This window comes from Schistocerca cancellata, chromosome 10 (assembly GCF_023864275.1).
Source record: "Schistocerca cancellata isolate TAMUIC-IGC-003103 chromosome 10, iqSchCanc2.1, whole genome shotgun sequence".
In the NCBI taxonomy this organism is placed as follows: domain Eukaryota; kingdom Metazoa; phylum Arthropoda; class Insecta; order Orthoptera; family Acrididae; genus Schistocerca; species Schistocerca cancellata.
The window spans coordinates 20521095-20740684 of record NC_064635.1 but is presented as its reverse complement, the minus strand read 5'-3'; the positions used below and the strand labels follow the sequence as shown (position 1 = coordinate 20740684).

General features: G+C 42.2%; 1 protein-coding gene across 1 annotated transcript; it reads left to right on the top strand.

The window, feature by feature from the left end:
* Positions 1–72632: 72632 nt before the first annotated feature.
* LOC126106811 (uncharacterized) lies at positions 72633–197792 on the top strand. The gene is made up of 12 exons (XM_049913205.1): positions 72633–72707; positions 82834–82928; positions 83230–83289; positions 95079–95189; positions 102929–103024; positions 126405–126500; positions 138885–138986; positions 154933–155028; positions 156724–156825; positions 164814–164912; positions 180226–180357; positions 196591–197792. Coding segments are annotated over exons 2-12 (978 nt in total). The 5' UTR covers positions 72633–72707; positions 82834–82845; the 3' UTR covers positions 196592–197792.
* The last annotated feature ends 21798 nt before the right edge of the window (positions 197793–219590 follow it).

The following is a 219590-nucleotide window of genomic DNA, read 5'->3' as shown; positions in this document are numbered from 1 at the left end:
CAGTCGACTGTACTTCATTATCATAATTACCGTCCCTATCACCTCTCTCCACCAGATGTAGCACGGAAATGATTTTGCAAATTGTGTGAACTTTTGTACATGGACATTAAGACATAATACTCCGTATGTGTCATGTATCTCATTGCCAAGTGAAACAACATGCACTACTGATGTGTCGACTGTCGTCATTGGCTTCTTCAGTTGGAACATCATAGTCCATGGAGTGTATATGTGTGATGTGGAATACTGCACCATCTTCTCAAAGGCCGACTATGGAGGGAACACCAATTTCACACAAGTTTGTCTCAGTACTGTAACAGACCATCTTCCACGAATACTAGAAGACTTTCCTCTTCATGCTAGGAAGAACCTGTCGTACCAACATGACGGCTGTCTGGCTGATAGTGTACGAATGATGATTGCATGCCTTCATAGACTGTCTCCAAACTGACGGATTGGATGAAGAGGAGCTGTACCACAGCCAGTATGTTCCCCAGATCTGATGCCATTGGATTTTTTTGTGCAGGGCAAGCTGAAAAACACTGTCTATACGGACATACCAATGACACAAGATGACACGAAACAGCGTATTACTGCTGGCTGCACTGCAATTTCTGCTGAAATGCCAGAACATGGGCAGCAGTTCTTGCATGGCAGACTGCAAGGTCGTACTGAGGCTGGTGATGGTCAGTTTGATCAAAGGGTTTGAAGGTACATTGGTTCTTCTTGTGTCAACTGTTGGTGTTTACAATTTTCAAACTGTGCTATTCTAATTTACTCTACTTTGATAGTGGTACTGCCAGTAGCCATTGTTCCATTTAAATATTTGTCAGTTGTTAAATACACACATTTGATATTTGATAACACTCTGTTAGTGGGCTGCAGAGGTGGGCCCCTACCTACCATTCCAGTCTGTGAAATCCTCGTATCAATCTAAATTGATCCATTGTGGATTATGGGACAGTGGCTGATCAAATATTTACCAAGGAAAATCACCAAACAGCCATATGTTTTGAGAACTCATTTTTATTTAGACAACCAGTTTCGGCATCTCAATAATGCCGTCTTCAGGCCCCTGCACATTAAAAACAAGTATACATAAATCAGACAATGGAAACTCCAGGTAGGAACAACAACAATGTAGAAAAAGACAGATTTCTACTTACCGTAAAGAAAACACGTCAAGTTTCAGACAGTCACAATTAAGTAAATGTCTATTGATTGTGCCTGACTACAACTTCAGGGTGTATACGACCCGGGAGATCCAGGAAAAACCCAGGAATTTTTTCGTCCGGGAGAAAACCGGGAAAAACATGGGAATTTTTTAGAATCCTGGAAACTTTTCATTGTTTTAGCTAAATTTTTGTAATTTTGACTGGTAAGGACTGATACTCTACAGGGGATATTACCGTATCCCGCTACTGCAGAATAATACTGCAGCAATAAAACATGAATGAGAGAAAAAATAAAACTTAAATTGCAAATGAAATTTGCCATATAAAAAATAAAGTGCTCATACAAGCATCTGCCAACAGCAAAAGGTGTCAAAGGCTTTAGGAAGACTATGCAATGCTTCATAACAACAAATTGCCTCCGATGAGCGTGACGTCACAACTGTTTATTTTAGATTCATTTGAGCAGTTACAAGCAACCTCCGTGCACCTGCGCAGCTGAGTCGTGTATGAGCTGTACCATCTCCCGCTTCTGGCTGCAGAAATATGGCTGTTGGCTGTGCAAGCAGTAACAGCAAGCAGCAACATGCTATCCGGAGAAATGGGGACATCACACAAATTATGGAACAATATGACGATTCCAAATTTATTCAAAAATTTCGTAACACCACTATTCAATCTCGTGCTTGAGAAACTGGAGCGTATGAATGAAATGTGAAACTATTTCCTAACATAAAGCTTTTTGCTTATAGTAGGCCAAATAAGCATTTCATATTGGTACTTTGTGAATTATATTCTGTCGTGTTATAAAAATGGCCATTATTGCCAAAACAGTCTCACTTATTTGGTGTGTGTTACAGTTGCTGAAATATTAGAAAGGCCTATTTTGTTTTATCTAGCAGACTGTGACAAAATAGATGTAGTCAGATTGAGAAACCACACCAGTCTTGGGTACTATTTGTATTAACAGCTTTTCGGGTATTAGACGACGACATTTCGATTTTTCATGTAGCAAAACATTTGACGAACTTTGATGAAGTAATAGATTCATTTGCAGAAAGGAAGGCACGCCATGTAAAGCTGTAGCCAGATTAGAGAGAAGAAACTGCTAGGACCTCAGTATTGAAGAAATGTTTACTGTCTTGCTTGTCTCCTGTCTTTCCTGGTTTTATACAGGGTGAAAAGTATTTAAACTGACAAACTCTGGGAGGCTGTTAGGGACATCAAAACAAATATTTTTCCCTAGTATCATTTTTTCCCAGGAGGATTATTTAAACCAGTGGAGGCCGTATTATGCTCTTCAGTTGTTAGTGGGTGTATTATGTTCTTCAGTTGTAGGCAACTGCTGTCCACCAGTGTAGTAGCGCAATGTCTCTGTTTACTAATGGAGCGATACACCTGGAGTGAGTACACTGATATGGTTGGTGCGTACTATGTAGCGCACCGCAACAGACGAGCTGCACAGCGGGTTTATCAACAATATCCTAATGACCGTATCCCGCATCATACGACCTTTGCTGCTGTGTCCCAACGTCTGCAAGGGACTGGGTCATTTAGCAGATTACCTGGATGGGGACACCGTCGCACGGTAATAACGCTGCAATTTGAGGAAGCAGTCTTGCAGCATGTGGAGCGGGATCCTTCAATCAGCACTCGTGCAATTGCACGTAACATGGGGACGAATCAGACAAATGTAATAACAGTCCTTTGAGAGCACTTGTTACTTCCATTTGACTTACATTGTGTACACAACCTGGAAGCAGTTGATTATCCACCCAGAGCACAATTTTCACAGTGGTACCTGGAACAGTGTGAAATGCATCCTACATTTCCATCGTCTGTGTTGTTTACCGATGAAACAACGTTTGGGCATGATGGAGTCTTCAACATGCACAATTCACATGTTTGGAGTGAGGTTCAAAATGTTTCAGATGGCTCTGAGCACTATGGGACTTAACTGCTGAGGTCATCAGTCTCCTGTAACTTACAACTACTTAAACATAACTAACCTAAGGACATCACACACATCCATGCCCGAGGCAGGATTCGAACCTGCGACCGTTGCGGTCGCACGGTTCCAGACTGTAGCGCCTAGAACCACTTGGCTACTCCGGTCGGCTTTGGAGTGAGGATAACCCACATGCCACAGTTACTAGCACTCAAGTGCGGTTCTTCGTTAATGTGTGGGTTGGTGGTGTTGCGGACTGTTTAATTGGGCCGTATCTGCTACCTAGGCCATTAAATGGCAGGCGCTATTACAATTTTCTCGCCAGAGCATTGCCAGAATTGCTGGAAGATGTCCTGCTCCCTGGAAGACAACGTATATGGTTCCAACATGATGGGGCGCCGGCACATCTCAGTCATCGTGTGCATCGATTTCTGGACCGACGGTTCCCAGAAACGTAGATTGGCAGAGGTGGTCCTGTGCCGTGGACTGCTCGATACCCAGATATCTCCCCTCTGGCCTTTTTTGTGTGGGGAGAGATGCGCAACCTTGTTTAAGCAACTCCTGTTGCATCAGAAAAGGATCTGTTTGCCCAGATAATAGCAGCAGCAGGAACAATTCGGGATACTTCTCAGGTTTTTGCCCGTGTCGAACAGAACATGATCCAGCGGTGTAATCTTTGTTTATGTGTCAATGGAGGCATTTTTAAAATCTACTGTAATTGATATTGGGTTATGTTATGTGTTGTCTCTTGGTCATAAAAAAATAGAAAAGTGTTTGTTGGTTTAATTAATTTGCCGCCAGAGAAATCTTCCTCTGCCAGTTTAAATACTCCTCATAGGAAAAAATGACATTACGGAAAAATATTTGTTTTGATGTCCCCTACAACCTCCCCGAGTTTGTCGGTTTAAATACGTTTCACCCTGTTTATCCTAGGCTATATTTAACTTTATGTTACACAAAACAGCAAGTTATTAGCTAATAGGCAATAAAGAGTGCAAATTTTCTGAAAAGTTCTTGTTCTCCTGCTTGCAAATAATCCTATCCAGTATTAACCGTGAGATTTTTTTTCTTAAGAGGGGCAGGATGTCAAACCGGCCGACTGGGAGCAGGAGAGGCACCACAGGACATTTTAATTTCCACTGTCCTGAGTATAGTTTGATGGCATCCATTACAAAATATTTATGTTTGAGACTGACAGAGTGAAATACAGTCATATGCGGTAGAAGAATGCTCTGTGAAGAGCGTGGCACTGCACTTTGTCACACTTAAGACCAAATAACATGTCTCACATTTCCTCGAAGATATATGTTTTATGTATCAGACTCTTCAGAAAGATGTGCACTACAAAATGAACTTATTTTTGTAAAGTCATTTCCTTTTTTAATATTTGACTTCCCATCTCAAACGGTCGAGTGAGGAGGGGCAGGGTGCCACTATCCAGTATTGCCCCGGTTCGGAGAGATCGTAGATCCGGGGCTGATGCACAGAGCAGTCTGATTTCAAGTGGGAGGGGAGGGGGGTAGCCTCCATGTGACCCATGTATACAGTTAGGGATTTTGCTGTTTCCTCTTAATTTACTGCTCTCACGTCAAATGAAAATAAAATGGATTTCTGTGGCTGGGAGCGATCAAGTGAATTAAAACACATTCACATAGTTATGGGAGGCTAAAATATGGCACTAGTTTCGGATTTTATTTTATTATATTTTATTTCCACCTTTTTGACAGTCAAGCATTAATCGCCTTGGAGAACAATTAAGTTATTTTTGTCTGTTTGTTAAAGAAATTTGCCTTTTATTAATCTTTCCCCCTGAGACAGTTGATTTATTTGAAACGAAGCGTTTAATTCCATACTATTGGCTAGTTTCAACTGTCCGTTGCATTTCAAGTGCACATTTTCATACTCTAGCATGTAATGCATTAAAGAACCAAACATGAGGTAATACAGTACCGCTAGTCCAAGAAAATGTACATCCTGAAAACCACACTGAAAAGCTTAATATCAAGTCGAGGTCTACTTCATTGGGAATCTGGACATACGAATGTGCACTTTAAGGTGAATTATGCATTTTAATATGGTTCACGAAATTCCGAGACTCTTGGTGTATCCTCCGATGTCTTGTTTCTTTTAAGACATAATGTAAGATCTTTTAGTGTTTTACACGTATGAACATACAGGCTTCCTACATCATTGTAGCTGCGCAAGTGCAATGACGCCCCTTATCTGGCGCTCTCTGGCAAGTGCTGGAGCGAATCTATTTCTAACAGGTCGTGGGAAAATATTGTGAATTGTGGTTTGAAATGTGTTTCTTTCAAAATAAATTTCCTTTTCCACAAGATGAACTATGTGTGAGAATTTACGATGAATTTCTTAAATCGTGGAGCATTTGACTCTCATTTAAAAATCAACTCTTTGATAATGAGCTATTTAGAACAGTATCGAGCCCAGAACATCAGAGATTTATGTCGGTATTAAAAAAAATTTACTGGCACGTTTGTGTGATGTATCTTGAAGTGTAACACGCACAAAAAAATCAACATTATATGTGAAAGGTTAGCTTCTCTTGGAGCTTATTAATCTTAGAGACAAATATTATATTTAAAAGCTTTGCTTTCTTGTAGCAACACTTTGTATACAAATTTAAACCATTAACTTTTCCTATTTGTGTTTTTCTCGCCACTTAACAGTGATGTTGCTATTTGTTGACTACATCACATGTCCTGTGCTCTGAATATCCGCTGTCATCGGCTGGCGAGATCACGTGACATGACTATGACTGGCTTACAAAAACACATCACAATTTCCATTTCAATGCTTGGGAAAGTAACATGTGGCATCTGATGGAATTCAAATTTATACTTTTATAATACGAAAATAAGAGGTGCATTCAAGTTCTAAGGCCTCCAATTTTTTTTTCTAATTAACTACTCACCCGAAATCGATGCAACTGGCGTTACTTCTCGACGTAATCGCCCTGCAGACGTACACATTTTTCACAACGCTGATGCCATGATTCCATGGCAGCGGCGAAGGCTTCTTTAGGAGTCTGTTTTGACCACTGGAAAATAGCTGAGGCAATAGCAGCACTGCTGGTGGATGTGCGGCCACGGAGAGTGTCTTTCATTGTTGGAAAAAGCCAAAAGTCACTAGGAGCCATGTCAGGTGAGTAGGGAGCATGAGGAATCACTTCAAAGTTGTTATCACGAAGAAACTGTTGCGTAACGTTAGCTCGATGTGTGGGTGTTGTCTTGGTGAAACAGCACACGCGCAGCCCTTCCCGGATGTTTTTGTTGCAGTGCAGAAAGGAATTTGTTCTTCAAAACATTTTCATAGGATGCACCTGTTACCGTAGTGCCCTTTGGAACGCAATGGGTAAGGATTACGCCCTCGCTGTCCCAGAACATGGACACCATCATTTTTACAGCACTGGCGGTTACTCGAAATTTTTTTGGTGGCGGTGAATCTGTGTGCTTCCATTGAGCTGACTGGCGCTTTGTTTCTGGATTGAAAAATGGCATCCACGTCTCATCCATTGTCACAACCGACGAAAAGAAAGTCCCATTCGTGCTGTCGTTGTGCGTCAACATTGCTCGGCAACATGCCACACGGGCAGCCGTGTGATCGTCCGTCAGCATTCGTGGCACCCACCTGGATGACACTTTTCGCATTTTCAGGTCGTCATGCAGGATTGTGTGCACAGAACCCACAGAAATGGCAACTCTGGAGGCGATCTGTTCAACAGTCATTCGGCGATCCCCCCAAAACAATTGTCTCCACTTTCTCGATCATGTCGTCAGACCGGCTTGTGCGAGCCCGAGGTTGTTTCGGTTTGTTGTCACACGATGTTCTGCCTTCATTAAACTGTCGCACCCACGAACGCAGTTTCGACACATCCATAACTCCATCACCACGTCTCCTTCAACTGTCGATGAATTTCAATTGGTTTCACACCACGCAAATTCAGAAAACGAATGATTGCATGCTGTTCAAGTAAGGAAAACGTCGCCATTTTAAGTATTTAAAACAGTTCTCATTCTCGCCGCTGGCGGTAAAATTCCATCTGCCGTACGGTGCTGCCATCTCTGGGACGTATTGCCAATGAACGCGGCCTCATTTTAAAACAATGCGTATGTTTCTATCTCTTTCCAGTCCGGAGAAAAAAAATCGGAGGCCGTAGAACTTGAATGCACCTTGTATGCAGCATAGATGTTGCTCCACATCAGAGATCTTTCCAAAATGTGTTTTTTTCCACCTGAGTTTCTTTTTCTTAAGTGCCGGGAAATTCTATGACCCTGTATAAAACCATAACCATTTAAAGGATTGATAAATTTTCAAGTTCCGAGGGAAAGTATACTGTCACTTACCACAGAAAAAGTGTATTTTCACCCGGGAGAAAGTGTATTTTTAACTGGGAGATCTGGGAATTTTTTTTCCCTTGTCCGCATATACACCCTGAACTTGACGTGTCTTCTTTACGGTAAGTAGCAATCTGTCTTTTCCTACATTGTTGAAAAACGAGAATACATGTAGTTTATATCAAGGTACATACCACAGTTGACGTAACAGAAGATGAAGTGTAATAATAAAATTATTTGAAAACTACAAAATGCAATTTACAGTGTTACGACAAGCTCCTATGCACATACAGCACAACAAAGTAGAAAATGTACACATACTGGTTAGCACTGAAGCTGTTTTGATATCGCTTAGTTATAACTGGACAAAAAACCATAAATAGGCATTATGCAATCAGAAGCACAAACAAATATAGCTTGTCTAGTTTTTTCCCCGCATTTTCTATAAATATGTACTTCATACATTTTTTAAATACAATGAAACCTACATAATTCTTATAGATAAGAAACATCCTAGTTCCTAAGAAAATAAATCATAATTGAAAGTGAAACTTGCAATATAACCCTTGACGTGCACAGTAGCATGCATATCTTTTCACCTATGTATTATCACTAATTGTGATTTATCAGAATTAGGTGTCACAACATCAAAAACGCGACCAGATGCAAAACCCAGCAGCCAAGAAAATATTAAGTGAATAATGGTACGCAAAATTCATTCGAGGAATACTCATAAAATTCCCATTGAGCATATTTTATATACTAAATAAAAAAATAAAAAGATGTGAGTTCCCTTTCATCTATTAGTAAGTGGGTAAATACTAGCGTGGGGCAAACAAGAATATCAATCCCATGCTAACTAAGGGGAGTCATGACAAAGTAATTACAGTTTCCCTGGGAATATAAGGTATCATACTGTCAACTTACCAATAAAAATATGATGCATCCAAATAGGAACTGCCATGTAGCAGTATCACAATAAGTAGTGTGGTGATGGAACAATTAAGAGTAAGGTAAGTGTATGAAGACCAACAGGACGCAAAAAGTGGGAACAATTGTGTGTGAAATGGTAGTTGTTAAATGGTGTCGTAATATAAACAAATCATGGAATTGAACAATACTAAATCAAAATTTTCTAAATGATGAGGAAAACCAAGGCAACAAAACAAACAGTGTAGTATCACAAGCCAACATATGCTGTGAATCTTGAGCCACACAGTAGCACATAACATACTCAAAACCCACAGCTATCATCAGGTTAATATCAATCCAAAATCCATAAAAATCATAAAATTGATCATAAGGTGTATGGAGAAGTAAAGGTCACAAAGCTAGAACTATGCTGAACCAACCAAATCATGAGATGCATTCAAGAAACACCAGATGCCCCACATATGACCTGGGGAATATGCCAGTTCAGTTCTGAAGCTGTAAATGAAAAAATGGCACGTAAACCAGTTGATTACAACAAATCGGATCATAAGGAAACAGCAACAACTTCACTGTCCCAAATCATCATAAGGAAAATCTCATCATAGATGCATATAAGCTTACAAAATACAAAAAAATGGTCAATAATAAAAATGTGCTATGTACCAATAGTATGGAATGTTATAAAGCGAGACTTGGAGAGCTGCAGAACGAACAGAGTTCTGAGAGATATACCAATACTTATACTGATGGTGCCTTCATTCCTGAAATTGTTGAGGCACATGTTTTAGGTGATTAACCCTGCATATTAGTAATGGTAAGGATAAAAATATTGATAATTAACTTAAAGTAATAAAGGAGTTTTGCTATTTAGGGAGTAAAATAACCGATGATGGTCGAAGTAGAGAGGATATAAAATGTAGACTGGCAATGGCAAGGAAAGCGTTTCTCAAGAAGAGGAATTTGTTAACATCGAGTATAGATTTAAGTGTCAGGAAGTCGTTTCTGAAAGTATTTGTATGGAGTGTAGCCATGTATGGAAGTGAAACATGGACGATAACTAGTTTGGACAAGAAGAGAATAGAAGCTTTCGAAATGTGGTGCTACAGAAGAATGCTGAAGATACGGTGGGTAGATCACATAACTAATGAGGAGGTATTGAATAGGATTGGGGAGAAGAGAAGTTTGTGGCACAACTTGACTAGAAGAAGGGATCGGTTGGTAGGACATGTTTTGAGGCATCAGAGGATCACAAATTTAGCATTGGAGGGCAGTGTGGAGGGTAAAAATAGTAGAGGGAGACCAAGAGATGAATGCACTAAGCAGATTCAGAAGGATGTAGGTTGCAGTAGATACTGGGAGATGAAGAAGCTTGCACAGGATAGAGTAGCATGGAGAGCTGCATCAAACCAGTCTCAGGACTGAAGACCACAACAACACCATAGGTTATTTTGCTAACTGAAACTAATGCCACAATTTGTTAATGTAAGTGAACCACCACAATTGACAAAGTCAACTTGCTGCTGAGTTCAGCATGGAGTATATTTAGTTTCAGAGATGTATGAAAGAGGTTTTTTGCTGTGCAAAAAAACTGTATAATGTAAATGTAGTATCGCTGTATGTCTCTGTCTTAAAGAATCCAATAATAACATGGTACACCTAGTGTAAACTCCTCTTATATATTTTTACATATATTCTGTTTCTAAATGTCCGTTCTAGCTTCAGGAATTGGGAACTGCACAATTGGAGGAGATAGATAGATCATGTACATGAGTGGCTATCCTGTAAAACGTCTGCCTGCAATCATCCTGTGCTTTGCACCCTATTATTATAGGGAACTATATTTAACAGAGCTCCTGTAATAGGCATTCAATTTAAACACTGTTTATCTCGCTTCAGCAATTATTAGAGGCCTAATTAGTGTCACTCAGTGATACAATTCCTAATAAGCTATGTACACCAGTTTCATTCTTTCATTAAGTTTGCATTATTATTAATTATTTTGTTGATGATTACTTCAGACATTAAAGATTTTAAGCATGGCGGTCTATAAACAAATTTATTTTCCTTGTACCCAAGAACGTCGTTTTCCTGACCCTTATTAATCTGGTTTTATGGTATATCCAGATTTTTTTTAACATGAAAATGTATGGTGTATAGCTGGTATGGTACAGTATACGTACAGCTGTTACATTGGCACCACAGGTAGTATAGTGCGCCAGTCCCATGCACACATTCAGTGTGGACCTGTTCCTTACATAGTCAAGAAGCTGTTCCAGTATTATTATTTGTTGCTGTGCTCTGACTGTGCAAGAATTAAATGTCTTCAGAGCAAAAGAAAGTGGTCATTTCAGTGGACAAAATGTTAAAAGCACAAAACAGAACAGACAGAGGAGAAATACTGAAAATCACAGCTGCAGAATATGGTGTAGGGGCATCAGCTGTGGCAAACTGTGAGAACAGTAGTGAAGAGATTGAAGGTTTCTGCTTCAAAAATATGGCTGAAGATAGTTTGGAGAAGTGCAGTACAATAAAGCGCGCAAGAAATGAAACACTGAATGAAGCATTGTCTGTCTGATTCAGTGAGAAAAGAGAATACCAGCCAGAAACAACTCCAGGCAAGCTGATGTTAGTTGTCCGCCGCTCGTGGTCTCGCGGTAGCGTTCTCGCTTCCCGAGCACGGGGTCCCGGGTTCGATTCCCGGTGGGGTCAGGGATTTTCACCTGCCTCGAGCTGACTGGGTGTTTGTGTTGTCCTCATCATTTCATCATCATCCAGGAAAGTGGCGAAATTGGACTGAGCAAAGGTTGGGAAATTGTACGGGCGCTGATAACCACGCAGTTGAGCGCCCCATAAACCAAAACATCATCAAGCTGATGTTAGTGAAATTTCTATGCAATTGTGGTGCTCTCTAATGCCACTGGAGTTTGAAACAAAAGAACCTTAGACACACTTTCAGTAAATAAAACAAGGGTTGAAGTAAATAGGGATCTAAGTACCATTTGCATGAAAAGTATGCCAAAAATGGGATCTGTGGGCTAACGCCAACAACGTAATAGGAGATTTAAGGGCTGAGATTGTTCCTATTAGTTACACAGGTCGATAACAGAAGGTGCCAAGTGTATGTGCCAGGCAGTCACATGTATAAGGGGTCTAACTCCTGACATGCTGGTCCCCTACTCGGTGTTCGTCACTTGTCTTCATTAGGTTATGGTGCAGCCTGTTGTCTTCCTAGTGTTTTGTGACTGTGACTATCATTAGAATAATTATCATTGTTGTTCATTGTAAATTGTGGCATATGAAGGGTTAAGAAGTAATGGAAGGAAGGAGAAAGAAGACTGTCAGAAGAGAATAAGAAGTTGAGATATGTCAGTGAGACCTGTGTTACAGCTACAAAAGCTGTAGTGAAAGTGAAGGATGCTGCATCCTGACAAACTGAATGTAAGTGCAAATACACTTGCAAACATATGCCTTAAGACCAAAAATGCTTACACTTTAATGGTTTTTTTATAAGTTAAACCATTGTAAACAATAAAACTCTTCTTTGCCTAATGCAAATTAAGCATGTTGTCAGACAATAGGCGGCATACGTATGGAGATGTTCCTGAAAGGAGGCATCAAACAACTATGATGTGCACTGTTCCAAATGACAAAGGGGAAAATTTTGCAAGTTTGTAAGAATAATTTCTTCAATATTTTTGCAGTGTCCGATAAAAGGTTCCAGCTTTTAGTAAAACACATGCAGACGCTAACCCATTGTATGTTGAAGAAAAAGGGACGATAAGAAAACAGGGTGGCGATTCTTCTGGAAAACTGGGAATTCGCAGGGAATTACATTTTATCTAGAAAAATTAGGGAAATCGCAGAAAATTTTAGGAATTCTTTGCTTTTAATCTAGTACTGGAATACGGTTTTATTGATTGTTATAAACCACTAATTTTAAAGTACTTAATACGTCAAAGTGTGTTCATTATGTGAATATTATTCCATGTAAATTATCAATGTTTAAAAACTGTGGTTAAAGTACTGCTTATGGCTGGTATGAATCAGCTGAGAGGATAGAAAACTCGTTATTGTGGTATGCTCTCCCCCCCACCCTCTCTTTCGCTCACTATTAATTTATCAGGATGTCCTTCTGACACCATCTTCCTCCCATACCAGGAATTCTCAGAGAATTTTTTTTCTCCCCAAGTCTGTGTAGCTACTCTGGAGAATTGATAGATAATTTACTCGTTACGACAATACTCGTATTTGTGAGCACATAAAAGTATTTCCACAGGCTGTAAGCCACTATGGAAGGCAGGATTCAGGGAAGGAATATCTTTGCCAGGATTTTAAAATATTCCTGTTGTAAAAGGCTTTTAAGAAACAAAATCCTGAGTGCACTGTGTCATACCACTTATATTATATGGTACTCATAAGCATTTCAAAGTAGCATCCTACAAAAGACGTGTTTGTGTTATTTGTTAGCTTGTCAGACTGGAACATCATGTGGCAAAGCTAAAACACAGTTCAGAAATAAATTGAAACTCTGTCATTTGAAAGCTGGAGAAGTAAAAGAAGAAATGAATAAAGATTTTAATGAATGTGAAATTTCTAGTGGCTCTAGTGTGATATTTGCACTTGATTTAGGAAAAAAAGTACTATTTTTACAGACCTTAACTCATAGTACATGTAGTACCAAGGTAACTTTCAAATTTCAACCTCTGTACCCGTTTCCAAAATAATACCAGTATGATGAATATGTGACATGAAGGAATATGAGATAGGGGAAGGAATGAAGGTGCATCCTGTCTCTTTCGAGTGCTTAAAGAAATTGAACCTGCAGACAAACTCAGTGTGTGGAGTGATAACTGCTGTTGGACAAAATAAACATAAAATGATTATTTAACTTAAATTGAAATGTACGCAGAAATAAACCATCAGTTCATAATTGGGGACACTCCTTCCTCAACTGCAACTGTGATTTTGCTGCTGCTGAAAAGTGAAAAAGAGTTACTAAATCCAAAGTTCCAGAATGCTTAAAATCTGTGACAAAATGTTAAATTGACAAATATATTCAAAATAAATGTACTAAGCATGGCTGATTCCCCCTCCCCTCATCCCGCCCCGGCTCCAAAAAAGCAGCAGACACAGTTATTAAAGCAGCAGAAGCTAACATTAGAAAACTTTCATGAATAAAAGTTTCTTCTAATAAACCAGGCAAAGTCCTTGATAAAGGGCCTTCAATGAACTTGAAAAACTGGCTGAAATGAATGTTTTTGAGAAAGGGGAAACCAACAAGAAAGTATCACAAGCAGCAGTACCTATGTTGTGCAAATCACATTTCACACAAGATAATGCTAATTTAAAAACTATGACTGTGTTTATGGTAAAACCTGAAGTCAAATTGTTTTACAAATGCATAACATCTTAAAATTCAAGTCGTGTTCAGAATGTTTTGATGATTCCATTGTGACTTTATTAATGTATTTCAATAGTGGTGTATTAATAAACTTGGATTTTACTTTAAAATGGTGTAACTTTTTGTTTCATTGGTTTACTTTTCTTATCATCATATGCAAGAATAGATAACTTACAGCCTATTTTAGGTCAAATACTGTGGATATAGCACTGACTGCATGTTCTGATTTTTGCAATTTTTTAAAATTGTACGTGGTTGATTTATGTAGTTTTAATGATTGAGCCCAGTGTAAGTGTCTTAAATTAAATACATAAACCTGTTTTCAATTAGAAAATGAAAATCAAGTAGTGACCAAAGGGACAAAAACACATTTTCTGTGAAATGTTGAAAATAGCACTTGCATTCCTATTTCCTTCAAGCTTTCAAATATGAGTAGACTATAGTAAACGTAAAATGTCGAAAAAGTGTTGCTTGTTAGTGCCAAAATAAAAGATTTGCATGTTGAGGTACATAATATAACTTTTCCATTTAGCAGAATATTTGTGGATTATCTTAATATTACATCCAGTCCCATCTAGTCTAGATAAACAAGGTTGGCTGCCACATGTCAATCCACATTCTTCAACTGACAATAGCCCTGATGTTCCACAGTTATTTAAAAAAACCTTTCAATGATTTCTCGCTCATCTCTTGGCTCAAAACACTTCTTATTATCTTCAAAATATTCCTCTGTGAAAATCTGTTTTCTGTGCACATGTGTAGGCTGCAGTGTGAATATCACCGTCAACTGCTTACAACCACCGGCATCAACCAGCTCAAAGTGTGTGCAGTCCACTAGGGAATCACTTTCTGCTGACACAAATACCCTTTAACATCTAGAAAATTTTAGAATATCAGTGATACCAGACCCACAAGAAATGGACTGCGAATATTAGTTGTTGATAAGGGTACAGATCACAGTAGGAGTGGATCAGCTCCAGTCCTACAAGCTCCATTTTGCTGGAAGAAATTGGTGGGTCAGTTATTTTGGAGAATAATGAACTAGTTATCCTCTCGGTATATTAAATGGAGCTTCACAAACCTCTGTTTAATGTCACTTATTAACCACTACCAATTTCAAAGCACCAAAGGCTTTGAGGTGGATGCTCGGGTCAGTTACACCAAACTACACCTTATTATCAGGAGTTCATTTATTCACCTCTTTACACAAGAAAGGCTTACAAAGAACTGGCTGGCAGAACTGCACAAAGATAATGTTTAGCTTAGTTCAAAGACGATACTCAGATCGATACTGGTGTCAACATCATCGGTGCCACATATCCCCCCCCCCCCACCCACCCCTGCAGTACGGAGTACTCTTGAGAAGCCGGGGGGGGGGGGGGTGACTGTGGCGTTGGCAGGGGTGGTCTGAGGGAGCCGGACCACGATCAGCTCGACAGTGTCGTCGGGGAGCTGTGTCGGTAGATGTCGTGAAGGAAGGTTCGGCCACCAAACCTGGAAGTCGTTGAAGTGCACCGGGCGTCCTACTGGGTGTGCTGGTCATGCGGCAACAGGGCTCCAGTGGTTTGCGGGTGGAACAAAGCTACGACGACAATGTCTCCAGTGGGTGTGGCAAACACACGAAGCATGTCCAGGTTGATGTCGGGTGAGAGGGGAACGCATTTCACCAGGTGGCAGGGAATGGCGGAGGTTGTGTCATGAGCACCGGATGAAGGGAAACACACAACAAACAGTGTGTCATCGCATGGTATTATAGAGATGTGGATTATGTCTGGGGAGACAGGCACAAACACCTCGAGCGAGGGCACGTTCAAGATGGGGGGCGAAAGAAACCGAGGCAGGTGAGGCCGAAGGGACCGGCGAAGGGCCCGGCTGCGAGGGCGTGATCGTAGGTAAGCTCGATGTGGTGAGCATGTGATCACTCGACGGAGTGCATGAGACTGGAGTAGAGGGTGAGGTCGGAGATGAGCTCCATGATTGGAGCTGGAAGTCACTTGACCAAGTGTGTAAGTCCGACGTGGAGGGAGTGGTCGGAGCTTCTTGAGCCACGACAGTGAGTGGCATGATTGTGGCGTGAAGGGGGGTAGAAGTGGGCTCGACATGAGCAGGCTTAAGTCTGTTTAGAGAGACTGTAACAGCTGAATCTTTTATGTGGATGTCATAGGTGTTGGCTGAGCGCCAGAGAACTCGTTACAGGCCGGTATATGGAGGTTGGAGGGGAGCACGGACAGTGTCATCTCGGAGCATGACGTATTCGCATTTGTCCAGAGATTTCGGGACGTGAACCTTAGGGTGGGAATGGCTGGCAGGCGGGGGGATGTGGAGGTTGACGAAGCAGCGTCTGACGCGGTCCACGAAGGAATGTAAGTCAGACTTAGGGAGAGAAGCAGAAGGGTTCACGAGTTCGCCAGGGAGAACAATGTTCTGGCCGTATACGAACTCGGCTATTGTGCCTGAGGTCTTCCTTATAGGTCTCACGAGTGCCGAGTAGCACAAGGGGAAGGGCCTCAGTCCTCCATAGAGAGTCATGGCATCGAAGAGCCGCCTTGAAAGTGCGGTGCCAATGCTCAACTAGCCCGTTAATTTGCGGGTGATGTGCTGTGGTATGGATGCGCTGGATACCGCAGATGTTACAAATCTCGTTGAACAGGTCTGACTCAAATTGTCCATGACTCGACGAAAGCTCGAGCAACAGTTTCTGCCGTAATATTGGGGAGGGGGACAGCCTCGACCCAGTGAGTTGTTTGGTCGATAGACGAGAGGACATAACGAAAGCCGTTAGAGGGGGGGGGGGGGGGGGCCGACAATGTCAATATGAATATGCTGAAATCGCCCAGGATGGATCGAAAAGGCTCCGAGGGGGCGTGAAGTGGGCTTGTGTACTTTGCAGCATTGGCACGAGACGCAGGAGCGTGCCCATTGCTGACAGTCCTTGTAGACATTTCTCCACACAAAGCGCTCTGCAATGAGGTGGGTGGACGCACGAACACCGGGGTGGGCTAAATTATGCAGTGCATTGAAAACAGCTCAATGGAGCATGGTTGGGATGAGGGGGCGTAACGTGCCCGTACTGTTGTTGCACCGGATCTCACCAGAAATACCAGGGAAGGTGGTGCGGACGAAGTGTAGTGAAGAGGTTGAGAAAATCAGGTCTTGTGTGTCCTCGTCGACAGGTTGGAGGTTAGGCAGTTCAGAGAATAGCAGCGAATGAATTGCATCGACTCGTGAAAGGAAATCAGAAACTGTATTGTCAGCACCCTTTATGTGTCAGACATCGGTGGTGAACTGAGATATGAAGCCCATGTATCGGAAGCGGCAAGGAGGCGGGTCCGCTGGCGGGTTTGTAATGGCCACAGCCAGGGGTTTGTGGAGCGTTAAAACATAGAAAGGGCGTCCCTCAACGTAAAACTTAAAATGCTTGATCGCTTCGTAGACTGCGAGCAACTCCTTGTCAAACGTGGAATATTTCTGTTTTGCATCGGAGAGCTTGCGCAAGAAGAACTGCAGAGGCGAAGTTTGGCCATAGACTGTCTGGCTAAGGACAGCGGTGATGGCAGTATTGCTCATGTCTGTGGTGATGAAAAGCTGCGTATTGGGATGAGGATGCGCGATGGTGCAGGCCTCGGCAAGAAGATTTTTTGAGGGCGGTGAAAGAGTCATTCATAGCAGGGGTCCATGGAATGGGCCGAGATCGAGAAATGTGGTTGCCTGCCAAGGCGTCTGTCAGTGGAGCCTGAATCTCCCTAGCCCGAGGTAGATGTCGGTGATAATAATTAGCTGCCACCAGAAAGCACCGGAGTTCTTTGAATGACGAAGGTCTGGGTAGGTTTAGTATTGTTTGTACTTTCTCAGGGGGCGGTGAAACGATGTCGGCAGAGACCCAAAAAGCGAGAAAAGTGACAGCGGGTTGATGTAGCTGCAATTTGTCCTGGTTGGTCTCGATGCCTGCTGCCACGAGAGTGTTCATAACAGTTTGCACATGTCGAATGTTGTCCTCGATGGAGGAGCTGAACACAAGAATGTCATCATGATATGCAAAGCAGAATTTTAGTTCGAATAGCACTTTGTTGATGAAGCGTTGCCAGGTCTGGGTTGAGTTTTCCAGACCGAAGGGCATGAATTGAAACTGAAATAACCCGATTGGGGTGGTGATTGCTGTCTTTTCGATGTCTTCAGGTGCCATGGGGATCTGGTGGTAGGCCCGTTTGCAATCAATGACAGAGAACGTGGTCGCACCTGTGAGGGAACTGGTAAAGTTGGCAATGTTGGGTATGCGGTACTTGTCCATAATTGTTCGTGCGTTTAGTCGACGGTAGTCTCCGCACATGCACCACGACCCGTCTTTCTTGGGTGTCATATGTATGGGCGTAGATCAGCTACTGGCAGAGGGTTCAATGACACCGGAGCTTAGAAGTTCAGAAATCTGCTTTTTAAGGTCGGAGAGGCACTTGGGAGAAAATCGACGTGGTTTACTGGAGATCGGGGGCCCTGGTGTGAGGCGAAGCTTGTGAACCGTGCCATTGGTGACGACGGAAATGTTGCCGCGGCACGGGAGGCGGGTTGTTTACAATGTGTGACGGGCGAGGCAGGCGAGACGTGGTCATGGTGTTCGGAGCCACTCGGCAGATCCGATGGGAGCTGAGGCGAGGAAGTGTCCCAGGAGTCAATGTGCCAAGATGGCCAGCACCCAAAGCAGTGGCACCGTGGTAGGGTGAGCTCGGTAGAGTTTGTGAAGCATTAGTGAGTCCATTGTCTGAGGGCGCGGCCTGTGGAAGCACGGTTGCGGGCGAAATGCTAGGCATGAGTGCACTGTTTGTGTTGTCAGTGGCGGTCGCACGGTGGCGTGCAGGAGCCGAAGTTGCATAGTTTGAGGTGCTGTCTGCGAGGGGAAGGGTAGGAGCTGTAAGTTCGGGAACACGTGACGCTTATCGCGCATGTGCACTCATGTCCGGCCGAGCGTCAAATGCTGCCGTGTGAGAGGGGTGTGGTCCTGTGGAACTGTCAGCACACTTTATGGTAGACTTGATAGCACAGTTGTGAGGGGTAGCGGGAGGTAAGCACACGGAGGCTCGGTTGCTGGGACTGCAAGCAGATTCGGTGCACTTACTGACCTTGCTTTGTCCTTGCTGCAGTGTCTGTAATTCTTTTGCTGTGTCGGAGAGCTGGAGCTGAGTTTCGTGGAGTCAGAGGAAGAGGTCGAAGTTTTCCCTGCGTAGGCAAGCGACGTTTTCGAGCTCGACAAGGCACTTATGCGTGGTTTCTTGTAACGTCATTGTCAGAGACGAGCATGTACGGATGAGATGAGCCCGGATCGATTTGTCACGAGGGGGTTTGCTCGACAGAGCACAGGGGAAGTGAGTCTTGGACGGGTGATGAAATGCGGTGTTTCCCACAGGTCTGATGAAAGCTTGTGGTGTCGCAAGAAGTCAATGCCTAGTATAGGTTCGTCAATTTCGCACACTAAAAAAGTTCACTCAAGTTTGCAGTTTGCGGAGAGTGAGACAACGTGTGAAGTTGAACTCGAGCATTGTAGTTTAGTTGAATTCACGACTTGCAGTGAAGTATGATGAGGGTGGATGTTTAACGACTGTACGGACGTGGGCAGCAGTGAAACATCAGCGCCTGTGTCCACTAGGAAAAGGTATCCCGATGAAATGTCTTTAATGTAAAGTCATCCACAATTATCCGGTCGTTCCCAGACAGAATGGAGCACTGGGGGGTGCCTGTCATGTTGTACACAGGAGGTGGCACCTGGACCTACCTGCGATTGGCGTTTGGGAAGCAGCAGAGTGGTCTGCAATTCCGTGCCGCCTCACCAAACCATGTGTGGAAGTAACAGTACGGTTGGTGCAGTTGCATTTCCTGCGGAACGTTCATTGCCAGTGGCGGTGGCCGAGGTTCAGTGGTCACAGCAGGCTCAGTTGCAGGAGGGGGCATGACCGTGGGCGGAGCCGGTGACGTCCCAGTAGCTTGTTTACTGCTTTCTGGAGCGAGCGGAATGGTCGGCACAGTGCAGCCCCGGCTGCGTCCGGCCGCAGGATGATGAGCCTGAACCTGAGACTTGTCAGGTAGGCAGTGGCTGGCGAAATAGAGCAGTGATGTATCGTGTAGCTTGTCAGAAATTGTCACTATTTGCTCGACACGTTTGGGAGACCTCTGAGCCAGAGCAAAGCGTATGTGAAGAAATAGTTGATCTGACCAGAAGGCGAGGAGAGCTGTGTAGAGAGTTGATCGGCACTGACCAGGGCACGTAGCCGTCTCCAGATCTGGGAAGGTTTGTCGTTGCCTAGTTGCACGATGTGGAGCACTTGCCATATTGCTGCCTCAGTTGAGCGTGCAAGCCGATGTAGAACTGTCTTGTTGGGTAGAATGTCCCGGGTAGATGAGTCCGGGGCATCGATCAGGTCAGTAATCGAGTCCTCCTGGTCGTGCAGGTGGGTGATGAGCCACAGAAACCTCGTTGACTCGTCGAGTTTGTAAAGGTTGAACACTTCGTCCACAATTTTGAACCAGGTTGTTGCTCTGTTGGGATTAAACGGCGGCAGCATCGGTAAGGGTTGTAGAATGGGTTGAGTTGAATTCGTCGGGGCACTGCCTGAAACATGCTGTTGTTACTGTAGTATTCCAGGAGAGTGTGCCTCCCGGGGATGTTGCAATGGCGGCTAGTCGGGTGGCAGCGTGAAGGTGACGCATTGTGGTTGAGGGCGATCCGTCGCAACGCGGTAGGCCAGCGCGGGTGAGACACCGTAATGTGTCGATTGCGGTTGCGGAAGCTCAACACATTGCGGTTGTGTTCGGATTGACGCGTCACGGAAGACAGACGCGTATGAGGCACCGGGATGTGCCGAGAATGGTAGCGGAAGCTCGACGGGAGCCGGCTGTCCAGAAGCACAGTGTGGAAAATGATGTCAAACGTCGGACGGAATGTGTGAATGTTCACTGTTCGTAGTCACTCCACTCAAAACGGTGTGCAGATAAGGTGAATGTCATGGCGCAAAACACTGAGGCGTAGCAGTGGGACGGAGATGGAGGTCTGGCACACATAACAAGTTATTGTTCCTGTTTCAGGCCGAGGTATCGGAGCAGAAAAGCATGTGCTGACGCTTAACCGAGGCAGGTGTGGGCGTTGTCGGATGCTGAGGAGGTTGACCTGTGAACAAAGCAGTTCCGGCCACGTGGCAGGAATCCGCGTGGTACTGCACGGATTGCGGCATGGCAAATCGTTGTCCTGGCGGTGGTAGGTTGTCCGCACTGCAGGGAGATCCGTAAGAGGTAACAGCACCGTCGATGAGGGAGGGGCACATGTGGTGGGAACAAAGGCATCAGACAGTCGGAGTCATGCACACTCCTAACCTCACTCATTATTCCAGGCCAGTAAACGTCTGGCGAAATTAGTGTAATCGTCAAGTGAGAGGCATCGTGTTGCAGTCCTGGCGGGTGTACATCGCCAGCAACATGATGCATGTCGATCACAAAATCCAGCCTTAGACATTGGGCCGAAGCCATTGTTCGAATGCTGTGTCGAAGTAACACATGTGAAAATAACTGACGGAGAGGCTGTGGACACAGTAAAATGGCGAATACGGAAGACGTTACAACTCGGGGTCACCAGTGAAGGAGAAGTTCGAGTCGGTTACACCAAACAATACTCCCATTTTGCAATAGTTCATTTATTCACCTCTTTACACAAGCAAGGCTTACAAAGAACTGGCTGGTGGAACTGCACAAAGATAATGTTTAGCTTAGTCCAAAGACGATACTGAGATCGATATTGGTGTCGACATCATCGGCGCCACAGCTTCATTGAGAACACATGGTGATGACCAGTGTACTGTGCAACTGCAAAATATTTTATAATTGTGGATCGTTATTGAGTGTGACTCTTTCTTAATTGGTAACACCAGCTAAAACCAATGATGAACACATGAGCACTTTGAAATCAATAGCAACTAATAAACAACATTAAATAAGTTTGTAAGAGAATAAATAGTTCAATATTCTTCACAACAAGGACAGCTGTAGGTTGATGATGTTGGTGTGATGTTACCATTTGAACTTGAAGTTAAACACAAAGAAATAATTCAAAATGTACAGTAAGTAGAAGATATACAGAGAAGTGGGAAGAATTGGATATGTTGTATTTTTGCAGTGCCATATGTGCGTAAGGTGCTTCATTTGTTGAGAATGCGCGGAGACGAAAACTGTGTTCCCGATACCAAATGAAATTGGGAAGGAGGAGTAAAGGTGAAAGTACATTTGATATAAAAATTATGGTGTTCAGTAAAAGAAAGGGGAGAAGGGATATGAATGTGGACTGAGGAGTAGAAGATTCAGAGTTCTGCTCCAGATGACAATATGTTTGAAAAGTGTTCGCGGGTTGGGAATACCATACCACAAAGTCCTCCAACTATTAAGAACAATAATCCACATTTGGTCACTGGCTTATAACCACCTTGCTCAGCTCATCTTCCCTCCCTCCACTGCAGTCCTTTCTGTAACTGCTTCAACTTCGTCATCTGTTTGTGGAAGACTGTCAAGGTAGTTGTTGTTGCTGTGGTTGTATTGGTCAGGTTATGTCTTGTTCAAACAAAGGTGCCAGCAAAATGTTGGAAGTTGTGTTAAGTATTTAATGTGTTCTGGTTTCTTCTCATGACACCCCATGATGATCACCATGTTTAATGTAAACTGGACATCAGTGATTAATTAAATCTTTCTATAGAACTGGTGCTACTGTCTGAATATTCAATTATTTTTGAAAGTATGCTGCAGCACAAAAAATGGAAAAAAACAATGAGCCTAAAATTCTTTAGCTTGAAATTTATAGATCGTCCTCATTATTCATTGTTGAAAGTATAATGTAATTGGATAGATAAAAATATCTACTCACCAAGCGGTGGCAGAATAAAACGTATACAAAGGTTAAAGAAATGTGCAAGCTTTCTCAGCCAATGCCTCCAGCCTTTAGCTTTGAAACCTTGCACATTTCTTTAACGTTTCTCGTGTTGTCGCTTGGTTAGTAGATTTTTTATCCATCCAATTAGGCTACATCATATTTTCAAAAATAAATTATTTTTGTTGATTGTTCATTGTCTTCTGCAGATCCCACTGACGAGCAGAACATTCAAGGATGTGCAACAAGCTAAGGCATATATTAGCCCAAAGATGAGGAACTCATACAAACATAATACAGTATGTGCAGTAAACAGTAAACTATTAGTACACTGACCGGGATGAAAAATGCAACATTTCAATTTCTTACAAAAACTAAAATTTATTTTAAATGTGTGACACTAGTCCACTATCTTATGATTGCGATACAGTCCCATCTAAGTGTCAACCAATGAAAAAAGAAAGAGGATTTAACAAATTAAGCCAGAGGTGCACAATTCATGGAAATTCTGAGTATGCTCCTAAAGGTAATTCACATCTATTTTGATGTTGCACACTTCAGACTTTACTTCACAGACCTCTGTTCCCATATTCAAAAGCGTGTATTTCCAAAGTAATGTCCTGTTGATGAGTTATATCCCATTCTTCGAGGAGAGCATTCTGTAAGTCCTGTAGGGTCTCTGGATAGTGCTGACGGGCTCTTTTCCCCAACTGGTCCCAAACGTGCTCAATAGAATTCAAATCAGGGCTTTGAGTAGGCCAACCCATAGCATGAATTCCTGTTTCACAATTCTCGCAACATGTGGGTGTGCATTATAGTGCATTAGTGTAAAATCATCACCAATAAATGGAGCGCAGGAACAACATGCTCCAGGAGGATTTCCTCCACATACTGATGTGCTGTAAGGATCCCACGCCCCACGAAGACCAAATCCATCCTTGCAGCTGTATTGATTCCTGCCCACACCATCACAGAACCACTCTGAAAGGGCATCATGGATGAGAATGTGCGAGGGGAATACCTTTCCCCTGGCCTTCTCCAGACCCTCTCTCTTCCGTCAGGCGATCGGAGGCCAAATCACAACTCATCGGTGAACAACACTTGATCCCATTGTTGTACTGTCCAGTCAAGATATTCCCTTGAGAAATTTAGTGGAGCTGTGCAATGCTCTCTAGTGATTTCCGGACCTGTAGCAGGTCTTCTGGACTGAAGACCGGCTTCTTCCAGTCATCTTCAAATGTTCTTGGGCCTGTTCATGCTCTCCTTGCAAAGCTTCCAGTATCCCTGTACCTTCATATAGTTCTGAAAATCATGGAAGGTGTAGTCCTCAAAACTTCTGCATAGTAATGCAGGCTGCAGCCATCTTCCACCAAAGCAACAGCTTTCGCAGCTTGTTCAGGGCTTAACAGCATGCTTACTCCAGAAAGCTGATTATGACAGTCACGGAAAGATCCGACAAAAATGTGTGATTGGAAGTGAAACAACTCAGGGTACAACAATAAGCCTACAAGAGTGTGAAAACATTATTCGCTCCCATTCAGTTATTTGTTTTCCAAGTTGCGCAGGAAACAACTGAGGCTTATGCAATAAACAATCAACACTTCATTGTTTGCTCGCAAAGCGATGCCAGTAACGTACCCTGTCTCAAAAAATTGGTTGAAGTGGTTCACTTTGATTAAACAGATTATTACACAATGTTTATATATCATTTATTGGGTGTTGCATTTTTCATGCTGGTCATTGTATATTGCATAATGCTGTTCACACTGATATATCTAAACTGAAGCAAGTAAATAAGAATCAAAGTTTCTACTTTGAAAAAAGCTGCTGCCTCCTCAATTACCCCTGAAAGACACTGTTTATTTGCTTGGTAGCTTCATAGTTAACGTGATTTCAGTGATATTTTTTCAAAGAAAATATGTACCTGTTTGTAAGTACTCAGTCCTATTTACTGCACATTACTGCTTATGATACAGCCTTACGAGAAACAGAGTGATTTGCCATGCAGCTAACAGAACTTTTCAATCACTAAATCTAGATATTCACATAAGATGTTGAAATAGTAGTTACTAAGGAATGTTTTTAACTCTTTTTTTTTTTTTTTTTGAAATGGTAGGATTCCCGATTTCCTGCTTTATGTATAGACAGGAGCTTGTTGAGCATCTTACCACCGAAGTGTGAAAACTCCATTCCAAACACAGGACACGGAGACAACATCCAAATGAAAATTATTTTTGTGTGTTGCATTGTGACTGTGAATACCAGTTCAGGTATTTACCTTTTGAGTAAATGTATTGGATTCAAAGATCCATACACAGGCTTCTTCAAGATGTACACCATCTACTTTACTCAGTATTCTCATGACCACTTCTGCTGAATAAAGACTTTATTTACTTTATAATAATAATGAAAATTCCTAGGTGAAACAGTATGTAAAATAAGGAAAAGGCAACCATTCACCTACAACAGACTGATGAGTGGAGCATAGGAACACATAGCAGGAATACTATTCACACTAGCTTTTGAGCTCTTGTTCTTTTTCTTTTTAAAGTACACACACACACACACACACACACACACACACACACACACACAAAAATCAGACAGATGCCCAAATGCACACTTTGTGGAGAAGCTGTGAATCTGTGTACTTCCACTAGAAAAAGAGCAAGAACTCGAAAGCTGGTGTGAAGAATGTTTCCTGTTATGTGTTTCTATGCTCCACAGTTTATTTACTTTATGTGCATTGTCACAGAAGATAATCCCATGAGACAGATGCAGAATAAGCCAACACTCTTGCCTTTGGGTCAACACAATGAGAGACGCTTCTGAGGGCAAGTTGCAATGTACTTACGGTCTCTATTAGTTTATCAGTATATTGACTCTGTTTTTACTCAGTGTAACTTGATGCAATGGAATGTTATGCAACATGTTTCACCCTCAGGAAATTGAAGAAATGACTTCAGTGTGTTCATTGCCATAAAAATGCAAATAACTTCTCCTTCTCCATGACAATGCAAGACACAAGTCTGCACATCCAAGAGGAGCTCACAAAACCTATTGGACCATTCTTCCTCTGCCACCCTACAGCCCAGGTCTCACACCATCCAACTATTTGAACAAATGGCGGATGCACTTCGTGAGAAGCAGTACGTGGATGATGGGGAAAATGCAACAAGACATTGGCTCTGATGGCCACCAGTAAGTGCTGCCATACGAGCATACAGGCCCTTCCAGTAAGGTGGCATAAGACCGTCACACTGAATGGAGGTTATGTTGAAAAATAGGATTTTGTAGCCAAGGGAGTGAGGAACAATATGGTGTATTGAAATAGTGAATAAAACCAACCTCCTTTCACAAATAATTACTGAACACCTCTCGTATAAAAATGTTTGTATATGTGTACGTATCTCTCTTAAACCACTGAACTGATTTCAACCAAACTTGGAACATATATACATTACTGTCAGGCAACGATTATTGTGTGGATAAGTAACACCTACCTATCAAAGGGTGGGGGTGAAAAAAGAAGCGTAGCCCCAACATGTGAATTCCCAGACTTTATTGTTCCAGTATTTGAGAATGACAGCACTTAGCGACTTTCAATAAACTTTACACACAATTACAACACATTTATGAATTTTTTTCTCACTGACAACCCCTACAAAATGCTGAAAGGAAAAATATTGCTTACTACTTTTCCACTGTTTGCATCGCATGAGGCATGACATTATAATTTATTACTTCTTTATCACTAACTCTATTCGCAATAAATTTCACAGGTGGTATCCACATAGCCACTGAATGCACCTATAACATTATATCATTGTACGATACATAGTTCACAAGATATTAAGTCATAAACAGTGAATTGCATGAAAAGCTGCTTCATCATGCACGACAGCTAAATTCATTACTTTGTTGCCACCAACTCCTTTTGCAACACATTTTGCAGTCAGTATCCACACATGCCGCTGAATGAATCTACAAAATTATAAAGTCTGTTGGGATAATTTGGGTATAAAGGAACAGCAATTTTAGGCTTATTACCAAGATACACTTTTCCTTTCAGTTCTTCATAAGGTAGCAATGTGACCTAGAACGATTCTATTGCATTTTCAAGTATGATAACCATTTCTTATGACACTAATAAACCTGAGCTGAACTATACCCAATTAACTTCATGGATGGGGTAATTTTGGTATAAAGTGTACTAGTCAAGTAAAACATACTTCATTGTCCTATTATGGTACTATTGTCCCAAGTATATGTAAGAGTAGGTCCATGAAACCTGTGACAAAGTACAAGTATCTACATTTTCAGAAAGTTTAATGAGAAATCAATAATGTAATTTAAATGACAAGATAAATAGGTGCCTGTACTGTTTGTTCACAAAAAGAAGAGCCAGGCCTCCCTAGTTCTGCTTATATCTCCTGTGCCCGCGGTGGCACAGATGGATAGAGTGTCTGCCATGTAAGCAGGAGATCCCGGGTTCGAGTCCCGGTCGGGGCACACATTTTCAACATGTCCCCGATGAGTGCATCAATGCCTGTTTCCAGCTAGGGTGTCCATTTAATTATCATTTCATTTCTAGCAAAGCTGCATGGTCACCCACGGTAACTGTTCTTTCGGGAACGATACTAGTGTCATATATAGTTAAATATGGCTTCCCGATCATTGACCTTGTGCGAACGCACACGCTATGCCCGAACTCGTACGGGACTTGGTAGATTAATCTGCCACGAGTAATGAGTATGACGGGCAAACATCTATTATGCGCACTACGAATGTAGTGGTGTGGACATGTTGGGAATGTGGAGACAGACGACAGAATGTTGTTGTTGTGGTCTTCAGTCCTGAGACTGGTTTGATGCAGCTCTCCATGCTACTCTATCCTGTGCAAGATTCTTCATCTCCCAGTAACTACTGCAACCTACATCCTTTTGAAGCTGCTTAGTGTATTCATCTCTTGGTCTCCCTCTACGATTTTTACCTTCCACGCTGGCCTCCAATACTAAATTGGTGATCCCTTGATGCCTCAGAACATGTCCTACCAACCGATTCCTTTATCTAGTCAAGTTGTGCCACAAGCTCCTCTTCTCCCCAATTCTATTCAATACCTCCTCGTTAGTTATGCGATCTACCCATCTAATCTTCAGATTTCTTCTGTAGCACCACATTTCGAAAGCTTCTATACTCATCTTGTTTAAACTATTTATCGTCCATGTTTCACTCCATACAAACACTTTGAGAAACGACTTCCTGACACTTAAATCTATACTCAATGTTAACAAATTTCTCTTCTTCAGAAACGCTTTCCTTGCCATTGCCAGTCTACATTTTATATCCTCTCTACTTCTTCCATCATCAGTTATTTTGCTCCCCAAATAGCAAAACTCCTTTACTACTTTAAGTGCCTCATTTCCTAATGTAATTCCCTCAGCATCACCCGACTTAATTCGACTACATTCCATTATCCTCCTTTTGCTTTTGTTGATGTTCATCTTATATCCTCCTTTCAAGACACTGTCCATTCCGTTCAACTGCTCTTCCAAGTCCTTTGCTGTCTCTTACAGAATTACAATGTCATCGGCGAACCGCTAATAATCAAATAAAACTAATCATTGGAAGGGCAGTAGCGCATAAAATCCTAGTCTGAGAGATACTGGAATACTGCTTGTCATCTGAGGCTCTCGCTATGTAGGACTGGCACAATAAAGAAACGAACGGCACACTTAGTCATGGAGTTCATTTACTAAACGTGAAAGTGTCACGGGTCCAACACCAGTACCAAATGCTACGAGACAAGAGGTTGTGTATCCCAGTATAATTTTCATTTTGAAGTGTATGATTGTACATTTCTAGAAAAGTCAGCCAACATCCTCCCTCCTGCTACACAAATCTCACGAAAATACGACAAACGTAGTGTTTGAGGTGCTGAAGCGTCCAAAGAGGTATGCGAAAAGTCGTTTTTCCCGCACACCATCTGCGACTGGAGCTGTAAGACAACAAGAGTGTAGATCAGTGTTGCCAACTCTAAAAAACCCGAGTCGCTAGATTCAATATCAAAAGTCGCTAGAAAGTCGCTAAAATTGATTTTACTAGGGGTGTACTGAAAATTTCATGCTGTGAATGGTGCAATAAACCAGTGGGGGGGGGGGGGATAAAATATTAATAAAAACTCTCATACGTAATTGCTATATTGTCTTAATTAAATGACGCATCGCTTGCAACAACATATATATAAAATACGCAAACGTTTAATTAAACGTGTTACAATAATTGACGCAACACAAATTGTTGTTTCAATCACAGTAGTCAAATATACTAGAAATATACAACTACATTTGCAACAAAAGAAAGCAAGAAAACAAATTACGTTACAAAATATACACATACCGGTATGTGAGCTATTCATCGCCGTCACTCGGAAGATCGAAAAACTTCTGTTTCATGCTCTGACAGAACTGTAGTTGATGTAGAGGGTTGAACGTCGTTCAAAAGATGATGTTGCAGTTCGACTGGTTTTCTCGCAAATGGGTAACTTTTGTTCATTCCAACAAGCTCCAATACGTCCGACGGTATGTCAAAACACGCACAATCTTTATTTTGTTTCTTCAGCTGGTCTCAATATGATCAAAGCATTAATTGTCTTTAACGATAATCCGTTACGTTGTTTGGTTTTTATAATGTTCATAGAACTGAATATTCTTTCCATTTCTGCGTTTTAATGCGGTAGGCATAGAACAGTCATTGCTAGCTGTGAAATCAAAGAAAAAGGATTCTCCCCTGTGGCATTTTCATACTGCAAAATCTCACTCTAAAATAAAACAGTGTTAGTAGTGTTATTCCACCTAATGAAGTTGATATTATGCCAATCTTGCAACATACAGTCTATGAAATCGCCACTAAAACCCAGTTCTTTGGCTACATCAGCTACAGCATTATTTTTATTCACTTTTAGTGTTTCTTCAACATTCAGCATTGAAACTTTTTCCAGAATCGTAACTTTACTTGGCAGTCTTTGTTGAATTTCTTTTATGAGTTTCAGGCTAAACTGAATGCATCTCTTCTTCACATAAACTTTATTTTCTTCAGACAAACCTGACTCAGACAATGTCTATAGTTAAAAATCTTAGTTTTGTTAATGAAAATACTGGCCCAAAATAGTTTTGAGTCGTCAGTACTCCAAAAGTCGCCAGATAAGTCGCTAAATAAGTTTTGTCGCTAAAAAGTTTTTTTTGTCGCTAAGACGAAGGCAAAAGTCGCCATTTCTAGCGACAAAGTCGCTAAATTGGCAACTCTGGTGTAGATGGGTTTCAGTTTGAACGCAGAAGAAACAATACCACACAACTCACAAACTGTCAGTTTTGCCTTTTTGACTCAGTTGATATACTACATTCTCGGCGCTTCTGCTCTTACTGCCAGATTGTTCTATTTTTAATTATTTAAAAAGAAAATGAGCTAAAACAATTCTGCGCCACAGCACAAAAAAAGGGGGGGGGGGGGGGGAACACCATGGCACTGCAAAACAGTGAAGTACCGCCTTACTAGGATTTGTTGGGGTGTGGTAAACAATACTGGGTAATGCAAAAGAGCGCGCAGTGGCAACACATCGTTATTGCTTACTACGTATCTCCCAGTGTTCCAAAGTGATTCCTTGGTTGTGGCTCCATTTCATAGGGATTGACTGTGGTTTACAAGACTTATCTTTTTACTGAGGAAGAAACTGTTTCTTGGAATATACTACAACTGCCTATGTTTCGCTCATATAGGGATCGTGAGGAGAATATTAAATTAACTTCAGCGCATACAGAAACGGGCGTCACCAGCACTTAATTATTCGGGGGTTGGTGGGACAATCTATGCACGGTGAGTCAAAAAGGACTTTGCAATTCTGGAATGATATAGAAATTTATTGAGATAACTTAGAGAATCAGTAGATGTGTCATTTCGTAGCAAACAACCTCAAGTGTGATTCACGAAGTGCATCAGTTCCCTATTGCGCCACGAGGGGCACTAGCATACTGCAATGGTTACTTTCACTGGTGCGGAGCGTGTTCGCTGTATGTTTTGGTTTCATGAAACGAATTCTGCAACAGCTGTTTGGCAAAAATTTCGCACTGAATACTCTAAAGAACCTCTAAGGAGATGTTCAATTTACCCTTGGCACAAGAACTTTGTTGAGACAGATTGTTCATTGCGACATGCTAACTCACCAGATCGACTGCATGTGTGTCTGGATATGCTTCAAACCTTTTCAATTCCACAGGTCGATGACGATGACCGAAACTGAATGGGTTACTACCAGGAAGCCGGTACACCACCTCATTCACTCATGAAAGTTCGAGGTTTACTCAATAATCTCTTCCCAGGTTAGTGTATTGGCCGTGAAGGGCTAATCGCATGGCCACCTCGCTTCCCAGACTTGACAATACTGGATTTCTTCCTCTGGGGTTTCATTAAAGACCGTCTGTATGTTCCTCCGCTACTAAATAATTTAGATAGCCTGAAACATCGAATCTACACTGCGGTTGTACAAGTTACACCCGATTTTCTGCAACGAGTGTGGGAAGAAATTGATTATCAGTGGGATGTTTTCCGTATCACAAATAGAAGTCACATTGAACCAAAATGGTCCTTCATACTTTTAAGTGGAACTTGAAATTTTTTTGGTACCAAATGACGTGTGTACAGATTCTGTAAATTATCTCAATAAATTTCTATATCATTCCAAAATTGTGAAGTCCTTTTTGACTCCCCCTGTGGATAGGGTATGAATCACAAGGGGGGTCAAAACGGAAAATACCCTCGAGAAAATTATGACCTAAAGCTACTTTGTGGAGCATTCTGGATGTCTAAGACTATATGTTTCAGTGACACTTAAATCTTCTAAAGCATGCCAATTTAAGCATGGATTAAGATCTACTTTGTGATTACCGAGTATGAAAAAGTTATGTAATATCAAAATTTAAATTTATCGACAGTGCGTGTATAATTATTACGTCCAGGATGAATAAACGTTGTCTGGTGGTTTTTGAATTTATAGTGCACAGTGACATTTTAGGACACAGCAACTTATTTTATTTCAAAAGATACGCAGTGGATAACAGTTTACATCTTATATGTTGATCTTAACAGGAATTAATTGTTTGTGGAACATAATGTCCAGGAACAACTTCCTTACTTCAGACTTACACCCACTGGAAATGTGAGCTGTCACATCATCTTCCTGAAACCAAACATTTCGACGATTTATTCCACAGCGATGAAGTTCCAAGAACAAGAAATTCATGCAATGTGGTCAGATAACGCCAAGAGTTCACAGTGACGGCTCTCACAATTTCTTCGAAGGAATGAGGTCCTATGACAACAAATTTCCCTGATCCAGCCAACACTATAACCCTGTCACAATGCAGTGAATGCTGGTTCAGTTGCTTACGGTTGTTTGCACAGCAATAACGACAGATGTGTTTATTAACATTGTCATTTAGGTAAAAATTAACCTCATCTGACGTAAAAAATAGAATTCCAGGTTCTTTCTCCAGCACCTCTTTCATCACTTCAGCAATACATCTCCTCCACACAAAATATTGAAGCTTCAACTCCTGAACAGCCGCAGTTTTGTGTTGTTGTTATGGTCTTCAGTCCTGAGACTGGTTTGATACAGCTCTCCATGCTACTCTATCCTGTGCAAGATTCTTCATCTCCCAGTAACTACTGCAACCTACATCCTTCTGAATCTGCTTAGTGTATTCATCTCTTGGTCTCCCTCTACGATTTTTACCTTCCACGCTGGCCTCCAATACTAAATTGGTGATCCCTTGATGCCTCAGAACATGTCCTACCAACCGATTCCTTTATCTAGTCAAGTTGTGCCACAAGTTCCTCTTCTCCCCAATTCTATTCAATACCTCCTCGTTAGTTATGTGATCTACCCATCTAATCTTCAGATTTCTTCTGTAGCACCACATTTCGAAAGCTTCTATTCTCATCTTGTCTAAACTATTTATCGTCCATGTTTCACTTCCATACATGGCTACACTCCATACAAATACTTTCACAAACGACTTCCTGACACTTAAATCTATACTCAATGTTAACAAATTTCTCTTCTTCAGAAACGCTTTCCTTGCCATTGCCAGTCTACATTTTATATCCTCTCTACTTCGACCAGCATCAGTTATTTTGATCCCCAAATAGCAAAACTTTTTTACTACTTTAAGTGTCACTTTTCCTAATCTAATTCCCCAAGCATCACCCGACTTAATTTGCCTACATTCCATTATCCTTGTTTTACTTTTGTTGACGTTCATCTTATATTCTTCTTTCAAGACACTGTCCATTCCGTTCAACTACTCTTCCAAGTCCTTTGCTGTCTCTGACAGAATTACAATGTCATCGGCGAATCTTTAAGTTTTTATTTCTTGTCCATGGATTTCAATATCTACTCCGAATTTTTCTTTTGTTTCCTTTACTGCTTGCTCAATATACAGATTGAATAGCATCGGGGAGAGGCTACAACCCCGTCTCACTCCCTTCCCAACCACTGCTTCTCTTTCATGTCCCTCGACTCTTATAACTGCCATCTGGTTTCTGTACAAATTGTAAATAGCCATTCGCTCCCTGTATTTTACCCCTGCCACCTTCAGAATTTGAAAGAGAGTATTCCAGCCAACATTGTCAAAAGCTTTCTCCAAGTCTACAAATGCTAGGAATGTAGGTATGCCTTTCCTTAATCTAGCTTCTAAGATAAGTCGTAGGGTCAGTATTGCCTCACGTGTTCCCATATTTCTATGGAATCCAAACTGATCTTCCCTGAGGTCGGCTTCTACCAGTTTTTCCATTCGTCTGTACAGAATTCGTGTTAGTATTTTGCAGCCGTGACTTATTAAACTGATAGTTCGGTAATTTTCACATCTGTCACGGCCTACTTTCTTTGGGATTGGAATTATTATATTCTTCTTGAAGTCTGATGGTATTTCGCCTGTCTCATACATCTTGCTCACCAGATGGTAGAGTTTTGTCAGGACTGGCTCTCCCAAGGCTGTCAGTAGTTTTAATGGAATGTTGTCTACTCCTGGGGCCTTGTTTCGACTTAGGTCTTTCAGTGCTCTATCAAATTCTTCACGCAGTATCATATCTCCCATTTCATCTTCATCTACATCCTCTTCCATTTCCATAATATTGTCCTCAAGAACTTGTGTAGCACTTGTGTAGTATTCAATGTGTGCTTCACATGCAGCGACAGCACCCAACACAACACTATGCTACAAACAGAATCGAGAGGAGTGGAAAGTTGGAAGTGAGGTGGTCGGCTGGACCAAAATACCTTGATGGTCAGTAGTCTCAGGTGGTCGGTGTGACAGCCTCCCGAACGGAAAGTTTGGCAGACCTGATGGAATTTTGCACAGAGCACAACTTAATCATAGCTGACACTTGGTTTAAGAATCATGATAGAAGGTTGTATACATGGAAGAACCCTGGAGATACTAAAATGTATCAGATAGATTATATAATGGTAAGACAGAGATTTAGGAACCAGGTTTTAAATTGTAAGACATTTCCAGGGGCAGATGTGGACTCTGACCACAATCTATTGGTTATGACCTGTAGATTAAAACTGAAGAAACTGCAAAAAGGTGGGAATTTAAGGAGATGGGACCTGGATAAACTGAAAGAACCAGAGGTTGTACAGAGTTTTAGGGAGAGCATAAGGGAACATTGACAGGAATGGGGGAAAGAAATACAGTAGAAGAAGAATGGGTAGCTTTGAGGGATGAAGTAGTGAAGGCAGCAGAGTATCAAGTAGGTAAAAAGACGAGGGCTAGAAGAAATCTTTGGGTAACAGAAGAAATATTGAATTTAAATGATGAAATGAGAAAATATAAAAATGTACTAAATGAAGCAGGCAAAAAGGAATACAAACGTCTCAAAAATGAGATCGACAGGTAGTGCAAAATGGCTAAGCAGGGATGGCTAGAGGAGAAAAGTAAGGATCTAGAGGCTTATCTCACTAGGGGTAAGATAGATACTGCCTACAGGAAAATTAAAGAGACCCTTGGAGATAAGAGAACCACTTGTATGAACATCAAGAGCTCAGATGGAAACCCAGCTCTAAGCAAAGAAGGGAAAGCAGAAAGGTGGAAGGAGTATATAGAAGGTCTATACAAGGGCGATGTACTTGAGGACAATATTATGGAAATGGAAGAGGATGTAGATGAAGATGAAATGGGAGATAGGATACTGCGTGAAGAGTTTGACAGAGCACTGAAAGACCTGAGTCGAAACAAGGCCCCCGGAGTAGACAACATTCAATTGGAACTAATGACGGCCTTGGGAGAGCCAGTCCTGACAAAACTCTACCATCTGGTGAACAAGATGTATGAACAGGCGAAATACCATCAGATTTCAAGAAGAGTATAATAATTCCAATCCCAAAGAAAGCAGGTGTTGACAGATGTGAAAATTACCGAACAATCAGTTTAATAAGCCACAGCTGCAAAATACTAACACGAATTCTTTACAGACGAATGGAAAAACTAGTAGTAGCTGACCTCGGGGAAGATCAGTTTGGATTCCGTAGAAATACTGGAACACGTGAGGCAATACTGACCTTACGACTTATCTTAGAAGAAAGATTAAGGAAAGGCAAACCTACGTTTCTAGCATTTGTAGACTTAGAGAAAGCTTTTGACAATTTTGACTGGAATACTCTCTTTCAAATTCTAAAGGTGGCAGGGGTAAAATACAGGGAGCGCAAGGCCATTTGCAATTTGTACAGAAACCAGATGGCAGTTATAAGAGTCGAGGGGCATGAAAGGGAAGCAGTTGTTGGAAAGGGAGTAAGACAGGGTTGTAGCCTGTCCCCGATGTTATTCAATCTGTATATTGAGCAAGCAGTAGAGGAAACAAAAGAAAAATTCGGAGTAGGAATTAAAATAAAAACTTTGAGGTTTGCCGATGACGTTGTAATTCTGTCAGAGACAGCAAAGGACTTGGAAGAGCAGTTGTACGGAATGGATAGTGTCTTGAAAGGAGGATATAAGATGAACATCAACAGAAGCAAAACGAGGATAATGGAAAGTAGTCGAATTAAGTCGGGTGATGCTGAGGGAATTAGATTAGGAAATGAGACACTTAAAGTAGTAAAGGAGTTTTACTATTTTGGGAGCAAAATAACTGATGATGGTCGAAGTAGAGAGGATACAAAATGTAGACTGGCAATGGCAAGGAAAGCGTTTCTGAAGAAGAGAAATTTGCTAACACCGAGTATAGATTTAAGTGTCAGGAAGTCATTTCTGAAAGTATTTGTATGGAGTGTAGCCATGTATGGAAGTGAAACATGGACGATAAATAGTTTGAACAAGAAGAGAATAGAAGCTTTCGAAATGTGGTGCTACAGAAGAATGCTGAAGATTAGATGGGTAGATCACATAACTAATGAGGAAGTATTGAATAGGATTGGGGAGAAGAGATGTTTGTGGCACAACTTGACCAGAAGAAGGGATCGGTTGGTAGGACTTGTTCTGAGGCATCAAGGGATCACCAATTTAGTATTGGAGGGCAGCGTGGAGGGTAAAAATTGTAGAGGGGGACCAAGAGATGAATACACTAAGCAGATTCAGAAGGATGTAGGTTGCAGTAGGTACTCGGAGTTGCATCAAACCAGTCTCAGGACTGAAGACCACAACAACAACAATGGTCTAGACAGTACTTGTAGTTCCAAGATAATCTCGCCGTGACTGTGGCCGAGTCAGGGTTGGCTTGTTATTGACACTTTACTGTTGACTTCTTTTTTCTGACTTGCATATTGATTTAAGTAATAGTCCCCTGTTTAGTTGAGAGCGAAATAACAGCACAGGATTAGCTGGTTGAATTCAGAAATATCTAGAGAAATTCAGTTGTGCTCTTATCTTCTTCCTCGCTAAAAGGTTATCGGAATATTTTTCAAGATTCGTCATGTTAACAAAGAAGGATAGACACAGAACTGCTGTTGTGCACAGTCTGCATCGAAAACTCCAGTTATGTGTAGAACTCACGATAATGTATGCGAATCTATTTTTACCTTTTCCACAGTACTGCATGGGGATACAGCCTGAGTTGCTGAGTTGTGACAACTTGGAAGTTATGAGCGAAATCGGCAGCAATTTGCGGAAGGGTTACACTTATGTCACGTTAAACGATTCCCTTCAGTCGTCGTTGATCCCGTTCTTGCAGGATCTTTTTCTGGCGGCAGAGATGTCGGAGATTTGACGTTTTACTGGATTCCCGATATTCATGATACACTCGTGAAATGTTCGTACGGGAAATCTCCACTTCATCACTACCTCGGAGATACTGTGTCCCATCGCTCGTGCGCCGACTATAACACCGCGTTCAAACTCATTGAAATCTTGATAACCTGTCATTGTAGCAACAGTAACTGATGTAACAACTGTGCCAGACACTTGTTGTCTTATATAGGCGTTGATAACCGCAGCGTCGTATTCTGCCTGTTTACATATCTTTGAATTTGAATACGCACGCCAAAAGCAGTTTCTTTGGCGCTTCAGTGTATGTACGAGGCGTGTTTTTTCAGCAAGTACCGTTTTGAAATTAAAAAAAGACGTGCTAAGATATCTCAATAATTTTATTTTTACACGAAAACCTGTACCTTAATCCACTTTTCTACATAATTTCCGTCAATATTGATGCACTTTTCATAACGTTGTACCAGTTTTTAAATACCCTCCTCATAGAAATCTGCCGCCTGACTTGTTAACCACTGCATCACCACTGTTTTGACTTCGTCATCGTCTTGAAGACCCCGACCGCCCAGGTGTTTCTTCAAGCGCAGGAACAGATGGTAGTCACTGGGCGCAAGATCGGGGCTGTACGGAGGATGATCTAGAGTTTCCCATAGAAAAGATGTGATGAGATCTTTGGTCTGATTCGCCACATGCGGACGGGCATTGTCTTGCAGCAAAACGATGCCCTTGCTCAACTTCCATGGACTGTTGCTTTGATTCTGGTGTGACGTAGGCCACCCATGTTTCATCGCCCATAACAGGTTGGCTTAAGAAATCAACGTCGTTGTGGCACCGCTCAAGTCAATGCACTGTCTAAACGTTTGGTTTTTTGCACATCCGTCAACATTTTCGGTACCCAACGCACGCACAATTTTCGGTAATTCAAGTGCCATACAAAACACTACGAGAAACATTAGGAATATCATTCCACAAGGAGGAAATCGTAAAGCGTCTGTTTTCTCTCACCTTGTTGTCCACTTCCTGCACCAAACTTTCATTAACGGCCGAAGGACGCCCACTCCGTTGTTCATCATGCACATTTGTGCGGCCATCTTTAAATACTCTCACCCACTTTCTTACCATTCCATCACTCATAATGTTTTCTCCGTAAACTGCACAGATCTCACGATGAATATCGATCGCTTTTAGGCCTTTAGCACTAAGAAATCTTATAACAGCCCGTACTTCACAGTCGGCGGGACTCACGATTATCGGAGACATCTTAAACACTCAGCACACAACGTAAACAACGAAGAATCAGACTGTAATGGCGTCAGTGCGTAGATTAAGGTACAGACTTTCATGTAAAAATAAAATTATCGAGATATCTTAGCACGTCTTTTTTTTTTTAATTTCAAAACGCTACTTACGGTAGTTACTTAAAGAACACGCCTCGAAATTCATTAGCGTCATCGTGACATGCACGCAAACTGCCACCTGTTGCCGTTATATGGCCCTATATTCTATAGTTTTTACGCAAATCTGTGTTATTTCGGTTTCCGTAAGAATTTGTTTCCATTGAGCGTCAACGTTAGTCTGTTTTTCCACGATCTGCTCGAGTTTATTTTGCTCCAAGATATCGAGTCTTTGCTCATTGTTTGCGACTTGCTCCTGTGTCTCCTTCAGAATTTGTTTGCCCTGCTTTTGCAGCGTGATCAAGACCATTTTGTCTTTGCCAGTGTACTTTGTACCACCTTTACTCGCTACAAGAACATAATTTTGTATTTTATTAGCATCCATTCTCGCCACATTGACGTCCTGTTCCGGATCTACAGCAGTAACCCCCGATTCTAACGCCATATTCTTGACCTTGCCTAAATCACTCTTGATTTTGTCCATGGTCTCCAGCATGGCCTTCTCGAATTCTTTTCGGTTTCTCTCCAATAGTCTGCCTTTCTCTTTCCGTTCTTCCTCTGCAAATCTAATGTGCTGATCTGTTTCTTTCTCTCTTGGTTCCCTGTCTAGCTTGTTCCTCTTTTTGTTCTACACTACTGGCCATGAAAATTGCTACACCACGAAGATGACTTGCTACATACGCGAAATTTAACCGACAGGAACAAGATGCTGTGATACGCAAATGATTGGCTTTTCAGAGCATTCACACAAGGTTGGCGCCGGTGGCGACACCTAAAACGTGCTGACATGAGGAAAGTTTCCAACCGATTTCTCATACACAAACAGCAGTTGACCGGCGTTGCCCGGTGAAACGTTGTTGTGATGCCTCGTGTAAGGAGGAGAAATGCGTACCATCACGTTTCCGACTTTGATAAAGGTCGGATTGTAGCCTATCGCTATTGCGGTTTATCGTATAGCGAAATTGTTGCTCGCGTTGGTCGAGATCCAATGACTGTTAGTAGAATATGGAATCGGTGGGTTCAGGAGGGTAATACGGAACGCCGTGCTGGATACCAACGGCCTCGTATCTCTAGCAGTTGAGATGACAGGCATCTTATCTGCATGGCTGTGACGGATCGTGCAGCCACGTCTCAATCCCTGAGTCAATAGATGGGGACGTTAGCAAGACAACAACCATGAGCACGAACAGTTCGACGACGTTTGCAGCAGCATGGACTATCAGTTCGGAGACAATGGATGCGGTTCCCTTGACGCTGCATCACAGACAGGAGCGCCTGTGATGGTGTACTCAACGACGTACCTGGGTGCACGAATGGCAAAACGTCATTTTTTCGGATGAATCCAGGTTCTGTTTACAGCATCATGATGGTCGCATCCGTGTTTGTCGACACCGCGGTGAACGCAGCATTGGAAGCGTGTATTCGTCATCGCCATAGTGGCGTATCACCCGGCGTGATGGTATTGGGGTGCCGTTGGTTACACGTCTCGGTCACCTCTTGTTCGCATTGACGGCGCTTTGAACAGTGGACGTTACATTTCAGATGTATTACGACCCGTGGCTCTATACTTCATTCGATCCCTGCAAAACCCTACATTTCAGCAGGATAATGCACGACCGTCTGTTGCAGGTCCTGTGCGGGCCTTTCTGGATACAGAAAATGTTCGACTGCTGCCCTGGCCAGCACATTCTCCAGATGTCACACCAACTGAAAACGTCTGCTCAATGGTGGCCGAGCAACTGGCTCGTCACAATACGCCAGTCACTACTCTTGATGAACTGTGGTATCGTGTTGAAGCTGCATGGGCAGCTGTACCTGTACACGCCATCCAAGCTCTGTATGACTCAATGCCCAGGCGTATCAAGGCCGTTATTACGGCCAGAGGTGGTTTTTCTGGGTACTGATTTCTCAGGATCTATGCACCCAAATCGCGTGAAAATGTAATCACATGTCAGTTCCAGTATAATATATTTGTCCAATAAATACCCGTTCATCATCTGCACTTATTCTTGGTGTGGTAATTTTAATGGCCAGTAGTGTACCTTTGCTTTCTCTTTCCTCCTCATACTCTTCTCTTTTTCTGCATCTGCAAAGAATTTTGTAGTCATGGACTTCGACTCGATGTTTGGTTCTGGAGATGCTTTACGCGAGCTGCACGCACTCAGATTGTGGCGCGGTGAAATTGACCTATCCCTGCCCTCTCCTGAACCATTGTCGGCATCCCCCATTATCAACCATAATGTCATCAGTCATTACGTCATCATCCACACTGCAGTCTATTGCATCTACATGTCCTGCTGTCTGCACGTCAGAACCACAAGGACAACTACTGTGTCGCTCTGGACAGAAATTAATTTTGTTGAGTGACACCTTTGATTGACACTTTCTAACTGGCTCCTGTTAAATGTGGAATGTGGTTCATGCATTTCACGTTATAAACAAGCACGATTTCTCATCGACATATAAATCCTCTATACTCACTTAAGCTGACAAAATGATTACCTTTATTAAACCATCAATACCAACAATAAAAAGTACTCCGTCTTCAGGCCATGAGTGGCCTACCGGGACCATCCAACCGCCGTGTCATCCTCAGAGGAGGATGCGGATAGGAGGGGCATGGGGTCAGCACACCGCTCTCCCAGTCGTTATGATGGTATTCTAGACCGAAGCCGCTGCTATTCGGTCGAGTAGCTCCTCAATTGGCATCACGAGGCTGAGTGCACCCCGAAAAATGGCAACCGCGCATGGCGGCCTGGATGGTCACCCATCCAAGTGCCGACCACGCCCGACAGCGCTTACCTTCGGTGATTGCACAGGAACCGGTGCATCCGCTGCGACAAAAGGCCGTTGCCATACCAACAATAACAGGCACAAATAAACAGCAAAGGTCTTTCCAAAATGCAGACGACTCTGTATTGAACGCAGCTGTTCAACTTGTAATGGGACATCCTCCTCTAGCATTACTTTTCTTCTACAGTAGTTGTCGATACCAGCATTATTTTTCGATTGGACAGGTCAATATTATCTCAGCTGCTTTTCTGAGAACTTTCATATAATTCCATACACAATATGTTATATTTCAAGCCAAAATATGTGAAAGGGAATTAGTTTACTTTCAATGTTACAATTGATGTACAGTTAAAAGTACTTTTTTTTACAAACATTTGAAATTACGAATTATTTGGCAAACTTAAAATTTCTATTATTGAATATGTAATCTAGTACTGTTTATTATGTTTATTTCTGGATTCATTTATGAAATAAAAATCGACATTAATAGAAATTCATTTGTCAAGAAAAATTGTAAACCCTTTGAAATATGGTTATTACCGCAGAGTGAGGTAGTGGTAAGCACACCTCCGATATGATCGGAGGTATTTTTTTATTTTGGGCGAACAATGTACTTTCGGCTTTGTTAATGTGAAAATTCAAAATCTGTACGATATACTAAAATGTAACAAAATATATTAACGTAGCAACAAAAATTCTGCAACAACAATCCTCAAATTTATTTAGTTCTGTTCAACAATGAGGACCTAAAATGTGATAATTTCAGCTACAAGAATCAGGCCCCTAGATAAGAAGAACTGGAGCCAACACCACACGAAAAGCTAGGGAAACTAGAAAGTGTATTGTAATCTTCGATCCTCTCAAATTTTTCATGAAAGACTTTGCATATTGTGGACAACAGCTGGAATCAAGAAGGAGGGGGGAGGTTACGACTTTATGGAGTGGTGCAGAAACCACAAACCCAGATGTACAAGATCTAAAGGAAAATTACATAATTAATAAACTTGCTCTTGCAATATCTATACAAATTGATACAAATTATCTACTCTGGCCTATCTAAAACTTGATAAACTGAATACTGATTAATCTGGTATACAAGAAAACTGTGAAGTTAATTATTCATCCGCAGTACAACATTACAGACGAATTACCACGGAAATGCGAATCGTGACTGCGTCAGACAGAAAATGCGTCCTGAATGCGTCACAGATGAACCAAAGATACGTGATTCTTGAGCAAGGTCACCGAATGAAAGATTTGACGACGAAAAAATGAATTAAGATCTCACTGCGTTCACCCAGACGAACCAAAGTCCGTCATGCTGAAGCAGGGTGGCCAAAATAAAAGACGTCTGGTCGTTTTAAAAATGAAATATGTGCGTCAGCTGTTCTATTAAGCAAAGCCGCGCCTTAAAACGATTCACGTAGGTGGCTGAAGATTGCTACCTTCGAATAATGAACAGTAGTGGTGGACAGGAAATCGCGTATCTGTTAGAAATCACAGTGACTGAGAAGTCACAGATATCACAGTAGCAACTTTACAGAATCTAACTGCGATTTCAGTCACAGTTAGCAGTCGCAAGTAGTATTTCATATTCAAAGACGTGAGCCATCTATTGGTCGAATTTAGCACTGCTTTCTGCGATTTCAGTGACAAGTCGCAACTAAGAGTCGCAAGTAGCAACTAAAAAGCGCGGTTAACAGTGGCATCTGTTGGTCAAAGTTCGTACTATGTCCATCTCTGCGATACGCTATGGAGTCCAACTGCGATTTCCGTGACAAGTCGCAACTAAGAGTCGCAAGTAGCAACTAAAAAGCGCAGTTAACAGTGCCATCTGTTGGCCAAAGTTCGTACTACCTCCATCTCTGCGATTCGGTATCGAGTCTAACTGCGATTTCCGTGACAAGTCGCAACTTAGAGTCGCAAGTAGCAACTAGAAAGCGCAGTTAACAGTGCCATCTGTTGGCCAAAGTTCGTACTACGTCCATCTCTGCGATACACTATTGAGTCCAACTGCGATTTCCGTGACAAGTCGCAACTAAGAGTCGCAAGTAGCAACTAAAAAGCGCAGTTAGCACTGCCATCTGTTGAGCATAGTTCATACTACTCTATTCGCTACCGAGTCAAACTACGATTTCTGTGACAAATCGCAACTAAGAGTCGCAAGTAGCAACAAAAAAGCGCAGTTAACACACTTTTCCTAGTGTCATCTGTTGACCGATGTACGTACTTCGTTATGAGAGCCTTGTGCCTCACGAGATCGATGTGCTGTGTGTGCATATGAAGGGCTTATTTCAATAGTGGTACAAGTCCATTTTTGTTCATTTTGAGATACAGAATCGTAAAGTTAAATGAGCGCTGACAAATCTGCATTTGAGATACCAGAAATATTCAAGCATATGGCTTCTTGCTAGAGTTGAACCTTTATTTATTTTTGTTTGGATCACTAATTTCAGAAGCATTATAGACAGAAAAGTGGAGGTAATGGACTTGTACCACTATTGAAATAAGCCCTTCATATTATATGACGACATGCACATTCAGCATCAGTTATGGTTGGTCAAATACTGCTGTGACTCTGAATGTATTATATTAATAAGAAGCAACATTGCCTTTTTCTCCTGAAAATATCAAGTAACGTAACAAATGTGTTTGATTCTGCTTCCAATATGACAGTTTTGGTTAATACTCCACATGCCTACAGGACTTTGCAATGTTAACACAGCAGAACTCAGACATCTGTATAAGTGTAGAGAAATGAAAACAGTCATATGAATGCCTCACTTTTGTTCCGACATAGTTCAAGACTCGGGAGAAAAGTTTTACACCTGGTGTTCTACATGGCAACTTCACACACAAGAACTTTTTGCTGACACTACTACCACCTACATAAGTAAGCTTTTCCTGTGTTACTTTCAAGTAATGCACTTAAGCTATTCCCGATTTAACTGGAAGATCTGTACTTCCCACTTTCATATCAACAGCCTCAAAATGCTTATTGTAGACTTCGGGATAAGTTACAGGTCAGTGTCACACCAAGATTGTGGAGAAAGGGGGGGCGGCATGTCACTCTCCAACAAGTGTTTACCAATAAGTAAGTGGCGGAAAATTATGGGTATAGGACGGCTTAAACATGTGGAAAATGAGATTTTTATTATTCACTCACTGTATTTGACATTTATTATTCCTTTAAAATCGCACAACAACTTCAATAAAACACAGTTTAATCATTCACACACTTATTTCACAATTATTTCACTTTTAAACTGCAAATCCTCTAAGAGCTGTCTTGAATCTTCACGAGTCTCTCTCAAAAAGAGCCTTGATGTGGATAGATACGTACAGCAACCAGTAATCAGAGTCAGAACTGTGTCTGCAAAAACACAAGGATTATTAAACAATTTTTGCTGTCATTAATTACTAGCAATATAATTGACAGAGTAGATTGCTAATATTTGCTATAATGAATATCACATTTGCAAGAACGATCTCACTGAAGTAATTAAGTCCATCAAAATGCTTAGAAACTAACCTCTCGTCTGACGAAAACGGTCTAAAGACGCAGTGGCAATTTCTTCAGATCTGTTGACAATGATATTTTGAGTTATCACTTTACTGAGTGACTGAAATGTAGTTCAGGTACCTGTGAACATAACAATATGTTAGAATTCATTTTCTAAATACGAACTATTACGGTACTGTACGGCTACTTACATATTAATTACACTATTAATATTTTCACAGTTGTATCTTTAATACAAAATTAAAGCCAACGGAAGAAAAAACGTAAAACATACTTGCCAATGACAGGTTTGTTGAGATGCAATTTTCTGTGTTGACAGATGTAACTTTTTCATACGGTGGTAAGTCGCAGAAATCGCAGGAATCACAGAAATCGCAGAAGTAGCAGAAGTCACAGAAATCGCAGAAGTAGCAGAAATCGCAGAAGTAGCAGAAATCGCAGAAGTAGCAGAAATCACAGAAGTAGCAGAAGTCACAGAAATTGCGGAAGTAGCAGAAATCGCGGAAGTAGCAGAAATCGCAGAAATAGCAGTGGCGGAGGGATACACGACCTATGTTCCTTAACTGCGACTCTTAACTGCGACAAATCACAGTTAGGAATAACAGATACTGAAAAGTAGCATTCACAGAAATCACTGATATCGGAAAATCGCAGTTTAGCCCATCACTAATGAACAGTGCAAGGCTCAGTCTTGCCAACCCCTTCGCGCTCTGCACAGTGCTCTGTCTCAGTTGGCACGTCCGTGAGTCAGTAGCACTCCCTGCTCACCAGACCGCAATATGTGGACGGGCTGACACCAAACAGAAACTGACTGATGTTTTCGCGCAAAGCAACACATTCAGTACTCGACCCCGATCACTGAGAGACTGTGCACTTTCACGATTATACAGATATTAAGAACAAAACATATAACGGCACCTCCGAAATAAAAGGACAAGAAATTCCTGAAATAAAAACGTTAACTACTGGTATCACAAGATGATTTATTATTATAATTGAGCTTCGACAAAAATATAAGACAGCAGAAAAGCCTACAGTACTTTTTCAGAAAACTAACAATTCGTTGTTGGCAAATGGAAAAAGGGAAAGCAAATTAATAAAGCTATCCAAGAAATTAAATTACACAAGGCTGATATTCAATGAGATGAGCCTAGAGATCTCACGGAACGAACTACACTATGTGATCAAAAGTATCCGGACACCCCCAAAAACATACATTTTTCGTATTAGGTGCACTGTGCTGCCACTTACTGCCAGGCACTTCATATCAGCGACCTCAGCAGTCATTAGAAATCGTGAGAGAGCAGAATGGGGCGCTCCACAGAAGTCACGGACTTCGAACATGGTCAGGTGATTGGGTGTTACTTGTGTCATACGTCTGTAAGCTAGATTTCGACACTCCTAAACATCGCTAGGTCCACTGTTTCCGATGTGATAGTGAAGTGGAAACGTGAAGGGACACGTACAGCACAAATGCATACAGGCTGACCTCGTCTGTTGACTTACAGAGACCATCGACAGTTGAAGAGTGTCGTAATGTGTACTAGGCAGACATCTATACAGACCATCCCACAGGAATTCCAAACTGCATCAGGATCCATTGAAAGTACTATGCCAGTTAGGCGGGAGATGAGAACACTTGGATTACGTGGTCGAGCGGCTGCTCATAAGCCACACATCATGCTGGTAAATGCCAAACAACGCCTCGCTTGGTGTAAGGAGCGTAAACATCGGACGATTGAACGGTGGAGAAACGTTGTGTGGAGTGACGAATCACGGTACACAATTTGGCGATCCGATGGCAGGGTGTGGTTATGGCGAATGCCCAGGGAACGTCATCTGCCAGCGTGTGTATTGCCAACAGTAAAATTCGGAGGCGGTGGTGTTATGGTGTGGTCGAGTTTTTCATGGAGGTGGGTTTTCACTCTTTGTTGTTTTGCGTGGCACTATCACAGCATAGTCCTACATTGATGTTCTAAGCACCTTCTTGCTTCCCACTGTTGAAGAGCAATTTGGGGGTGGCGACTGCACTTTCAACATGATCGAGCACCTGTTCATAGTGCACGGTCTGTGGCGGAATGGTTACACGACAATAACATCCCTGTAATGGACTGGCCTGGACAGAGTCCTGACCTGAATCCTATAGAACACATTTGGGATGTTTTGGACCGACATCGATACCTCTCCTCAGAGCAGCACTCCGTGAAGAATGGGCTGCCATTCCCCAAGAAACCTTGCAACACCATTTTGAATTCCAGCATTACCGATGGAGAGCGCCACGAACTTGTAAGTCATTTTCAGCCAGATGTTCAGATACTTTTGATTACACAGTGTATTTTTAACTTTACAAAAATACCGTGAGCTTGAACCTCTTTTCTGCCCACTGCAATGCGCCAATGATCTTTCCTCTGCTGCACGGGTACTGCATCAAACGACTTTCCTTCTCTCGAAGTGTTGCTGGTGTTCCCGGAATCAATCAGTTCCGTGCCCGCGGCCCTAATGCAAACTTGCCTCTGAAGGCCGGATCCCAAGTTTCGTCCTCGCATCTCGCCGACCGCAGCTAGAATGTCATTCTTCGGCATGTATAACATGCCTCCTCTGTACGGCTCACAAGACTCGCGCCACAGTCGAAAACTATCCTATCATAAAGCTGTGCCATACCAATGGCAGAATTATTCCGTTTCTGTAAAATTCTGTCTCTCTTCCCACGCACAACACTTGGCCAATGGGAACCTCATCTGCAGCTTGGCACTCCTTTCAGTGCTATACTCATGACGTTGCAGGATCTCTGAAGAAAGTATTCTGAATCCTGTCGCCATGACGCAAGCGCAGCCCGACGACAAAGGAGGAACGAAACAACACCCATAGGCGCCAGCAATTCGCTTCCACTTTCGTTTACAACAGAGCCCGGCACTGGGCTCCCGCGGTAGCTGCCCTTAGGCGCCACTCACGATGGGTCATCCAAATGCATCGTTTCCATCGCCCGTCCTTTGAAGCCTGCTGCAGCTCTGCCACCTGCTGGCGATGGGATGTATCTTCCCTGGGAGCTACCATTGTACCGTGCGATGAAGCATCCCTGCTTTCTACGAACTAGCGTAAGCCATCCTCTGCACATGGTCTGCAGTTGGGCCGCGTACTACTGCCCTGCCTTCCCATCGGCGGTCATAGCGGCAGTCACCGCTCAAAACACCCCCGAGAGATTGCATTGCCCAGACTAAAGAGTATTATGATCGTTGCATGCACTAACTATGCTCATAATGATTATCCGTGTGTGTTTAATTATCACTGTTCGACATGGGTTCTATTTCTGATATTAAAGTATGTGCTTCTAGACCATTTTACCGTGGGAAATTCAAATATGTAAACAAAATATCGTTGTCAGGGATACTTTTTATGTAATATGTATATATATGTATATTCACAATTCATGGCAAACACAGACGTTATAGAGAAATACGGGTATGTTGCCGCATCCAGTAGTGATAGAACGTGATGATTTCTTGTGCAACAGCAGGTGGGAAGAATCAGACATCATTAGGTAATCCCCCGCCACACCTATGTCATTAAGACCACCTGAAACATCTCATTAACTCGAACGGCGACAGCCGATCGCTGCCTCGGCAGTAAAGCTTCACGCCTCCTAGGGGCAGGTGTATCGAGTTTACAGTGGTGTTAGCCGCAATTTGTGTCAGTCTTAACGAGTGGGTGTTTTGGCTGACAAGTAACTGTCTGTCATATTTCCGAGCACGGTTGAATTTTTTAGTTCCTGTGTGTAAACTGATTGAGCCTGGTGCTGAAGGTAAAACGACTGCTTGTTTTTACACATCAGCGTTCCTCTAGTTCCCTACTATTAATTTAATACAGGTGTATCACCAAAGTGGTATTTTTAAATTTGCAGAAATGCCACGTCGTCGTGGATGTCGATATAAGCCGGACAACTTCTGCTACATCTGTGGGAAGTTCACTTTTGCCAGAAATAGGAAGAAAATTTCTTCAGTCATAAAGAAAGCATACAAACATTACTTTGGAGTAGAGGTAGGAGACCAAGATAAAGAATGGGCACCACATTTCTGTTGTGCTACATGTTACTGCAAACTAACTCAGTGGTGGAAAGGTAAAGAGAATGTGGCGTTATTTGCTGTTCCCATGGTGTGGAGGGAGCCTAAGGACCATGTTACTGATTGTTATTTCTGTCTAACAAAAATTCAAGGTTTTACAAACAAAAAGTCGAAGAGGCACATTATTTACCCAGATCTGCCTTCAGCGAGAATGCCAGTGCAGCATTCCGACAACCTTCCAGTACCTTCAAGAGCTCGAGGTCAAATTCCGAGTGACAGTGAAATAAGTAGTACTGAAGAAATCACAGATGATGATTCTTTATACCACTGCACAAGTGAGTCATCGCCACATTTGTTAACACAGGCAGATTTAAATGATTTAGTACGTGATCTAGGACTAAGTAAACAAAAGGCGCAGCTGTTACAAGAGTATAATCTACTGCACCAAAGTACTAAAATCAGTGTGTTCAGGCACAGAGAACATGCCTTTATTTCTTATTTTTAAACTGACGAAGCACTGGCATTTTGCAATGACGTTGCTGGCCTGATGAAAGTGCTGAACTTCACTTATATTTCACAGGAGTGGAGACATTTCATAGATGCATCGAAAACAAGTCTGAAGGGTGTTTTGCTCCATAACGGAAATAAAATACCCTCTATTCCAGTAGCTTACGCTAGTTTGACAAAAGAGAATTACGAATTCGTACAAAGGATGCTAAATTCATGAAAATACAATGAACACAAATGGAAAATATGTGCAGATTTCAAGGTAATTGCTATGGTACTGGGAATGCAACAAGGCTACACAAAGTAAGCCTGTTTTCTTTGCGAGTGGGATAGTCGAGACCGAAATTCTCACTACGTGAAAAATAAATGGCCTAGGCGAAGATGGAAAGTTGGCGAAAAGAATGTACAACGTGAAAGTCTGGTAGCTCCTGAATATATACTACTTCCACTGCTTCACATCAAACTTGGCCTGATGAAACAATTTGTGAAGGCCATGGATCCAACAGGCTGTGGGTTTCCATATCTAGCTACCAAATTCCCCCGTCTTTCAGCGGCAAAAATAAAGGAAGGTGTATTTGTGGGCCCACAAATCAGGGAGCTGCAGAAAGATGCAAATTTTGAAGCATGTTTAACTGATAAAGAAAAAATCGCGTGGGACTGTTTCAAGACGGTGTCAGAAAACTTCCTCGGAAGAAGAAGAAGAGATACTAACTACAAAGCAATGGTGAAGGATATGATCAAAGCATATCAGGATTTGGGATGCAATATGTCTTTGAAGGTACATATGATGGACTCTCATCTGGACTACTTCACAAAGAGTAGTAGTAACGTATCGGATGAACATGGGGAAAGATTACATAAAAGACATTTCTACCATAGAAAGGCGCTATGAAGGGAAGTGGGTACCTTCTATGTTAGCAGATTATTGCTGGAATATCATTCGAGAGAAGAAAGATTCACAATACAAGAGAAAAAAGTGATGTGCATTACAAGGCAGATGCTCATTGTTTGTCAATTTTCTGTAATTTCTCATGTCAAATCAATGCTTCAAAGTGTATACACAAAGGTTACTGTGTTATATGTTAGATCCAACCCTCCATTAATGTGATGAACTTATAACATCATAAAGATGTGCATTTGTTTGTCGAATTTCGCCTCACGTTTGCTGCACTATATCAGAAACTGAAAAGAGAAATAAAATTGCGATTACTCATAAACTATCCCTGACAGAAAAAAACCAAAAACAGTTTTCAATTCAGCACTCAAAATACAACTAGAATCACAATATTTTTCATCAGAAATAGAAAAAAAGGTTTTTCTTGTAGAACAGTGTTATCAGTGAAATGGTAATAAAGTCATACTTCCTGGTACAAACACTTATATTCAATGATAACCGAATAGAGATATACACTGAAATGCCAAATAAACTGCTGTAGGCATCCATATTCGAATACAGAGATATGTAAACAGGCAGAATACGGCGTTGCTGTCGGCAACCCCTATGTAAGACAACAAGTGTCTGGCGCATTTGTTAGATCGGTTACTGCTATTACAATGGCAGGTTATCAGGATTTGAGTGAGTTTGAACATGGTGCTATAGTCGGCGCACAAGCGATGGGACCCAACATCTCCGAGATAGCTATGAAGTGGGAATTTTCCCCTACGACCATTTCACGAGTGTACCGTTAATATCAGGAATCCAGTAAAACATCAAATCTCGGACATCGCTGTGGCCGGAAAAAGATCCTGCACATACGGGACCATCGACGGCTGAAGAGAACCATTTCGTGTGCCAGAAGTGCACACTTCCGCAAACTACTGCAGATTTAAATGCTGGATTCCCGGCGGGGTCAGGGATTTTCTCTGCCTCGTGATGACTGGGTGTTGTGTGATGTCCTTAGGTTAGTTAGGTTTAAGTAGTTCTAAGTTCTAGGGGACTGATGACCATGGATGTTAAGTCCCATAGTGCTCAGAGCCATTTAAATGCTGGGCCATCAACAAGTGTCAGTTTGCGAACCATTCAACGAAACATCATCGATATGGGTTTTGGAGCCGAAGGTCCACTCATGTACGCTTGATGACTACATGACATGAAGCTTTATGCCTCGCTTGGGCCCATGAAAACCGACATTGGACTATTCATGACTGGAGACATGTTGCATGGTCAGACGAGTCTCGTTTCAAATTGTATCGAGTGGATGGATGTGTATGGGTGTGGAGAGAACCTCATGAATCCATGGACCCTGCATGTCAGCAGTGGACTGTTCAAGCTGGTGGAGGCTCTGTAATGGTGTGGGGCATGTGCAGTTGAAATGATATGGAACCTCTGGTAAGTCTAGGTACGGCTCTGACAGGTGTCTTGTACGTAAGTGTCCTGTCTGATCATCTTCATACATTCGTGTCCATTGTGCATTCCGACAGACTTGGGAAGTTCCAGCAGGACAATGCGGCACCCCACACGTGATGAATACTAGAGAGTGGCTCCAGGAAAACTCTTCTGAGTTCAAACATTTCCATTGGCCACCAAAAGACATGAACGTTATTGAACATATCTGGGATACCTTGCAACTTGCTATTCAGAAGAGATATCCACTCCCTCGTATTCTTACGGATTGATGGACAGCCCTGCAGGATTCATAGTGTCAATTCCCTCCAGCACTACTTCAGACATTAGTCGAGTCCATGCTGCATCATGTTGCGGCTCTTCTACGTGCTTGTGGAGGGTTCTACATGATATTAAGCAGGTGTACCAGTTTTTTGACTCTTTGGTGTATAAATTAATATCAGAAAAGTGATATGGCGAAAGGACAACTGTTGAATAAAACACACCAGTTTTAAGTATCCCAGGAATTTAACTTCACCCTTTCCCCAACCACACTGTGTGATATTAATGATTAGAACCAGTGGCGGCTCGTAGGTATAAATTCTGGGTGTTCACAAATTTTTAAATTCAGATAAATGAGGGAGTGCGAAACTAACAGCATCTGATGTATAACAGTTATGCTTATCAACATATTGATAAAACTTCAGCTGCTGTCAATAATAACAATGGTAATAACAGTAATAATAATAATAATATACGTAAAATGTCTGAAAAAAGGAAGAACTGTTGTTGTCATATTTTGTTGATTTGCACGTAATTAAGTACAGTTTATGGCAAGAACAAAATAAGCTTTCACCATTCTTTGTATCACAATTTTGTGTAAGTGAGAGTTTTTGTGCTTTTTTTCTGACAGCCTAATTTGTGGGGTTCCGAATGATATACAGTATACCAAGTTTTGAATTTTATCATACAGTAATCCATTTGAGGCACTGAGAACCATAAAGCACATCATCATCGATTGTGAGACTGTAGCATTAATTCATGCTTCTGAAATCTGTTGATTTTAATGGTGTGTCAGATTTGTCTGTACTGTACTGTAGACCCACTTTGTATGTATATCTGAAAATTCATGAAAAGCTGTCTGAGTGTTTTCTCTAATATTCACTTAAAAATGCAGGGTCGAAGGTGGTGTGCTTTTGGTACTTATGGCTTTCAGCACCTCATTTATATTCTAGCCAAGTGACCTTGTTGGTGTATAATATTACTTGAATTTCCGCAAACGGCAGTTGGTGTTTGGAGTTGGTTACTTACAGTGCAGGAATCGGCTTTCCTGAGCAGGGTCAACATGAACTTTGTTGAAGCTGTATTAAGTGCTACCAAAAAAGATAATTACTATGAAAAATTATCCTCAAAGGAGATAGGACATTTCAGACCACATTTGCTGTCTGAGAAAGTGACGAAATCAAATAAACGTGACTATAAGCGAACATTTAATAAAGAAGTGTTGTTGTTGTTGTTGTTGTGGCCTTCAGTCCTGAGACTAGTTTGATGCAGCTCTCCATGCCACTCTATCCTGTGCAAGCTTCTTCATCTCCCATTACCTACTGCAACCAACATCCTTCTGAATCTGTTTAGTGTATTCATCTCTTGGCCTCCCTCTACGATTTGTACCCTCCACGCTTCTCTCCAATACTAAACTGGTGATCCTTGATGCCTCAGAACATGTCCTACCAACCGATCCCTTCTTCTAGTCAAATTGTGCCACAAACTTTTCTTCTCCCCAATCCTATTCAATACCTCCTCATTAGTTATACGATCTACCCATCTCATATTCAGCATTCTTCTGTAGCACCACATTTCGAAAGCATCTGTTCTGTTCTTGTCCAAACTAGTTATCGTCTATGTTTCACTTCCATACATGGCTACGCTCCATACAAACACTTTCAGAAACAACTTCCTGACACTTAAATGTATACTCGATGTTAACAAATTTCTCTTCTTCAGAAACGCTTTCCTTGACATTGCCAGTCTACATTTTATATCCTCTCTACTTCTACTATCATCAGTTATTTTGCTCCCCAAATAGCAAACCCCCTTTACTACTTTAAGTGTCTCATTTCCTAATCTAATTCCCTCAGCATCGCCCGACTTAATTCGACTGCATTCCATTATCCTCGTTTTGCTTTTGTTGAAGTTCATCTTATATCCTCCTTTCAAGACACTGTCCATTCCGTTCAACTGCTCTTCCAGGTTCTTTGCTGTCTCTGACAGAATTACAATGTGATTGACGAACCTCAAAGTTTTTATTTCTTCTCCATGGATTTTAATACCTACTCCGAATTTTTCTTTTGTTTCTTTCACTACTTGCTCAATATTCAGATTGAATAACATCAGGGAGAGGCTACAACCCTGTCTCACTCCCTTCCCAACCATTGCTTCCCTTTCATGCCATCTGGCTTCTGTACAAATTATAAATAGCCTTTCGCTCCCTATATTTTACCCCTGCTACCTTCAGAATTTGAAAGAGAGTATTCCAGTCAACATTATCAAAAGCTTTCTCTTAGTCTACAAATGCTAGAAATGTAAGATTGCCTTTCCTTAATCTAGCTTCTAAGATAAGTGTATAATAAGCATAAGTTATTGTGTGGGCGCAACGTAAGTATGACTGATTTTCAGCTTGGAAGTTAATTAATTGATAATACGTGTGTGATCTAATTTTACTATATAGTGAGTGAATTGTAATATATGCGGAGTTTATGGCAAGCGAACGTGGATAGGGCCGCTGCAGTATGCCTCTACTATGTGGCACTGACGTGAACTCGTGGTTGAGCTGTAAGGGCTAGCAGTGCACGCCGTGAATCATGCACATTGTTTATCAAACCCGTATGTATTTCGCCCTTAAGGCAATTACGTCATGCCAGTTGCATGTGCACAGAAAGTCCTTAAAACGTGTACAAGTGAAAAGTGTGCTCGCAAACCTATACCAAGGATCACCGAGTTTAGAGGAGCAATGTAGCACAGTGCGATAGATTTAGTGCTGTTTATTTCGGGTTATCGAATCTACATTACACTTAACAGCTTTCAAGGAAAAATAACAAAAATCTGCAAGGTGTCAAAACTCATGGTGTTCATGTGCTCTTGTACTCTTACACAACAGCCACCACTAATTAGGACATATTCTTGTAGGTAGTGGAAAAGTTGCCACAAGTGCTGGATACGCTGTTCTACTGAAGATAAGAATACTAGAACGTGATCCATATAGCAGAATACAAATGGTAATTTATGTAGCATCTAATGAGTAAACTGCTACCAAGTTCGGGCAGCATTTCTGAGGCCACATGTCAGAAAATTGTACCAAAACAAGCCAAATGGATTTCTTTTCTTTTCTTTTTTTTTAAAAAAAACATCGAATGGGAATTTAGGAAAACGCTTTGACACAGTCCATAACAACGATAATTTTGACATTGGTAATAGTACTAGTACTATTAAAATCAGCGACGTTGGGTGCAGGGTAGCGGTCTGGAATTGTGCAGCAACCACACATAGTCTCCACATAATCTCCATGAATTACTTATCTAACAGATCTAGTGGAGTCGAGAGGCCCAAGGATTATCAAATCTGAGTCACAACACCCGCTTTCACAAGTCGGTCGAACTCTGTCTGCACTGTGAAGAGATTTTCCGGAGGCAGCTGACACAGCCAGTCACGTGTGATCCATGTCAGGCAGTAATTGGAATCCTGGTGTAGCATTAATTCCTTTTCATGGTTGGCTAAAGTAAGCATGTGTTGTGTTACTGTTGTCAGTGTTTTACAGGTTTAAACAAACACCGATTTTTACTTATTTATTTATTTTTACATCTTTGTACCACATGTTGGTCTGGGCAACTGTGCTGCTACTGGCAGATGTTAGCATACTTAAACACACATATTTTAAGTGTGCATAGTAGCAGGGTTTGATACATTGACTGGTAGCGTTACCAAAATGCCTTTGGTACTAACGCCATTGCACTGGTTGGCCATCATTCATGTCTTTAATGGTGTTTCTTCATCTCGAGATTTTTTGGATGGCAGCATTTCGTTTTCTCCATCTGTGACTTTGTAGCTGCTACTGATGGATAGCTACCCATATGTCTAGTCCAGCTAAAAATTTAGGTTCGTTAAGGGTACTGATGTAGAGAAAGCTATTTGCACGTATGATGAGAATGTACTCGGACACAAATTAGAGACTACTGGCACTTTCTGTGACCTGTCAAAAGCCTCCCCTTACGTAAATTAGAATATTATGGTATCACTGACAGTGCTTCAAAATGGTTCAAGTCTTGGGACTAACAGGAAACAGAAAATGTCTTACAAAATACCTGTGGAGTAAGCCATCAGTCTTCAACTGAATGGAAATTGATGACATGCAGTATTCCTCAAGGTTCCATTGTGGGGCTATTGCTTTCTCTTGTGTACATTAATGGCCTTTCGTCTGTTACATTGCTAGATGCTAAGCTTTTTTTGTTTTTTTTTGGTTGTAGATGATTCAAACATTCAATAGGAAAGGGAAGGGTAAACTGGCTGGGATGACAGAAAAATCTTTAAAAGGGGGGGTGGGAGGGGCACTGAAACTCATGGGAGTACTTTTTTAGGGTAAGATCAGTGACCAACCATCCTATATCGATTGAAATTAGGCTTAATGAGAAGTTCAGACAGCCAGGTACTGTTGTTGTTGTTGTCTTCAGTCCTGAGACTGGTTTGATGCAGCTCTCCATGCTACTCTATCCCGTGCAAGCTTCTTCATCTCCCAGTACTTACTGCAACCTACATCCTTCTGAATCTGTTTAGTGTATTCATCTCTTGGTCTCCCTCTACGATTTTTACCCTCCACACTGCCCTCCAATGCTAAATTTGTTATCCCTTGATGCCTCAGAACATTTCCTACCAACCAGTCCCTTCTTCTTGTCAAGTTGTGCCACAAACTCCTCTTCTCCCCAATTCTATTCAATGCCTCCTCAGAGACGTGCAAATATCACAAGATCCTCATAACAGTATAGAGAAAAATAATGTTAGTATGTCACAAGATTCACATAAAAGCACAGTAAAAAATAATGTTAATATATTGCATCAGAATATTTGGGGATTAAAAATCAAAGTAGATGAGCTTCTTGTTTGCTTAGAAGATTTAGAAACTGAGGGTGGAATAGATGTCCTATGCTTGACTGCACATCATATAGTCACAGGAATGAAAATGGTAAATGTAGGTGGATATAAGCTTTCAGAACATGTAAGTAGAGACACTATGGAGAGAGAAGGAGTTGCCATACATGTTAAAATCTGTCACAGTGTGACAAATTTGGAAACTAAAAAATTGTGTAGAGCAACATATAGAAGCATGTGCATGTGAGCTTAAGCTAAATGATCGCACTTTTTTTAAATTGTGTTTAGGTCCCCATTGGGAATTTTTCAACTATTTTTGAAAAACTTGGATTCTTTGTTGTGCTACCTGTCAGAGAGAGGAAAGCAAATTATTGTTAGTGGGGATTTCAATGTATATTTTCTGAAAGAGACCGATAGAAAGCTTGACCTTGAAGTATTGTGTGGTTCTTTCAATTTGACATCATATACTGATTTTCCTACGAGGGTAGTACAGGAAAGCAGCACACTGATAGATGTTTTCATAGACCAAGATAAATTTAATCAAATAAAAACTTTTCCTGTTAAGGATGGTCTGTCTGATCATGATGCACAGATAGTTACAGTATATGATATAGCTCCATACAGGAATGCAAAACAGTCCTGCAAACTAGTGCATTCAATTAACAATGAACAATTCAAAATATTAGGGAAAGCTTGCAACAGTTAGAATGGGTTAAGGTGTACATGGAACACAATGCTATTTAAAATTTTACCTTTGTGAGTATATTTGAAAACAGTTTCTCTCAGAAAACAGTGAAATATAATTGTAAGAATCCATGTAAAAAGCCGCAGCTTACTAAAGGGATAAAAACATCTTGTAAACAGAAAAAGGAAATGTATCTAATAGCTAGGAGGAGTAATGATCCTGAAACAGTGAAACATTATAAAAACTACTGCACTGTATTAGAAAAAGTTATTAAAAAGTCCAAAAGTATGTGTATTATGTCTGAGATTTGCACATTTGATAATAAAATTAAAACAATTTGGTATAATGTTAAAAGGGATACAGGGCAACCGAGTGAACAGGAAGACTTTATTCCTATCAAACACAATGAAAAATTTGTTAACAAGAAGTCAGACATAGAAAACATTTTTAGTAATCATTTTTAAGTGTTGTAGAGAAAACACGATCCAGCTATTTATTAGAAAATGCAAGGCAGTATATAGAAAAGACAGTACCTATGCACTTTGATGAAATTGAAATTCAAAGCACCTCTCCTAGTGAAATTAGGAAAATAATAAATTCACTCGAAAGTAAAAGCTCACATGCAATTGATGGCATTTCAAACATAGTATTAAAAGCTTTTTCCCAACAAATAAGTAGGATTCTCAGCCACATTTGTAGTAACTCACTGAAACAGGTCATTTTTCCAGATAGAGTGAAATATGCTATTGTTAAACAAGTGCACAAGAAAGGGGAGAGATCTGATGCTAACAACTACCATCTAATCTCACATCTGACAGCTTATCTAAAATTCTTGATAAAATAATGTATTCAAGAGTAGCATCACATATTTGTAAAACTGAAGTACTAATAAAACGTCAATTTGGTTTTCAGAAAGGCTTTTCAACAGAAAATGCTATATATGCCTTCACTAATCAAATATTAAATGCATTGAATAACTGAACATCACTCACTGGGATATTTTGTGATCTATCAAAGGCTTTTGATTATGTGAATAATGAAATTCTTCTAGATAAGCTTAAGGATTGTGGTATGAGTGGGTTTAATTCATACTGAACTAGAAGAGTGCAGAAGGTTGAAATTAACAGTACAAATAGTCTGCAAAAACTAGCAGAGCCCTCTAATTGGGGAGATATCAATAATGGTGTCCCACAGGGTTCAGTCTTGGGTCCCTTATTGTTCTTAATATACACTCCTGGAAATTGAAATAAGAACACCGTGAATTCATTGTCCCAGGAAGGGGAAACTTTATTGACACATTCCTGGGGTCAGATACATCACATGATCACACTGACAGAACCACAGGCACATATACACAGGCAACAGAGCATGCACAATGTCGGTACTAGTACAGTGTATATCCACCTTTCGCAGCAATGCAGGCTGCTATTCTCCCATGGAGACGATCTTAGAGATGCTGGATGTAGTCCTGTGGAACGGCTTGCCATGCCATTTCCACCTGGCGCCTCAGTTGGACCAGCGTTCGTGCTGGACGTGCAGACCGCGTGAGACGACGCTTCATCCAGTCCCAAACATGCTCAATGGGGGACAGATCCGGAGATCGTGCTGGCCAGGGTAGTTGACTTACACCTTCTAGAGCACGTTGGGTGGCACGGGATACATGCGGACGTGCATTGTCCTGTTGGAACAGCAAGTTCCCTTGCCGGTCTAGGAATGGTAGAATGATGGGTTCGATGACGGTTTGGATGTACCGTGCACTATTCAGTGTCCCCTCGACGATCACCAGTGGTGTACGGCCAGTGTAGGAGATCGCTCCCCACACCATGATGCCGGGTGTTGGCCCTGTGTGCCTCGGTCGTATGCAGTCCTGATTGTGGCGCTCACCTGCACGGCGCCAAACATGCATACGACCATCATTGGCACCAAGGCAGAAGCGACTCTCATCGCTGAAGACGACACGTCTCCATTCGTCCCTCCATTCACGCCTGTCGCGACACCACTGGAGGCGGGCTGCACGATGTTGGGGCGTGAGCGGAAGACGGCCTAACGGTGTGCGTGACCGTAGCCCAGCTTCATGGAGACGGTTGCGAATGGTCCTCGCCGATACCCCAGGAGCAACAGTGTCCCTAATTTGCTGGGAAGTGGCGGTGCGGTCCCCTACGGCACTGCGTAGGATCCTACGGTCTTGGCGTGCATCCGTGCGTCGCTGCAGTCCGGTCCCAGGTCGACGGGCACGTGCACCTTCCGCCGACCACTGGCGACAACATCGATGTACTGTGGAGACCTCACGCCCCACGTGTTAAGCAATTCGGCGGTATGTCCAACCGGCCTCCCGCATGCCCACTATACGCCCTCGCTCAAAGTCCGTCAACTGCACATACGGTTCACGTCCACGCTGTCGCGGCATGGTACCAGTGTTAAAGACTGCGATGGAGCTCCGTATGCCACGGCAAACTGGCTGACACTGACGGCGGCGGTGCACAAATGCTGCGCAGCTAGCGCCATTCGACGGCCAACACCGCGGTTCCTGGTGTGTCCGCTGTGCCGTGCGTGTGATCATTGCTTGTACAGCCCTCTCGCAGTGTCCGGAGCAAGTATGGTGGGTCTGACACATCGGTGTCAATGTGTTCTTTTTTCCATTTCCAGGAGTGTATATTAACGACTTGCCGCTCTATATTCACCAAAATGCAAAGCTAGCTCTTTTTGCTGATGGTATAAGTATAGTAATCACACCCAACAAGCAATAATCAGCTGGGGAAATTGCAAATAATCTATTTCAAAAAATTTTAAGCAGTTCTCTGCAAATGGAATCTCACTAAATTTTGAGAAAACACAGTTTATAAAATACTGTACAATAAATGGCATAACACCATTGATAAATATAGATTACGAACAGAAGTCTGTTGCAAAGGCAGCATACTCAAAATTTATGGGTGTGTGTGCTGATGAGAAATTGAACTGGAAGAAACACATTGATGACCTGCTGAAATGATTAGGTTCAGCTACTTATGCTATTAGGGTTACTGCAAATTTTGGTCATAAACAAATCAGTAAATTAGCCTGCTATGCCTATTTTCATTCACCACTTTCATATGGCATCATATTTTGGGGCAATTTGTCAATAAGAGAGAAAGTATTCACTGCACAAAAGCATGTAATCAGAATAACAGCTGGAGTCCACCACAGATCACCTTGCAGTCATTTATTTAAGGAACTCGGGACATTCACAGTACCTTCACAATACATATATTCATTTATAAAATGTATCATTAATAACCCATCCCAATGAAAAGTAACTGTGAAGTGCATAGCTACAACACTAGAAGAAAGGATGATCTTCGCTATTCTGGATTAAATCTCACTTTGGCACAGAAAGGGGTGAATTATACCGCCACAAAATCTTTGGTCATTTGCCTAACAGTATTAAAAGTCTGACACATAGCCAACCAACATTTAAAAGCAAATAAAAAGAATTTCTGAATGACAACTCCTTCTACTCAGTAGATGAATTCTTAAATACGAAGTAGTAAATGTAAAAAAAAATTAATTATTTTGTGTAAAGAAAACTGATGTTAAATGGACACATTCCACATCATTATGAAATGTCGCATTCATGATCTATGGAACAAGGATTAATGTGTGTGTGTATGTAAAAATTTAAGTACAGATTTAGAAATGGCTGCTCATCTAATTTTCACTGGAATTAATAAATCGGTTAAAGCTAATTTACTATCATTGAACTTTGAAAAGATCTACTAAATGCAGTTCAGAATCTCTAAGAGATTTCCTTCCAGCATTCAAATAGAAGAGATTGACAATGCTAAAATTCTGAGATTACAACTAAATACTAAATTCAGTTGGGAAGGGCATAATATAGCATCATTTAACATATGAAGATATGCAGATAGAAGAGATTCACAATGCTATATTTCTGGCATTACAACTTATAATAAATTCAGTTTGAAAGGGCATACCACAGAATTTCTGAAGCTCCTAAACAAGTATGTATAAGCAGTGTGAATGATGTCAGATGTAGGAGATATAAACATATGAAAAAACATGCATACTATGCTTACTTTCATTCTATTGTGTTATATGGGATCATATTCTGGAGTAACTCATCAAACTGAAACGTTTTTAGAGTCCAGAAGCCTGTAATAAGACTCATTTGTGGTCTAAATTCAAAACCATCATGCAAAAACTGGTCAAGGAACTGGATATTCCAATCTGTGTATTTATTTCTTGATGGAATTTGTTGCAAATAATATATCTCTATTTCCAACCAATAGGTCAATACATAGTATCAATACTAGGAATAAAAACAATCTATGTAAAGACATGAAGTCACTTACACTGGTGCAAAAATGGGTCCAAATTCAGGAACACACATTTTCAATAAATTGCCAGCAACCATTAAAAACTTGGTTTCAGATAAAACACAGATTGAATGGAGTTTGAAAGCCTTTTTGGTAGGCAAGTCCTTCTACTCTGTAGATGAATAGATTTAGATTATCTTAAGAAAAAATTTCCAGTAGATTTCAGTTTTCACAGCTCTGGGACACAAAAGTCAAGATTAGGTATTTTGTTTATGATAAATTAAAAGTGCATAACTATGTTTCACTCTGACACTGTATTAATTTTGTTAATCTTAGCAGTTCCAGTTTACTGTAATATATTCACATATCTTGACAGTCTCCTGATTAATGGTAAGGGAAGTGAGTGTGACGTTCAAATGTTCTATTTTCTTATCTTATACTTCCTGAAATGTGCCACACCCATGAGAGTCATCTTATTTTTGGGTTTATGGAACCAAAATTGATCTAATTTAGTCTAATCTAATCTTAGTTTTGTCACTTATGCTGCTAGTTTTTCAGTGATAGGCTGAGTTAAGTACTTGTTTCCAGAGTGAAACTTTCACTCTGCAGCAGAGTATGTGCTGATATGAAACTTCCTGGCAGATTAAAACTGTGTGCCAGACCGAGACTCGAACTCAGGACCTTTACCTTTCGCAGGCAAGTGCTCTATCAATTGAGCTACCCAAACACGACTCACGACCCGTCCTTACAGCTTTAATTCCGCCAGTACCTCGTCTCCTACCTTCCATACATCGCAGAAGCTCTCCTCCATGGCTTGCAGAACTAGTTCTCCAAGCTTGGGTAGCTCAGTTGGTAGAACACTTGCCAGCAAAAGGCTAAGTACTTGTTGCTGATGGGAATTGTTCAAGAATGTGCTCCCAAGTTAGTGACATCGGCTTCTGTTCCCATGCACGTTTCTGGGCCACTATCATTCCTGTTATTGATTTTTGGACATGCATAAATTTCAGTTAAGGTATTTTGTTACAATGTATGCATTTTTACTGATACTTATAACAGTATGTCTGTTTTCGCTGAAGTAGCAGTGAGGAAGTTTATGAAGCCATAACATGCATAATGACTGATCAGGCAGAAGTTCGGGGGCTGCTTATGTAGATGAAAATCTGAGGACTTGTGGCAGAGACTTGACACCCACATTTTCACCTGCGAAATTTTTTTTGTAATCACTGCTGTGGTGACAGTTTTTAAAGCCGTATAAGCGCTTCCCTTAGTGTAGCATAACATTGTTGTGACAAATTATCTTCTATCACTACTGTCATTTCGAAACCCAGAAGTAAAACTATTATTTTGTATTTATCACTGTTATTGGACACCCTATGCTGCTGAAATAATCATTCAGCCTGTGGGAACAAGAGCTGTGGCCATGTATTCCAGAAAGTGGGAAGCTTAACATTTCTGTGCCAGTCATACATACTCACATCTTCTGGGTTGTCACTTGCTGCTCCATTTTGCATGAATTAATAGTTGCAGGAGGTGATCCAGAGTTAAGAGTTGAGTCATATTTCTTGATTACAGTTTCAAATGCTTGAATAATTGAATCCACTGTTTGCGATAATATATGCTGCACCAACATGAAACTTCATAATGTTTCTCTTCGTTTATATGGGATCATCAGTACGGAAAATTCAGTAGGATAGCCAATTTCCTCAAATATAACTGTGTAGTTAATATCAGTTAACATTTATTCACACCTCCACTATGTATACTTGCGGAAAAAGACGAAAAGCTATGCAAAGCCGGGTTTCTGCAAGTACTAACTGCTTACACATGTGTCCCTCCACCTCTACCCTTACTTAGAAATTAATGTTTTCACCCACTGAAGTTGGAAACGCTACTTATGCGACTTTCAAGAGGTTTAAAAGTAAAGTTTTTCGTAAGAAGAAGCTAGTGTCACCCGAAGCTTCCGAGTGAACTGTAACAGGAGTTGAGCAGCTTTTAGCCCAAGAGCTTATTCTGATGTTGATAAAGAAAAGACAGATTCACAAACGTTGGCGAGATAGGTATCTAGTAGAAATCGTTTGGGACATCAAAAATGCAAATAAGGGTGCTATCCAATAAGGAGGAAAACCACTTTCATTTCTATAATATATATATGTTCAGAGTACTATTTCTAAATTTTCTGTTAAGTACTTGTATGCTATCTACTGTGCATCAAAGGTACATCAGAAACTAAGCTTCTTGTCTCAACAGTTCTGCTTTGTTTTTATTTTTCGAGTTAGTAAAGTTTCCGCTTACACTAACTTTATCTGTACTTTATTGTGTAACCAAACTTTGTACTACCATGCAGAACAGCCATTACTGGACACTATTGTATTCACATAGGATTTTAATTAGGCTCAAGAGTAGCATTAATTAAATCCCTAAAAGCACATATAAATTCTGTATTTTTGCTTACCATAATATTCACACTCAATGACAAAGGCAATAAAATTAAGTATTATACTGAAATAAAAAACCTTTACAGCACTGGTTGTTATGTAATAATATGAACCTCAGCAAGTCCATACTCTCAGTTACAATATTTTTCGAACCCGTACATCAGTTTAAATGATACTCTATTACAGATAAGTGTCTATAAGAAATTGCTAAATGTTAGAATGATGCTCCTATTGCACAGTTCATAGAAATTATGCCACTAAACAAAGTAGTTCTTTAATTGAAATCTAAGTCTTTTATTTTGTCATGACACGAGCCATGCACATACATAAACAAGCGTTTAAAGGTATGTACAGACCAGTGAATGAGAGCAGAAGGAGAGCAAATCGACCTTGTGGCAGCTGCTGAGGTTCATAGGCAATGGTGTGGGAAGTGACATTATGTAAGACACTTAAATGGCTTTCAACTTTTGTAAGTTGTCATGACAGTGTGCAAGAGGCGCAGTATCGCATGTAACTTGACTTGTGTGTGAGCATGCATGTGCAAGTAATTGATGCCTGTGAAAATGTGGTGTAAAATATGCAGACTGATGCAAAGACCGTTTTCTATTATCAATGATAAACTCACTAACTCATTCTGGTCATCGAAGTCGATCTATAAATCCTCCACAAAATGAAAGAAACTGGGTGAAGTATGTAATCACAGTCATAATTTATTAATGTAACCCTTGGAATAGATGGCAACTCGTTACAGTCAAAGTACTTATTTTTTCCCTTATTTGATGTTACGCTAGGTGGTAGCACCAGCGACAGAGCAGTTAGCACTAGTAAGTGTACCAGTCTAAATATGTACCAAAAGTCTCTTGAAAGCAGCTTCAAACTGCCAGGCTGTGGGACTGTTATTCTACCCCTCACGACATCTCACACTAGTGAAAAAAACTTGTAACTAGACTTGATTGAGTTTATATACCAGAACGAAACTCATTCCTGGTGCAAATCTGTTTGCAATAGAGCCATACACAGCTAAAGATGAATGTAGACTATTAATTATAATTGGTGCTCGATTTGTGATGGTGTGCACTGGTACCCTGTAGCAGTACCTCTGGCAGAAAAGAAATCAGATATGCCACAACAAAACGTTTGCTGTGGCTGAAGTGATGTAAAGCAAATGTTGTATTCACACCTTTAAAATGCTTAGTAACGCGTTAAAATAATGCTTTAAGAAGTCTAAATTTCAAGAACACCCCCATGTAAGGTCGCAGTACCGGAACCTCTCGTTTCGCAAATCGAGCACTGATTATAACTATATAACCTGTTTCTCTTATTGAGTGCACCGGCAACATCTTCCAGCAGATCTTTTTAAGATAAATAGCTAATCTTTTGAGAATATGCTGTTTGAAAGTCTCTCTGGTACGCAGCTGGATTCATTGATCATTGTAGAACGAATTTTATAAGTTTTAATGTGCCATAATCACTGGGTTATTCCTGCTGACTGACATCCTGAACCAGTGCTTGTGATATATATAACAGTCGTCTTCCCCATCCACTGACCCTGTGTATGGACCACAATATGGCCTGCCACAGTGGTGGAGATAGCTCAACTTGGGAGTCGTCCTTTGGTCCTCATTCTGCTCTCCGCCTTCACTGTGGTCAGTGTTCAGTGCCAGAACCTATGCTTGTCTAAGTCGAAATCATTTATCCTTGTTGATGAGATGTACATGTATCCTATTCTGATAGGCCAATTGCGGAATGTGTAGCGTAGAATTTTTGTATCTTTATATTTGATTTTGTGTTTGGTTTCAAGGCAATGTTCAGCAACTGCTGTTTTTGTAGGTTGCTGGAGGTTGGAGTGCATTCTCGCATTCACATGGTATGTAATATATACCAATTTTCCAGAGTCCCACGCCGTCTTCTACTGTCCCTTACCTTTTAGATTTTAAATTCTATCGATATTTCCAAATAAGTTTTCAAAGTATGGGACATAGGTTAGTTTTTTCTGTTGGTCTTCATCGGGTGTTGGCTGTGATATGGTGTTTTGCTTGAAGGCGCCTCGAATTTAGCGGTCGCTATAACCATTTTTCTGGAACACGTCTGCAAGTTTCTGTAGTATCTCTGTGACACTCTCACATGTATCAAACAGACTTGTTACCATTCGAGCTGCCCTTAACAGTATACATTCAATACCCCTGTCAGTCTTATTTGGCATGTGTCCCACACACTTTAACAATGTTTTAGAACTGGGCACACGAGTCATTGGTAAGCAATCACCTTTGTAGACTCCTTACACTTCCCCTGTATTCTAACAATAAACTGAAGTCTACCATCTACATTACATACAACTAAGCCCATGCGATCATTTCATATCATATCCCTACAGTGTTGCATCAGCGTACTTGTACGAGTTGGCAGAATCAAATAGTGAATCACTGATGCTACAGTCATGATACAGGACACTACATATTTTTACATTTTTTGAATTTTAAAATTGCCAATCTTTGGTCCACTTTAAAATCTTATCAAAATCTTACTGGATATGTATGCACCTCCTTTCAGCCAGTACTCCACAGTTGATAACTGTATCTCCTGCACAAAGTCTGAGATTAATATTAATATGGTCTGCAATGTCATTAATATAGAACATGAACAGCAAGGGTCTTAACACACTTCCTTGGGGCAGACCCAGGATTACTTCTAGATCGGACGATGACTCTCTATCCAAGATAACATGCTACATCCTCCCTACCAAAAGGTCTTCAGTACAGTTACAAATTTTACTTGATACCTTTGGTAGAGAACATATCTGTGTTCAGCAGAGTGGAACTCTTACGCATTCTGATTTAGTTGCTTGCCTTGCAAAACACAAGGATAAATTACGTAGAACAGGCGAAATAAGTCCGAAAAACTTCCAGTAAATATTGCAGTAGATCAGAGGCTCATTAATTGCAGCACTGATTCGTAAATAACAACTAGTTACAAATTAAACACGTGGAACCATGTAACTTACTGTGGTCATGCGCTGTTTCCTAAGTATTTCTCTACTGTAACAAATGCAGCAAGTGGAGTAAAACAGTTTTTACTGATTAGACCCACTGGTTGAAAGCTTACATGATCTTCTGCCCATACTGTGACAACTGATTAAAAAGAGAGAGATGGAAGACTTGTATGCTCAATAGACACATGATTGGACCGTATTTTCCAATTCTGAAATCTGATACAAGGAAAATAAATTCGTCTGCCTACTGTGAAGACAAGTGGCTCTGAGCACTATGGGACTTAACTGCTGAGGTCATCAGTCTCCTAGAACTTAGAACTACTTAAACCTAACTAACCTAAGACGTCACACACATCCATGCCCGAGGCAGGATTCGAACCTGCGACCGTAGCGGTCGCGCGGTTGCAGACTGTAGCGCCTAGAACCGCTCGGCCACCAAGGCTGGCTACTGTGAAGACACCATGTTCTTCAGTTTCCTCTGTTGTTGTGAACAACAAGTATCTCATGTTTCCTAAATAGTCATGAATTTCATTTCTCAGATATACTTTCTCTAACAAACTCCCTGATCTTTTGTCATATACTTTTTTCAGCTCTTTGCGGAAATTCGTTCAACGAATTCAATGTGTCTCTGCCTCAACAAGAACTGCCGTTTATTGCGCAGTACCACCCTTACACGGTATAGCATTTCAAACGAACTTCAATATTTTTACAGTTCTGCAGTTTCCTTCAGTACATCGTGAAAACCGCATATACCGCTCTCAGATGATCAATATTATTATGCAATACATAGTGAGTGTATGAGAGCCCATTTAGATGTTGGTTTCTAACCACAAAAGGGTAGAGATATTGGCGTGCGAGGTCTATGGGATACAATTTACCGTGTGCAAAGGTTAGATAACAAATGGGAAGAGTTTACAATATTCTAATGAGACACTTTAATTCCTGCTACCCCATTAAAGAACTGTAAACAGGGGCAATACATAGTCAGAGTGGAAGAAATAACGAACTGATACTTCCAGCCAAGCTTGTTAAACTTAGGCAGAATATCCATGACACTGATATCCTGTACAAATCAGTAATAATGTTTATTTCCAAACAAAAATATAAAGCAGCTAAAAAACCATTAAAGCAGAACTTTCAAACCTTAGAAAACAGATCCATGATATAAAATATCACAGTCCATTAAAATAAGTATGGTCTCCTGAAAATTAATCAAAATATCTCTACAAATAGGGACAGCAAACCCTCATACATTATACTGGATGGTAGTATTATAAAAGACCCAAAAGTGGTATGTAACCTGTTTAATAAAAATACCATATCACCAACAGAAAACAACACACACTATAGGCATGTACTGACAGATACCGAATCACACCACTCAAACAGCGCATTTTGATCTTGGTGAGAATAACGAAAATGGAATAGGCAAGATAATGCTAATATTAAAGGATAAACACTTATTTAGATGGGATGGTAAGTAAGTAAGTCGAGTGCTGTATTAAAAAATGTGTATAAGACACAGTGATATCACTAAACTACCTCCTAAATTGTAGTATTAGCGAAAAAATTCCCCAGCAGTCACAAAAAAGCATTGTTAAACCAAAGCATAAGCAGTGAAGTACAAAAGAGGTTTCAGACTACTGCCCAGTATCAGTGATACTTAACTTTAGTGAGGTCTTTGAAATGGTTATCCATTCTCAGCCCTCTGCTTATTTTACAAAAAAAAATAATTAAAAGAAACACAACACAGCTTTAGGAAATGTCGCTGCACAATAACTACAGTTACTGAAATTGTCCATAAAGTGTACACCCTCCTTGATGAAAGAATGAAGACAAACACTGAAACCATACAAAGCCAAAGACTGTCTATGCAGTTACTATCCACATACTTAACAAATCACCTGTAACATACTAAACCGTCGTGCAAAATAGATAATGCAGTCAAGGAGTTCCAGCATTCCAGAGATAGTTTAATCTAGAGGGTACCACAGGGGTCAATTCTTGGTATCCTCATCTTTTTGCTTTTTGTCAGTAACATGACACAACACATCAGTTCACATCTAGTAAGTTATGCTCATGACACTTCCATCTTACTTTATGAGAATGGCTTTAAGACATTTCAGAAAGTTACAACTAAAATTTTAACAGAAGTAACTACAGATTTTCTACTCCAAGGCCTAAACACTAAGATAAGTAATTCTCAGCTAATAACATTTGAAGCAACTAGTTCTCAAGATGTTGAAATGAACAATGTATGTAGTATTACATCAGTAGAAAGAGAAAACATTAAATTTCTTGTACATGCCTGGACAAAGGTCTATGTTTCGAAACACATTAATTCTGTATGTGAGGTAATTAATAATGGCTTCTGTCTCAGGAAACAAGTGGCGAAAAGAGCTCCACACCAAATCTTACAAATTATATACTCTCTAACAATATATCACTTTCTTAATTATGCTATTGAGCTGTGGGGCAGACCTGCACCTGGGTAGAATATTGGTATAACAAAAAAGAGCAATATGGTTAATGCATGGACCAAGTTCCAGAGATTCCATTCATGAAACTTCTGTCCAACATAAACATTTAACAACAATATGTTCCTGATATTTGCACAAACTTATCACACTTTATGTGAATAGTAAAAACAAAGTAAGTAAGTACAATGATACACATAGTTATGGTAGTAGAAGGAAGGGTAACTACTTCAGGCAGAGGAAAAAATTAAAAATAACTGACAATAGCTCTTGCATTATAAGGCAGATATGGTTGCACAAGCTACCACTTGTGAATTATAGCAGTTCCACAGGAGTTAAAAACTTTCCTAGTAAATAAGTGTTTGTATCCATGCAATGACTTACAATCTATAATTACATTAACATGGATACTTGTGCCACTATTATTTGTAAGTATCATTTATATCAATTTATTATTCAACCTGTGTGTGGCATTTGTGAAAGTAATCAGCTTTACGGTTAAATACAAAAATCTAAATAAACAGGAATAAATAAATGTTGTTTATGATTTATAGTGAACGAGCACAAGCCATTTTTACGTCACTTTCCAATACAATTCAGGTGGAAGTAGCTTCTCTCCACAGGAAGCTACAAATAAATTGTGGCAGACTGTATATATAAGATGTGTTAGTGATATAACTAAAGATTTTTCTATTAATAGATCAGGCAAGTGTGTTGAACAACTTTACATCAGAACTGACTTCATTTGCAGACTAATAACTTTTAGAATTTAGAATGTATTCACTTTCGAACATTTCACATGTTATTGGTGTAATTATTTACATATATAGATAAGAGACATAAGGCATATAAAAATTTCATGATATTTACATCAGTGTTGTGTTGTTACATATAATGTGAAAAGTATATGTGCAGGAACCTATTAACCAGCAATTTATTACAACTTAATGTGAATGTAGTCAGAACTTTATGTCACTTAAATCTGATTCTTCATACTCTTTTAAGGAGTAATATGGTCCCTTTTTAAATCACTCTATTTGAACTTTCTTAAATGTGCTGTAGGGAACAGATGGTCAGTCTTTGGGAATCTATAGACAAATTTGGGGGCGTAGATATTTGTGATTGTTGAGAACCTTAGCTATGCAGGTATCCTAATGTTAAAATTATTTAAATTCTCCTTAACACTGAGAAGGCAACTATGCACATAGAGGCTAGGGACTATTGTAATATTGAGCTCTTTAAGGTGATATTTACAAGATTCTCTTAGAGGAAGTGCTACTATACATCTGATAGTCTTTTTTTGTCATTTGAATACAATTTTTGAGCTGGGGCAGTTACCCCACATAAGAGTTCCCCAGGTATGGAAGGAGAGGAAAAATGCAAAACATGCATATGGTAGTAGTGCTTTGCTTACATTATTATAGTTTGTAAAATATATAAATCACCTAAGATAGTTCGGAGCACTTTTTTTCTGTATGGCTCGCCCAGTTGAATTTCTGATCTATGTGGGACCTAACAGTTTGATTATTTTTATCTTCTCTGGAGACACTTAAATTGAAAACAATGTCTTCAGTTTTATTGTTCTTAATTTGTAAATGGGTTTCCTTAAACGAGTTAGTACATTGGCCCATTTCTCTGTTTACATTACGGCACAGCACCTCTAGATCATCAACTTGTGTGAACAGAGTTGTATCATCTGTGTATAATACTGCCTGACATGGCACGAATGAGGGTAAGTCGTTTATATATGTATATGCAAGGAACAGGAAAGGACCTTGAGCCCTGCGGAATGGCTTTAGTAACGGATAATGAGTTTGTCCTTTGGTTGTTTATAGTTACCATCTGCTCTCTGTTGCCTAGGTAAGATCCAGTAATGTGAAGAGCATTATCTCCAACTCTGTAATAGTGTAGCCCTTTGATAAGTATGATCCTGGAGATAATATCTAAAGCTTTCCTCAACTCTAGAAAAGTAGCACAAGTTTGTTTTCTTAGTCTCAAAATAATCATGTATTTTTGTGATGATCGTCTCAACTGCTTTGACAGTGGAATGATGAGGTCTGAAACCATATTGAGATGAGCTAAGTAGATTGTTTTGCTCGGAGTTGTGGTTGAGCTGTTTGTGGCTACAATATTCTATTATTTTTGGTACCAACTTTCTTATAAATAGGTGTTGTAATAGTAGTTATTAGGGCATGTGCAATGATTCCTTCATTTAGCATTTGCTTGATGGCAGTAGAATTTATGTTTTGATATTTTTAGTGCGTAATTTCAAAGACTTTTGAAATCTTCTGCTTTTGAGTTGCTAAGTTTGGAAATTGCTACACTACCATATCTGTAGGAGACATGAGACCAACAGACGTTGACATGTTGCTTACTGTCTAGAGCGAGAAACAAAGCTTCAGGTTTTTTTGAAACTTCACTGAGATTTTTATTTGAGCCAGAAGTGGTAAAGTCTGCATTATATAATTATAACTATTACGAATAATATATTTAGGTTGGTTAGTTCCACAAGGTATACATGGTACAAGCAAGCCAGTAATATTTATTTTTCCCTATGCAGCAGGTCAGGTACTTAAGTGTGGACGCATGAACGCAAAACGGTTATTCCACATATGACGGGCATATGGTACAGGTAAGGCTGTGCAGAAAACATTAGGTAGTAAATTATGTGATATATTTGCGGAAATACTATTAAACATAGAGAGAAAACACCTATCGCACTGAAGTGGGTACATATTAACGTACTATGCACCACAATATCTGTTCCTGTGCCCGCAACACACTGTAGCATTCTATACGTTTTGAATCATTTCCCCGACAGAACATGTTTTTAGTTGCCTAGTTCTATATGATATGACGAGCAAAGTTCATGTATACGATCAAATCGATGGAAGGGTGAAACAGCGTCGGCATTTACAATATTCGAGGTATATTTTCATGTCTGACATGACAGTCGAAGAACGTTACGTTGGCGTGACTGCCGTAGCAATCGTCGACCAATCAGGTTACTGCTGTCACCAGGGTCCGCGAAAGTTTGACACTTGTTGCTTTCGTGGGACGGAGCAGTTTGGTATCTGCTAAGTAGGCTGAAATCTTTGTGGTTACTAAGTGAAGCAGGTAAGGTTGAGTGTTGTAGTGCGGTGCCTTAAATTATCATAGTTAAAATGCATTTAAGTTATTTGTAAGCTTCTGCAGAAACATGTTATGTAGGAAATTGACAAAAGTTCAATCGATCCATCAGGCCGCTCAGATTTATGTGGAGTAAACATTGACGATAAAGCTGCCACAGCCAAATGCGACATACCTCTTAAAAAATTAATACTATAAATTATTTGGATTTATGGATGCGAGTTATTACAAAGGAATTCTAAATTACATGTAGTCCCTTAAGATGTCCCGACTAACGCAGGTAGCATATTTATTTTAGCTAGAGTAAGCTAGAGTCATAGCTATGACTGTAATGAAAATAGTCTCGTGTGGGTGTTTCAAAATAGAATTTGACACAGTTTAAATAAGGTTGAAGCTTAATGCTTGATCTGTGTTAAAACACAGAAGCCGCACCAATAATAGCAGAAAGTATTTGCAAAGTTTTCTGTAGTTCAGTACACGTTTTAAGTTAAACGTAATCTGATTCATCGTCACCTTTTAAAAATCTTTTAAATCGAGCATGTTTTCTCAAACCTCCAAATACATTAAAGTATGGAGAAACTATCCAAGCATTCCAAACGCGAAACTGTTCAATGCACGTGATTTTCGTAACCCAGAAAGTGCATGGAAGTCTTTGTGCATCCAGTGAAAGTGTTGTAATTTGCATCACAGTACTTTCGTAATAATGGGGTGGGGGGGGGGGGGTGGTGGAGGTCGGAGGCTTGTCCGTTGCCCAATGTCTTCTGAATGTATCTTCCAGTTCGCATTTTTATGATGGAAAAATGCGTTTAAATGTAACATAATGGTTAACATTAAGACTACATTAAAATTTAATTTGTCACTACAACCCTTGAGATTCACATTCATCTACTACACCAACTGATAACCAAATTACCTTTCAGTGTAACGTAGACCTCGGGCTACGCTACGCATCTTTCAACACAACTTACATAGCGGGGGGAGGGGTCTCTGGCAGCAGTGCGTCTAGCATCACATTCAGACTATATAACGGCCAAACATAATTTCAAAGGTTGCAATTGAAAAACAGATAGTTTTAGAATTAATTACATTTACTGGTATGTGATAGCATATGCACATGGAAATCATGTAATTTTTCTCATCACTCAACCGTTACATGGTAAGTTGATATTCCTGTAATGTGCACAGTGTTTATGAAGTTGGACGGCTGTTTGTTGAAAATTCGGGTCGACAGAAGCGTCCGATCCCACGCGTCGGCTTTGACCCGTGACGTAAGGGTGTTGTCGTGTGACGTCATGACGGCGCGGAGTTTGGTTTGTGTGGCGTGTTTGTAGATGTCGTCGTGTTGTGGTTTGTTGTGCTCTCTGGGGGTATGTTCAGGGTTTTCGTTTGTGTGGTGTAATGGGCAGTTTTCTTTTGCTCATTATCCAGAATTGCTAGTGTGTCGGCTGTGTTTGTAGTGGAATTCGTTTTAGTGAGTTAACGATTTTGTGGGAAGGTTAATTTAGTGTTGTTCGCTGTACATCGTGTGGTAATTTTAGTAAAATTAATCGGTTGTTTTTGTTCAGGAGTGGATATGACTGATAAAATTAACAGTGCGAAGTTAAGGGAAGTGTTAGATCTGAATGTGTGGCTGTGTATGTTGATATTGGTATCGGGAGATGTTTTTGAGCTACATAGGCCAAGGGAAGTGTTTGATCCTAATTCATGTGATCGGGGGCTGCTGTTGAGCTATATACATCAAGGGAAGTGTCAGATTCCAGATGATATTGTGTTTAGAGGTATTTGGGGGGTTTTGTGATATCGGTTTTTTCGTTGTTTTGTGTGATTTTGTATGGGGGTGGGTGTCTAAATTTGTTTATATTTAGTTTGCCCCACCTAAAAACACCCAATTTCCTGCGCTTGTCCCGTTAGTGTCATTAGACTTTTTGTGGAAAGTGTGTGTGTGTGTGTGTGTGTGTGTGTGTGTGTGTGTGTGTGTGTGTGTGTTTCGATGTATTTTCGCCCTCATAATGTGTACGTACCGACTTTATGTGCGCCATATTGGAATCGTGGTTTATGGTCGTTTCCGCCATATTTGTGACGTCATGGGTCAAAGCAGACGGGCGGGATCGGACGCTTCCGTATTTCCGAAAATTCTTACTGCCTGTATTGATAAGAGCTCGAAATTGAGATTATATACTGTAGAGCTTTCCAAATACTTCATATAATTCCTGACTTCAGTGTCGGAAAATTGAGTACTTTGCATACAACTGTTCATTGAGTCGTAAGAAATGATTTCCCAGGGCAATTCTTGACAGATGGAAGGTATTCATTGAACATAAGTGTGCTGCATAGATATCTGGTGATCATCCTAAATCTTAATATAGGCAACTGTTTAAACGAGTAAGCATGCTCACAGCCCGATAGGCTACTAAATTTCGTCTCCTATGGACTTTGTTCTGGAGAACTGGACACACTTTGAAAACATTAGCGTTCATAAATATTTACATTCAGAACAAAACCAACTTTACATTACACATGCACAGAGAGGAGAATAATATGCAGCCATAAAAATATTTTTCCACTTATCTTGTGAAAGAGTTGCAAATCATTTCTAGTTACCCAGTCCATGCACCCAGCATTTCCTACTTCAGTGCTGTCAGGGTTATCCTACCTCATCAAAGGCAGCCATTTCATATACCAGCTCTGCTTAAATTGTTGCACACCTGTTTAAATCGGTATGACAACCAACCACCTGCCAACCAGAAAGAATGTCTTTCAAACTCTGGCCGAGAACTTAGTTTACCACCCAGTGGCACAACATGCATCTGAGCACAATGTGCTGGATTTCAATGACTCCCTAACAACTTGGACCATCTGCATCCTTCTGTCACCACCAGCTTTTCTGTGCTACATGGATGGGAGCTACCCTTGCAGCACATCCTTCACTTAAACTGTCTCGTCTTCAATCACCATTAATTCAATTATGAAGTTATTGTGAGGGCCTTCTTAAATGAAGGTACTAATGGGGTACTAATGAATGGCCTCAGTTTCCCAGATAATCACTTCCATGGATCTTTCAGTCTAGGGTATACTAAAAGAATGTTTATTGCAATAGACTGATCATGTTGAGCATTTGAAGGAACAAATAGTCAGCTTATCATACAGTCCCAAAAGATTTGCAACAAAATTTATAAATCAGTGTTGAAAAGTTGCAATGTCTCCCTAGGACAGCATGGAAATAACTTTGAGCAGCTTTTCTAGGTTCATAAAGTTATATATCTATATATATGAGGGAAACATTCCACGTGGGAAAAATATATTTAAAGAAAGATGATGAGACTTACCAACAAAAGTGCTGGCAGGCTCGATAGACACACAAACAAACACAAACATACACACAAAATTCTAGCTTTCGCAACCAAGCGGTTGCCTCGTCAGGAAAGAGGGAAGGAGAGGGAAAGACAAAAGGATTTGGGTGTTAAGGGAGAGGGTAAGGAGTCATTCCAATCCCGGGAGTGGAAAAGACTTACCTTAGGGGGTTAGGTTAGGTGTGTGTGTGTGTGTGTGTGATGTGTGTGTGTGTGTGCTGGTGTGTTTGTGTGTGTGTGATGATGTGTGTTGTGTGTGTATATACTGTCCTTTTTCCCCCTAAGGTAAGTCTTTCCGCTCCCGGGATTGGAATGACTCCTTACCCTCTCCCTTAAACCCAAATCCTTTTGTCTTTCCCTCTCCTTTCCCTCTTTCCTGACGAGGCAACTGTTGGTTGTGAAAGCTAGAATTTTGTGTGTATGTTTGTGTTTCTATCGACCTGCCAGCGCTTTTGTTTGGTAAGTCTCATCATCTTTCTTTTTAGATATATATATCCCTGATGTGTTAGATATGGCAATCTTGGAGCTAATCACATCAATTGGAGCTCACCACTGTGTTCCTCGAATCACTTCTTCACATTCCTGGCCTTGTAATGTGGTAGATTACCTTGTTGAAAAATGCAAAAGTCAACAGGAAACACAATCATCACGAAGGGGTGTAGATTATCCACAGCCAGTTTGCAATACTCTTCGGCCGTCGTGGTGCCTTTTACCAGTTCAGCCCATGGATGCCCATGTGAACGTTCCCCGGAGTGCAGTGGAGCTGCTGCCCGCTTGTCTCTGTTCTGCAGTACAGGTGTCAAGGAGCTGTTGCCCTGGAAGACAACCGATCTGCATCGTACCATTGGCAAGATGGAGGTATTGGGATTCATCAGACTGTGGAACACTCCGCCACACTGCCAGTGTCCAGTGCCAATAATCATGTGTCCATTTCAGTCGTAGTTGGTGATATCGTGGTGATATCATTGGCATGTGTGTGGGTTGTGAGCTGCATAGGAGCGTTTGGTGCACTGTGTGTTAGGACACACTTGTGCTCTGCCCAGCATTAAAGTCTGTCAGTTCCGCCACAGTTCACCGCTTATCCTGTGTTACCGGTCTGCCGATCTTACAACCCCTTGATGTCTGGATGCGGTTCCCCCTTCATTCCAGTCTGGATTTAGAGTGCACCATTCTGCAGATGACCACCTTATCAACCCACGTCATGAAGGGTGTTCCTCAGAAATACCAGACTGGCAGTGTGTTTAGATTTGAAGAATGCCTAAGACACCTACTAGAGAACTGGTATCCTCCATATCTTTACGTGTGGGGCTTCTGTGGCTGCAGCCCCATTTACTCAGGACTTTTTAAAACACGAGTTTTGAAGGTATGTGTTTGTTCTGCCTTGTCGGACATCTTTATCCGAGAAAGCTGTGTGCCTGGGGGTTCTGTCCAGAGTGTTGTCCTCTTTGCTATTATGCCCTGCCTCCTGCCGGCAGTCTCTGGCTACCTTTTCGATGACGATTTGCCATCTATAGCAGTTCTCCACAAACTCCTCTCCTTGAGTGGTGTCTTCAGCAATCTGTCTTTACTTGTGGAGCATCGCCAATGGCTTTTGCACTTCTGCTGACAAAACCGTTTGTATGAATTTCTGGCAGTGAAACTGTTTTCTTCCACAGTCTTTAGGTCTTGGGCCTGTTGCTCTTCTGTTTGTTGAAACACGGTCCTCCCATGTCTCTTACCTGGCAGCCCACTTTATGCAGTCCCTCAATGTCCTACATGTCCTCAGTGGTACTTCCTGGTAAGTTGATAGGACCACCCTCCTGTTTGTACAGGTACCTTCTCTGTTCGAAACTAGACTATGGGTTTTTCGTGTATCCATTCCTCTTACACTGTCTTAATACTATCCACCATTGTGGCATCTCTTTGGCCACTGGCACCTTTTACAGTAGTCTAGTTAAGAGTCTGGATGCAGAAACTGCTGAACTACTGCTATCATACTGCCATGACTTTCTACTCACAAGGGAACCTCTCCATTGCACCCCCCCTCAGATTTAGTTATAAGTTGGCGCAGTGGATAAGCCTTGAAAACTGAACACAGATCAATCGAGAAAACAGGAAGTTGTATGGAACTATGAAAAAATAAGCAAAATATACAAACTGAGTAGTCAATGCGCAAGATAGATACCATAAAGGATAGTCCGAGCTCCGGAGTGCCGTGGTCCTGTGGTTAGCGTGAGCAGCTGCAGAACGAAAGGTCCTTGGATCAAGTCTTCCCTCGAGTGAAACATTTTCTTTATTTTCGTGAAGTTGTGATCTGTCCGTTCGTTCATTGACGTCTCTGTTCACTGTAATAAGTTTAGTGTCTGTGTTTTGCGACCGCACTGCAAAACCGTGCGATTAGTAGACGAAAGGACGTGCCTCTCCAATGGGAACCGAAAACATTTGATCGCAAGGTCATAGGTCAACCGGTTCCTCCACAGGAAAACGCGTCTGATATATTCTATACGACACTGGTGACAGCATGTGCATCAGATGACAGGAATATGTTGTTGACCCACCTAACGTGTACACTTGGCGAATGGGTAAAAAGATTCTACTACCATGCCCGATTTAGGTTTTCTTGTGGATGTGATAATCACTCCCAAGAAAGTGATGAAAACGTAAGAGTTTGTCACATAAACTGCAACAACTTAATGCATCAGTTTCACAGCCGCACAGTTTTCCCTGTGCTCTGTCAAAACATATGTTTTTAACGTTTTCAAATTTTTCCGTGTGTAGACCATCAAATCCTGCTATGTCCAAGCAAATCTGAACATGGCTTGGGATTTTGGAGAGTGGAGTTGATTATGTGTGAGTGCCTGAACTTCGATAATTGTCTGAAAATAAAAAAATGAAACTTTTCACTCGAGGGGAGACTTGAACCAAGGACCTTTTGTTCCACAGCTGCTCACACTAACCACGGGACCACGGCGCTCCTGAGCTCACATTATCATGGATGTTGCCCATGTTGCGCATGGGCTACTCAGTTTGTATATTTTCCTTATTTTTTCATAGTTCCACACAACTTCTTCCTGTTTTCTCGATTGATCTGTGTTCAGTTTTTCAAGGCCTATCCACTGTGCCAACTTATGACTAAATCTGAGGGGGTGCGATGGAGAGGTTCCCTTGTCAGCAGGTACCCATGCCATTTGTCTACCATGTATGGCCACCTATCCTATACCCCCTCCTTTGAGGACTCCTTTGATCGCCAGTATGGAGTGTCCCTCATATGTTACCTCCTGGAGTTCACTTTTGGTTGTTACTCTGACAGCTTAACTTCACGCTACCTGCCACTTTCCTGAGGGTGTGAACCCTTCACCACTGTGGCTTCGTGTGGTGGCCCATGTTCACCTTGTCCCTCATTCGCTTTCTAAGGAGACTACTCCAGCCTCACTCTATTGCTTTGTTTCGTGACATTAACATAGAACTTCGCGATACTACCTTTGTGTACACTGATGGCTCTCGGACTGTGGTGTCTGGTGTGCCTTAGTCATTGGCACCGACGTTTCTCGGTAATGGCTTCTGGAACTCTGCTCAGTATTTACAGCAGAGCTCTTTGCCGTGCATCAGGCCCCACAGTATACAGGGTGTTACAAAAAGAAGTCTGAGAGTATTTTGCCTGTATCATACATCTTGCTCGCCAGATGGTAGAGTTTCGTCAGGACTGGCTCTCCCAAGGCTGTCAGTAGTTCTAATGGAATATTGTCTACTCCGGGGGGGCCTTGTTTTGACTCAGGTCTTTCAGTACTCTGTCACTCTCTTCACGCAGTATCATATCTCCCATTTCATCTTCATCTACATCTTCTTCCATTTCCATAATATTGTCCTCAAGTACATTGCCCTTGTATAGACCCTCTATACAGGGTGTTACAAAAAGGTACAGCCAAACTTTCAGGAAACATTCCTCACACACAAAGAAAGAAAATGTCATGTGGACATGTGTTCGGAAACACTTAATTTCCATGTTAGAGCTCATTTTAGTTCCGTCAGTATGTACTGTACTTCCTCGATTCACCGCCAAGTTGGCCCAATTGAAGGAAGGTAATGTTGACTTCGGTGCTTGTGTTGACATGCGGCTCATTGCTCTACAGTACTAGCATCGAGCACATCAGTACTTAGCATTAACAGGTTAGTGTTCATCACGAACGTGGTTTTGCAGTCAGTGCAATGTTTACTAATGCGTAGTTGGCAGATGCCCATTTGATGTATGGATTAGCACAGGGCAATAGCCATGGCGTGGTACGTTTGTATCGAGACAGATTTCCAGAATGAAGGTGTCCCGACGGGAAGACGTTCGAAGCAACTGATTGGCGTCTTAGGGAGCACGGAACATTCCAGCCTATGACTCACGACTGGGGAAGACCTAGAATGATGACACCTGCAATGGATGAGGCAATTCTTCGTGCAGTTGACGATAACCCTAATGTCAGCGTCAGAGAAGTTGCTGCTGTACATGGTAACGTTGACTACATCACTGCATGGAGAGTGCTATGGGAGAACCAGTTGTTTCCGTACAATGTACAGTGTGTGCAGGCACTATCAGCAGCTGATTGGCCTCCACGTGTACACTTCTGTGAATGGCTCATTCATCCAACAATGTGTCAATCCTCATTTCAGTGCAAATGTTATCTTTACGGATGAGGCTTCATTCCAACGTGATCAAATTGTAAATTTTCACAATCAACATGTGTGGGCTGACGAGAATCCACATGCAATTGTGCAATCACGTCATCAACATAATTTTCTGTGAACGTTTGGGCAGACATTGTTGGTGATGTCTCGATTGGGCCCCATGTTCTTCCACCTACGCTCAATGGAGCACGTTATCATGATTGCATACGGGATACTGTACCTGTGCTGCTAGTACATGTGCCTTTACAAGTACGACACATGTGGTTCATGCACGATGGAGCTCCTGCACATTTTAGTTGAAGTGTTTGTACGCTTCTCAACAACAGATTCGATGACCAATGGATTGGTAGAGGCGGACCAATTCCATGGCCTCCACGCTCTCCTGACCTCAACCCTCTTGACTTTCATTTATGGGGGCATTTGAAACCTCTTGTCTACACAACCCTGGTACCAAATGTAGATACTCTTCCTGCTCATATTGTGGACGGCTGTGATACAATACGCCATTTTCCATGGCTGCATCAGTGCATCAGGGATTCCATGCGATGCGGGGTGGATGCATGTATCCTCACTAACGGAGGACATTTTGAACATTTCCTGTAACAAAGTGTTTGAAGTCATGCTGGTACGTTCTGTTGCTGTGTGTTTCCATTCCATGATTAATGTGATTTGAAGAGAAGTAATAAAATGAGCTCTAACATGGAAAGTAAGTGTTTCTGGACACATGTCCACAACATATTTTCTTTCTTTGTGTGTGAGGAATGTTTCCTGAAAGTTTGGCCGTACCTTTTTGTAACACCCTGTATACAGTGACACATGCTTTTCAATTTCATCATCTACTCGCTCAGTGCCCTTCAGAGCCTCTGGCTGTACAGTGTCCATCCCTTAGTGCAATGGGTCCAGGGAAGTGGACACTTGATCACTCTTGATGGAACCACTGTGAAGTTTATTTGGGTTCCTGGTTGTGTCGGTCTGATGGGAAACGAGGCTGCTGATGCTGCTGCCAAGGCTGCAGTCCTCGTTCCTCAGCTCGCTAATTCTTTCATGCCCTCTGATCGTCACTGGTTTGCCGTCTGTCAACAGATGGTGTCACTTTGGCATCAGCACTGGTTTTCCCTTCATGGGAGCAAGCTCTAGGGAATTAAACCTCTCCCACCAGCTTGGATGACCTCCTCTCAGCCCTCTTGTTGCGAGGAGATTGTTCTAGCTAGGTTGTGTATTGGGCACTGTTTTTTTAGCCTTCACCATCAGTTAAGTAGTGCTCCAGTGCTCTCCCACTTTGTGCTCATTGCCATCAATCTTTGATGGTTCACCATTTCCCAATTGACTGCCTTTTTTAACCACTTGCATTCTCATTTATGTTTCCCGTATGAGTACCCGGTGATTTTAGCAAGGGCGGTTGACGGTGTTTTACTTTTTATCCAATGTAGCAATATGGTGGAGGACATTTAATCTTTAGTTCAGGACTTTCATTTCTCTGTGGAATATTTTTTGGACATTTTTAGGTGTCTTTCCTTCTGTCAATTGGGCTCAATGTGTGGATGTTTTTAACTCATTTTTTTCTTTGTGTTCTATGGTTTTAACATGGGTGCATATGACCATAGTTGTTTTTGCACCCTAAAACAAAAGGAGACCACTGTGATTTCACCACATATTGAACCACCATAGCAAATGCTTGTGCCGAGCCTCCAGGCCATCAAAATATGTACTCAGTCTAACTTGGATCATGCATCTTCCCCCATTCCACATATGGACAGTGTGCTTTATGCTCACTAGGCCTACATTATTTTACACACACACACACACACACACACACACACACACACACACACACACCACATTAAACTAAAAATGAACTTTCCTATTAATTTCTTTCGAGAAAGTATATGAATTCCAGCTGACTTTGTGGTCACAACTAACACTATTTTCTGATCGTGATCTAACTTAATATTGCAATGAGCAAGTGATTCCAGTTGTCAAGAAACTTGTACACACATAATGTTGTGTGCTGCTTTGTGCTCCAGTTTTGCAGTCACCTGTTACATGATTGAGATTAGTTATTGCAGAGAGACTGATGGCCTTGACAAGTAATATTTCATTTGTATTATTTGCAGTGTCATCATAAAATGCAGCAGCAGAATGAAAGGCCAGCCCAAGAAGTGCATCATCAAGATTATATTTTGAACCCAGGAACAGTAAACATTGTCAGGTAGCTTTTTCTGTAAACTTAGCATGTTCTTTACCTACTTACTGTAACAGTTAAAGGGTTGGTGGCATAGATGAAGATAAATGGAAAGCACAGTTTGACTACTGCAGGGAATAAAAGTTGGAAACATACAGTGTTAAGAAGCTAAAGACTAATAGCTTTCTGATAAATTGACACCTTCTTTTAAAATGTTTTCTGAGGCAAATGAAATCATAAAATTGTTTGTGGCTTCCTTTTGTAAGTTTAATGTTGTGGTATTTCTGGTATTAAACTGTCTAAAAACTGCTAATGTGCAACTTTCCAGGCTGCAGCCAGTGGCAGATCCTACAACGTGGCAGAATGCGCCAGGCCACCAATTTGTAAGGTACAGTACCTTCATAAGACAAGTAGGATTAGTGAGACATGGTACAAGGCCAATTTGATGGAAAGCTTTGTTTGACAACCTTTTTTTTTTTTGCGTATCTATGACTGCATCTCCTGTTCCATCCTGGATTTTTCATTGTGTGAATGCAGTCATTTCAGCAATGAGGGTACATAATGCAGAGGGGTAGCCTTTAGACACCAAGGAATTGCATTAGTATTGAATAGTGATTTCAGTCCATGCATCATACCAGAATGTTGCAAAAAATTGCAATTTTTCAGCAGGTCATATCTTGGATTCTACTGATAGGAGTTGAGGTGTAAAATGTTTTGGATAGCCCTTGAGTTAGTGTTCATTCTTATACCTATAATAACAGGCATACTGTAGCTGCCCTACAGTACTGGGTCAGGTTTGAAACATTACACTCTTCCTACACTCCACCTCCCTGGGTACACAACTCTTCTGTAGATATGTGCGTGGCGAGCATGAGACCCTGTGCTATTGCAGCAATCTTTCTGTTCTGCGCTGCATACCTTTCCTTTCCGCATCCCTCTCCCACTCTTTAGGAGTATGTTTTATGCGTACATTCAGAGCTGGACACTTGTGACTGTAAGACATGATTCCTCTTCTTTCTCTATACAGGAAAGTCTCTGCCCTCCTCTTCCTTGATTCTTCTCTTTACCCTCTTCTCCACTGTGGCATTTGAGAATTCTTCTCTTCTTTCCTTTTCTTTGTTCCTCCCTTCCCTCTTTCTTTCCTCCATGTGCTTGTCTGAAGGCTGATCCATGCATTCCCACATGTAGCTGGCGAAGGGGTAATGCATGATTCTTAGCCCTGGGTAGACAAGTAGGACACATATATATTCCCTGGTAAAGACCTGTCTCAGGAAAGGGTGATTATCCGAGCAGGTACCTTCCAAATGTGCTGATTGGTCTGTCAGTTTCTTGGGAGGCGTGACCTGAGGGGTGGACAATCACCTAAGGTGGGAGTGCACTCAGAGGCCCCCACTAGGAAGGAGTGTGCCATTGGAGACACTGGTAATTGTGGGGGATACTTCCGCAATTGTTTCTTCTACTTCTGCCCACAAGAGAAAGCTAGACGAGTCTCAGCCTTGGACAATTCTTTCATCAGTGCCAAAGTTCCTAGTTATTTCTCAGTCTGACGAAGGTGAAGACTTCTCCAGTCAACCCTTTCATTATTCAGAAAGGTGTCAACGCAATTGCAGGTCCTGTAAAGTCTTGCTCCCAGTTATGAAATAGCAACTTGTTGCTAGAGACACAGTGCCTTCCAGGCACATAAATTGCTTTGAACTACACTGCTACACTCCTTCCCTGTCTGGGTGGAAGCGCACAACACTTTAAACTTATTGTGCGGGGTGGTTTATTCTAGATCACTTGACACATTATCCAATGAGAACATTCAAAATTATCTGTCCAATCAGAGTGTAACGGCCGTACAGTCATGAAAAGGGTTCAGAAGGAATTGGTACTGACCCGCACTTTCATCTTGATGTCCAACAGAGTTCAGCTTCCATCGAATATTAAAGCAGGATATGAAATAATTTCAGTTTGCCCTTACATACCCAACCCTATGCATTGCTATTTGAGTCAGCAATCATACCAGCCAGTCATGTATTTTTAAAGATGAAGGAATCATTCAGGAAATCTGAGTGAAGCCAAAGGTGTCTACCTTTTTTGCTGCTCGTAACTTATTTGCAAGTAGAAAGCCCACTGTGCGCCCAGTGGGTAAATATAATACTGTCCTCACCTCTCCTCGACCTACTAAGGAGGTAGCCATGCAGACTTGCAACCTCCCATTTAGTGCCACGGTCGTCAGATTGTCCAGGCCAAAGATTGCCTGTTCAACCACTGCACTATCACCCGCTCACTCTAAGCCTCAACCTTCATCAGCTCCTGCTAAATCACGGGCCCCAAAATCGGATGCCCAGGCTTCCAAAAATGAGCCTACTTGTGAAGATTTTTATGTACCCAGACCTCACAACCATTGACTCCTCCCTCATCTCTGTCCTGCTTCCAAGAAGACTTGTAAAAACAAAGTTCCTCTCCTTCTCTGCCATGGCGTGTGTCTTCTACAGCGTCACCCAGTGGTAGCTGCCCTCGGCTGTCTTCAGTGTCGCTGAGATGCACTGCTGGCAACCGATCAACCGGCTGATCACTGGTGGCAGGAGCTGCCCCTGAATAACCTATGGATCAGGATCTTCTGCCTCTGGCTGAATGCCATTCCACACTGCTGGCTCTCAGCAGTCATAGTTGACAGTAACCGTGGTGAGATTTTCCCTTTTCTGTCCACCCTATGTCATTGGAATATCTGTGGAATTTGCTCCAACTGGGATGAATCGTCAATCCTCTGATGCTACTCCCTGGTCGTCGTCTGTCTTCAGGAAACAAAGCTATGCCCCTATGATCACTTTGTCTTCCCTCATTTCCAATCAGTTCTGTTTGATCTCCCCTCTGTTGATCGTACTCTGGCACACGGGTGACTTACATTATCCACAGCAGTGGCAAGAGCTGATCTCCATCTCCTTGGTGAGCTCCCTCCTCCCCTCCCCCTGCCCCCATTTGCTGGTTGAGTACTTCAATGCCCACCATCCGCATTGGTGATCTCTCCATCCTTGTCAGAGAGGCTTCCTATTGTTTGACCTCTTCCACGAAGTGGATCTTGTTTGCCTCAACACTGGGGAACCTACATTTTTGTCTGCCTCCATGGCAACCTACCCTCATTTGCACCTTTGTCAGTACTGTTCAGCTAGCTCGGCTTTTGAAATGGTTTGCCCTTGCTGATACACACTTCAGTGACTGTTTTCCATGTTTCCTTTGATTACAGCCACAACTGCTTTCTATGTGCCCATGACACTGGAAGTTTTCTTAAGCTGATTGGACACCTTTCCTCTCTAGCAACATTTGATGACCGTCAATTTCCTAGCATCGGTGATCAGGAAACTCACGTTACAGAAGTTATTCTTACAGCTGCGGGATGTTTAATACCTCGTATCTCCCATTCGTGCCCCCCACCACACAGTTCCTTGGTGGAATGAGGTGTGCCATGACACGTGAGCAGAGATGTGCTCTTTGCGTTTTCTGCCATCATCCTATGTTGGCCAACTAACTGTATCTGCTATAAGCAGTTACATGCATGTTGCCATCACATCATCTGTGATAGCAAGAAGGCAAGCTGAGACTTCTTTACCAGCCCCTTTAATACCCTCACTCAATCATGTGTAGATTGGAGTAGAATTTGACAGTTATTCGGCACATCCAGTTTCTCCCAGATCTCTCGGTTAACTGTCGTGCAAGATAGCTTAATGGATCCAATTGCAATTTCTAACTCATTGGGTCAACACTTTGCTGAAATTTCGAGCTCTTCTAATTACCTGCCAGCCTTTCTCCTGAATAAATGGGCAGCAGTGTGACCTCTTGCTTTCTTCTCTCAAAATTCTGAAAAGTATAATACTGTTTTTTTCTATGCAGAAACTCCAACACGCGCTCTTTTCATCTCGCTCTTCCATCCCAGAACCAGATTGCGTCCATGTCCAAATGTTGCTGTATTTGTAATGCCGTAGTCTACGTTACCTCCTTTGCCTTTATAATCGAATTTGGACAGACAGTACCATTCCCAGAAAATGGCAGGAAGCGATCGTCATTCCTATTCCAAAACCTGGAAAGGACAAACGTCTTGCCTCTAGCTGTTGCCCCATCCCTCTCTCGAGTAGTGTATGTAAGGTTTTGGAATGTATTGTAAATTACCATTTAGGCTGGTGGCTGGAGTCCTGAAACCTTCTAACCACTGCCCAATGCAGTTTCCGAAAGCATTGTTCTGCAGTAGACCATCTTTTTCCTATGTCCACTTATATCGTGAAAAATTTTCTCAGGAAATGCCAAACAGTAGCTGTACTTTCTTGATCTGGAGAGGGCATATGATACCTGTTGGAAGACAGTGACTAATAAGCCTTTTTATGTGGTTGTTTTTACCCTGGTCTTTTGACTATTCTTTGTACTTCAGAATGTTTTTGCTCTTTAACTTTCTAACATTTTTTGTCACCTTTGTTGCTCTTTAAATTCTGGTTCCCAGTTTTGGATTTGACATTCACTTCCCAAATTTTACGGACGTGCAGGTTGTATGGGACAGGATGCCTAACTATGGTGCATTGACTCTCGACTCTCCACTACTATCTTTTGCACTTAATCTCAAGGAGATCTATCTTTGTATCTGTAATCAGTGTGGTAGTCAGTTCATCATGGTGGGGTTGTCAGCCCCCCCCCCCCCATCACACACACACACACACACACACACACACACACACACACACACACACACACACACACACACACACACACACACACACAACACTGGGAGACTTCAGTCCTGAGACTGGATTGATGCAGCTCTCCATGCTACTATATCCTGTGCAAGCTTCATCTCCCAGTACCTACTGCAGCCTACATCCCTCTAAATCTGAATGGTGTATTCATCTCCTGGTCTCCCTCTACGATTTTTACCCTCTATACTGCCCTCCAATACTAAATTGATGATCCCTTGATGCCTCAGAACATGTCCTACCAACCGATCCCTTCTAGTCAAGTTGTGCCACAAACTTCTTTTCTCCCCAGTCCTGTTCAATACTTCCTCATTAGTTATGTGATCTATCCATCTAATCTTTAGCATTCTTCTGTAGCACCACATTTCGAAAGATTCTATTCTCTTCTTGTCCAAAATATTTATCATCCACGTTTCACTTCCATACATTGCCACACTCCATACAAATACCTTCAGAAACCACTTCCTGACACTTAAATCTATACTCGATGTTAACAAATTTCTTTTCTTCAGAAATGCTTTCCTTGCCATTGCCAGTCTACATTTTATATCCTCTCTTCTTCGACCATCATCAGTTATTTTGCTCCCCAAATAGCAAAACTCCTTTACTACTTTAAGTATCTCATTTCCTAATCTAATTCCCTCAGCATCATCTGACTTAATTCGACTACATTCCATTATCCTTGTTTTGCTTTTGTTGATGTTCATCTTATACCCTCCTTTGAAGACACTGTCCATTGCGTTCAGCTGCTCTTCAAAGTCCTTTGCTGTCTCTGACAGAATTACAATGTCATCGGCGAACCTCAGTTTTTATTTCCTCTCCATGGACTTTAATACCTACTCCGAATTTTTCTTTTGTTTCCTTCACTGCTTGCTCAATATAGACATTAATAACATCGGGGATAGGTTACAACCCTGTCCCACTCCCTTCCCAACCACTGCTTTCCTGTCATGTCCTTTGACTGTTACACCTGCCATTTGGTTTCTGTACAAATTGTAAATAGCCTTTCGCTCCCTGTATTTTACCCCTGCCACCTTCAGAATTTGAAAGAGAGTATTCCAGTCAACGTTGTCAAAAGCCTTCTCTAAGTCTACAAATGTTAGAAACATAGGTTTGCGTTTCCTTAATCTAGCTTCTAAGATAAGTCGTAAGGTCAGTATTGCCTCACGTGTTCCAATATTTCTACGGAATCCAAACTGATCTTCCCCAAGGTCCGCTTCTACTAGTTTCTCCATTTGTCTGTAAAGAATTTGTGTTGGTATTTTGCAGCCATGACTTACTAAACTGATAGTTCAGTAATTTTCACATCTGTCAACACCTGCTTTCTTTGTGATTGGAATTATTACATTCTTCTTGAAGTTTGAATGTATTTCACCTGTCCCATACATCTTGCTCATGGGGTGATAGTTTTGTCAGGACTGGCTCTCCCAAGGCTGTCAGTAGTTCTAATGGAATGTTGTCTACTCCCGGGGCCTTGTTTCGACTTACGTCTTTCAGTGCTCTATAAAATTCTTCACGCAGTATCATATTTCCCATTTCATCTTCATCTAAATCCTCTTCCATTTCCATAACATTGTCCTATCCACTTTAGGTTACCAAAACTCTGAGCAGTGGCTGCTGTGGCAGGTGGCCTTTGCCTTGGTGGGTTGGCTCTCATGGGGATAGCCTCAGCTAGGAGTGGCATCAGGGCAGATGATCCACAGTGAAACGGATCGAACGTAATGGTAACTGTGCCAATATGCTGTCTCTACAGTCAGGAACAGTGATTTTAATGCAGAGGTTTAAAATCCTGTACTATTTCTGTCTTGGACTGTGCCTCTATTAAGAAGAGTGCCAGGTAAGAAGAAATGAAAGTGGATAGTTTACTGAGTTCTTGGTTTGTTCTCAAACTGATGGTGAGTCTTTCACTAGAATGGAGCTGTGGTTTTTCGTTGATGATTGGTTTGGGGAGGTTGCTGCAATAGAGAACATGAGGAATGGATCTTTGCTAGTCAAAACATTGACCACCAACTAATTGCAGGTACTTCAGCCCTGTGTCAAGACAGCAGGAATGTCACCATTTCTCCTCATAACACGCTCAATAGAATTAAAGATGTTATCTTCCATTGGGGGATAATGGTACAAACTGACGAAGAGCTGCGTACTAATCTGGTGTGACCTGGTGTCTATTTTGTTTGCTGCATCCAGAGGGGCCCAAGGACAACAGTGGACACTGGACCTTTTTCATTGTTTATAGGTGTGACATCAGGCCTTATGTTCCTCCTCTGATAAGTGCCAAAGGTTCAGATGTGTGCAGTGTGAATGGAATGACAAGATTTCTGATGTGAAGAAACAGCACACCAGTTGCATTAATTGTTTTTTAAAAAACAATGCGACTAGTATGCTATTTCTTCATAAACATTCCTCAAAAATAGTTGCTGAAAATGGTGGACAAAGATCTAAATGACAAAATTGGTTGTTGCGATGACATGGAGAAATGCTGATGTAATCAGCATTCTGTGGTACCAACAGAAACTGATTCCATGACACAATTTTGACACTACAACTGGTAGGTTGCTGATGTTGGCAGAAATGAAAGTGGGTAAATCTAGCTGAAGTGTTACAGACAAATCAGATATGCGACAAAACCAAATGATGGGCCCATCAGACACCTTATATTGTCAGTTACATGCAGTTACCATTGTCAGCAAAGTGATTATTGACTAGCATGAATGTGTAACTTTTTCTTTAAATTCTTGCTCTAAAGGGGAAGGCAGGCTACTAGCTTGTTGATTTTTACAGAATGTCTAATAATCAATACATAAATATGCAGCTCTAAAAGTGGCAGTGTATTTACAGTGTGCAGCTGATACTTTTATAGGCAGGTACGTCGATATTTTCTCTGCTGATACATATACTTTTTTTACGATATATCAAGATTTGGTAATGATATTTTTTAAATTTTGTTGCATTGGGGTCCCGGTATTTTTAAAAATATTAAGTCCTGGTTCCAGTAGTTCAGATGAAATGGCTTTCCTTTGAATCTTGGGGTTTGTGGAATGTTTGGCAACTGTTGAGTTCATTATTTGTGCAGACTAGCGCATCACATCTGCATTATTTGCCATGTTGGGTAGCAATGGCTAAAACAGGATGCCCCTAAAGGGGCTGATAGTGGAGCTCAGTTTCTGCACTTTCTGATGCTTTAACTCTGTTTACCCACATCACAACAGTACCCTGATCATATGGATCATTACCATACACTGCAAACAATTATTTACAGAAATTACCCACAGTTACTTCTTCCGCAACCAAGAATTCAGTTGCAGTGCATCACTTGTTAAGTGTCTTGTATAGAGGCCATTTTAATGGTTCACTTCGTCTATGCTATCTGGTGAAATTGTTCAAAACTTCGCACATGTGCCGAAGAAATGTCCAGTTTTGCTTTCATTAAAATATAAACTTAACTTCTTCCCAGTTTTCATTGTTGTAATGGAACTTAGTTGGTCCTTGGCATAATGTGGGGTAACTCTGCTGGAGCAAGGAGTCTTTCTTTGGGAGGAAAAAGCTATTCAGTGCGTGTGTGACCTAATGGCCAACACCCCTTACAAAATGCATTTCATCAATAACAAAATGTGTATTTCACACTTTTATGCATGCCAAGAACAGTTGGGATAAAACATGATACTTTGACCAATATTCACTCTTACAGAACTAGGAGCAGGAACTCGAGCAGTTCCTGGTGCTGACTTACAAAATGCACAAAAATTTCCTGCATGCAGGCAAGACTTTTTTTTTTAACAAATTACCCAGGGGGATGAGGCAGTTGAAAAGTGGTTCAGAAAAGCTGTAGAATCTGGGCTCTAATAAAAATCTTTCATGCTGTTGATGAATTTTTAAATGCTGATAAAAGTGATTTGGTAATTCAATTATAAACGCTCCATCCTTATCATGAAGTTTGTGTAGAACCATTTTGTATACTGCAATTAAATGTTTAACAAGCATTGTAATTATACAGCTGTATACAGTGCAATACAACCTCCATTTAAACAGGCATGGCATGTATCAGGATGTCTACATCCCAGGAAATCCAGGTTAATTTTCACTTAAATTTTTGTAGTATTGACTGGTAAGAACTGATATTCCAACAAAGAATTTTTCTTCAGCCCACTACACAGAGAAAATAACATCAAAATAACTTTAGTTGCAAAGAAAGTATGCTGTTCACAACAAAAATAATGCAAATAAAATTGACTGCCTACTGTAGTGTCCGGGGCTTTACAATGAAGACGATGCAATGCTTCCTAACAAACTGCTTAAGATGAGAATGACATCACTATTGTTAACACTGCTAAAGGGCCCCACAGATGAGTGACAGATTGCATTGATCGATTGCAGGGGTGACCAGTCACTTCATAGATCACACATTGTGATGAAACAAGCTGGGATAATTTTAATTCCTCTTTTGTTTTGCCATCTGCCTCCTTAAATCCGTTTTGTTACTTTTAACTATTTACTATTAGCATACGTGAATATAATCTGCATTTTCATGAACGACAAAGATTGGCCCTCAGTTTTAAAGAATATAACACCAGATCAAATTTTGTGCTTAGTTTTATGTAATTGATTTTCTAATTTATTTTGAATATTGCTAGTTAGTATCTTTCATTATAGGGTGAAATCAGTAATTGTTTCGTAACTTAAGTTTTATTGCTGACACATAAACAAATATAAATTCTGTACCAATTGGAAGATGAAATATAAGTAATTTTAAAGTATTTATTTGGCTCTATTCGGAAATGTTAGCAAAGCCAGCCCTTAATTAATTCCAAAGTAATTAAGTTTGTCAAATATTGTTTGTGTAACTGTATATATTAATTTCGTGATTTAAACAAATAATTTGGACTAATTCTTGTAGTAGAAGAAACTGTTAAAAAGACAGAATTTTTTGATGTAGTCAGTTAATTCAATGAGTTATGTTTTAATTGTAATTTCTGTAAATTAAACTTCGAACAATGTGTAGTTGCAGCACCTATTATTGTGATATAGAGCCCGATTTTTGGTCATGAGATAGTCAGTCCATGGCAGAGTTTGAAGAGTAATCTGTGCTGGTTAAAACAACAATGTTTTAAATTAACTGTGGAGTAAATGTTAAACAATTAGGCCCTGTGCAAAAACAGTAACAGTGTTTGCTCTATATGTACCTGATTATTCTTCAAGAACTGTGAAATTTGTGGTTATGTTTTTACTGCTTGTAGATGTTGAACAGAAAACATTTTATCAGTATGTGGAGGTTCGCCTGCACACTATTAATGAGGCTTATGGAAAGTTGTGAACAGCAAGAAGTAAGACTGTGAAGCGTATCTGTAGACTACATTATTTACTGTAGTCAGTGTCCAAATTACAAACTCCATGTTTTCAGCCATTGTAGCAATGCAGTACATAGACACAGAGTACTGCAACTGAAGAAATAAAAGCAGGTGGAACCGCTACAACATGTGTGGGCAAATCCCAGGCAAACTGATGTACTGCATGGGATTTGTGCATGCAGTGTGGTTGCTTGGCTAGTAGAAGTGTGTGGCAATGTGTCAGTGACTTGTTTCTCTATTCATTAAGTGTGGTTGTGCAGTTTTGTTTCATTATGCTTTGCTTTTCCCACAGTGAGTAAGAAATTTACGTTAGAATTTAAAGTTATCCAGGGACTACGAACTACTCTGAGAAGTGAAGTGGAAGCTGGAGCTGTCATTTATATTAAGAAGTAATACAAAATACACCCACCAATTTTGTATTAACATTTTGAAGCTTGTGCTACAGAAGCAGAATTGACGTGAAGTTCATAGTTGTGATACAGTGGGCTCCCTCTTATGATTTTAAGTTATGAAATAATTATATGCATTATCAAAGTTTAACTTCCAAACAGAATGTCGTAATGACTACTGTAATATTAAGAGGACATTTTAATTTAAATGTTGAGACAAGTCTATTATACAGTTATACTCGCATCTCTTGTTTCATATATCTCCTTCATATAATTTGACGAGTTACGGTATTCAGTAGTGCTGCTGTTAACACCTCTACAAGTGCATACAGTAAATTTTGTAAATACTACCAATTAAATAAGTCTAATATATAAAAAGGAACTGAGGACTAATAAACGTAAAATGAATTGTATTGGCACACTCGAAAGATGTACACAACCAATGTGGTGTAAGTGAAAACTTTAATGTATTTTGTAAAGGAACCTACAGTTGACAAGAAAAGCATGTCAAAAAAGTTTAATTATTATAAATTATAATTTATTTTAAATTTGTTTTGAAAGTATTCCTGGGATACAGAAATCAGCTACAACTGCTACTAGATACGGCAGTTCATTTTCCGTAGCAGAACTTCTTAGCAGTGACATTCATAATACTGACTGATATTGCAAATTGCTAAGCAAATTGTTCATGTGTGGGGTGTCATGGTGAATGACCAGTCACAGGTGACACAGCATTTGATGGATTGCTATGATCTGCCACTCATGTGTGGAGCCTTTAATAGGTTGCAGGGAAAATATTGTAAATGGTGGTTGATTTGAGAACTGTTACTTTCAAAGTAAATTTCCTTTTACCCAAGATGAATTAAGTGTGAGAATGTGCAATGATTTTTTTTAAATTTCAGTGTGTTTGACTCTCATTCAAAACTTAACACTTTGAAGACCAGCCACATAGAAAAAATTTGGACCCAGACCAGCCAGCCATTCAAGCCATTATTTAAAATTTTACTGGCACATTTGTGTTTCATATCTTAAAGGGTAACATGCTAAAAAAAGATAAATATTATATGTGAAAGCTTAGCTTTTTGTAGCTATACTCTATACTAATTTAAACCATTAACTTTTCCAATTTGTGTGTTAACACTATTTGACACTGGTGTTGGTTTTTGCTGACTAAATCGCATGCTGTCACAGACTGGAGAATAAGCTAAGATTTGCTGACAAAAGCGCATCAAAAACTCAATTTCAATGATTTTGGAAGCTACCTTGCTGTATTTGGTCAAATTCATAGTGATACAGAAATATGCAGTGCACATGTTGTTGTGAGTCAAAGATCTTTCCCAAAATGCATTGTTTTTTTTTGCTGAGTTTAGTTTAAGTGCCAGGAACTTCAGTGCTGGTGTGTGAAACCTTTACTATTCAAAGGACTGACAAGCTTCACAGCTGAGGGGAATTATATTGTCAATTAACATGGAAAAAGCATATTTTTTCACCCAGAAAAAGTGTATATTAACTAAAATCTGGGAACATTTTTTCTTCTGCATATGCACCTTGTATGTGTAATTTTTGCAGCTTGAAAGTAGTCTTCAGAGCTAATGAATAAATGAGCTGCATGAAGTTAATTATCAACTATGACTAAGTAGAAAACTGTTACTAATGTTACTACTGAGTAAAAATAAATTTAGTATGGGGTATAAGTATTTGATGATGAAATTCTGTCTACAGATTGGAACCAGTAGACGTGAATGCTGAGACACAGTGCCTGCCTGTGTTGCCACCAGTCCTGAATCCTTGGGAGCCTTGGCCCCTGAATGAGACATTGCCGACACTTGTCAGGTATGTGGCATTCTTTATATTGCTAGATGTAACACCACTTACAGCAATGGTTCCTAACCAGAGGTACTTACCATTTGGGAAGGGGAAGAATAAAGTTTACAGAGTGTTAAAAGAAAAAAGCATTCACTTGTGGTTCAGTCATTAAACTAAAATAGTTTCAAAAGCCAGTTCTGTTGTCAGGGTTTAAAATTTTTTCCACCTTCTGTTTTGCCCAGCTTGACTATGTGACAATTTACTTTCCCTCCAATATTTTATTTTCCACCTTGTGTGTTATAGTTTCTTCTTCACTTTCTCACACCTGTTCTTACTGCTTCCTTCAAGATTTGACACTTTCATTATGAAAATGTTTCTGGTTCTGTATTTTATTTTTAAGTATTTCTGAGACCCAGCTTGTTATTTTCTCAGATAACCAATAACATGTTTAGTCGTCATGCTGTAATTTGGTCATGTATCAATGACCAAATGACCAAAAGTATGCTGTGACCTCCCCTTCTCTTTTTGCTCCATGTCTTTCGCTGATCTTTCCTCTTCTTTCTTACTTCTTTATACCGCGGCTATCGCTTCTTGCATGCTTTAAGCATGAACATGATTACTATGCCACTCATATAAGTCTTAGGTGGTTATTATCAAGCCAATGTCCATAAATTGTGGAAAATGTTACTGAATCACACACACGATAACGCCCGATATCCAGCCACGTATCTTGAACTCCGCACCGATATTTGAGAATTCACACGCAATTTGTTTGCACCAAAGTCAGGCCATGGTTCCCTAGAATAATTTCTAAATCAACTACAGGTTGTAAATTAACAGTTCTTTGCCCATTCGTGAAAGTTACAGCAGATCTGTACTAGACTACTACTTGATCTTGCACTCGAGCAACACGGAAGTTTTTGCTCTTACAAAGAGAAAACATATCGTGCACAATGCAACAAGTTTGCTATTTCAAAACATATTTATATCTGTCTCATTAAAACTCATTATCTGTTAAATGTTGTACATAATTAGATTCTTTACTCTGTAAATAATCAGTAAAATTTAGAAATGAATGACATGTATAAAACAAAATCTCAAGTTGATATGATGTCATGGGTCACTACTGGTTTAGACTCCCCTACACTCACATGACGCAAAGTAGATCAGACTATATGGGACATAATCATGTAATGCTACAGTATGTTCCTGTTAATTATTTCTATATTTTGACATATTTCATCATTCCTTCTTAATTTCTAGTCTTGTTTGCTTGTTGTTAGACACAAACTGAGTTAAGATTCTTCTAGTATTTCTGGTTTGTGTGATTCGTAACTCAGTGCTAGGCATTCACTGGAATAGAAGCAATCTGGTCACATTACTGTATAGTAGTGTATTATTTTTGTGTTTTTTGTGTGTTCTATCATTTAATGCAGAATTTTCTAAGCCAATTTCTTGGATTCTCTTCTAGACTCTTCAGCTTTTTAATGTTTTCTATCTGTGGTTCATGGTGTGGGTTCCTATAGTCATGTCCCCATTCATGAACCACGGGCAATGTATGAGTAGCCAAGTAAGTGGTCCCGACAGTCGGGATACCAGTTACTTTGGAATAAGGCTGGGCATCTTGAACATATTCTGAGTCATGGTCACCTTTGTGCTCATACGGCAAAGACTACCAAATCCCCCGGTTAGTCCCTCAACCGTTAGGGGTAAAACTCAATGGGACTTCGGGCAAGTAAGGCTAGCAACCTGCTTCCTTGGTACTTTAAATATGATGCTGGCAACAATCAGAGCAAAATGCCTCAGACCTTTGGAGGTGACGGAGTCCCACCTCTGACAAATCAGGGACTCCTAAGATATGACTTGGCAAACAAATGGTAATGAGATAGGGAGCTATTAATATCAATGGGGGCTACTCTGGGAAGAAGGTAGAGCTGGCAGAGGCTGCAAGTAAGATGGGGCTGGATGTTTTAGCTGTTAGTGACATTCGAGTAAGGGGTGAGAAAGAAGAGGAAGTGGGAGAATACAAGGTCTACCTGTCAGGAGTCAAAGCAGGAATAGCACAATGGGGTGTAGGGCTTCACATCAGGAAAGAAATGGAACCCAGCATAGTTGCAATAAGGTATGTAAATGAACAAGTGATGTGGATAGATTTGACAGTGTCTAGCAAGAAAATTAGGATTGTGTCAGCACATTCGCATTGTGAAAGGACAGATCAAGATAAGATGGATAGTTGTGAGGCACTCAGTGATTTAGCTGTTAGAGTAAAGGACAAGGACAGTGTTCTGCTCATGGGTGATTTTAACGCCAGGATTGGAAATCGAACAGAAGGGAATGAAAAGGTTATGGGTAAATTTGGAGAGGATATGGAGGCCAACAGGAATGGGAAACAGCTCTTGGATTTCTGTGCCAGTATGGGCTTAGTAATCACAAACTCCTTTTTTATACATAACCGGAACATTCACCGGTATACTTGGGAAGGCAGGGAACCAGATCTGTCATTGACTATATAATAACAGATCAGGAATTCAGGAAGGCTGTGAGAGACACACGTGTATTCAGGGGATTCTTTGATGACACTGATCATTATTTAATTTGCAGTGAAATTGGGATTGTGAGGCCGAAAGTGCAGGTCGTCAGGTCCATATGTAGGAGGATAAGAGTGGAGAAACTTCAGGATAAGGAAATCGGGCACAAGTACATAACAGCGATCTCAGAAAGGTACCAGTTAGTTGAATGTAGTCAATTACAGTCATTGGAAAAGGAATGGACAAGATACAGGGACACAGTACTAGAGGTGGCTAAAGAATGTCTTGGAACAGTAGTGTGTAAAAGTAGGATGAAGCAAACAGCTTGGTGGAATGATACAGTCAAGGCAGCCTGTAAAAGGAAAAAGGTGTATCAAAAATGGCTACATACTAGAACTCGGGTAGACAGAGAAAGTTATGTTGAAGAAAGAAACAAAGCCAAACAGATAATTGCAGCATCCAAGAAGAAATCGTGGGAAGACTTTGGAAACAGGTTGGAGACTTTGGGTCAAGCTGCTGGAAAACCATTCTGGAGTGTAATTAGCAGTCTTCGAAAGGGAGGTAAGAAGGAAATGACAAGTATTGTGGACAGGTCAGGAAAACTACTGGTGAATCCTGTGGATTCCTTGGGCAGATGGAGGGAATATTTTGAAGAGTTGCTCAATGTAGGTGAAAATATGATCAGTAATGTTTCAGATTTCGAGGTACAATGGGATAGGAATGATGATGGAAATAGGATCACATTTGAGGAAGTGGAGAAAATGTTCAATAGATTGCAGTGCAATAAAGCGGCTGGGGTGTATGAAATTAAGTCGTAACTCATCAAATACAGTGGAATGGCGACACAGGATAATTGAAATGGGCTGGGGGTCAGGACAGGTTCCATCAGACTGGACAAAAGCAGTAATCACACCAATCTTTAAACATGGAAACAGAAAAGATTGTAACAACTACAGAGGTATCTCTTTAATCAGCGTTGTGGGTAAGATCTTCTCAGATATTGTTGAAAGGAAAGTGCGAGTACTAGTTGAGAACCAATTGGATGAAAATCAGTGTGGGTTTAGGCCTGTCAGGACCAGATCTTTAGCTTACGGCAAATAATGGAGAAGTGTTATGAGTGGAACAGGGAATTGTATCTCTGCTTCATAGATCTAGAAAAGGCATACGACCGGGTTCATAGGAGGAAGTTATTGTCTGTTCTACGAGATTATGGAATAGGAGGCAACCTTTTGCAAGCAATTAAAGGTCTTTACATGGATAGTCAGGCAGCAGTTAGTTGACGGTAAATTGAGTTCATGGTTCAGAGTAGTTTCAGGGGTAAGACGAGGCTGCAACCTGTCTCCACTATTGTTCATATTATTTATGGATCATATGTTGAAAACAATAGACTGGCTGGGTGAGATTAAGATATGTGAACACAAAATAAGCAGTTTTGCATATGCGGATGACTTAGTTGTGATGGCAGATTCGATTGAAAGTTTGCAAAGTAATATTTCAGAGGTAGATTAGAAATGTGAGGACTATGGTATGAAGATTAGCATCTCCAAAACGAAAGTAATGTCAGTGGGAAAGAGATATAAACGGATTGAGTGCCAAATAGGAGGAACAAAGTTAGAACAGGTGGACGGTTTAAAGTACTTAGGATGCATATTCTCACAGGATGGCAACATAGTGAAAGAACTGGAAGCGAGGTGTAGCAAAGCTAATGCAGTGAGCGCTCAGCTACGATCTACTCTCTTCTGCAAGAAGGAAGTCAGTACCAAGACTAAGTTATCTGTGCACCGTTCAATCTTTCGACCAACTTTGTTGTATGGGAGCGAAAGCTGGGTGGATTCAGGTTACCTTATCAACAAGGTTGAGGTTACGGATATGAAAGTAGCTAGGATGATTGCAGGTAATAGTAGATGGGAACAATGGCAGGAGGGTGTCCACAATGAGGAAATCAAAGAAAAACTGGGAACGAACTCTATAGATGTAGCAGTCAGGGCGAACAGGCTTAGATGGTGGGGTCATGTTACACGCATGGGAGAAGCAAGGTTACCCAGGAGACTCATGGGTTCAGCAGTAGAGGGTAGGAGTCGGGGCAGACCAAGGAGAAGGTACCTGGATTCGGTTAAGAATGATTTTGAAGTAATAGGTTTAACATCAGAAGAGGCACCAATGTTAGCACTGAATAGGGGATTATGGACGAATTTTATAAGGGGGACTGAACACTGAAAGGCATAATCAGTCGATGATGATGATGATGATGATGATGATGATGATGATGATGATGATGATCTGACCATAAAGAAATTTGTGTTTTTTATGCTGGTGATAGTTTTTTCACTAGGTTCTTAAACCTGCTCTACTGACTCTCAGTTCAGAGAGAACATCTTGCCCCCATGTGGGTTCGGGGGTAAGAATAGGCCCGTGGTATTTCTGCCTGTTGTAAGAGGTGACCAAAAGGAGTCTCAAACATTTTGGCCCTTATGTGATGGTCCCCTCTTGGGTTTGACCACCACATTTCAAAATGAGCGAGCCAATTGGGGAAGGAGTGCATTGTATCCATCGTGCATCGAGACCTTTAGCCAGCTTATTCGTCGTTGCATTGCAGTCCCACTCACTCTCAATCTCTCGGGCAAGGATACATTCCTGGGTGCGATTTCACCCATATACTCAACAGTGTTGCTTTCTGCGCTGATGACCACCATGGACCAGTTGCCACCTAATATCCAGCACGGTAGCCAGTCCGTTGTGGTGGGGCCACCATGTACCCTGTTGGTTGAAGCCCCCTGACAACACAGGGACCGCTCTACTGATGCCTGCGCCTTTAACTCCCCTCCTGCCAGGTGGCCTTTGCTGTGGCTGGGTGGCACCCAAGGGGAGGGCCGGGCCCTTGGTCGGAGTAGGTGGCATCAGGGCGGATGACACGCAATGAAGCGTGGCACATCTTCTCTTGCTGGTGGCCAATCACCAGCAGTCTCTAAGCATTAGAGGGCTCACTTTAATGCAAACATGTATGACCCCAAATCGTTTCCCTCCCTGGCCACACCATGGGAGGAACGAAAGGCTATGAATGACAGTGAGACGTATTTGCCCCAGTGTCTAGTCTGTAAGATAGCTGATGCGAAATCCTTTGTGTCCATGAAGCCTCAGTTCTTTGTAGAGCATTTAGAGGACAAGTCGGGAAGGTGGACGTCTTGTCAGAAATGTGGTCCGGGTCACAGACTTTATAAAAACAGCATCGTCTGCCCAGTCACAGGCATTACTTGCTCGTAAGAAGCTGGGGATGTTTCTGTCACTATCACGCCCCGTAAAAGCTTAAATACGGTCCAGGGCATTATCTTCCACAGGGACCTTCTTTTACAGTCCAATGACTAGCTGTGCGCTAACTTAGAGTGCTGAGGTGTCCATTTCATCCGGTGCATCCACTGCGGTCCGAGGGATAATCAGGTTGCCACTGGTGCCTCCATGTTGGCCTTTGAGGGTGACACATTACCCGAGAAGGTGAAGGTGATGATCTACTGCTGTGCTGTCAAGCCATATATCCCTCCCCCGATGTGGTGCTTAGTGTTGGGAGTTCGGCCATATGTCTTTCCGCTGTGCTTGCAGCCTCATATGTCGCGATTGTGGTCGTCTGTCCCATCCCGATACTCCATGTGCCCCGCCTCCCATCTGTGTGAACTGCGGAGAGCATCCCCCCCCCCCCCCCCCCTTGCTCACTAGACTGTAAGATTCTACAGAAGGAATGGAAAACAATGGAATACAAGACCCTGGACCGACTGACCTACACTGAGGCTAAATGGAAATTTGAACGGCTTAATTCCGTGTGCATGATGTCATCTTGTGCTGCTACCAAGCTGGTCGCCATCTTCCATGCCCTAGAGTATATCCGCTCCTGCTCAGGCGAGTCCTTCGTTATCTGTAGTGATTCCCTGAGTGGTTTATGAGCTATTGACCAGTGTTTCCCTCACTCTTGTCTTGTGATGGCTATCCAGGAGTCCTTCCGTACTCTTGCCCATTGCAGCCGCTCTGTGGTCCTTGGGTGGACCCCGGGTCATGCCGGCATTCTGGGAAATGAACGGTTTGACATGCTGGCCAAACATGCTGTCGGTGCACCAAGCTTGGAGATTGGCCTTTCGAAGAATGACCTCAGGTCAGTTTTGCAGCAGAAGGTACTTTGCACCTGGGGTGAAGAATGGTGTACCCTTCCTTCAGCCAACAAACTTCGGGCCATCAAGGAGGCTACTGGTGCATGGCGCTCCTCCTCGCAGGTCTCTCGCAAGGAGTCTGCTGTGCTCTGCCGGCTGCGCATTGGCCACACCTGGACGACACACAGCTATTTATTGCGGTGCGACGACCCACCTTTGTCGCTGCGGGTCAGCTTTGACGGTGGTCCACATCTTGTTGGACTGCCCACTTTCAGATCCACTCAGGCAGATGTTTGCGCTGCCTGATACGCTTCCTGCACTTTTATCAGATGATGTTGCGATGGCAGATTTAGTTCTGAGTTTTATTTGTGTGGGGGGTTTTTAGTGCTTGACCTAAATGTTTGTCCTTTTTCTGTGTTGTCTGGCCTTTGGCCTAAGATTTTAGACTGGGGTTTTTAGTGCATTATTGGTGGTTGGCTTTTCCTTTTTCGTTTCTATGGTCGGCCAACCACTGTCACATTGTGTGATTTTAATTCCTTTCTTCTGGTCTGTCTGTGTCTTTCTTGTCCTGTGTCATCTCTTGTCATCTCCATTGTTTGTTCTTAATCTTTGTGGGTGTTTAAAGTTCATGGAAAGAGTGACTGATGGCCCTAGTAGTCTGGTCCCTTCAATTCCACAAACAAACCAACCAACCAACTGGGAGGGATATTTGATAAACTGAAGAAATTAACAAGAAAACTTATTTTGAGATTTTATTAAGGCGGCAACTGCTAAATTTCTATAATTAAAACTGATTAAACTGTTGTAATATCTCATAAACTTGGTTTACATTCTAGGAATGTAATATAGAGGGAAGTGCCATTGTCTTGATTGCTTAGACTTGAAGTCTTGAGACAAATGTCATTGCTGAGGAATAGTTCAGTCGGTCACTTAATGACTGTACTGAAATAACTGTTTCATCTATTTTGGGTTCCTAAATGTGTCTTCATAACAATATTGTGTATCTCCTGTCAGTACACCCTACCATAAAGATTACAAAGTGTTAACTACAATGGAGTATTAGTCACATATTTATGGAAGTTCAGTGAATACTTTTATTTTTCAGGACATCTTCAGGTAGGACTGAAGGCACAGTTGTTTACTGCCTTAAAATTACGTGCTCCCAGTGTTCTGCCATCCAAACTGTCCCCACATATGCCAGGTAAATATTACTTATTCATGCAACTTACATTATTTGAAAGTTAATTTGTTATATTAAATATAAGTTGGAGTCTCATGGAAAAGTTACTGACATATGTGCACTATTGATCCATAGAATTCAGCTGTAGCCATTCTTTGTCAGTTGCTAAAAATTTCACGTAATAACTGTCCTGCCACCTTTTGAGGTATTCGTATGGATTGACGATAAAGTGCTCCTGTCAACTTCTGTTTCAGTTCTGTATTTTGTGAGGAAACTGACGGGGTTTCAGTGGGAAGTCTCTTTTGCCCTTGGTGGCCAAATTTTTCATGGTAGATTTTGAGTAGGAGGTATTGAACTCTGCATGTTTAAAGCCTGTCACCTTAAAGGAGTATGGGGATGACACTTCCATAGCGTGGCCCTATGCTTAGGAGAAACTTAATCAGTTCTTGAACTATGTAAATTATGATCTATTTTACCAAGTAGTTGCAGGAGGAGGGTGGGCTTCCCTTACTAAGATTCAATGATTCATTGTAAAAGCAATGGCACCCTGCGACATGGTGTCTTCAGTGATCTGACATGTACAGATCATACACAGGGCACATAAGATTGCTGATAAAAACAGTCTACAGGAAAGCTGGAACATCTCGGATTTTGATGATAATGGCTATCCACTGTAGATCAGCAAGGCTTTGCAGTTCAAACCGAAAGTGACTGTTTCACCTTAAAGACGCTGAAGAGGAAATGTTAGTAAATGGCCTTCCTATCATTTATAGGGACTCTTTGTTCTAAAATGGGTCACATCTCTCCAGATATAAAGTCAAAGTAGTTTTTCTGCTGGCAGCATGCTTGTTGATTCTGTGAGGGATGACTTGTTTCCACAGAAATTGGAGATGTACAGGATTCCCTGCCGGTGTCATTTATCATATATCAGATGTATTTTATATACAGTTACTGAATGTTTCACAGAAACCTACCTGCTTACAGCTCGATAAATCTATTGCGGGTGAGCACTGTAGGCAGGCAAGCCACAGTACAGACTAATAAAATGCCCAGATTTTAACATCTGTGTGTTCTTCTGGGATTGAGTTCTCAGGGAAGCAACTGAAATAAGTTTGAAAAACAGTTTTAACCATAACAAACTGTGAAATCTGCCAGTGGCAATAGTTACTCTACTGGGTGTCAGTACTGCTCCCTTGTTGACCAGGATTTGTGAAATGTCCTTCTCAAAGGGGTCAAGTAGCATGTGTGTCAGTCATCGGTGTGGTATTCTTTCCACCACGATTTGCCAAGTACTCGTACATAATCAGCTCATCCTACTGTTACATAAGCTGGATGGAGCTCATTTGCCATCAGTCTGTCTGTTTCCAAGGGTGGCTGGGCAGTTTACAGCCAAAATATTAGCAAATGACAAAGTAAGATTACAGCTGGATTCCTCTAATTTTGTAGATTAATACATTGTGAGAACATAAAGATTCACATATGTCAACCACATATATTCAGGATGTTCATGCACCAGGAAATCTGGGAAAAACCTGGGTTTTTTAGAATCCCAGAAATTTGTCATTGTTCAGTTTTCAGTTAAATTTATGTAATTTTGGCTGGTAAGAACACTCTAACAAAGAATTTTGCTTTATCTTGCTTCTGCAGAATAATACTGCAGCAATAAAACATAACAAGAGTAACACCGGAATAAAACTTTAGTTGGAAGGAAAATATGCCATTTATAACAACAAAATGCAATGCACCCACAAGTTTCTGCCAACATCAGAATGTCACACTTTAGGATGAAGACGATGCAGTACTTTGTAACAAACTTTCAATTAGTATGATGTTACAACTGTTTATTTTTCTAACAGGTCACAGGAAACTACTGCAAATGGTGGTTTGAGAAGTGTTACGTACGAAGTTAATTTTCTTTCATCCAAGATGAATTACATTAAATGTGAGAATGTGTTGTGAATTTCTTAAATTGTGGAGCATTTGACTCTCATTCAAAATTTAACACTTTGAGGACTAGCCAATCGGAAAAATGTTGGGCCCAGAAGACCAACCATTTGTATTTATTAATTATTTTGCTAGTTTGTGTTTAGCCTGTTACCCCTTAGGACGTACTAAACAGATAAAGCTTCAACGTTAGTTTTCATACTTTAGTTCTTTTGTAGATGACAAATTATGCAATAACGATGACAAAAAGTATAATTATCTGTGATCTTAGGTGTTCCCAGCAAATTGCATGTTTTTACTGTTGTCAGGTGCCAAGATGGGCACATTTGTTTTCGTAACACGAAATTTAGACAATGTCTTGCATCTTCAGGTAATACCTGTAAAATGAGTGTCTTTGCTACATCCTGCCTATTTTATGCTCTTACTGCCGCCACCCCTTCCTCCACTGCTGACACATGCTGTGATGGGTGGAGTGCTGGGGCTCTGAAGCCAGCAGATGCTGGACACGAACTCTTGCCTCTCAGTACTCCTGTGATCTGTGAGCCACAGAAATAACTTTCTACCAATGCTGTGATTTGTTGGCTCAGTGTTGGGACCCAAGCTTTGCAGAGAGTGAACCCAGTGTCTCTCTTTATCAGCTCCTCAGCCACTCGTATTTAAATAGCCTCTTTCAGAGAACAGTCCCAAAATGTCGTCTTAGTGCTTCCATCTTCGTACGTCATGGAGTCCCCTGCAGCTATGTGGTGTTCTGCAACTACAGATTTTGTTAGTTGCTTAGGTTTGGTGTGTCTGCTGTGTTCTTCACATCTTCTTAGATTGTCCATACAGTCTCACTGATACAGGCTTTATTGCATTTTCATGGGATATGGTAAACACCTGGTTAATGGAACCCAAGTTACCTTTCACCCTGTTTAATGGAGCATCCATTTTTTGGAGCATTAAATGTCACATCGAGCCAGAATCCTGTTCAATACTTGGCCAGCATACTGCAGATATGCCATTTCATCATTACTTTCTGTCTCTCGGACTAATACTTTATATATAAAAGCACATTTAATTCATCTCTTGTCTTATCTGGTCTCCTTGAAAATGTGTTTAAGGTGGTTAAGCTACATTTGTAGGCTTTCTTTGTCTGATATTGCACCAAGCGAGGTGGCGCAGTGGTTAGCACTTTGAACTCGCATTCGGGAGGACAACGGTTCAATCCCATCTCCTGCCATCCTGATTTAGATTTTCCATGATTTCCCTAAATCGCTTCAGGCAAATGCCAGGATGGTTCCATTGAAATGGCACGGCCGATTTCCTTCCCTCACCCGAGCTTGCGCTCCGTCTCTAATGACCTCATTGTCGACGGGACGTTAAAGACTAATCTCCTCCTCCTCCTCCTCCTCCTCCTCCTCCTCCTCCTCCTCCTCCTCCGATATTGCACGGATCCTGTGTGACGGTGTATGGAGGAAATCCTCAGTACTGTGAAGGACAATGGCAGCCGTAGCATGAAGATAAAAATCAGTGTGGGTGTCTTTCCTGTACACACTGTGTCCTATAGTGCTGTCTGTTCTGCACCCAAGACATCCAGAAAGGGGAGTTTGCCATTCTTTTTCACCTCTATGGTGATACTGATACTAGGCTGTTGAGGGTTCAGGTGTTGAACTCCAGAAGTCTCTCACTCCATTGATGCCACACCACAAATGTCTCCATATCTAAAAAAAAAAAGCATGTAGGCTTCAGTGAAGCTGTTTCCAGAGATTTCACTTCCTCCATAATAAAGTGTGCCACAATGAGTGACAGAGGGCACACCATGGCGAAGCCATACATTTGTTCATAATTATCGCCATTGAAGAGGAAGAATGTTGATGTGAGGACTGATTCAGATATTACCCATTGTTGGATTGAATTTCTTCCTGATCAATTTGAGAGAATCAGCAAGCAGCACTCTGAAGAGATAGCACATCAAACCCCACTCCAAGGCCCAGGTCATGAAGGTGTAGTTCTTCTGCCTTTTGAAGAAATTTGGGGAGCTCCTGATATGGTGCTAACATTTACAGATGTAGGGGCTTAATGCTGGCATTAGATGTTTGGCCAGCTGGTACATTGGTGTGCCTGTGTTATTTAAAATAGGATGTAGAGGAACACCCTGTTTGTGAACCTTTGGTAATCTTTAGAGCCTTTGTGGTGCAACAGCTCATGGTCGAAACTTCTTGTCAATTTCCTGTGGCAGGGACTGGTGCAGTAGTTCAATAGTCCTCTTCTTCACTTTGTTGGTTGAGCCTTCCTTCAATTTTCTGCGTGCTGAATTCTCGAGTAGGTCATAAGTTTTGAAATTGCACAGTGGCAGTAGTAGTAAAGTTGCATTCCCTCATATAAAGTGAAGGATGGTTGATACAGCGAAGATGCTCATTTTCAGGTATCAACCTAAGATGACGGCAAGTAAGTTGTCGAAACAGTGTTTCAGAGACAACAGCAGCTGGCTGGACACCCAACAACAGTAAACACAGTTGATTCACCAGGAAGGTCTAAGATCATGCATTAGATTACTCTATTAGAAGACTATGCATCAGAAACTTAAAAAGCTGGATAAACTTTGCAGCAGGAAAGAGCATCTACTCAGCTTTCTCAACGTTCTGTTGAGGGGTCATGTGCATGGCCTAATACACATACCTGAGGCCCTGCCACCATATAGAAACCCTGGTTGCCCACTGGATCCCAAGATGATGGTCTGGCACTTGGAGGGAAAAGGATGTGTTACACACTTGGCCAACGAATATAACATCTAACAATATACCATCCTGGATTTTCCATTGTTTAATATAACATCTAAGGAATTAGTAGCACTCCACTTCTAGAGATGGCTTCTTTACTCGTGCCTGATTCTCGGAAGTGGGTTAATGCAGCTTCTTGAGCTCTCGAGGACGGATCTTGACGCAATGCTATTACCGAACAAGTCTACACCCTTGAACACATGGCAGCAAGAGAACAGCAGCCACAAGAACAGCAATGGTGAACCATAATAGAATCCTGGGGAAGAGTGTGATGACACAGCAAAATTTTGCCAAGTCCTTCAATGGTATAGAACATGTAATTTTTCACCATCTTCAGCAGTGAAACGTAAGATGTTAGGAAACATACCATGCACTTGGTAGAGCTGTCCAACTGAGACTGAACATCATGAAAATGGAAAAGAGCTGCATTTGAGAACTATGGAATTACCTTGAAATAGTCATTCTACCTGTGGACAGAGGAAATGCTTCTGTACTACTGCCACTGTCAAAGTATAATCGCAATATGTGTGACCTACTCGAGGATCCAGCATACAGAAAATTGAAGAGGCCCGACCATCAGAGTGAAGAGACTAATGAGCTCTTATGCCGGTCCCTGCCAAAGGAAATCGTGTAGTTCTAATTATGAGCTGCGACACCACAAAGGCTCTATGGCTTACTAAATGTTCACAAATGGGATATCCCTCTGTCCTATTCTAAAGAACATTGGCACACCAACTTTACCAGCTGGCCAAACATCTAATAGCAGCATTAAGCCCCTGTGATAGTAATTGTCAAAACCACATCAAGAACTCAGCAAATTTCATTCAACAGGTGCAAGAACTATGCTTCCATGACTAGGAACGTATGCTGAGCTTTGATGTGGTATGCCTCTTCATTTGAGAGCCACTTCTTCCTTCAAATTGATCAGGAAGAAATTCAACCCAACAATAACTAATCACTTTGAATTACCTCTTATCAACATCCTCTTAAGTTGAGACTGTTATGAACAAACATATGGCATCACCTGGAAAACTTTTATGGAGGACTTCAAAGAGAGAGCTCTAGAAACAGGTTTACTGAAGCCTACATGCTTTTTCAGGTATAGGTACACATTCGTGAGGTGGCTATGTAGGAGTGAAAAACTTCAGGAGTTCCTCCAACAGGTGAAATCTCTGCACCCCAGTACCAGTATCACCATAGAGGTGGAAGAAAATGATGTACTGTCCTTTTTAGATGACTTAGTCAAGCACAGAATAGATGGCACTGTAAAATATTGTGTGTACAGGAAAGCCACCCTCACTCATTTGTATCTCTGTGATGCCAGCTGCCATTGTTCTTCAGAGTGAGGGTGTGCTAAGTACACCGGCACACACTACCTGTGCAATATCAGCTGAAGAAAGCCTACCAAGGGAACTTAACCACCATAAGCAGATGGGCTTTTATGTAGAAAGTACATGTCCATCAGGCAGAAAAGGTGAGGTGGAGAAGATTATGGTGTACCTGTCATATGCCGGCAAAGTATGGAACAAAATAAACACAATTCTGGCTCGACATAACATAAATGCTTTTTCTGTTCAGTTCTGAAGATGCATGCCCAATTGTCTACATCTGCACGATTACTCTGCAATTCACATTTAAGTGCTTGGCAGAGGGTTCATCGAACCAGTCGTACTCTCTCTCTACCATTCCACTCCTGAGCAGCGTGCGGGAAAAACAAACACCTAAACCTTTCTGTTAGTTCTGATTTTTCCTATTTTATTTTGATGATCATTCCTACCTATGTAGGTTGGGCTCAACAAAATATTTTTGCATTTGGAAGAGAAAGTTGGTGACTGAAATTTCGTAAATAGATCTCGCCGCGCCAAAAAACGTTCCTGCTTTAATGACTTCCATCCCAACTCGCGTATCATATCTGCCACACTCTCCCCCTACTATGTGATAATACAAAATGAGCTGCCCTTTTTTGCACCCTTTCGATGTCCTCCGTCAATCCCACCTGGTAAGGATCCCACACCGCGCAGCAATATTCTAACAGAGGACGAACAAGTGTAGTGTAAGCTGTCTCTTTAGTGGACTTGTTGCATCTTCTAAGTGTCCTGCCAATGAAACGCAACCTTTGGCTCGCCTTCCCCACAATATTATCTGTGTGGTCTTTCCAACGGAAGTTGTTCGTAATTTTAACACCCAGGTACTTAGTTGAATTGACAGCCTTGGGAATTGTACTATTTATCGAGTAATCGAATTCCAATGGATTTATTTTGGAACTCATGTGGATCACCTCACACTTTTCGTTACTTAGCGTCAACTGCTACCTGCCACACCATACAGCAATCTTTTCTAAATCGCTTTGCAACTGATACCGGTCTTTGGATGACCTTACTAGACGGTAAATTACAGTATCATCTGCGAACAACCTAAGAGAACTGCTCAGGTTGTCACCCAGGTCATTTATATAGATCAGGAACAGCAGAGGTCCCAGGACGCTTCCCTGGGGAACACCTGATATCACTTGAGTTTTACTTGATGATTTGCCATCTATTACTATGAACTGCAACCTTCCTGACAGCAAATCACGAATCCAGTCACACAACTGAGATGATACCCCGTAGGTCCGCAGCTTGATTAGAAGTCGCTTGTGAGGAACGGTGTCAAAAGCTTTCCGGAAATCTAGAAATACGGAATCAACTTGAGATCCCCTGTCGATAGCAGCCATTACTTCGTGCGAATAAAGAGCTAGCTGCGTTGCACAAGAACGATTTTTTCTGAAACCATGCTCATTACGTATCAATAGATCGTTCCCTTTGAGGTGATTCATAATGTTTGAATACAGTATATGCTTCAAAACCCTACTGCAAACAGACGTCAATGATATAGGTCTGTAGTCAGATGGATTACTCCTACCCTTCTTAAACACTGGTGCGACCTGCACAATTTTCCAATCTGTAGGTACAGATCTATCAGTGAGTGAGTGGTTGTATATGATTGCTAAGTAGGGAGCTATTGTATCAGCATAATCTGAAAGGAACCTAATCGGTATATAATCTGGACCTGAAGACTTGCCCGTATCAAGCGATTTGAGTTGCTTCGCAACCCCTAAGAAACTCGTGCTAGGAGCTGTTTGTGTTTCAAATTCTGGAATATTCCATTAGTCTTCCCTGGTGAAGGAATTTCGGAAAACTGCGTTCAATAACTCCGCTTTAGCGGCACTGTCGTCGGTAACAGTGCCATCGGCACTGTGCAGCGAAGGTATTGACTGCGTCTTGCTGCTTGTGTACTTTGCATATGACCAGAATTTCTTCAGATTTTCTACCAAATTTCGAGACAATGTTTTGCTGTGGAACCTATTAAAGGCATCTCGCATTGAAGTCCGTGCCAAATTTCGCGCGTCTGTAAATTTTAGCCAATTTTCGGGATTTCGCGTTCCTCTGAACTTCACATGCTTTTTTTCCATTGCTTCTGCAACAGCGTTCGGACCTGTTTTGTGTACCATAGGGGATCAGTTCCATCTCTTATCAATTTGAGGTATGAATCTCTCAATTGCTGTTGCTACTATATCTTTGAATTTGAGCCACATCTCGTCTACATTTGCATGGTCAGTTTGGAAGGAATGGAGACTGTCTCTTAGGAAGGCTTCTAGTTATACTTCATCTGCTTTTTTAAATAAAATTATTTTGTGTTTGTTTCTGGTGGATTTGTGTACGGTGAAAGATGACTTGGGCTCCATAAACTACATGTTTTCATACCCCATGAAAACAGGATAAAGCTAACATTGGGGAGACTATGGACAATCAAAGAAGATGCAAAGAACATAGAAGACACACCAAACTTGAGCAACCATCAAAATCTTCAGGTGCAGAACACTGCATGGTTACAGGGGACTCCTTAAAGTACGAAGAAATGGAAGTGCTAAGACATGTCATTGTTTTGGGACTGTGTTCTGAAGGAGGCTATTGAAATAAGAGTGGCTGATAAACAGACATGAGTTCAGTCTCTGCCAATCTTGGGACCTGGCTCTAGCCTTGGGCAGTGCCACGCCCCCCTTCCCCCTCTTTGAACTCCACCCATCACAGCAGTGTGTGCATGCCAGTGGTGAAAGGGGTGCGGGTGATAAGACTAAAGGAGTCAGGATGTAGCAAAGATGCTCATTCTACAGGCATCATCTGAAGATGACAGCAAGGTATACTGTTTGAATATGATGTTACAAAAAAGACTGCCCCCATCTGGACACCCCACAATAGTACAAGCAATGTAATTAGCCTTAAAAAAAGTGTGAAGTGAGTCCTTGAGCAATTTCTCACATAACTGGCATTTCTGTGGAAAAGTCAGTGAATGTATTCAGCCAGATAACGAACAAAATTTTCAGTACACAGCAGTGAAATTTATTATTAGGCTTGTCAGAAATATTCAGCTGCTGCAGTTTAAGCTGTGCTCTTAGGATCCTGCGTAATCACATCCTTTGAAAAACAGCAAAATATTTTATTATAAGGGTAAGCTTAGCTTTTCTTGTAGCACACACTTCATGTGCATTAATTTAAACCATTAACTTCTCCTATTCATACAGTGGTGCTCTTAAAGTGATGCTGCTGTTGCCCGACTACATCAAGTGTCCTATGTTCTGAGTATCTGCTGTCATCGACTGACGATATCGTGTGATATGAGCATTGATATGAGCTGTTATGGGCTGACAAAAGCTAATCAGTCTCAATTTCAGTGCTTCAGAAGCTACCGCACTGTATTTGGTGGAATTAGTATCTATACATTCGTAACACAAAAGTACACAGAGTACCTATTGCTGCATGTCAATTATCTTTCCACAACAAGCTGGCTTTTGCTGGGTTTCATTTCCCAGAGTGCTGGGCAATTATACGAATGTGTATAAAACCTTCACCATTCAAAAGATTTAGAAGTTTTACTGCCCCAAGGGAATGCATATTGTCTCTTTACACGGAATAAATGTACTTTAACCCAGGAAAAATTGGATTGTCATCCAGGAAGTGTATTTTTAACTGGGAAATCTGGGCAAAATCTGGGTTTTTTCTTGTTTATATAAACCCTGATATAATGGAAAATCCAGGATGGAATAACGGCAATATTATGAAAAGATATATTGCTGACACCCCCATAAACTATGGACCTTGCTGTTGGTGGGTAGGCTTGGGTGCCTCAGCGATACAGATAGCCGTACCGTAGGTACAACCACAACGGAGGGGTATCTGTTAAGAGGCCAGACAAATGTGTGTTTCCTGAAGAGGGGCAGCAGCCTTTTCAGTAGTTGCAGGGGCAACAGTCTGAATGACTGACTGATCTGGCCTTGCAACACTAACCAAAATGGCCTTGCTGTGCTGGTACTGCGAACGGCTGAAAGCAAGGGAAAACTACAGCCGTAAATTTTCCCGAGGGCATGCAACTTTACTGTATGATTAAATGATGATTGCGTCCTCTTGGGTAAAATATTCCGGAGGTAAAATAGTACCCCCTTCGGATCTTTGGGCAGGGACTACTCAAGAGGACGTCATTACCAGGAGAAAGAAAACTGGCATTCTACGGATCGGAGTGTGGAATGTCAGATCCCTTAATCGGGCAGGTAGGTTAGATAATTTAAAAAGGGAAATGAATAGGTTAAAGTTAGATACAGTGGGAATTAGTGAAGTCCGGTGGCAGCAGGAACAAGACTTCTGGTCAGGTGAACACAGAGTTATAAATACAAAATCACATAGGGGTAATGCAGGAATCGGTTTAATAATGAATCAAAAAATAGGAGTGCAGGTAAGCTACTACAAACAGCATAGTGAACGCATTATTGTGGCCGAGATAGACACGAAGCCCACGCCTACTACAGTAGTACAAGTTTATATGCCAGCTAGCTCTGCCGATGACAAAGAAATTGAAGAAATGTATGATGAAATAAAAGAAATTATTCAGATAGTGAAGGGAGACGAAAATTTGTCATGGGTGACTGGAATTCGATAGTAGTACAAGGGAGAGAAGGAAACATAGTGACTATGGATTGGGGGTAAGAACTGAAAGAGGAAGCCGCCTGGTAGAATTTTGCACAGAGCACAACTTAATCATAGCTAACTCTTGGTTCAAGAATCATAAAAGAAGGCTGTATACATGGAAGAATCCTGGAGATACTAGACGATATCAGATAGATTATATAATGGTAAGACAGAGATTTAGGAACCAGGTTTTAAATTGTAAGACATTTCCGGGGGCAGATGTGGACTCTGACCACAATCTGTTAGTTATGAACTGTAGATTAAAACTGAAGAAACTGCAAAAAGGTGGGAATTTGAGATGGGACCTGGATAAACTGAAAGAACCAGAGGTTGTACAGAGTTTCAGGGAGAGCATAAGGGAACAATTGACAGGAATTGGGGAAAGAAATACAGTAGAAGAAGAATGGGTAGCTCTGAGGGACGAAGTAGTGAAGGCAGCAGAGGATCAAGTAGGTAAAAAGATGAGGGCTAGTAGAAATCCTTGGGTAACAGAAGAGATACTAAATTTAATTGATGAAAGGAGAAAATATAATAATCCAGTAAATGAAGCAGGCAAAAAGGAATACAAACGTCTCAAAAATGAGGTCGACAGGAAGAGCAAAATGGCTAAGCAGGGATGGCTAGAGGACAAATGTAAGGATGTAGAGGCTGATCTGACTGGGGGTAGGATAGATATTGCTTACAGGAAAATTAAAAAGACCTTTGGAGAAAAGAGAACCACTTGCATGAATATCAAGAGCTCAGATGGAAATCCAGTTCTAAGCAAAAAACGGAATGCAGAAAGGTGGAAGGAGGGTCTATACAGGGGCGGTGTTCTTGAGGATAATATTATGGAAATGGAAGAGGATGTAGATGAAGATGAAATGGGAGATAAGATACTGTGTGAAGAGTTTGACAGAGCACTGAAAGACCCGAGTCGAAACAAGGCCCCGGGAGTAGACAACATTCCATTGGAACTACTGACAGCCTTGGGAGAGCCAGTCCTGACAACTCTATTATCCCGTGAGCAAGATGTATGAGACAGGTGAAATACCTTCAGACATTCAAGAAGAATGTAATAATTCCAATCACAAAAAAGCAGGTGTTGACAGATGTGAAAATTACCGAACTATCAGTTTAGTAAGTCACTGCTGCAAAATACTAATGCGAATTCTTTACAGACGAATGGAAAAACTAGTGGAAGCCGACCTTGGGGAAGAGCAGTTTGGATTCCACAAAAATATTGGAACACATGAGGCAATACTGACCCTACTACTTATCTTAGAAGCTAGATTAAGAAAAGGCAAACCTATGTTTCTAGTGTTTGTAGACGTGGAGAAAGCTTTTGACAATGTTGACTGGAATACTCTCATTCAAATTCTGAAGGTGGCAGGGGTAAAATACAGGGAGCGAAAGGCTATTTACAATTTGTACAGAAACCAGATGGCAGTTATGAGTCGAGGGGCATGAAAGGGAACCAGTGGTTGGGAAGGGAGTGAGACAGGGTTGTAGCCCCTCCCCGATGTTATTCAACCTGTATATTGAGCAAGCAGTAAAGGCAACAAAAGAAAAATTTGGAGTAGGAATTAAAATCCATGGAGAAGAAATAAAAACTGAGGTTCGCCGATGACATTGTAAATCTGTCAGAGGCAGCAAAGGACTTAGAAGAGCGGTTGAACAGAATGGATAGTGTCTTGAAAGGAGGATATAACATGAACATCAACAAAAGCAAAATGAGGATAATGGAATATAGTCAAATTAAATCAGGTGATGCTGAGGGAATTAGATTAGGGAATCAGATACTTAAAGTAGTAAAGGAGTTTTGCTATTTAGGGAGCAAAATAACTGATAATGGTCGAAATAGAGAGGATATAAAATGTAGACTGGCAGTGCAAGGTAAGTCTTTCTGAAGAAGAGAAATTTGTTAACATCGAGTATTAGATTTAAGTGTCAGGAAGTCGTTTCTGAAAGTATTTGTATGTAGTGTAGCCATGTATGGAAGTGAAAGATGGACAATAAATAGTTTAGACAAGAAGAGAATAGAAGCTTTCGAAATGTGGTGCTACAGAAGAATGCTGAAGATCAGATGGACAGATCACATAACTAATGAGGAAGTATTGAATAGGGCTGGGGAGAAGAGAAGTCTGTGGCACAACTTGACTAGAAGAAGGGATCGGTTGGTAGGACATGTTCTGAGGCATCAAGGGATCAGCAGTTTAGTATTGGAGGGCAGCATGGAGGGTAAAAATCAGAGAGGGATACCAAGAGATGAATACACTAAGCAGATTCAGAAGGATGTAGGTTGCAGTAGGTACTGGGAGATGAAGTAGCTTGCACAGGATAGAGTAGCATGGAGAGCTGCATCAAACCAGTCTCAGGACTGAAAACAACAATATATTGCTGAATGAAATTTTCACTCTGCAGTGGAAAGTGTGCAGATATGAAACTTTCTGGCAGATTAAAACTGTGTGCCAGACAGATTCAAACTCTGGAGAAAACATCCCTCTGTCTGTGGCTAAGCCATGTCTCCACAATATCCTTTTTTTTTCAGGAGTGCTAGTTCAAGGTTCACTCAAGAGCTTCTGTGAAGTTTGGACTGGCAGAATTGAAGGTGTGAGGATGGGTCACAAATTGTGCTTGGGTAGGGCAATTGGTATAGCACTTGATCATGAGAGGTAAAGGTCCTGAGTTCGAGCCTGTCTGACAGTGTTTTAATCTGCAAGAAAGTTTCACATATAGTGCTACTTACCATATAGTGGAAAAGCTAAGTTGCAGACAAGCACAACAAAAAGTCAAGTAAACTTTTGGCCAAAAGTATTCTTCTCAATTAAACACACGTGCACAGAAAATTGTGTGTGTGTGTGTGTGTGTGTGGGATAAATATAAAATAGCTATTCACCTGGCAGTGGCAGGAGAAAAATATATAAAGGTTATGAAATGTGGAAGCATTTGGAACCTGAGGCTCCTTCTGGCAGAAGGGTTGAAGGGGAAGGATGACAGATGTAGGAGGAGAACCGGCGAGATTTAGAAAATGGGGATAGTTTGGAAAAGTTGGTCAGAACGCTGTCAGGGAGATTCACCGAATGGGATGTGAAGGAAATTCTTCTTCTAAATGTGCCTGTCTACACCTCAGTGCTTACTATGTTGTGAGTTTGATCTATCCTACTTATCCTTCCATCCTGCATTTTTCATTGTTCAGTAAGCCTCCTTTTTTAAATTTGCTGAAGTGTACGTGGATAATTTGCTGCTCAAAATAGCAGGAGCCCACTGTGTGCGTGTAGTAAAAATGTTACAGATTAGACCAAACTTAAAACATTCCTGCCTTCTGTAAATGATAAACCAAAGTGTGCATGCAGTCTGCAGTGTTGATGTATGTGGATTAAATAAGGCAGGATCCAGTACTGGGTACATTCCTTATCAGCATCTTCAAACAACAAAAGGATGATACTATTACATTGGTCCGTGTCCTCTAAATTCTGCTTATAGTGCAAGACTTGTGTTGTAAATAAGTTGTGTTTGCCACTGACCTGACAGTCCTGGTGGCCATCTGCTATACTGATTGAAATTTTACATTTTTCATTTTGATTTCATCATAAACTTTATTTCCAAAAAGAACATTGGTGTATGTATATGATGTCTGCTCAAGATATTAACCATGGTTCAAAATCTGACAGGAATACTGATTTTGTGAAAACAAACATGTTGGGTTTCTGCCATTACTTTATTGCAGAAATTGCAATTAACTTTCACAGCTCATTGAAAGAACAGCACTAACTGCATTCTATAATGTCAAACCTGCTGTCACTGCAATTGTAGCAAATGCGAAAATTAATACGCTCACTGTCCAGTGTTTGGACACGACACTTCTGGAAGGAAGCCTCCTTCTGACATTGTAACCACTTGATTACTCCATTTGATGTATAGTAGGCAAATGTAAGCATTCTGTGTATTCCCAGTAAAGTGCCTTCACTTTGGTAGCCCCCTGATAATGCAGAGATCATGCTGTCTGTGCCTGAGCTGGAAACTCCCCACACAAGCAGAGTAGTATATCCCTTTCACGGATGGGACATGAGGAATCCAGGCAACAGTTTACTTGCCAAGGCTCCAGCAATCCCTTCAGGCAGATAATTATAATGTAGATAGATGTTCTGTTCCCTGGCTACACCATGGAGGGGTGGGGGAAGTGCCAGACATCAGGGAGTAGAATACTTCACGCAGTACTTCTTCTGCACTCAGACTGATGAGGATGCTTCTACTGCAATGAATTCATTACTTTTTGTAGAAAACGTTGAAGACAAATTTGGGAAAGTTGAGTCTCTGGGGAAGATGTGAAATGGTTTCATTTGTTAAAACTTCCTGTGCTGACCATCCTACAGCTCTTCAGGCATGTGATCATCTAGGTGACATATATTCACACAAAACTTTGTAAATGATGATTCCTTTTACCATTTCTAGCGATCTTACACTCCAAACAGGGGACAAACTCCAGACTAATCTTTAATAGTGAGGTGGACATTTTATCTGATATGTATAAAAAGGGTTGGAGGATAATTGTAGGATACAGGCACCTTTGTCTTAGGCTTTGGAGGGAGTGTCCTCCCACATAAGTTTACGGTCATGGTACACAACAGTGATGTATGACCCACCACCTATTAGATGCTTCATATGTTTCCCTTTGGGCAAATGTCATTCCCCTCCACTCTGGATTCAAAATGAGGCAACTGTGGACGATCACTGCACGAGATAATCATTGCAGACATCCACCTTTGCGTGTCAGGTGTGCACAATGTGAGCATCCACATTTGCCAGTTTGCTCTGTTTTTGAGAAAGAACAGACCTCCAGGGATACAAATCTATTGACTTTGTCGTACGTTGAGGCACGGAAGAAGTACGAATGCCTACATCGTATGGATAAAACTATCAATTACGCTAACATCGTGACTATTGTACCCCACCACCCGTACCTTGACCTTCCGTGAACCAGATCTCCCACAACCCTCTCCTCTGGTTCCTGCGGTACCTTCTTCAGGAACCACTTCCTGTTTTTGGCTTCTTCTCAAGCATCTACCAGAGCCTGGTCTCCCTCGTGGAATACCTCTCCCCCTCAATCCGCTGACTGGATGCTTGAAGCCAAACAGTGGCTTAAGCAGCCATAGCTGTGGGTCCCAGGGCTGACTGCTCATCTGTCACTGCACTCGGTGCAGATAGCCCCTCAAGTGAACCTTGTCCACCAAAGGCTATGAAGGAAAAGAATAATAGTCGGGATGAGGCTCCTGGTGCCACCGGAGAAGCCAGATCCTTCCAGTCAGATTTTGAGCTGATATTTGTGGTTGTGGTTCCATCCCACAGGTGACAGGCAGTGACCTGACCCTTTCGTGCCTGACCTGGTCACCAATGACCTAAGTGTTCGGCAGAATTGTAATGGGTACTACAGTCACCTGCCAGAACACCAGACTTCTTTGCTCTTAAGCACTTTCCGTTGCTCTCTGATAAATGCACTTCATTGGTGACCATTCTCCAATGCTCCATGGTTATTGCTGGTCCTGATAAGGCATGTGGAGGAGTCTGTGATTAGATCCATACTTAAATCATTGGTGAATAGATTCCACTTCATACCTTGTTGGGGGCAATAGTGATGCAAGTGCAGATGACTTCAGCTATTACCATTAACATTTACGTATCTCCAAGCAGGCCGCTTATGTTGAATTGACCACATTAATCCAACAACTTTTCTGCTGCTTGGGACTTCAGTGCACACCCTCCCTGTGGGGAGGACCACGTCTGGTACGGGCCTTCTAATTGACTAGCTTCTCACAGACGATTATTTATGCCTCCTCAAAGATGGTTCTCCTATCCACTTCAGTGCTACCCACAGCACCTTTACAGCTATCGATTTAACGCTCTTTTCCTCGAATCTTGTAATGTCACTGTACTGGTCACTACATGAAATCCTTTGTAATGTACCCACTTTCTGATGATTATATTGTTTCCATGTCACCACCAGACTGACTACCCTTTGGGCACTTAAGTGCTAGCTGGTCTCTGTATGTCAGTGCTGTTACATAGCTTCCTCTGTGGGATTGTACTGAATAAGTTGTGAGAGGCATATCGGATGAGATCATCCATGCCACTAGAACTGAATTTTCCCTATCTACGTGTACCCCTCCCCTCCCCTTCCCTCCAACATAAGTTGATTCTGTGGTGGACTAGACATTGCAATAGCTATTCAGTATCACTTATAAGCCCTGCACTGATTCAAATGACATCTTTCACAGACTAACCTCATTGCTTTTAAGCAACTTCATACTTACACTCACTGTCTAATCAAATGCAGTAAGAAGGAATTCTGGGAGCACTTTATCTGCTCTTGGGGATGTATGCATCTTCATCTCAGGTATGACCAAGTTCCGTGGTCTTATGGGCCGCCAGTGTGTTAAAGCTTTTCCAGGTCTTGTCTGACAGGGTGGTCTTTGTATGGGTTCATCAGTTCTTGCAAAATACCTTGTGGCCCACTTTCTGACAGCATCAGTGTCCCCTTCATATGTGGCTACCCCCTCTACAGCAGAAGTGACAAGTTGAATACGTTTCCGTATGTTTCACTCCCCACCAAGCTGAATTCTGTAATGAACCCTTTACAGACTGAGAACTACTTTGGGCTCTTGCCTTGGTCCACGACACAGCCCCTGGCCTCAATCAAATTTGCAGTCAAATAAACAAGCAGCTGAATGTTTCCTGAACTCAACATCTCCTCAGGGTCTTCAACTAGCATTGACTCAAAGGTGCCTTCCTCTTGTAATGGCAAGACAGCGTAATTGTCCCAATCCTTAAGCTAGGCAAGAACCAAACATTTCTAGATAGTTGCTGGCCAAATACTCTGACAAACATACTTTGTAAGCTGCTGATGATTGCCTGCAGATTATGCTGGAGCTTTTTGTCCTATCATCATGGTTTCAGAGGAGACGATCCACAACTGACTATTTCCTTAGGTTGGGAACAGCAAAATGAGATGGTTTTTCTAAACATAAACTCCTCTTGGCAGTCTTTCTTGACCCACTCAAGGCATATGACATGTATCATTACATTTTACTTATCCTCTATGACTGGGGCTTGCCAGGCCAACTACAGATTTTGATTAGTCAGTCTTTATCCCACTGGTTCTGGGTTAGTCGGCACCTCACTCAGCTCCCCACGGATCCAAGAGAATGGTGCCCACTGGGGCTCTGTTGAGTCTCTCTTCCTCATCACTAACAATGGGCTAGTGACCACTGTTGGAATGCTGGTCACTCATGTTGTATGTCTATGATTTTTCCATTTGGTTTAGCCCCACTCAGCAGAGCAACCACTTCTGATTGCCAGCTCTGAGGTGCCGTCTGGCAGGCCTCTGCATTGGAATTTTTTGCCCACAGTTTCCAGTTCTGTCCTACAGAAACATGGCTTGTGCCTCACTGCCATTGTACCAGTCCATTCTGTTCAAGAACTTTACTTATGTACCCAGCACATGGACATTGTAGCGCAGTCCCATTTCTTGGGCCTCCTTTTGTTAGAAAGCTGACCTGGCTGCTCCATACTCGTCTCCGGAAGAGTAGCTGCATGCGTAAGCTTAATGATTTCTGCTTCCTTGTGCACACATCTCGGGGTGTGGATTGTGGTACTCTAACCTGTGACAGGTGTGAAAATTACCGAACTATCAGTTTAATAAGTAACAGCTGCAAAATACTAATGTGAATTCTTTACAGACAAATGGAAAAACTAGTAGAAGCCAACCTAGGAGAAGATCAGCTTTGATTCCGTAGAAATATTGGAACACGTGAGGCAATACTGACCCCACGACTTATCTTAGAAGCTAGATTAAGGAAAGGCAAACCTACGTTTCTAGCATCTGTAGACTTGGAGAAAGCTTTTGGCAATGTTGACTGGAATACTCTTTCAAATTCTGAAGGTGGCAGGGGTAAAATACAGGGAGTGAAAGGCTATTTACAATTTGTACAGAAACCAGATGGCAGTTATAAGAGTCGAGGGGCATGAAAGGGAAGCAGCGGTTGGGAAGGGAGTAAGACAGGGTTGTAGCCTCTCTTCGATGTTATTCAATCTGTATATTGAGCAAGCAGTAAAGGAAACAAAAGAAAAGTTCGGAGTAGGTATTAAAATCCATGGAAAGAAATCAAATCTTTGAGGTTCGCCGATGACATTGTAATTCTGTCAGAGACAGCAAAGGACTTGGAAGAGCAGTTGAACGGAATGGACAGTGTCTTGAAAGGAGGATATAAGATGAACATCAACAAAAGCAAAACGTGGATAATGGTATGTAGTCGAATTAAGTCGGGTGATGCCGAGGGAATTAGATTAGGAAATGACACTTAAAGTAGTAAAGGAGTTTTGCTATTTGGGGAGCAAAATAACTGATGATGGTCGAAGTAGGGAGGATATAAAATATAGACTGGCAATGGGAAGGAAAGCGTTTCTGAAAAAGAGAAATTTAACATCGAGTATAGATTTAAGTGTCAAGAAGTCGTTTCTGAAAGTATTTGTATGGAGTGTAGCCATTTATCAAAGTGAAACATGGAAGATAAATAGTTTAGACAAGAAGAGAATAGAAGCTTTCGAAATGTTGTGCTACAGAAGAATGCCGAAGATTAGATGGGTAGATCACACAACTAATGAGGAGGTGTTGAATAGGATTGGGGAGAAGAGAAGTTTGTGGCACAACTTGACTAGAAGAAGGGATTGGTTGGTAGGACACGTTCTGAGGCATCAAGGGATCACAAATTTAGTATTGGAGGGCAGCATAGAGGGTAAAAATCATAGAGGGAGACAGATGAATACACCATGCAGATTCAGAGGGATGTAGGTTGCAGTAGGTATTGGGAGATGAAGCAGCTCGCACAGGATAGAGTAGCATGGAGAGCTGCATCAAACCAGTCTCAGGACTGAAGACAACAACAACAACAACCTGTGTTTACTGGGCCACAATTTCCTCCCTGATTATAGTTCTAAAACAGTCGGATCTGGTCCACTGCTGTGGTGTGTGTGTATGGCCTCTGGTGCTTTCCAGATTAGTCCCATAGACACTCTTGCCAAATCAGATATCTTCCCCCTTCAGATTAAATGGTCTCCTGTGCAATAGTCATTTGACCGTTTCCATATTGTCCGATGCATTCCATTCTCTTTACACACAAGGGGTGTCGTTCTGATGCCTGCAGAGAATGGGACTACCAGTTGGAATTGCCTTGCTTCCCTCTGCCAAGATTTTCACCTCCCCTCCATGGATTCTAGACTCTGTTTCCTCGCACACTACCCCTGGCTCAGAGGCCAGGGATTAGGATGTGATCTCCTCAAAGGTCCTAAAGTCACTTTCACCTCAGTGATCTTTTGACACCTGTTACATCCAATTCTTGAAGGCTCGGGGTAGTACCATCTTTTATACAGACAGCTCTAAAACTGCGGATCAGACAGGATATGCTGTATATACCCTGACTGTATGGAACACCATTCGCTGCTGGGAACAATTAGTATGTTTATTGCACAGCTGACTGCTGGTGGAAGACCCCCTCCATTTTATTCACTGGGCATCCATTGACCGTGTTTTAATGTGTACTGATTCAGTGAGCAGTCTCAAAGATATTGACCAATGCTATTCTTGCAGACCTTTGTTCTACCTGCTCAGTTGTCATTATCTGGTTCGCAAATAAGAGTATCCCTGGGAGCCAACAAGTGAGTATCCCCAGGGAACCAACAGGCTGGCTGTTTAGTTACTCGCTTCCTGTCTGCATTGCCAACACCAGATGCAAATTAGCAGGTGTGCGAAAGATGTCTACTCATTTGGAAATGGAACGACATCTTGTGGGTTACTGTCAAATCTAATAAACTCTGTACAATTGAGGAGACTATTGCAGCATGGTGCTCTTCTTTCTGCTTTCCTGGAAGGAATCCAGTCCTGTCGTCTCTGCATTGGTTGTACTGGGTTAACCCGTAGTCTTCTTCTGTTTGCTGAACCACCCCACACCCTGATTGTGAAGCTTTAGACAGTACCTCATATCTTGGTAGAATGCCCTCTTCTTTTGGCTCTCTGTGCTGAGTATGGACTTCTGGACCCATTACCTCTAATATTGGCATATGATTCACAGACAGTTGAACTGGTTGTCTGTTTTCTCCGTGAAAGTGGCTTTTATTCTCAATTATAAGGTTTTAATCTACCTCTGGAGCAGGAAAAGGGTGGTAGGGATGGGGTGTCTCCCACTGTGCTAGATCTGGGGGTCCCCCACCTTAATTCGTTGATTGGGCTATTCTTTCATCCCTATTTTTCTCTTTCATAATTACTTCTATATTCAGTTTTCCTCCTTTCTGCTGCACAGAATTTTTTATTCCAGTTGTTGTGTTTTGTCAAGTAGTGGATGCTCTTGACTGTAATGGGTCAAGGGTGTGACAGTTGTCACAAGAAAATTTCCTGTTGCATGTAGAGCCTCGGGGATGCCTACCTGCTGGCTTCCCCACCCCCTTTATCTTGTTTTTATTATTGACAGTACAAAAGATGTCCATTGCATTTTTAGTCTTCTCACATTTACTGTTATGGATCTCTAGATCAAAAAACATTCTTGATTGGTGTCTCTACCACAATTCTTGCATTGAGGGATGATGACCTTGCTGTTTGCTCTATAAACCCCCCCCCCCCCCCCCCCCACACACACACACAAAATTAACCAACCAACCAACCAACCCAAATGTCATAAAGTGAACACAGGATGCAGAACTTGTCCTCACTGGTGTGTTGTTGGACTGCTCCTTTGCTGTATTATAGTTTTTATGGCATCTACAGGGTGGTTATAATTAAACTTTTGCTACTTGAGCCAGTGTAGATGTAAAACTGTCTGCTATAAGAGTACCCGACTGTATAGGAATGATGTTCAGGCTGTGCACGACAGGGTTTGCGTGATTATTAGTGTTAGTGTTGTGACTCGCCATTAGGCACTGATATTGGTACAGTGACATAGGACTGCAACTAGACCATTGGTGTACAATAGTTGCATACAGTTGACACAGGTCTAGACGTCGTGGTGGTGGTGGTGGTGGTGGTGGTGGTGGTGGTGGTGGTGAGCACCACGTCAGCACGTGTAAAAGTTCCCAGTCTTTCCATGTCAAGTCTCGTCACATCTCAAATGATGATGAGATGATGATAACAACAAAGTCATCCAGTCCCCAGGTGGAGAAAATCCCAAACCTGGCTGAGAATCGAACCCAGGATCCCATGATCCAGAGGCATCAATGCTAGCCTCTAGACCACGAGCAGTGGACAGACAAGGTGAGCAAGGTTATATTCATAAAATGGTTTTATCAAAACATCAATAGTGCTGCTGCTCTTTGCACTTATCGATGCATTAATGGGACACAGAGGTGTCCTCTTTCCACTCTGTCATTGAAGAACGTGACTGGGAAGTTCGAATTAACTGGCAGTTAGGAATTGGCTCCTGGGAAAGGCTGGCAGCCAATTGCACCACAAGTTTACTGTTGCCATGTATGAGAATGCTGGATGCAATGTGCAATCTTAGAATAATGTAGGAGCTGTCATGACAGCTGACCATTCCATGGTCCACTATTCAAAAAGTGCTACAAACAATTAGATTTGGTATCAGCGTTGTTGTGGATGCAGATGGTAGTCACATTGACAAACATTTGTAACCCGGAATGTAAGTGTGGTATGCAATTAACAGATGTTACACATGAATGTGGAAATTAAAGTGCTCTGTTACAGTTTTTTTTCTTTCTCTTCCTTCCACAAAGTCTCAATGTCATGTAATAATTTTTCCCGTAAGTAGGGAAAGTTTAATCATAACTGCCCTGTACTACACACGGTTAGGTGCTGGTGGCAAATAAAGTCTATCCTCAGTCTCATGGGCGTGTGGTTGTTGCGGTAATGGTTGGTTCTGATTTGTGGATTGACAATGGTAAGCAAATCACTCATACACACTCTAACTTAAGCACAAGCCTTGAAAAAATGCAGATTTAACATCATATTGCATAGGACTAATTCTTGTTGCTCAGTGCTTATTACAAAGTCTGGCCAAAGCAGTAACCATACTTTTCTAGTGATTTTTTTTTTGGAAGGGTGGGCAGGGGGGGTGTGGGGGGAGGCAGGAGGAAATTTGTGGAGTTCATAGATATAGCTACAGTTTCAAATGGCTTACAGTGAAACAAAATTCAGAAGCTAAGATCAAGCTGTTGGTATTACAAAAAAAACTTCCATCAAAATATGTGAAGCTTCCTTGATTTTTGAGTCAACAACAAAGATTTTGATGTGAAGGTAGTGAAGAGCTAGCATCTCACAGTACACAGCTTGGCTGTCAATCTGAAGAACTTTTCAGAGGACTGATAGCAGTCATCTTATTTGGAGTTCAGTGGAGGTTGTAAGTCAGACTGTCAGTTCTGTGGTGAGATCTGCAAAATGGAGACTGTTCAGTCATTGTGTCAAAATGGTAATCAGGTGTGTGACATGGATTGTGCACTGTTGTAAAATTCCTACCCCTATTGCTCATCATCCCCATGACTGTGCTGTAATTAAATTCATAAAGAAGCTGATATTTAGGCTCAGACATTATGTTGTCATCAAACACTTCACAAAGATATGCTGGAAAGCCTATGGAAATAAATTATTAAACCACTAGATGTGACAAGTGGTAAATGAGTATTTTATAGTAAAACACTAAATATAATACTTTCCTCATGCAGGTTAGCAACAGAAGATGAATTGCAGCAGGAGATAGCAGCAGTAGCTGAAGCAGGCAGTAATGAGTTACGGAATTACAATGAAAGTGGAGCTGACGGGTAAGATATTTTTCACCATTACAGGGGTTGAGATACACTGTGGTCACAAACCCAATATTAACAATTTTACCAAACATGCAATATTAGAAATAAAATGAAGTAATGGTATTACTGTTCAACAACATTAATTTGCTAATGTAAACCTTCCAACATTTCATTGTGTAGTAAGCAACTTGGTGCAGTGTTCTGTGGGAACTAAGACCACCCAGGACATATTAAATTAAAACTGAAAGTTTTGAGTAAATAATTTATCCTCTGTCCAATGAAATATTTGGACGAGTGTTTCTTGTGAACAAATAAATATTAAATGATATGAATATAATAGAGGGAAACATTCCACGTGGGAAAAATATATCTCAAAAGAAAGATGATGAGACTTACCAAACAAAAGCGCTGGCAGGTCGATAGACACACAAACAAACACAAACATACACACAAAATTCTAGCTTTCACAACCAACGGTTGCCTCGTCAGGAAAGAGGGAAGGAGAGGGAAAGACAAAAGGATTTGGGTTCTAAGGGAGAGGGTAAGGAGTCATTCCAATCCCAGGAGCGGAAAGACTTACCTTAGGGGGAAAAAAGGACAGGTATACACTCGCGCGCGCGCAATTTACAAATGTCTGCTTGTGTCTGTGTATATGCAGATGGATATATATATATGTGTGTGTGTGTGTGTGTGTGTGTGTGTGTGTGTGTGTGTGTGTGTGTGTGTGTGTGTGTGTATGCGAGTGTATACCTGTCCTTTTTTCCCCCTAAGGTAAGTCTTTCCGCTCCTGGGATTGGAATGACTCCTTACCCTCTCCCTTAAAACCCAAATCCTTTTGTCTTTCCCTCTCCTTCCCTCTTTCCTGACAAGGCAACTGTTGGTTGTGAAAGCTAGAATTTTGTGTGTATGTTTGTTTGTGTTTGTTTGTGTGTCTATCGACCTGCCAGCGCTTTTGTTTGGTAAGTCTCATCATCTTTCTTTTTAGATATAATAAATATTAAATGTATCAGCTGTAGCTTCCATGTGAAGTTTATATTCTAAGACATATGCATTGTTTGTTGAAGATAAGGTAACTGACATTAGTTCATAATCTTTAAACAATGGTTCATTCATCCATTCTTTCATTTTACTCTGTACATTCCATCAAGGGGAACCTTCAGCAATCTTGACTCAACTATAAAAGTAGTTAGAAGCTGCACTGATGAACTATTGTTCAGCTGCTGTAATCTAAATGTGCATAAATTTAATTATCAAGAAAGCTGTATTTTGAAAAGTCTGCTTTATAGTTCCATTAAACTGTAGTATGTATTGAAACATAGGAGCCATCTTTTTATTCAAAAGTGATCACTTTTAATCGCATTCATATTGTATCAGTGCAGATTATAAATAACATGAATGTTTTGTATTGTCCTGAAATCTGGTGGTATCAAAGACATTGTTTTTCAACTCTGAAAGTCACAAAGAATTTTAAAATAAAAGGGCAGGATGCAAATTTCTCAGTTTGCCAGTAGGACTGCTGTTAAGCTTATGTTCTTTATCCAGTATTTTTCCAATAAATATCTTTCAACACTGAAGTGAGAGTGTGGAGAAATCAAACATACCCACTTCTGGCTGCCACCTTTCCCTTATGGCTAGACTCAGTTTTCTGACAACAAATACCTTTAGATGTGGGAGTAGGTCTGTTAGTGCCAGATATGAGTAGGGCAGATGGTTCAACTATTGATCAGAGTATTGCCAGATGAAGATATTGCCCGACTGGGACTCTAGATATGAATCCTATGGATTATGCCTGGAAAAAATTGCAACCAGTAAGTTTGTACTACTGGAATGTGACCAGCCAGGTGCATTCATTGACAAAACTGTTTAGACATTGTTTTGCTGTAATTTTCAGGTGATACCTACAGAATGATCATATTTGCTGTCTTGTTCCTTCTTTATAATCTCATTGCCCCCAACTTCTTCCCCTGCTGCCTATTACTGGTAAGGGTCATGAATGCTGGATACTGGGAGTGAACTAGAGCCCACTCTGCATTTCTGCTTACCCTGTCAAGTGAGTTGCTCTCGGGTGACATTAACACTTTGGTTGGCTGACTGTTGGACCCTACATGTTAAGGGGCCCCCACCAGCTCCACCACACACTTGATATTAATTATTACGCAGTTCTGAGTATTGAGCAGTAATATTGACGGTCTGAGAGCTGTTTTGCTGGTTTGCCCAATGTATTGGATGAGCAAATGGCAATAAAAATGTTGTCACTCAACTCTATGTACTGTACAGTTAATAGTAGTATTGTGCAATAAAAACAGTGCCTCCTAAGTCGGAGAGAAATTAAATTTACTCTGAATGTGTTTCTACCAAGACCAGAAAAAGTACTCCTTGTAAGAAAAATTCCAGGACAGGTCTTTTTAAAATAGAACATTGCAATTACCAGGTAATGATTGTAGCTCCTATCAAAGTAGTCCCCCTGGCTATCTATACAGTGTCACCAACGTTTCTGGAGGTCTTACAAGCAAGCAGGGAAATTTTCAACTGCAATGCTTATAAGTTTGTCGCAGATCATTGGAGGTCTGCGATATCTTGATGTGAACCTTTCCCTTGTCGCTTTATCATTCACAGGAACAAAAATAGTTAGGCGAGAGGTCAGGTGAATATGGCAGATGTGGAGTGGCAATAATAGAATGTCTGGCTAGATAATTGGTAATAGATTAGTATGGTGTCCTAGGATTGTCATGCAGTAAGAACCAGCCCTGAGAATGCCACAAATCAGGGTGGCGATGTCGAATTGCTTGTCTGAAACATTAGTCTTTCCTCTTTCTATTCATCTGTTAGTGTGTGAGGGATGAGTTTTGACTTGAGTTCCATTTCCCTAAGTCTTTGCATAAAATATTATGACACATACCATGACTCAAATTAAGTTGTTGTATAACAAGTGTCGCTACATGCCAATCTTGTTGCAATATCTACCTTGCACACTTCATTGGTATGTGCTGTAGACAGGTGACCATCTCCAGGATAATCTTGCACAGAAACTGTCTTCACAAAACCTTTTATGCCACTCAAAAACACGGCTTCTTGAAAGAACTGCACTGCATATGATTGCTTAATTATTGTCCATGCTTCACTAAGGGTTTTTCCCCGAGCTTAATGCAGAACTTAATGTTCACTTTTTGCTCACGATCAGCATCCATTGTCACTAAAATTACTATGCCAAGAATCCAAACAGTTGCAAAGCACAGCCCTGCCATCTAGTGAGTTTACATGGAAACGTGGCCAAGGTCATTTAGGACACACGCACACACACACACACACACACACACACACACACACACACACACACACACACCAGTTAACATAAAAGCATTTGTTCCTTTTAGTATTGCAAACTCAGAAATAAGAGATCTGTCTTGGAATTTTTCTGGCTGGGAGTAAATGACAAAAGATTGAGGTGTGAGCTGGATGATGTATGCTGATGAGCCAAAACATTATGACCACCGACCACTGTGATGTTGGGTGCTGCCAGGTGGAGTTGGGGCACGTGATGCCATAATAAAAGTATGTAAGTGGAGCACACGCACAAAGGGGTGTAACCCTAGTGAAGTTATGGGCTGCGAATGGGGAAATCCATTGAGATAAGCGACTTTCATAAAGGGCAGATTATTACAGAGCGCCTGTAAACAAGTATCTTGAAAACAGTACAGCTGATCAAATATTTATGTACTACTGTCATGAGCATCTACAAAAAGATGCACGAGGACAGTGAAACTACCACCAGGTACTAAATGGTTGGACGTCCACAACTGTTCACAGAATGTGGGGTTCGGAGGCTTGTCTGCTCTGTAAAGTAAGATAGATGGTGACCTGTGGCGTCTCTGCGCAAGCAGCACAATGCTACAGACAAGTGTTTCAGAGCACACCGTTCATTGTACATCACTGAACATGGAGCTCTGCAGCAGACCCAATGACACTGTCAATTAAGATTGCACTGGGCAGGGGACCGTTAGTAGTAGACTATCGATCAATGGAAATATCGGCTGCTCTGGTGAATCTCAGTTCTGCTACACTAGGTGGATGGTCATCTCCACAAACAACTTAGAGATGAACAGCAGCTTGAAATGTGCAGCAGACCAAGGACGTAGACTGGTAGGAACAGTATGAATGCTATGGGAGACATTCTCCTGCACTTGCATGGGACCTGTGGTGGTAATCGGACATGCTGACAGTTCAGACCACATGCATCCTTTCATACTTGCGGTGTTCCCAGACACTGTACAGCTGTCCATGTGTCAGAGCCAGAACTGTGCTACAATGGGTTGAGGAGCATTTTAGTGAACTCGTATTGAGGTCTTGGTGATGAAATTCGCCTGATGTAAATCATATGGAACCCATCTGGGTCACTATTGGGCACAATCACTGCGTACACAAATCGGTGGCATGTTATTTATGTCAGTTACGTGACCTGTGGATAGACATCCAATCCCACATACCTCCACAAACCTACCGACAAACTGTTAGATCCCTGATATGCAGAATCAGTGATGTATTTCATTCCAAAGATGGGTAAACAAGCTATTAAGCAGGTAGTTATGTTTTGATTCATCAGTGTATATTAAAGCATGATGTGGTACTGTGACAAAATTCTGATTCTCAAGAAAATGCCAGGTATCTTGTTACCCAGAATACTGGAGGAAACTGAAGATCATGTTGTCATAGGGAGATCTGGTTCTAAACTTGACCCTTCCTTGTTGAGCTATCTACCTCTTGACAAATGGTTTATCTAGGAATTGCCTCATGTCACAATGGCAATATGATGGTGCACTGTCTTGTTGAAGCATCAGCTTCTTCTACTTTGTGCAGTTAGTGATTCCCACCTATCACTATTCCTTGAAAAAAGAATGTCCCTGAAAGTCTGCTAACACATACTACACCATACTGATAACCCCGGATGATTAACAGCTTGTTGTTCCTTAACATAATGGTTTTCTCTTGCCCAGTACACACAGCTGTGACTACTAATGATTTGATTGTTTAAATGTTGCCTCATGAGACTAATGATACCAATCAACTGTTCATTATTGCAAATTATGTGCAGATCTTCATTCATTGTGTGAAACAGTCTGATAATGTAGGATTTCCAGTTTGTATCCTTTAAAATGTGAACATTTGATTTCGTTACACACAATTCACATGCAGCTTGCTGTGTGGACTTCTTTGGGGATCTTGAGAAAGCCTGTACCACTGTGTCCATTTCTATTTTATCTGTTGCCGATTTCCTCCTGTCTCACTATCCCTTCTACAGATCACGTACTCTTCCTTTCCTCTCAAACTTCTCACATACTTTCCTTCATTATGATAGTCCTACAGTATCAAATTCTGTCTGCCATCATCTCTATTCTTTCACATTTTCGCATTTGCAACAACACTTTGAAACTGACTTCCTTTGCTCCAAGGAAAATTTTAAAGCCATGTTGTTGTTTATATGTGGTTAGTGGAAACTGAAAATAAACAAAAGAAAAACAAATGAACTGCTACACAAACTGGCCACGAGAGAACCATGTAATCTCACTTGGATCAGGTTATCATTAAAGTGAACTGTTATTGCACAAAAACTTTGCGTGAGAAAGGCCCCTTCACTGAGAGTGAGGTCATTATCTCAGTTGATCAGGTTGTCTGCTGGCCTTATCTTAACAGCTTCATTAAAGAGAGAATTCCAAAATGATGTGGTCTGTCTTAGCATTTCAGTTTGTTCATATTGTCACATAGGTGTAATTAGATGAATGATGAACACTAACGTCTCTTAATGAAGGTTTATTCTGCACCTGCACATACGAGAGTGCAGAGTGAACTGCCTCTGGCCAGAATACGTACAGTATATATGCAGCTACAGAACATTCCAGTACAGTGATTCTTGACATTTGTGGATACTTCCAGAATGTACTCGAACCGAATATAGAAATTAAAATTGTACAGTCCACGCGGGTTTGCAACTCGTGACCCTCCATGCAACAGTTTACTAACGTAACCACTACACCATGGAACTACTCAGCTTCTTCTGTGACAATATTTCAAAGTTCCTTGCAGCTATGCAGTGCTCCACAATGTCAGGTTTTGTGGGTTGATCCATCTGGACAGTCTGCTCGATGTGTGCACCCCCACCATCAAATTACCATGAAGGCAGAAAATGGTGCCCTCCCTCTTTCGATGTTCTGGTAGAGCACATAGTGTACTTGCATGTCTGCAGCTGACAGCATCCTTCAGTGTGTGCCACATACACTTGACCTCAGGGTTGGTGCAGTATTGGCAGAGGGTGCAGGCAAAGTGAGCAGACACACAATGAAGTGTGTGGCAGTAGCATACCTCTTGAACACAGGCAAAGTATCAAATAAAATCAGCTTGAAGTAAAATTGTTTTCTCCGTCCACCTCGGAAAACTTGAGCACTGTTAAGTATGATGAATGACAATTTTGGGCCCAGGAAACTGTGTTGAAACATTTTTAATTCCCTCCATTGATTTAATTTAGCAGTTTTGATCTTAACTGGAATGTGGTCTTACTTTTTTATGTCACTTTACAAGGAGAGAAAATAAAAGCCAAAATGCGAACTGGCAACATACTGCAGTATCAGATGCCAGGAACAGTAAGTGGGGTACTATTAGGAGTGAGACAGTCCCATCACAGACCTATGTTTCAGTCCTGCATACTTGAAGTCCAGTTGCACATATTTGACCTGTTAACCTTACCTGTTCAGCAGCTGTTCATATGCTGTGCTCCCATAGGTGAAATCTGATTACTCTTTTATAGGACAACACTCCAGGAGAGATTGGTACACCATGAAAAATCATAATGTATTGCTGAAGCCCTGTGTCCTCCAGCTTGGCTGTGGATGAAACATTTGTCCAAGTTAAAACTGCACTGATCAGAATTTGTGGGGCTTACACAACTGAAAACTACCACCAATTGTTAAAGCAATTGTGCTTCCAACAAAATAGTTACTTGTATTTAAGATGTCATTGTCTGTTACTGCTATCTGCCACTCAAATTCTGCTTTCTGTCACATGGGAGTTAGAAATGTTAGTTTTGAAGCTGCTGACAATGAGTTGTAAGATACAGTGGCAGCCAGAAAGCCATCAGCAATAATCTATTGAAAACTTGTATAATATCCTAATAGATAATTAACATTGTCCAAATTACGGACATTAGTTTCAGTGATAGTGCATTTTGCAATTTAAGCTTTGTCAAAGTCTGCAAAATATTGTCACCATGAAAATGTACTGTACCACTACCAATTAAAAGGTCTTCCTGTGCATGTGTACCTAAACATTGCTAAACTTAAACTGAGCAAAGACAAAGCTTATTGCACAAGTGGATGAAGCTGCACTTAGACACACATCCTACACTGGCCAACACCCTATGTGTGTGTCAGAAAATTGTATGTCATGTCCCACTTCTGCCTTAGCTATAGTGATGTGCCTGTCAGTCCCCACTGTATTAATATTTTACCTTCCTATAAACAGTGTCCTACATTGGTACTTCCAGTGGAGATAGCTACATAACAATACTAGAAATAATTTTCAATAAGTTAACTCATCCAAAAGTACATAAGAGGTCTGTTCAAAAAATTCCAAAACATTTGTAATTTCATGCCAATGGTGTTAGAACAAAATGTAGTTGGCAGCCCTGCACATGCCTGTGTTTAATGTGTAACTGCTGGAAGTTTCATTGTTGTATATCTGTTAGTTCTTTTTCAGCACTGTATTGAGTAGAACATTTCCAGTTTGTCCTGCATGAATTCATCCACAGACTAATAACACTTCAGTGTCAATACCTCATAGTTTTCTTTTTTGTGAACCTAAATTCATCTGCATCAACTTGTTCCCTTTCAATTTATTACAAATTTTCATTCTCATGTATTGAGGTCCCTGGGCATACAGTCTGAGGCAGGGGGTGAGGAGCATAAAATTTTCTTTGTTTCTGGTATCATGCGAATGGACAAAATGGTTTCCCTCAAATAATTCATTTCTGGTGTACAAAAATATAATAATCTCATACATGTATAAGGATGGCAGAGTTAATATTTTAGTTTTCTAAAAAACGGTCGACATGATTCTTTGTGATTTGCAGTGCACATATTTCGTATGATTTTTCTGTATTTTTAGTATCTGCACTAAGTTTGTTGAGTTACCCCAAAAAAACAATACCATACCTAACAATAGATTCGAAGTAGCTTGTATATGCTACTTTTTGTGTGTCCATGTCAGTTGCAGTTGACAATATTTGCATTGCAAATGCAAAGCTGCTCAGTTTGTTTGCCAGGTATTCAATGTGTGCCTGGCAGCTCAAATTTTTATCTACATTTAAACCTAAGAATTTGACAGTCAACTTCTTCTATACCTTGGTTGTTAATCTGCTAACATTTTGACCGTTTGGTTCTGAACTGCATCATGTGAGTCGTAGATATGTTTAGATTCAGCCCATTTAGCTGAAACAAAGTTTCTAAGGTACTGAGGGTACCGATCAAAGATCTGGGAATTTTTTCTGAGTCCTGATCTTCAACTAAGTCAAAAGTATCATCTGCAAACAGAACTGACGGGGAGCTGATATTTAATGGTAAGTCATTAACATAAAAGAGAAATAGGACTGGGCCTAATATGGAGCCTTGTGGAACACCCTGAGATATTTTTTCCAGTCAGAAAAAATGCGCCATTTGAAGAAATGCTAACTCTTTGCTTTCTGTTGGATAAGTAGGAGTTAAGCCATTGTAGGGCACTGCCACTAATGCCGTACTTTTCAAGTTTGTAAACAAGCAATGCATGGTTTACGGAATTAAATGCCTTTGTGAGGTCGCAGAAAATTCCTGCCACCTTATTTCTCTTGTCTAATGATGTGCTTATTTTCTCAATGAAACTGTTTGCTGCATCGATGGTGTTTTTACCTTGCTGAAAACCAAATTGATTGATTAGAATAACAGAACACTTTGCAGTAAAGTTTTGGATTTGTGCAACAGCAAGTTTTTCAAATATCTTAGTTAGTACTGGTAGAATGGAGATAGGATGATAATTTCCCATGATCTCTCTTGCTCCCTTCTTGAAGAGTGGTTTGATCTCAGCATATTTCAGTACCTCTGGGAAACAGCCCTCTTCAAAACATTGATTTATTATCTGAGCTAGTGGGTTTGCAATTTTATTGTGTACCACTTTAATAACTTTGGTGGGCATTCCATCCCAACCTGCAGATTTTTTGTTTCTCAATGTTAGAATAGCATTTTCTACATCCTCCACAGAAACTTTTGAGAGTTTTGGTAAAGTTTTCAGAGTTTTTGCCTAGGCCAAAGGGATTTACTTTGCTGTGATAATCTGTTACATCTACATCAGACTTTGCTACATTAATTATTAATTCATTAAAGTACTCTGGTATTTGAGTTGGATTTACAATAGTATTTCCTTAAATGTCAACATTTGAAATTTCTTTGTTACAGGCTTTAACACCTAACTCCGATTTAATGACGGACCACACAGCCTTTGTCTTATTTTTATGATTTAAAATTAGCCTGTTATTTGCCAGTTGTTTTGCTGCCTTGACAACTCTTTTAAATATGGTTTTATAGAGTTAAACATATTAAATGAAATATCTTTATTATATTTTAGTTTTCTGTGCAGTTGCCTTTTCCTTACACTGGAAATTTTTATGCCCTGGGTAATCCACTTAAATGTATTTGTTATTTTACTGCTGCAGAGTCTAGGTGGAAATGTTTCATTAAAGTCTCCAAGGAAACTGTTTAGGAATTTCTCAAAGTTTTCGTCACTTGAGTTACAGTAATCAAAAGGCCATGTTTTATCTATTAGCTTCTCACTAAATGTTAGCAAGTTTTCTTTGCTAAAGTTCCTGCTCATATGGGTTCTCATACGTGAAATGCTCCTGTCTGTGGCAGCTCAATTAACAATGCACAAGGATCTGAAATACCTAGATCTAGACAAAATTTATACACATCTTCATATACATAATCAGTTAGAACATTGTCAATACATGTTGCTGATTGCCCATTTTGTCTGATAGATTCAAAGAAATTCAGTTTGAAACCATATTTCTTTACTAAGTCAGTGAAACTTGACGCATGGCTACTATCACATGTGATATCAATATTAAAATCAGCAGCTATTACAACTTTCTTTTTTTCTCTGCAAAGGTCTTCTAGCATAATTTGAAGCTTAGATAAGAATAGTTCTGTTGTTGATGTCCCTGGAATTCTGTATATTGAGATCATTATAACATTTGCTAGTGAGTCCACTATTTCTACACAACAGCTCTCGAACACACATTCTTCATTTAAATAATTAAGAGTTAAAGGAGAAATGCATCTACATTAAATTTTGCGTGAAACTCGAGAAAACCTTTACAGATACACACCAAATGATGCAGGAAGCCTATGGTGAATGGTGCTAAAGTCATACTCAATGTTATGAATGGTTCACACAGTTCGAAAATGGTGAGACAGAAGTAAGACAAGTTCAAAATGCCCTTTGATGTCTACTAATAATGCTCATGCAGGGACGTCAACAAAATTGTGATTGCCAGTCAAAGACTGACTGTCAGAGAGATTGCAGAAGAATGTTACATTTCAGTTGGATCATGTCATGAAATCCTGACTCTGCATCTTGGAATGCATTGTGTTGTTACAAACTTTGTCCCACGGCTCATGAGTCAAGACCAAAAAACCTTCACCTTGTGATCTGTTAACAGCATTTGGATCATACAGATGAGTGAGATGTTCCTTAAGAGAATCATAACTGGTGAGGAAATGTGGGCCTAAGGTTATGCAGTCTTCACAACATGTCAGGAAAGATTCTCAAAGATGTAAAAAAGCTCATCAGGTCCGGTCAAAGCCATGCTGATGGTTTTTTTCACTTTTAAGGATTAGTTCATCATGAATTCATGGCACAGGGAAAAACTGTTAATTGATAGTACTATAGGGATGTGTTGCGATGCCTGTGAGAAAATGTGTGAAGGAAACTGCCTGAAATGTGGTGAGCCAATACATGGCTCTGGCATTACGAAAATGCACCCACACATTCATCCCTGTTGGTATGTGGCTATTGCACAAAAACAAAATCACTGTGCTGCCTCATCCTGCATACTCTCTTTGGACTTTTTAGTTTCCAAAGTTTAAAGCCCCATTTAAAGAATGAAAATTTGCAACAATAGATCAGATGAAAGAAAATTCAGATGGCCCTTCACACAACTGCAGGTGGTATACCGAGAATGCTTCTAGAAGTGGAAGCAGCATTGGGAGTGGTGTATCAATTGTGGAAGAGAGTATTTCAAAGGAAATCGTGCACAATAAGTAAAAGGTAAGCATAGAAAAATTTTGTAGACAAAGTTCTGGAATTTTTTGAACAGAACTTTGTGACAGGGTTTCCTTTCCAGAGCACAACACTCTGGGATGTGTCCACCAGTTCTGTCCCTGTAGACTGCATCAGACTTTCTGTTCTTGCCCGTGTTGTATTCTTAAACCAGGCTTCCAGACTTTCCAATGTCACATTCTGAATCTCATGACAACTTGACATTTTTGGGAATTCTGTTGCATGCTGGTTGCAGCCTTTGCCCACTACTATCTATTCTGATTATAATACTTGAATCAAATTCTGAGTATCTTACGATCCCAAGCTGAGATAATTCATTCTGTCTCTGCAAGGTACATACTGGATGATCTTGGTTTGCATAAGATGGATCTCTGCCGTATATCTTGCAGTTGTAGTGTCATTAATCTGTCAGACTGACAGTACTGTGTGGGACCAGTGTATTTGCATGTGTGTCATGCAGCCTTAAAACAGACAAGGTAATCTGCTATTGCAGGGCACTACCTTGGTACCTTTCATCACATGGAATATAACAAGATATTCTGATGTGCACTTCAAACTACTGGGGTAATCTTATTAAAGAGGGAGTTACAATTAGTGAGTGACCTTAAAAATAGACAAAGCTTTTAGCTTAAATGCTGCTTGAACTCCTACTGTCACTAGTCAAATGGTAGGACAGAGTTAAAGCTATTTGTATAACTATTGCAAATTAATATTCTGTATTGACACTGTTGGACTCTGGCCATGTTTGGTCATGTAGTGGTGCTGCCAACTGGGGATTTAAATTTCCCTACTCAGTGCTCTACCATTGCTTCTGTGCCTCAGATGACGGGATGTGCACCTGTCTAAATAAGTCACCTGGCTGCGTTCCTGTACATTGTTTAAGCATTCCATCCACTGGGAGAAACTAGTTTCACATTACTATTTTGCTGTTTGTGTGCTTCAGTCAGCTTTCTGAAATTGTTACTGAGGAAGTGGAATCAGTGTGTTGTTTGTAAATAGTTACCTGAACTCTAAAGGATTCTTTTTCCATTAATTTCACTGTTTCAGGTTGCCGGTGGATGAAAATGTGGAGCAACATGATCAAGTACCTGTTCCTTGTCAACAATTTAGATTCACGTACTTGGATCCTAATGCTCCAGAATTTCATGGGTAATGTATCTGAAAAATGTAACACTTTTCAATTTAAGATGTGTGCTACAGATACATTGGTTTTTGTTTTCTCACTGAACTGCAAAAATTAATTTTCAAATTGTTACTTAACCCTTCAGTGACCAAATTATTTCCATTAGTTGTAGACTTTTTATGAACACTTCATTGGTCTAAGGAACCATTCATAAAATCATAGTTTAAATCTTAAAAGTGAGAGTTTAGCCTAAGAGTATAAAAAAATTAGTGGGAACTATTGTTCCCATTGAACTCTGGAGTAGCTTCTCTTGCTAATTTAAAAAAAATGTATATCCTTTTTTTTAGTACAAAAAGCATGTTAAACATAACATTTATATTAGTATTTGTTCATATCGTCCTTAGAGTTCACTAAGGTGATGTACTATGGAACTTAGAGAAGCATGGTGCTACACACAAAGGTACCCGACAGTTGCTGCACATTAGTTTTGTTCTTTTCTTTGTTCTTGGTGCTACATTGGCTGCATCTTGTGTTTGTTGTACCTTTTGTGGGCAAATGAGTTCAAACTTTCTCCAGACAAACTTAATCTGGCACTTGAGACCTGTCTCCTTTCTGGTGTTTGAAAATGAACAGGCCTTCCTCTTCGCTTATGACCTGAGATTCCAGAGATAAGCTGCCTCGCCAAGTGCAATCTAAATGTTAGCTGGTCTGCTTCTGTCTTCTGTAGCTTCCCCATAATGTAGGAATTGACAGCTGCCAAATCTACAAGAAAGAAAAACAGTCTGTGCCACCACTTCCGTGAACGATAGCCTACAGCATACCGTTCACGCAGGTGATCAAATCTATCCACTCCTCCCATTATTTTATTATACTCTGCCACAGCCAATGGGCAGAATACTTACTTCACTTCTGCTTCCATCTTTGTTTCTTCTCAAAACAGTTGTAATGTGTTTGGATTGTGGTAATTTGATAGTATACAAACAGGTTTGCTATCCTGCCACTTCACTGCAGCAACACATTACCTGACAGAAAATTCGAATTCTCCCCTGCTAAGTCTAGAATTTTTTTTCAGCATATCTGTGAAGTATTTGGTGACTCAAAATCAGCATCAGAGTCAGCATCGATATCTGAATCTTCTACATCTTCTGGTAAAGCATACAAAATTCTGAAAACATCTTCTGCCATCAGTCCAGGTATTCTAAACAATAAGAAACAAACAATAACTACAATGCCAATTATGCAGCCATATGCATTGCACTTCACCCAACTTCAGTGGGAAAATAATCCCCACTAACTTACCTTGTAATATTTACATAATTTTCAGTCAAATCCAGAAAATATACACGAATACTATCTCCCTCACAAATGTAAAAGTAGATAAATACGACACAAGTCACTTCACACGCAAAATGAAAGCACACTGTACAAAAAACGCTGTGGCGGTCGAAACAGTGGCTCGTTCTCACATGGAAACTGCGCTTCTGCATTGATTGACTAACAAGGTAGAAATAAAACGGCTTTCGCACACCCGTTGACAATTTAGATGTAGTTAGCATCCTCTAACAGAGCTGACAGCACAAGTTAGAAGTGGGAACACGGGTTACCACTGAACTTACAGCGAAAACAAATAAGTGGGAACTATAGTTCCCACTGGTCACTAAAGGATTTGCACTCTCACCTTAAACATGAACTAATCCAGATACTTCTGTGTCATTGAAAAAAATTTCTTATATATATATATATATATATATATATATATATATATATATATATATATATATATATGGTTATAATAGAAGGAAACATTCCACGAAGGAAAAATATACCCAAAAACAAAGATGTGACTTACCAAATGAAAGCGCCGGCAGGTCGACAGACACACAAACATACACACAAAATTCAGCTCTCGCAACAAACTGCCGCCCCATCAGTCTTTAAATATGTCTGCTTGTGTGTGTGTGTGTGTGTGTGTGTGTGTGTGTGTGTGTGTGTGTGTGTGCGCGCGAGTGTGTACCCGTCCTTTTTTCCCCCTAGGGTGGGTCTTTCCGCTCCCGGGACTGGAGTGGCTCCTTGCCCTCTCCCTTGAAACCCACATCCTTTCGTCTTTCCCTCTCCTTCCCTCTTTCCTGATGGGGCGGCAGTTTGTTGTCTTCTCCTGGTATAAGAGAATCCATCTTCACACGGTTTGTCCGGTCGCTGCTTAATATTTAACAGGCAGAATCTGAGTCTACTAAGCTGACTTCTCACCTGACTGACTTAGGCTGAGCAGATCACATGTCGGTGTGGATGCCTGACTCTTCCAGCATCCCCCCCTGCGGGTCCGGGGATTAGAATAGGCCTGAGGTATTCCTGCCTGTCGTAAGAAGCGACTAAAAAGGAGTCCATCCCCCTTACGGGGGTAGTTAGCGCCTGCGTCCGGAGATGGACAGTTCCACGACCTATAATTGTGGTCTTTTTGGTTTTTCACTTCTCGTTTCATCCTTCCTTTTGTTGGTTCCTTTCTTTGTTCTTCTTCACCTCACTGTCTTCCTTACTCTTTCCCTTGCCTTCTTCTCCTTGCCTTGTCATTGCCTTCTTCTCCTTGCCTTGTCATTGCCTTCTTCTCCTTGCCTTGTCATTGCCTTCTTCTCCTTGCCTTGTCATTGCCTTCTTCTCCTTGCCTTCTTCTCCTTGCCTTCTTCTCCTTGCCTTCTTCTCCTTGCCTTCTTCTCCTTGCCTTCTTCTCCTTGCCTTCTTCTCCTTGCCTTCTTCTCCTTGCCTTCTTCTCCTTGCCTTCTTCTCCTTGCCTTCTTCTCCTTGCCTTCTTCTCCTTGCCTTCTTCTCCTTGCCTTCTTCTCCTTGCCTTCTTCTCCTTGCCTTCTTCTCCTTGCCTTCTTCTCCTTGCCTTCTTCTCCTTGCCTTCTTCTCCTTGCCTTCTTCTCCTTGCCTTCTTCTCCTTGCCTTCTTCTCCTTGCCTTCTTCTCCTTGCCTTCTTCTCCTTGCCTTCTTCTCCTTGCCTTCTTCTCCTTGCCTTCTTCTCCTTGCCTTCTTCTCCTTGCCTTCTTCTCCTTGCCTTCTTCTCCTTGCCTTCTTCTCCTTGCCTTCTTCTCCTTGCCTTCTTCTCCTTGCCTTCTTCTCCTTGCCTTCTTCTCCTTGCCTTCTTCTCCTTGCCTTCTTCTCCTTGCCTTCTTCTCCTTGCCTTCTTCTCCTTGCCTTCTTCTCCTTGCCTTCTTCTCCTTGCCTTCTTCTCCTTGCCTTCTTCTCCTTGCCTTCTTCTCCTTGCCTTCTTCTCCTTGCCTTCTTCTCCTTGCCTTCTTCTCCTTGCCTTCTTCTCCTTGCCTTCTTCTCCTTGCCTTCTTCTCCTTGCCTTCTTCTCCTTGCCTTCTTCTCCTTGCCTTCTTCTCCTTGCCTTCTTCTCCTTGCCTTCTTCTCCTTGCCTTCTTCTCCTTGCCTTCTTCTCCTTGCCTTCTTCTCCTTGCCTTCTTCTCCTTGCCTTCTTCTCCTTGCCTTCTTCTCCTTGCCTTCTTCTCCTTGCCTTCTTCTCCTTGCCTTCTTCTCCTTGCCTTCTTCTCCTTGCCTTCTTCTCCTTGCCTTCTTCTCCTTGCCTTCTTCTCCTTGCCTTCTCTGGTCTCCGCCTTGGCGTCTGAGACAGTCTGTCCTCTTTCTCCCACTCTCTCTTCTTTTTCCTCTTCTTCCTTCCTCCCTGTGCGTGCCTGAAGGCCGACCCACGCGTAGCCGGTGACGGGGTAACGCGCAATTCCCCGCCCTGGGTAGACATGTAAGGTACGCGCGTACCCCCTGGTAAAGGCCAGGCCCGGGGAGGGGTGATTGCCTGAGCTGATACATGTGCCAACTTATAACTAAGTCTGAGGGGGGTGCAATGCGGAGGTTCCCTTGTGAGCACATAGCGGAGATGCCAAGTCGCAGATAGGCACAACGAGAAGACCGTCAGAAAGTAAACTTTCTGTCGAGGTCTTCACCAGAAATAAACAACAAAACACACACACACACACACACACACACACACACACACACACACACACACACACACACGCTCTCTCTCTCTCTCTCTCTCTGATTCTTTCAAAATAGAGATTGTGCGCTCAGTTCATACTGATCACTGAAATTATGGCACAGAAAGGGAACATTACAACCCCAAAGTAATCAAATAAGTTGTAACTTAACAACACACAAAATAACAGTATGTTTAAAAACTGCAGGTCAGTATTGTATGTAGCTGCCATAAACATTACCTCACCTCAGACAAACAAAGTAGAAAATAGAAATCTACAATGTATTTGGCACATAGATGGTCCCCATCTTTTTCACATAAAATTACTGCAACTCTCTAAAAAATAACACGTATTACGCAACATCTCTGCCCAAACTCTGTCTTTAAATATGTCTGCTTGTGTCTGTATATTTGTGGATGGATACGTGTGTGTGTGTGTGTGTGTGTGTGTGTGTGTGTGTGTGTGTGTGTGTGTGTGTGTGCGAGCGAGTGTATACCCGTCCTTTTTTCCCCCCTAAGGTAAGTCTTATATTATCTGTCTGTTTCTCGGGAGGTGTGACCTGAGGTGTAAACATTCACCTAAGGCGGGAGTGCCCTCTGAGAGGGTCCCCACAAGGAAGGAGCGCGCCATCGGAGACGCTGGCAATCATGGGGGATTCCTCTGCAATGGATTCTACTCCATCTCTCTCGAGTTCTGCCCAAAAACGGAAACGTGACCAGCCACCAGTGACAAAAGTACTACCGCCTGCCCCACAGTTCCTCTTCGTTTCTCGATCTGAGGACGGAAAGGATTTTTCCTCTGTCAACCCTTTCGTTATCCAGAAGGGCGTAGATGCCATAGCCGGATCTGTCAAATCTTGTACCAGGTTGCGTAACGGTACCTTATTACTAGAAACTGAGAGTGCCTTTCAGGCACAAAAACTGCTTCGGGCCACACTCCTGTACACGTTCCCTGTCCGGGTGGAGGCCCACTGAACTTTGAATTCGTCTCTTGGTGTAGTCTATACTAGCTCCCTCGACGGATTGACTGACGAGGAGATTCAATCTTTCCTCGCTGAGCAGGGCGTGACGGCTGTCCATAGGGTCATGAAAAAGGTCAACAATGACCTTTACCGACCCGGACACTTTTCTTGACCTTCGATAGTGTTAAGCTGCCATCGCGCATCAAGGCGGGCTACGAGGTTATTTCTGTCCGCCCCTATGTCCTGACACCTACGCGCTGCTACCAGTGTCAGCGTTTCAATCACACTCGACAGTCTTGTTCCAATGCGGCTAAATGTGTCACTTGTGGCAGGGATGCCCATGAGGGTGACTGTCCACCTCCGTCTCCTCATTGTGTGAACTGTCAGGGTGACCATGCCGCATCCTCCCGCGACTGTCCTGTCTATAAGGAAGAACGCTGTATCCAAGAAATTCGGGTCAAAGAGAAAGTGTCCACCTCGGCTGCTCGCAAGCTATTGGCTAGTAGGAAGCCCGCGCTGCTCCCAGCGGGGAAATACAGTACTGTCCTCGCCTCTCCTCGGACTACCAGGGAGGTGGCAACCCAGACACGCAATCTGACCTTCAGCACCACGGTCGTCCGTTCGGCCAGTGCTAAGATCGCGCGGTCGACGTCTCCTCTTCCTCCCATCACCCCACAGACACCAGCCCCTTCATCAGCTTCTGCTAAGGCGAAGACCCCGAAGTCAGATGCACGGGCCTTCAAGAAGGAACCATCCCGTGCAGACTTCCTACGTACCTCGACCTCCCAGCCTTCGACCGGTACTTCCACCAAACGTCCTTCCAAGAAGGCTCATAGGAAGCGCAGTTCTCCTTACCCTCCACAGCGCATTTCTTCTCCTGCGCCACCCAGCGGTTGCCGCCCCAGGCCGTCATCCATTTCGCCTGGCCGCACCGCTGGTAGCAGAACATCTGGCCGTTCACCGGCAGAGGAAGCTCCCCCTCCCAGCCATCCTCCCAAGATGGCCGATGAACCTATAGACCCAATGGACGATGACTGTCCGCCTACTGATAGCGGCGGCAGTGCTCGCTCGAAGCCAGGCCCTCAGCGGCCTTCGAGGTGACCCCTTCTTTCATCTTCCTTTTCTTACGATGGCACTTATTCACTGGAATATTCACAGCATTCGCTCCAACCGAGAGGACTTGAAGTTGCTGCTCCGCTTGCAACGTCCGCTCGTCGTAGCCCTCCAGGAAACGAAGCTACGCCCATGCGATCACATTGCCTTGGCACACTACACCTCTGTGCGTTTTGACCTACCCCCTGTGGTAGGTATCCCAGCTCATGGAGGGGTTGTGTTGCTGGTCCAGGATGATATTTACTACGATCCCATCACATTGCACACCGGCCTGCAGGCAGTTGCCATCCGCATTACTCTCCTCACTTTTACGTTTTCCATTTGTACCGTTTACACTCCATCGTCATCTGCCGTTACCAGAGCAGACATGATGCAACTTATTGCTCAGCTACCTGCACCATTTTTGTTAACTGGAGACTTCAATGCCCACCATCCCCTTTGGGGCTCTCCAGCATCCTGCCTGAGGGGCTCCTTGTTAGCAGACCTTTTCAACCAGCTCAATCTTGTCTGCCTCAATACTGGCGCCCCTACTTTTCTTTCGGACACATCTCACACCTATTCCCATTTAGACCTCTGTATATGTACTCCCCAACTTGCACGCCGGTTTGAGTGGTATGCACTTTCTGATACATATTCGAGCGACCACTTCCCGTGTGTTATCCATCTCCTGCAGCATACCCCCTCTCCGTGCTTCTCTAATTGGACCATCTCCAAGGCAGACTGGGGGCTCTTCTCTTCCAGGGCGACCTTTCAGGATCAAACCTTCCCAAGCTGCGATCGTCAGGTCGCACACCTCACGGAAGTCATTCTCGCTGCTGCTGAATATTCCATCCCTCACCCTACTTCTTCTCCACGTCGCGTACCGGTCCCCTGGTGGTCTGCAGCATGTAGAGACGCTTTACGTGCTCGTCGACGTGCTTTACGCACCTTTAAACGCCACCCTACAGTGGCGAATTGTATCAATTATAAACGATTACGTGCTCAGTGTTGTCGTATTATTAAAGAAAGCAAGAAAGCCAGCTGGGCTGCTTTCAGAAGCACCTTCAACAGTTTCTCCTTCTGTTGTCTGGGGTAGCCTGTGCCGCGTATCTGGCACTAAGGTCCACTCACCAGTTTCTGGCTTGACGGTCACGAATGACGTCCTTGTGGCCCCTGAGGATGTCTCCAATGCCTTCGGCTGCTTTTTCGCAGAGGTTTCGAGCTCCGCTCATTACCACCCTGCCTTCCTCCCCCGCAAACAGGCAGAGGAGGCTAGGCCACCTGACTTTTGCTCCTCGAATTGTGAAAGTTATAATGCCCCATTCACCATGCGGGAACTCGAAACCGCACTTGGCCGATCACGGTCCTCCGCTCCAGGGCCTGATTCTATTCATATTCAGATGCTGAAGAACCTTTCTCCTGCGGGTAAAGGTTTTCTTCTTCGTACATACAATCGCATCTGGATTGAGGGACATGTTCCCGCATGCTGGCGCGAGTCTATTGTTGTCCCGATTCCTAAGCCGGGGAAGGACAAGCACTTGCCTTCCAGTTATCGACCTATCTCGCTTACCAGCTGTGTCTGTAAAGTGATGGAGCGAATGGTTAACTCTCGATTGGTTTGGCTGCTTGAGTCTCGACGCCTACTTACCAATGTACAATGTGGATTTCGTAGGCGCCGCTCTGCTGTTGACCATCTGGTTACCTTGTCGACCTTCATTATCAATAACTTCTTGCGGAAGCGCCCGACCGCGGCTGTGTTCTTTGATTTGGAGAAGGCTTAAGACACCTGTTGGAGGGCGGGCATTCTCCGCACCATGCATACATGTGGCCTTCGCGGTCGCCTCCCTCTTTTTATTCGTTCCTTTTTAATGGATCGACAGTTCAGGGTACGTGTGGGTTCTGTCCTGTCCGACACCTTTCGCCAGGAGAATGGGGTGCCACAGGGCTCAGTTTTGAGCGTCGCTCTCTTCGCCATCGCGATCAATCCAATAATGGATTGCCTCCCAGCTGATGTATCAGGCTCCCTTTTCGTGGACGATTTTACCATCTATTGCAACGTGCAGTGTACACGTGTCCTGGAGCGCTGTCTTCAGCGTTCTCTTGACCGTCTTTACTCCTGGAGTGTCGCCAATGGCTTCCGTTTTTCTGCCGAGAAGACGGTCTGTATTAACTTCTGGATCTACAACGAGTTTCTCCCACCGTCCTTAAGACTCGATCCCGTTGCTCTCCCAATCGTGGAGACAACCAAATTTTTAGGCCTTACATTTGACAGGAAACTTAGCTGGTCTCCACATGTCATATTTGGCCGCCCGTTGTACCCGTTCTTTAAATGTCCTCCGTGTTCTCAGTGGTATGTCGTGGGGAGCGGATCGAACCGTCCTACTTCGTCTATATCGGTCGATCGTCTGCTCCAAGCTGGATTATGGGAGCTTAGTATACTCCTCTGCACGGCCATCCATCTTACGCCGCCTCAACTCCATACAACATCGGGGTTTACGACTTGCGATCGGAGCATTTTATACTAGTCCCGTAGAGAGTCTTCATGCTGATGCTGGCGAATTGCCACTCACCTACCGGCGCGATATACTGCTTTGTCGGTATGCCTGTCGGCTACTGTCAATGCCCGACCATCCGTCTTATCGTTCCTTTTTTGACGACTCTCTTGACCGTCAATACGGGTTGTATGTCTCTGCCCTGCTACCCCCTGGAGTTCGCTTTCATCGCCTCCTTCAACACCTTAATTTTTCACTCCCTGCAACCTTTAGAGTGGGCGAGAGCCACATGCCACCTTGGCTCCAGGCTCAGGTCCGTGTTCACCTTGACCTCAGCTCGCTCCCAAAAGAGGTTAGCCCCGGTTCGGTCTACCACTCCCGTTTTGTGGAACTTCGTTCGAAGTTCATCAATATGACTTTCATTTATACAGATGGCTTTAAGACCAATGACGGGGTTGGGTGTTCTTTTATTGTCGGGGCACAAAGTTTCAAATACCGGCTCCATGGCCATTGTTCGGTCTTCACAGCTGAGCTCTTTGCCCTCTACCAGACTGTTCTTTACATCTGCCGCCACCGACATTCTGCTTATGTCATCTGCTCCGACCCTCTGAGCGCCATCCAGAGCCTCAGTGATCCGTATCCGGTTCACCCTTTCGTGCACCGGATCCAATGCTCTCTTCGGCAGCTGGTGGACGTCGGTTCTCCAGTTAGCTTTATGTGGGTCCCTGGCCATGTCGGTATCCCTGGGAACGAAGCTGCAGATGCCGCGGCCAAGGCTGCGGTCCTCCAGCCTCGGACAGCTTCTGGTTGTGTCCCTTCGTCCGATTTTAGCAGGGTTATTTGTCGGTGCATTTTATCGCTGTGGCATGCCGATTGGGCTTCCCTTACAGCCAACAAGCTTCGGGCCTTAAAACCTCTTCCCGTGGCTTGGACGTCCTCCTCACGCCCTTCTCGGCGGGAGGAGGTAGTTTTGGCCCGGTTAAGAATTGGACACTGCCGGTTCAGCCATCGCCATCTGCTGACGGCTGCGCCGGTGCTGTTCTGCCCATGTGGGCAATTGCTGACGGTCCACTACATTTTAATGTCGTGTCCGGATTTTAACGCACTGCATCTCGATCTTAACCTGCCATGTACTTTAGATGCCGTTTTAGCGGATGACCCACGAGCAGCTGCTCGTGTTCTTCGTTTTATCAATTTGACAAACCTCACTAAGGACATTTGATGATGCTGTTTTTAATCCTATGCCTGTCAGTCTGTCTTTTATCGTGTTTTCCCTTTTAGTTGTTGTTTTAAACTTGTGCCTCGCGGTGCATTCTTAACGTCGTCAGGGCGCTAATGACCATTGAAGTTGTGCACCTAAAACCACAAAAAAAAAAAAAATCAATCTTCCAGCATCGGTGTGCTTCCTGTAGAATTGCTAGACAGTGTCACTTCTGGAGATGGATTTAAGTGTTTCTGTTCAGTACGGGAAAAAATATACTATGAAAAACTTGATAGCATGGAATTTAGTTACATAGCAAACCTGTTAACTAGCCTATACCGTGCAAATAGGCGAAACACTGCACACTTTGTATTTGATTGTGGGCCCGCCAGCTTGTTCACATTCACAAATCTCCACACCAAAATTTTTGAAGAGCACCTTGTCCTCAGATGTTGATAAACAAGCGGCGAATTTCTGCATTCTAGTCGCTACACACACTGCCAGGTAGCATTCATCTGTCCTCTACCGATGTACTACTATTCCTTCCCCTTCCATTTCCCTCCCTACCCCCTCCAGATCGCTGCTACCATCCCATGTGATAGCTGCATTCTGGCCTGAGCTGCTGTCATGTGTATAGGAGATGTGCTTGATTGTGTATATGAATGGTCTGTGTTTCTCTTTTGATGATGGAGGCTGTGGCCAAAAGCTTTGTGTAAGTGTCTTTTAATTGTACCTGTGTGCATCTTAAGTGTCTTTCTTATGGTAAGTAGCGATCTCTTTTATTACACTGTTGACGTTTATTTTTTGTAATTAACTTAAAAAAGTCAGTTCCAGTGAAATTTTTTGAAGAAATATTTGAACATGTTCACTATATCATATAGTTATAATAGAAGGAAACGTTCCATGAAGGAAAAATATACCTAAAAACAAAGATGATGTGACTTACCAAATGAAAGTGCTGGCAGGTCGACAGACACACAAACGAACACAAACATACACACAAAATTCAAGCTTTCGCAACAAACTGTTGCCTCATCAGGAAAGAGGGAAGGAGAGGGAAAGACGAAAGGATGTGGGTTTTAGGGGAGAGGGTAAGGAGTCATTCCAGTCCCGGGAGCGGAAAGACTTACCTTATGGGGAAAAAAGGACGGGTATACACTTGTACACACACACATATCCATCCACACATATACAGACACAAGCAGACATATTTAAATTCCTGATGAGGCAACAGTTTGTTGCGAAAGCTTGAATTTTGTGTGTATGTTTGTGTTCGTTTGTGTGTCTGTCGACCTGCCAGCACTTTCATTTGGTAAGTCACATCATCTTTGTTTTTAGGTATATCATATAGTTACATTTACTGTAGAAAATGCAACAGGTCTACTAATGAGATTGCTGACACTTCACTCAGCCTCCTGTGGTAGAGTATGGCTGTGTGGTTGGGGATCTGCATCAGATAGGCAAAACCTTGAGATGCCACCATTTTTCAGTTACGGTTTTTGGCGTCACTATAGAGTCACTAAGTGATACTGAATAACAAAAAGTAAATAAAATACCAGGAAGTAATACTTTGGTCCCTGTTCTGACATAGGTTTTTTGGCCATTGCAGAAGTAAAGGAACAATTTTAGTGTGTTTTATTTGTAGTGTATCTTTTCCATGGGATATGAATGGGTTGCAGGAAGGAATTAGACCCGAACTCATCTGTAGAGGTATACCTCCTGCTCCAATTGCATAGTGAAGGTCTTGTGTAGTCTCATGGTGAAAGTGTATTTTATGAAGACAGTTATTATGTTGGCAGCTGTGAGAAGGGTGAGGATAAAGTTTTAATCACCACCTCAAAAATAAATCGAGCAGCACGGCTGCTTTATGCAAGCACCAAATCAGTGGGTGCTATGTCAGTAGAAGACAGATGGTGATGCAAAATTCTGCAATCCGGAAAGCAGCAAGAAATGCTGTGCCGTATAGAGGATGAGCCAGGATGACATCCATCAGGGGGCAAAGAGAGCCCTTTGGACAGCTTCCCATGACACTTTGTTTGACAATCTCTCGTAACATTGTCAGGACATTAGGGTAGTATTCTTCTACAGTTTGCCTGCTAAGACACACCATCACTTATCGTGATGGTTGTTGGGTCTTTGTCATCTCTGGTAGTAGTGACTCCATTTCCACTGCTTTCTTGACTCCTCTATTGGTGTAATAGTGATAAACTTGTCAGTGTTCACTGGTGATTAAGTGGCAAAGGAAGTCGTCTAGATTGGCCCGACATGGCTGCAACATTTATGCTGCTCTCAGGTCAGCAGGCTTTTTGCATGATTGTGTTGAAAATGTTGTGCAACTTATTGGAAACTTTCACTGCTTTCCACCGTTCACACTATTGCCTTGACTGTGCGATGCTAGTCCTCGAGCAATGGGGTCTTCCCTTCTTTTGATTCTTCACAGAGGGGTGGTCTCCACTTTCTTTGTTATTTGGACCTGGAAGTATCTGTGGCAGCTGACTGCTGTGTCGTACCATGGTGCACTGTTATACACTTCTGCCAGTTCGGCAAGTGTCGTGGTGGCACTGTTCTCCTCCTAATGTAGAAAACAAGTTGCCACACAATACTCTACTTCATCAGTGGGTGGCACTATTCTGTTTTATCTCCTCTAGTGCTGTGTTGTAGTCCTGTGATGTGAGCATTTCTGTATGGACACATACCTGAAAACAAACATAAAAAAGTAACTATGTAACTTTATTTTTTCGAGGTGGCGATTAAAGTTTCAGCTAGCCCTTGTTGCAGGTGCTGTGAATTTTCGCTAGTTGAAGCACAGTGTGACACTTGGTAAAGCTTTTGAGGCACTCATTGAACACCGTGGGATTTTTGGAGATCTCTCAAGATAACAGAATTTGGAAAGTTCCTTCCAATGTCACAGAAATTTTGTCAGCAACGAGGCGACATGTTAAGAGTGGTTCTACTGGGTAATGGTTCTGAGTAAAGCTATTACTGTAAAGTAAAAGAGGCATACGTGCTGTGTGGGCGACAGACTTTATGTGTAAATAGCTTGAGACGTGATCTTGCAGTTTCAAAGGAGAGTAGTACTGCTGTGACGGCCAATAACGGAATCTAGGTAGCTCAGTTCATCAAGGTATGTTTACATGGGTTACAGAATTTGTATATTACCAACGAGATATCATGACAGTATTGTCTGGCAACATTGTAGTCACATCAATTGCAGCCACATGTACTAAAATGTTAGCAGCCATTATTGCCCAGCACTGTTTGTGGAAATAAATTTCTGAAATACATTTCTGGGCCAGGAATATTTGAGGGACCACAAAGTGGATGAATGTGAGCTACTGGAGGTGAGTGCGGCTTCACTACTTTTAAATGACGTGAGGATAAAGTTAGGAAAAACGAGAGAAATTTGGCTTTGCAGATGTATTCCTTCTTAAGCAAGTGTTGTGCTACAGAAAATTTAACTTGTGAACTGATGCTGGATACACACTGTTGCAGAATTTTACTAAGATGTTGAAGCAGTTCTTCAAACATCTGATACAAACCATTTGCCTGGAAATTGCTAAAAAAATACATACAAATACGAGAGAATGTTTACTCTTTTTAGATGTTTCGCTTTTTAGCTACATGTGACTTGCACACACATTTAAAGTAGCTGTTAAAGGTTCACTCCACGTGAATAAACCTCATGGTACCAGGAGTATGCAACACTTTGGTAGGACTAAAGATTTCATGGAGGGAAGTTTGAAATTAGAATAAAGTTTTTATTTTATTTTTGTACACCAGTGCATGCCACTGATTACACTATTAGCTCCTGGTTCAGTGTTTGAGATATTATGAAACTTGTGGCATTCAATGCAAACAGTGTTGAAGAAGTCACCTGTGCTTTCACAATTCCTCTGGCACTTCTTTCCTCACAATTGGCATAGTATTTGAGTGCTTTGGAATGTTTTTGTACTTTCCATAAAGTGCTGTTTCTGAGTTCATCAGCTGCAGCTTGACAACTGATTTTGCAGACTGAGACCTTTATATACATTAATGTCCACTTCTCACAGATCTGATTGTAGACAAATCAAAGTTATAAAATGCATTGTTCGCCCTGTTCTGTGCAAGACTGCCTCGTGTCGACAACCACCACACGTGGCTGTGTCAACTTTAGAACAAAATCTAAACAATATTGTTTTCCCCTCCAACAAGTGACTGCAGTGCTTTCGGTGAGAGAGGTAGGAAACAATGGTGAGTGAGTGTGAGAGGGAAGCATTTATGGGTGAGGAAAGAAATACTTCACTTTAATGTGAAATATTCTCATCTTCAGTGGACAAAACCAACAACCCCTCGGCAGCATGTCGGCAGCCACCTGTGACAGGCTAGTTTCAGCAGTACTACCCAGACAAACCACAAAATTGCAGTCTGTTGCACCCACATTGAAGCAATTTTGATGGCAAAACCCTTGCTGCACAGTATTACTGTAAAATATGGCCCATCTGAACCACTTTGAGTGATAACAAAAGGTGAGGGACCAGATTAAAGGCTTTCTGTCCACGAATGTTAATGAGCCCAGAAGTTTTAATTTTAAATCTTCAATAATGAGAGCTGCCTGCAGGTAGCCTGTTCACTGTTTGACAGAGCCTTAGCCAACAGTTGAGACAGAAGCAGCTATATAAATTCCGTAGTGGCATGTGACAGACATCAACTGAGAAATAACGTCTATCAGACTAATAGACAACACAGTGACAAGTACACTACTGGCCATTAAAATTGCTACACCACAAAGATGACGTGCTACAGATGCGAAATTTAACAGACAGGAAGAAGATGCTGTGATATGCAAATGATTAGCTTTTCAGAGCATTCACACAAGGTTGGTGCTGGTGGCAACACCTACAATGTGCTGACATGAGGAAAGTTTCCGATTGATTTCTAATACACAAACAGCAGTTGACCGGTGTTGCCTGGTGAAACGTTGTTGTGATGCCTCGTGTAAGGAGGAGAAATGCTTACCATCACGTTTCCAACTTGGACAAAGGTCGGATTGTAGCCTATAGCGATTGCGGTTTATCGTATCGTGACATTGCTGCTCGCGTTGGTCGTGATCCAATGACTGTTAGCAGAACATGGAATCGGTGGGTTCAGGAGGGCAATACGGAACGCCGTGCTGGATCCCAATGGCCTCGTATCACTAACAGTCGAGATGACAGGCATCTTATCCGCATGGCTGTAACAGATTGTGCAGCCACGTCCCCATCCCTGAGTCAACAGATGGGATGTTTGCAAGACAACAACCATCTGCACGAACAGTTCCATGATGTTAGCAGCAGCATGGACTATCAGCTTGGATACTGTGGCTGTGGTTACCCTTGACGCTGCATCACAGACAGGAGCGCCTGCGATGGTGTACTCAACGACGAACCTGGGTGCACGAATGGCAAAACGTCATTTTTTTTTTTTTTTATGAATCCAGGTTCTGTTTACAGCATCATGATGGTCTCATCCGTGTTTGGCGACATCGCGGTGAATGCACATTCGAAGCGTGTATTTGTCATAACCATACTGGCGTATCACCCAGTGTGATGGTATGGGGTCGCCTCTTGTTCGCATTGACTGCACTTTGAACAGTGGATGTTACATTTTAGATGTGTTAAGACCCGTGGCTCTACCCCTCATTCGATCCCTGAGAAACTCTACATTTCAGCAGAATAATGCCCGACTGCATGTTGCAGGTCCTGTAGGGGCCTTTCTGGATACAGAAAATGTTAAACTGCTGCCCTGGTCAGCACATTCTCCAGATCTCTCACCAACTGTAAACGTCTGGTCAATGGTGGCCGAGCAACTGCCTCGTCACAATACGCCAGTCACTACTCTTGATGAACTGTGGTATTGTGTTGAAGCTGCATGGGCAGCTGTACCTGTACACGCCATCAAAGCTCTGCCCAGGTGTATCAAGGCTGTTATTACAGTCAGAGGTGGTTGTTCTGGATACTGATTTCTCAGGATATATGCACCCACATTGTGTGAAAATGTAGTAACATGTCAGTTCTACAATAATATATTTGTCCAGTGAATACCCGTTTATCATTTGCATTTCTTCTTGGTGTAGCAATTTTAATGGCCAGTAGTATAGTACAATCAAGAACTGAAGATAAAATTGACGGGTAATACAATGTTTTAAACAGGATCCAGAATGACAGTAATGGAAAATGTAAGCTAAATGCAGATGTATTAATCAGATCTTTTTTTCAGTCGTCAAGCATCAAGTGTGAAAACTAAACAAAAGTCTGCAGCAGCAAACACCAGAGATACCCGGAAACCACGTTTTCGAAATGGCAGGCAAAATGAGTAAGGGATATCTGTACTAAAATTTTGCTATGTTCTAGCATATTTAGTGAAGAGTACCTCATTGTAGAGTATTTTACATGATAAACACTAGAATTACAGAAACGCTGGTATCGATGCTCTTGGTATTTTTGTGTCTAAAAGCACAGAATTTCCATTGTAGAATTATGAACGCGGAACTACTCTTGCTTCTATTTCCCACAGTATATTTACAAGGAGAGCACCTTGAAATTAGGTATCTGTAATTTTTTATGTTTATCATGTGTGAAAACTTGCTATGGATTCAGATATCTATATTACTTAAATATAAAATTCCTCAATAGGCTAACACACTTCTAATCATTTTTATGAAGAATGTAGGTCTTAATGTTTGTAATTACATATCACATGCAAAATTACAGTTTGTATTTTACACGTAGCATTTTAATTATCAGTATTTTATAAAAGTAATAAATTCATAATTTTTAAAATTCAAATAATTTTTATTACCAATCTTCTATATGTTTCTGATAATAAAGAATTCATACCTACAATGAAAACTGGAATTCTTTGTGTTATATTTAATTAGAAATAAGAGCATGCCCAATTATATATTCTCAAATGCTATCAAGTGAGCCACAGTGCCCAATGTAAATCACCTTTTTAGGGAATTAAAGTTCCTGAACTTAAGTCAATTTTGTGGAGAGTTTGAGTTGGTGTGAATAGCTTTGGGCAATGTATATTTGCTTTCTCAACTCAACACACCATAAATATAAAAAATTACAAAAATAAAGTTGTTGGGTCGTATCCTTGTTAGAACCACAGCAGCAGTAATTTTGTCCACCTAGTTTCTTCACACATATGTCTCCTGAGAGTATTGAATGTGCTCAGTTTTGTTGCATGTGACGTGATGTGTGAAATGAAAGTGGAAACTTGTGTGCTGGTTATAGTCTCATTGTACCTAAAGTGCTGTGTTGTGCATAAGTTTTGATTGAGGTATTGAAAATAGTTCACAAGTTGTCAGAGGAGGATGTCATTCAATACTTAAGTTAGGCAACTAGTTCAAATGAAGGTAGTGGAATTGAGAAGCAATTTAAAAAATCTAGTGAAAGTAGTTGCGATGTGAGTGGAGAAGTTAAATCTGTGATTGTTAAAACAGCAAGACACAGTACCATTAAAATAGACTTCTGTCAGGAAGGGCTGCAACAAAGCATGTCATTGAAAAATTTTGTAGGTCATTCAGAAGTAAAAAAAAGAACAGAATGGGTGATTTCTTGAATGCACCTGGAAGGCTAAACAAAAGTTCCTTGTGTCACACCTACAAGCAGGACCAATACCACTTTTAAAGAGGAGCATCAAAATGCACAAAACTCTGTTCTCAGTGGCTATTTGTAAGACAGTGCTAAAAAAAACCTGATAACTAAATTAATACGGCTCTGTGGTGGGACAGGATGTGAGGTTGGTTTGCGTACATTGTTCTAAGGGATGGATTTGGATGTTAGCTGCCCACCTTTGCATTTAGCTGGATACACCATGTGTGTTCTGACAGAAAAACCATTGTGTTCACAGTATGAATTTGAGGCAAAACATCACATTCGATACCAGAGCTCAGTTTACCTGTTGTAATTTTGTGTGTGCATTACTAAATAATACTTTTTGGCACATTATTTCAGAATTTCATATATTTTCGATGTTTTTTCACTCCAATCTTTTTCACAGGAAGAGGACAAGGAACCAGAAAGTCAGGCAAGATGATCACCCCAGAAATCATTCGTGGCCTGCTAGTTATGCTGAAGCTGCTAGAGGCAGAGAATATAACAGGTATAGTCTTAAACATGAAAAGTGATTGGACTTAAAATTGTTGTTGCATTATCATGGTAAAAAACAGTTGTCCTCACCCTGAAATTTTTGAACACAAGAGTCCTGTACTGGGGGCAATCATACTGCTCTTGCATTCCTTCCTACCTGTAGATAGACGTACCTGCCAGATTATAGAAGGGGCCAACTGTTAAATGTTACATCAGAACTGCTGTTCAAAATTTGGTTTCTCTCCCTTCCGGCAGTGGTTCATTTGAGTGAAAAATGCAAAGGGGCAGAAAACAAAAATTATCAAACAAACTGTTGGGTACATAGTTTCACACTCAGCAACTTGGTTACTGGCCTGCACATACCACAATGAAGGTTGGTGCCAAAATTTTCATCAAAATTGTTTGTAATCTACTAGGTGTGTTCTTACACAGCCAAAAAGCTTAAGATACCTGTACCTAATGTCTAGTTTGCAATTTAATACTGAGCAATTTCTGTTCTGAAACAGTTATGTGAAAAAAAGAAGTAAATATAGAACGTACAATGAAGCGCCTGTGTCCATGCGTGTTCACTTCCTTTATACGTCTCATACAATGTGTTAAAAGGTGATGTGCCTGATAAAAAGGAAGATGAAACATGCTGAAAGTAGTTCCCTGAGTTACTGCTGGTGTAATTCTATTTATAATTTGGAAAATTTTCCTTTTTGTATGCACTTCAATGAATTTGCTGCCTGTTACTTTAAATTTCAGAGACTTTCAGTGCTTCACTTGATGATGTAAGATTTTAGAAAAATAGGATTGTTTTCTGCTGTGGACCATTTGTGATTCTTGTTCAATGTTTCCCAGGTTGTGCCCTTGTTGTTGAACATAAATATTTGATCGGGATGCTTCTATTAGTGGCACTAGGACCAGTTCTTTTGTTGGTATTAGAAATTGCAAATTTGAAAGACAGATGGGCTGCACATCAATTCTGTTACTTGTCTTACATAAGCATATTAAGAATTATGTGTAAAAGATTAATGTATATACTGACAGACTCACTCCGTATATTCAGTAGGATTAGAAGTTGATGATTTACATGTGAGAGGGGAACCCAAAATAACCAAAATCATAATGTGGCCAATCATATGTTTATAGTGCCAGGTGGCATCACCTGATAGTTTCTAGTGTGGTTTCTCTGGCATTTCGGTGTGTATGTAAAGCACAGTTGTGACACAAGAAAATGGACACTTCTTACAAGCAATGTGCGGCTATGAAATTTTGTTTTTTTGCTCCACAGTCATACAATGGAAATTGCTAATATCATGTGTAATAAGATTGCAGTACACAGTGTGCCTAGTTGTTGCCACTGCTGTCAGTGAAATGAGTCAGTTCTGAATAATGTTGACCAACCTACAGTCTTCTGTAGTTGTAGTTCCCTGCACAGAAAACTGAATGTAAGTTGTGAACCCCTTATTGTGAGGCTGTAATAAACTGTCAGCGAGAAACTGGTATTCTATAAATAATTGAATTTTGAATTGCCTTGTTTAAACAGGATGCCACTTGCTCTTAGTTAGCAGAATATGAAGAACTGCACAATTATAGTCCACTTTATGAATTACAAATAATTTAAAATATTCACTCTCTCACAGAGAATAAAAAACTATTTGTGTAAATACTATAAAACTAGTTCTCAATTATATGTCCAAAAACCAGAGATTGCTAATTATGTTCCTAACCAATACTGACTGACTGCAGACATGTCTCTGAGACTGCCCCTCAAACTGTGCTCTCTCAGCTGAACCACCTCACCTGCCATGTAAGTTAGGCATGACCTGAAGAGCTCTGAAGTGCTTAGTTTCCCTTTCTGTTTAGCAATTATTATTCGGCTGGGAATTAGTACTTTTGAAATAATGGAATGCTGGCCTGTTATTTAGATGTCTTTGTATGAATTGTAAGTAAATTCACTACTTAGTTTTTCTAAAATTAATAACAGAAGCTTGTCTTTTTGGTACACTACTTCTGAAAAGTGGGCAATACTGGAAAAGGACCACAATTTAGGTAATATTTCTCATGATACACATACAAAATAAACTGTCATTGGTACCTCATACCACATTGTATCATCTTCCCACTGCTGCCTTCCCAACTGTTCTAAGAAGAGCATGTTGTAGATGAATATGATAGTTGTAAAGCCAGAAATATTACACACACATCTTCCCCTACTCCTACCCTGCTATCCCTGCCTGTCTTCACCCCATGTCACCTCCGTAACCACCTGCATGCACCCTAGTGGATGGCTGCTCACACCAGACAGTTTGTTACTCCAGCACCCAGAGACAGTGGTGTTGTGTGCATACAAGCATGTATATTTCTATTCTGGGAGTACTACTTTGTCAGAAAGCTTATATATTTTAGCAGTCTCTCTCATTGTGCCCATCTGAGACTCCACACCATCTCTATGTGATGAGCACCAAGCTATCATTTCAGTATTGGTGTTATTCCATCCTTGACTTTACATTGTGTTTTTATGTGGAAATCATCTGGCTTGTGGATTTTCTGTGCGCAGGTCAACATAACGAGATGATCCTGAAAGATCACTCATTAAACTGATCTTCCTGATTAATTCATCCATTTTAACTGACTCAACCAGACCCTGTAAGAAAACAGGAACCCCCTAATGTTAACTAGAAATGCCAGTGTTCATATAAAAATTTAATGAAAGTAATGGAGCTTTCAGATTTCTGAAGAATTTGACCAAAAAAATTGAAAATGTAGGAACATGAAACACTGCCATATTGATTGAGCATAGTCTCCGTATGAAATCTCAGAATAATTGAAAACAAAATTTTGGGTGATCCCAAATTTGCTGACTATTTTACTCACTTGGACTGAAGCACATACTGGTATTACATAAATGCAGGTAAGCAATATCCCACAGTGACTCTGCAATACTGCAATGGGAAGTTTCGTAAACACTCAAGTCAGCATGAAACAACCAGATTTAAAGTTTTCACATGTACTAAATGCTTAATCAATGAAAATGCACCTACTCGTTCCTAACTGATCGTAACTTTAATGGTGGCCACTATACAATGCACCTAGTTCATTAGCATGTTACACAAAACACCACATTCCTTGACAAGCAATGTGGATAAAAAGTGACTCATAAACACTGGCAGTTTGCAGGAAAAGATGAAGAAAACATAAAATGGAAAATTGTGTTACGGCAAATGAATGTATACCACATGCAAATGTTAGAAGAATGTAAGCAATGTCAGAAAAGCAAGTATTCCAAAATGTATATTTTGGAAGGAATGACAATATTATGAAAGGAGGAGGGTGTGGTATGGAGAGGGACGGATAGTATGGTAGTTGTGGGGGACAGTGTGGCATGGAGATTAGACAGAGGCCGGGGGGAGTGGAAAGGTAGAGAAGTAAAGGTAGGATAGAATATCCTCATTTCAGGGCAGGAATGTCCCACACATTATCCTTCCCACCCCTTCCACAGTGGTATATTCTGCTGCCCACCAAACCTAAACCATATCCTTGTAAATCCCTACTCAACTCCTGCTCGCAACACCTTGCCTCATGGCTGAAATCCCTGTAATAGATCTCAATAAAAAACCTGTCCCATCCACCACCACCACCACCACCACCACCACCACCACCACCTGCTCCAGTCCTGTCACAAGCATCACTTATCCTATAAAAGGCAGGGCTACCTGTGAAAGCAGTCACGTAATCTAAAAGCCAAGGTGCAACTGCTGGTCCACTCAGTTGCTGAGCATGCTGCCCAACACAACATTCTTCTCTTCAGTGACTGACTGCTTCACATCCTGTGCCATTTGGATACTTCATACCAACACTAGCTTTTCTGAATTGGGCAGATGGAAACTCCCCCTGCAATATGTCCTAAATTTCCGTAATCTTCCTGGCGCCAATCTCCATTAGTCGTTGCCCTTTACTCACCTATACCCTTTCCTGTTCCCAGTCCAGCACTATACAGCTCTCTATTCCACCAAAGCATCCAGTCTTTTTACTTCCCTCTCCTTCTGCTGCCCCCTCTCCCTCCCCCTCACCCCATGTGTAACCTTGATACTGCACATTGCTGCCCTACCCTCTCCCTATGTCATATCTGTATACTCCCAAAAGTAGTACTTCTGTCCCCCTTCTGGCCCCTGCCGTCCCCTTCCCCCACCACCCAGATGGCTTCTCCCATCGTGCACTGTTGCTCGCAGCCAGGCCTCGGCAGCCATAGCCAGTGGTCATCTGTGTGCAAGATAAGTTTGTGTGAATGTGTGTATGTGATGTGATTCAGGAGGCAGCCTTTTTGCTCAAAGCTGTCATGTTTAGCTATCTTTTTGTTGTGCCAGTTGACTCATCTTTCCATAATATGGTCAAATTTCTATTTTGCTGTGAGAAGCATGTAATAAAAGGAATTAGTTGTTTTAACCCTTTTAAAATATCAGGGAATTAAGAGAGATCAGTAACAACAATTAGGTGTTCTCAACATATCTTCAGCAAAAAATATCAAATGAAACTATATGGTTCCAGAAAGTTTGAAGTCTCCTGCATATATTCCAAACAGAGCCTGTGCAACACTTGTTATAGTTTAAAGGAATACCAAGTTGTCTGAGGCCTGAATGGGAATTTGGATTGAGTAAGAAGGTGTGCTATGGTAGTTCGTGCAGTTCTGCAGACTCTCTGGTTCGAATCCCAGCCTTGGTGCAAATTTTCATTCATCACTTCAGTCTGCATATGTTGTTTTTGTTGTTGTCTTCAGTCCTGAGACTGGTTTGATTCAGCCCTCCATGCTACTCTATCCTGTGCAAGCTTCATCATCTCCCAGTACCTACTGCAACCTACTTCCTTCTGAATCTGCTTAGTGTATTCATCTCTTGGTCTCCCTCTAAGATTTTTACCCTCCACACTGCCCTCCAATGCTCAATTTGTGATCCCTTGATGCCTCAGAACATGTCCTACCAACCGATCCCTTCTCCTGGTCAAGTTGTGCCACAAACTTCTCTTCTCCCCAATCACATTCAATACCTCCTCATTAGTTATGTGATCTACCCATCTAATTTTCAACATTCTTCTGTAGCACCACATTTCGAAAGCTTCTATTCTCTTCTTGTCTAAACTATTTATCATCCATGTTTCACTTCCATAAGTGGCTACACTCCATACAAATACTTTCATAAATGACTTCCTGACACTTAAATCTATACTCGATGTTAACAAATTTCTCTTCGTCAGAAACACTTTCCTTGCCATTGCCAGTCTACATTTTATATCCTCTCTACTTCGACCATCATCAGTTACTTTGCTTCCCAAATAGCAAAACTCCTTTACTACTTTGTCTCATTTCCTAAGCTAATTCCCTCAGAATCACCCGACTTAATTCCACTACATTCCATTATCCTTGTTTTGCTTTTGTTGATGTTCATCTTATACCCTCCTTTGAAGACACTATCCATTCCGTTCAACTGCTCTTCCAAGTCCTTTGCTGTCTCTGACAGAATTAAAATGTCATCGGCGAACCTCGATGTTTTTATTTCTTCTCCATAGATTTTAATACCTACTCCGAATTTTTCTTTTGTTTCCTTCACTGCTTGCTCAATATACAGATTGAATAACATCGGGGAGAGGCTACAACCCTGTCTCACTCCCTTCCCAACCACTGCTTCCCTTCTATGCTCCTCAACACTTATAACTGCCGTCTGGTTTCTGTACAAATTGTAAATAGCCTGTATTTTACCCCTGCCACCTTCAGAATTTGAAAGAGAGTATTCCAGTCAACATTGTCAAAGACTTTCTTTAAGTCTACAAATGCTAGAAACGTAGGTTTGCCTTTCCTTAATCTTTCTTCTAAGATAAGTCATAGGTTCAGTATTGCCTCACGTGTTCCAACATTTCTACGGAATCCAAACTGATCTTCCCTAAGGTCAGCTTCTACCAGTTTTTCCATTCGTCTGTACGGAATTCGCTTTAGTATTTTGCAGCTGTGACTTATAAAACTGATAGTTCAGTGATTTTCACATTTGTCAACACCTGCTTTCTTTGGGATTGGAATTATTATATTCTTCTTGAAGTCTGAGGGAATTTCGCCTGTCTCATACATCGTGCTCACCAGATGGTAGAGTTTTGTCATGACTGGCTCTCCCGAGGCCATCAGTAGTTCTAATGGAATGTTGTCTACTCCAGTGGCCTTGTTTCGACTTTCAGTACTCTGTCAAACACTTCGCGCAGTATCATATCTCCCATTTCAACTTCATCTACATCCTCTTCCATTTCCATAATATTGTCCTCCAGTACATCGCCCTTCTATAGACCCTCTATGTACTCCTTCCACCTTTCTGCTTTCTGATCTTTGCTTAGAACTGGGTTTCCATCTGAGCTCTTGATGTTCATGCAAGTGGTTCTCTTTTCTCCAAAGGTCTCTTTAATTTTCCTGTGGGTAGTATCTATCTTACCCCCTAGTGAAATAAGCCTCTATATCCTTACATTTGTCCCCTAGCCATCCCTGCTTAGCCATTTTGCACTTCCTGTTGATCTCATTTTTGAGAAGTTTGTATTCCTTTTTGCCTGCTTCATTTACTGCATTTTTATATTTTCTCCTTTCATCAATTAAATTCAATATTTCTTCTGTCACCCAAGGATTTCTACTAGCCCTCGTCTTTTTACCTACTTGATCCTCTGCTGCCTTCACTATTTCATCCCTCAAAGCTACCCATTCTTCTACTACTGTATTTCTTTTCCCCATTCCTGTCAATTGTTCCCTTATGCTCTCACTGAATCTCTGTAAAGCCTCTGGTTTAGTCAGTTTATCCAGGTCCCATCTCCTTAAATTCCCACCTTTTTGCAGTTTCTTCAGTTTTAATCTATGGTTCGTAACTAATTGATTGTGGTCAGAGTCCACATCTGCCCCTGGAAATGTCTTAGAATTTAAAACCTGGTTCCTAAATATGTCCTACCATTATATAATCTATCTGATACCTTTTAGTATCTCCAGGATTCTTCAATGTATACAATCCTCTTTCATGATTCTTGAACCAAGTGTTAGCTATGATTAAGTTATGCTCTGTGCAAAATTCTACTTCCTCCATTCCTTACTCCCAGTCCATATTCACCTACTATGTTTCCTTCTCTTTTCCTACTGTCGAGTTAATCACCCATGACTATTAAATTTTCGTCTCCCTTCACTACCTGAATAATTTCTTTTATCTCCTCATACATTTCATCAATTTCTTCATCTGCAGAGCTAGTTGTGATATAAACTTGTGCTATTGTAGTAGGTGCGGGCTTCGTGTCTATCTTGGCCACAATAATGCGCTCACTATGCTGTTTGTAGTAGCTTACCCGCACTCCTATTTTTTTATTCTTTATTAAACCTACTCATGCATTACCCCTATTTGATTTTGTATTTATAACCCTGTATTCACCTGACCAAAAGTCTTATTCCTCCTGCCACCACACTTCACTAATTCCCACTATATCTAACTTTAACCTATCCATTTCCCTTTTTAATTTTTCTAACCTACCTGCCTGATCTGACATTCCACAATCCGATCCGTAGAAAGCCAGTTTTCTTTCTCCTGATAACGATGTCCTCTTGAGTAGTCCCTGCCCGGAGATCCGAATGGGGGACTATTTTTACCGGGACTATTTTACCTCCGGAATATTTTACCCAAGAGGATGCCATTGCCATTTAACCATACAGTCAAGCTTCATGCCCTTGATAACATACATGATGATGACACAAAGTTTGTAACTGGAACATATTGTGCTATGTCTGTGGCAACTACGCCACAGCATACAGGATATAGCTAATGGAGTGGTTGCAGCTTCATATGTGAAGATACCCAGTGGATGGCAGGACTATTTTTACAGTTGCAGATTTCTGTTAAGAGCATAATAATTAGTTCCCACATACAATAAGGACAACAATTATATATACCAAACTGCTATTTGTAGATTTGTTCTAGTTGTTATGTAATTATAGTGCTGCTGTTCTCTTTTCAGTATGCAGCAGTGCCACGAATCACATAATCAGGACACGCTTCCTCAAAATGCTGCGTTGTCTCAGATGTTCAGAGACACCACACTTCAGATGATAGACAGGTAAATCATTAATATAGAATACAGGAAGTGTTGTTCCTATATGATATCTTGAAATGTCCCCCTGCGGGTCCGGGGATTAGAATAGGCCCGAGGTATTCCTGCCTGTCGTAAGAGGCGACTAAAAGGAGTCCATCCCCCTCACGGGGGTAGTTAGCGCCTGCGTCCGGAGACGGACGGTTTCACGACCTATAATCGTGGTCTTTTTGGTTTTAAGCTTCTCGTTTCTTCCTTCCTTTTGTTGGTCCCTTTCTTTGCTCTTCTCCACCTCACTGTCTTCCTTACTCTTTCCCTTGCCTTCTCCTTGCCTTCTCATTGCCTTTTTCTCCTTGCCTTCTCATTGCCTTTTTCTCCTTGCCTTCTCATTGCCTTTTTCTCCTTGCCTTCTCATTGCCTTTTTCTCCTTGCCTTCTCATTGCCTTTTTCTCCTTGCCTTCTCATTGCCTTTTTCTCCTTGCCTTCTCATTGCCTTTTTCTCCTTGCCTTCTCATTGCCTTTTTCTCCTTGCCTTCTCATTGCCTTTTTCTCCTTGCCTTCTCATTGCCTTTTTCTCCTTGCCTTCTCATTGCCTTTTTCTCCTTGCCTTCTCATTGCCTTTTTCTCCTTGCCTTCTCATTGCCTTTTTCTCCTTGCCTTCTCATTGCCTTTTTCTCCTTGCCTTCTCATTGCCTTTTTCTCCTTGCCTTCTCATTGCCTTTTTCTCCTTGCCTTCTCATTGCCTTTTTCTCCTTGCCTTCTCATTGCCTTTTTCTCCTTGCCTTCTCATTGCCTTTTTCTCCTTGCCTTCTCATTGCCTTTTTCTCCTTGCCTTCTCATTGCCTTTTTCTCCTTGCCTTCTCATTGCCTTTTTCTCCTTGCCTTCTCATTGCCTTTTTCTCCTTGCCTTCTCATTGCCTTTTTCTCCTTGCCTTCTCATTGCCTTTTTCTCCTTGCCTTCTCATTGCCTTTTTCTCCTTGCCTTCTCATTGCCTTTTTCTCCTTGCCTTCTCATTGCCTTTTTCTCCTTGCCTTCTCATTGCCTTTTTCTCCTTGCCTTCTCTGGTCTCCGCCTAGGCGTTTGAGACAGTCTGTCCTCTTTCTCCCTCTCTCTCTCTTCTTTTTCCTCTTCTTCCTTCCTCCCTGTGCGTGTCTGAAGGCCGACCCACGCATTCGCACGCGTAGCCGGTGACGGGGTAACGCGTAAGTCCCCGCCCTGGGTAGACATGTAAGGCACGCGCGTACCCCCTGGTAAAGGCCAGGCCCGGGGAGGGGTGATTGCCTGAGCTGATACCTTCTGACCATGCCGATTGGTCCCTCCGTGTGTTTCTCGGGAGGTGTGACCTGAGGTGTAACCATTCACCTAAGGTGGGAGTGCCCTCTGAGAGGGTCCCCACAAGGAAGGAGCGCGCCATCGGAGACGCTGGCAATCATGGGGGATTCCTCCGCAATGGATTCTACTCCATCGCTTTCGACTTCAACCCAAAAACGGAAACGTGACCAGCCAACAGTGACAAAAGTACTACCGCCTGCCCCACAGTTCCTCGTAGTTTCTCGCACTGAGGACGGAAAGGATTTTTCCTCTGTCAACCCTTTTGTTATTCAGAAGGGCGTTGATGCCATAGCCGGATCTGTCAAATCTTGTACCAGGTTGCGTAACGGCACCTTATTACTAGAAACTGAGAATGCCTTTCAGGCACAAAAACTGCTTCGGGCCACACTCTTGTACACGTTCCCTGTCCGGGTGGAGGCCCACCGAACTTTGAATTCGTCTCGTGGTGTAGTGTATACTAGCTCCCTCGACGGATTGACTGACGAGGAGCTTCAATCTTTCCTCGCTGAGCAGGGCGTGACGGCTGTCCATCGGGTCATGAAAAAGGTCAACAACGACCTTGTACCGACCCGGACACTCTTCTTGACCTTCGATAGTGTTAAGCTGCCATCGCGCATCAAGGCGGGCTACGAGGTTATTTCTGTTCGCCCCTATGTCCCGACACCTACGCGCTGCTACCAGTGTCAGCGTTTCAATCACACTCGACAGTCTTGTTCCAATGCGGCTAAATGTGTCACTTGTGGCAGGGATGCCCATGAGGGTGACTGTCCACCTCCGTCTCCTCATTGTGTGAACTGTCAGGGTGACCATGCCGCATCCTCCCGCGACTGTCCTGTCTATAAGGACGAACGTTGCATCCAAGAAATTCGTGTCAAAGAGAAAGTGTCCACCTCGGCTGCTCGCAAGCTATTGGCTAGTAGGAAGCCCACGCTGCTCCCAGCGGGGAAATATAGTACTGTCCTCGCCTCTCCTCGGACTACCCGGGAGGTCGCAACCCAGACATGCGATCTGACCTTCAGCACCACGGTCGTCCGTTCGGCCAGTGCTAAGATCGCGCGGTCGACGTCTCCTCTTCCTCCCATCACACCACAGACACCAGCCACTTCCTCAGCTTCTGCTAAGTCGAAGACACCGAAGTCAGATGCACGGTCCTTCAAGAAGGAACCATCCCGTGCAGACTTCCTCCGTCCCTCGACCTCCCAGCCTTCGACCGATACTTCCACCAAACGTCCTTCCAAAAAGGCGCATAGGAAGCACAGTTCTCCTTCTCCGCCACGGCGCATCTCTTCTCCTGCGCCACCCAGCGGTTGCCGCCCCAGGCCGTCATCCGTTTCGCCTGGCCGCACCGCCGGTAGCCGTACATCTGGCCGTTCACCGGCGGAGGAAGCTCCCCCTCCCGGCCATCATCCCGAGATGGCCGATGACCCTATAGACCCCATGGACGATGACTGTCCGCCTACTGATAGCGGCGGCAGTGCTCGCTCGAAGCCAGGCCCTAAGCGGCCTTCGAGGTGACCCCTTCTCTCATCTTCCTTTTCTTACGATGGCACTTATTCACTGGAATATTTGCAGCATTCGCTCCAACCGAGAGGACTTGAAGTTGCTGCTCCGCTTGCATCGTCCGCTCGTCGTAGCCCTCCAGGAAACGAAGCTACGCCCATGCGATCACATTGCCTTGGCACACTACACCTCTGTGCGTTTTGACCTACCCCCTATGGTAGGAATCCCAGCTCATGGAGGGGTTATGTTGCTGGTCCGGGATGATATTTACTACGATCCCATCACGTTGCACACCGGCCTGCAGGCAGTCGCCATCCGCATTACTCTCCCCACTTTTACGTTTTCCTTTTGTACCGTTTACACTCCCTCGTCATCTGCCGTTACCAGGGCAGACATGATGCAACTTATTGCTCAGCTACCTGCACCAGTTTTTGTTAACTGGAGACTTCAATGCCCACCATCCCCTTTGGGGTTCTCCAGCCTCCTGCCCGAGGGGCTCCTTGTTAGCAGACCTTTTCAACCAGCTCAATCTTGTCTGCCTTAATACTGGCGCCCCTACTTTTCTTTCGGACACATCTCATACCTATTCCCATTTAGACCTCTGTATATGTACTGCCCACCTTGCACGCCGGTTTGAATGGTATGCACTTGCTGATACATATTCGAGCGACCACTTCCCGTGTGTTATCCATCTCCTGCAGCATACTCCCTCTCCGTGCTCCTCTAGTTGGACCATCTCCAAGGCAGACTGGGGGCTCTTTTCTTCCAGGGCGACCTTTCAGGATCAAACCTTCACAAGCTGCGATCGTCAGGTCGCACACCTCACGGAAGTCATTCTCGCAGCTGCTGAATATTCCATCCCTCACCCTACTTCTTCTCCACGTCGCGTACCGGTCCCCTGGTGGACCGCAGCATGTAGAGACGCTTTACGTGCTCGTCGACGTGCTTTACGCACCTTTAAACGCCACCCTACAGTGGCGAATTGTATTAATTATAAACGATTACGTGCTCAGCGTCGTCGTATTATTAACGAAAGCAAGAAAGCCAGCTGGGCTGCTTTCAAAAGCACCTTCAACAGTTTTACTCCTTCTTCTGTTGTCTGGGGTAGCCTGCGCCGGCTATCTGGCACTAAGGTCCACTCCCCAGTTTCTGGCTTGAAGGTCGCGAATGAAGTCCTTGTGGCCCCTGAGGCTGTCTCCAATGCCTTCGGCCGCTTTTTCGCCGAGGTTTCGAGCTCCGCTCATTACCACCCTGCCTTCCTCCCCCGCAAACAGGCAGAGGAGGCTAGGCCACCTGACTTTTGCTCCTCGAATTGTGAAAGTTATAATGCCCCATTCACCATGCGGGAACTCGAAACCGCACTTGGCCGATCACGGTCCTCCGCTCCAGGGCCTGATTCTATTCATATTCAGATGCTGAAGAACCTTTCTCCTGCGGGTAAAGGTTTTCTTCTTCGTACATACAATCGCATCTGGATTGAGGGACATGTTCCCGCATGCTGGCGCGAGTCTATTGTTGTCCCGATTCCTAAGCCGGGGAAGGACAAGCACTTGCCTTCCAGTTATCGACCTATCTCGCTTACCAGCTGTGTCTGTAAAGTGATGGAGCGAATGGTTAACTCTCGATTGGTTTGGCTGCTTGAGTCTCGATGCCTACTTACCAATGTACAATGTGGATTTCGTAGGCGCCGCTCTGCTGTTGACCATCTGGTTACCTTGTCGACCTTCATTATGAATAACTTCTTGCGGAAGCGCCCGACCGCGGCTGTGTTCTTTGATTTGGAGAAGGCTTACGACACCTGTTGGAGGGCGGGCATTCTCCGCACCATGCGGTCGCCTCCCTCTTTTTATTCGTTCCTTTTTAATGGATCGACAGTTCAGGGTACGTGTGGGTTCTGTCCTGTCCGACACCTTTCGCCAGGAGAATGGGGTGCCACAGGGCTCAGTTTTGAGCGTCGGTCTGTTCGCCATCGCGATCAATCCAATAATGGATTGCCTCCCAGCTGATGTATCAGGCTCCCTTTTTGTGGACGATTTTACCATCTATTGCAGCGCGCAGCGTACACGTGTCCTGGAGCGCTGTCTTCAGCGTTCTCTTGACCGTCTTTACTCCTGGAGTGTCGCCAATGGCTTCCGTTTTTCTGCCGAGAAGACGGTCTGTATTAACTTCTGGATCTACAACGAGTTTCTCCCACCGTCCTTACGACTCGATCCCGTTGCTCTCCCAATCGTGGAGACAACCAAATTTTTAGGCCTTACCTTTGACAGGAAACTTAGCTGGTCTCCACATGTGTCATATTTGGCCGCCCGTTGTACCCGTTCTTTAAATGTCCTCCGTGTTCTCAGTGGTATGTCGTGGGGAGCGGATCGAACCGTCCTACTTCGTCTATATCGGTCGATCGTCCGCTCCAAGCTGGATTATGGGAGCTTCGTATACTCCTCTGCACGGCCATCCATCTTACGCCGCCTCAACTCCATACAACATCGGGGTTTACGACTTGCGATCGGAGCATTTTATACCAGTCCCGTAGAGAGTCTTCATGCTGACGCTGGCGAATTGCCGCTCACTTACCGGCGCGATATACTGCTTTGTCGGTATGCCTGTCGGCTACTGTCAATGCCCGACCATCCGTCTTATCGTTCCTTTTTTGACGACTCTCTCGACCGTCAATACGGGTTGTATGTCTCTGCCCTGCTACCCCCTGGAGTTCGCTTTCATCGCCTCCTTCAACACCTTAATTTTTCACTCCCTGCAACCTTTAGAGTGGGCGAGAGCCACATGCCACCTTGGCTCCAGGCTCAGGTCCGCGTTCACCTTGACCTCAGCTCGCTCCCAAAAGAGGTCACCGCCAGTTCGGTCTACCACTCCCGTTTTTTGGAACTTCGTTCGAAGTTCATCAACATGACTTTCATTTATACAGATGGCTCTAAGACCAATGACGGGGTCGGGTGTTCCTTTATAGTCGGGGCACAAAGTTTCCAATACCGGCTCCATGATCATTGTTCGGTCTTCACAGCTGAGCTCTTTGCCCTCTACCAGGCTGTTCTTTACATCTGCCGCCACCGACATTCTGCTTATGTCATCTGCTCAGATTCCCTGAGCGCCATCCAGAGCCTCAGTGATCCGTACCCGGTTCACCCTTTCGTACAACGGATCCAACGCTCTCTTCAGCGGCTGGTGGACGTCAGTCCGCCAGTTATCTTTATGTGGGTTCCTGGCCATGTCGGTATCCCTGGGAACGAAGCTGCAGATGCCGCGGCCAAGGCTGCGGTCCTCCAGCCTCGGACAGCTTCTTGTTGTTTCCCTTCGTCCGATTTTAGCGGGGTCATTTGTCGGCGCGTTGTGTCGCTGTGGCATGCCGATTGGGCTGCACTTACCGACAACAAGCTTCGGGCCTTAAAACCTCTTCCCGTGGCTTGGACGTCCTCCTCACGCCCTTCTCGGCGGGAGGAGGTCGTTTTAGCAAGGTTAAGGATTGGACACTGCCGGTTCAGCCATCGCCATCTGCTGACGGCTGCGCCGGCGCCGTTCTGCCCATGTGGGCACTTGCTGACGGTTAGACACATTTTAATGTCCTGTCCCGATCTTAACCAACTGCGCCTCGATCTTAACCTGCCTAATACTTTCGATGCCGTTTTAGCGGATGACCCACGAGCAGCTGCTCGTGTTCTTTGTTTTATCAATTTGACAAACCTTGCTAAGGACATTTGATGTTGTCTTTTAATCCTATGCCTGTCAGTCTCTTTTAGCGTGTTTTCCCTTTTAGTTGTTGTCAACTTGTGCCTCGCGGTGCATTTTTAGAGTAGTCAGGGCGCTAATGACCATTGAAGTTGTGCGCCCCAAAACCACAAAAAAAAAAAAAAAAAAAAAAAAAAAAAAAAAAAAAAAAAAAATCTTGAAATGTTAGTTAAGAGTAATGAAAGGATTTGTCACCCACCCTCCTTCCTCCACCCCTTCCACTCCATCATCCCCCCCCCCCCCAGTCCAAATTACTGTACCTCCCCTACCTTTTTGTGAGTGTGGGGCACTGATCCCTTGAACTAGTATTCCCAGTTCAGTGTTGAAAGTGTAACCCTCCTGTATGCTGTACAGTTACCTAAGAGTGACTGGTGTTAAAACGCCTTTCAGTTAATTCCTGCCTGTTGTGGTGTGGTTCACCGAGGAGTCAAGCAGTACATTGCTCCCTCCTACGTATATCTCGTGAAGAGACCATGAGGATCAAATCAGAGAGATTAGAGCCCACATAGAGGCATACCGACAATCCTTCTTTCCACTAACAATACGAGACTGGAATAGAAGGGAGAACAGATAGAGGTACTCAAGGTACCCTCCGCCACACAGCGTCAGGTGGCTTGTGGAATATGTATGTAGATGTAGAATACGAACTTCTTGGTCCAGTTCTGTCAAAACTACCTCAACTTCTTTTTTCTTTTTTTTTGTTACGGGTTTGACCCTGCTTCTCTCCTCAATTTTAGAGCAGTAAGAGCTATTTGGGGAAGGTCACCTCACACAATATAGTGTGCCCTCACCTTATGTGTACTTCAATCATGTGAACTTTTGTTGTTGTTCTTGTTGTTCTTGTTGTTCTTGTTGTTCTTGTTGTTCTTGTTGTTCTTGTTGTTCTTGTTGTTCTTGTTGCTTCCTTCTTCAGTCTGAAGACTGGTTTGGTGCAGTGCTCTGTCCTACTTTTATCCTGTGTGAATGTCTTCATCTCTGAATAACTGCTGCAACAGACATCATTTTGTACTCTGCGGGGGGCCCACAGCTCTTTTGTAGGTACACGTGTGATGTACGAGGGGGGGACACAAGAGAAACTGGATTGTTGTCATAAAAAATTTATTGATGAACCTTTTTACAAAATTACTTCAGTCACCTTCAAAATACTCTCCATTACATGTGATGCACTTGTCAAGTCTCTTTTCCCACTGTTGGAAGCATGTTTCAAATTCAAGTTTGATATTGTCCAGTGCCCTTTGCGAAGCTGTTTTTACTGCCTCCACATTGTCATAACACTCCCCTTTTAGCATTTTTTCATTTGTGGATATAGGAAAAAGTCGCACGGGTCTAGGTCCGGCGAATACGGAGCATGGGGAATGACAGACCACCTCTGAGATGCCAAATAGTGGGTCACTCGTAAGGCCGTGTGTGCTGGAGTGTTGTCGTGATGCAGAAACCAGTCACCTGATCGCCAAAGTTCAGGAAGTTTCCTCCTCACATCCTCTCGCAGACGCCTTAAAACATCCGAGTAAAAGTGTTGGTTAACAGTCTGGCCAGGGGGTACGGATTCCCGATGCACAATTCCACGAACATCGAAAAAGACAGTGATCATCAGCTCTACACTGATGCCGTCTGGACAGCTGTTGCATGAACATCTCTACTAACACCATCTAGTGTGAGAATCCTGCACTACGTCAAGTGGCAGCACCCTCTGAGTCCGGTTTCTCTTGGGTCCCCCCTTCGTACATGGGGCCCCAAGCTATTACAGGCTTTCTTCTTTCCCAGACTGCAGTCCCTTCCCCATATCCACTCCTTCCCATTCTAGCTCCCGCCCCCCTGCTCCCCCCTTTTTCTGTTTTTCCTTTCATTGGCCTGGCTATTCCCTCATTTCCGGTATTCACTTTCACTGTCATGTCTCATCTCTCCCGTTCTTGGTCCTCCTTGGGTTTGACCCCTCTTTCGAAATTGTTCATGTAGTGTGAACTGTATGGGGAAAACTCCCTAACATCTACAATGTGGCTTCCTCTCCCCCTTCCTTCCTCTCCCTTACCCACTGTAGCCTCCTTTCTTCCTGCTAGGTCACTAGCATGTGTAGCTAGTCCATGCAGTGAGGCTGTTATGTACCCATATGGCTGAGCCTCCTGACAACACAGGGCTCGCACTCCTGATACCTGAGCTGTTCCCTCCCCATGTATGCCATCTGGAGCACTACTTCTCATAGTAATAAACTCCGCACTATCGAGGAGTCTGCTGCAGTTCGGTGCCCGTCTTTCCACTCCTCTCAGGAGTAGTCCACTGTATTACACCGTTTACGCATTGGTCATACCCGGTTCACCCATTGTTTCCTCCTATGTAATGACCCACCCCCAATGTGGTTGTGGAGTCAAACTGATATCATCTCACATATTAGTGGAATGTCCCTTTCTTTTGGCCCTTTGTGTTGAGTATAGTCTTCCCAATTCCTTAAACTTAATATTAGCAGAAGACTCACTGATGGTTGAACTGGTCCTCAGTTTCCTCTGTGAAACTGGTTTTTATTTCCAGATATAAGGCCTCAGCACAGATACCGCTCCGTTGTGGTCACAGCTACGGTATGGCTGTCAGTATGCTCCAGGCGTGCGAGTGACCCCTTTTGGTTAAGTCCACTTTCCTGAGGGCAGAGTAATTTGTCAGTGGATTTGCTCATTTTTACTCTATTTACATTGATTACCATGTCTTGTGTTGGCATCACCACAGGATGGCATTGTCCCATGGTGGGCAGTGGTTACAGTGTATTATGGTGGTATAGGAAAAGGAGTCAAACTACCACACAGTGTGACAAATTGTATGCAGCTGGAAAGACTCCCAAGGAGAGTCAGGATTTTTGCTAAGAAAACCTCAGAAGAACCCACAGTGATATGTTGCTAAGGCCACATTGACACAGACGGGCATGGCCTGACAGCTCGGGCATGGTGCTTCGGATCTCCTCCACTGATGTCCACAGATATTGATGACACTATGACCACAGCCTTACACATTGACTGTACTGGACTTGCACACTCATTCCTCTTGCTACAAGTGAACTATCCCTGAGTTTATCCTGATCATATTTTATTATATTTTACCCTGTTATAAATTGATGGGCCACTTATTTTGGTGTTCCAATTACAAATGAGTTATAAGTTTTGTTGACAATTGTAAATTATTCACCTTTCTCATTTGTACTGTTATGCATGGCACCATCTCTGTCAGTAACAACATTATCAATCGGGAACACAGTGTCCATAAATGTTTATCCTGGCAGTAAAATAATGTAACTCTTCATTGGATAAAGTAAATGAAACATGTGTTATACCACATAAATCTCTAATCATTAAGCTTTGAACCATACATAAACATTTTATACAGGTAATGGCAGCAGTGTGCAAGCCTGGGGTATGGGGATGGGATAGGTTGGATGGGGGGGAAGGGGGGGCGCGGGCTTATTAGAGAGGGTATGTTATCAGCAAACCTCGGGAAACCTGGTGTTGGCAGGGAGAATCCGGATGGCACAGGCTGTGAAATGGGTGTAGACGCCGAACGTTCTGTCGGGGCACATGCTGTTCGGCTGGACGGCTGAGCTCTCTTGGCTGCAGTTTGGTGGTGGCCACTCGTGTGCACAGCCAGCTAACACACTAATGAGCTGCTTAGATTTCTTCCCAATTCCTTTTTCTTCAATTATTTTGTAGAGTTATTTAAAAAGTGACTTCACTGTATTTTGTTTCCATGTGTGTTTGTGTTTGGTTGTCGCAATGTTTTATTTATATTATATAGGATATATCTGCAGCTTGAAATAAACCACAGCTCTAGTGGAATTGCAGTTTATTCATCTCGTGATATACATTTGCATACAGAAACATTTTTAAAAATTATAATACAATAATGATTTTCAGACTGCTAAATAACAGTACTAAAATATTAACACTCTAGTAATACTACTTGGGATACATGACGCATTGTATCCAGCTCAAACTTCCAGTTCGTCCTACATGAATTTGTCCACTGAGTAATATTATTTCAGTGTAAGTGCTTCATATAGCTTTCTTTTTAGGTGGTGGTGGTGGTGGTGGTGGTGGTGGTGGTGGTGGTGGCATCCTAAGTTCATCGCCATTAACTTGTTCCATTTCAATTTATTATAAATTTTCATTCCTGTGTATTGAGGTCGTTGGGCAAACAGTTTGAGGCAGTGGGTGGGAAGCATAAAAATAAAATTTTCTTTATTTCCTTATCATGTAAAAGACCAACTTGGTTTCCCTCAAATAATTGGTGCGTGTTTTTGGTATCCACACTTCGTCGAATTACCTCAAAAGCAATACCACACCTTATAATGGATTCAAAGTACATATGCTACTTTTCGTGTGTCCATGTCAGTTGCTGTTGATATTATTTTCACTGCAAATACAGAGCTGCCGAATTTGTTTTCTAGGTACTCAATGTGTGCCTGCCAGCTCAGATTTTTATCCAGATTTAATCCTAAAATTTTGTGTGTGTCAGCATCTTCTGTATCTTTGTTTCGAATAAATGTAATGTGCTCACATTTTGACTGTTTAGTTTTGAATTGCATCATGGGAGTTCTAGATAGTTTAGATTTTACCCACTCAGTAGAAACAGGTTCCAAGATAGTGAGGGTACTGATTCCCGATTTGCAATTTTTTTCCGAATCCTGAATTTCAACTAAGACAGAAGTATCATCTGCAAACAGAACTGTCAGGGACCTGATATTTAATGGTATGTTAGTAACATAGGAGAGAAATAGGACTGTGCCTAGTATGGAGCCTTGTGGAACACCCTGAGGTTTTTCCATTCAGATTAATAATTTGCACCATTTAAAGACATGCTAACTTTTCACTTTCTGTTTGATAACTAGGATTAAGCCATTTTAGGGCACTGTCCCTGATACATACTTCTGAAGTTTCTAAATAAACAATCCTTGACTTACGGAATCAAACAGCTTTCTGAGGTTGCAGAAAATTCCTACCATCTTACTGGTCTTGTTTAATGATGTACTCACTTTCTCAATGAAACTTTACTGCATCTATGGTTTGTTCTCCTTTGTTGAAAATCAATTTGACTGTGTGGAATAATAGAAAATTTTGCAGTGAAATTTTGGATTTGGGGCAACAGCAACTTCTTCAGATATTTTAGATACGAATCAAAGAATTTAGATAAAACAATAACATCCCATGACCCCTCTTGATCCCTTTTCGTAAAGTGGTTTGACTTCAGCATATTTCAGTACTCAGGGAAACATTCCTCCTCAAACATTGATTTATTATCTGAGCTAGTGGATCTGCAATTTTGTTGTATACTGCTTTAATAACTCTGGTGAGAATTCCATTCCAGTGTGCAGATCATTTGTTTCTTAATACTAGGATTGCATTTTCTACAACCTTCATAGAAAATTTTTTTAAGGTGTTAAGAATTTTCATTCAGGCCGAAGGTTTTTCTTTCTGATAATCTATTATTTTTGTGTCAATTTCTTTGGATACAGGCTTTAATATGTATCTCAGATTTAATGACTGCCATGCTGCCTTTCTTACTGTCATGCTTTAAAATTAGCCTGTTATTTACCAATTGTTTTGTTGCCTTGACAACTTTGATATATTTTTATAGAATCTAACCTATTCAGAGAGAACAGTATCTTTATTATATTCTCTGTGCAGTTGCCTTTTCCTTATACTGGAAATGTTTATGCCCTGGGTGGTACATTTTGTCTCTTTTTTACTGCAGAGCTCAGATCAAGTTTTCATACTTGAATTACAAGGATCAAAAGGCCATTTTTTCTGTTTCAGGCTATTACTCAATGTTAACAAGTTTTCTTTGGTAAGTTCCTTCTCATATGGGTTTTGACACTTGAAATGTCCTTGTCTCTCTAGTGGCTCAGTGAACAATACACAATGATCTGAAATACCTAAGTCTAGACAAAATTTACACACTTTCATATACATAATCAGTTAACACAGTCAATAAAAGTTTATTGCCCATTGCCTCTTGTAGATTCAAAGAAATTGTTTGAAACCATGATTCTGTATACCAAGTTGGTAAATGTTGAAGCATAGCTACTATCATACGTGATATCAATATTAAAATCAGCAACAATTAGTTTTTTCTATTTTTCTCTTCAAAGGTCTACCAGCATAATGTGAAACTTGGATAAGAGTAGTTTTGTTGTTGACCTCCCTGGGATTCTAAGTATTTAGATTACTATAACATTTACTGTCAAGTCCATTATTTCCACACAACAGCTCTCAAACAGGCATTCTTCATTTAAATAATTAAAACAGTCTCTGGTTTTAGTTTCCATCACTATACAGACGTATACATGAGCCTCCATGTGACTTGTTTCTTCTGAAAAAGCTATTTTATAATCTGAAATTCCCCATTTTGTTTCAAATTTTAACTGTCCCCTCAGTAAGTCAGTGCTCATTCAAACATACAACTCAAGTATTTGCACATACTGACAGCGATTTCAAATTTGTATGTTTCGAAGTTTCTGTTTGAGGCTTCAGTATTTAAACCTGCCAGGTAATGGTTTGGTTTTGGCTTTCTCAATTCTACACAAGGGTTTTCACCCACAACAGTACTTATCAGTTTCCCCTCATCTTTTATAACCTGGCAAGTCTGTGGACATATTGCTAAATATTTTTGAGCCTAAGCTACTTGGATGCAGAGTATCCTCAGCAGAGTCTCTGTACTTTGTCACTCACACATCTCCTGTATGTATTCTGGAAGTCGCGCATCTACTGGCTGCGGTGGTTACAGTAGCCTAACTCCTGCCAGATAATGTTTGCACATTACTGAAGCTGATGCCGAGATCCTTTTCTAGTGCACAAGTGGTCCAACCTAATCGTATCAACCACCCACTTCTTGTTATCCATAATGGCATCCCATATCAATAGGCATCTTTTCAAATGTCTGGAATGGAACTTGAACTGTTCCACAGTGGTGGATTTTGACAGAAATGCTGCCCCATATGCTTTCTTCATTCTCCTGTGGATGTCTTCCAGTGTTCTCCCTGTGGCAGACAAGAAAAGAATAAGGGCATGTTGATCCTATTTGGAAACAGTTGGTAATAATACTGCCGTAGTAAATGTTTGCACGTTTACCACATACACGTCCAAAACATGTGAATACTGCACTAATCCCCTGCCTATGTGTCAGAGCTTAGATATCTGCATTGGACTTGCACTACGTTGCATATACACAGATGTAGTGCCTTAAATCGGATACTTTTTGATTGACCCCTATAGTATTTGCCCCATTGAGTATTTTAGAAAGAGACAATATTTATGCAAATGGAGCTGTCATTAATTCAAAATAAATGACCACCAGTAAGTGAAAATTTTCCATTTATGTAATCACTCATTTCTAAAATGAAAGTCAATATTGTATGAGGGTTGCACGTGACGTTTTACATATGATCAGTAAGTGGTGCTGTTGATGTGTGACATTACTACTGTTTTAAAATTTGTTATTTGATGATGTAAAAACAATGGCAGTTCACAAGTTGGCAGAGTAGTTTGTATATGAGAAGTGTTTAAAGAAATAGTGTTATGAGAAAATGGAAATTTCACAAAGATTTTCATGGATTTTCGTTGGATGAAGACTTAACAATGTCTCAAATTGCTTTGTCCAGTGTACGGTTATCAGTCACCTTTAGAAAATACTGTTCATAATGATTTTGTAGAATTTGTTTCTGGTTGTGCTCCTGTTAGTGACGAGTTTTGCAAATATCACCCAAAATTGGGTGTTCGCAAACAAAAATATAGCTGCAGTGCACAATATAACTGAAGAGAATTAATATCAGAGACAGAGGCATCATTAATGAAAATTAAATTACTTCATATATAGTTTTGCTGTAACATTTAGCTGTGAAAAAGATCTGTTCCCCATGGATTCCACACTGTTTGACCAAAAATCAAAAACAGCCCCATGCCAGTTGCTGTTAGGTGAAAATAAATTAAACTTCCTGGCAGCTTAAAACTGTGTGCTGGACTGAGACTCGAACTCAGTACCTTACACCTTTAAGTATGACATTTGTACATACATGCAATGTGAAGTAACAAGTAACAGAACGTTAACTGTAATTATAAAGCAATGGCATACTCATGATCATGTATAGTGTGTTTTATAATAGGAGTGTATAGAGTGGTAAACTTAAGAGTCTATATGGTACGAATGTAAGAGTGAAAAAAAAAATTCCAGAAATGAACACCTGCAATAGTCAATAAATTTTCAAATTTATTTTCTTTTTGAGAAACAGCAAAATGATATATAGAGTTCATGCAAAATGACTTGGCCCATGCATAGAAATGTGTTCTCGTAGCCAGCACTAAGACTCCTCACCTTTGCTGTTGCCTGTCCAACGGTATGCTTCATCTATCAGAAGTGTCACTCTCATTTGTGTACAGATTTTCACATTCAGTACTCTAGTCAGAGACTACAGAGTTCTCTAAATATTGATATTATCAGTATAACCTGCTAATACGATAGTTTTGCAGACTTGCTAGAGGTACCTTGAGAGTTCCGCTCGCAAGTAATGTCAGATGTTGAACTGCATCTTACCTACTATGCAGTGGCTGCTCAAAAAGGGAAACCCCAGCATCAGTAATGGCATCCCTCAACTGTCGGCACAGCTATGGGCCAAATTATTTTGACTAAAGTGTCCTCCTTCATTCCTGTAAAAACTTAAAAATGTTGACCTGATATGTCTTGTTTTCCCTGCTTCGCGTTGCCGGCCAGAGTATTAAGAGGCAGTGTGTTCCCTTCCAGATCCAACACTCCTTTCAGCTTGGCGCCAGTGCCTCTCGCCTTCTGCTGGGCACCCGACAGAGGAGCACTGCACTGCATGTCTGCCTCTACTGGCCACATACCTTCTTGTGCCGACTTTTTCGATTACCCGTGGTAAGTGTCTTCGTACTGTTTGGTTTTTTGTTTTATGTGAGAACAGCTGTGCCTTACTTCCATTCAGGTGGTGACTACCTGTGCTACCTATTTAAAAGTTTGGAAGTTAAAAGTAGTTTACTTAGGTTTTGACACCTTGTAGGGGAGCAAAGACTATAAAGGGTTCTGAAAGCTAGGTATAATTTTATGTTTTTAGCTATGTCCATTGTCATTACTTAGAATTTGGTCATTCTCTGTATGTTTCTAACTATACCTTGCATAGAAACCACACTGCAGCTACAACTAAGATAGGAGGTAAGTGGTAGTTGAGAAGGGAGTGAGACTGCATTGTGGCCTGTCGGTCATATTATTGCATCTAACAATGGAAATACTATGACAATAAATTACTAGTCACCATATAGTGGAGATGTTAAGCTGCAGACAGGCACAACAAAGGACTGTACAAACAAGCTATGTTCCTTCGTTCTGACGCACACGTGCGGGATAGGCAGGAGGCTGGGATAGGTAGGGGGAGGGATAGCTGGGTAGAGGTGGGGGCAGTAAAGTGCTGCTTGTGGGTGCATACAGAGAGGAGTTGGAGGGAGGGTAGTGCAGCTAAGTGCAGTTGGGAGGGGGAAAAGGGGTAGTGGAAATAGAGCAGTAAAAAGATAAGATTGTGGGTGCATTGGTGGAACAGATGTGTTATTAATGCTGGAGTGGGAACAAGAAATGGGTTAGGTGGGTAAAGGACAATGAGTAATGGAAGTTGGGACCAGGAGGGTTATGGGAATGTAGGATACATTGCACAGAGAGTTCCCACCTGCACAATTCAGAAAAGGTGGTGCTGGTAGGTAGGATCCAGATTGTGCAGGTTGTGAAGCAGTCATTGAAGTGAAGGACTTTGTGTTAGGCAACATGATCAGCAATTGGGTAGTCCAATAGATCACACAACTGCTTTCACAGGTAGCTCTGCTTGTGTTGGGTAGGTGATGCTCTTGACAGGACTGGAGAAGACGGTGGTGGGAGGATGTATGGGACAGGCCTTGCATCTCGCCCTATTACATGGCTATGAGTCATGAGGCAACAAAAATGCAGACAAAAGCTTACTTGTTTCACACTCTGGCAAAATCAATGAAAAATCCAGGATGGGATGTAAAAATACTATGGAAAGGTAAGTTGCAACTCACAATATAGTGGAGATGCTGTTCTGATCATGGTGCGAATGGAGCGGTTGACTGCCTGTTGAATCTCTGGAACAGTTCCGAAGCAAATGCCACAAAGTGGGTCCTTCATCTTCAGAATAAAATAAGTCACAAGGACTTAAATCATATTATTGTTCATTTTTGGAACATCACCTGTGACCAGCTTTGTGAGAGAAGCGGTGACACATTCTGTGCAACCAACCCATCATTTTGCAAGGCAATGCACAGACACATACAGCGCAACCTGTGGCTCTGTTCAGTCGATGGAACTGGGAAAGACAGTATCATCCACCATACTCCCCAGACTTTAGTCCATACAACTTTGATTTGATTCTGAAGATGAAGGAACCACTTCGTGGCATTCGCTTCAGAATTGTTCCAGAGATTAGACAGGCAGTAGATCACTCCATTCGCACCATCAACAGAACAGGCTCTGCTAACGGTATACTACGCCTTCCACATCACGGGCAATGGGTTCCACACAACGCTGGTGACTGCTTTGGACAGTAACAGGTGCAAACATGTAACTCTTTCGTATCAGTTGTGAATAAATAGTTGCAATTATTTAAGTTACAACCCTTGTACCTGCTTAAAGGAAATCCCTTTAACTAAGGGCTCACCTTCAGAGGATGTTTTGTTTCCATGTAGAGAAGGAATTAGCATATTTCATCAAAATATGAGGTATTAGAGATAGTGAACTGCTTATTGGTGTTCACTCTGAAATTATTGGTATGTGAGAGCACCACCTAAAACAATTTGACAATTCAGAGGCTTCCTTTACCAGAATACAGATTAGCTGGCTGTCTTTCAAGGCATTCCTTGCAGGGTGGGGGAGTGGCTATGTAAAAAAAAAAGTATTCCATTTGACTCCATAGACGTATCACTGCACTGCACTGAATGGGTTTTTGAATGTTGTGCAGGGGCAGTTCAATTAGTGAAACTAAACTACTAACTACTGTTGCTTATAGGTTCCCTAACCCTGACTTCAGAGCATTTCAGCTCAAGCTAGGGAGGGTTATTTATTCACATTGCAGGAAGTACGAGAAATTAGTTATATGTGGTGACTTAAGTATAAATTTTGTATTTGATGGTGCAAGAAATAAGATGTCGGTAGATATCCTAAATTCATATGATCTGACGCAGATTGTGTTTATTCCAACTAGGGTGCAGGGGAAAGGTAGCACAGCCATAGAAAATATTTTTATTCATTCTTCATTACTAGATGGGCATTCTGTTAGTAAAAGGGTGAATGGTTTTTCAGACCATGATGCACAAATTTTAACACAAAAGGCTTTTGTACTCAAACAAATAAAATGTCACACACAATTAAAAACTATGTAGGAAAGCTAATCTAATGGCAACAAGAGTTTTTAAACCTTGTTAAGGAACCAGAGTGGCAGGATGTTTATAGTGCCAATAACATAGTTATCTATGTTTTCCTTAACACATTTCTCATGTCTTTGAGAGTTGGTTTCGATTAGAATGTTCTAAATGGGATACTAAAAGTAACAGGCAGCCTGGGCAGCTGACTAGTGGTACAAGAATATCATGTAGAACAAAGCGGGAATTACATAAAAATGTTAGAAGTAGTCACTATCAAGCTACAGTAGCCCATTAGAAACAGTAGCGTAAGGAGCTTAAAATTGTTGTTAGGAAGGCAAAGAGTATGTGGTATGCCAATAGGACAGCTAATTCACAGGATAAAATTAAAACCGTATGGTCAGTTGTGAAGGAAATGTTAAGTCAGTAGCACAAGCTCAATGGTATAAAGTCAGTTCACAGTAAAAATATTTCTGGTAAACGCATTTCTGAGACTGATGTCTGACATAGTCTTCAGTGATTTAATTATTGAATTAATCTCCCCTTTGTCAGTATCACAGATTAAGGATTCTCATGGATATGATGGAGTGCCTAGCAGAATATTAAAGTATTGTGCTGCACGTGTTAACCTTGTAACTTTTCCTTTAAGAATGGTCAGTTGCCTGAATGATTACTCAGTAGTAAAGCTGCTTTATAAAAAAGGAGAAAGGAATAATTAGGCAATTTAGGCCTATTTCTGTGCCATCTGAAAAGGCTGTGTCTATGTAAGGGCGATCAATCACTTTATATCACACTATTTGCTATCAAATATACAATTTGGCTTTAGAACTTGTTTAACAACTGAAAATTATCTTTTGTCTTTGAGGTACTGGAAGGATTAAACAAAAGGTTTGAAATATTAGACTTTTTTTATTTAACTGAGGCGATTGTTTTGATCTCTCAATATTGCTCCAGAAGCTGGACCAGTACGGAATATGGGAGTAGCTCACAATTGATTCTCCACTTACTTTGACAGCAAAAGTCCTTATTCACAGTGTTGAGAATGACTGTGATTGTGGGGTCTGATTGGGGTATGGTCAAATCCCACTGAGCTCAGTAACATGTCACAACAGAACTGCACCCGTACTCGAATTGTAATCAACAATATGTTGCAGCTTCTTTATTTTTTCGCCAGTATGTCCGTCAGTCTTCTGTTTCAACCATTTGTTGTGTGACTTGTGGTCAACATGCACCCCCCCTCTCTTTCTCTCTCTCTCTCTCTCTCTCTCTCTCTCTCTCTCTCTCTCTCTCTCTCTAATTGCACCACTTGATAGCAAGGACTTCGTCAGTGGACTTAAACTTAGTTTTTCCTTGTTTTAATTTCTTCTGCAGTTTTGGCATGTTGTGCCTATTCTTATGAACAGTGCCACATGTGTCTGTTCTATGGTTGTGGAGCCAGAGGAAGAGGTCTGGGCTGGAGTACAAACTATCTACGTACAGAATATGACCCCATTCCAAATACGGTCCCATAAGAGCTGCCCCTATGTTGCCACTTTCTCCCAAATTGTGGAACCCAATTTCTGTTGTTGCACTTGTATATACAGTAAAATCCCCCCCCCAGGGGGTCCACAACTCTTTTGTGGATACGTGCGTAGTGAGCACGGGACCCCGAGCTAATGTGGCCTTCCTTCCTTTCCGGGCTGCATACCTTCCCATTCCGCATCCTTCCCCATCCCTATCTTCGCCCCTCCTCACCTCACCTCTGGCTCTTTCCTTCTCTTTCTCCCCATCTGGGAGTATGGTTTGTGCCTACGTCCGGAGACGGACGCTCGTAAATGTACTGCATTTCTTGCCTTCCTTGCTTTTATGTCTTCTTCCTTCCTTTGTCCTTCTGTCTTTTTCCTTCCTTTGTCCTTCTCTTTTCCTTACCTCTTCTCTTTCTCTTTTCTCCGCTGCGGCGTTTGAGACCTCTCTTCCTTCCCTTCCCTTTCTCTTTCTTCCTCCCTGTGCGTGTCTGAAGGCCGACCCACGCCCTTCGTGCGTAGCCGGTGACGGGGGTAACGCGTAATTCCCCGCCCCGGGTAGACAGGTAGGACACGTGCGTACCCCCTGGTAACGGCCAGGCCCAGGGAGGGGTGATTACCCGAGCTGATACCTTCCGAAAATGCCGATTGGTCCCTCCGTCCGTTTGTCGGGAGGTGTGACCTGAGGTGTGAACAATCACCTAAGGCGGGAGTGCCCTCAGAGAGGGCCCCCACAAGGGAGGAGCGCGCCATCGGAGACGCCGGTAATCATGGGGGATTCTTCCGCAATGGTTTCCTCACCTTCCACTAAGTCTAGTCACAAACGTAAGCATACTGAGTCTCAGCCACAGACGATTCTTCCATCGTTGCCACAGTTCCTTGTTGTTTCTCGGTCTGATGAAGGTCACGACTTCTCCACGGTCAACCCTTTCATTATTCAGAAAGGAGTCGACGCAATAGCAGGTCCTGTAAAGTCTTGTTCCAGATTACGGAATGGCACCCTGTTGTTAGAAACACACAGTGCCCTTCAGTCACAAAAATTGCTGCGTACTTCTCTGCTCCACACCTTCCCTGTCCGGGTGGAACCGCACCGTACCTTGAATTCCTCGCGTGGAGTCGTTTATACACGCTCCCTCGATGGATTGTCTGACGAAGAAATTCAGCACTATCTGTCTGACCAGGGCGTAACGGCAGTTCATAGAGTAATGAAACGGGTTGACACGAACATCATTCCAACCCGCACTGTCTTCTTGACATTTGACACAGTTCAACTCCCATCGAAAATCAAAGCAGGCTATGAGATAATTTCCGTTCGCCCTTACGTCCCAAACCCTACGCGTTGCTATCGATGTCAGCGGTTCAATCACACCAGCCAGTCCTGTTCCAATCCAGCCAAATGTGTTACGTGTGGCACGGATGCCCATGAGGGTGCTTGTCCACCTCCATCCCCTCGCTGCATCAACTGTATGGGTGACCACGCTGCTTCCTCTCGAGATTGCCCCGTTTTTAAGGATGAGAAGCTCATCCAGGAAATAAGGGTGAAGGAAAAGGTGTCGACTTTTGCTGCTCGAAAATTATTCGCCAGTCGCAAGCCCACCGTGCCTCAGACAGGAAAATACAGCACTGTCCTTGCTTCTCCTCGGCCAACAAAGGAGGCGGCCACGCAGACTTGCGACCTCACCTTTAGTACCACGGTCGTCAGATCGGCCAGCGCAAAGATCGCTCGTTCAACCTCACCACTTTCGCCTGCCCACTCTATGGCTCGCCCTTCGTCGGGTTCTGCTACATCTCGAGCCCAAAAGTCGGACGCCAAGTCTTCGAAAAAAGAGCATACTCGTGAAGAGTTTTTACGAACCGCAGCTTCACAACCATCGGTTCCTCCTTCCTCTAAACAACATTCTTCCAAGAAGGCTACAAAGAAACCCAGTTCCTCTCCTTCTCCGCCAAGGCGTGCCCCCTCTACAGCACCACCTGGCGGAAATCGCCCTCGGCCATCTTCCGTGTCGCCGAGGCGCACTGCTGGTGGCCGGTCAACCGGCCGATCGCTGGTGGCAGGGACTGCTCCTGACCAACTTATGGATCAGGATCTTCTGCCTTTGGCTGAATGCCATTCCATGCTGTCGGTTGCTAGCTCCGAGCAGTCTTTGAGTTGACAGCAACTTTGGTCCCATTCCTCCATTCTCTTTTCACCCCATGTCCATTATCCACTGGAATATCCGCGGCATTCGAGCCAATCGGGATGAATTGTCGGTCCTCTTACGCTCCTACTCGCCGGTCATCTTCTGTCTTCAGGAAACAAAGCTGCGTCCCCATGACCGCTTTGTTCTCCCTCATTTTCAGTCTGTCCGATATGATCTCCCCTCTGTTGAAGGCTCTCCAGCCCATGGAGGACTCATGATTCTTCTCCGTGATACTCTCCATTATCACCCAATCCCCTTAAACACTTCCTTCCAAGCTGTCGCCGTCCGTCTTTCACTTTCCGGATACACGTTCTCTCTTTGTACTGTATACATTCCATCGTCCACACCAATGGCACGAGCTGATCTCCTTCATCTTCTTGGTCAGCTTCCACCCCCCTATTTGCTGGTTGGGGACTTCAATGCCCACCACCCGCTTTGGGGATCTCCACACCCTTGTCCACGTGGCTCCGTATTGCTAGACGTCTTCCACCAAGCGGATCTAGTTTGCCTCAACACTGGGGTCCCCACATTTTTGTCTGCCTCCACGACAACCTTATCTCATTTGGACCTTGCGGTCAGTACTGTTCCGCTAGCTCGGCGCTTCGAATGGTTCGCCCTTGATGATACACACTCGAGTGACCACTTTCCATGTGTCCTCAGACTGCAGCCTCAACTGCCATATATGCGCCCGCGACGTTGGAAGTTTGCCCAAGCCGATTGGACACTTTTTTCGTCTCTCGCGACATTCGATGACCGTCGCTTTCCCAGCGTCGACGATGAGGTCACACACATTACCGACGTTATCCTTACAGCCGCGGAATGTTCAATACCACGCACCTCCGAATTGCCCCGGCGCCCCCCAGTTCCTTGGTGGAACGAGGCATGCCGTGACGCAATACGTGAGCGGCGACGTGCTCTTCGCATTTTCCGTCACCATCCTACTTTGGCCAACTGTATCCGCTATAAGCAGCTCCGTGCGCGATGCCGTCGCGTCATCCGCGATAGCAAGAAGGCAAGCTGGAAATTCTTTATTAGCTCATTTAACACCTTCACTCCCTCCTCGGAAGTTTGGAGTCGGCTTCGACGGTTCTCAGGCGCGCCTAGTTTCTCCCCGGTTTCTGGGCTCACTGTCGCGCATGATACCTTAGTGGACCCCGTCGCAATTTCTAACTCGTTGGGTCAGCACTTTGCTGAGATTTCGAGCTCTTCAAATTACCCGCCAGCGTTTCTCCCGAAGAAACGTGCAGCGGAAGTGCGACCTCTTGCTTTCTCCTCCCAAAATCACGAAAGCTACAATACTGTTTTCTCCATGCGGGAACTCCAACATGCCCTCTCATCTTCTCGCTCCTCCGCCCCAGGACCGGATGGTATCCATGTCCAAATGTTGCTGCATTTATCCACCCATAGTCTGCGTTACCTCCTTCGCCTTTATAATCGAATTTGGACCGGCAGCACCTTTCCCAGACGGTGGCGGGAAGCTATTGTCGTTCCCGTTCCGAAACCTGGAAAGGACAAACATCTTCCCTCTAGCTATCGCCCCATTTCTCTCACGAGTAGTGTCTGTAAGGTTTTGGAGCGTATGGTGAATTACCGTTTAGCTTGGTGGCTGGAATCCCGCAGCCTTTTAACACCAGCCCAATGCGGATTTCGGAAGCATCGTTCTGCAGTTGACCATCTTGTCGCTCTCTCCACTTATATCATGAACAATTTTCTCCGGCAACGCCAAACGGTAGCAATATTTTTTGATCTGGAGAGAGCATACGATACCTGTTGGAGGACAGGCATCCTCCGCACACTGTTCTCTTGGGGCTTTCGAGGCCGGCTGCCCCTTTTTCTTCGCGAATTTATGGCAGAGCGCACTTTTCGGGTGTGGGTGAACACTACTCTCTCCCGTACTTTCTCCCAAGAAAACGGGGTACCCCAGGGATCCGTGCTGAGTGTTGTACTGTTTGCCATCGCCATCAATCCAATTATGGATTGTCTCCCTCCTGATGTCTCGGGCTCCCTCTTTGTGGACGATTTTGCGATCTACTACAGCTCTCAACGGACCAGCCTTCTTGAACGACGTCTTCAAGGATGTCTCGATCGCCTCCACTTGTGGAGCATCGAAACTGGCTTCCGTTTTTCACCCAGTAAGACCGTTTGTGTCAATTTTTGGCGACGTACGGAGTTTCTTCCGCCCTCCTTACATCTAGGTCCTGTCAACCTTCCGTTTTCAGACGTCGCTAAATTCTTGGGTCTTATGTTTGACAGAAAACTATGCTGGTCCTCCCACGTTTCCTATCTTTCGGCTCGCTGTCTGCGATCACTTAACACCCTCCGTGTCCTGAATGGTACCTCCTGGGGAGCGGACCGAGTGGTCCTTCTCCGCCTCTATCGCGCCTTAGTGCGCTCGAAATTGGATTATGGAAGCATAGTCTACTCCTCTGCTCGGCCGTCTATTCTTCGGCGTCTCGACTCTATCCACCACCGTGGATTACGTTTAGTGTCTGGAGCTTTTTACACTAGCCCTGTGGAAAGCCTTTATGCTGAGACTGCTGAACCTCCGCTGTCCAATCGGCGAGCAGTCCTCCTGAGTCGTTATGCTAGCCGTCTGTCTTCCATGCCTGCTAATCCAGCCCACGACCTTTTTTTCGACGCCTCCTTTGATGTAGGGTATGCAGGCCGCCCCTCCTCCCTACTACCCCCGGGAGTCGGCTTCCGTCAACTGCTCCATTCTCTTTCCTTCCGCTTTCCTAAAACCTTCCTGACAACTTGGGGTACAGCACCGCCTTGGCTCCGTCCCCGGATCTGCCTGCTCCGTGACCTTTGTCAATTTCCCAAAGATGGTACCCCTACACTTGTTTATCGTCGGGCATTTGCTGCTCTATGTGCAGAAATGACGGACGCCACATTTATTTACACCGACGGCTCGAAAACATCGTTAGGTGTAGGGAGTGCCTATATTGTTGGCGACACCCCAAATCGCTTTCGGCTTCCCGACCAGTGTTCGGTTTATACTGCGGAGCTTTACACTGTTCTCCAGGCTGTCCACTACATCCGCCGCCATCAGCGGATACAGTACGTTATCTGCTCAGATTCTCTCAGCTCTCTCCTCAGTCTCCAAGCTCTTTACCCTGTGCACCCTCTGGTCCACCGGATTCAGGACTGTCTGCGCTTGCTTCACCTGAGGGGCGTCTCGGTGGCGTTCCTCTGGCTCCCGGGACACGCTGGTATCTGTGGGAATGAGGCGGCCGATATAGCGGCCAAGGCCGCAGTCTCTCTTCCTCGGCCAGCTATTCAGTCGCTTCCTTTCACCGATCTTCGGAACGATTTATGTCGCCATGTTGCTCAATTATGGCATGCCCATTGGTCGGCACTTCCCTGTAATAAATTGCGGGAAGTGAAAGCCCTTCCTTGCGCTTGGACCTCTTCCTCCCGAACGCGTCGTCGGGAGGAGGTAATTTTAGCTAGACTCCGGATAGGACATTGTCGTTTTAGCCATCGACATCTTTTAAGCGGCGATCCTCCCCCACTCTGTCCCCACTGCTCTCAGCTGTGGACGGTAAGACACCTTTTAATTGAATGCCCCTATTTTAATCCGTTACGCTCCCGTCTACAGCTATCGCCTGATCTATCGTCGATTTTAGCAGATGACACGCGCTCCGCCGACCGCGTTCTACAGTTTATTAGTGACAGTGAAATGACGTCAGTCATTTGAAGCTTTTTTTGGGGACAATCACCCCCTTTCTGTAGTGGATTTTTAAGCAGTCTTCTATTTTTAGTTTCTCCAATTTTCTGACTTTGTTCCCATTGCTGCTGGTTTTAAATTTCGGATTTTTACTGTCTTAAGTCACGGGCTGGGCGCTAATGACCATAGAAGTTTTGCGCCCTAAAACCACAAAAAAAAAAAAAAAAAAAAAAAAAAAAAAAAAAAAAAAAAAAAAAAAAACAGTAAAATCCAAAATATATACTCTGACAGTCAAATGTGTTTATTCTGAACCTACTTTGTTTGGTTGGAATAAATTGCTTAAAAGATAATCATCCTTTAAACAGTAAGAGACTTCCATCTATACGAAGCTTTTGATGTGGGCAAAATGAATTAGGAAACATCTTACGAACTTTGTCAACAATTGTCGTAATTTTAGACTGTCACCTCCAGTACTCGCAGAGTTATCACTGAAGTGTAACATTCTCAGACAAAAACGGTCTTGGGGCATAATTTCACTGAAAACTGTTGTTCAAAAGTGTGTCTCTGGACCAATAATCACTTAATTGTAACTTTTTAACTTGTGCCACTAGAAGGAAAATAGCAACAAAACTTTTCCTCAAATCCAGTCTCTTTCAGCTTTGACAGTTGAGAATTTAGACTCTGTTTTTCTCTGGTGTAAATGTAAAAAAGATTTGTTTAGTCTTCAATAAATTGCAACAGTTCTTGAGACATAAATATCACAAAAAATGGAAGAACACTAGGGTCAGTATCTGATTGACATTTGTGACCTTAACTCAAGTCATTGAAGTAATAGTTTAATGGCTGGAAATTGGTTTCTTTCCAGTCAAATGTCACTTTAGCTCACTCTTTTCTGAACAATTTCACTATCACTTTCTGATTCCTCTCGCCTCTGATGTAAAGGGCTGAGGACTACAGCTTTGATATTCTGTTGAAGACCAGTCGCTACTAGCAATGTCAGAGAATTCACTCACTCACTCTTGGTGACCATATCTGGGATTTCTTTGTGTGTGCAACCACAGCAACATGACATTTCTCAAATAGAGTACAAGAAAACTGACAAAAACACAGGAATCAGTAGAATTCTGCAAAGAGGGAACACAGCAACAAACATATATGCATTCTTGAACTAGACTGTCAGACCACTGAACAGCGACTGGAAGAGCAGGGCAGAAAGACAGATCTGCATGTTTCCACATCTGTAGTGATCAGGTAGCAGTGACTCAGTGCACCTAAACTCGTCCCTAGTGGTGGAAAGGACCGTGGCACGGTATGCGTCAACATGTCCTTACCGCTGTAGGGAAGACTCGAGGCCTGCACTTACGCAAGTCAGGTTCACAAGGGGAACGTCGAGACATAACGAGTTAACATGTCCCCAGCAGTCAAAGGATTAAAAAGAATAGCTCAATGTAGTCATAGGATCAAGCAACACACCTTTCATGCCTCACACCTGATTTGTGACAAATAACCTGTTGCTGTCATCCTGCAGTCAAATAGTCTATGCATTGTCTCGAATTGTGAATCAATAAAATAGACAGAAATACAAAATAAAAGTTAAATGAATAATTTAATAATAAGGGTTGATTCTAATGTCCGTAAGTGATGTATGCAACTGAGAATAGTGTTGAATATTGTTTATTCAAGAAAGGAAATCTCAAAGAAATGGGAACAACAAATACCCTTATCAAATGCGGTAAAGTTACGTTGAGGGCACTACAAGAATGGTAGCAAAATTTCCAAACTAAATAATCATCAAAAATACCCAAAAACTCAGCCCATTGTGTAATCACAATACATGAACATTCACCGCCTCATAACATGATGATTCACAAATCAACTCAAGTGATGCAGTAATCATACTCTTGTCTATTCTTAGTTCCATAATTATCAGGATTTTGTTCCGTTGAGCTGGGTAGGAACTTGGTGAACAATATGCCTCCATTGGTTTCTGTCCTGATTTAGCTTTTCCCTCTCGAGATCTTCCTTAACCTGATCTGCCCATCTCTTTCTAGGCTGCCCAACTAGTCTTCTTCCTCGTACCTTCATCTCCAAATAGTGGTGTGGAGTTAGTCGGGTGCATTTGCTTCACATGACGGAACCACTTCAATCTCGAAGCACTCGTCCTCTCCTCTGTAGTTAATGTCACCTGCAGGTCTCTCCTAGTTTTTTGTAGAGCTGACCTAAGGAACTTCATTTCACATGCTTTTATTTGGCTCCCTTCTCTCTCACTTAAAACACAGGCCTCTAGACTACACATGATGATTGGCAGGAGACAAGTTTTACACACAGTCTGTTCGGCTCTGTGAGGGACTTCCTTGTCCCAGATTAGATTTCAACTTGGTGGAAGAAGCTAGATCCTTTTGTTATTCCGTTTAAGACTTCTAGTTTGGAACTTCCAGCGTGTGATATGATGCTCCCCAGATAATTGCAGCTTGTCACACATTCAACCTTCTCCCCCTCCAGTATTATGAGACAAGATGTGGGTGTCCTCACCTTCATTGGCACTGCCTTGTTCCTACTCACAGTTAACTTAAATTTTTTAAATTTTGTGTTCCAGTAATCTAGTCTCCTCTGAACCTCTATTTCCATCTCTCCCCAAATGGCAATGTCATCACTAAAAAGAAAAGCATTAAGATCTCCATTTTCTTCTTCTTTCATTTCTTTCCCGATTGTGTCCATAAGTGTAATGAAGAGTAAAGGGAAGAGCAAACTTCCTTGCTGAATACTTCTATTTGTCTTAAACCATTTTGATCTTCCACCACCTACTTGTACACTGCAGTTAGAAGAGTCAAGGTGCACAAAAGAGAAACAGTAGTTGAGAAGGGAGTGAGACAGGGCTGTAGCCTATCCTCAATATTTGCTGATGACATTGTAACTGTCAGACAGAAAAGGACTTGGAAGAGCAGTTGAATGGAATGGACAGTGTCTTGAAAGGAGGATATAAGATGATCACCAACAAAAGCAAAATGAGGATAATCGAATGTAGTCAAATTAAATCAGGTGATGGTGAGGAAATTATATTAGAAAATGAGACACGTAAAGTAGTAGATGCGTTTTGCTCTTCAGAAAGCAAAATAAGTGACAATGATCGAAGTAGGAAGGATATTAAAGTGCAGACTGGCAATGGCAACAAGTGTTTCTGAAGAAGAGAAATTTGTTAACATCGGGTATAGATTTGTGTGTCAGGAAGTCCCTTCTGAAAGTATTTGTGTGGGGTGAAGCCATGTGCGGAAGTGGAAACGTGGACAATGAACAATTTAGACAAGGAGAGAACAGAAGCTTTTGAAATGTAGTGCTGTAGAAGGATGCTGAAGATTAGATGGGTAGATCATGTAGCTAATGAGGAGATACTGAATATAACTGGGGAGAAGAGAAATTTGTGATAAAATATGACTAGAAGAAGGGGTCGGTTGGTAGGACACATTCTGAGGCATCGTGGGATCACCAACTTAGTACTAGAGTGAAGAGTGGGGGAGGGGAATAAAGATGAATACAGTAAGCAGATTCAGAAGGATGTGGGGTGCAGTAGTTACTTGGAAATGAAGAGGCTTGCACAGGATAGAGCAGCAAACCAGTCTTTGGCCTAAAGGTAACAACCACCACCACCACCACCACCAGAGGCTGGTCTGCCTCCTTCCAGAACTCCACACATTGTCAGAATTGATTCTTTGAGCACTTCACTCTAAAAATCCCAATCACCAGTTGACTCCTGTAGTGTCCCACTATCATCAGCTTTTCCATTGGCTGAAGGCTATCCCCCACAAAAAATGAATCATTCTTAATGCTACAGAAGTGATTAGTCATCTCGACCACTTTTCAGCCCTAAACTAATATATTACAATTACGTTTAAATAAAAGCAAATATGTATTTGGTTACATTTAGGTAATTTATAATGAATATAAGCAATAACTGGTTCATAAATACATGAGCCAGTAGTCTTGTAAAAGTGCACTCACGTTAAATGGCTACATGTTATTGCTAAGTATTATTTAAACAATTATTTATGCATGCTTGACAGAAGTCTCTCTTGGTAGTCTTCATAATAGTGATGTCAGCAAACACAAGCAACTGACCACTTTTAAATTGCTATGGTTTTTAATAGCACTTGCAATCAATGTTTAAAGTAAGTTACTGGCTAAATAGTAAACTGTGCATAAAGTAACTGCATAGTATGACAATGTACAGTATTGCTGCTGCGTTCATTTGCCATGTAAATGAGGAGAATACAGAGTTCTGATAAGCTTTTACACAATGAAAAAGATACATAAGATGCTGTAAATCAATAAAATATACAGGTATGAAGCTTTCAGAGACGATAGTTATAGTGCAGTGCTATCATCTTAGCTGCAATAAAAAGTTAATTCAAAGGTTCATTGTGATATATGTTTATTCCATGTGAATTTTGGTGTCTGTAGTTTTAAAGATATTGAAATATTGTTGTGTTATTGGATGGAAGTTATTTTTTTGAGAACACAGATGTATTCAGATTTGCTTTAGTACTTGATGTGAATTATTAGACTCTCAAAGAGCTGTAAAAAGCTACATTTGTCTGACATTCCACCATGTCGTGGAGCACGATCTCATGCATAGAGGCCATGCAGATGATAGCCATCAAAATTCCCCATACTGTGATTTTCCTTATTTTTGACGATACTGCCATTCTTTGTACGTGGACTTGCTTGTACTGGTCACCCAGGTAGGAGCCAGAACTACTGCAATGTGCCCTGAGACCTGGGCCCACTAGCATTCAGCCAACAATTACATTTTACTTTGTACCAGTACTGGGCAGCTGATTACTTCACCTAAATATGCATAACCGTACCTCATCACAGCTAAAATAGCAAATTAGGAAATAAATAATTCATGAAGAATGTTCAAAGTGCTGTTCCAGGAAGTGAATGACTGTAAGTGCCATTAATACAGAGGCAGCAGTAATATTTCTAGCAATAGAACTGCAGTCAACAAAAGTGATTTGTGATTTCTTGTTAGTATTTTACAAGAGAATAACAAAATGAAAGTCAATGAAAAAGTCTCATTGACTACTGATTCCTACTCAGCTCCTTTCTTGGGTCCAGGTGGTGTGAAGTTTACAGTAGAAATCTCCATTCTGTTGAGAATGAAATGGTGTCAACAACAAGTCTTAGTGTTTTAAAACCGACAAATCTGACTCTTCTTTCAGATGAAGTGTGGCATTACATACATCTGACTTGGTCTTCTCGTCTTCCCACTTTCCTCTTTTGACTAAATTGACATGTTCCCATTCTTATTTTTCAGAAAAAGAATTTTAATAGCTACTAGAGATGGATGAATGTGATATTTCAGAAGAATCTTCGATTTTAAAGAAATTTTAGCTGCTTGGGAATGGCATCAGATGGGTTTGTAACTTCAGCTGACTCAAAAATCTCGTGTAGATCTGGAACAAAAGCCTTGCTCTCCTTCCTGTATTTCTTTATAACTGCAAAATCTGTCTCAGCTGGAAAAGCTGTGCTCACTCAGGAAAAACTTGTTTTCCTCTTCAAATTATTCCAGGCTAAGGGGAGACGACACTCGATGCACGGAAGTTGAAAGTACAGTGTGAAGCACTATTGGGTACAGACTGTGCAATCTATTGAATTTTTAGGATCCTTTTTACATTATTTGGCACTTGGAACAGCTGTAGGGCCTTCCAACAGAGCACTGAGAACACAGTAACCCTGAAAAAGTATTCTGTGAAATGATTGGCACTCGGAATGTTTTCCATTTCCACTCATTTTATTACAGCATTACGACTGTTGGAAAAAGTCACACACCTACATCACCAAATGCCCTTTTGCCTTTAAGGAGCTTAAGCCTACTGTGTAAGTACTTCAGGGGACACTTCACCTCTAAACTGCAGAATTGACAGTGATCTGTGTCACTGATTTGCAGAAGGCAGTAAAAACTGATTAGAGGTTAAGTCATGCAAATAAATGGTGTACCAATGTTTTGGTGTAAGAAAATATTTACTAGAGAAATTTGGACTGCTTGTTCATAAGAAAAACATCTTTGAATAATAATGCAAAATACTATAGTTTGAGCTGGGCTACAAAACATAAATTATGCTGAAAGATAGGTGCTTCTAGGTATATTAGATTGACTCGTGCGGTAAACAGTTAAAGGAATAACCTATTGAACAAATGAATACAATTTTTTTTAATGAAAGCCACTTTTAGACAACTTTCCTGCATGAAAATTTGAGGATGTGTGCCACTAATTCCTTGGAAGCATGTTCTGATTCAGTTTATTCAAACAGAAAATGATTTTGAAATAATTTTCAGTTTTGTCACATAACTGACCACCGACAATGAATTTTTCCTTTCAGATTTCTGAAGTGGATGCAGTATGTTTTTTACAAGCCTGACAAGAGTGTGTTGCACCTGTGATATATCATATCTGGGTGCTACAGAAATGACTCAGCTTACTGACAATGTAAGCAGAAGCTTGCGTATTGACATCGATAAAGGACTTCAGGTTCAAGTATCAAAGTTGGCTGTCTTCTGCTGAAGTGACCATCTCAACTTTCATGGAATTTCTTAATGAAGTCATTACTTTCTCATTAATCTTTTAAAAAGAGAAATTGAAATTATCTTGTAGGCAGGAGCTAAATTACAGCAAGTACATAATTGTATGCAAACATTTGTTATGTATGTTTTTGATGCACTATTTCAAGTGAAATGACTTCAGGAGCACTGGGAAGGTACGATTGATGTATTTCAAAGATGGAGAAGAGAAGATACACCATTGCTTGTTGATACATTCCTGAGGATAATAAAATAGGTTTGTCAAGGCTTCTTACATTCCACCTTAAATTGAACATTTATGTTTGTACCTCAAGGTTCCTGTCACAATCTGAGAAATTGTGCCTGGAGAGTGCATTTAATTTGATTAGAGTAATCTGGAGAAAATGGATGTGTTACCAGAATTTTCAAATTTTCGTTGGTATGTGAAGTATTTGCACTCTGGAATATTGAGAAGTGGCATATCTACTGCATACAGTGGTGAACAGGGAGGGATTCAGAGTTTTTAGAATGATGTAAGAAAGTGATTAACTGTGAAAACTTGAAGGAAAGAAACTGATGAAATTGTTTGCATGTGAGCATCATAACAACTAGACACGTGTATGGCAATATTTCATTGATTACATGATTGTCATAGATTATGCTTGTCTTGCAGGTTTATACTTTCATGAAGTACTAAATCATGCATAAGATTTTACCTTGATATGCTTACATTATAAACAAAATAAGCATTTCATTTGAACATTGAAGATACCAAATCTGCGATAAAATTTTTAATGTTTCTACTTGTAAGCATATTTTCAGACATTGACAAGCGTTGGTATCTTCAATTCATTATCTAAGGCAGCTACCATGTGTTGTCTTTCAAATTCCTCTCTTCCAGTTGTATGGCTTATTCTGCTTTTATGTAAAAAATATTTGATGGCTGCTGTAAATATATGCTGTATTAATTTTACCTTGAGTCACTGGAATCTGGAACTCAAAATAACTTAAATATACATAGCTTTTATCTGTGATCTGTGCTTAATGTCGTGTGAACAGTGTATATAGTACACATGATGGTTTTATATTTTGCATAAATATGAATATAAAAATGAAATTACAAAATCAATGAAATGCTGATTTCATTTTCCCTTGCACACTCGTTTTCCTTACCCACGTTACAGCACAATTTTGTTTATCCTTAGTTTCAAGTCTGTTCTTTCTTTCTTCTGACCTGTTTTATGCAGCCCATCATTAATTACTCTCCTGTGCTAACCTCCTCATCTCAAAGTAGCACTTGCAACCTACATCCTCAATAATTTGTTGGATATATTCAAATCTCCGTCTGCCTCGACAGTTTTTGTCCACCACAGCTCCGTCTAGTACCATGGAAGTTACTCCCTGATGTTCCCCCTGCGGGTCCAGGGGTTAGAATAGGCCCGAGGTATTCCTGCCTGTCATAAGAGGCGACTAAAAGGAGTCCCTCCCCATTAAGGGGGTAGTTTGAGCCTGCATCCGGATATGGACGGTTCCACGACTTCTATTTGTGGTCATTTTGGTTTTTCACTTATTCTTGTTTCTTCCTCCCTTTGTTTGGTTCCTTTCTTTGTCCTTCTCCTTCGCACTGTCTTCCTTACTTTTTCCCTTGCCTCCGCTTCGGCATTTGAGACAGTCTGTCCTTTCTCTCCCTATCTCCCTTCTTTTTTTCCTCTTCTTCTTTCCTCCCTGTGCGTGCCTGAAGGCCGGCCCACACGTTCGCACGCGTAGCCGGTGACAGGGTAACACGTAATTCCCCGCCCTAGGTAGACAAGTAAGGCACGCACCTACCCCCTGGTAAAGGCCAGGCCCAGGGAGGGGTGATTGCCTGAGCTGACACCTTCCGACCATGCCGATTGGTCCCTCCGTCCGTTTTTCAGGAGGTGTGACCTGAGGTGTAAACATTCACCCAAGGCGGGAGTGCCCTCTGAGAGGGTCCCCACAAGGAAGGAGCGCGCCATCGGAGACGCTGGCAATTGTGGGGGATTCCTCCGCAATGGATTTCTCTTCTTCTTTCTCGACTTCTGCCCAAAAACGGTAACTTGACCAGCCACCAGTGACAAAAGTACTACCGCCTGCCCCAAAGTTCCTCGTAGTTTCTCGATCTGAGTACGGAAAGGATTTTTCATCTGTCAATCCTTTTGTTATCCAGAAGGGCATAGATCCCATAGCCGGATCTGTCAAGTATTGTACCAGGATGCGTAATGGTACCTTGTTACTAGAAACTGAGAGTGCCTTTCAGGCACAAAAACTGCTTCGGGCCACACTCCTGTACACGTTCCCTGTCTGGGTGGAGGCTCACCACACTTTGAATTCGTCGCGTGGCGTGGTGTATACTAGAACACTCGACGGATTGAGTGGTGAGGAGATTCAGTCTTTCCTTGCTGAGCAGGGCATGACAGCTCTCCACAGGGTCATGAAAAAGGTCAACAATGACCTTGTACTGACCCGGACACTTTTCTTGACCTTTGATAGTGTTCAGCTGCCGTCACGCATCAAAGTGGGCTACGAGGTTATTTCTGTTTGTTCCTATGTCCCGACACCTATGCGCTGCTACCAGTGTCGGCATTTTAATTACACTCGCCAGTCTTGTTCTAATGCGGCTAAATGTGTCACTTGTGGCAGGGATGTCCATGAGGGTGACTGTCCACCTCCGTCTCCTCGTTGTGTGAACTGTCAGGGTGACCTTGCAGCGTCCTCCCGCGACTGTCCCATCTACAAGGAAGAACGCTGTATACAGGAAATTTGGGTCAAAGAGTGTGTCCACCTCGGCTGCTCGCAAGCTTTTTGCTAGTAGGAAGCCCATGCTGCTCCCAGCGGGGAAATACAGTACTGTCCTCGCCTCGCCTCTCCTCACACTACCAGGGAGATGGCAACGCAGACGTGCGATGTGAACTTCAGCACTACGGTCGTCCGTTCGGCCAGTGCTAAGATCGCGCGGTCACCGTCTCCTCTTCCTCCCGCCACCCCTACAACACAAGCACCTTCATCAGCTTCTGCCAAGGCGAAGACCCAGGAGTCAGATGCACGGGCCTTCAAGAAGGAACCTTCCCATGCAGACTTCCTACGTACCTCGAACTCCCAGCCATCGACCAGTACTTCCACTAAACGACCTTCCAAGAAGGCTCATAGGAAGAAAAGTTCAACTTCTCCGCCACGGCGCGCTGCTTCTCCTGCACCACCCAGCAGTTGCCGCCCCAGGCAGTCATCCGTTTCGCCTGGCCGCACCACAGGTAGTCGAACATCTGGCCGTTCACCGGCTGAAAACGCTACCCCCTCCCGGCCATCGTAACAAGATGGCCAATGAACCTATTGAACCAATGGACGATGACTCTCCGCCTATTGATAGCGGCGGCAGTGCTCGCTCGCAGCCAGGCCCTCAGCGGCCTTCGAGGTGACCCCTTCTTGCTTCTCCTTTTTCTTTTATTTACTAAGATTGCATCACATTGCACACCAGCCTGCAGGCAGCTGCTGTCCGATTACTCTCCCCACTTTTCCATTTTCCATTTGTGCTGTTTACACTCCGTCTGCCGTTACCAGGGCAGACATCATGCAAATTATTGCTCAGCTACCTGCACCATTTTTGTTAACTGGAGACTTCAATGCCCACCATCCCCTTTTGGGCTCTCCAGCATCCTGTCTGAGGGGCTCCCTGTTAGCAGACCTTTCCAACCAACTCAATCTTGTCTGCCTTAATACTGGCACCCCTACTTTTCTTTCGGACACATCTCACACCTATTCCCATTTAGACCTCTCTATATGTACTACCCAACTTGCACACCAGTTTGAGTGGCATGCACTTCCTGATACGTATTCGAGCGACCACTTCCCATGTGTTACCCATCTCCTGCATCATACCCCCCTCTCCGTGCTCAACTAGTTGGAACATCTCCAAAGCAGACTGGGGCTCTTCTCTTCCAGGGCGACCTTTCAGGATCAAACCTTCGCAAGCTGCGATAGTCAGGTCACACACCTCATGGAAGTCATTCTCACTGCTGCTGAATATTCCATCCCTCACACTACTTCTTCTCCACGTCGCATACCGGTCCCCTGGTGGACTGCAGCATGTAGAGATACTTTACGTGCTCGTCGACGTGCTTTATGCACCTTTAAACGCCACCCTACGGTGGCAAATTGTATCAATTATAAACGATGACGTGTGCAGTGTCATCGTGTTATTAAAGAAAGCAAGAAAGCCAGCTGGGCTGCTTTCACAAGCAACTTAAACAGTTTTACTCCTTCTGTTGTCTGGGGTAGCCTGCACTGGCTATCTGGCACTAAGGTCCACTCACCAGTTTCTGGCTTGCAGGTTGCGAATGATGTGCTTGTGGCCCCTGAGGATGTCTCCAATGTCTTCGGTCGCTTTTTCGCAGAGGTTTCGAGCTCCGCTGATTACCACCCTACCTTCCTCCCCCGCAAACAGGCAGAGGCAGCTAGGCCACCTAACTTCCGCTCCTCGAATCGTGAAAGTTATAATGCCCCATTCACCATGCGGGAACTCGACCGTGACCGGGCAAGTGCATGTTCCTCCTCTCCAGGGCCTGATTCTATTCATATTCAGATGCTGAAGAACCTTTCTCCTGCGGGTAAAGGTTTCCTTCTTCGTACTTACAATCGCATCTGGATTGAGGGTCATGTTCCCACATGCTGGCGCGAGTCTATTGTCCCGATTCCTAAGCCGGGGAAGGACAAGCATTTGCCTTCCAGTTATCGACCATCTCGCTTACCAGTTGTCTGTAAGGTGATGGAGCGAATGGTTAACTCTTGTTTGGTTTGGCTGCTTGAATCTAGACGCCTACTTACCAATGTACAATGTGGATTTCGTAGGCGCCGCTCTACTGTTGACCATCTGGTTACCTTGTCGACCTTCATTATGAATAACTTCTTGTGGAAGCGCCGGACCGCGGCTGTGTTCTTTGACTTGGAGAAGGCTTACGACACCTGCTGGAGGGCGGGCATTCTCCGCACCATGCATACATGGGGCTTTCGCGGTCGCCTCCCTCTTTTTATTCGTTCATTTTTAATGGATCGACAGTTCAGGGTAAGTGTCGGTTCTGTCCTGTCAGACGCCTTTTGCCAGGAGAATGGGGTGCCACAGGGCTCAGTTTTGAGCTTCGCTCTCTTCACCATAGCAATCAATCCAATAATGGATTGCCTCCCAGCTGATGTATCAGGCTCCCTTTTTGTAGACTATTTTACCATCTATTGCAGCACGCAGCGTACATGTTTCCTGGAGCGCTGTCTTCAGCGTTGTCTTGACAGTCTTTACTCCTGGAGTGTCACCAATGGCTTCAGTTTTTCTGCCGAGAAGACAGTCTGTATTAACTTCTGGCACTACAAAGAGTTTCTCCCACCGTCCTTAAGACTCGGTCCCGTTGCTCTCCCATTCGTGGAGACAACAAAATTTTTAGGGCTTACATTTGACAGGAAACTTAGCTGGTCTCCACATGTGTTGTATTTGGCTACCCGTTGTACCCGTTCTCTAAATGTACTCAGTGTTCTCAGTGGTATGTCGTGGGGACCAGATCGAACCGTTCTACTTCGCCTATATCGATCAATCGTCCGCTCCAAGCTGGATTATGGGAGCTTCATATACTCCTCTGCACGGCCGTCCATCTTACGCCGCCTCAACTCCATTCAACATCGGGGTTTACGTCTTGCGATCGGAGCGTTTTATACTAGTCCCATCGAGAGTCTTCATACCGAAGCCGGTGAATTGCAACTAACCAACCGGCGCGATACACTGCTTTGTCGGTATGCCTGTCGGCTGTTGTCAATGACCGACCACCCGTCTTATCGTTCCTTTTTTGACGACTCTCTTGACTGTCAATACAGGTAGTATGTCTCTGCCTTGCTACCCCCTGGAGTCCGCTTTTGTCGCCTCCTTCAGCACCTTGATTCTTCACTCCCTGCAACCTTTTGAGTGGGCGAGAGCCAAACGCCACCTTGTCTCCAGGCTCAGGTTCGCGTTCACCTTGACCTCAGCTCGCTCCCAAAGGAGGTTACCCCTGGTTCGGTATACTGCTCCCGTTTAAGTTGATTAATATGTCCTTCATTTATGCAGATGGCTCTAAGACCAATGACGTTGTCTGGTATTCTTTTATTCTCGGGGCACACAGTTTCAAATACCGGCTCCATGGCCATTGTTCGGTCTTCACAGCTGAGCTATTTGCCCTCTACCAGGCTGTTCTACATCTACATTTATACTCCGCAAGCCACCCAACGGTGTGTGGCGGAGGGCACTTTACGTGCCACTGTCGTTATCTCCCTTTCCTGTTCCAGTCGCGTATGGTTCGCGGGAAGAACGACTGTCTGAAAGCCTCTGTGCGCGCTCTAATCTCTCTAATTTTACATTCGTGATCTCCTCGGGAGGTATAAGTAGGGGGAAGCAATATATTCGATACCTCATCCAGAAACGCACCCTCTCGAAACCTGGCGAGCAAGCTACACCGCGATGCAGAGCGCCTCTCTTGCAGAGTCTGCCACTTGAGTTTGTTAAACATCTCCGTAACGCTATCACGGTTACCAAATAACCCTGTGACGAAACGCGCCGCTCTTCTTTGGATCTTCTCTATCTCCTCCGTCAACCCGATCTGGTACGGATCCCACACTGATGAGCAATACTCAAGTATAGGTCGAACGAGTGTTTTGTAAGCCACCTCCTTTGTTGATGGACTACATTTTCTAAGGACTCTCCCAATGAATCTCAACCTGGTACCCGCCTTACCAACAATTAATTTTATATGATCATTCCACTTCAAATCGTTCCGCACGCATACTCCCAGATATTTTACAGAAGTAACTGCTACCAGTGTTTGTTCCGCTATCATATAATCATACAATAAAGGATCCTTCTTTCTATGTATTCGCAATACATTACATTTGTCTATGTTAAGGGTCAGTTGCCACTCCCTGCACCAAGTGCCTATCCGCTGCAGATCTTCCTGCATTTCGCTACAATTTTCTAATGCTGCAACTTCTCTGTATACTACAGCATCATCCGCGAAAAGCCGCATGGAACTTCCGACACTATCTACTAGGTCATTTATATATATTGTGAAAAGCAATGGTCCCATAACACTCCCCTGTGGCACGCCAGAGGTTACTTTAACGTCTGTAGATGTCTCTCCATTGAGAACAACATGCTGTGTTCTGTTTGCTAAAAACTCTTCAATCCAGCCACACAGCTGTTCTTGACCTCTGCCGCCACTGACATTCTGCTTATGTCATCTGCTCAGATTCCCTGAGCGCCATCCAGAGCCTCAGTCATCCGCATCCGGTTCACCATTTTGTGCACCGGATCAAACGCTCTCTTCAGCAGCTGGTGGACGACGGTTCTCCGGTTACCTTTATGTGGGTTCCTGGCCATGTCTGTATCCCTGGGAACGAAGCTGCGGATGCCGCGGCCAAGGCTGCGGTCCTCAAGTCTTGGACAGCTTCTTGTTGTGTCCCTTCATCAGATTGTAGCGGGGTCATTTGTGAGCACATTTTATCGCTGTTGCATGCCGATTGGGCTGCACTTACGGACAACAAGCTTGGGGCCTTGAAACCTCTTCCTGCGGCTTGGACAACCTCTTCACGCCATTCTCGGTGGGAGGAGGTCGTTTTGGCCCGGTTACGAATTGGACACTGCCGGTTCAGTCATCGCCATCTGCTGGTGGCTACGCCGGCACCGTTCTGCTCATGTGGGCAATTGCTGACGGTACGCCACATTTTAACATCCTGTCCGACTTTTACTAAACTGCGTGTTGATCTTGGCCTGCCATGTACTCTGGATGCCATTTTAGCGGATGACCCCGGGGCAGCTGCTCGCGTTCTTCGTTTTATCAACTTGACAAATCTGTCTCAGGACATTTGATTATGCCATTTTTTAATCCTATGTGTGTCTGTCTTTTATAGTAATGTCCCTTTTCATTGCTGTTTTAACCTTGTGCCTCGCGATTCCCAATTTAGTCTGGGCGCTAATGACCATTGTAGTTTGCTCCCTAACAGCACAAAAAAAAAACCCTCCCTGATGTTGTATTGGATGATCTATCATCTCGTCTGTTCTCCTTGTCAGAACCACCTCATTCCTTACCTTATCAGTCAAAGTAATTTTCAACATTCATCTGTAATACCACATATGAAATACCTTGATATTCTTCTGTTCCTGTTTTCCAACAATCCATGTTTCACTACTGCACATTGCTGTGCTCCAAACGTAGTGTCTCAGAAAGTTCTTCCTGAAATTAAGGCCTATGTTTGATACTAGTAGACTTCTTAGGTAGGAATGTCCTTTTTGCCATTGCTAGTCTGCTGTTGATGTCCTCCTTGCTTTGTCTGTCATTGGTTACTCTGCTGCTTAGGTAGCTTGATTCCTTAACTTCATTTACTTCATGACCATCAATCCTGATAAGTTTCTCGCTGTTCTCATTTCTACTCCTCCTCGTTACCTTTGTCTTCAATTTACTCTCAATCCATATTCTGTACTCCTTAGACTGTTCATTCCATTAACAAGACCATGTAATTCTTCACTTTAACTCTGGATAGTAATTTCATCAGTGAATCATATCACTGATATCCTTTAACCTTGAATTTTAATTCCACTCCTGAACCTTTTTTATTTCCATCATTGCTCCTTTGGTGTACAGACTGAGCAGTAGGGGCAAAAGACTAAATCCCTATCTTAAATCCTTTTTAAACTGATCTCTTTGTTCTTGGTCATCCACTCTAATTATTCCCTCTTTGCTGTTGTACATATTGTGTATTACCCATCTCTCCCTATGGCTTACTCCTGTTTTTCTCAGAATTTCGAACATCTTGCACCATTTTAATATTGTCGAATGCTTTTTATAGGTTGACAGATCCTATGGATCTGTCTTGACTTTTCTTTAGTCTTGTTTCCATTATCAACTATGTCAGAATTGCGTTTCTGATGCCATTCTGAATGTCGTGTAGCACATAAATTTTCTTTCCCATTCTTCTGTATATTATTCATGTCAGGAAATTGGATGCATGAACTGTCATGCTGATACTGTGATAATTTTTGCACTTGTCTGCTCTTGTATTCTTTGGAATTGTGTGGATGATATTTTTCCGAAAGTCAGATGGTATGTCACCAGACTTGTACGTTCTATGCACCAACATGAATAGTTGTTTCATTGCCACTTGCCCCAATGATTTTATGAATTCTGATGGAATGTTATCTATCCCTTCTGGCTTATTTGATCTAAGTCCTCCAAAGATCTTTTAAATTCTGATTCTATTACTGGATGCCCTAATGCTTTGAAATCGACTCCTGTTTCTTCTTCTATCACACCAGACAAATCTTCCCCCTCATAGATGCCTTCCATGTACTCTTTCCACCTATCCACTCTCTCCTCCGCATTTAACAATGCAATTCCCATTGCACTCTTAATGTTACCACCCACGCTTTTAATTTCACCTAAAGTTGCTTTGACTTTTCTGTGTCCTGACAACCATTTCTTTTTCAATTTCTTCACATTTCCATGCAACAATTTTGTCTTAGCTTCCATGCACTTCCTATTTCATTCTTCAGCGACTTGCATTTCCATATTCCTGAATTTCCCTAACATTTCCTTTTTAGAGATGTCCATTCCTCTTCAACTGTACTGCCTACTGAGCTATCCTTATTGCTGTATCAATAGCCTTAGAGAATTTAAAGCATATCTCATCATCCCTTAGTACTTTTATATCCCTCTTCTTTGTGTATTAATTCTTTCTGACTGATGTCTTAAACTTCAGTTTACTCTTCATCACTACAACATTGTGATCTGAGTCTACATCTGCTCCTGGGGATGCCTTACAATCCAGTATCTGGTTTGAGAATCTCTAACTATGATGTAACCTAACTGAAATCCTGTCGTATCACCTGGTCTTTTCCAAGTAACCTCCTCCTCTTGTGATTCTTGAACGGAGTATCTGCTATTACTAGCTGAATTTATTACAGAAGTCAATTAGTCTTTCTCCTCTCCCAGTCCTTGTCCCAAGCCCATATTATCCTGTAACCTTCTCTTCTCCTTCCCCTGCAGCTGCATTCCAGTCCCCCATGACTATTAGATTTTCATCTCCCTTTATGTACTGTTACCCTTTAGTAACAATAGCCAAATATATAAATGATGAAATTTTGAGTACCATTAAGACAATTAATCAAATACAGGTTAAACAGGTATGCATTTTGTTGCAGAATATTTAAAGGTTCCTCTCAAATAAAAATGCCAGCAACTTGTAATATTTATTGATGTTCTGGGTTATTAAATACAAACAATATCAATGCCCACTTATGAAACTATGTAACGATCAGCCTTCATTACTGTAATCGGGAGTGGATCCACGGTTCAGTTCCCCCCAAAAAAGTAGGAAATGCTTTCATCCACACCTTTAACGTGGTATAGACAAAAGATTTTAATAACAGTAAAAAAAAGGAATGATTTACCTCAAGAAGACATCAGCCATTTGTTCACATTACCATAGTATAACTACCAAGAAAATACAGTTCAGAGAAATCCTGTGTGTGTGTGTGTGTGTGTGTGTGTGTGTGTGTGAGAGAGAGAGAGAGAGAGAGAGAGAGAGAGAGAGAGAGAGAGAGAGAGAACTCCTTTGAGGAGGAGGAGGATGTGAGCATTATCCATACAAAAATAGTACACATTGTGTTCTGCTGTAACATAAGTACACACATGAAAATACTGTATTTTCTGCTGCGTGGGGCAAAGCTGTTAATATGAGATGGACCTGTAAGATCTGAGATAAAATTTTGGTATGGAGGGAACGGTAATAATTATTTGACATGGCTCAAACCACACAAGGATGCTGGTACATTTCCAGAAAATATGCTGACAATGGCCTTGGTTACAGAGTAGTCATGGCATATATTGACCAGCTGGAGGAGCTATCTTGTAGATCGTATTTATTGACTTCACTCCATCTACTGTGTTACTTGCATCTGAGAAAGGTTCAGGTCAAAGGTACAAGAGCCAACAGAATTGGTAGAGGCTGTAATCTGTGGAAGGGAAAAGAACTGTAAAAAGAACATGGATGGACAAGAACTTCAGATCTGACAGATCAGTCGGTACAGTAATTGCTTCATGGACTGAAAAGTGTGGAGACAGTGGAACAAACTTTGATATTATAAATACAACTTGTCCAGTAATGTGACATTCACATCACATCAGAAAAGGCAGCAATTCAACAGTCATTTACCAGTAAAAGTTTATGGGCAAAGTTGGTACAGCTGATCGTGGTAAGAAATGGTATTTGTCCATTGTTGCATACCTCTTTGAATTAGTCGAGCACAGCTCATGACAGCTAGTGATAAATCGGGGCACACAGTATTTTGTCGAATTGTCACTGCAATTCTGGAATTGGATTGTCTTACTGCTATGCAGAGAGAATGCCACTCTAAAATTACAAAAACTGATTTTATACATGACAAGCTGGTGTATTGTCACATATTTAACATTAGATCCTGTTTTGAGAGAGATGATACAGTATCACTGTAGGTGTCAGAAAAAATTTACGAGACAGTGTAATGTACCATTCCATGTGTCTTGTTTCACACTGTTGAAGGCAACATAACTGGGTCTATCTCACCAGAATTACATTGAGAAAATGCGGGGCCTGCTAGAAGACTGCATACCGGAAGATAAACGCTGACCCTATCAATAGAGTAGAGGAAGACAGTGGCACTTCTCAAAGAATCCGACTTACCAGATGAGGTTATTAAGAAGCTAACACAGAGAGCATCAGTGTCATCAAGGCTTCAGAAGCTGCTGAACGTTCACAAGGATGGGACTCTTTTTTTTTGATGCATTGTCAGCAACATTGGTGCTCAGACATACTTGGTAAACACTTAAAGCATTTGCTTACCCATTACGTGGGGAAGTGCTCACATCACATTTGCACTCTGTGTAGTTTGTATTAATAACTTCAAGCTTAAGATACTCTCATCCTTGTGAATATCGACATTGTTTTTCTTTTTAACAGTGCCTTTACCAGGATCCTTGGAACTTACTGGCCAGAAGTTTGACACAGACAACCAACCTTCTTAGCCGCATCTTGATGCCAACATACTTTCTTTTTGACAGACACGCTGTGAGCAGACAGGAGTAGGATCCACGGGAAGTCTGCTTCAACCAGTTGTCACCAATATGGACACGGAATATTTTGAGGAAGTCCTGGAATCGGCACAATGGAAACCTGTTTCTTCCAGTATGCAGATGACACTTTTATCATACGTCCACATGGGAAAGATATGCTGAGTGACTTCCTCACACACCTCAATTCCATACACCAGAGCACCAAATTCACCTGGGAAGCTGAGGTGGATGGAGTGGACCCCTTTCTGGATGTCCTGGTTAGAAGAAGAGCAGACATTACTTTGGGCCACAGCATATACCAGAAGATTATGCTTGCTAACCTGTACATACATGCTGACAGCTACCACTACCCAGCTCAGAGGAGTGGTGTGTGGTGTGGGGAGGAGATGAAAATGTGGCAGTAGCCCCCCCCCCCCCCCCATCTTGTCAGTCAGTCAGTCAGTGGCTGATGGTAATGTGGTTGTTTGCCAAAATATTTTGCCTGTTTGATAGAGATATCTGACAGTTAACCCATGAACTATTTCGACATGAAGTACATTGGGAGAAGCTGAAGGAAAACAGCGTTATTCATGGTAGAATAACTATCATTCGTGTTTCTAATAGAAAGTTCTACTTACAGCACTCCATTACATTCATGCTATAATACAGACGTATCAAGTTCCAAGACCTAATTGTAACTAACTAGGATTACAAGGAATCTTAGAGGCAGTTCAAAGGTCATGTGCTTCTGTCAGTTCCATTCTAAAAGTTCTAGCCAACAAAATTTAAATGCAATTAAACTAAAGCTTTTTCAATAACTAAAGCAAACTTAACACTGTTTATATATAAAAGAAGAAGATTATAAATTGTTAAACATTTGTCATGAAAATTAGTCTGCTTTGCTTATTTTCATTAGCTTATGTCACATGGTATTATATTTTGGGATAACTCTTCCCATTCTGAAAGGATATTTTTGGCTCAGAAGCGGGCAGTTCGGGCAATAAGAAGTGTAAGTTCGCAAACCTCTCGCCATCCCCCCTGTATTGTCATATTGGCCTCCTAATATGTACATTCTTCACTGTCGTTTCTTGTTAACAATATCGGCTTATTCCCAAGAATTTGCAGCTTTCACTCAGTTAATACTCAGCAGAAATCCTATCTACTTTTGGATTGCACTTCCTTAACTCCTATGCAGAAAGGTGTGCAGTATACTGCTACATACGTTTTCAATATGCTACAACAAAAATTCAAAAATCTTAGCAGTAATCCATGCGCTTTCAAACTGAAACTGGAGAGTTTCCTCATGGGTCACTCCTGTTCTCTCGAAGAGTTCCTTGATAAATTAAGGTGATTCCTATGTTATATTGTCGATTGCGCTTAATTAAGGTTATGGCTTGACCTTTTTGCATTCACAAACGTTTTACTTTGTGTTATTAGTTTTATGTTGTAATTTCATGTACTGACGCATTCCATGACCTTGGAGATTTGCTCATCAATTTGGTTCTATAAAAAAAACTAGACGTGAAAATAAAAAAATACATAGATCAGGAAAGTGTCGAGGAAAGCAAGCTATCACCTACGCTACACGTTTAAGTAACATGCTAGCAAGTGGGATGGGTCTAAGTTTGTGGTTTCTGGCGTTAGGAACTTGCTTAGTCTGTATAAGAAATAGTACTAAATAATAATAGTGATGCTGTCACTGTTGGTTGGTAATATTTACTGGCAAAATGCAATCTAACACCAGATTGCGTACTTAAGGCTATCCTGTGTGGCCGTTTTTCAGTAAGTCTTGAAAAGAGAGAGACAGATTATTAATTGATCACCGATGCGTCGGTTCTCGATTGTGTTCAGGAATGTACGGATTAATTATGCGAATGGGTTTTCTTAATTGACCTTTCGACCCTGACTGCCTTCACGCAATCAGGATCTTCGATGAAAATACCTAAGGGACCTTTTTGAATATAAAAATGGAAATGGAAAGCAAATTAGTGGAATTTCGTGAGAGAAAGATTAACAGATCGGAAGTTGAACACATTAGTGGTCTCTCAAATACAATCGAGACACCGCAATAAACAGCAAAGCTCATATACAATTTGAACATCATTTTTGATTAGTAAAAGAATAAGAAGAAAATTACTGCATCGTGAAATATTAATATATTTTGAACAAATTGGCTTTAAACTTCTAGACGTTGACAAATACACAATAAATACACGACTTACACCTGATAATATATCTTTTGTACTTGGCGCAGTCCATTAATCGCTGCTCGTCAGTCCGTTCCTTCTTAAAATTAATGTCCTTGCGTGTGCGTAAGTACATTATACCCTCACCCGAGTTACCGAAACGTTTGTTCGTCGTTTCGCATAGATTTTACATAAAATAAAAACACAACTTGTAGCAATGCTATGTAGTACGTGTTAGCATGTCTGTGACCAAAAGTGCAAGGCATAATGAAGTCTCTAGAATATTTCTCAACAAAAGATAGATTGTTCTTTCTTCTGTTTAGAAGCTTCTTGCTATCAAGCGCTGCGGGAAATATTTTAAATATCTGCGCCCTGCGGGAGGCAGTGTTTATGTAGAGTATTTAAACGCTGGACGCGCGTCATGGTACAGGCACACATTATAAAAATATTTCGTTTCTTTACTCTCGCCCTGTGATGCTTAGCATCTTTACGAACTACAGTTCGTTGTCTGTCCTTTTCTTTTATGACAAATACCTCATATGCAAAGTATCTGAAAACCAATAATATTACAGGTTTTCAGTCATCACGTCTTACTTTGGGTGACAGTACACATTCGCAAGTCCCAGCGGCAAGTGAAAACATGTACCTTGCTTACAACAAGCAGTGGCAGTTTTTATTGCACCGATGCTTGTCCGTTTAGTAGTGAGGTGGGCACGTAATGTGGGTGAGATACTAGAGAGCTTTACAGTGCGGATCTCGTAATGTGTGTGAACCTCGTCGGTGTATGCACACTCTCAACCGTGTGTTTCCGCAAGAGGTGGGCGTGGGTGGAAGAGGGGGTCGTTCATGTTCAGATTCTTGTCGTTTCTTCAGCTGTATCCAACTGTCATGTGCAAACAATATTTCCGCTGTCCATCTGCCCACCTTTGTCAGACGAGAAAAGCGGTGCCGCTCTTGCCGATAACTGATTCAAATCGTGATAGTACCCCACTGCTGGATTCTGGGTAGAGGTTTTGTATTCGTCTTTCTAAAGCTATCAGTAATTGTGAGACTCCTCTAAAGCGCAGATTGCAGATTTAACATTGCCGACATCGGTAAGAAACAACTGCAGCTTTAGCAATCACTGTAAATCTTTCGTTTTCTTAGTTGTTACCCCGTTCGAGGGAAATTACACTTTTGCACGGCTGCGGTTTCGGCGCTGATTTTCAGTCTTAATTGTACAGAACCGTGTCGAAATAAAGTCCTCAGTCTTTGTTCTGTCATTTCCTCGGTGACCCCTGACAGAGCAGAAACTATTCTGCCAACCAGGCACATGGATTCCATCACTGATTCACAACACACACGGCCCACTCAACGTTTGTCCCAATAATCCGCCCGCACCCCCCTCCCCCCCCCCCCTAATGTGCAACTGAATCATGACAGCACACAGCATGTTCACCACTTGTCTGTGGAAAAAGAAACCCATGAGGGCGTGCAGATTCTGCACTCGATTTTATGCGACAGTAACTTGGCCACTGTTTTCTATGTTTCCATACAGTGTTTCGAAACGGCTATGTTTCACGGTTTCGAAACAGTGGTGTTTCATATCGCTCTGTCTCGGATAACAGAACCAGATTCGATCTCGAGCCAGACTCAGATACTGTATCACTGTTTAAAATAACGCTGTTTCAGTCCACTTGTGCTTGGAAGGGACTAATTGTGTCGAAACAGTGACGTTTCATTCTGCTCTGTCTCGGACGAGATTAGGGCACATACAGATACTGAAACACATTTAACATCTCACTTCATGAAACACTTTAGAGTGTGTCGAAATCTTTGACACACAACAGCACGAAGCGAAAATAAAGCTTCGTTTCTAATTGACTGCCCTATTCCGAAATGGCGTAATGTCTGCTTTATAAACACCAACAAACAATAAAATAACGCTCACTATTCTCATTCAAAATAATAAAAGTGTGAAAAACATTCAGTTAAGTTACACACTACTTATAACATACACTTGCTGCAGCTATAGTCGATCTTGATAAATATATGAAAATGAAAATGCCACCAATACAAGAATCACAACATCCGTTGCTGTGGTGGAAAGAAAATCATGTGTTGCTTCCTACGCTGTTTGAAATGTGAAACATCTTTGTGTTATGGCCACCTCTGTTCCATGTGAGCGCATATTTTTAAGCCTAAAAGTATCAAAAATATTTCTAAACAACAACTTAGAATAGGTACAGTAGATCTACTCAGAAAAGAAACAGTAAAATTTCAGATGATTTTGTTCTTCTCTGGCCAATGTGCACTGAATTTGTATTGGACTGTATTTTGTTTAGTCAACTAAATCTTACATGTAGCTACCTTACAAGAATATTTTTCTCAGATTTGTTGCACGCAGAATACACTTTCGTTTTTGCTCACCATTCAGTGAGTTTAATTTTTTTGAGTATGATTATTTATATGCTCGATAGTAATTATCTGGTTTATGTATGTATACGTTTGTGTGTTGCAAATGAACTGTGTTTGGTTATTACACAATATAGGCACCTTAATACTTGTGTATCATAGATAATTCTCAGGCAAATCAACAGTACTTTGATATTTTTGTTTTTGGCTTTGAGATACTGTGTCTGATTTCTTGGGGAAGTTTGTAATAAAATGATAAAATGTCTGCTTGCTGTGAGTACTTCAGGGAACTCCACACACCTGTACATCTAACTTCCTTAACAAGAATTGTAAGTGGTGTAGAGCCAGATTTGCCATGATATAGGTATCACAGAGGCATTACACTGTATGAATGGTTTTAAATTTTAGTCTGGATTTTATACTTCAAGCAAACATAACCGAAAACAATGGAAAATTTAACTGTAAGAAAAGTGTGTGGCACACTCGTAAATGTTATTTCAGTGCCCCTTTTCCCAGAATGTCATCTCAACAAATTATAACCCGTGATATGCCTTTTCAAGAGCACATACAGACCATCACTCAAGAAACCTATCAAAATTAGGCACTATAATACAGGGAAACGAGTATGGCAAAATCTTTTCGGTCAAACATACAAACTCTGACCTCAGTCAGTTGGAAAATATGAAAGTCGCATGACACGAAAGCAGCGCATTTGCTGCAGGAAATAAGAGTGCCAAGACACCTAAGTGAAATTTTCATACTTCCTGCGATATGATTGGCGCTCTCGCACCTCATTTGTGTTCATATGGCAATATTTATACAGTAGACATTCAATATGATATGCGTGGGCTTATACAATTACGAAACGCAAACTGTTTCTAAACAGTTGCGTGTTTCAGTTGGCCCATTCTTCGCGACACAGCTGTTGTACAAGTCATCGCAGTTAAGTTGCCCGGCTCCTCTCAGAAAGCGAATGCATTATTTCTACTTCGGAAGGAAACAACTATAACAATGGACAGTTTTATGCTACAATCGACTGTCAGCAGTCTCCTGTCAGCATTTTAGTTTATTTTATCAGCATGGTGCAACATGTCAAAAGTCTAAGGTACCCTGGAACGGGTCCACGATGTCTTCACTGAGGAACGAACTGTCAGCAAACGTTATGGCTACCGCGTTCGCTGTATCTAATAAAATTGAGTTTTTTTCCTGTGGAGACGCCTGAAGAGCAAGATCTATGAAACAAATCCACACACAATAAAGGAACTGAAAATATCAGCCGCCATCGATGTCCGAACTTTACGCCGGGTGTATCGGAGTAAGCTTAGATGTGCTCAACTGTGAAGATGTTGGAGGGGTCACTTTCAGCGTCTTCTATAAATTTGTTTTTCGTTGTAAATGAATGGTTAAGTCCATTTCAACTCTTCGTTTGTGTGATTTAACTACAGGGTGATTCAAAAAGAATACCACAACTTTAAAAATGTGTATTTAATGAAAGAAACATAATATAACCTTCTGTTATACATCATTACAAAGAGTATTTAAAAAGGTTTTTTTTCACTCAAAAACAAGTTCAGAGATGTTCAATATGGCCCCCTCCAGACACTCGAGCAATATCAACCCGATACTCCAACTCGTTCCACACTCTCTGTAGCATATCAGGCGTAACAGTTTGGATAGCTGCTGTTATTTCTCGTCTCAAATCATCAATGGTTACTGGGAGAGGTGGCCGAAACACCATATCCTTAACATACCCCCATAAGAAAAAATCGCAGGGGGTAAGATCAGGGCTTCTTGGAGGCCAGTGATGAAGTGCTCTGTCACGGGCTGCCTGGCGGCCGATCCATCGCCTCGGGTAGTTGACGTTCAGGTTTCATAACTAACCTTTTTCGTAGGACTCTCCATACAGTTGATTGTGGAATTTGCAGCTCTCTGCTAGCTCTGCGAGTCGATTTTCCTGGGCTGCGAACAAATGCTTGCTGGATGCGTGCTACATTTTCATCACTCGTTCTCGGCCATCCAGAACTTTTCCCTTTGCACAAACACCCATTCTCTGTAAACTGTTTACACCAACGTTTAATACACCACCTATCAGGAGATTTAACACCATACTTCGTTCGAAATGCACGCTGAACAACTGTCGTCGATTCACTTCTGCCGTACTCAATAACACAAAGAGCTTTCTGTTGAGCGGTCGCCATCTTAGCATCAACTGACGCCTAGTCAACAGCGCCTCAAGCGAACAAATGTACAACTAAATGAAACTTTATAGCTCCCTTAATTCGCCGACAGATAGTGCTTAGCTCTGCCTTTTGTCGTTGCAGAGTTTTAAATTCCTAAAGTTGTGGTATTCTTTTTGAATCACCCTGTACATTTCCTTTAGTGCCACGAGCTACTTTCATTAACACCACCCTTTAGCATGAGGTTCCTCTTATATCAAACCGTACCGTATCTGAACGCTGCGTGTAAGCTAAATGAGTTGCTATCGTGAGCACTGACACATCGCTACAGAGTCGCACTGGGAGGCAGACGGCGAGACTGGTCTTGTCATAAGCCACTGTAGGTTCGCTGGCGGGGTGATGAACCAAATGAGGTATGACGCCATATCTACTGTAAAAATCGGAGATTCTAGGGACTGGCCAACACTTTGCCGCAGAACTACCTCTTTCTCTCTATCAAATATTAAGTATGACAATCCAGTTTCAACCTAAATGGACAGTCTGAGTCATGAAAGCTTCTTCGTTGTTATTACTGTGCAGTAAACTAATTGTAATATGAAACAAATGACGGTGCGTACGCTACCGACAACGTATGAATCTTTCCACTGTCGTACAAAGTGGTTCAGTACTTCTTGGTGAAGTGGATTTGCCACTCTCAAAACCAGTCGTAGCCACATAGACTTTTTGAATCTCCGAATGTTTCCAATGCTCTACATTATATGCTGCGAGATATACCAACAAGAAAACAGTACGGAACACGGGGGAGAAAGTCCTACGCATCTCTCAACAAAGGTATGCCTACAAAGGTTTGTCTCTTGCAATCACGAATGAAAAGAAAAGTTGAGCTTCACTGAAAATTTACTGTCACCCTCTATGGGCACGTGGCACGAGCTTTAGTGCACAAGGATCTATCCAGTACAATCGAAAGAACGCAGATGTTCTGTATTGTAGTGTGTACGTCTATCCTTAATCCCAAACATATCAGTCAAAGGGAAAACAAATGTGGAATTTCGAGGAGGAAAATGTGCTGCCCAGGGTTGGAAACTTCAGCCTATGGGTGCAATACATTGTCATATACCTACGAATTCTGCATTCCGATTGGCAAGCTGCACAGTTACCTGCTAAACTGGAGCGCGAGAGTTACCTTGGTACTGACCAAGGCCGCTAAACTTGATACTACTGACAAATTTGAGGGTGGTTTTTGGATGTTTCACCTTATTTGTCCAGTTACCAGGTACAGAATTATGAAACCGGAATTGGGTTGCAATAATTACACGTCTGTTGTTTCAAACCGATAACAAGATTTTATTCAAAATAATCTCCATTGCTGTTTACACACTCCTGGAAATTGAAATAAGAACACCGTGAATTCATTGTCCCAGGAAGGGGAAACTTTATTGACACACTCCTGGGGTCAGATACATCACATGATCGCACTGACAGAACCACAGGCACATAGACACTGGCAACAGAGCATGCACAATGTCGGCACTAGTACAGTGTATATCCACCTTTCGCAGCAATGCAGGCTTATATTCTCCCATGGAGACGATCGCAGAGATGCTGGATGTAGTCCTGTGGAACGGCTTGCCATGCCATTTCCACCTGGCGCCTCAGTTGGACCAGCGTTCGTGCTGGACGTGCAGACCGCGTGAGACGACGCTTCATCCAGTCCCAAACATGCTCAATGGGGGACAGATACGGAGATCTTGCTGGCCAGGGTAGTTGACTTACACCTTCTAGAGCACGTTGGGTGGCACGGGATACATGCGGACGTGCATTGTCCTGTTGGAACAGCAAGTTCCCTTGCCGGTCTAGGAATGGTGTGTTCGATGACGGTTTGGATGTACCGTGCACTATTCAGTGTCCCCTCGACGATCACCAGTGGTGTACGGCCAGTGTAGGAGATCGCTCCCCACACCATGATGCCGGGTGTTGGCCCTGTGTGCCTCGGTCGTATGCAGTCCTGATTGTGGCGCTCACCTGCACGGCGCCAAACACGCATACGACCATCATTGGCACCAAGGCAGAAGCGACTCTCATCGCTGAAGACGACACGTCTCCATTCGTCCCTCCATTCACGCCTGTCGCGACACCACTAGAGGCGGGCTGCACGATGTTGGGGCGTGAGCGGAAGACGGCCTAACGGTGTGCGGGACCGTAGCCCAGCTTCATGGAGACGGTTGCGAACGGTCCTCGCCGATACCCCAGGAGCAACAGTGTCCCTAATTTGCTGGGAAGTGGCGGTGCGGTCCCCTACGGCACTGCGTAGGATCCTACGGTCTTGGCGTGCATCCGTGCGTCGCTGCGGTCCGGTCCCAGGTCGACGGGCACGTGTACCTTCCGCCGACCACTGGCGACAACATCGATGTACTGTGGAGACCTCACGCCCCACGTGTTGAGCAATTCGGCGGTACGTCCACCCGGTCTCCCGCATGCCCACTATACGCCCTCGCTCAAAGTCCGTCAACTGCACATACGGTTCACGTCCACGCTGTCGCGGCATGCTACCAGTGTTAAAGACTGCGATGGAGCTCCGTATGCCAGGGCAAACTGGCTGACACTGACGGCGGCGGTGCACAAATGCTGCGCAGCTAGCGCCATTCGACGACCAACACCGCGGTTCCTGGTGTGTCCGCTGTGCCGTGCGTGTGATCATTGCTTGTACAGCCCTCTCGCAGTGTCCGGAGCAAGTATGGTGGGTCTGACACACCGGTGTCAATGTGTTCTTTTTTACATTTCCAGGAGTGTATATTTCTCCCACCTCTCCGGCAGGCTATGAATGCTACGCCAAGAAAACAGTTTTTCTTTTGAAGTGAACCAGTCAGCGAGCCATTTTCGTAGATTTTTACACGAACTGAAGCGTTGTTCAGCAAGAGCGTGTGCCAGTGATGCAGAAAGGTAATCGGACGGAGCCAAGTCTGGAGAATAAGCCGCATGCCGTACTATTTCCCAAATGAACGCCTCGATCGTTTCCCTGACCCGCTTAGCTGTGTGGGATGGGGCGTTATCATGGAGCAATATGACTTGCGTTGCCTTTTTCACATTTCGGTCGTTTTCCGCGTAATGCTCGATTTCAATCGATCATTCGAAGTTGGCAGAGATCAGTGTTGACGGTTTCACCAGGTTTTAGCCGCTCATAAAAGATAACACCCTTCTGATCTCACCAAACACAGAAATATCTTCTTTCCACAGCGATTTGGTCTTGCAGTGGATGTCGATGGTTTGCCTGGATTCACCCATGATTTACAACGCGTAGAATTCTCAAAATATATCTATTTTTCATCACCTGTCACTATTTGATGAAGAAACGACGTTCTTTTGCATCTGGCGAGCAGAATTTCACAAGCGGTCTTTCGATTTACTCGTGTCTTTCATTCAGTACATGCGGAATCTATTTTCCCACTTTCTGCACCTTTCCCATAACTTTCAACAGAAGAGAAACGGCTTTCTGCGTCGCATTCAATTGTTCCGCAAGTTCCTATTGAGTTTGAGTATCATCTTCATCCAATGAGGCGTGCAATTCGTTGTCTTCCAACTTTTTCGGTGGTTTCCCGCGCTCGTCGTTTGTCACGTCAAAATCACCACTTGTGAATTTTTTGAACCACTCGAAACACTGTGTTTTCCCAAGAGCATGTTCGCCGAAAGCTTCCAGAAGCATTCGATGCGATTGTGCAGCAGTTTTCTTCAAATGGTAACAGAAAACGAATGCTGTCCGCAAATCGTAGTTCGTAGATCGTAGATCGTAGATATAGAACTCTACATGTTCATGGGTTTGAAACAGATACCGATGTACGGAACTTGGGTTACTGTGTGTTGACATTCGTCGTCCGCCGTTACAGGAAGCAGATGGCGCTGCAGACGCTGTCTCACGGGCCCTACACTGATGGCTAGCGCCGTCTATAGGGAAATTCCG

Bases quoted from the DNA above. Each gene is read 5' to 3' on its own strand.
- LOC126106811 (XM_049913205.1), top strand. From the start codon at position 82,846: ATGCAGCAGCAGAATGAAAGGCCAGCCCAAGAAGTGCATCATCAAGAT. The intron at 83,290-95,078 runs GTACAGTACCTT...TTCTGTCTACAG, and splicing joins CCAGGCCACCAATTTGTAAG to ATTGGAACCAGTAGACGTGA. The intron at 126,501-138,884 runs GTAAGATATTTT...TCACTGTTTCAG, and splicing joins AATGAAAGTGGAGCTGACGG to GTTGCCGGTGGATGAAAATG.